Source organism: Conger conger, chromosome 10, assembly GCF_963514075.1.
Source record: "Conger conger chromosome 10, fConCon1.1, whole genome shotgun sequence".
In the NCBI taxonomy this organism is placed as follows: Eukaryota; Metazoa; Chordata; class Actinopteri; order Anguilliformes; family Congridae; genus Conger; species Conger conger.
In genome coordinates this window covers 6,303,110-6,511,700 of record NC_083769.1, presented here as the reverse complement: position 1 = coordinate 6,511,700, position 208,591 = coordinate 6,303,110, and the positions used below count along the sequence as shown (strand labels likewise).

The 208,591-nt window shown below is 43.5% G+C and overlaps 9 protein-coding genes across 15 annotated transcripts; 5 read left to right on the top strand and 4 right to left on the bottom strand.

The window, feature by feature from the left end:
* Positions 1-8,754: 8,754 nt before the first annotated feature.
* On the top strand, positions 8,755-30,213 carry camk1gb (calcium/calmodulin-dependent protein kinase IGb). Of its 4 annotated transcripts, none has more exons than XM_061257304.1 (13): positions 8,755-8,835; positions 12,711-12,822; positions 18,414-18,539; positions 19,861-19,935; positions 21,062-21,200; positions 22,077-22,200; positions 22,763-22,838; positions 25,784-25,896; positions 26,017-26,095; positions 26,426-26,513; positions 27,060-27,421; positions 28,422-28,532; positions 29,100-30,213. In XM_061257304.1, the coding sequence occupies exons 2-12, from the start codon at positions 12,737-12,739 to the stop codon at positions 28,501-28,503; spliced, it is 1,350 nt and encodes a 449-aa protein (XP_061113288.1). In that variant the 5' UTR covers positions 8,755-8,835; positions 12,711-12,736; the 3' UTR covers positions 28,504-28,532; positions 29,100-30,213. The 4 variants fall into 4 exon arrangements, with proteins under 4 accessions (XP_061113288.1, XP_061113289.1, XP_061113286.1 ...); XM_061257305.1 differs by lacking the exon at positions 8,755-8,835 and adding an exon at positions 8,915-8,978; XM_061257302.1 differs by lacking the exon at positions 8,755-8,835 and adding an exon at positions 9,247-9,419.
* A 13,009-nt stretch (positions 30,214-43,222) lies between these two features.
* LOC133139476 (G0/G1 switch protein 2-like) lies at positions 43,223-44,755 on the top strand. The gene is made up of 2 exons (XM_061259050.1): positions 43,223-43,291; positions 44,032-44,755. The coding sequence occupies exon 2, from the start codon at positions 44,054-44,056 to the stop codon at positions 44,393-44,395; it is 342 nt and encodes a 113-aa protein (XP_061115034.1). The 5' UTR covers positions 43,223-43,291; positions 44,032-44,053; the 3' UTR covers positions 44,396-44,755.
* Positions 44,756-45,836: 1,081 nt separating this feature from the next.
* Positions 45,837-52,779, top strand: LOC133138498 (ciliary microtubule-associated protein 3-like). 2 transcript variants are annotated; one of them, XM_061257307.1, is made up of 6 exons: positions 45,837-45,974; positions 46,378-46,517; positions 47,133-47,225; positions 47,657-47,790; positions 49,502-49,619; positions 52,480-52,779. In XM_061257307.1, the coding sequence occupies exons 1-6, from the start codon at positions 45,935-45,937 to the stop codon at positions 52,546-52,548; spliced, it is 594 nt and encodes a 197-aa protein (XP_061113291.1). In that variant the 5' UTR covers positions 45,837-45,934; the 3' UTR covers positions 52,549-52,779. The 2 variants fall into 2 exon arrangements, with proteins under 2 accessions (XP_061113291.1, XP_061113290.1); XM_061257306.1 differs by having other exon boundaries at positions 45,852-46,051.
* A 313-nt stretch (positions 52,780-53,092) lies between these two features.
* taf8 (TAF8 RNA polymerase II, TATA box binding protein (TBP)-associated factor) lies at positions 53,093-63,102 on the bottom strand. Its single transcript, XM_061258999.1, has 8 exons — positions 63,006-63,102; positions 61,301-61,460; positions 60,438-60,536; positions 59,229-59,291; positions 58,679-58,803; positions 57,258-57,405; positions 56,147-56,289; positions 53,093-55,401 (listed from the first exon to the last, which is right to left on the bottom strand). The coding sequence occupies exons 1-8, from the start codon at positions 63,057-63,059 to the stop codon at positions 55,261-55,263; spliced, it is 933 nt and encodes a 310-aa protein (XP_061114983.1). The 5' UTR covers positions 63,060-63,102; the 3' UTR covers positions 53,093-55,260.
* A 1,064-nt stretch (positions 63,103-64,166) lies between these two features.
* LOC133138295 (TRAF3-interacting JNK-activating modulator) lies at positions 64,167-86,580 on the bottom strand. 2 transcript variants are annotated; one of them, XM_061256919.1, is made up of 15 exons: positions 86,384-86,579; positions 81,520-81,955; positions 80,652-80,772; positions 79,073-79,124; positions 77,853-77,880; positions 77,090-77,119; positions 74,344-74,439; positions 71,301-71,372; positions 69,787-69,927; positions 69,205-69,342; positions 68,682-68,817; positions 67,858-67,908; positions 67,489-67,619; positions 66,314-66,427; positions 64,167-65,430 (listed from the first exon to the last, which is right to left on the bottom strand). In XM_061256919.1, the coding sequence occupies exons 2-15, from the start codon at positions 81,886-81,888 to the stop codon at positions 65,236-65,238; spliced, it is 1,674 nt and encodes a 557-aa protein (XP_061112903.1). In that variant the 5' UTR covers positions 81,889-81,955; positions 86,384-86,579; the 3' UTR covers positions 64,167-65,235. The 2 variants fall into 2 exon arrangements, with proteins under 2 accessions (XP_061112903.1, XP_061112904.1); XM_061256920.1 differs by lacking the exon at positions 67,858-67,908 and having other exon boundaries at positions 86,384-86,580.
* A 983-nt stretch (positions 86,581-87,563) lies between these two features.
* atp5pb (ATP synthase peripheral stalk-membrane subunit b) lies at positions 87,564-94,106 on the top strand. Its single transcript, XM_061256921.1, has 7 exons — positions 87,564-87,721; positions 88,685-88,721; positions 89,046-89,191; positions 89,610-89,773; positions 91,012-91,137; positions 92,307-92,486; positions 93,882-94,106. Exons 1-7 carry the CDS (start codon positions 87,694-87,696, stop codon positions 93,957-93,959), a joined length of 759 nt encoding a protein of 252 aa, XP_061112905.1. The 5' UTR covers positions 87,564-87,693; the 3' UTR covers positions 93,960-94,106.
* A 682-nt stretch (positions 94,107-94,788) lies between these two features.
* eps8l3b (EPS8 signaling adaptor L3b) lies at positions 94,789-115,743 on the top strand. Its single transcript, XM_061258775.1, has 20 exons — positions 94,789-94,902; positions 97,720-97,807; positions 99,322-99,392; positions 99,919-99,983; positions 100,734-100,892; positions 101,510-101,659; positions 102,131-102,219; positions 104,557-104,693; positions 105,792-105,958; positions 106,821-106,929; positions 107,577-107,650; positions 108,446-108,520; positions 109,344-109,489; positions 110,900-111,065; positions 111,508-111,539; positions 111,997-112,087; positions 112,634-112,750; positions 113,459-113,544; positions 113,678-113,810; positions 114,960-115,743. Exons 2-20 carry the CDS (start codon positions 97,743-97,745, stop codon positions 114,999-115,001), a joined length of 1,974 nt encoding a protein of 657 aa, XP_061114759.1. The 5' UTR covers positions 94,789-94,902; positions 97,720-97,742; the 3' UTR covers positions 115,002-115,743.
* A 2,208-nt stretch (positions 115,744-117,951) lies between these two features.
* Positions 117,952-125,003, bottom strand: LOC133138644 (glutathione S-transferase Mu 3-like). Its single transcript, XM_061257568.1, has 8 exons — positions 124,852-125,003; positions 123,998-124,073; positions 123,462-123,526; positions 123,197-123,278; positions 122,804-122,901; positions 121,691-121,786; positions 118,563-118,673; positions 117,952-118,382 (listed from the first exon to the last, which is right to left on the bottom strand). The coding sequence occupies exons 1-8, from the start codon at positions 124,885-124,887 to the stop codon at positions 118,287-118,289; spliced, it is 660 nt and encodes a 219-aa protein (XP_061113552.1). The 5' UTR covers positions 124,888-125,003; the 3' UTR covers positions 117,952-118,286.
* Positions 125,004-129,108: 4,105 nt separating this feature from the next.
* Positions 129,109-185,018, bottom strand: ampd2b (adenosine monophosphate deaminase 2b). 2 transcript variants are annotated; one of them, XM_061257984.1, is made up of 18 exons: positions 184,810-185,018; positions 156,859-156,983; positions 153,799-153,920; positions 150,955-151,023; positions 149,810-149,945; positions 147,280-147,466; positions 146,645-146,786; positions 146,264-146,353; positions 145,706-145,835; positions 143,713-143,907; positions 142,197-142,328; positions 139,812-139,975; positions 138,323-138,449; positions 137,781-137,944; positions 136,832-136,952; positions 135,418-135,591; positions 134,126-134,236; positions 129,109-133,687 (listed from the first exon to the last, which is right to left on the bottom strand). In XM_061257984.1, the coding sequence occupies exons 1-18, from the start codon at positions 184,892-184,894 to the stop codon at positions 133,508-133,510; spliced, it is 2,454 nt and encodes an 817-aa protein (XP_061113968.1). In that variant the 5' UTR covers positions 184,895-185,018; the 3' UTR covers positions 129,109-133,507. The 2 variants fall into 2 exon arrangements, with proteins under 2 accessions (XP_061113968.1, XP_061113969.1); XM_061257985.1 differs by having other exon boundaries at positions 149,840-149,945.
* Between the last annotated feature and the right edge of the window lie 23,573 nt (positions 185,019-208,591).

Below are 208,591 nucleotides of genomic sequence, written 5' to 3'. Positions count from 1 at the left end.
TGTCGCCCCCTTCATTGAGTGAGTCCAATGAAGAGTTGTTATAGAAAAAACAGACAGAATTTGTCACAAACGCTGTGGTAAGATGTATAAATTCAACTTTTGAATAAAATAAAAAAAGATAAATTGTATTAATGAACAGATACATGTTCAAAGACCTTCTAATTTTTTTACCAAATGCATCAAAGATCTGTTGCTGTATCTGAATCAGTGTTGTGCAAAATTCTAGCATATATAACCAGAAATATATGATAATCAATTATTCTAATTCAGACAAAAAGCCAATCACTTAATTGTTGCTTTTATGCAAAAAAGTGTCTCTGTAAAATTTTATCTTTTGGAAAATGAATATTTATAAATCTCAAATGTGTTCTTTTATAGTAACATGCACAAAAAAAAAAAAAAAAATATATATATATATAATAAAGTCTAGGGTGCCTAAGACTTCTGCACAGTACTGTATTACATTATTGGCATTTGGCAGACGCTCTTATCCAGAGCGACGTACAACAAAGTGCATACCCATAACCAGGGATAAGTTCGCTGAAAGACCCTAGAGGGAAGTACAATTTCAACTGCTACCTGTATGTTTTCCTGATTTGGATCCATACTGTACAATGTTAGAATCGCAGTCAAACAATTCACATGTGGTTTTAATGCATTTTTAGCTTTTTATTAAAGGATATTTCATGCATTTTGGTTACACCATACATTGTCTTATGTAACGGAGGTCAATGTTCCCTGAGACTCCCAACAGAAAGGTGATCATAGGCGGATTACTTTAAAAGGGAGAGGGGTAGGATTTAAGAGACCATGTGATTTAATGCCCTATAAGAAAGTTATAAATATCCATGTCCTCTTGAACTGATCTCTGGCCTAATGAAATTGAACTGCACAGTGACCTAGATTCCTGGTTGGATGATTCACACGAAACCATAGTAAACTGAAGGTGGTGCTGATACTTTTAATATAACTAATTTAGCCAGTCTGTCACCGTGAGTTTTAGTGTCTCGATGTCCATATCGTAATTTTCCAGAATTCATAACATGGATCACCTACGCAACTCAGAGTTCACAAACAAACAGGCTTGAACAGATGCACTATGGGATACATGATAACCTAAAATAACCACACAAACCAACCAGTGCCTTATCCCCGGTAGATATTCCCAATTGGAATCACTTGAAGACTAATGTGGGTTATGACAGCAGAGGACGTGGATTGGATCTGCCGCTGGGAAATGGAAATGTCACGGCTTTGTCATGGAGACTTTCATTGCTGTTCCTTTGATGATTTTTGTTCAAAGCTGGGAGTATGCAGGTTATTAACAGTTGTGATCTCTATTGCTTGTGCGGGCCTTGGGTATTTATTTTGTCTCTCACTCTGGTTCCCAGCAGGTGATTGTATAAGCAGCCATGGTAACAAGATAACCCTTTCTCTGTGGCTCTCACCCCTCCCCCCCCCCCTCCGCCTCCTGACACAGAAAGTTATGTAAGGACAGTCTGATTGTTCAGACTAACCCCCTTGACCACTGCTTTGGTTGTCATGCCAATAGAAGGTCCGTCCACACCAAGAACTGTAACTACGGTGAGCACCATAATTCATTGGACACAGTGACACATTTTGTTATTGGGTAAAAATCAAACAAAGGTGTGGTAGTTGACTTCCAAACTTCTAAGTCTAGTAGATATTTTGGTTAAGAACAGCCACAAGGAACATTCGATCATTAATGAAAAAATTATGCAATGCCAAAGTTGGGTCTGGCCAGATAATTATGAAAATGTAATGAAAAAAAAATTAAAATGTTCAACCAAGTAGATGGTAAGGTACAACGTTTCCAATCAATATTTATACTTGATGTTCTTCAAAATGTGTAATTGGCCTACACATTAAGTTCATACTGTAATGCATTTGCATGCTTTGATTGGTTGAAACAGGACCTCAGTGTACAAGAACACACAAATATCTTGGTCATTTTCTGCCCTGACCCAACTTTGGCATTGTATATTTTTTAAATAAATTATCTATTTGACTTCATTTTGCTTGTGGCTGTTCTTAACCAGGATATTCACTGGTATTTCAAATTTGGGTACCATACACCAAGTGATGCTGATGCAGGAAGCCATCAAATTATGGGGCTCTTATGGGTGCTTTTTAGCAAGATTACATCTCGCTTTTGTGTTCTTCAGGTTTATCAGTGGTTTGCATCTTGTAGTGTAGCCTCCATAGTCCTGCTGGTGTAGTACGTATGGTAGACTTCATCTACACCTGCATCCAGAACAGTGTTTGATCTGTTGGACTGTGGTCAGGGTTTTCTTTGTTCTTTTTTGTTAATAATGAACCAAACACAAAAGGTGCTGTCATTTCTAAACAGGTGACCCAAAATGGATGAAAATACTGTCAATTAAAGCTGACACTGCACTGAAAGTCTGCACTTCAACCTCATTGTCATTGTATTCTTTAAAACCCAAAGTGCTAGAGTACAGAACCCACTGTATAACTATAACTATAACAATAACGACTGAAAGTCATCCCAACAATATCGTTCATCAGTGTCGTTATTGCAGTGTGGCCTCCGCCATCTACTTGAGTTGGAACGATTTTTAAAACTATATACTGTAGTTATAGTTATCGTGTTTAGTGTGGATGGGCCTTTGACATCATCAGTGAGGTCATCATCCCAGGTTGTGTCTTGTATGAGTCTCAGTGTCCAAAGACTGGTTTCACCTCTGAAAGGTGACAAAGAACCTAACCAGCCAAACCACTTCCCCCACATTGCAGCTGAATACAATGTCCAATAGGACACTCTGAGTCATTTAACATCCATCCTTTTCCTTTGACATATTTGTCAAAGTGTTAATTCATTGTCTATTCATTGCCATTTTTTTATATAGCATTCCAATTTCATACGATAGAAAAACAAATCTGAATATTTCAATCAAGGTTATGGCCAAGCAACCTAGATTTTATTCACATTGTAGAATGCCTTGTGAAATGCCCAGTCAGTATTACAGTATGCAAATATATTGGCAGGAGATTAATAATACTTCTCCCACATTACAGCCAAACACAATGTCCAGTACCACACAGTCATTTAACATCCACCCTTTTCTCAATATAGATTACATATTTATCAAAGTGTTAAATCTTTGTCTTAGCCATTTTTTATAGCATTCTAATTTCATATGATAGAAAAAAATATCTGTAAAATCTGAATATTTCAATCAAGGTTAATACCAAGCAACCTAGATTTGCCTTGTGAAATGCCCAGTCAGTATTCCAGTCTGTAAATGTATTGGCAGGAGATTAATATTGACCTCCCATCAATGTGACCGCATGCGATATGCAATATGCATGTTATATAAAGCAATCGTCCTTGGTGGAAAAACATGCAAACTGTGAGAGAAAATGTCACCAGCAGCCAAGCTGGCTTTGACTCAAAGCCAGAGTGAGAGAATAGCTACACTGTGCTCCTGTGCCTTGACCTTGCAGATGTGAAAGACTGGTGGTTAGTTGCCATAGCAGTGAGAGGAATGAATATAAACAAAAGGAGCAAACGAATAAAAGGTGACTCCAAAGGTATGATTGAACATGGTGTCACAACTTTTTTAAATTCCTGACCCCACTGTCATACACCAGATTAAAGACTACATTAAAGGTACAATAGGTACTTTCGGACTTCTAACGGTCAAAAAAGGAATAGCAGCAACAAACATCTTCAAACCACAACTGTTGTGGGAATTTTAATTTATTCCTGTAAGAAATCACTCAGAGACAAAGACAGTAAAAATAATTCAATCTTTACTATGCATAGGGTCCAGGTTACATGCAAAACATGGACAAACGTTCCAGGACCTTTGTCTGGATATATGTATGCGCAGAGTGCAACAAATGAACGCCCCCTTCATTAGTATTCATTAGTATTTCCAATAATCAATATTCAAAGACAATCCACCCCTCTTCTCCTTGCAACAGATGTTTCTTAACTTTCTCCTCCCTTAAGGTATCTGTCCACGTGAATGTATGTTTTTGGGAACATTCCGAAGGGCCCTCGCTTATCTTGTTTAAGCTCCCTGTCTCCAGGGAGAGATACTCCCAGATCAACACTCTGTCCACGCTGAATGTTGATGATCTGTGAGAATCACAGGCACCAGCTCCTTCTCAAATAAACAGATACCATGCTGTTTCTATGCCTCGTGGTGCCTTGTGGCCTTCGAAGCCCGCAGGGCAGAGAAGGAAAAGAGACATCTCAACTCACACAGTTTACAGAAAATAGTTTCCAGCTTTAATTATTGTACAGATATACAATGTTTTGGTACAGAGTGCCGGCTCGTCAACTGCATATTTTAAAACCTGAATTTAAGGACTATAAACACAGGCAGAGGGTGAGCCAGCATGTCAGTGCGCCTTTTTCAATGATAGGAAGGGATGGTCTTGTAACAATGTTTTAACACAAAAATCTATTATACCTTTAACATGAACATTGTTAATGTTATAGAATGGGGTTGCCAAATTTTTCAAAATTAATGTCTTAGTAGACATTTTTATTTTATAATGATAATTATAATTAGTATAAATTTTTGTACCAGCTTCTTTACTGAGAATATTTCCATTTCACAGTATTTCAGGTAAGAAGCTTCAGTTAACGTTCACGTCAACCAAAAAATGAGGAAGAAATGTGATCTCAGTGATTTCGACCGTGGCATGATTGTTGGTGTCAGACAAGCTGGTTTGAGTATTTCAGTAACCGGCATCTATGTAAGGTGCATGTTATTAAATCCATTTTTACTCAATGTCTGATGCTATTTATTCATTCTCACTGATATGTCAGGTTATCAAGATTTAATCAGGAAATAAAATGCAGCACATCTTAAGCATTAACGTTGAGGACGGCAGAATTGAGGAAAAACATTTAGATCTGTCAATTCCTCTGACCTGGGCCTGTGATTACGGTGCATTTGATGAAACGATTAATGAAAGTGACTCATCGTTTTTAATGGACTTAAAAGAAAGGAGATTTCAAGAAACCGTGTGCCTTTGACTGGATGATAGATTAAATGAGCGGACTAATGGAGCCATTAAGAATGAAAACCTGCAGGCGCTCTGGCCCAAGAACCCTTGGGGTTTGTATGCCCCAGCACAGTGTGCTGAGTAGTTAACATCTGTCAGCGCTGGGGCACGTCCAATTACTTTTGAACTTTCAGTTTGCTTTTTCAAAATGCAATGTCAGTGTTCTAGAACTACATCACTTTCAGTTACCAGTAGTGACTCATTTTTTCAGTACTGCTTCAAACCAACACAACAGAATAATCAAAAAATAACTCATTATCAACCAGTCAAAGACCTTTATCTGCCAAATTAGAAAAATTAAACAAAATCATAGAGTAGAGTTAAAGTAGAGTTAATTGCTATTTGGGCCTGGATATCAGTTGACTGAATACCTTGTCAGAGATTAGGAACCGAGACAGACCCTGACTAAATACAGGCTCAGTGACCACCAATCGGCTACAGAAAGAGAAAGACACAAAATGGCTACCCAGAGATGAGTATGGTGTGTATGTGTTCACTACATGACAGGGGAGGTAGAAACAGAAATGCACTTTCTCCTCCATTCCGAGAAATGTTCCTCCCTACATTAAATATTTCAATATGAAATGATACAAATGTTGCCTGAATGTGCTCACCCAAACCCTGCAGAACAATTCTAAAGGGTAAGGTAATAATCACCCCTGTTGTGGCTAGATCGCAGAGCAAGGGAGTCTGGATAACTAAATAAGCCACCTTGCATCTCACTATAGTAACCAATCAAACGTTAAATCTTATTTTATTCATGTATATCAACTCTATGACTCTGACAATATTGTTTCTTTACTTTCATGCCAATACAGCTCTTTGAACTGAGTTGAACTACATTTATTGCTTAATTTATTTAATGAGAAAAGTTATCAAGCACCCATCCCACCTGAAGTAATAGAAGAAATCAGGAAGGGGGCAAGTACTTCTTCATGCACTGGATATGTGGTGTTGCAGTGGATAGCACTGTGTCCTCACACCGGGAGGGACCCTGGTTTGGATCCCGACCGGGGCCTGTCTGTTTGCACACTCTCCTGTTTCCTCCAGGTACTCCAGTTTCCTCCCACATTTATGTAATGAGAAAAGTTATCAAACACCCACACCACCCAGAGTAATGAATATGAGTATGAGTATGAATATGAAGTTAAATAAATGAATGTAATACACGTTAATAAGAGAACTGAAACCCCCACCGCCTTAATCATGTTAAATAAGGGAAAGGAATGATGTCCTTATACCCTGTAATCTGCTGCTCTAATCTACTCAAGCGAGGTTAATCTGTTCTGTACTGCTGTAAAGAGCCATTCAGAAAAATGAGCACCTCTCTACTGGAGAATCCATATTGGACATAATACACACAATCTATCCACATTTGGGGATATGTGTGTTTGTCCCTTCACGATATGGAGGGAGACTTTCACTTCACAATACATACACTCAGTGAGCACTTTATTAGGTATTTATGACTTATTTTTCTTACTGTTGAAGCCTATTCACTTAGAGGTTTGACTTGTATGTTCAGAGATGCTCTTCTGCATACCACTGTTATTTGGATACTGTGAAAAATGCTAAAGATTCAGTAACATGAAATTGCTAATCTACAATTTAAAAAAAATTATAATAAAATTGTAGTTTATATATAAAAAAAAGGTTATTAAATGACATCTTTACATTGCAGTATACTGGGGCTGAGGTCTGAATAAGTCCTCTGCCGCTCAAATTCTCCAGGAGATTAGTTCAGTTTCAGATATGAAATTAAGTTCAGAATTCAGCATAATTTGCAAACAAACAAATCTTATAATTGCACATTCATAAACAAATAAAATAAAGTACATGTTAAGTGTAATGAAATGAGTTGTATGCCTTGTATGACATCATTTTAAACTTTTGCACTTTCACATTGAGTAACTCACTGTAGCACGATGTTCTGCTTTTACAACTGAATCGTACAGGCATATAACCCACAGAAACTAATTGTCTGAATATGTCAAATCCCTCTTCCGGAGTGACCAAAACCCACGTATGCGCACACATATGCACACACTCTTACACGCACACACACACACACACACACACACACAGACTCACACAACTTTGTACTTTTCGCTCTCACATTACAAAGGCAGAATATTTGGCCTGGCCAGAATATAGAGTAACTGCGCATGTGCCTGCGTGTGCCTGTTGTGATGTTGTCCACGGTTCTGAAAGTCTCGAGGTATGGTAACCACCCTCCTTACACAACAGAGCCGCTAAATCTTTCAAGATCATTACTTTGTAGCTGTTAATAGTTATAAAAAAAAGAAAAAATATATACATTAAAAAAAAAGACAAACAGACTATTCAATTTTCCTATGAGGTATTAGCTGTAAGTTACCCCTACAGTATACAATGCGGATTTTCATATTGTGTGAATACAGGACTGCAGTTCAGAGTGGGTTTGCATTCACTGGATGAATCCACTGGACACAGTGTAGGTGTTCAGTGGTTTAGCATTCACTAGATGAATCCACTGGACACAGTGTAGGTGTTCAGTGGTTTAGCATTCACTAGATGAATCCACTGGACACAGTGTAGGTGTTCAGTGGTTTAGCATTCACTGGAGGAATCCACTGGACACAGTGTAGGTGTTCAGTGGTTGAGCATTCACTGGATGAATCCACTGGACACAGTGTAGGTGTTCAGCGGATTAGCATTCACTGGATGAATCCACTGGACGCAGTGTAGGTGTTCAGTGGTTTAGCATTCACTGGAGGAATCCACTCGACACAGTGTAGATATTCAGCGGATTAGCACTCACTGGATGAAGTGTGTACGGACTGCATGGATCGCTTAAATGGATGGGTGGGGGAAAGTAATCAGCAGGACAGGACAAAATTTATAATAGGGTCTTCTTATACATTATCAAAGTATTAATAGCTATGGCCCACGTTCATTAAAGTTAGGAAATTGGTTATTGAGGAATAAGGAAGAAACTAGGGTCACCAAACAATACAACTTTGATATGGTTGTGTATACACTCAACAACCCATTCACAGTGCATGTTTTAACCATGTATAGAATATTTATATTTGGCCTGACCACTTATTGACAGGTTGCAGGCTCCCAATAATGCTGGAAATGGCTATTCCAGTCCAATGGCAGATTTGTACACGTTTGACACACCCTGTAGTACGGATAGGATTTCTCACGTTTCAGCAGGCGATCTGCCTGCTTCAGATAAAAATGGATAGGGCTCTGATATATTGTTGGTCCTGCGCCTGCGATATTACAATGTAATGGTGACATCCGTAACATTCCAGAAAGTTACATGGTGCAGCTAACACGGGGCACTCTTCATTGGAATAGCAGCAGCGCAATATTGCATAACGTAGCCTACTGATATTGAACGATATGGTAAATGGTAAATGGTTGGCATTTATATAGCGCCTTTATCCAAAGCGCTGTACAATTGATGCTTCTCATTCACCCATTCATACACACATTCACACACCAACGGCTATTGGCTGCCATGCAAGGTGCCGACCAGCTCATCAGGAGCAGTGGATATTTATTTTGGCGTCAATGTCAATATCGCCTACGTTAGCGAAAGGTCTTGAAATGTGTCCCTTCTGATTACCTTTATATACCTTATCTTGACCCCTCCTCGCCCCGCCCTGCCGGAGCACCTGTAATCTCTCGACCTGTTCGTTATTTCTGTGCTTCTCGACAGAGTAATCCGTCCAGACCTCGGGAGCTTTTGACAGGAGAGTCGGCAATAGGTTCCAGGTAAGTCAGAGTAGTAGGCTCCGCCCGGGTAGAAAAAGCTGCTTCTCTTACCTGGTCATTCACAACACGTATTGCCGCTGCAAGTCCTCAAGTAGGCTGGTTGTTTGGACAGACCTCGCTAAATGCTCTTCTCTGGCCAAAAGGTAAACTGTTAGATTGCTATATCGTTTACATTTTTTGGTGAATGCATTGCGTGCCCGAGTTGATAATAATGCTTAAAAGTAATCTTCATCTATTCGAATTATTGACGTAGTCTTTTTGCTAGGTTAGATTGTTAGATTGCTATATTGGCTGTGTTTTAATTGGAGTTATTCCAAAGCTTCAAACGTCTCGTATTTCCAGATGATTACTCAGTGTCGGCTCGGATGTTAGTGGATATTGGCGGACTCTCACACAAGCCGTGGACACTCGCCTTGGCATGCAGAATTAAACTTTCCTGCAGTCGATGTCGGTTTCTATGCAACCAGCGTATCGATTCCTCCCACTATCCCAAGCAATTCTTTATCGATGTTGTCCTTGCATTTGCCGGAGCAATTGCTTCAATAAGAAACGAACTTGTGGATGGAGTTGTTATTCACCTCAAGGTAAGGTGAACTCCGACTGTTAATACAGATATACAGCCTGATAATAAATCGGAAACTTTCTCGATAGTCTGAAATTAATATGAAATTAATATTTCAGGACATTCTATAATTTTAACGTTGAGGATAATTTATTCAAATCATTGGGAAGTTTGCTATTATTATTTTGCATACATATATCTAAAATAGACAAGCAATCCGGGGTGTAAAATCCAGTTATGTTTAAAAACCTGCCTTGAGCTGTTTTTTTTCAGCAGGGATGACATAGTGTAGGTATTGTTCTTTCATCGTGAATTCCATGGAGTGTAGTTTTCATCGCAGTCCTATGTCCGCGGGGTGTCTCAAGTAGCCTACAGCACACGCAGTGAAAACTACGCTTGATTGTACTTACGCACAATTAGGTTACGGCATACTTCCTGGTTGAGTTTATTATTTCTTGTTACTGTTGGATGCCGTTTTCAGAGTAGTGCTATAACTTACTGACGCGTTTTAGCAGGCTTTGAATTTGACAGCAAATTACACAGGGGGTTACATAAGGCAGAGGTAGCTGTGTTGGATCTAGGGTACCTAAGTGCAAGAGGGGAGCAGATATTGGTATGGTGGTTGTTTATAGGCATATCATATGATCAAATGTTACGACTCTTTATGTGACTCTTCTGGCTGATGTATAATTTTTTTTATCAATCGAAAATGTTTATTTTGACTACTTTCATCATATGTAATTGTGAGGCTATGCAACTGGCCGAATTGAACTTTGCATTTGAACGTATAATGTTTCAGTGCCCAGCTCTAAATTGGTCAATGCAAAAAAAAAAAAAAAAAAAACAACGGGGGAAGAAATGACCCAATTACACCCTTTAAAAAAGTTGCACCCACGTAGACACAAAAACTGCGTTTTCCACTAGTTTTTAATAATTAATTTACATGTTACATCCCTACTGTTGCAGTGTTGTCATACGTTGACAGCATTTTCTAATCTCTGCTCGTCTGACCCCTCTGAGAACATCCTTCATAATTGGATGTTCTTTTGTTTATAGGTTACCCAATTAGGCACACTGACACAGCAAAGTAATTATTCGTGATGCATTCGGCTTCGATAAGGTATACAAAGCATCTATGTGCATCAGTATGCGTAATAACCATAAAGCGTGGGCTGAGCTTTAATCGTGATGGATCATGTATTGATTAAAATCCTTGTCCGTGGGATTTGACTACCGGACCTGACGTCGTAGTTCTTGGTCTGGCGGGTACTACAGATCAAGAGTCTTTAATCCGTTATATAAGTGGGACACGGCCCAGCCTCATGGGGTGCGGATCTGATGCCTTTCAAAGCCTTGTTTTGTTCCAAGTGACGGGCTCATTAATGCTTAGCCTAACAGGCTAGCGGTGGCTTTAGCACTACAGTCTTTTTATATGAGACCCATAGAGCAGAATGGAGCCAGAGAGGGGGCCATGACTAGCAGCCGAAAGTTTTAATTTACATTACATCTTATGTGGCAGACGCTTTTATCCGGAGCAGTGTACAATATTTGAATTTACCCGTTCCATTTCCGGTTTGAGCTGAATTAGAATGAAGTGCTTTCATTTCAGAATGTCTTTGTTCAGTTCTTAAATCGACTGAACTGAAATGAATTTGATCCCTAACCTACTTGGCAGAATGATACATGGATATTCCTGGTTCAGGGAGCCTTTCGCCCCATATGGTTTGCCAGTCCTTTTGCTAGGTTTTTTCAAGGCCATGGAGTGTGACGAAGATTGGTGTACACCTAATGTGATTTGTAGCTCAAACTTTGCTCAAAGAAACTACACAATAATTAAATAAAGTTAAAGTGTTGATTGATTCCAATCAATTTGTCATTTCCTGGGGGAAAAGTAATTTTGTTGTGATTGGCTGAGGTGGGATGATAAGCGCTTAGCCAGGGTGCAAGCCATCAAATGACACACCTGCCCTCAGGTAACTGGTACCTCTTTCTTTTTGACTGAGTCACAATGGTACCAGCACTAATCTGACAGTCTGTCTAATGAATGGCTCCACTCAATCATTAGTATATGTAGCATGTTTCTTCAGAAATGCAGTTTTAACATGGGCAATTGGCTGTGTGCTGTTCATAAAGTAACTATTTTGAGAGTTGTGATGTGTGCGTTTCAAGTAATCGCTGTTATTTAAGCACCCTTGTGGCTTATTCCATAGGAGCCTGCAACCTATCACTCTTTTGATTTCTGACCTCCAAGTCAACTATCTACACTCACTGAGCACTTTATTAGGTATTTATTAGACTTATGTTGTATTAAGTCTTCTGCGGCTGTAGCCTATCTACTCAGAGGTTTGACGTGTTGTGTGTTCAGAGATGCTCTTCTGCATACCCCTGTTGTAACGTGTGGTTATTTGTGTTACTGTCACCTTTCAGTCAGCTTTGACCAGTCAGGCCCTTCTCCCCTGACCTCTCTCATTAACATCACATTTCAACCCGCAGAACTGCTGCTCACTGCATGTTTTTTTAGTTTTCTGCACCATTCTGAGTAAAATCTAGAGACTGTTGTGTGTGAAAATCCCAGGAGATCAGCAGTTTCTGAGATACTTACGCCAGACCGCCTGGCACCACGGTCATACCACGGTCACAGTCACTGAGACCACATTTGTTCCCCATTCTGATGGTTGGTGTGAACATTGACTGAAGCTCCTAACCCGTATCTGCATGTTTTTATGCATTGCACTGCTGCCCCACAATTGGCTGATTAGATAATCCCATGAGAAAGTAGGTGTACAGTTCTTCCTAATAAAGTGCTCGGTGAGTGTAGCTCATGGGTTCTTTGTTGGGCAAAATGGTTTCTCACCTCGTACCTATGATAGAGGGTTCTATGAAGAACTAAAAGGGTTCCTCTTTGGAGATGAACCAAAAAAACAGAGTGATCTCCGTGGGCATAAATGATTTGTGTTAATCCGTTAGGTGACTAATCGTTGAGCATTGTACTGTGAGGTGCTGGCTTTGCACTGAAAGCCTGTAGTCTTCTAGCTGTGCTTTGCCGTTTACCAAGAAGCTTTAAATCTCAGGCCATCTGTCAGATAGACAGTCACCTGTCAGGTGCTCTCAGCTGTCCCCATGGCACAGTGGTGTGTATACATTTTGCCTTCACATCCCTGAAGGCTGCCTCACCATTGGTTTTTCAAGCAGAGAAAATTGCCTTCAAACGTTCAAACTTAGTTTTCCGTCGGCCATCTTGTTTAGCTGTTTGTATTTTTACTTGGAGGTGGAGAGCACTGTAACGAAGCTCTTGTTTGGGTTTCGCCAACAGAAATCCCTGTAGAAGCTCCAGCCGAAATGGGTCGCAAAGAAGCCAACAGCGAGTGGAAGAAGACCACCAACAACATCCAGGAGGTGTTCGACTTCGTGGAGGTGCTGGGATCGTAAGTACTCGCCCCTCTGGAGGTGTCCGTCCCCCTTTCTGTGCCATAGCAGGGGCTAGCAACCCTGGTCTTCATGAACCAGACCACCCTCTCTTTTAATTCGTAACTTTGGCCAAACAGCACCATGTATCGGAGGAGAACCGTGCAGTGAGCAGTGGGGTTCGCTCATGACCACGGCTGCAGTTGCAAATAATCGTGTTCTCTGAATTAGGATGGGATTTGGATATGATCAACCTCGCATTGGAGGCCCAATTTATAATGAAAGAGCTTACAGTACAAAAAGCTAGTCCACAGGGCGTTATCTCAGATCTCAAGGAGAATGCTTTTGTTCAGTGACAAGTGACTGTGATGTGAAACTGTCTGGCTTAATTTCTATATTAGGAGAGAAAATGTTACAGAGTAGTTCAATTTTTCTCAAGCATGAGATTGTTCCTTTATTCTTTATTTCTTTATTTCTTTTGGTTCGAAATGCTCTTCATGCATGTTTTTCTATTCATGGATTTGATGCTTGTTGAAGAATTTATGCACTTGTAAATCACTTTGGATGAAATAAAACATTTTAATTAAAATTTTTGCTAAATTACCTAAAATTTACATTAAAATTTCAGAACTTCACTCTTGTGCTGATATTTTCTTTTAAAGAAATAGCAGATCATTTTATGCCCAAGGCAAAAAGTGAGTCTGATTTTTGTTTTTATGGTTATTGTACAAAGGACTAAACATCTGCTCCTTGTCAGTAGAAGATGAATAAGTGTACTTTTAGAGAATGCTAAAAAAATAAAGAAATAAGACTGTAGCTGAAAATAGAAGACGAAATACGAGAGCGTGTTTGTGATTTTGTGTGGAAGGGCCGTGCCGTATGGAGGCTGGCCTAGTTTCTATCCGAAGCGAGGAGAGCCACTGTTCTCATTAGGCTGCTACGGATAGCATTACTGGGCTGAGCGGATTTGTATGAGACCTACTTTAACTACGCCTCGTTTTGGCACCGCTAGCTGTAGTAATCTGGAGCCCTCCTGGCCTCGTCTGAGAAGACCGCTGGCTTATAGGACTGGAATCAACCGGCTCCTACGTCAGCCCGCAGTTGAGTCCTTATTCAAAAAAGACATGTTAGGACCATAAACTCGCACTCAATGCAGTAACATGTCCCATGGCGTAACGTGGATCCGAACTGCAAGGAGCTCCATATTGGCCTTAGCACACACCAAGCCAGAATTAGCCAAAATTGACTTTTTTGTCCTGTAGATTGCACTTTGGTGAATAGTTTACCTAAATTTCAGGTTGCTACATGATTATGGATGAACTGCAAATATTGTGGATTTGCTAAGTAACCAGCATTGCCAAATTGTATCAAATGAATAATTTTTAAGAGAATGTTGGCAACCTTACCCAGGGAGAATGCGCTTCAGACAAGGCTCCTTCTCATAATGCAAGAGTGGCTCCACTCATTGATGAGATGGCTGCAGTCTGCCTGGCACAAGTGTAAAATACACAGAAACACATGAGTGCTAGCGCTAGCTTCAGAGGACAGGTGTAGTGCTGGACATAACAAAAGAAACACAAAAAGAAAAGGTTTTTAAAAATTCAGGTTTTGTAAAGAATGGGAATTGCTCAAGAGAGAACATTATTGTCCAAGCAATGTGAGATATGCCTTTGGATTCATGCCCAACGTCAGCATTAGATAACGAGAGAAGGGAATGCATTCGGCGCTGTGGTGCATATTAACAGGCGTGTTCACACGCAGCCCGTGTCTCTGACAGATTGTAAAAGGATCCGGAGGAGGAGAGAACACTTAACTGGATAGAGAGCGCTTATAGGGGGCTTTGGCTGATCTTTACATCTCTCACATTGTCAACAGGACAGCCACCCTGAGCTGCTGGGGCCGTGTTTACCGTTCCTGCCTGCTCGCCCTGTTAAACATCCCCGTGTGAAATAATAAATAATATACTTAGGATAATTCATATGAACTTTACTTATGCTTTAAGTGTCCTGAAGTATTAAATATTCTGGTGTGCTTCGGGAAGTATTTTTCACATGGTTCAGTGAAATTGATGTGTGTGTGTGTGTGCGCGTGTGTGTATGTGTGTGTGTATGTGTATGTGTATGCGTGTGCGTGTGTATGTCTGTGCCTGTAGGTGTGTGTGTGTATGTGTGCTTGTATGTGTGCATGTGTATGCGGGTGTGTGTGTATGTCTGTGCATGTAGGTGTGTGTGTGTATGTGTGTGCATGTGTGTGCATGAGTGTGTGTATGTCTGTGCCTGTAGGTGTGTGTGTGTGTGTGTGTGTATGTCTGTCTGTGCCTGTAGGTGTGTGTGTATGTGTGCATGTCTGTGCGTGTGTGTGTGTGCATGTGTGTGCATGTGTGTGCATGTGTGTGCATGTGTGTGCATGTGTGTGCATGAGTGTGTGTGTATGTCTGTGCCTGTAGGTGTGTGTGTGTGTGTGTATGTGTGTGTGTGCGTCTAGTATGTGTGTGTACACTGTAACATTCCTTCAACACCCCACCGATTTTCTGCTCACCAACCACCGCTGGGGGAAAAATGAAGGAAATTTGCAAGAGGGGAGAGATTAATTTTTTGACGGACCTGTGGAAGTCTGAACATCGTCTAGTCAGAGCAGGACTCCAGCTGCCTCAAGCAGCACCTGTGTCCCTTCTCTGAGCTGTTTATTCCATCTGCAGATTCACAGGCCCCATGGAGGCTGTTATTTAATCCCACGGGGTCTCCTGTCTCACAACAATTACATTCCCCGCAGCTCTGTTGTTGCCCGTAATGAACCCTCACTTTCCTGCCGTCCTGCCTTGGGCCTCTGAGAGCCGTGCTTGGGAATAAAACTACAGGGCCGAGAGGGAGTAATCATCACACGTATCCCTGTCATCCAATCGGATTTCAATTCCAATTCATTTCATTGAAAAAGACTCTATTCTTTTTATCTGTTAGATACCACCTGGGTCCTCCGATAAGGATGGAATAGACTGAGCTCAATCTGATGTGAAAGATCAAAAGGAGTTGACACTGTTTGCACAGGGTAGAACCTGAAGGGTCTGAAGAGCAAAGGATGATGAATAATGAATATGAATTTGACCCAGGTCTCCATGGTAACTGCACTTGTTGCCATGCATTTTGCCAGAGGGAGCTAGCTTTGTGCTAGCTGAGCGACAACAGCCTTCTTTTGGGGCGATTTCGTAATTTTCAATGCCTTTTGTGTGAATTTCTTACATAATATCTCACAAAGACATTTCAGTGGAAATTGAGGTTGGCTGTTCTGGTTTGAGTTGAGTTCAGTTTTTGGATTTTAGGCTAGTACGTAATTCATTCATTCCTTATCCTAACCCACGTATCCTGAACAGGGTCGCAGGGAGCCTATCCTAGCATACATTGGGCGAAAGGCAGGAATACTCCCTGGACCGTTTGCCAGTCCATCGCAGGGCACGCACACGCACACGCACACGCACACACACACGCACGCACACACACACACACCATTCATTCACTCACACACTCAAACCCATGGGCAATTTAGACTCTCCAATCAGCCTAACCTGCATGTCTTTGGACTGTGGGAGGAAACCGGAGTACCTGGAGGAAACCCACGCAAACACGGGGAGAACATGCAAACTCCACACAGAGAGGCCCTGGCCAACGGGGATTCGAACCCAGGACCTCCGTGCTGTGAGGCAGCAGTGCTACCCACTGCACCATCCGTGCCGCCTAGGCTAGTACTTGTCAGCCTGAAACCATTTTGAGGGTAAATACCCTCATACCTGCTGCATAAGGTCAACAGGTGGACATATTGTCACCCCTGGAGTGACTGGTGCAGAATACAGTCAGCAAACAGATGGAGGCGCATTCATATCTACTGCATATATACTGTAATTATCCTGCTTTAAACAAAGAAGCCCACTTCTCAAATTAACTCAAATTAAATAATCGGTTCATGGAATTATGGACACTGGTTGCATGCAATATTAAGTATATACGTATGCCTTCCACCAATTCAGTACTTTGTACAAGTGCTGAATCAGTCACAGTCCCATACTGTACTTGAGCACATCCTAAAATAATTCGGACACACTTGCAGTCTGCAGCTGTAGCCAGTACTCATACACCAGATAAGATGTGACTGACTAAATAAAATAATTAAGAGCAGAAGTTGGCACAAAAATTCTGAAACGGATCGGCCCTTGTTGTGCACCCCTGCCTTCACAGCAGTCTTGACATATTTGCAACTGTGACCATTCGTCAAAATCAGTTACATCATTCTCGTGCACTCTTGTGACTCTCGTGCACTCTCGTGCACTCATACGTGACCCCCATGTTGGGGAAGGTCTATCTGTGTTACATATGCACTCAGCACCCCAAAAGCAAATACCTTGAGCTTTGAGCCTGCTGCAGTTTCCATTGCATAAGCGATTAGCCTTTGCTTAATCCACCTGCTGGGACAGCTATTCACAGACACAGCCAGAGATAGCTCAGAACAGCGGAACAGGACAGGAAGCAAAGCTCTCTGTGCAAGCTCGTTAGCCTCCTCAGACTTAAAGCGGGAAAAAAACATCTCTTCAAAGTCATCTTATTAACTGCTCTAAAAATCATCAACCAATGATTTCTTAGAAAGCCCCGAGGGCATAAAAAGAAAAACATTTCATATTATAATAATATTATTCATTACCTTTTCATTTAAAAAATTAGGAAATTGTTAGCTCTTTTTGGTAAATTTAGCAAAATAAGGATATCTGTGCTCACTGAACTAAATCACAATGCTGTCACTAGTTATTATGGTAAGTACATAGGCAAAAAACTATTCTCAACTTGATTCAGATACACATTTTCCTGTTAAAATAGCTTCTCAATGTGAATCCACGTAATTTGTTTTTGTGCACTTCATCAGGAGGCAAACTTTCAAACCTAATGGACATTTCTGTTTTTTAGTTTTAGAACTGAGTCTTGTTCCAAAACGTTTCTCATTAACAACAATGTTATCTTCAGCTCTGCATTGTGGGTAATGTCCTAAAGCCATGAGAATATCAGTCACTTCTGTGTTCAAAGTGATACAATCCACTCGCAGAGCATATCATATTACAATTACGGCAATCATCTAAAATGGATGCTATGGTGATTCACTGTGCTATAGAGGTTAACAGGAGCTCTTATCATGCAGCTGAAGAGCAACCACACCAGAAACATTCACTTGGGTCTGAGAACATCTGAGTTTCAATGAAAGATTAAAGGCCCTGGGGTAAAATCCAGATGTGACCAGCTACCAGCTGTTTCAAAATCTAGCTGGAGCTAGTCAAACCATGTTGAGCATGGAGCTGGTCTGAACTGGTCAAACCGCTACCAGCTACTTCTAAACCTAGCTAGACCTGATCAAACAATGTTGAGTATGGAGCTGGTCTGAACTGGTCAACCAGCTACCAGCTGTGTCAAACCATAGCTTGAGCTGATCAAACCATGTTGAGTATGGAGCTGGTCTGAGCCGGTCAACCAGCTACCAGCTGTTTCAAAACCATAGCTTGAGCTGTTTCTTTTTCTGCAGTGGACTCAGGTGTGTGATGACCTGACGTTTCCCTCTCTCTTCCTGCCTGTCTGTTCAGGGGGGCGTTCTCGGAGGTATACCTGGTGAAGGAGAGGAAGACAGGAAATGACTTCGCCATAAAGTGCGTAAAGAAGAAACAGAAGAAGAACAACATCCTGGAGAACGAGATCACTGTGCTGAGAAGGTCAGACTTCATTCTGACCTCCTTCCAGTGGAAACCAGGATAGATCTGAGGAACCTTTAACAATAATATCTCTGGTTTTACTCGTAATGCATGCAGTTCCTCTAAAAATATATTCTTATTAATGATTGGTATCAATATTAAATTTTTACTGTTTCTGGATAACAGTATCTAATAAATGAATGTAATGTACTGAAAAATGGAACCAAAAAAAAAACTACTTTACACAAGTAAATATGTATATATTCATAGCAAAATGGCTAGTTTCCCAGGTCAGCATTTTTAAGGTTCTGTTATGAAAATATGTTACGAGTTCAATGGAGGGCCAGTGTTTTTTGATGAGCCACTGATGTTGTTTATTCGATTCACCGCATGTCTTTGAACATGGCAAATTAATATTTGTTAAAGGACATCTTTTATGAATAATCCACACAATTTGCATCCATTAAATATTAGGGACCAGATGTCAGCGATGCAAATTAACCTCATCAAAGATTTGGTTTGGAAATGGGCCCAATTGATCTTTTATCATGGCTGGAAAAGGGGGCTATGCAGTGGCCTTTTAAGGGCCAGGTGCTCAAAGTGAACATCTTACTACACCCGAATATATACCAAAACAAATTAATTAATGAAAATGAATGATAGAAATCATAATAATGCAAATATATTTGTTCATCAAATGAAAGGGGCACGTAGGTCACTTGGGGGCCCGAGACGCAGGTGCTCAGGCACCTGGATCTACAGTTCCTGTCTCTGCACCTGTCTCCTGAAGAACAAAGACCAAACCAAAGATGCTGTTTTAGCAATGCCTCCTTACTCATACCTTGGGAATAGCCATTCGAGATATCCTCAGCGCCCCGTGAAAAAGTGCTCGTATTTTATATTAAACGTGCAGCACGTTTGGGGGTCAGTTCAGTCAATTCACAAAATGAAATGAAATTATTTTAAAATCATTTCATGAGTTTAAATAGAATTGATGCCATACAGGATCACAGTATTTAGTATCGAATGATGTTCTGGTGATGAAATGAAAAAAATATTTATTATAAATAACAAAATATTCAACAGTGAGTCACTGTTTTTGTCTTGCAATAACTGCCCTGAGGAAGGTTTCCAGCTGAAACACGTTTTAATTTCAAAGTGTTTCATAATAAATACATTTTTCACTCCCTTCGGTCTCCAAGAGTGGCTGAAATGTTTACACTGAGGATCACAGTACTGGATATTGCTGCTCTGTGGCATTCTGAATGAAAGGCTTGTGTGTTAATGCTGGAGGTCTTGTGTGAATGACAGGTGGTGATTTGTGTGAATTGTGTTGCTGCAGGATTCAGCATGAGAATGTGGTGAGACTGGAGCAGTTCTACGAGAGCCGGACCCATTACTACCTGGTCATGGAGCTGTGAGTGCAGTACTGCATACTCTCTCCTTCTGTCCTTCTCTACACTACTCCCTCTGTTTCTCTCCTCTCCCTTTCTCCTCTCCTCTCTCCTTCTGTCCTTCTCTACACTACTCCCTCTGTTTCTCTCCTCTCCCCCTTTCTCCTCTCCTCTCTCCTTCTGTCCTTCTCTACACTACTCCCTCTGTTTTTCTCCTCTCCCCCTTTCTCCTCTCCTCTCTCCTTCTGTCCTTCTCTACACTACTCCCTCTGTTTCTCTCCTCTCCTCTCCCCCTTTCTCCTCTCCTCTCTCTTTCTGTCCTTCTCTATACTTCTCCCTCTGTTTCTCTCCTCTCCTCTCCCCCCTTTCTCCTCTCCTCTCTCCATCTGTCCTTCTCTACTCATCTCCCCCTCTCTCCTCTTCTTCTCTACTCCTCCCTCCCTCTGTCCTTCTCTCCTCTTCTTCTCTCCTCTCCTTCTGTCCTACTCTACTCCTCTCCCCCTCTGTCCTTCTCTCCTTCTCTCTCATCTCTTCCCTTTCTCCTTCTCTCCTCTCCTTCTGTCCTTCCCTCATCATCTTTCTCTCTGTCATTCTCTCCCTCTCTCCTTCTCTCCTCAGTATGGGGATGTCCCACTGCAGTAAGCACAGCCACATGGTAAAATATCCGGTGTTAATTCGACTCTAACAGAGTACATATGATTCGATTTGGGACTATATGCATTCTGTAAGAGTTGATTTCATGCTGAAGTTTCCTGTGCACTGATTCAGTAGCGTAACCAGACAGTCAGCTGATGTGTTCAGTCCTAGCTCTGCTTGGTCACTACAGGAGGGTCCCATTGTTTACAGGAGTTTCCAGTACTATACTACAGTACACCAGGGATCATCAACTGCAGCCCTCGAATCCAAACCCAGCCCTGGTTTTCTTTTCCCCTGAGTAATTAGTGCTACTGACTGGTTTCACACCTGACTCCCGGGTAAAGGGAGGGTGGAAAACCTGCAGTTATTGGCCCTTGAGGACCGTGAGTTGCTGATCCCTGCAGTACACAGTATTGTCCCTGGACACGCTCTTTCACAAACATAACTGCAATGTTTTTCCTTCTGTGATTAGGGAACAGAAATGTCCTAATCGCCCCCCTCCTGTTCCACCAGCGTTTCTGGGGGCGAGCTCTTTGACCGCATTCTGGACCGCGGGGTTTACACGGAGAAGGACGCCAGCCTGGTGATCCAGCAGGTGCTGAACGCCGTCGGCTACCTCCACAAGAACGGCATTGTACACCGTGACCTGAAGGTAACTTGCATCTCCACACCTGAGAGGCTGTAGAAACATCTGGGGCCTGTTATATCGCCCACTGACTGCACGCTCTAAAACAAAGTGACAGTGGAGGTACATTTCGCTGCTTCGAGGATGACATTTCCCAAATGTTCCCTGAAAGTACAGTGATGTTCTCCCTGGATACAAAGGAGCATGTTTTCCAAGCAAAAAAGATACAAATTATGCTAAATTTATGTACCCATAGGGTACCGCCCCAGTTTTTCACAAAATGAGCTTCAAAAAAGAAGCCCAGTTTTGGCGGCTTGCTCCACACGCACACATTCTCAGATACTGTTTGAGATGTCAAGCCATAACCCTGACTCACTGTGGTCCTGAAAAATGCCCTGACACGTATTTCAAAAAGGGTCGGTTGCAAATGGTGGCTCAATGGTATTTACTAATGTAGTTGTTAATCATTAATTCAATCATGATCTATAAATACATTAATTTAGCATGAAACTTTTCATCAGTTATAGCATCTGTTAACTATTAACTAATGTATTATTTACATGTATACATAAATGTATAATTAGTAAAGCATTAACAAATATATTAACTTTTTTCCTTCCAATATGAAGGTCACATTGATTTATGATGTACAAATACTTTACCAAAGCTGTACAGATGAACTTGTTAGTTAACTACATTAGTTACTGCCAATTCACGTAACATTATTATAAAATGTACTGACAAAACCTTCCAGTAACATTTTGAGAACATTTTGCAATAGCCGGGCTAATATGTAATATGTTCAATAATTCCCTCCCTCTGGACTTCAACAAATGTGTTGCGTTCGGGTAAAACCACGAAATCTCAGAAGGTCCTGTCCCCTCGTCTCTTTCCCTCTCTCAGCCTGAGAACCTCCTCTACTACAGCCAGGATGAGAACTCCAAAATCATGATCAGCGACTTTGGCCTCTCCAAGATGGAGGACAATGGTGTCATGAGAACAGCCTGTGGAACCCCTGGATATGTGGGTGAGTAGCCCCACTGGCCTGGGCTTGGGAAGGGTGGGTAAGGACTGAGAGAGTCAGCCTATTGGAGAGCAGGACCTGAGTTATCTTCCATGCCATAGGACCATGAGTGTTTTAGCCCCTTTCTTGTTATTTGTTTATTGATTATCTTCATTGGAACCAGCAAGTACACTGACACAGCATAATCCAAAGTAGTTATGGTAACAGTTAGCCACAAAGGTAATCGGCTAGGAAGTGATGGATTGACTAATCACTTCCTGGATTGGTGGGAGGTGAGTGGTATAGGTACTACTGTAAGTATGAAAAAAATAAAATAGTCCTCCAAAGGGTGGGTGGAGGGGGGGAGCAGGGAATGCTTAAATAAAAATAAATAAAAATCTCTCTTAAAAACATGTGATCTTAAGGATGCTGTCAGTATCAGTGGACTGTCAGCTGTACACATACACAAACAGGTCTCTCACACAAATAAGTCATAATCACAAATAAGTTTAAATCAAGAGTCTCTTGTGGTAAACTCACAGCACAGGTGTGAGAATGTAATTGCACCCCCACTCTGACTCAACAGCTCCTGAGGTGCTTGCCCAGAAACCCTACAACAAGGCAGTGGACTGCTGGTCTATCGGAGTCATCACCTACATCCTGTGAGTACAGTACCTATCACAGAAACACCGATCACCAATGAATTAATAATCAACTGCTTCCTATTTGAGAACTCAAATAGTGCATGCAGTGCAGTGCATGAGTATTTTGACTGTTTTTGTTGTTTTGGCTCTGTAATGCAGTATACTGGATTTGAGATAAAATAATGAATTTGATGTTAAAGTGCAGACTGTCAGTTGCTATCAGGTGATCATTGTAGGAATTATTATACATATTATCTTTTTCTTTATGTTCATTGCTTCATTTCAATTCCAATGTGCTGATGTACAGACGAAAAACAACAGAAATTGTGTCACTGTTCAGATACTTAGGCACTGCACAGCACATCGATGACGGCTTAGGCTAATTCAATTCCTGGTTATGGGTATGCACTTTGTTGTACGTCGCTCTGGATAAGAGCGTCTGCCAAATGCCATTAATGTAATGTAAAAATTCAAAAGCAGCTTTACAAAGAGCCCTGGCCTGAGACCCCCTCTGCCTAGGGTGGCAAGGAAAAACTCCCTGACTAACAGGGAGAAACCTTGAGCAGAACCGAGCTCAGAGGGGGAGCCCATCTCCTTCTGGACGGCACTGGGCAAACAAAAGGTCCATGTACAACTATTCTCAATGAACAAGGCAAACTTACACTGAACAGTTGAGTTATTTAGCAACTCCTTTGTAGATAAAATGATTTACAAAAGTGTATTTCATATGGTCACAAACTGCAAGACCCCTACAGATAAGCAAAGTTACAATTATATATAAGTGCCGCCATAAAACCTGTAAGATTAAGACAGAAAAATGTACTGAGGTGTAATTAATTGTTAACATAACAAAACGACGAGACCTGGCCATTCAGCCCAACAATACTTGCCATTTTCCTGCCACTAATACAAGGTTACCAAGTGCTCACCGTTTACCAACAGACCAGACAGTATTGAGCGCCAAATATGTTTTTAGATGTTCGTGGAAAACAGCCAGTGAATCCGCCTTGTTGACTGATTGGACTGCCAGCTGGCGAGAGAATAATAAGAGATCAGGTTCAAGAGGACTTGGTGTAATCATCAACCATCTAAACAGAGGAAGAGGCAGTACCATTTGGAGTTTGAAATGCCAAGCTGAGAGGTTAAGATGGTAACAGTTCAGGTATTAAGCTAGCAGGTAATCTAGAAAGTTGACAGGATGGATGTAGAGTATGTCGTTCAGAGGGCAGGGGGATAAATCTGTCGCTTCAGGATGTTTTGAAGCGTGGGCATGGGCCAGGAGAGGAGCAGGGCTGCAGCAGTCCATGACCTCAGGGCAGGGACAGAATGGGGGCAGCCGGTGAAGAAGTGTGCCAAAGTGACATTACCATATGTGAATTTACCCACGTCGAAGACCAGACAAAGAGCTGCTCTCTGGGCTAGTCTAATCGCCTGATGGCACAGGTCCAGTAAGGTGTTAGAGTAGTCCAGACTACAGACTACGAGGGTGACTGTGGTGTCTCATGGGTAAGGATTGGCAGACTCCCCTGCTGTTGTGCAGGGAGAATCTGCAGGGCCAGGTCATTTCTGAGAAGCTCAGCAGGTCCTACGGGGTCAGACCACAGTTCTTAGCCGAGTGGGAGGGAGGATGGTATGAAAGCATCAGTCTGTGGGGAACTCTGGCCAGGGGAAACATATGAACTCTTTGTCCAGGTACCGTTCACCGCTCACATGGGCTGCTGTAACTCCCATCTCACTGGCATCCGTGTCTCCACCATCAGCTCATCCAGAATGCTGCTGCTCATCTGATTTACAGACTCAGCCATGCCACTAAATAAAGGCTGGAATTCTGAACTCTTGTCTCGTGTTCATATTTTTACCTCAAAATGTATTCAGTGTATTGCAACAAAAAAACAAAAGAATTGGCCTTGCTGATAAGTATAGTATTGTACTTAGTTCGGATCAATTGTCACCAATATATTGAGAGCTTAGAAAATTGGGTTCTATTTTTGGGTTCTATTTTTCTTTCACAAGAATGAGTATTCAACATGTTCTTGTATAGGTACTGTACTATACAAGAGATTAAACACCTGAAATTATTTTTAAATAATGTTACAATAACATTGATATTGATACACTACAAAATAAAAGATGTTGTGGTAAGACTTGAAAATTCCAAACATATTCAGCAAGTGTTTAACATGCCTGACACTTGTGTGCTTTGCCTGGTAGCTGTCTCCGGAGTTTACTCTTCACTTTAATCTCTCTCTTTAATAATTTATACTAGGCAAAGGTTATGATAATTGCAGGCTGATGGCTGATTTGATTAGAGCTTAAGAGATAGGTCAGTATGACAATCTGTTGTTTCATAGCGAGTATTGAAATATGTATGGCATCAATCCTGTGTGGTAGTATCTGTGTTCAAATTAAGGGCCTATGATCACCAGATTGGTATACTAAATCATTGGTGGTTAAAACTTTGCCATCTCTGAATCAGTGCACATTCTTACTATTGAGTATACACAATAGTACACAACCTCTATACTCAATAGTAGGCAAGTGTGGTAATTCAGACACGGCCGTTTTCCTGTGCACCTTTGAAATGCAGGTTGATTATAAAGGGATCATTGCAGCTGCAGAGCTAAAGCGCCCCCTAGTGGACTACCACCAACATTGTTGTGAATAAGAGCCACACTACTTGCATTTTTTAAATAATAAAATAAGTCATTATTTACTGAAGACTATTTAAAGTAAGATCTTAAATGTGTTCAGGTTTACATGATCCTTTATAGGTAACATTATTCATAGGTAAAAAAAGCCTCACTTCATTTGCACACTAAAATTGAGAATTTGTCTACAAATGAGACAGTAGTTAAACCATATGAGGTCAAAGGACCTGCAGTACTAGCATACAATACTGAAGTCCAAGAGGGGAGGATATTTATTGTTTATATTATATAAATAAATGTTGTCTTCTCCCCCAGGCTCTGTGGATACCCTCCTTTCTATGAAGAGACAGAGACACGGCTCTTCTCCAAGATCATGAGAGCGCAGTACGAGTTTGACTCTCCGTTTTGGGATGACATCTCTGAATCTGGTGAGCATTTCTGCGTCATTGTGCTCCTATTGTGTGTCCCTGTACCCCAGTTCACCCCCCCCCCACCACCACCACCCTGGCTAGTTGTTGACATTTGTTTTTTGCGTTTTGTTTCCACAGCAAAAGACTTTATTCGCAGCATGCTGGAGAAGAACCCCAAAAAGCGCTACACCTGTGAGCAGGCCCTCAGACACCTTTGGTGGGTATGACCAGAGGTTTTGAAACAGCTTGTGGTTGGTTGACCATTTCAGACCAACTCCCAGCTCAAAATGGTTGACCAGTTCAGACCAGCTGGTCGGCCTCGGTATGAGCTGGTCAACCAGCTACTGCTGCTAGCTTGTCTGAGCTGGTAGCTGGTCAACCAACTGTTTAAAAACATAGCTTCGGCTTGTCAACGCATGTCAAGCTTGAAGCTGGTCTGGACCAGTCAACCAGCTATCATCAGTTTCTAAACCTAGCTTGAGCTGTTTTTTCAGCTGGGCACACTCCAAAGCCTGACCCTTGACTTGACTTTAATCTCTTTCTCCAGGATCATTGGAGAGACTGCACGCAGCCAGGACATCTACCACTCTGTCAGCATGCAGATCCAGAAGAACTTCGCCAAGTCCAAGTGGAAAGTAAGTCTTCTGCCTCCATCACTCGTATTCACCTGAGGACGAATGAAAAACAGAGGTGGCAGGCCCAGTTCACGGTGAATTATTGAATCATTTTGTGTGCCAGCATTCTTGTAATGCCCCAATGTCTGAACTACACTCAGTTACATTGAGAGGCCGCACTGGGGTTACCATCACTGGTTTGCTATGAAGGAAAGTCTCTGAGATTAGATTCAACAGTGCAACAGAAATTCCCTATTTTAAGATCGCTATTGATAACCATCAGAGAAATTAGGAAAATGGTTTTTGTTATAAAATATATTCTTTTCTAAAGGCCTACTGTAAATAAACTTGCAGTACGTTTCCATAAAGAGACTTATAGCAGAAATGTTGACAGATATGATGGATTACAACATCTGAAATGGTGTCTATTATCAAGGCTTTTTGCAGGCTTTGTGTAGATATTACAAACACAGGCAATAAAGTGTAACATGTGACGTAAACATATTTTTGACCCTGTAGTGCTTGCATTCTTTCACAAAGCCTGCCTGTTTGTTGTTTGGGTTACAGCAAGCCTTCAATGCGACGGTGGCCATAAACCACATGAAGAAACTGCAGTTGGCCCACAGTGAGATGGTCGCCAAGCAAGCCCAGGGACCTGTGCCCGACATCAAGGTCGTTGACCTTTCCTCCCCCGGCCCGTCTCGCAAGAACCTGGTCCCGGAGAACCTGGAACCCAACGGCAACCTGTCTCACGGTCACATGACGCTGCCGTCCAATCCGAAGATCATAGAGTCCGGTCCCTACAGCCTCACGAGGCCCAGTCACAGCGAGTCGACGTACACGGAAAGCTGCCACGCCAACACGCTGACGGAGAAGGGCAAGCACACCTACCACTCTGAGCCTGCCAACCTCAACGGCACCGTCAAACAGTACGGATATACTCACATATATTATATATGCCACATCTTCCAGTGCTTTTTTTTACAGCTTATGCCATCAGGGCTGGCGTGAATGCAGTTTCAGTTCACTGAGTTCAGCTAAATTGTTCCAAGTTGAAATAATAATTGGCCCCTGCTGTAAAATCCAGCTATGGCAGCTTGACCTGCTTGAAAATTGTGCTGGTCATAAGCTGGTCTAGCAGGATAGGAGCTGGTCAACTAGCTTGGCCAAGCTGGTCATTAAGCTGGTCTAGCTGGGTATGAGCTGGTAGGTGGTTCAGCTGTTTCAAAACGTAGCTTGAGCTGGTCAATCCATGTCTAACTGGGAGCTGGTCTGAAACCGTCAACCGGCGACCAGCTGTTTCGAAACATAGCAAGACACCTAACCCCCAAATGCTCCTGACGAGCTGGTTGGTACCTTGCATGGCAGCCAATCACTGTTGGTGTGTGAGTGTGTGTATGAATGGGTGAATGAGAAGCATCAATTGTACAGCGCTTTGGATAAAGGCACTATATAAATGCCAACCATTTACCATTTGACGGTAAGCAGATACGTGAGTTTACCACACAGTGCGTTCTGCAGGCTGGTTGTGATTGATGTTCAGGGTTTGTGATGTAACTCCACTCTGTGCTGCAGGTTGTGATTGATGTTCAGGGTTGGTGATGTAACTCCACTCTGTGCTGCAGGCTGGTTGTGATTGATGTTCAGGGTTGGTGATGTAACTCCACTCTGTGCTGCAGGTACAGCACCATGTTCAGGGTTGGTGATGTAACTCCACTCTGTGCTGCAGGTTGTGATTGATGTTCAGGGTTGGTGATGTAACTCCACTCTGTGCTGCAGGTTGTGATTGATGTTCAGGGTTGGTGATGTAACTCCACTCTGTGCTGAAGGTTGTGATTGATGTTCAGGGTTGGTGATGTAACTCCACTCTGTGCTGCAGGTTGTGATTGATGTTCAGGGTTGGTGATGTAACTCCACTCTGTGCTGCAGGTACGGCACCATGTTCAGGGGCTCCAATGGGAATGTGCAGACACTGCAGACACTGCAGACAGGCGTGTGCACGGTCATGTGACCTGGAGCAGTGAGACGGTGACAATACAGGTACGCAGGTACTGCTGTCTGCCTCATTCACCTGTACACATGCAAACAAACACACACACACAGTGACACAATGTTTGTTCTTTTGGCTGATACTGTGTTATTTCTCAACTCCAGTTCATTGAATTTGGTATTTGCTCCTAACGTTTACACCGCCTGATTTCCAAAGTTATTTTACCTGCTTGGTTCAGATAATAAGCTCATTAGTGAAATCAGGTGGTGTAGCGCACGGTTGGTGCAAATACCTACATACACTGTGGCCCGCAGGATGTGGAGTTGAATAGTGCTGCTCTAAACACACAAACACACATGTAGGCACATACACACACACACCCATGCCTCTGCTGCATTCACCTGTGAACATACATGTGGCACATACATGCATGCTGGTACACACATAATATTATTATTGTTATTATTATTATTATTATTATTATTAATAATGATGCTTGTAGTAGACATTGCAATTTGGAAGCTACACACTGGAACACTGAAGTCAATTTCTCACTCTCACTCTCACTCTCTCACTCTCCCTCTCTCTCTCCCTCTCTCTCTCTCTCTCTCTCTCAGGTCTGACATCTTTTTCTGCTGAGTCCTTGGCTGCAGGACACTCAGTCAGCAGTTTGTGTGGACTGGCCAATGGCGTGGACTGAATGGCAGCATTGACGTGGGATGGCCTTTTGGCCATTACGGAAACAACATCCCTAAATGTGGAGCAATTCAGAAGAGCACATAGACACACACACGCACACACACACATTTAAACATGTACATATTTACAGACAGTGGCACATCCTAATTATCGTTCGTGAAGACCCACTTGCGTAGGAGGGCCAGAGCCACTCTATATGAATGTACTGTATATACATCTGCATAAAGGAATGCACTGTAATCCCGCAGAGAGCTGTATTTAAGACACAGTATTACCCTCGGAGAAACCAAAGCGGTATTGCAGTAGTGGAATGCTATGGGAATTGTGTCTGTGTGATTTATTCAAGTGTAAAGTTTCTGTGTCCACGTGAAGCTACACTGGTAAATGTAATGTATTGTACCATACTGTACCATTCAAGTACATGACAAACGGCAATACACAATTGATGTAGCTGTTCCATAATGATCAAGGCTCTGTGGTATGGTTAAAACACAGAATGTGTGACCATTTTATATTCTATTTTTTGATGATTGTACATATAAACATGTATAACCAAGCTGCTGCATGTTAGAGAGGAAATATCCGACAGTGAAGAGATTGTACTTGTTCGTTACGAATATGAGAAAGCAAATGGAGGCGTGTAATACTGTATTTCTGAAATGCCATATTCATGTGTTTCTGAAATGCCAGATTTTATTTTTAAATACGTTAAATCCGGCAACGGAGGTGAGAAATCTGGACAATTATTGATGTGAATGTCTTTTGGTGGTGTAAATATTTCTTTGAGTGTTGCCAACCCACCAACGCTCACACTTTTAGAGCGAAGGGTTTTTTTTCTGCTGTAAATATTTGAATAATCATGTTAAAGAGATTATATTTAATATGGGATCTATTAACACATGTAAACTGAGCTGCTTGTGGCATATTTGTGATTGGTCCGTGGAAAGAATGGTGGTTTTATTAAGTATGTCCAGTAACTCTTACTTTTGTCTTTGCTAGTATCTTGACCAATAAAAAAAAAAGTGAAAGCTATTCCATGCCATCATATTCATTTGAGTGGATGTTGGCTTTGCGGAAATATGCAGAGCATGTGTATCTGATAGGATAATCTATCTATTCAGCTACTCTTATTCAGTGCCTTGGCCTGGTCCCCCCTAACCTATCCCCATAACCCATACTGTACACAGCACATCACCACCGCTGTAAGTTTCCAAAGACATCAAGAGGTATGTGGGCAGAAACATTTTCTGAATTCTCCAAATGTAAATGAAATGGCAGATTCATTGGCCCTTTTCAAAATCAAATTTACAGATGAAAATGAACTTTAAAGAGTAAAATGTTTAATGGAATTGTGTAGCATACTGATATGCTTTTTAATATGTTTTAGTATCAAGCCTAGAATGAGTGGTCTGGTAAAATGCAGGAGGGGAAAACATTTTTCACAGTAACACACTTTGGCCACAAAAGATACATTTAAGAAGAATGAATGGTACGACAGGATGTTTTAAAAATATATACAGTATTAATCTAAGGGCACATTGTTCCCAATCATCAACTTTCATGTGTCCAAATATAGAAAGCGCACAAAGGTTGTGATGAACATTGTCTGGTTTCAGAAAAGACACCGACAGAGGAAAAATCTGCAAACACGGCCTTCCCTCCCGTTATCATTTCTCCATAATTGTCACTGGGTGGCCTCAGGGTGGCGCTAAAGTACAGGAGTCAACAGCCTGCTAACTACCGTGTCCTCACAATATGTACTGTCTACTGCTGACTGTACACTTTTCAGGAAGTAAACCATACTTTTTAGGAGGTCCCACAGAGAGGCAGTGTAAGAGCCATCTTTTGGTCCAATCACAGTCCAAAAAGGCTGGGGCTCATATTACCAGGCTGAACTTACCGGTACTGTTGAAACATAGTGTGGAGAACATATTGGCCAGTCTGCCGTATGTTTAATTGACTTTAATTGAATTGAGGAGGCTGTTTGAATTGAGCACAGCCACACTACATTTAGAGACAATTTTGCCTACTAAACAACTTTCTAATTATTCATTCATTCATTCATTCATTCATTCATTATCCTAACCCGCTTATCCTGAACAGGGTTGCAGCCTATCCCAGCATACATTGGGTGAAAGGCAGGAATACACCCTGGACAGGTCGCCAGTCCATCGCAGGGCACACACACCATTCACTCACACACTCACACACTCATACACTCATACACTCATACCTACATACCTACATACCTACGGGCAATTTAGACTCTCCAATCAGCCTAACCTGCATGTCTTTGGACTGTGGGAGGAAACCAGAGTACCCAGAGGAAACCCAGGCAGACACAGGAAGAACATGCAGATTCCACACAGGGAGGCCCCAGCCAACCGGGATTCGAACCCAGGACCTCCTTGCTGTGAGGCGGCAGTGCTACCCACTGCACCATCTGTGCCGCCCACTTTCTAATCAAGTGTACTCAATTTACACCGATGAGCCAACACATTATTACCACTCACAGGTGAAGCAAATAACGTTTATTATCTCGTAACAACGACGTACGTCAAAGTCTGCGATATATTAAGGCCCGGACACACCAAACCGACGATCGGCTCGCGTCGATACGCGTCGTTAATGTCGGCTGTGCCGAACACACCGCAACGACGGTCCGCCGACGGAGTGTCGGCGTGCGGGACACACCAGAAAGACTCGACCGACAGGGCGCCACCGACGTCCGCCGGCCGACCGTCGGTTTGGTGTGTCCGGGCCTTTAGACTGAAAGTTGTTGGCTCTCATATGGTTCTCATAATGGCTCGTTATGTATTGGGACCTAATTTTATAATCATAAACTTGGACCATGACCCACATGCAACAACACAGTCATTGACTCACTCTTTTGTAAGTGTGTGATGGTATATCATAAGAGCTGGATTTCGTTACACAGTTTTGCTATACAGATTATTTAAGGATCAGGCTATTGAGATTGAGCAAAGTCCAATGCCTAAAACTAAAACAGGAAACAAGGCAGACCTGTTTTTCTATACATGAATGGAATTATTCAACAGTATTACAAAGCAAAAATAGCAGTAACAAAAAAAAAACTGAAAGAGGGCCCACTGAGACAACAATCACTGTGTGCTTGTACTAAAAAGATCCGTCAAGATTCAGAAACCCAAACTAATGAGGTTGAAGGCACAATGTCAATTAATCATGCAAATAAATGCAAACATTTGTTTGCAGGCTGCCATGACAACTGAGTATTTGCATAATTAATTGCCTCATTGATAATCTATTACATGTGTACAGCTAGAAACAACCTCACGAAAGTTGGTGATGCTGAAACGCATTGACAGAAAAGTGGTTTTTAAACTTTTTTTATCAACATGGTAATTCAATAAATACATTTTAACCCATTTCTCCCATCAACATAATGTCATTAGCTAAAATGCAACTCAGTTGTTACTTCAATACTAGACCACTAGCCGGTTCTAGGTTCAGCTGAAGTTATACTGTATATTTTACGGTTGGGGATCATGCCTTTACTGTGCAACAGGATTAATGACACTGGTAAGAAAAGTTTGTATGTGGGCTCTTCTTGTTCCAGACAGCCTATACAAAACATAGGTAATAGCATTCATATATAGCATCAGCATCATTTGTTTTGTTTAGGGTGCATTTGGAAAGAGTCTGAAATTGAACCCAAGGTTCAAAAACTAGAGGAAAGTTCAAGGTTTCAGAATTTTGTATAACCACCTCTCTCTCTTTGGTCCTAATCCACCTGTAGTGTTTTATTGCACAATATTTGAAAGCAGTAAACCAGCAGTGTGTCATCTACCTAGGTACTGGCACTGTAATGTTATAGCCATCTTGCATCAGCCACACGCTGATTCTACTGGGCAGGTGTGCAGAAAATACAGCAGGAATTGTGACATAAAATTCACAATGAGTGTACGGTAAGTGTATATTTGCACTGGCATATTGCATGGGTAATCTGCAGTAAGTTTGCGCAAAAAACTGAAATAGAGCCCACTGAAACAACAATCACTGTGTGCTTGTACTAAAAAGATCCGTCAAGATCCAGAAACCCAAACTAATGAGGTTCAAGGCGTATTGTCAATTAATTATGCAAATATATGCACATATATGCTGCTATGACAACTGAGTATTTGCATAATGAATTGCCTCACCGATAATCTATTAAATGTGTACAGCTATGATGATGGTTCTAGGTTCAGCTGCAGTTATACTGTATATTTTGCTCACAGTTGGGGATCACACCTTTACTGTGCAACAGGATTAACGACTGTTACTCACAGGAAGAGGAAGTCAGCTGATGTTTCATACAGGCATGATATTACCAAAGCAGACACAATGATTGTTGAAGACTAATGCACCGAAATACATGACTCATTTCAAGCACCAAGGAGCTCAAGATAAGTTCAAAGCTCGTTGGAGGGTGAGTATTAAGGCAGCTGTTGCACTTACCTAAGATCAGGTGATACTGGACTTTGATTTTGAATGGATGTACAACTACTTAAACCTTTGAGACATTTTGACGTACAACTGCTGAAACCTTTGAGACATTTTGGTTTACTGACAATAAAATGACATCATAATGACAGGGTATCTCCACCTAGCCGTTTTTTGTTCTGTGGAATAAATACCTTGCCATGAAAGGTTAGCCTTGAGAGTGTGATGTACAACAGGCTGGTCATGTGATCAGCTGCATACTTCTGAGGACCCAATCAACACCCTCCAATATGGAAATGTTTGAGCGAGAACCTTCTCATGATTTATGGCCAAATGACCTTCAATTCAAATCAGTGTTGCAGAAATGTAGCAAGATTAATTCATTGCACACTAAAAGCAGCAGCCAAAATTCTTTCTTTTTTTTAAACTGCAGGCAAATCTTTTCTGTTATTAAATTATCTTAATTTAATAGAGCAGGCCCTATTTTGCCACAGTATGTCAACAAGATTCTATGCAAGTTTGGAGGTCAAACAATGCATTTTAACTAACCCAGATGAACTCTAATGCAAGCATGTTGTGCTGAGTTGCTCTTATTAATGTGCACATGAGTGTTAAACAGGTGGATCGATGTTTGGATTTTGAAAGAAAGACAGCCTTTACATTATCAAAAGAATGCATTTAAATGCTCCCATATAGTCCATGTAGGACTCTATAAGATATAGGCAGGGAAAAGGCAGGGAATTAAGGATTTTCTGAAGGTGACAGTAATGCAAATAACCACACATTACAAACAGTTGTATGCAGAAGAGCATCTTTGAACACACAACATGTCAAACCTCTAAGTGGATAGGCTACAGCAGCAGAAGAAAAGAAAATGGGTAAAATGAATACCTAATAAAGTGCTCAGCGAGTGTAACATGCTGTTTTCCAGGGCTGGGTGCCAGGCGGACACTCTGGGTCTGGGTGCACAGTGAAAAAAACAAGAGGTCTGCAGGGCAGGACAGAGCCAGCTGGACAGACAGACAGACAGAGCACTGGCGAGGGGACAGACAGACGCACGTAGGCCATGGCCCTCAGTAAATAAATATACTGCTGACTGAATTCTGATCTTTCACATGCATTATGGTGGTGGCTGAAGTTTATTTTGTTTTGTGTGGTTAGTATTGCACAGATCTAAAAAAATCTTAGCACCCTAGACTTTATTATCTGTATATATATGTTTATTTTTAGTGTATGTTAGTATAAAAACACATTTGATATTTCCGAATATTCATTTTCCAAAACATTTAATTTTACAGAGTTTGTTTGTTTACAGAATTTGTATTTAATTTTAAAAAGTAACATATTACTGTAAGCAATTGACTACTTTTTACATAAGAGGTCAGAAGCAACCAAAGTCTGCAGAAGAACTGTGGCAAGTTCTCCAACATGCTTGGAACAACCTCCCTGCTGATTGTCTTATAGAACTGCAGGACAGCGTTGGCTATCTAAGAGAAGTGATGCAGTTTTAATGACGAAGGGTGGTCACAAAAATATTGATTTGATTCAGTTTTTAACTATTCTGTCAAATTTAAAAAAATGTAATGTCAAATGTATATTACTTTTATTTAGGACCTTTCATTGTATTATTTTTGAAAGAATCGTATCGTTACAGAATGTTATACAGGTGCCTAAGACTTTTGCACAGTATTGTATATCTCAATTTTTTTTTCTCCCATTTTCAAACACTGGATATGGTTTATGGTTTACTTATTAGCTGAGTTATGGAGCACTGACAGTATATGTGGTGACTTATATGGTATACATGGTATATACACTTTCAAGTTTGGAAAGGATTTTTACCTGGAATTTGGAGTAAATATTGCTTTGGGATAATGCCATGGCTGCCAGCATCCCAAAGATGGGCATCATTGCAAATTCATGGTTCACCTCAGGCTTAAGTGTTGATGTTAAGCTTTGTTATAAACTTAAAATAAAGCTGTTAGAATATCACTTGGAAAGCTGAGGTTGGATATTTTATCAATACTGTTTCGGTTAATTAATATCAATTGATAGAAGACCTGAAGGTTGGGGATGGCACATGCATGCATGCATATACACACACACACACACACACACACACACACACTCACACACACGCACACGCACACTCACGCACACGCACACACTCACGCACACGCACACGCACACTCACGCACACGCACACGCACACGCACACGCACACACACACACACACACACATGCAGGGTCTGTCTCCTCTGCATTTTAAAGATTCATATTTGACATGTGTACAAACGTACTCCACAGGGTGCAGTTCTGAGTAATGACCTTTTGGGACAGTTCCACCATGACCTCCCCTGTGGCCTGAGTCAACCTCATTTTGGCCCAGACATTTCAGTCGTCTTATTTTGCAACAGATTTCACAAATTGGCACCGAGCCTAGTAGCCTGAAGTCCGTGCCACAGGGCATGTGCGTGGACAGTTTCTACCGGACTTCAGCCCCCTCAAACACCCCGACTGTGTGCCCTCGCCATGTGTGTATACAGTTAGTCCGTTTACTACGGGTGCATATCAAGCAACAAAAGCATCCGTGGATCATTTCATACCAACAAGAACATCTACTCAGATCATTTATTTTATTTATGCTAGCTATCTCCTCATGGAATCTTTACTTTTACCTCACACAGGCACTAAATAAGCAGTTTCACAAATCTCATAGGATTTTTACTTTCTGATTAGTTTTCATTGATTTGTTATACCCTCAGTGAGCACTTTATTATGTATTTATTTTTTTGACTTATTAAGTCTTCTGCTGCTGTAGCCTATCCACTTTAATGCGTTGTGTGTTCAGAGATGCTCTTCTGCATACCACTGTTGTAATGTGTGGTTATTTATGCTACTGTCACATTCCTGTCAGCTTTGACCCGTCTGCATTCTTGGTACAAAACACGTTCAGTGATATTTGATGTGATGTTTAAGGTTACTCACATATTCATTTGGCACTGCAAAGTATTTCAGTGAATTAGAGCCAATCAGCAAAATAGTATCACGCAGGAGATATAGGGTACTGCATAAAGCACTATTATTTTAAATTTATCAAATAGTGTTGTGTAACTGTGCACTGAAAACAGCTTCGATGAGAGGATTAGAGTCAGACCATCATTGTGTAAGTCCAAAAGAAGCTGCTTTTCTTATTCAGACAGAAGTAGACAATCTATCTAGAATTGTTTGTGGGTTGTTACAGAATGCAGAAATGTCATTATGGAATTAGCATTGTTTCATATTTTGTATTTGTCATTGTTGGGTACTGTCATTGTTGGGTACTGGGTATATTTTTGTGTTTCTGCTATTAACTGTTAAAAGAGAGAGAAAGAGAGAGTGAGGGAGAGAGAAGGAGCGAGAGAGGGAAAGATTGCAATATCAGGCCTCCTGTGACTGACATTAGGTCCAGACAATTTGGCCAATCAGCCCGTCTCTCTAGCACCTCCCTGGGGTAGTCAGTACAGAGGGCAACATCACGCTGTCTGTGTCTGTGCAGCTGAACCACAGGCTTTTCTGCTAAAAGAAAATATTTCCATCACCCCAAATAAAAATCTCCATTTATGTCAGCACAAGCACACAGTAAGGTGTTCAGTGTCAAATTAACCGTGATAGTACATTTTACTCTGAAAGAGTACATTTGATTCCTTGCATGAACATGTAACTTGTATAAACCATTTCATTAATACCAGATAACCAAGATGCACTAACCTGCAGCAGATAAAGCAAGTAAGCAAAGTAGTAAAATGATGCAGGAACTGCTTGACTCAGCTCAGAAACACTGATACCTGGAACAGCTTCCTAGTCACTATTCTTGATTCAGGAAAACTCACATACAAACCATCGGAACGAATAAATGGAAGACAAATGATCTGTTAATTCTTCCTCAAAAATGATCCTTCACATATACATTTACAGAGGACAAACATATTCACTTCATTAGAATTCACAGCAAATACATTCGTACATATGTCAAATATGAATCTTTGAAATACAGACAGATCATGTGTGCCTGTTTGTTTTGTTTGTGTGTGTGCCTGTGTGTGTGCCTGTTTGTTTTGTTTGTGTGTGTGCCTGTGTGTGTGTGCCTGTTTATTTTGTTTGTGTGTGTGCCTGTGTGTGTGTGCCTGTTTGTTTTGTTTGTGTGTGTGTGCCTGTTTGTTTTGTTTGTGTGTGAGCCTGTGTGTGTGCCATCCTCAACCTTCAAGGGTGTGCTTTTATCAATCGATATTAATTAACCAAAACAATACTGATAAAATATCCAAATAGACCTCAGCATTCCACGTGCTATTCTAACAGATTTGTTATTAAAGTTAATAAACAAACCATAATAATCTGTTTTTGCTTTTATCAGTAATGTGGCCTGTAAATAATTAAAACCCGTTCCGTTTTATGGCTGTTTTGTATTGTACTGTGTGTTGTATTGAATTTTATGGTGGTCAATGTTTATCCTTCCTTATTCTTTTGACCTTTAAATTTTATTTTTAGCTAAACTGGGCTTACAGTTTAACAAAAGATAAAACAATGTTTTGGTTACAAGCACCGCCTCCCAACCATATTATCCATATCTATATATACACAAGTAATTTAACCTGATTGGTTTATGCTCCCTATTGATTGGATGTAATGCAGGCACAGATACTCATGACTATTGGTTAAAATCTGTGGCATGTTTGAGTTCCAGTATCATATAAAACACATTTGCATAGCATTGCTCAGTGGTGTATTTAGCATGTTGTATTTATTTAGCCAAATCAGCAATATTTACCTGAATATTTGCACAGTGATTAACTTGTTTGCTTGCAGTGAGAGAAGAGACATTGGGTTCCTCCATGTAAAGCGCAATGATACAGAGGGTATTTAAGCAATAACTCACAACAGGCCAAGGTATATAGACATTTTATCACAGAAGCATAACAATGTCGTTACAAGAACAAGCAGGTGCAGGTGCAGGAGGTCTGCTCATTTGACTATTTAGAGAAGCGCTGCTCTGCTTTCTCCCGTCTAGAACTTTCGTTCACTGCCATGAACCAATCAGATTGCGAGATTTGTCCTACCACGGGCAGAACAAATCTTGCAATCTGATTGGTTAACAGCAGTGATAAAATAATTGTATTCCACTGCTACGAGTTCTAATGCTTGATTACAGTTCTATTTCAAGTATCACTCTGTGGCTAAGCAGTCACTCAAGTCAAAATGACAAACCTGTTAGATTAAGACGATGCCTGTCATAACCTTGCAACAGGATTTGCTCATGTTGCCCAGGATGTGCAAGCAAGCAGGGACGCAGAGCTATACATTACCTCTGCTTCCATTATCAGACGCAGGTCTCAATTTCTGAGAGAGAAATAATTTAGACCAGTTTAGACCAGCTGAACATGGTTTAGCTAGACCAGTTTGGCCATGGTGGTTGACCAGCTCATACCCAGCTAGACCAGCTTTATGACCAGCTTGGTCATGCTGGTTGACCAGCTCATACCCAGCTAGACCAGCTGTAATCAACTGGAAATCGCTTTGGATAAAAGCATCAGCGAAAGAACAAATTATAATTTATTATTTATTATAAAATGAAAAAAAAAAAAACTCTAGCTCTCAACTATACCTTTGTTTATAAGAGTGAGATGAGAAGTAGCCTAGGCTACTTTAGCACCAAAATGTTGCATGTGCAGTATGAAAGCAGGTTGAAACAGTTCCCTGCTTCATACCAGCCAATAACACATAACTTTAACAAAGCCATAACTGACCCACTGTCTGAAGCAGAGGGTTCTGCTGTAGTGCTGCAATATTTACATTTCCTTTGCTTTGGTGTAGTGGTTAGAGAACTGGTTCAAACTGCCGGTTGGGTACCCACCAGTAGATCATGATGGGGGTCTAGGTGAGTCCTGAAATACAAGACCTGCTACACATTTCTGCATATCACACAGCATCCACAGACATTACACACTGAACTAGATGTATGCACAATGGTATAAATACAGTTGATTTGACGTGTTGAAAATATTTTAATTCCATGTTGAGCATTTACACTACATTTCAAGAAGCCATCAGTTTGTGGTGATGCAATTTGATTGATAAAATGTTATTATTAAATGGTCATGGGCTTTGGGTTTGTGACTTCATGGCTGTGCAGTCAAGCCTCATATGGGACAGCTTTGAGTGCAGATTATTTTTTACTTGGCACATCAAGGTTTTTTCTATGTCAATTTTGGCTGACAATATTAGTAGAACATGAATATAGAGGACATAGAGGATATTCCTAGTATTGCAGTAGGGCTAATAGGGAATATCCCACACTTACCCTACTGGTTCCGCATTTCGCTTGGGCGAACGAGCACAAGGAAGGCGCGTGCTTCGATTTGTAATTATTACAAAAGAGAGTTTATCCCCAGACGCTAAGTTCACTGAGTTTGCGTCTGCCTTGTCGGGAAATTGCGCGGATGTGGGCGAGTTACGTGGCCTTTAAGTTACTTGGCATGTCTTCAAATTACGCACAAACTGATTCATCAGACCGTTGGACATAATGGTCTAATGTTTCTCGTGCTTTGTTTTGAATAAAGGATACACAGAGACGTCTGGAATGTAACATAGAATTACATTACATTAGGAATACTATTTTATTTAGCAGACGCTTTTGTCCAAAGCGCCGTACAAAACGTGCGTGAATGACTGGTTGATTGCTTGTTTCTAATCGCGCACTGTTGCGCAACAATTATGCAGTTCTTAGGACAATATAAACAACTGTTGACGATTGTTCAATTCGCACGTAGCCTGACCGTGATGTGTCATCTCTAGGCCTACGTGAGTTACGGAAATGGGTGAAAGGGGAACTCGGTGCTACAATGAGGTGTGAAAGGTGTGTCTTTGTCTACAAAACAAACATCTTTGTGAATCAAGTCGTGACGAAGTCAATTACCTGATTACCCGTCCTGAAGTCGAACAGACTATTGACGTTCTGGCAAAACGAACTGTGCTATACTCACCCACAGTAGCACGATTTGACAATTGTGCGTACTGTCAGTCTCAGCGGGACGAAGTTCAGGGAGGGATTAAGCATAGTTAAATTTTTTTAAAACACGATCCATTTGTTCGGCCACGATGAACACACTGTTCTATGAGATTTTTGTCAATGTTTTTCAGCAAGTGCACTCAGTGAACACTTTATGAGGTATTCATTAGACTTTTTTTTTTATTAGACTTATTGGTCTTCTGCTGCTGTAGCCTATCCGCGTTGTGTGTTCAGACGTGCTCTTCTGCATATCACTATTGTAATGTGTGGTTACTTGCCTTACTGTCACCTTCCTGTCAGCTTCGACCAGTCTGGCCATTCTCCTCTGACCTCTCACGTTAACAACGTGTTTCTGTCTGCAGAACTGCTGCTCACTGGATGTTTTTTGTTTTGTTTTTCACACCATTCTCTGGAAACTCTAGAGACAGAGTGGTGCGTGACAGCTTTGAGTGCAGATAATTTTTTACTTGGCACAGCAAGGTGGTGTACAGGTTTCTAATATCAATTTGGGCTGACAATATTCGTAGAAAATGTATACAGAGGACAGTAGCATAGCCCTTGGATATTCCTAACATTGTAGCCGGGTTAATGGGCAATATCCCACCGCATTTTGCTTGGGCGGAAGGAAGGAAGGTGTGTGCTTTGATTTGTAATTATTACAAAAGAGGGCTTACCCACTGAAGCTAAGTTCGTTGAGTTTGCGTCTGCCTTGCCAGGAAATTGTGTGGATGTGGAAGTTCCGTGGCCTTTGACTTACTTGGCATGTCTTGAAGTTACACACAAACTGATTCATCAGGCCGCTAATGGACAGAATGCTTTAATGTTTCTCATGCTTTGCTTTTAATAAATTATATTTTAAAAACAGACAAACTAAGGGGTCCGAAAAGTAACATACAGTGGGGTGGGAAAAGTTGGACACCCCTGGTTTAAATGTCTGTTACAATGAATCCATATGTGATCAAAGCAAACCTGAACTCTAAATAGTACTTTTTACTGTTTATACTTTATATAAAAAGGAAAAGGGCCCTGTGCAAAAGTTTGGGAACCTTTTCTGATTATTCTTTGTAACTTTCTAAATATATGATTACTAAGGCCCAGACCCAGGTGGTTTACTCATTAGGACAATGAGTCAACCAGTGGTGAATTCCAGGGCTTTTTATTCTGAAGTAACTCCATGCATTCTAAAGTATCCAACTGCAGTGGTTGTTCTGTCTGGTGTTATCAACCATGGGTTCCTCTCAACAGTCAAAGGATTTCATTTCCACCAAGAAGGAGAAGGCTACAACTCTCTCAATGTTTCAAACTACCTATTTCCACTGTCAGAAACATTATTAGAAAATAGAAGATAGATGGAACAGTTGAAGTCAAAGCAAGATCTTGAAAACCATGAAAGATTTCAGATAGAATGGCCTGAGACCTGGTGAGAAATGCTTAGAAAACCCCACACATCACTGCAAAAGAGCTGTAAAAAAGAGTCCAGGTATAGCTGTTCACAGGACAACAATACAAGACCTACATGGCCAGAAAGGGCGATCTTGCGCTTTGGACTGACAAAACCAAAATTCAACTTTTTAAAATGTTTTTTGAAGAAAAAAGAGTGAAGCCTTTGCAGAGAACACCTTGCTGACTGTGAAGGTGGGTCGAGTGGAAGGAAAAATGGATTCCAGCAAATATCAAGAAATTCTAGAGGCTGATGTTTAAAAGTCAGTCCAGATATTTAAGTTGAAGAGAGTTTGGGTGTTCCAGCAAGACAATGATCCAATACATGCCTCAAATCGACCATGAAGTACCCCCAGGAAAGAGAGATGAAGGTTTTGGAATGGCCACCACAGTCCCCAGACTTGAATAATATTGAAAATCTGTGGAGCGATCTCAAACATGCTGTACTTGCAAGGATCCCAAAGAATATTTCTGAGCTAGAGATGTTGGGAGGAATTAAATAAAAAGTAATCTTGCTTTGGAATTTGAATAAATGTGTAATGTTTAACATTGTACCATTTAGAGGTCATTACCATTTCTGTTCACTTAGATATTAACTGTAAAAGGCTTTTTGACCAGGGGTTCCCAAATTTCTGCGTACTGCTGTTGGATGACACTACGTTACATTGCATGTTATCAGGGATGGGCATATTTGAAATACATATTTAAAATAAAAATAGTACCCTATTTTATGGTGTAGGAAAAAATCTCCATGTCATTTGTATCAAAATACTTTTGAGTCGGACATGAAATGCACCTGCTTTCTCTGTTATGTTTGTCGTTACGCCGTCATACATGTTCTTCTTACCGCGAAAAGTCTCTAATTGTTTACATTGCGGACCGGTGCATGCAAGCGAATCGCTACCTTCCGTGTCTGGAATGTCAACAAGCCTGGACCATAACAGCTCACCTGTATAATAACAGTTCAGGTCGGGACTTTTCACTGTAAGAAGAAAATGTATGACAACGCCTCCAGCAGTGGGCGTGGACAAAGTATGCATGTGTTTTTAAATAAGAGACGCGTAAAATACACATTCAGAGGCACGTACTACATTTATCCGAGACTGGAGGCAGCACCCAGATATATTTTGGAGTTACGTTTGACATTCATGAACACTTTAAGTAAGTTTTACTATTAATAATATTTTAAAAGGAATGCCAAAACCGAATTGTTTCCTCCTGTCAGGTTTCTCTCTCCGGTAATGAGGGTTCATTGCAAAACGTTTCGTAGATTTGTTTCTTGTGCATTGTTCTAGAATCAGATATAGGCTACTAATCGTAATGTGTTGGAAATGAATTAAATAGGATTACTGGATATTTAAGATTGTAGAGCTCCAGACTGGAGTGCATGGAAATCCTTAAAAATAATGAATTTAGTTCATGCCGCTAGAGCTGGTAGACTGATAGTTCCTACAGAAGCTGATGTAACTGTGAGAGCTACTGAAAATAAAACTACTTTCAATTGTTTAGGTGAATGTGTAAGAGCGGAATACCGCTACACCCTGGTGTAAAAACCAGCTTGGAATAGACTACCAGCTACCAGCCAGTTTCAAAACATAGCTTGAGCTGGTCAAACCATGTTGAGTATAGAGCTGTTAACCAGCTACCAGCTGTTTGAAAACCCAGATTGTGTTTCTTGCGAGCAGGGCACAAGTATATCACTAGGATATTCCATATAATGCAGTCGGGCTAATGGGCACAAGAGGGCCTTTATAACGTTAGAATAATGAAGGATAACGTTATTATCGCAGGGCCTTTATAACGTTAGAATAATGAAGGATAACGTTATTATCGCAGGGCCTTTATATCGTTAGAATAATGAAGGATAACGTTATTATCGCGGCTTTTCTTTTTCCCCACAGGCGCAACCCTACTCGAAATCCCATGAAGCAAATGGAGTCCATAAAGGAGATCGTCCCGTTCGCTAAAGAGCTGTTGAGCCAGAATCCCACCCGGGGCATGGTGAAGGTGTACTTGGCGGGCACCGTGCTTGCGTTCTTCGGCATAGTGATCGGCCTGGTGGAAACCGTTTGCAAGTCTTTCTCGCCGCGGGAGCCGATGGACGAAGAGTTCGCGTGGCTGATGGCTCGCGAGCATCTCCTACAGGAGCGCAAGATCGACGTCGAACTGACGGAGACGCCAGCAGCCACGGAGGCTGGAGCAGCATCCAAGAGCCGAGTAACAGCTGTGCAGAGGAACACCGCCACTCGTCTGCACGCTTCATAAAATCCACTGACGCCATAGAACTGTGTGCTTATACAAATATACAGTCTATGATTTAAACGCACAGGTCAAATAAAGGGAAAATAGCGACTGACTTGCTTTGGGGAAATGTCACAGGACCGTGTCTGAATGCTGGCTGTCAGTGTGGGGGCAGAACCGACCACCTGCCCAGTGCAATACAGAGAACCCTTGCTGCCGTGCAGCTGACGCTTCGAGAGGTTTGCAGCAGATAGATGCTATACTGTTACTGAGGTTACATTTCCTCTGGGAACGATGACTTTTTTTTTACTTTGAGGGAAAACAGACCTGCATGAAGTATGTGCGTCTTCTTTTTGCAATGCAATAAATTCATATTTTTATTTACAGCCTGTCCCAGTGCAATGTTTTACATTATACGCATATGGATTATAAGACATCTGAAAATAGTTATACTATATCAGAATGAATTATTATAGGTTAATATATGTCTACACAAAAGTTTTACCGCATCATTCAATCAGAAGTTTGTCCTCCATTAGAATGTATGTTGTTAAAGCCATCTTACACCATGTGTCTTCCCAAAAGATAGTTATCCACAACATAAAGGTATGCTATCCTTCTTGATCTCTGAAGTTATATATATCGTATGTAGGCTATTCATTTCCCTTGCAACGAACGCTAATGGTCCTCGTGACACATTTTTGTGAACAAATGTAACTGAGAATTTCCGTTACATCAAGAAAACATTTACGTTGTAGCACTTGGCCCTTTGTGTTGAAATAAGGATTCTCAGATAACATGTCACTCAAATGTAAACCTACATGCTATGGCGCTGCAACTGTAGTCTATATACCAATGCTACAGTATAAAAACTACAAGGCTAAAAATCGCCTAATAGATTTTGCCTGAATTTCCAGCCCTACAGCTTTTTCTCACTGGGAAGGATTAGACTGTATTTGGATAACCCTTATTTATTTATTTATTTATTTATTTATTTATTTATTTATTTATTTATTTATTTATTTTCACTTTTTGTAGGTAAGGCTAATTTGGTCTAATCAAGTGCAGTATTTTTGAAAGTGTCAACAAACATTTCTGTATTACTCCCAACGTCATTGACAATTAGTGACAGCAATGCCACTTTGTGCACACAACAGATAAGAACTAGGCTACACATGATACCTGGTGTTAAAGTGAACGACAGTTAGGCTAGTTATCGTTCACCGCTTATATGACTGCCTATCATCTCACAACAGAGTTTATACAATAGGCTATGTAGGCTGGTCCAATGTTTTTTCAACAACAAACTGGTTAATATAAATGTGAGGTGTACGGTAAATTGCGTCATCAGTATTAGAAACGTTTATAATCGATCGCCCAGTAGGATTAGCCAATCACAACTCTCATCTGTTACAAAACATTCCACGTTCCAATTCCAAAGTGTATCACAACAGAGACAGCCTCTGTTCGATAAAACGGCCCTCTATGGCCATTATGACGCTACAGCATATAGCAAATATTAGACGGCATAACCTCACATTAACAGAGTGGAAGTAAAACTGGATGAATGTCTTGTTGCAAAAGTCCCGGTTTCGGATAACTGGTAGGTATACTGCACCATGACGGCGAAGGAAGGAGCCGAGCCAGATGCGAATTTGTGCATAATGAAACCGCATTTGGGTCAGTACTGGGCTTGAATTATGATTATAAATCATATTTTAAAATCAGCACTTATGAAAGTACACTTTCAATTAGGTATTTACCGTAAATAACTTAATAATAATACTTGTTTGTCATGATTTACTTACGAAAAGCATACACAGATGAATTAAGTCCTGTTAGTTCCGTGTTGTCTTTCAAAATTTCGCAATAGCAGCTGAGGTAGCAAGGCCAGTGTTAGCGTAAATCACTGTCAATATTTCAGGTAGCGTATAAGATAATGTGAATGGACTGTCACTGTTATACAGCGGTACTAATCTTTCCCCCTCTTTTGATTCTAAACCAAGTTTTACAGAGAAAGGTGGCCTTTGGCAGTTGCCAAGAGCGGCCTATATTTCCAACAAAATACGCCCATGACAGGATGGGCAACAAGATGTTGCTGAAGGGTCCTCCACACCTGGGCCCTGGTTGCTATGACAGCCACAACGTGAGTTTTCAACACAGCTGAGCATGTTGTGCTGTTTTAGGTATTATTGCGTATTCTATGAGAAACCTTTGTGTTCTTACTTGGAAGACACAAGCAGCCGCTTACATTGGTCGACAGAGACATGCCAAATATGTCAAAAGTGGTGCTAAAACTCATTAGTTTCCTTTGAACATAATATTCTGAAAACACACATTTGTATAAATGTCTGATTTAAAGTGAGATATAACCATACTGAACTTGACAACATCCTTTTTCTATGGTGCTAAGTCTGTGCCAAATGTTTTTGTCATAATAATAAAGAAGCTTTTTAAAAAGGAATGGAAATGTCAATATCTGAGTGCACTAACTTCTAGATTCCTCACAAACCTCATAATTTGTTTTGTGGTTCTCTAAACCAAATTAGATATTTGATTTCTGTGCAGTACTTTAAAATAGGGAATAAGGTACTGTCATCTTTTAGCGCTAGCTGCTAAAGCCCCTTATGGTGACAGTGCTGGTATACCTGCTATAGCCTATGAATGATGTCTAAATCACAAAAAATTGGATTAACTGTATTTAAAAGCTGCATAGAGAAGTTTCATTGTCGTGTAAACCGTTGAAATTTTGTTTTGTCAGTGGGGCACCATAGCTTATGAACTGAAGAGGCCAATAAGCAAAGGATATACCCTGGCATCCCGGACTTCCATACGCTTTCCAGATGTAAAAGAGGTACTGTTCAGCTATATCCATCCATTATTGTGGTCCTCTGCATTCAAAAATGGTGTTTCAGTTCCATTATTGTGGTCCTCTGCATTCAAACATGGTGCGTCAATTCCATTATTGTGGTCCTCTGCATTAAAACATGGTGTTTCAGTTCACATCATCTGGTGTTTCAGGAGCTACTTGATTTAGCTATTTGGCCCACTCTTTCTCAAGGCAGTCAACAGATACATGGAGCAGGTTTTATTGTACAATATGCAGTTTGGGCTTATTTAGATAGACAACAAATAACATGGGGTGTGTTTTTGTTTCGAGCACACTCAGGAAAAAAGGGTTCTTTAGCTGAAGTGTGAACATTCCCAGGCAAAGAACCATTGAACAAGATAGAGTTGTTCTGTGGAGTCGCAGGGCTCCATACCAAGGTGTTTTCCCCTCCCCAGTCCACCAGTCCCTCGCCCCAGACGTACCAGCAGGACTGGGTGAAGCCCAGACGCCATGCTCCGTCCAAGGTCCCGTTCCACTCCTCCGAACCCAGGTTCCGTTCTGCGGCCGTGACCCAGGACATCACCCCTGGGTGAGTGCAGTTCTCCTCCCTGCTGAGAAAAACAGCTCAAGCTAGGTTTTGAAAGAGCTGGTATAATGCTGGTTGGCCAGTTCAGACCAGCTCAAGCTATGTTTTGAAACAGCACGTTGACCAGGGTGAGTGCAGTTCTCCTGGCTTCAAACACTGGTGATGTCAGGCTGAGGTTTCATGCAGCCAAACGGAGGGGAGCTAGAACACGCGATCAACATAACTTATGTCTGGATCTCTTTTTTTCAACACCGCTTGAGTGTTTTTTCTCGCATTGTTTTTTTTTTTCTTCTACTTGTTACTCCCTGTAGAGCAGGGGTCACCAACCCTGAGATCTACTGTCCTGAAGGTTTTAACTTCAACCCTAATTTGGCACACCTGATTCTACCAATTAGCAGCTCAATGAGATGTCTAGCTGTTGAGTGAGGTGGGCTTTGTTAGGGCTGGAGTGAAAACCTACAGGACGGTAGATCTCCAGGAACAGGGTTGGGCAGCCCTGCTCTAGCTGTTGAATGAGGTGTGCTTTGTTAGGGCTGGAGTGAAAACCTACAGGACGGTAGATCTCTAGCTGTTGAGTGAGGTGGGCTTTGTTAGGGTTGGAGTGAAAACCTACAGGACGGTAGATCTCTAGCTGTTGAGTGAGGTGGGCTTTGTTAGGGTTGGAGTGAAAACCTACAGGACGGTAGATCTCCAGGAACAGGGTTGGGCAGCCCTGCTCTAGCTGTTGAGTGAGGCGGGCTTTGTTAAGGTTGGAGTGAAAACCTACAGGGCGGTAGATCTCCAGGAACAGGGTTGGTGACCACTGCTGTAGAGCATCTGTCCCGGGGACACACTATCAGCAAGTTTGAGGCAATGACTGCACTATTTTAGGTGGAAAAATATGGGTGGCACCTGGGGTGGGAAATTAAATTCCCAGGTCGACCTGGGACACCCAATTGGACACGTTCCTGGTCTGTTTCCAACTTTCAATTAGGAAAAGTCCTAATGAACAGTCCCTACTGTCATCATTCCGTGTCAGGCACCTCCGGAGAAGTCAGAGTTTGACAAACGCATCACAGCTGAACAGCATTAAAGCTGAACATTTTTCTGAGCATGCATGAACGTGATATGGTCAGAGTGCCAATTACATCGCTCTTTTATCCGAGTTCCAACCTTTTGAAACAAGCAATAAACACACCAATACGATTCTGAATAGACCAAAGAAAAGGTAAATAGACTGTACAAACAGTCTATTTCTCAAACAGTGTTAGAAGAACACGTCATGGCAAATAAACTGTTGGCTGAATATACAGTGATGGACACTGAACTTCCTGCTTCAGGTTATAATGCTGCCATGTTCAATGACGGCCAACGCTTAGTATCATACACAACACTGCAATATGCTAAAATGCAATGCACAGAGCCACATACATCAAATTCACCACATCAGACAGCCGGCTCAATATGGGAACAGGACAACAACAAGAAAAATAGCAATACACTTGTATCAACATCTTTTTCATACGCTCCAGACATATACAGCATACACGTACTGTACATAAACGTGGGAAGAAATGAATGGAGGAGCAGAGTTGTCCATTTACCCTGGTGAATTCCTGATTGTGCAGACAATGCCTATTAAACTGTTATATGGAAGCACAGATATAAGCGTAACTGCATGCGCTGTTTCCAGGCGATGTCGCTCTTTAGCAGCTCATTGTAATGTGTTCCACAGGCCAGGGTCATACAGCCATGACACTGTCCAGGACAGGAAGGTGGTCTGGCCAATGAAATTTGGCGCTACAAACTGGGATCTCGTCGTCCAACCAAAGAAGGTCACTCTAAGGACTGAGGTATGTTTTTGGTCAGGGCAACTCAGCCCCTGGACCTTCACAGGCATCCATGAAAGACAACCGCTTCTGTTCCTGTTCAGGGATAGAATCACAAGCAGAGGTGGCTAACCAAGGCCCTGGAGTGCCACAGGTTCTGTTGTTTACATTGTTACTTAACTCTTATTTGACCACTTATAGCTGTTGATTACATTACAATTATTAACTTGCCTTACCTAAAGTGCTTGTATTTTGTGTAAAAAGGAAGACCATTAGACCCTGCGGCTCTCCAGCACCAGAGTCGGTCACCTCTAGTCTAGAGAGCTAGTGGACAAGCTAGGTAGAAAACCTCCACTGTTAATTTACTCTGGTCTACTTGCTTTACCTTCACCTTTAGCTACTGCGCTACCTTCTTCTATACAGTATGAAGAATGCTGATGACATGGTAGGCTGTTCTAGATACATCTAGAACAGCATAGAGCAGGGTTTATAGTCCTGGGGGACCACAGTGTCTGCAGATATTCCTGGTTTCTTTGACTCAGCACAGGGCTCAGGGTTCGTTCCAATCACTTATTTTATCTCTCCTGTCTCCTGGTGAAAATAAGCGATTGGAAAGAGCCTTGGGATCATGGGCTTATGACATCCTTCCTCGTCTCCTCGGTCCTTGACTGACTTGACATCGAGGTCTGCCATATTTAAGGACATTCCAACCCGTTAGGAACCAAGAGCTAGGAGGCTCCTAGAGGATGCTTGATCAAGTAAAGATGAGTGCATATTTTCTTTAGAGCGTCTGATGTACAGTGGTGTGAAAAAGTGTTTGCCCCCTTCCTGATTTCTTATTTTTTTGCATGTTTGTCACACTTAAATGTTTCAGATCATCAAACAAATTTAAATATTAGTCAAAGACAACACAAGTAAACACAAAATGCAGTTTTTAAATGAAGGTTTTTATTATTAAGGGAGAAAAAAAATCCAAACCTGGGTTTCAGGTCAGGACTTTGACTAGGCCACTCCAAAGTCTTCATTTTGGTTTTCTTCAGCCATTCAGAGGTGGACTTGCTGGTGTGTTTTGGATCATTGTCCTGTCCTGCAGCTTGAGGTCACGAACAGATGGCCGGACATTCTCCTTCAGGATTTTTTGGTAGACAGCAGAGTCTTCCAGGTCCTGAAGCAGCAAAACAGCCCCAGACCATCACACTACCACCACCATATTTTACTGTTGGTATGATGTTCTTTTTCTGAAATGCGGTGTTACTTTTACGCCAGATGTAATGGGACACACACCTTCCAAAAAGTTCAACTTTTGTCTCGTCAGACCACAGAGTATTTTCCCAAAAGTCTTGGGGATCATCAAGATGTTTTCTGGCAAAATTGAGAAGAGCCTTGATGTTCTTTTTGCTCAGCAGTGGTTTTCGTCTTGGAACTCTGCCATGCAGGCCATTTTTGCCCAGTCTCGTTCTTATGGTGGAGTCATGAACACTGACCTTAACTGAGGCAAGTGAGGCCTGCAGTTCTTTGGATGTTGTTGTGGGGTCTTTTGTGACCTCTTGGATGAGTCGTCGCTGCGCTCTTGGGGTAATTTTGGTCAGCCGGCCACTCCTGGGAAGGTTCACCACTGTTCCATGTTTTCGCCATTTGTGGATAATGGCTCTCACTGTGGTTCGCTGGAGTCCCAAAGCTTTAGAAATGGCTTTATAACCTTTTCCAGACTGATAGATCTCAATTACTTTCTTTCTAATTTGTTCCTGAATTTCTTTAGATCTTGGCATGATGTCTAGCTTTTGAGGATCATTTGGTCTACTTCACTTTGTCAGGCAGGTCCTATTTAAGTGATTTCTTGATTGAGAACAGGTATGGCAGTAATCAGGCCTGGGTGTGGCTAGAGAAATTTAACTCAGGTTTGATAAACCGCAGTTATGTTTTAACAGGGGGGGCAATCACTTTTTCACACAGGGCCATGTAGGTTTGGATTTTTTTTTCTCCCTTAATAATAAAAACCTTCATTTAAAAACTGCATTTTGTGTTTACTTGTGTTGTCTTTGACTAATATTTAAATTTGTTTGATGATCTGAAACATTTAAGTGTGACAAACATGCAAAAAAATAAGAAATCAGGAGCAAACACTTTTTCACACCACTGTATATATACTGATCGACCTGTGGATCCACCCCTCCCCATCTCCCACGTCTGCGATTGACATACCATCAAGCTGACGCTCAAAAGAGCAAGGACGTTTTCTTGATTCCTAGTTAAGGACACAAGGAAAGGATGCAATGAGGTAAATATAAGCATTAGGAACGCACCCAAGGCGTGTGGACTCCCAACTGCTTATTTGAAACTCCTTGCATCCTTCTCTTGCATTCCTCCATTTCTTGGCTCCACTCAGCACCAGGAAAGGATGCAAGGGTGGAGGAATCTAGGAAACCTGTATTAGGCAAATGAAACGGCCTTGTTCAGTCAAGTGTCAGTTAGCCACATCAACACAAGACGGCAGATGGGGAGAGGTGGATCCACAGGTCAGTCATTTATAGGTCACATGTTCCTCCGCAAAAGACGCATGCGCTTTTCCTTACTCAAGCATCCTTCCAGAGCCTCCTAGCTCCTTCAAGGAACATTTAACGGGATAGAACATCCTTAAAGGTGGCAGACCTCGCAGACACGGACAAAATAAGGGATGGGAACACAACCCAAAGACTTAAGATTGATCACTGGTGCCAAAACCAATACACAACTGCAGCCCTCCAGGACTGGATTCTGACCTGTGGTCTAGAAGATAAAACATTTTCCACAGCAGATGCAATCCAGGAAAAAAATTCTGTCGAAAGTGGGAACATTGGTCACTGAATCATCATTGATCAATGAAAAACCTCTACATGTTTTCTAGGCCCCGTCTGAAAGGGATTTCAAGAAACAAAGGGATAAAGTGGCACAGCTTAGCCTGTACTACCCTTGAATCCACGCCCTAATCAAGACCCGTGTCTGCATCTGGATGGACACTCCCAGCACATTAATCTCTCACTGTTGAGAGCAACCCCCCTCCACCGTGACACAAGCTAGCCTTTTCCCTCCACTGTTTTTTTCATTTCTTGATGATATAATTTCTGAGTTATTCATATTCCATAAACCCATGTCACTGTAAAATGTTTGGTCCAAATAAATGTGCTGTAACAACCATCACTGACAACACAGTGTGAGCGTGAAGTTATTTACACATGCTCTCCCTGGAGAATGGTCATCTATGGCATGGGAATGGTCAGGTGGTGTTCTATAATTCAGATGTGTGTGTGGAGACATACGCAGTAGCAGTCTATACACGGTGGGGGCTGAGATGGAAGTGGAGCTGGAGAATGAGCAGATGCTACTATTATGCATGATTATTCTACCACCACCTAGTGGCTGGACCTGCAGTCATGTTCAAGTTTCATTCAAGTTAGATTTCTTTTTGTTTTTTGTTTTTTTTCAACCCGGATAACAGGTAAAAATGAAAAGAACAAACCTTTTCACAAAATAAATGTATTTGGGGTGATGTACGTTGTCAGTCATAGCACACGTTTATACTCTGCTACACAGTGTAAGGTTCATTTCACTGGAACATGGCAAGCCAACAACTAGCTGTTTCAGGAGAAAAATAGAGACCAGTTAAAGAAATTCAAACTGCAAATGCAGTGCCCCCCACACCCATTACACGTCTTCATTTGCCTCCGATTTACCAAAATCTTTGATTTGGAATCACACAGTTAACATGTGGTTAAAGTGCACAATCTCAGATTTTATTAAAGGGTATTTTTATACATTTTGGTTTCACCAGGTAGGAATTACATACATTTCAGGGCACCATAATGTTTGGGACACATGGCTTCACAGGTGTTTGTAATTGCTCAGGTGTGTTTAATTGCCTCCTTAATGCTGGTATAAGAGAGCTCTCATCACCTAGTCTTTCCTCTAGTCTTCAGATCACCTTTGGAAACTATCATTGCTATTTACCAACATGAGGACCAAAGAGTCGAGACATCGGCCAAACCAAAGGCTTACCAAAATCAACTCTTTGGAAGATAAATAAAAAGAAAGCACTGGTGAGCTTACTAAAGGCAAAGGGACTGGCAGGCCAAGGAAGACAGAAGAATTCTCTCCATAATAAAAACCAAATGCCCAAACACCAGAAACACTCTTCAGGAGTCGGGTGTGGGTTTGTCAATGACCACTGTCTGCAGAAGACATCACAAACAGAAATGGAGGCTACACTGCAAGATGCAAACCACTGGTTAGCTGCAAAAAAAGGATGGCCAGGTTACAGTTTGCCTCAAAGCACGTAAAGAGCAACCACAGTTCTGGGAAAAGGTCCTGTGGACAGATGAGATGAATATTCATTTACATCAGAGCGATGACCAGAGCAAAGTATGGAGGAGAGTCAAGTGGGGGATGTTATGACCAGGGCACGTATGGCTGCCGGAGGTACTGGCTCACTTATCTTCATTGATATCACTGCTGATGGTAGTAGCAAAAGTAATTCTGAAGTGTAAACACACATCCTATCTGCTGAAGTTCAAGTGAATGCCTCAACTGAATTGGCCGGTGGTTCATTCTACAGCAAGACAATGGAGTTTTCAAAGCTAAAGAAATTGTCAATTCTTCAGTGGCCAAGTCAATCACCCAATCAATCAATCATATGCTGAAGAGAAAACGGACAAGCCCCTGAAACATGTATGAGCTAAAGATGGCTGCAGTACAGGCCTGGCAGAGCATCCCCAGAGAAGACACCCAGCTACTCCATGAACCGTAGACTTCAAGCAGTCACTGCACGCAAAGGATATGCAAGAAAACACTAAACATGACTACTTTCATTTACATAGCATTGCTGTGTCCCAAACATTATGGTGCCCTGAAATGGGGGTGTATAATATGGAGTTTATACTAGGCTATGTAGTGTAATTTTTACATGGTGAAACCAAAACATAAAAATGGCCTTCGTTAAAATCTGACAATGTGCACTTTAACCACATATTTTTTTTCCAGTGGCAAATAAATAAATGTCAGTATATTATGGGCCAGACAGGTGAAAAAAATATTTTTTTTACAGCAATATGTTATATTACTGAACAAATACAAATATCCAGGGACATCATGAAGAGAAACATTTCCAAGCATCTACTTTTGATGAGTGCACCTTTAATGAAGGCCTCCCAATTTTTTTTTTTGTGAGCAACTCATTCGTCGACTGGAACAGCTTACGTTCGTCACCAAACAAACATTCCAACAAACGGAAATGGGAACTGTTTGCAACGCAGTCAACTGGAGAGAAGCTTATTTGTACACGAAAACAAAACAAAAATCTCAATTAAGGATTGTTTATATTCATAAGGGCAAAGAAAAAAAAAAAAAGTAAAAACAAGTCCGCACGTGCTCAGAGCACCGAAGAAATGCGTTGATGGGTTAGTCCTGTGTGTTCGACAGCACTGGAGCGAAAGGCAGGTTGCTCCAGTCAGACGGCGAAGGCCTCCTCTCTTCCCAGACGAGGCCAGGGGCCGGAGCGGCCTGTGTATCCTCTCGTGTCCATGCCTAGAGGCCACCCCTGGCACCTCTTGCTGGTGTGTTGCTGCATTCTCTTGTGCGCCTCTGCGTGCGTGCTCGTGGGGAGAGAGCGAGAGAGAGTCTGTGGGCTACGCGCTCACTTCTTCCGCCTGACTTTGGGCTTCTTGACCGGCCGCAGGTAGGGGTTGTCGATCATGTTTTCTTCGTTGGCCTTGGCCGTGGGCACCACCCCGCCAGGGGGCAGCACAGAGTTCTCCTTGTCCGCTCCGGAGTCGTCCTGCCGGGGAGAGGGAGGGCAAATAACACATCAAACCAGAGACGGCACATGAAGGGCACCCAAATGAAGACAGGATTATGATGAGGGGTAAGTCAAGGAGAGAAGGGCATAGGATGATGATGTCGGGGGTAAGGAAATCAAAGAAGGTGCAGCGTGATGATGTCAGGGGTCAGGAAATGAGGACGCAGGATGATGATGTCAGGGGTAAGGAAAGGAGAGAAGGACGCACGATGATGATGATGAGGTAAGGTAATGAAAAGGATGCAGGATGATGATGTCAGGGGTAAGGTAATGAAAGAAGGACGCAGGATGATGATGTCAGAGGTATGGAAAGAAGGATGCAGGATGATGATGTCAGGGGTAAGGTAATGAAAGAAGGATGCAGGATGATGATGTCAGAGGTAAGGAAAGAAGGATGCAGGATGATGATGTCAGGGGTAAGGTAATGAAAGAAGGACGCAGGATGATGATGTCAGAGGTAAGGAAAGAAGGATGCAGGATGATGATGTCAGGGGTAAGGTAATGAAAGAAGGATGCAGGATGATGATGTCAGAGGTAAGGAAAGAAGGATGCAGGATGATGATGTCAGGGGTAAGGTAATGAAAGAAGGACGCAGGATGATGATGTCAGAGGTAAGGAAAGAAGGATGCAGGATGATGATGTCAGGGGTAAGGTAATGAAAGAAGGATGCAGGATGATGATGTCAGGGGTAAGGTAATGAGGTGTGGAGGACAGCAGGACTCACATTGATGATGTTGCCGGTGGCGTTCTCACTGTCTGTCTGGTCATCCTGCTCGGATGAGTCTGTCTCCTCCAGAGACTGCAGCTCCAGCTCTGATGGCAGCAGAGCGTTCAGGTAGGGGATAGAGCTGGGCCTGGCTGCGATCACTGACAACACAAGCACAGACACCCACCATCACTGACAACACACGCACAGACACCCACCATCACTGACAACACAAGCACAGACACCCGCCATCACTGACAACACAAGCACAGACACTCACGTTCACTGACAACACAAGCACAGACACTCACGTTCACTGACAACACAAGGACAAGCACAGACACACCCACCATCACTGACAACACAAGCACAGGCACACCTGCGATCACTGACAACACAAGCACAGGCACACCTGCGATCACTGACAACACAAGCACAGACACTCACGATCACTGACGACACTCACGATCACTGACAACACAAGCACAGACACACCCACGATCACTGACAACACAAGCACAGGCACACCCACGATCACTGACAACACATGCACAGACACTCACGATCACTGACGACACTCACGATCACTGACAACACGAGCACAGGCACACCCACAATCACTGACAACACAAGCACAGACACTCACGTTCACTGACGACAAGCAGTTTGGAAGCTATGGGTTCCCTTAGCAGATTTCAAACCTGTTTTCCCTACAGCGATATAAATTTATTAAAATAAAGTCTTTGATTAACGCAGGCTTAAGAGTTTCACGTTTTGTTCAATGAGCTAAATTACATCCGTTAATATCTCAACCGCAAATTTCTGCGCCCTTATGTGCTTTAGAAATAAGTTGCTTTATGGAAACTACAACTGAAATGTTGCATGCAGGCGGGCTAGTATGAGTGGTGGTGGACAGAAGGGAACCATTTTTTTCCATTTCAATATGGCAACTTAATTGCACCTTGCTTTTTTAAAGCACACAACAGTTGGAAATTCATGGTGGAGATAGACAAGTTAACAAAATGTGAAACTCTTTGAAACTCTGAGCTGATTTTCAGGAAACAAGCACCCATGACTACAGCCTGTAACACTGTTTTTAAAATGGTGGTGAAGCGCAGCGGGAGCTCACGGGGGAAGGCGGTGATGTCGTCCTTGAACAGGCTCTGCGTCTCGCCCGTTTTGGCCATGAAGCGCGTGAGCGCCCGCTCCACGTCCCGCCGCTGGGACGCCGCCTTCTCCCGCACCACCTGGTAATCCGACACGGGCTCCCGGAACGTCTGCCAAGGGCACGGGACCACACATCAAGGTTAGGGAATGAGAGGACAACGCAGGATGATGATGTCGGGGGAAAGGGAATGAGAGGACGCAGGATGATGATGTCGGGGGTAAGGGAATGAGAGGACGACGCAGGATGATGATGTCGGGGGTAAGGGAATGAGAGGACGACGCAGGATGATGATGTCGGGGGTAAGGGAATGAGAGGATGACGCAGGATGATGATGTCGGGGGTAATGGAATGAGAGGACGACGCAGGATGATGATGTCAGGGGTAAGGGAATGAGAGGACGACGCAGGATGATGATGTCAGGGGTAAGGGAATGAGAGGATGACGCAGGATGATGATGTCAGGGGAAAGGAAATCAGAGGACGCAGGATGATGATGATGTCGGGGGAAAGGGAATGAGAGGACGACGCAGGATGATGATGTCGGGGGTAAGGGAATGAGAGGACGCAGGATGATGATGTCGGGGGTAAGGGAATGAGAGGACGCAGGATGATGATGTCGGGGGTAAGGGAATGAGAGGACGCAGGATGATGATGTCGGGGGTAAGGGAATGAGAGGACGCAGGATGATGATGTCGGGGGTAAGGGAATGAGAGGACGCAGGATGATGATGTCGGGGGTAAGGGAATGAGAGGACGCAGGATGATGATGTCGGGGGTAAGGGAATGAGAGGACGCAGGATGATGATGTCGGGAATAAGGGAATGAGAGGACGCAGGATGATGATGTCGGGGGTAAGGGAATGAGAGAATGTGAGCAGGCTTTGCACCTATAATTAAGACCTAGGGAGTAGTCACACAGAGCATTATTTTTAACCCTTTCAGTCCCTAGCCAAAGGGGTTTTGACTGGAGATGGAATGGAAATTTAATACAGGCTCAAAACAATAGTATAGCAGTTATCTTGATTTTACATGCCATCTGTAAAACTCAATTTCACACATGATAGTGTGCAGTTACACCACTGAGAATGCTGATGGGATGTAGTTAACCCAATAAGGCCTGAAGAAGCTATTTTTAGACTACCCACCCCAGGAAGTGTTTACATCCCCAGACACATACAGACTGCAGACAGGGATCAGGCACAGATTGAAACAAAAAAAAACTGTAAAACAATGTTTCTTGCGGAGAGAGAGAGAGAAAGAGAGAGAAGGAGAGGGAGGGAGAGGGAGGGAGAGGGAGAAAGAGAGAGGGAGAGGGAGAGAGAGAGAGAGAGAGACCAGAGTTGCAGATGTGCACAGTGTGGGGCGGGGTGCGACCGGGGTGTTACCGGGGTTTTGATGTAGGTGTGGGGGTCGGGGAACTCGGGGAAGTGGCTGGGGATGTGTGAGGGGTGGGTCCGCTTCTGTCCCGCCGTCAGGGCTTTGGGGGCCACGGGCGCGTTCGTGACGGGGGCTGGGGAGACGGACAGAGAGGCGCGCGCTGAGTCACGTACCCAAAACCAGCACACGTCGAGATCTGTTCAACGTATCAGAAAAATAACTTCCCATTCTAAAGGCGAGCATGCAGAACAGTAATGTCTACAACAGGGCTTGTCAAATCCAGCCGCTGGGGTCTTCTTTCTTCAAACCCAACTCCCAGGTAAAGAGGGTGGAAAACCAGCAGTTCTCTGGCCTCGATTTCATTTAATTTTCCCCAGTCTACATGTCTCCCAGTTCACAGAAGGCCTACTGTAACTGGCAGCGTTCATCTGCACCTACAAGCATTATGTACACACTCAGCACAAGAGTAAATAGGGGCCCCTGTAATTTCCCCAGAAATGAAAAACGCACAAGGCATTGCCTTTTACAGCGGACGCCATAGAGAGAGAACACACTCACGCGCGGTTATAACCATCCTCTGAGACCTCTTTGCATAAATGGGCAGGGTGTCCACGTTGAAGCCTGCAGACGAGAATCAACAGCAAGATGAACCCAGGTGGCATACCACACCTTCACACCCAAACTCCCGTCAGTCTAAGGGCGTCTTATAGGCCTTTGTCAAAAGAGCCATGTTACCCTTTCCAGAGAGTTCGGTTACAGCCCATTCACATCGCTGGGCGATATAGCATCGCGATATGATGTTTTTTTTATTTTTGTAAGTGCAGTAACAACTATCTCCGACATGTGGTTTTAGATTTCTTTCAGTCTTTTTAAAATTTATTTAATGATACCTGATAGTAGCACACCTCCAATTTTGTGAACCAAAGTGAAATGCTTCCGGGGGAAAAAAAATGTCAATGGTATCTTTTCAATGTTGATATGACAGCAACTGGGCGATGCTCTTTCCATGTGACCAGATAAAAAAATGACTAGCAAGGATAAAGAGCGAAAAAAAGCTATGTTTTTCAAAACTAATAGGTAAGTTAGGTAAACCAATAGGTAAACCAATAGGTAAACCAATATTGAATAGATACAAGGGATGTTTTTCCTCCCCCGGAAGTTTGGAGATGAGTTACCGTATGAAGTAAGATTAAAGAAAAAAAGAAGGAACGAAACGTACCGCCACCTGCCAGAGATGGTTCTTATTGCGCAAAAAAATATATCCAATGTATCGCGATAGCAATATCGCCCGGCCCTGTATGTATGGCACTGGTGGAAAAGGGTGTGTGAGCACACTTGGCTTGGATTCTGATTTAAAGGCACAAATGTTTGTGTCAAAACATTGTTACAAGACCATTGTAAATCCCTTCCTATCGTTAAAAAAAGCTCACTGACATGTTGACTCACCCTCTGCCTGTGTTTGCATTCTGTGTGTATACTCAGGTTTGAAAATATACAGTTGATGGGCCGACACTCAGTACCAACATTGTACAGCTGTACAGTAATTCAAGCTGATTGGTTGAAACTTGGTTCTAATTGCCACAGCCGATGGCATAAACAGTGCTGTGGTTTGAGGGTGCTTGTTGCGGCAATTCCTCTCATGACCATTAGGAGTTTGAAATTCCCCAATTATTCCTGATTATTCCCGGTTCCCCCTTCAAGTCCAGCAGTAAAGACACAGTTTGACGCTGGTTAAAGCTCGGGGGTGCTGTGCATTTCGGGCCTCACCCATCTCGATGAGCGTGAGCACCACGTCGGACAGCATGGGGGTGGTCCGCGCCGTGTGCTCGCAGTAGCTCTTGGCGCTGCGCCCCACTTCAGAGATGTCTGGGAGGAGCAGAGCGGGAGGCGCAGGCTGTCAACGAGCCTCCTCAAATCTCCCCCCGACCACCAGCTCCGCCATTAACCACATTATCACTGCAGTCACGTCTGGGTCAAATACGCAGTCCTTCAAATACATTTCTATGCCTCGCTGAGCTTGTAGGGTGCAATGGAACCTAGGAAATGCTCTCAAAAACTGCAAGCCCCACGTTATTCTATTTTGATGCACATTAATCAACGTTTTCAGTTTCCACATCAATGTAAATGTGCCAGATTTAACTCATTTTTATCTGCAGTCCAAAACTTGCATGTCTTTGCACTATGGGAGGAAACCGGAGTACCCAGAGGAACATGGACCTTGTTGTGAGGCAACAGTGCTAACCCCTGCGCCACCGACACCTTCTGGTCCTCTTGGTTGGCTCAGTTGCACCAGGCAAAATCAATCGAGCACAGAAAAATATATGAATCCAAAAGAATTACGTATTTGACCCAGGCCTGTTTTACGCCTGCAACACTGAATTAGACGAGCAGGCACAGATAATGGATAAGGATGGATTGTATGACTAAGGTAGTGCTTTTCACAATCTCAAAGTACTTTACAGTGAAGGGGATTATCCTCTACCACTAATCTGTAGCATTCACCAGGGTGATACACAGTGGCCATATTGCACCAGTCCAGAAACGTAAGCAGACATCGTATAACATTTCTGAAGGGAAGGTTCCAGTGCCTTAGGTAATATCAGAGCAATTTAGTAAGGAAAAATACGTACAGCTCTGTATCATCTCCGTCAGCGACTCCACAGCGGACTTCTCCGCGCTGTCGAACCCGCATTCTGTCAGCAAGGAGCTCACCACAACCTGCAGGGTGCGCCGACGAGCTAGGTAATAATTCTCTGCGGGGTTTGAGGCCGTCTTACTCCCTCCAGATCGCTAATGGAAAGAAAAGACAATGACAGTCCCGCACAACATGGCAGCTTGTAGCGTAGTGGTTAAGGTACAAGATCGCTGGTTCGATTCACGGTGTAGCCACAATAAGATATGCCCAGCCGTTTGGCCCTTGAGCAAGGCCCTTAACCCTGTATTGCTCCAGGGTAGTCTAAAGACAACTGTAAATCGCTCTGGATAAGCCAAATGCCATTAATGTGATGTAATGTAACAACCAAGACGAATACTGCATAAGGCATAGCATCTTAATTCCTAAATTAAATAACTGCATGTATAATGTGCTTTTCATTATCTCGAATCACATGTGTGCAGGTGAGCGAATTTTGGTTAGCTTATAATGCGAAAATGTATGCAACATTAAACAAGTGTTGAAAGTGTACATTTTAAGCAGGACAGTTGCCAATGAAACCCAAAAAAGACCTTGTTATTTATCAGTTCACAAATAATGCCGTTTGACCAACTGGAGCAACATGTTACTGCCAGAGCATGTATGAGGAAACCAGGGGCTTGTTTCACAAAGCAAGATTACCGAGTTAGCCAACTAATTGCACACGGTAAAACCTGGACCCTGCCGAAATACAGAACATGCAGATAAATGGTCCAGATTTAACTTTGTGCAGTTATCCGGCTAACTCGGCAATCCTGCTTTCTGAAACAGGCACCAGAGCTTGTCCAGTGCCCTAGACAATTGTGTGTACCGTATTTTACTAAAGAGCAGCACCCTGCCACACCGTGGCAGGTTACTTCTAAATTCAATAGCTGCGATCGAACCTTAGGTAACGTTACCTTAATTATATAGCCTGGTCACTTTAGCTTCTTCCTGTGAGCCGAAGAGAGAGCAATGCTGACCATCTAAAGTACTACTATATAATAAACTGTTAACGTTAGCTTGCTGACGATCGCGCAAAATACCAACACAGAAGATTCGCTATCCAGCTAGTTTAACTAAGTCACACTAATGAAAGCACATTACACAAGCTAACATTAACTAGCTACCTAACTAGCAACTAATTTTGGCATGTCGTTATAGTTACCATTTTGCTCACAAGCAACCTAGCAATAACATTGTTAGCTAACTTACATTGACAAAACCCGTTGGTGTATGGACTACTTAGCTAGCTAGCGAGCAAGTTAGTTAACATCACCTACTTAGCTAGCGAGCGGAGTTAAGTTGCCAAGGTGTGCATTTACAGCTACCGAGAGCAGCTAGCTAGCCAGCCAACTAAGCAATGCTAAGGAACGCAAGTAAGTTTCTGAATTCTAGACACCTGCCGATAACGTTAGCTAGGTAGCTAAGACAACGGCCAGACGTCACTTGCAACTAATGCTAGGTAATGCTGAAAACTGAACTCGCTAGCCTAGCATAATCAAGACACCGTTTCGTGCGCGTGGCTTCTATAAACAGGCTTGGCAGCACGCAAACAAGCTAGCTAAATGTCATCAAACTCATCGTTTGGAGAACGGCGGACAAAAAAATAAACGTCTCCAAACAATTTGGGCAAAAAGACAGATTTTATTCTGCATACTTACTGTTCCTGTTCCTGTTCCTAAAGAATGACTCCCCATTACCGCTGGGTCCGCCATCTTCGTTTACGTTCGCTCTTGTTCCTGGCATGTTGTTTTTCTCTTTGGACAAAATCAGTTATTCTCTGATTGGTCTGTAAACCCCCACGTGCTATTTATTCACCAATCAATGACGTGCGGTAGATGAGGAAACCATCAATGTATCTAAAAGATAAATTCCCATTTTCAGAACACTTCACAACGAAGTTTATTATTCTAGGACTTTCATATAATGTTAACTCTCATATAATGTTAACGTAATCAACAGCAGGTGTTCAAATACTTGAACTATTGAAATTAAATATTCAATTGATTTAAAATATTACATTGATTAAGAATGGGGAAAAAAACATCTTAGATAACAAAAACATTTCCATTTCGGGATTTCGGCTGAACAATGTTTTTTCTCGCCGAGGGAATGGAAAAAAAAAACAGAAATACAGAATGTTTAAATGGTAAATGGTTGAGATTTATATAGCACCTTTATCCAAAGTGCTGTACAATTGATGCTTCTCATTCACCCATTCATACACACACTCACACACCAATGGTGATTAGCTGCCATGCAAGGCACCAACCAGGAGCATTTAGGGGTTAGGTGTCTTGCTCAGGGACACTTAGACACACCCAAGATGGGATCGAACCAGCAACCCTCCGACTGCCAGATGACTGCTCTTACCGCCTGAGCCAATGTTGTTTAAAAATCCTTCAGATCCTTCTATTTGTGTGTGGAATGTCTTCCTCAATTCAAGTCAGTCAGTTCAAGCCTGTAGATGGAAATAATGGTTACCCTATACGGTTGGGTAACCATTATGTGATTAATTCTGCGGTATGCTTGCATTCATTGTGTTGCTGAAAGACCAATTTGTGGCGGAATGTTTGGCAAATGCATTAGTACTTACTGACATTTATGATTCCACTTACCTCACCAGGGCTTGTAGATGTAATGCATTGTTTCCCATACCTAGTGACTTAGCCTACCATTGTAACCATATGTCATGCACCACATAACACGCAGTATGATAGGATGTTGTGGAAGTTGTAAATATTAGTCTGTGCAAAAACAGAGAATAACTCAAACAAACATGCCTGGGAATGTCATATTCATGAAACATAATCTCACACCCATTTTTTCTGTTTTCACATCACATCCACATCTTTATTGCATTTGTCAATTAAAGGGGTGAGTACAAACATTGTTGTAACAGAGGCTCAAGGAATTAGCTCAAATCAATAATGAAATGTAATTATATGTAAATCCATAGTGCACACATAATGTTTCATGCCCATTTTATGGCCCCATCGTTAACATTCTAGCCGATTGGAGCCCCGTGTGCTACAATGAAACATGACACTTTTCTCTTCTTGTCCAATAGAGCAACCAGTTCATATGTTAGGGTAGTGAAAGTACTTTCTAATTCATTTTATTGTGTTCATGTAGTTCATCAAGTGAGTTAGTACATGACTGCAGTTTGTTGACGTTATGACAATATTATGTACTGCTATTGCTAAGATTGTTGACTGGAAGTAAAGATGTAATGCTGCTTAAGCAGTGCATTCGTTTCTGAACTATAACTCCACTGTAAAACCTCTATAACTCCACTGTAAAACCTCTATAACTCCACTGTAAAACCTCTGCCATAGTGCTCTGATTGGAGCCACACTAAAAGTCAGTCTTTGCATTCATTGCTTTATAAAAATCAGTGAAAAAAACACAACTCTGTTTAAGAGTAAATTCACAAAAGCATTACATCAAACACTGTGTAATTCTGCCCAATAAATGCCAACAATGTGCTCACTAACTGGCAATGTTAATTAATGTAAGAGTCCATTGTGAAACAACACTAAATTCTGGTCAAATCTGGGAAGGGCATTTGAGCAGAAAACAATAATATATTTCCTGAGTTATCTTTACAAAAAAAATAGCTGGAGCTTAAGTACCGATAAATATATATCAAGAATATCAGTCTTAAAATAATCACTTATAAATGTATGTTTGAACAAAAACTAAGAAAACAGAATTTTGTATTGTATTTGGAAGCCTCTGAGGTGGAGGCCAAGTTCACAAACTAGTTTTCCCTGAGTGACAATGCACCTGCTATTAAAAACAATAAGGTAGAAAAATAAATTAAATTAACAAAAAAGTGTAAAAAAAAAAATCTGGAGAATGACTCTTTTCTCTTTTGGTGTTCCCCCATCAGATTGGACGGTAGCATCCAGAGAGTTCCGGAGAGGCCATTTCATGGAGGTACTGCTCGATGCGCTCCTGTAGGACCCTGTAAAGGCCCTGGAGGCTGTTGCCGAAGGGGGGGTGGTAGACACACAGCACGGCCATGCATATAACCACCAGCAGCAGGAGCAGAGCCACGCCCAGCCAGGTGCTACAGCGCCTCTGGTTGGAGAGAGAGAAGAGGAAGAACGGTCACCACCTTGCTTACCTGCATGTATCCTTTCAACACACCAGATAGTGTTTGAAATGTTCAAAACATTGAACAAGTCTCGTCTCCCTAGCTTTGAATTGAACCACTCCAATCTGACAATGTTCTACACCAGGGGTAGGCAAGCCTGTTGCTGGAATGCCAGAGATGGTCCTGGGTTTTGCTCCATCCAAAATTAGTTTGAATTAATCAGGTTTAATGAATGAAGGTGACCATGTGCTGGAGGCACTCAGCATTCTATTCGGCCTCAGGGGAGAGGTCTGAGAGGGTTATGGTGCGGGAGAGGGGAGAGGTCTGAGAGGGTTGTGGTGTGGGAGAGGGGAGAGGTCTGAGAGGGTTATGGTGTGGGAGAGGGGAGAGGTCTGAGAGGGTTATGGTGCGGGAGAGGGGAGAGGTCTGAGAGGGTTGTGGTGTGGGAGAGGGAAGAGGTCTGAGAGGGTTATGGTGCGGGAGAGGGGAGAGGTCTGAGAGGGTTGTGGTGTGGGAGAGGGGAGAGGTCTGAGAGGGTTATGGTGTGGGAGAGGGGAGAGGTCTGAGAGGGTTATGGTGTGGGAGAGGGGAGAGGTCTGAAAGGGTTATGGTGTGGGAGAGGGGAGAGGTCTGAGAGGGTTGTGGTGTGGGAGAGGGGAGAGGTCTGAGAGGGTTATGGTGTGGGAGAGGGGAGAGGTCTGAGAGGGTTATGGTGTGGGAGAGGGGAGAGGTCTGAGAGGGTTATGGTGTGGGAGAGGGGAGAGGTCTGAGAGGGTTATGGTGTGGGAGAGGGGAGAGGTCTGAGAGGGTTGTGGTGTGGGAGAGGGGAGAGGTCTGAGAGGGTTGTGGTGTGGGAGAGGTCGTGACCTTGCTCCGGCGGGCGTTGAGCTGTCTCAGCTCTTCACGGCACTGTGTCAGGCGCGACTGGCAGGTGTGGCACTCGTGTTCCATGGCTTCAAGCTCCGCCCGCAACTCCACACACTGCCAAGAGACACGCCCACAAGACAACCTGTCAGTCACAGACCCACCCTCACTTTGGGCCTGGTGTTCCTCTCCTTAAAAGGTTAAAGAGTCAGATACCAGTGAAATTTCCATAAATTAGGGCACTTCAGAAGCTTTATTCATAAACATAATTTCATCGCTTATGTATAATTCAGTGCAAAGATGTTCATTAAAGAGATGTCATTTAATCGACACGACTTAAAAATGGGCCCTGGCTGGAACTTGTGGTCATTGGCTCACTTCCCGGTAATTGTAGCTCAAAAGAGGAAGTGGTCAGATCAGCAATATTTATGATTGTGCTTCCTGACCTGTTCATATTGTGCGTTATATCTATGACTGTGAGACCCAATGTGACAGCATAAAGTAAAGTAAAGTAAAGGCAGTTAATACTGGGTATATTTACCATTGTAGATATTTAGTACATTGATTTGGTACGGTGACAGCTAATACAGTTTAGTCATGGACAATGGATACGGCAAGGTTTAGTCATGGACAATGGATTATTTTAAACATAAACAGAAATGTTATCTACACAGCTTTGATATCTTAGCAGCATTTTTTAACAACAAATATTTTCTTCTATAACAATTTAATTATGATCATAACCATAGAGGGTTAAGATAATTCAATAGTTATAGAATAAAATATTTGTTGTTAAAAAATGTATGTATGATAACCCTCCTGAAAAAAATAGCTGAAGCTAGGATTTGAAACAGCTGTTAACAGTTGGTTGACCAGTTCAGACCAGCTCTCAGCTCAACATGGTTAGACCAGCTCAAGCTAAATTTTGAAACAGCTGGTTGACCAGGTACCAGCTACCAGCTCAGACAAGCTACTAGCACTAGCCGTTTAACCAGCTCATACCCAGCTAGACCAGCTTTATGACCAGCTTGGCCATGGTGGTTGACCAGCTCATACCCAGCTAGACCAGCTTTATGACCAGCTTGGCCATGCTGGTGGACCAGCTCAGTTTTCAAGCTGGCATAGCTGGATGTTACAGCAGGGAACCCAGGCCTCGCCCGCCCAAACTGTGGTCTCACCTCGCGCTCCTTCATTCCCAGCTTCTCCAGGGCCTGAAGCTGGGCTCCATCCTGAGGTAGCTGGCTTATCGCTGCTCTCCCTTCAGATACACGCAGCTGTGCGATGGAGCCCCACGTTTCACGGCTCGAGGCTGTGTACATAAACACGCACCTCTTCTGAACACGGGACAGCTGTGAACCCTCTACTAGCAACTATAGCATAGCTCATTAGCGTGTTGTACAAATCATCATCGTGTCGTTCACAGTCTGAAACTAAATGCCCTTTGTTCAAACCAAAAAATTATATCTGGGAATAAAGTGGTTTTCTGACAAAGTCAACATTGTACATTTCCCTGTATTGTCTCTGTATTGTATTGTCCATGCCCTTACTTTGAAAGACGTTCCCAGTTAAACTGGGGTCCTCAAAGCGACAAAGTTTCTCTGAAATACAGAAAGCAGTTTAGATTTTAGATATCCATTATCTTGAGGATACATGACAGTGCAATATTATCATTTTTACATCTGCTATATTACAATCCTTGATCACTCCCTACTCCCCAGCAAGACCACTCCGGTCTACCAGCTCTGGTCGCCTTATGGTTCCCTCTCTACGAGCACCTGGCAGTCGAGCTGCACGTTCATGCCTGTTTTCCGCTCTGGTTCCTCAGTGGTGGAATGACTTGCCTACCACTGTCAGGACAGCAGAATCCCTCCCCCTATTTCGACGCAGACTAAAAACACACCTTTTCAAACTCTACCTTAGTCCTCCCTCCTGATTTCCCCCACCCCCTTTCTGATATCCCCATCCCTCTTGTCTAACCCCCCCAAAAAAAAAAAGAAATAATAAATAAATAAAGAATTGCACTTATGATGACTATATGTTTAGAACTTCATGTGTATTTTACTAGTTATGGATGTGATGCTTTAACTTGTGGAAGAACCTATGCACTTGTAAATCGCTTTGGATTAAAAGCGTCTGCTAAATGACAAAAATGTAAATGTAAAATGTAAATATTCAGTTTTAATGGAGAACAGAAATCACATATGTTAACTGCAGGCTACTGTGAAATGTTATATTGCAGAATTGTTTGTAGTGAGCTGCTAATTTAAGCATTTGGGCAAAGAGTAAGGATGGCTGCGACGGATCCGATTGGTATTTTCCATCGACCATTTGTGTGTGACGTGCCCTCTGGTGGGTAGGACAGGAACTGCACCTCTCATTTCCTGTAGCTGCTCAATCTTGACCCGGTTGTCCTCCTCCAGGAAGGCGATCCGGGAGTGCAGCTCCACACTCTCGTGCTGCAGTGCCGCCAGCTGCTCTCTCAGGCTGGCCTCCTGGCCCACAGCCCTCTGGAGTGGAAACACAGAAGACTCTGCCGTCCTAACATTCTCACAACGTTCCAGTAACATAATAATAATAATTTGTTATTTAGCTGACGCTTTTATCCGAAGAGACTTCCAGTTGATTAGACTAAGCAGGGAACAATCCCCCCCGGGAGCAATACGTGGTTAAGGGCCTTGCCAAGGGCCAACAGAGGTGAGGATCTTATTGTGGCTACACCGGGGCTTGAACCACCAAACTTCCGGGTCCCAGTCATGTACCTTAGCAACTAGGCTACAGACTGCGACATTTTCATAGAGATTCCACAACCAGAAAACACATAAAATGCATTCCAGAAAATGTGTGGCCTTGTTCCAATAGCACTGTCATAACATTCAGTTTAATGTTGTTCTTACCTCCAGCTGGTTCTGCTGCTGGTGCAGCAGGTCAGTACTAAGCTCCTGGTTGCTTCTCAATTGGCCGCAGTTGTCCTTCAAGTCCTCATACAGGCTCTGCCATTGGGAAGACTCCTCCCTCGCTGCCTGCAGCGACATCTACTGAGGAGGACCAACAGACGTGCGGTTATATATGTACACAATGGCAGAGCCATTGAAAGTATTGAAAGAATAGTCTGTAAAATTATTCCCACACCCACATGGCAACTTCTCAACAAATGCTTGAATATGCAAAACAAGGGATTTTTGGTGAATTCGACTCTCTCAAGGCCATGAGTCTTGATGATGGCGAAGATGCCTGAAGCATTGTATATTTTGTAAATGAAGCCTTTTGTAGAGTAGCTGCTGATTATTCCACTGTCTGAAATTGCTTCCCCCAGCTCTACATTCAAACGTGTTAGACAATACGGAATACAAGGGTGGCTGTGACTAGTTTCTAGTGCATGATGATGTTAATTTTAAGTAGCCATGTAGTTTCTGCTAAGCCAATAAATAGCTTAATCTGAGTATGAGTGAGGCGTGCGTGTGCAGCTCCTCCCTGACCTGGAGGCTCTCCGCCGTGTCCTCCGCCTCGGTCTTCTCCACCATGGCCCTCTGGAGTGTGGCCAGGGCCTTCTGTTCATATGCTCGCCTCTGCTCCTCCATCTGCAGAACCAGCTTCTTCACTCCATCCCGCGAGAGCTTCTGTAAGAGACACATCTCCACTGATTCACCTGACCTCTGACCCCTGACCCCACGAGAGCTTCTGTAAGAGACACATCTCCCCTGATTCACCTGACCCCGCAAGACCTTCTGTAAGAGACACATCTCCCCTGATTCACCTGACCCCTGACCTCTGACCCCAAGAATTTATCGGGGTCATGTTCAGCCCCGATAAATGTAGCAAAATGTTTATTTAAAGGTAAACAGTGGCACATTGAACATCATCACAGCCAGCAGCCATACCATCATGCACCCTGCACCTGCTAAGCAGGTGTGGGCTTGGTTAGCACTTGGATGGGAGACCTCCTGGGAAAACTAAGTTGCTGCTGGAAGTGGTGTTGGTGGGCCAGTAGGTGAAAATGTTCCCTCTGGTCAAATAAGTTCCAATGCCAATGAGACGTTAAACCAAGGTCCTGACTCGCTGTGGTCATTAAAGATCCCATGACACTCTTTGCAAAAGAGTAGGGGGTTCCCTGGTGTCCTGGCTAAATTCCCAAACCTGGCTCTTTCAACCTGCCACCTAATCCCTGTATTTAATTGCCAAAGAAATTATCTCACCCTCTACCTCAGCTCAGTGGTGAGCAGTCTGGTGTAAAATGGCCGCCGTTGCATCACCGAGGCGGTTGCTACACATTGGCGGTGGTTGAGGCGAGTTTCCCCCTCATCACTGTAAAGCGCTTTGAGTAAGAGAAAAGCGCTATATAAATGCAACTATCTATATCTATCATGTTGCCAACCATGGGCAGACTGAACGATGGTTTGTTGTTGTATGGTTCACTACTACAGCGACTGAGAAGGCCATTCTGTACGTTCTCCGGGCTTTAAAGCATAGGCCTATGTCATTACTGATTCGGCTTCACCGAAGCACCCACCAAACGGGAGCAAACATACATCCAAGCCTGTTGCAAAACGTAGCACACCATAAGGAGGAAACTATCGTTCAATCTGCAAACCGAAGCAAAACGTAGCAAAAAGTAGCAAAGCGTTTTCTGATTGAACGTTTTCTGAAGACCTCTACTAGGACATCATGAGTATACTTTGAGTATATCATCAACACATGATTGAATTGGACACACATGATCTCCTGCTTAAAAACAACCATATTAGTTCAATTTCTGAGATGCCTCAATTAACTGGGTGCTGATCAGCATTTGTCTTTAGCTTTCAAATAAATTTAAATGTCACACTGACATTTGAGAGAATTGACTTAGAAACTGTGTAAAAAAAAAATATTTTCCAATTATATGGCATTCAAGTATAAAAACATGGCATGCACGCCACTTGCTGTGTTAGTGCAGGGTTGAGTTGCACGCTGTGGGAGCAGTGCTGGTTTCCTGGGGAAGGCGCTGCCTCACCTGTGTGCAGATCTGCAGCTGTGACTCCAGCACCCCGATCTGGCTCCTCATCAGATCCTCATCACAGCGAGACTGCAGGAAGAGACAAAATGGCCGACAGCGCTCAGTCCTTCGGTCCCAGAGGAGGCGCACGCAGACACCTGCCAGTCACCACCACCTTTCCTGAGTGAACTGCAGCTACAAAGAGACTAAGAGACTGTGACATGGTGCACAACTATATACGCTGTACCCTGCTGTAAAATCCAGCTATTACAAGCTCTTTCAAAATTTCGCTTGAGCTGCTTTTTTCACGAGGGTAAACGAGAACCATCGGAGCACAGTAATAATTTCTACAACGATCCATAAGGTGTCCCTACACCTACAGCGGTTCAGCTGTGGAGGTCAGAGCCTCCACCCCCTGGACAGGGCCGCTGTCTCTAGCCCTGCGATAGGGGCTTGGACCCCTGACTCACCCACAGAAGTGTAGTCACCCGGGAGAGAGTCGGGAGTTCAGTCAACAACACCGGCAGCACCTTGCACACAAGCTGCTCTCTCACTTCCTGTGTGAGAGCTCTGCTCTCCGTCAGAGCGATGATCTGTGGACTCCAACAGGATGCGGAAACCACAAGCCTCGCCCTGAGTCATGAGCACCTTTTTCTGTTTTTTAAACACTTTTAGAGTGTGTTCTGATTGGATGTTAGGTCCACTCAAATCTGAATTCTCAATTTAAAAAAACAATCTCTCTCTCGCTGGCGTGTTTGTATCTAGCAACAGGAAGATAGGTGAATAGATGACAGACATCTCTCTCTCTCTCTCTCTCGCTCTCTCACACTGAGACCAGAGAAAAACCACCATTTTCAAAATGAGAGCCAAGTTACCGGTTAGTTCTTTTGAATAATTTTAATCGCAACTAAAGACGGCCCTTTCTGTCACCTGAGACAATTTTCCACAGTTTTTGATATGACTGATCTATACAGAAACATCTTTTTAAATAAAATATTTAACTTTAAATTTGACGAAAAATAGTCAACATACATTGCTGTGAAAAGTATTTGTATTCCTTATTTCCACTATTATTGCATATGTCATACTGAATGGTTTCAGATCTTTATACAAAATGCAATATCTGACAACGGGAACCTGAGTAAGCATAATACACATGAAATACTATTCCATGTATTTAATGAAATAAGTTATTAAACACCCAAATCACCCCTGTGATAAAGTAATTGCCCCCCTTAAACTTAATAACTGGTTGCATCATCTGTAGCCACAATAACTACAACCAAACCCAAATTTGATATCAGTCTTTCACATTGCTGTGGAAATATTTTAGCACACTATTCTTTGCAGAACTGCATTAATTTAGACAAATTGGTAGGTCAAACACATGAACTGCTCAGATCCTGCCATAGAATGTCTATTTGGTTCAAATAAAGACTTTGGCATTTGCATAGCCAAATACTTTTTCACAGCACTGTAATTTTATTTAGCAGCAGAAATGGCGCCTTATACAAAAGCAGGATAAGACGTGTTCGTGGTCGGCAGAGGCTAGAATGAGCTGTGGGTGTTAAAATGCTAGATAAATATAAGGATAAGGGCTGAGTGATTAAACATTAGTCATTAACGTAACTGGCATGTGAATCCTGTCATCTACTTTTTCTGCCAATGCTTTTATGACTAAGGTTGCCTGCTACTAAATTTCCCATGCCGGTTAAAGTTTTTTTTGTTTGTTAAATAATATTAAGTTAGTTAAGCAAGTCAGGTACAGAAAAATGAGCTAATATTAAAATTTTGACTAAACGGGAGTTTCCAGGGGGAGGATGAAACGTGGGAGAGAACTATGTTTCATAATAATAGTAAAAGAATTGTATCAATTGTAACTGTCTCTCGTTTTCTCTCTCACTGTCACACACACATATACACAGACCCGTTCTCACCACACGGACAGAATACAGCTCGGAGACTGCTGTTCAGCGATGAGACCGGAAAATAACTGCCACTTTCAGAACCCACAGTCCTGTCTCAGCAGCGTTCTGACAGCTGCAGATGCACAGTGGCCGTGAGCGGTTGCTTCCTGTGCTAGCCTTGAGCGGCTACCCACGCTAACAACTGTCGCAGCCGAGCTGTGTCTCCGTGACGCGGCGTGGGAGACTATACTTTTACAAGTTCCATTGTTCCCGTGGCAACTGAGACACTGATTATGACTCTGAGTGGCTTGCCCTTAAACAGCTTCACAATAAAATGACATATTATGAAAACTGAGGAAATGTAGCGCATGCATGAACCATGTTACAGTACACTACATTTATTTTACACTTTTATCCAAAGTGAGATACAATAAGTACATACCGAAGGTTATTGACTCCAGAACACAGGTCAGATAAGGTACAATACTCACATAAAGCACCAATTACCCAAAGCCATTAACATCAAGTCTGGTTTGCATGGTAAATATAGGCTGAGTGAGCGCAGTTATAGCACGTCATAAACTTGAAGCGTGGCATGATTATGAGAATTTTGGTCAAGAACTACAGTACAACATCAAGACGGAATAGATATTGTAAGGAGTGAATGCCTAAATGTAATCCAAAACAAACAGGACTCATCTGCACCAAATGCAATACTTATAATTAGGCCCTAATGCATTAAACAATTACAGCTATAAGTACACGTGATTTCTATCTACCTAATGCTTGAACTACTGACTCAACGTAATTGGTGGCAATGGTGGTCTGGCAACAGACTGTTGCTAAGCAATAAGGTGCTGGTGTTAACTCTTTTAAAATTTTTAGTAATTAACAATTGTTGCAGCAATGTTTTTAATCATTTTTTACCAACCCGCACTACAACTTTATACCAATGTTAAACGAAGTTCAAGGTCACACATTTAATTCTCAAAAACCTTCCACAATCTGAAAAAAAACGATTTGGCTGTTGGTTAGTTATCAGCTGTACATTAATGAGGGAAATGAGTCAGCAGTATTCTGCTGCAGTGGAGACACTGTGGGTACAGCATAGGCTCATGACATCACTTCCTGCACCCGTAACGGGAGGAGCTTACCGTCCACAGCTTGTCTGAAGACTGAAGCAGGGAGGTGGCGTGGCATTGGAGAAGAGCCAGCTTCTTTTTCAGACACTCCTCCCTCCGGAGCGCCTCCTACAGGGGAGAGGTAGCACACACCAGGCCCATCACTGCCCCTGTAACCACACCCACCCATACCGCCCTACACCCATACCAACACCCCCCCTTACCGCCCTACACCCATACCAACACCCCCCCTTACCGCCCTACACCCATACCAACACCCACCCTTACCGCCCTACACCCATACCAACACCCCCCTTACTGCCCTACACCCATACCAACACCCCCCCTTACCGCCCTACACCCATACCAACACCCCCCCTTACCGCCCTACACCCATACCAACACCCCCCCCTTACCGCCCTACACCCATACCAACACCCCCCCCTTACCGCCCTACACCCATACCAACACCCCCCCTTACCGCCCTACACCCATACCAACACCCACCCTTACCGCCCTACACCCATACCAACACCCCCCCTTACCGCCCTACACCCATACCAACACCCACCCTTACCGCCCTACACCCATACCAACACCCCCCCTTACCGCCCTACACCCATACCAACACCCCCCCTTACCGCCCTACACCCATACCAACACCCACCCTTACCGCCCTACACCCATACCAACACCCCCCCTTACCGCCCTACACCCATACCAACACCCCCCCTTACCGCCCTACACCCATACCAACACCCCCCCTTACCGCCCTACACCCATACCAACACCCCCCCTTACCGCCCTACACCCATACCAACACCCACCCTTACCGCCCTACACCCATACCAACACCCCCCCTTACCGCCCTACACCCATACCAACACCCCCCCTTACCGCCCTACACCCATACCAACACCCACCCTTACCGCCCTACACCCATACCAACACCCCCCCTTACCGCCCTACACCCATACCAACACCCCACCCTTACCGCCCTACACCCATACCAACACCCCCCCTTACCGCCCTACACCCATACCAACACCCCCCCTTACCGCCCTACACCCATACCAACACCCCCCCTTACCGCCCTACACCCATACCAACACCCCCCCTTACCGCCCTACACCCATACCAACACCCCCCCTTACCGCCCTACACCCATACCAACACCCCACCCTTACCGCCCTACACCCATACCAACACCCCCCTTACTGCCCTACACCCATACCAACACCCCACCCTTACCGCCCTACACCCATACCAACACCGCCCTACACCCATACCAACACCCCCCCTTACCGCCCTACACCCATACCAACACCCCCCCTTACCGCCCTACACCCATACCAACACCCCCCCTGCACAACATGGGGCTCATTACGATCTCTTATTTTTCTCCTCTTTTTCCTTTTCTCCTTTTCGTGTCCCTAGCTCCACGCATCAGGAGAGGCTAGGAAAAGAAGTGAAGGCAGGGGAAATAAAGAAAATGGAATGTCCTTGGTCCTTCAAATGTAGCCACGTCAAAGTCACGTCAGTTACAGACGTGGCAGATGGGGAGAGGTGGATCCACAGGTTGATCATTTATGCGTCTCGCCTTCCGAAAATAACTACCACAAAGTATGCGCTCATGTTCTCTTGCTCAACGGAAAGATTGAACATTCCTAACTTCTACTTCTAGCTCCTAGAAGAAACATTTAAGGGGTTGGAAGATGGGGGACCTCGATCGACTTCCGGGTCAGTAAAAAGATAAAAGAAGAGAAAAATTAGCAATTGGAATGAGCCCCTTGACACTTACTGGAGTCTACGCTTAGCACAGTGGAGTCCACACACTGACGTGTCCTTACCAGTGTCCTTGGCTAATGTCTCAGTGACATACAGTCCCCTCCAAAAGTATTGGAACAGGAAGGCCAATTCCTTTGTTTTTGCAATACACTGAATACTGTACATTTCGGGAGACAAAAATATGAACATGAGAAAAGAATATAGAATTTCAGCTTTTAGTTCCTGGTATTTACATCTAGATGTGTTACACTACTTAGAACGGAGCACCTTTGGTATCAGACCAGCCAATTTTTAGGTTCTAAGGTTTTAAATTGTTAATAAATCTGGATAAAAATACCAGGAAATAAAAGCTGAAATTCGGATCTGTCATCTGATGTACATATTTTGACCTCAAACTCAATTGTCTTCAGTTTATAGCAAACACAAAGGAATTGACCTTGCCGTTCCAATACCTTTGGAGGGGACTGTATATTGTATATGGATGTAAAACAACTCCCAACTGCATCTAATTTTCCCAGAGTGATTTCATTTGTATCGAAGGAACATAATACTTTTATTAATGCTTTTTTGTTTTGTTGTTTGTTACAAAGTCTTTAATTAGTGATACTTCTGATATACAGCAAAATTGCACTGAGCTTCAAACAAAACAACACCAATTATTTTGTGATTCATCACACAACAGTCACAGTAATATATTGCAGTCATGGTAAATGTCTCCTTAGTAAATGAGAATGCAATTACACATTTGTTTTTCCAAAGAATTCAGGGAATGTGGAGTAAATTCATGCATGTATCCAAAACGTAAATTCTGAAAAAGAAATCAAATCACTTTTCTTGACTTTATGACCCTATGAGCTACTGAATGACTGACTGGCTTATTTATGGCCATTGTTTACAACCAAGGTCCTCAGCAGCTAAAACAGTTTAGTCTACTGCAGAAATACAGTAGACTAAACACATTTTTTATTTATTAACTTGATGATGCACATACCTGCAAGTAATCAGTCAGCTGTTGAATATCCTGAATTCAGAGAGAGAGAGAGAGAGAAAGAGAGAAACCTTGTCATCTATTCACCTAATTATCCGTCAGTAGAAGCTCACACCCAGGTCACACACAATGGGATAGGGACCGGACATTTCTCTCTCTAAGATCCCTGCAAGTGCTTTTCAACAGTCTTTTGCTTCACCGCCAAGGGACGTACATTTAGGAGAAAATGATTTCACTTTCTGTTGATGTTTCCCTTAAAGTCAAATTGCACTGGAACCTCCATAAGCGGCCGGCCTGTAGCGTACTGGTTAAGGTAAATGACCGGGACCTGCAAGGTCGGTGGTCCATTCCTCGGTGTAGCCACGATAAGATCCGCACAGCCGTTGTGCCCTTGAGCATGGCCCTTAACCCTGCATTGCACCAGGGGAGGATTGTCTCCCGCTTAGTCGAATCAACTGTAGGTCGCTCTGGATAAGAGCGTCTGCTAAAATGCCATTAATGTTAATTTAATAAGCCCAGTGGCAGATAGTAACTTATTATTCAGTTACTTTTTGGGAGGGATTCAAACAACATGGCAAATGTATCAATCTGCAGCGTGAATACATTTACCAAGGGACAGAATCTCTTTATACAGTGCTGCACTTTCCATATTTTCCCTGCTGAAAGACAGAATATCATGCAAATTCAATATCACAGACTAATATCTTTTTAATAAAATAATGACTCATAATTATACAAAGGACATACAAGATAGGGGGATGCTTACCGATTCCTTAACAGTTATGAGACCTGGCCTGTAAAACAAACAATATATAATAAATAATAAAGAATAGAGTGGAAGATAAAATCATGAGATCTTTTTCATAGCAGAACTTAACATTGGACCTCATGTTGAGTCCTCATCAAGTACATGTGTGCCACGTCGGATTCAACAAAAGCACAGAACTTCAGACAACTGTCCAAGATGAATATGTTATAATACAGTATATACGGTGCTGTAGGTGGGTTCCGTCGGGTAGATCACTGATTGGAGGAGAGACGACTGCAGTCCATTTGTTTTTGGCAAAACATAATAATATGGCGGACCATTGATAAACTCTATTTTCTCTTAAATGGTCCACTGAAATATGTTCCCGAAAACTTTTGAGGCGGGAAATAAGCAATGCAGTCGCTGAATCTTGATTCAAATTTGATCTGCCTAGTTAGAAAGTTTGATCCGAGTTCTGTGTGTCAGGCGAGCTGCGCTGACAGGCACCGGAAGGCTCTTGTTTACATCACTCGTACGACAGGTCAGAACCACTCGTGAATGTTGTTCCTACCAAAGAAACAATTCAAAATAAGATAAAATATGTGAATTCATTTCAATCACTTTTTTAAGAGATTTAATCGATTTAAGAACAAATCTGTTCGCAGGAGTGGTTCCTGTTCCAAAGTGAAAAAATCCATATACCCCCCCAAGTGAGCTTATCACTTAGACTATAATTTATTATCTTTCACATTATTCATATTTAGTTCCTGGTATGTATGCTAATCATATCAAAGTTAGGGTTTGTTGGATCATAGCTCACTAAAGTTGGGACAGCAGTTCAACTCTTAGAAGAGTAGGTTTTTTCTGGAATGTTCTTTCATAATTTCAGAGGTCAGTGTTCTGGAACTCCATTGCTGTCAATTACCAGTGGTGTTTGTTACATCAGCATTAGGATGTTCAATAGAATGTTCCGCTACGAACATTCCAATAGCATATTTGTGATCTTAAAGCAGAGGTGTCCAATCTTATCCTAAAAGGGCCGGCGTGGGTGCAGGTTTTTGTTTTAACCCAGCAGTAACACACCTGATTATACTAATGAACTAATCGTGGTCTTTAATACTTGATGAGTAGAATCAGCTGTCTTAGTCCTGTGCTAAAACAACAACCTGCACACACACCGGCCCTTTCTGGATAAGATTGGACACCCCTGTCTTAAAGGGTTAATGAAGCAGACTTACGCGGTCTGTGCACTTGTGTCTCGAGTGTCTGGAGTGCTGGTCGCCTGGACTCCTGAGACGAAGGGCAGAAAATTCAAATAACAAAAGACACATGGAATTACTGATAGTTTTAACCCTGAATAAGAGCAAAACTACAGTCCAGTACATTAAATCATATAATACATATCCACATTTACTGGAGCAGATGCCCCAGAGGCCCTCTACCTGGAAACCAAGCCAACAGCCAAGCCTACCATCCTAACCACTACACTGGAACTCTCGCTTGGAAAACATTTAATCATTTTTGTAGTGCTAGTTATGCATATGCCATATAATGTGTTTACACTAATTGTGGGTTATTAAACATTACAAGGTTGCTGAAAGCTAATTTTATGCTAAATTACAGTTATTTACCTGAAGCTTGTAGCCAAAGCAACTTACAGTTTGTCAGACTAAGCAGGGGAGAATTGAGCAATGTGGGGTTAGGGGCCTTGCTCAAGGGCCCAACAGCTGTGCAGATTTTATCATGGCTACAACAGGGATTGAACCACCAACATTCTGGGTCCCAGTCATGTAGCTTAGCCACTAGGCAACAGGCTGCCCCAGTCATGTAGCTTAGCCACTAGGCTACAGGCTACTCCAGTCATGTAGCTTAGCCACTAGGCTACTGGCTGCCCCAGTCATGTACCTTAGTCACTAGGCTACAGGCTGCCCCAGTCATGTAGCTTAGCCACTAGGCTACAGGCTACTCCAGTCATGTAGCTTAGCCACTAGGCAACAGGCTGCCCCAGTCATGTAGCTTAGCCACTAGGCTACAGGCTACTCCAGTCATGTAGCTTAGCCACTAGGCTACTGGCTGCCCCAGTCATGTACCTTAGTCACTAGGCTACAGGCTGCCCCAGTCATGTAGCTTAGCCACATGACCGTATTTCAGGGGTGTTCAGATCGAAGAGTTAATGCCTACTGAGCAGATGATTTTTGTGCCTGCCTGATGACCTCACTCCCATCCTTCATGTTGATAGAGGGGCAGCCTGTAGTGTAGTGGTTAAGGTAAATGACTGGGACACACAAGGTTGGTGGTTCTAATCCCAGTGTAGCCACAATAAGATCCGCACAGCCATTGGGCCCTTGAGCAAGGCCCTTAACCCTGCATTGCTCCAGGGGAGGATTGTCTCCTGCTTAGTCTAATCAACAGTACGTAAGTACGATAAGAGCGTCTAATGTAATGATGATCACTCTATTGGCTAGGTGAGGTTTCAGCCACATTACTTTCGCATGTCAAAAGTCCAGGGGACCAGATAACGGAAGGGTGTTGTTTCAGCGCCAAGTCTTACCTTTTTAAAATGTTTTCATTAATTTAAGAATTCATTGCAGGCTTAATTTGTATGCAGTTTGGAGGATGGGAAAAAAAACACACATGACTACTGTAACCCAGCAAGCAAACAGCAACCCTGTACCATCCCAGAGAACCGTAGTTCCCTTCAGCTCTACCAGTCAAGAACCTAATGAATTCATCCAAGTTCCACATGTTCCTGGGGATTTCCCCGCCAGTATGGCTTCCATGCACAAATAGCTGCACACAGTGTGAAAGGCGGCCTACCTCTGTCTCTCTTCTGTATGTCCAAGGTCTTCAGTAGCAGAGGGAAGGTGCGTGGAGCGGGGCTGGGCAGTAGGGCGGGGTTAGGGGACAGACCCCCTGGCGACGCAAACGCGGCCTCCCACTGTTCCACAAACACGGACAAGCAATGAACATAGCCCCTTTAAGTGACATGAGCACCATACAGCCGGATCACAGAAACACGACAAAATCCAGTCAATAGGGGATTATAAATATATTATACAAATAGGTAATACTGCAATAACACATTATCTATGGGAGACATTTAAGACTGTTTAAAAAAAAAGAAGATTACTCATTCACAAGTTTCACAGTTCATTAACTTGGGACCTCTCATCTAGACTACTATTATTTTACTTTACTTTTCTGATTAAGAAAGACATTTGTTTGAATCCCTCCCAAAAAAACCTTTACAATCAATAGATGAGAAGTCAACTAAGGGAGAATAAACACAGATAGACCATAATTAAATTTTAAAGGGCTATTAGGGGGCGACATGGCTCAGGCAGTAAGAGCAGTTGTCTGGCAGTTGGAGGGTTGCCGGTTCGATCCCCTGCCCGGGCTGTGTCGAAGTGTCCCTGAGCAAGACACCTAACCCCCAAATGCTCCTGACGAGCTGGTCGGGGCCTTGCATGGCAGCCAATCACCATCGGTGTGTGACTGTGTGTATGAATGGGTGAATGGAGAAGCATCAATTGTACAGCGCTTTGGATAAAGGTGCTATATAAATGCCTGCCATTTACCATTTACCATTTGCCATTTATTAGGTATATGCTACATCATATAAGACAGGTTGTAGCCAATGTTAATTTAGGCCAATCTCAGTGAGGCAACAGAAGCACCTTGGTACCTGTTCAACGGAGTGGACATCGGGCCAGAAGATTCCGAGGTCTTGCGCCCTTACAATTGAGCGTCTGTTTAGCAGGGGTGGCCTGCGCGAGTTTGCCCGCAGAGTCACTTTGGGCTCCTTGGTTTTCAGCTCCTGGGATACTAACGGCGTCTCCGTGTCATCGATTTGCCGCCTCTTTAAAAACTCCAGCTGTCTTTTCTTCTGCAGTTCAGTCTTTTGGATCTCCGCCTCGTTCTGTCGCCCAGGGCTACGGCAATACGTGGAGTTGTTGCGATTCCTGAGGCACTCGTGCTTGGACACGCGGTAGTCTACCTTCTCGTCGTAATCGGCCAGTGGCCGTCCCCTCCTGGCGGGACTGATGGCTGCCATCCGCGATCTCAGGCACGATCTGGAGATTTAGCTTTCATGCAGAAGAGGGCTTCTTTAAATATTGTCCCTGTAATTGAGAATATATGAATTTAAAACAATAATATCAACATAAAGATAGAAGAGGTTTAATCATTAAAATACAGGCATCTTTAATTCAATGCTAACGACATTTATCCTTGGCATTTGGATTTTTACATTACACTATTACATTAATTTGCTCCATCAAAACTGATTCAAACTAGGGGAAACTGAAATTTTTAGATTTCAATGACAAATAAAATCCAGGGGTCAGAAAGTAAAAATCCACTACATGTTTCTTTCACCTCTGAACTCAGACAGGTGATTTCACTAATTAGTTATACCTCTTGGTTGAAGAATTGCGGTAATTAGCAAATCCAGGTGATTGGAAGAAAATCCTGGGGAGGACTTTCTGAACCTGAATTTGACACCTCTGCTTAACTGTCACACAGGCTAATGAGTAGGCCTTCTAGTGTACAGTATGTTCATTTTTAGTAGCCTACACTGAAAGTAATGTACCTTGTAGTTTTTGCTATGCAACAGTTTTTGGGATTATTTACAAAATTTTTTTTTTAATTTTGTTAAAAAAGTGTTCCAAAGTGAAAATCAGGCTATTCGTTTAATTCAGGGGTGTCCAATCTTATCTGGAAAGGGCTGGTGTGTGTGCAGGTTGTTGTTTTAGCACAGGACTAAGACAGCTGATTCAACTCATCAAGGTCTTGATTAAAGACCACGATTAGTTCATTAGTATAATCAGGTGTGTTACTGCTGGGTTAAAACAAAAACCTGCACCCACGCCGGCTCTTTCAGGATAAGATTGGACACCTCTGGTTTACTTGATTAACCAGTTGTGCCTTTAATTTATACCAATCACCCACATGCCAGCCGATCAAACCAACAACGTTAAGCCTACCTTTGACTGTAAAGTTACCTCGTAGGTAACTTACCCACATAGCATGCTGGGTCAGGACCAGCACCGGCCCATAGAGCCCACTTTCACTCAGCACGCATACGGAGCTGAATGACGGTCCATGGCTGCCCTAGATACGGACCAATTTTTGCATGATTTTATTTAGTCAAGGCCCAAAAATGGTCTGGATCTGGAACAGGATGTGGCCCACTCATGTATTCATGTATGAGTGCAGTATTCTGTATTTTTTATTTATTTTTCTCAGCTGTGGGTGGGTTTTCTGTAGGTGGTTTTCCAAAAAGGAAACTCCAAAGGGAGTTTGGAGTTAGTTACAAAGGGTAACCAAATTATATTATTGGTCTTTAGAGATCTAAAATACTATTGTATGCTCGTTACAAGATTTGTGCTGAAATTACCTTCCTTTCCCCCTACCTGTCCCCTCCCCCCCACCTCCCTCTCCTTGCTTTCCCCTCTCGCCCCCATGGCAGAAGTCCTGAAAGCAGGTCTGGAAGATGTATAAAATAACTACATTAGCTATTGAGTTTACTAATCCATTTATTGAGGTTTATTGATACAATTTTTGTTCAAATACCCCACCCCTGTTCACATGTCAAACAATTTTACATGCCACATTTATTATTCTAAATCAAGCCTACTATAAGCATACTGAATAATCATACAAATATTTCTAGAATGTACCCACTTCCAGGGGCTACTGCTACTGCTGAGCACAGCGCCAAGCCAGCTGGCCATGCCAAAAACGATGTCCATACTAAAACATACTGTACTGTTGACACACTTTTGGCTCTATGTGGCAAATACAGCCAACATTATGAAAGCCACCATCAATGTAAAGGTGAAAGGCGACAACAGGAAAGGCACATTTCATGCTTTATGGCGATTATAGTCAAAAACATGAAGCCAACCATCGACTGGGAACATGAAAGCAGAACAACATGAAGTGCAAGTTCTTGGTTGGAAAACTGTCGGAAGTGGGACTCAAACCCATGCCAGCAGGGGAAACAGCGACCTGGTCGCAGAGCCTTCACATCTAGACCGCACAGATATGCGGATCAGTCAATCTCAGCAAAGTTACAGATCATTGGGAACATAACACATTTGATATGTGTTCCAAATATACCCAACAATGAAGCCCACCTTGGATTGTAAAGGTGACAGCAGACAACAATGAAGCCCACCTTGTATTGTAAACATGAAAACAGCGGTAGGCTTTATTTGGCAATACATGGAGCCGTCGACTGTTCATTTGAAAGCAGACGACATAAAGCCAGCCGGCTCAGTTTGAAAGCTGTCAGAAGGGGGGATTTGAACCAACACTTGCAGGGAGACTGCCCCCTGAAAACAGCACCAAGACTGCCTGACACCATGCCAAAAACAGCATGCAGCATGAGGGCAGATTAGAAAATGCTTGCCAAATGACAGAAACTTGATGTGGGCAACATTGGGCGCAAAAAAACTTGTAGGCGAAATGTGCCAAATTTAGCCAACAACATTGGATTGTGAAGGTAAAAGCCAGCATTAAGAAAACCTCCGTACCTTAACATATCTTTTCGATTGTAAAGATGAAAACAGTTTTTCGGCCGTATGTTGCCGATAGTGTGAATGTCATCATCGATTGTTAAAAGACGATAACAAAGGTCTACCTTTTTGGTGTGAAATCTGTGAAAGGCAGCCCCAAAGAAAACTAGGACCGGAACGCAGCACTTTAGACCAACCTGAAAGCATGGTAAAAGCTGAATAGAAAATAAAAAGATAGGTCTTTGAAAACTTCAGATATGCAATGTTTGGTGTGAAAAAAGCTTCAGCTATTTGTGCCAAATGTAGCCAACAACATGAAGACCAACTTTGTTATAAAAGTGAAAACAATTGTGGCTCTATGTGGCAAATATTGGCAACAATATGAAACCCACCTTCGATGTAAAGGTGAAAGCCAGCAACAGGAAACACACGCTCCATTGCAATATTTGGCGATTATAGTCAAGAACATGAAGCACACCTGTGATTGTAAACAACAGGAACAACAGGAAGTGCAACTTCTGGGTTATAAAAAAGTTAGAAGTGTGATTAAAACCCATGCCTCCAAGGGAGCCTATGGCCTGAATGGATCACCTTAGACCACTCAGCCATCCTGACAACAACCCACAATGGAGTGCAGATATGAAGAACAGTATTTTACCTGTATTTTAGTGAAATTACAGGTAATTGGAAACTTGACCTGTGCAGTCTTTGGCATTAAAAACACTTGTAGGCTATATGTCTCAAATGTAGCCAATAATATGAAACCCACATTGGATAGTAATGGCAAAAACCCACAACAAGGAAACCTACCTTCGACGGAAAGTGGAAATAGTTTTGACTCTACATGGCAAATACAGCCAACAATATGAAACCCACCTTTGAATTCAGGTAAGGTGAAAGCCAACAACAGGAAACATGGCAAGAAGCACTGCAGATAAGCAGGTCAGTCAAATTCAGCAAAATTACAGGTCATTGTGAAACATGTACAACATTTGCTACTTTAAACTACTTATAGGCTATGGGCCAGTTTCACAGACACAGATTAAGTCGTAGTCGTAGACTAAATTCAATTTTGAAAGGAGATTCTCCATAGAAAACTCAATTTAGTCCAGGACTAAACTCAATCTGTGTCTGTGAATCTGGCCCTAAATGCTCCACATGTAGTCAACATGAAGCCCACTTTGTAAAAACCGACAACTTGCAAGGAAAAAATGCTTCAATAATTGAATTCCCTTGCAAGTTGTAGCTGGCTAATGACAGAATGAGAAAAATAAGACAAATATTTAGCCTACAACTGTATATCCTACAAGAAGCAAAAGCATGTTCCCTAGAGACAGACTTATCTTATTTTTGCTATATTTCTAAGGTCATAAAATGACCATTGGTCAGTTTGACATGTGACTCAAGGTTTATTTCAGTCAAGACCTGGCCCTGTGATTTTTACATCTCAGGTTTCAGGTTTAGGCTCAGGTTTCATCATGCGATGTAATACACTGTAATAAGATATGAACTAACTCACCCAATACCCCCCAGCTTTCTATAAATTGAATTTGACACCAGTGGTGTAAATGTTCCACACATCTACAGAGGATATGTCTTTGTGTGAGTATTACTCTTGTTGTACATCCTGTTGAACACAGCAGATAAGTAGGCTCTTAAACCCTCTACTGGCAACTCCCCTTGATGTGGGAATGGAGATGCGTCCCCCCAAAACAAGATGCTCAATGAAAATGCTGGCCATTCCATCAGGACATCGTGAATTCAATATTTGGTTCTTTCTGTTGTGCATTTTACAATTAAATTCTGCACAGAGCAGTCAAGATTATAAGTTTTTCACTGTAATATTTAAAAGTATGTGTAGGCCCACAAGCATAGCTCAAATTGCAGAATACTAGTGGTTTAAATTGTTTAAGTAGGCTACTCACACGTGAGGAAACTACAAAATGAAGACAAATCATTGAGACATCCTGCAGTCCTTAGTTGTAAATGGGAAAACCTCTTGTATCTGTTTTTCAAAATGAAAGTTACCTTCTCTCAGACTGGGTCCAGCGCCGTCTTCGTCCTTGTGGGTAAACAGACTGTGAAAATTAGACGGTGAAAAAATATCCATAGAGCATGCCTTTGTCATTAATTGGCGGGTTCTGTTAAAACTGTAGCTTTAACGGCAGCCTCGGGTCTTCTTGCTGCGTCTACAGGAAATGGAAGAAACCACAATTTGTGTGTGTGTGTGTGCATGTTCCTCTATCTCAGCTACCACCCTGCTTGCAAACTGTGTCACACACAGATGGGCATTCAGATTAGAAACAGCCTCTTCCTTGGCATTTCTGTGCTAGTCTTTGGAGATGTGCAGTTAAGGAATTTGGGCATTTGCTTTTGTGTCTCATACAAGCAAGCTGGTGCCTCGTACAAAACAGAGGTAGCTGAAAGCAGGCATGCTTGAAGCTGAGTCCTCTGTAAACTACAATCTGTAACAGCAACATTACACGCCACGCTCCCCTAAAACTATTTGACATACAAAAATTGAAAAATGTCTAAAACACTTGAACCAATCCATTAATCAATTCTTACTCAATTTCTATTAGTACTTTAGTGATTTATAAGAGCAAAATAGAGTTTTCTTAATTTATTACATGACAGTTAACCCTTGCCTGACTACAAAGATAAGACATGCTTCAGGTGGTCACTGATATTCCTAAATGATGTCGAGTTGGTGTTACCAGATTATGCCAAAGTGTAGTGTTAGGGTTTTAGCTAAACTTCAGGGTCACAATGACACTTATTCAATAACAAAATTGTTCATCCTATAATCATCACAATATACTTTTCTCCAATTGAATAAGTGTAAGTGTGACATCCAGAAATATCACCCAAACATACCTGTTTCCATCACCTCAATGCTCGAGAAACATACATCCACAATGACAGCACATATGCCCAGGGTGGGGAAATAAGTCTGGCTATAAAAATAAAACTAGTATATGACTAAAATATTGGAACAATGGTATATATATATATACAGTATTTGAATCCATTCGAGTGCAATGTCAGCAGGTTGTCGTTGTTGCTACAACAGTAGCAACAACGCAGTGCAGTGTTTAGTATGATTCTGTGATATGTCAACTTTACTCCTCCAGAAACGTAAAAAATCGACGGATGTGCGGAACGTTTGAGTTGACGGTTCATGAATAAACATGACCGACAGGGATGTGGGTTTAACGAAGTCTCGCGGTATTTCCTCGCCATACTTGTCTCTCGTTGCAGAAGGGCACGGAGAGGCCGAAAACTGGTACACCCGACGGACTACGGCCATTCATTGCACAGGGTGTATATAACCAGTCATGCTGTCTAGATTGGTGCTCGTTTCAGGTAATCCGAATTTAAGGTTTTTTGGAGTCGGTTGATGATTGTCCATTCTGAGTCAAGTTGCTTGCTGTCTTTCAAAATACAAAGGTGGCTTGCACGCTAGGCTAGCTAAATTGGTTAGCTGGGGCAATGTGAAGTTGAAGGGTAAAGGCCTCGTAGGTAAGCTTAGTTGCTAACAAGCTAACATCAACTTGCTGAACACTTTTCGAAATACAGTGCCGTTTCGATACCTAGATAACTTGCAAATATGCATTTCTCACACATAGCTATACTGCTTGCACTAACGTTACTGGCTTGTTTGAAATACCCCTTCATTTGACTTAGCTAGCATCAGTTAGGCAATTTAGCCAGCCGACCAACAGTTATTGATGTACTGTCACCGCTGTTGTTGGCTCCCTTGCTAGGTCAGGTTAGTACATTATAATGTAGCGTTATGTTTTGGAAGAGGCAATTAAAGCAGCGAATTAACTGTGTCATAATGGAAAGTAAAATGTAGACGTAAAACGCACGCTACTATAAAGTTTAGTTAGCAAGTAGTAATGTTAACGTTCATTCTTAGCTACCCGGTTGAAAACGGGCTCTGACGCTAGCTAAGTAGCTAGTCGTATAGCTAACAGTGCTAATAGTTAGCTTATGTAATAATACGTTAACTAGCTAGCTCGATGGGTCACAATATTGTAAGCACTGTAATTAAATGATTGCAAATTGTCTGAATTAACTTATACAGCTGACATTATCGTTGTTGTGCAATTTTTGTCCACAGCATAAGTACATGCACATGTATTTAGCTTTCACCCATAAGTTCCTTAACAAATCATTGGACTCCCAGACTCAACTAAAGGTCTTAACTTCTAGGTAGAAACTCCTTTCCTCCACCAAGGTCAGGGTTGTCCATTTTACACATGGCCTAGTATTCTCATTCGTGTTAATGTGAATATAATAATTAATTTCTACCATTTCTTCCAGCGTCGTCCCTGAAGAGCAGTGGGGCACTTGGGGCTGGGTATGTAAATACCGTCAAATGCATTGCATTGAACATTTATCTGATGCCATATTGGATTCAGACTCAAAGCTGTATATAGTCTGCATTATTCTGGACTTGAGGCATGTCCTCTGTATTGATGGTTATAATTTTTGCACACTGCCTTCATACACTCTTAGGTTTTGTGATATTTAATATTTACTACACACCGATATGCACTGTGTGGCTCATGTCCGTATCCCAGGGCTGGAGTGTATGTAAATCCAGTGTCTCTGTGAAAGGACCTTTCCTCCTGTATGTGTGTTCATGCTTAATGGCCGCTGCCCTCTCTGCTGTGCGTCCCAGCCTCGTGCAGGCGTCTCGCTCGCTGCACACGTCCCCACAGTCTCTCGCCCCTGTCCCCCCGCTGCCTGAGACGGGAGGCAAGACTCGCCATGGCATCATCCCCGAGGAGATCTTCCAGTTCCTGTACCCCAAGACCGGAGTCACAGGTCCGTACGGTCGCTCGCATCCTCCCTGCGTCTGTCTCAACCATTACCGCCCCCCCCATACTTCTCCCAATCTCCTCTCTCTCTCTCGCTCTCCTCACCTTCTTTCTCCCACTCCTGTCTTCCTGTGTCTCTTCCGTCTTCCCCTCCTTCCTATTGACAGGATGTCGATCGAACCACAAAAATTCACTTCCCTCTGCTTCACTTTTTCAGCGCACTTGTTCCTGGTTATGGGTGTGCACTTTGTCGTTCGTCGCTCTGGATAAGAGCGTCTGCCAAATGCCTGTAATGTTATTCATAACAGAATAGCGCACTTGGGAGTTGCAGGAGAAAGGCTGTGTGGTTTTGGGCTGTGTGGTTTTGGGCTCTGTGTTGCTCCTCTGAGAGTGGTGTTCTGACGGTGTTTGGCCCCGCCTCCCAGGCCCTTACATGCTGGGGACCGGTCTGGCGCTCTACATGCTCTCCAAGGAGATCTACGTGATCAACCACGAGACCCTCGCCGCCCTGTGCATCGGTATCATCGCTGTCTACGGCGTCAAGAAGTTCGGTCCCAGCGTGGCGGCTTTCGCTGACAAACTAAACGAGGTGACCTGGTCCGCTCTTTTAGGGTATATAACATGTAGAGCAAATTGAACCAGGTAGCTGGTCCACTCTTAGGGTATATAATATATAGAGCAAATTGAACCAGGTAGCTGGTCCGCTCTTTTACAGTATTTAATATATAGAGCAAATTGAACCAGGTAGCTGGTCCACTCTTAGGGTATATAATATATAGAGCAAATTGAACCAGGTAGCTGGTCCACTCTTAGGGTATATAATATATATATAGCAAATTGAACCAGGTAGCTGGTCCGCTCTTTTAGAGTATTTAATATATAGAGCAAATTGAACGAGGTGAGCTGTTCTGTTCTTTTAGGGTATATAATATAGTGACAGCAATGCCAATAGAACCGATAGGGTGGCTTCATATGTATTTGCGAAACTAATGGCTTGAAAGTTGTCCCCTTGGGTCTGCTTTGCCCGTACGCAGCTTACAGGAAGGGCTAACAGGAAGTGTGAAGGTTAGGCGGGTGCCCGCTGCAGGTTTGGAAGTGCCTAGCATTGGTCAGTGGAATTATGACTGCAGCAACATGTTGTGGCCTCCTATCTAATGACCTGCCCTACTGCGGGAGGCTTGTGTATGTGGTGCATGATGTGTGTGTGTTAAGTGTTGAGTGACCTCCTCCTGGGTGGGTGGGTGAGTGAGTGGGTGAGTGAGTGGGTGAGTGAGTGGGTGAGTGAGTGGGTGAGTGAGTGAGTGAGTGAGTGAGTGAGTGAGTGAGTGAGTGAGTGAGTGAGTGAGTGAGTGAGTGAGTGAGTGAGTGAGTGAGTGAGTGAGTGAGTGAGTGAGTGAGTGAGTGAGTGCTCCTGCTGGAGGTGTGTGTGTGTGTATATGCATGCATGCTTGTGTGTGCATTGTTTATTGATGAGTTTTTTACCTCGTGTGTGTGTATTAATGAGTGTTACTTCCTGTGTGTGTGTGTGTGTGTGCAGTATTGTGTGTTGATGAGTGTTTGTCCTTCTGAAGGTAGTCTGTGTGGGGGGTACATGCCTGTTGTGCGTGTATGTTGGACATTCGTATTGACGAGCGTGTTTGTTGGACATTTGTATTGACAAGCGTGTTTGTTGGACATTCGTATTGAGGAGCGTGTTTGTTGGACATTCGTATTGAGGAGTGTGTATGTTGGACATTCGTATTGAGGAGTGTGTATGTTGGACATTCGTATTGAGGCGTGTGTATGTTGGAAATTCGTATTGACGAGCGTGTTTGTGACCTCCTGCAGGAGAAAGTGGCCAAGGCTCAGGAGGTGAAGGACTTGGCGATGAACAGTCTGAGCGAGGCCATCACGGAGGAGAAGAAGGAGCAGTGGAGAGTGGAAGGGCGTGGCATGCTCTTCGATGCCAAGAGGGTACGAGTCAACGAGTCAACTTTGGACTGCCCCACATACTGCTTACGTACAATCCTTAATCACTCCCTACTCCCCATCTAGACCACTCCGGTTTGCCAGTTCTGGTCGCCTTATGGTTCCCTCTCTACGAGCACCTGGCGGTCGAGCTGCACGTTCACGCCTGTTTTCCGTTCTGGTTCCTCAGTGGTGGAATGACTTGGTGGAATGACTTGCCTACCACTGTCAGGACAGCAGAATCCCCCCCCCCCCTATTTCGACGCAGACTAAAAACACACCTGCCAAAAAAAGCGTCTGCCAAATGACTAAAATGTAAATGTAACTTCCTTCCTTTTCTCACCAGCCAGTGACTCAAAGTGCTTTACAGTGAGGGCCTCAACCACCACCAATGTGTAGCACCACCAGAGTGATGCGCAGCAGCCATTTAATTCAGGGGATGATTTGGTAGCAGGTTGAGAGCCAGGTAGAAATGCCAGGGCTCAACCAAAATACTCAAGATCCTACTTTTTTTTTTTTTTCATTTATTTTAAAATGCGTTTTCTCTTTGTTTTGTCAATTTGGAATGGCCAGTCGTTCATTCTGACCATTCTAGAGAGCATGCACGAGCAGTGAAGTATGCACTTTTTGACCAACTGGTAGGCACTGCAATGCCTGATTGACCAACAGAGGCCGCTATTGCATAATGATACGCTGGCATCCCAGCAGACCGAAACCCTCCCTTTCCTGTGTGATGTTGGTGCCGGTTGTGTGTTGCCTGCATGGCTGCTGGCCTCAGCTGGCAAATGCGTGAATAGTACCTTATGGATGAGACGCCCCCCAGCCTCCATTTTGTGTCTTCGCTAAAGCATAATTTCTTAGAATGTTATTTAACGTTCACTCTAAGGTTAACCTGGGGGCTTGTACAGAACATGGACTGAGCTTTGGGGAAAAAAAGAAAGAAAGAAAAGAGCTGTTCCTGGTTTTTACAGAGCGCAGTCAGCTGGATAACTGTGCTGAAACCAAGAGCAGCTCTTTTTAGCTCAGTCCAGGTTCCAGATTTGGGAGACTTCCAGGTTTTACTTGACGCAGTTATCCAGCTAACTCCATAATCCTGCTTTGTGGAACAGGGCCCTTGTCAGGCTCATTGTACCCCATGGTTCATCTGGCTAAACACCCCCCCCCCCCTTGTACAGAACAATGTGCAGATGCTGCTGGAGACCAATAACAGGGAGCGACTGCACATGGTGACCAATGAGGTGAAAAAGAGGCTGGACTACCAGATCGCCCTGCAGCACCTGAACCATCGCCTGCAGCAGGAGCACCTGGTCAACTGGGTGGAGAAGAGCGTCATCGGCAGCATTACTCCCCAGCAGGTAAGAGATTGACAGAGTGAACTGGAAAAGGTTCAGAGAAGGGCAACCAGATTGATTCCATGTATAAAAGAGTTATGAGGATAGTCTTAAAATGCTTAATCTCTTTAAGCTTAGTAAAAGGTGACTTAGGGGGAATTAGAGGTTTTTATATTCATTGAAGGGTTTAGCGAAGTGAATTATAGGCAACTCTCCGGGTGAGTTTGATTAGCCGAATGAGAGGGCACAAAATGGAAATTAGCAACCAAGAAATTCCATACAGATATTAGGAAGCATTTTTTCACAAATGGTCAATGTGTGGAATAGCTTGCCAGTGCATTTAATGGAGGCAGAAACAACTGCGGGTTTTCAAGACTTGCTCCTGGAGATCAACCATTCTGTAGGGTTGCACTAATTTGGCCCACTGAGTTCTCCGGCTGTTGAATGAGTGTTAGGGTAGGAGTGAAAACCTACAGGGACAGTAGATCTTCAGGAACAGGGTTGGGCAGCCCTGCTCTAGCTGTTGAATGAGGTGCGCTGTGCTAGGGTGGGAGTGAAAACCTACAGGGACAGTAGATCTTCAGGAACAGGGTTGGTGATACCTGCTCTAGACTGAGAGATGCTCCAATGGACCCATTTCAGTTAATATTGCCTTTCCTCAAACCCCCTGGAGAGAGTTTGAGGAAAGTTGTTATATTTTGTAAAAGTGAGCGAAACAAATAGGGGAAAAAAAGTAACCGGTGTGCCTTGAACCCTGGTCTCCAGCATTTGGGACAATCGCACTAACCGCAACACTAAATCTGCGGGGAGTCCAAGCTGCATTTCCGGTATGCAAGGCTGCTCTCTTTTTACATTTTAAATAGCTAACCAGTGCTGGGGTGGAGCCAGGTCCGGTAGACACTGCCCAGCCTGGCATGGGTTTGAGCTATGGTCTTTTGGTATAAAAATAAAATAAAATAAAATAAAATGGAAAAAGTACCTTGGTACCAAAAAGTTAATGGTTGAATGACTGATTAAATTCTTAAGGCTTAAAGACCCACACACATCAGCTTTCTCTTCCAGGTTGTAGGATGTAAAACATCCTGAAACGGTTCACAAAGAGCAGGGACAGGTTTCTTGTAAAGTCCCTAACCCTGCCTCAGAGCCCAAAGGTCAGCTCTCTGTACATTAGACTCTGCAACGTCATCCGATTATTATGTGCAAACACGTCGTTTTACAGACACCTTGGGAAAAGCGTCACTGACTCTAAAATATGTATACTTCTACCAAAATGTAAATGGTTGTCGTTGGATCAGTATGGAACACAAATCGAAAGCTCCAAGATGCTATGAAAAGCTCAGACAAGAAAACTGGGCTTTTTAAGACTAATTAGTTCTTTGGTTACAATGACTGAGGACTGCCGTTTTGCTTGTCTTCCAGGAGAAGGAGAGCATCGCCAAGTGCATCGCAGACCTGAAGCTCCTGGCTAAGGCCACTCAGGCGAAGGCCACTGTCTAACATAATGCAGTCTTCAGCGAAGACCCTCTGAAGTTCACACCTCATTATAAATAAACTGTTTCCTCTTAAAGATGGGCTAACTTTGTCTTTGTAATTTGAACGGTTTCACATTGCTTGAAATCAAATAAAGTTTTGTTTGGACGTTGACACCATTCTAGTACTGGTTCCTGGTATCGGTGTAATCTCTCTAGTGTCTGTGAGCCCGATGCTCTTTAAAGTGATTGTATGTGGTGAAATTATTTCGATTAATTATTCCGATTTTCATGGTTTTATTGATAATTTTAATTAAAATTGAACTATTCCAGCCATCAAATAAATTACTATTAAATAAGATAATGATGGAATGCAACTGTTATTCCGGAGTGAAAGACCACAAAGCGAAAGGTCAAAGGCTGGTCATGAAACTTGAAAGCGTGTTTAAGGTGTGTTTGTTTTTGGTGGGTCGTTCAAGTACAAAAAATGTTTACAGGCATTTACTGCCATGACGGCAACATGATGAACTTGCACAATAGTATTGATCACCACCGTAAACCGCTTGACTCAGGGCTGGGAGTGCAGGGGTGCAGTAGCAGTCCTGGTCATAAACATTGCCTCTGGAGCGTGATGGGTGTGCCTGATTTGACACGATACACCTGCGATTCCCAGACCTTTGGTCCACAGCCACGCCCACTGCTCGATTCCACTCGTCGTTCCAGGAGTCCAGGGAAAATCCTGCGATTTGATTCGCCTCCCTGCGATAAGGGTAGGATTGCAGTGCGCAACATCTCTCAAGGGGCTGGGTCTTTTGCCCGTTTTATGCCACTTCAGGAAGTGGACTTTGCATGTGGGTTTTTACGGGCAGGAACTCCTGGATATTCCTCCATTTTCACCAGGAGACTACCTGGAACATGTGCACCAGGGAAGCTAAAACGATCTGAAGACAGGAGTGAGAAACTACGGACAGGTAATGATGGGGCTATAACTACATGGTGCTCTCAATAACTTGTGTACATCCTTTTGTGTCTGCATATCCATTCAGTGACATGGATATCTGAGCTGTGTACTTGGGATAAATTACAGTCTTAAGCTGTCTTCATACTGCTGTGATTTTACTAGAGGTTATTTGAAGTGTAGTGAACCCAAAGGAAATTAAGAGCTTGTCTGTTACTTATTTTCCGTTTCATCAGCGCCTCCCTCGTGGTCATACTGAGTGAAGTCACCCGTTCGATTTTTGCCGTCGGCCTCAGGCAGCAATAAAATAAATTAAGCCACAATGATTGTCTTGTGACTTACCGGAGATGGCCGTAGGTAACCGCAATAACTGTACATGACCAGTTTGCCTTTCACAAGGTGCAGTCTTCATGGATGAGCAAGAGGACAGCAAAATGTATTTCGTTACAAATTGCGTACCTCCCAAATATGTTGTTATAAACCACAATCATATAGGTGGAGGCCGAGGCATAAACCTCACGGAGAAGAGGGGCACAGCCTGTATTATGTATGAAATGCAATGTGTGCTGCATTTGCTGCAGTTTATACCCTGGTGTAAAATCCAGCTATGGCCAGCTTGAAATATCAGCTGTTTCAAAACCTAGCTTGAGCTGGTCTGAACTGGTCAACCAGCTACCAGATGTTTCAAAGCCTAGCTTGAGCTGGTCAAACCATGTTCAGCATGGAGATGGTTGAACTGGGCAACCAGCTACCAGCTGTTTCAAAACCTAGCTTGATCTGGCCAAACCATGTTCAGTATGGAGACGGTTGAACTGGTCAACAAGCTACCAGCTATTTAAAAACCTTTCTTAAGCTGCTTTATTCAGCAGGGTAGAGCGCCCATGCCTGGCAATAATCACAGTGGTCTCTTCCTAAATCTGCTGAATGGTGTTCTTGTTCAGCTGAGCCTGTGTGTTTTGAACAGTGGCTCGCCCTGATTGTTCATCCAGGTGTGTTTCTGGGCCCACCCTCCATGTACACATGACTATGTTCGGAGCCATTCTCCCTTTTGTGAATTCACATTTGTATGGTCGCAGATAACAGTTGGCAACTTGGTAACCAGACAGCTGCTTCATCTCTGTTTAATGAGAGGCAGCTGAGCTAAACAAAGGCACTGGTTAATATTATGTACATTTAGCAGACCAGAGAACCAACTCTATAGGTGTTGTTTCATGAGCTTTCACCTTAAACATGAACATTTACAAATGACTGATTTCCAAGCCAATTTCGCTATAGTTCAGATGGACAGCTTGAATACAAATGGCAGTAAGGTATATTTTAGCTCTCTGTATTAATTTTTGAAACCGATGATAATAATAAGCTATTTGGTTATCTGTGAAAGGTCAGGGTTTTCAGTGGCAGGGCAGGAGGGATCGCAAAACCTGTTTATGAGGGCTTATGAGGATGAAGTAAGGGCTCGCTGATAAAGTAAATCACCCTGGAGTTGCTTGAGACATGAATGAGGATTCATAAGTGTTGAATGATCAGATTTATTGTTTTCTACTTGTTCCTTTTTAAATGAATAGAGCTTAACTACTTTGGACATATTTACTGTCATCACCTACACTTACAAACATTAACGCAAGGCTTCTTGATGACTACAGCACATTAGACTCGACCTTTGTAAATATTTGAACAATGTAAGGTCTTCAGCAAAACACTCTCCATTTCAAAGAAATAAAGGTTAAGGAAAGCTGCACATTATAATTCTGGAAGGAACACATCTGTACATTGATTACAAATACATCTTTCAGTCTAATTACAGGACTTTTACACCATAAGTTTAACCATAACTATGTAGGGAACTGTATAGGAGCACAAAAACAATGGCTGTTGTTAATTCCAGTTTATAACAAATACATCAGTAAGGTAAAGGGTGAATTGCATGCTAGGATTGTCATATCTCCTGAAATGTGAGGAAGTTGCTTTTGTCACAATTAATTGAACAGGATAAGCTTTTTAATATGCATGAATCTATTTCACATGGTTTGAATGGCAGGACACAGTTCTGATACAATGTTTATTTTGCCATAGTGGCTGGTTATGGTAAATTCTCTGTCACAACAGTCACATGAATATGTTATGTTTCTCATCTCATACACTCATTTTGAATCATGGGTGTGTGTTTAATTTCTAGGGAAGCTTTGATTTTGCTTTCAAATATGTTTAGAAAGATATAGAAAGATACAGATATGGCAGTTATGTTTACCTGCCTGTTCTTTATCCCAAATTCATACACAATATGATCTCATATTAATACGTATATTTGCTCAGGCCATTTGGAATTTGTGGAATGTGTCTAAGACCTAGTGGCCTGTACAGTGTAAATATTAATCAGACTATTCCAGTTTAGTTGTAATTGTCTTCAGTGCAAACCCAATCTCTCTCTCTCTCTCTCTCTCTCTCTCTCTCTCTCTCTCTCTCTCTCTCTCTCTCTCTCTCTCTCTCTCTCTCTCTCTCTCTCTCTCTCTCTCTCTCTCTCTCTCTCTCTCTCTCTCTCTCTCTCTCTCTCTCTCTCTCTCTCACACGCGCACACAAAAGCGCACAGAGAAATCTCTATGTATTTCCATGTACATAATGTTCCAGAATATTCCGTAGTTTACATTTGCCTGCTATAAAGACATTAATAATCCAGAATAGAGATAGAGAGGGGTGAAGCCAGCACAAGACCGATAGCCTAAGCAAACAAGGGCGTGGCCACTCCAGAGTCACCTCTCTGTGACGTCACACGGCGGCCGAGTCGTGGTGCTGCGTTTGATGTGTCTGACATTGGCTGTGTGTGCTGTTGCAGATCGGTGCCTCCACGCCTGCAGGATGTTTGGGACCAGCAGGCCTTTCAGCTACGACCCCCCCGACTTCGGAGGCCCTCTGCCGCCATAGTAAGCAGGGCCGTGACTACCACTGAGGTCATGTCCTCAGATGTTTGTTTTTTTTCCTGCGTCCATTTCCAAAGCCTGTGTTTCATTTCATTCTTTAGAGACAGCATCAGCTTAGTCTAGAGTAGGGCTGCCCAAACCTGTTCCTGGAGATCTACCATCCTGTAGGTTTTCACTTCAACCATAATTTGGCACACCTGATACTACTACTAATGCCTACTAAGTAGCTCAATGACATCTGTAGCTGTTGAGTGAGGTGTGGAGTGAAAACCTACAGGACGGTAGATCTCTAGGAACAGATTTGGGCAGCCCTGGTCTAGAGGCATACAGTCAGGTCCATAAATATTTAGACATTGACAAAGTTATTGTTATTTTAGCTGTCCACCACAGGTTATTGGAGTTTGAAGTGAATAATGAATATGAGGTCAAAGTGTACCTGGTGAACGGTGTAGGAATTACAGCCCTTTTTATACATCGTCCCCCCAATTTTAGGGGCTCAAAATAATTGGACAAATGAATATACTCGTTGATTAAATTGTCATTTCTTATAATTGGTTGCATGCCATGACTTCCTGATGTCTGTGACCTATCAATATCATCAGAGTCTGGATATCTAATTTTCAGGTTGCCCTACAAGCAATACTACAACTCTTTGGTTTTGAATGGATCTCTATGGGAATTGGGGGGTGGGGTGGTGGGGTGGGACTAGATTCATTATGCTGATACAGTACAGAACACATTTGTTGGCTAAATGGATTTAAGTCGTAAAGGGTGCAAGGTATCAAATGAGTCTGAAACCTGCATGCTGTTGTCAGATATGCAGCAGATATGGATGGATCACTTCAATGGTTGTTTCTCATGAATAATTATTACACTGGGTTCAGTATTACAACCCTTGAAGTGATCCATTCATATCTGCTGCATATCTGGAGGCAGCATGACGGTTTGATGAATTCTCCCTAATATTGAATAATAATAATAATTCCTTGGATTTATATAGCAGTTTTCTCATACTCAAAGCACTTACGGTGATGAGGGGGTAACTCGCCTGAACCACCACCAATGTGCAGCACCCACCTGGGTGATGCAATGGCAGCCATTTTGTTCCAGAATGCACACCACACACCAGCGAAGGTGGAGAGGGAGAGAACAGTAATTTAGCCAATTAAATCCGAGGTGGCAGGTTGAGAGAGTCAGGTATTGAATTTAGCCAGGACAGTGGCTAATTTGGAGGAGAGATTTGTTTTTCATGTCATTTTACCCTGTAAGCTTCTGGTTGAGGGTCTAGCGCTCTATCTGGCTTTACTCAGGTGTGTGTGTGTGTGTGTGTGTGTGTATGTACATGTGTGCATGTGTGTATGTATGTATGTATGTGTGCATGTGTGTCATGTGTGTGTGTATGTGTGTATGTGTGTACGTGTGTGTGTGTGTGTGTGTGTGTGTGTACGTGTGTACGTGTGTGTGTGTGTATTATGTGTGTGTGTACGTGTGTACGTGTGTGTGTGTGTGTGTTTCAGTGGCGTCTCCCGGGAGCTGCCCTCCTCACAGAGATCTAGCATGTCCAGGCCCAGCGGCAAGTCCATCTACAGTAAGAAAATCACCACCGCTCACACACACACAATCAGAGAACCACCACCGCTCACACACACACACAATCAGAGAACCACCACCGCTCACACACACACACACACACACAATCAGAGAACCACCACCGCTCACAGAAGTATGCATATTCTGAGCATAACTGCTATATTATATAACTGCTGTGTGTAAAACAATTTCCGATGTGACATGACATGTGCTTTTGCATAATTACCGGATGACATTGCTGAATGCTAACATGCCCAGAGAGCTGAGAGGAGGAGGGGGAATTTGACTCTGGAAGGCAAGGTTAGGGACTGTTCAAACCTTTTTTGGGCAGTTTAGATACCAAAACCAGGAGGAGAACACTGATGCGAGTGGGCCTTTAAGTGCAGAGAAGAAGAATGCGGAACAGGCAACAAGAATGAATTGGTTGATTGGTGGTTGGTTGCCTGAGTGACTGACCGTTTGTTTGATTTAAATGTTGATTGGTCGAGGGATTGACTGATTGTTGATGCCATTTCTCCATGAAGTGCAGCGGAAGGAGTATTCAGAGTCCATGAACAGGCAACCCGATAACTTCCAGTACAGAGTGGAGGTGAGGCTTTGTGCTTATTCCTGCCCCTGATCGCACCACTAACCCCTTCCTGCAAAGGTGCCATTTCCTGGTTACTCAGAAGCAGTCACCACATCAGTCATAGTTCCTCTATTCACTTCATCTTGGTCTAAACATTCCCTAGAGCAAGACGACCTGTCTAACCGAAGTCCATACTGTTAAACTGAATTTATATAGGTATCTCTGACTTCAGAAATTATTTAAGCTACATTCCACTTCCAGGATACTACTGGCTGTTTTCTTTTAGTCAACCTTGCTGGAAAAAAAAAAACTGCTCAAGCTATGTTTTGAAACAGCTGGTAGCTGGTAATTTCAAGCTGGTCGTAGCTGGATCATTCTTTTTTGCAGAAATATCAGTGATATTGAGACTGCCTTGTTGTCAGTGCCGGTAGGGCAGTGATACAGAGGTTGTGCCGCTGTCAGTGCTGTAAGAGAGGAATCACACCGGACACGTAGCGTTCACGGTGTGGAGCTCACTTCCTGTCGGTGCCCATGCTGGTGTCTCACAGCTGGTGCACAGGCTGCGTGGTGCGCTACGCTAACGCTCAGTGACCGGTGTGATTCCAGCCCGACTCAGTGCTTATATGTCCCGAGTTGGTGACTCTGGGTATGTTGGCGCTGCTGTCGGTGAAGCTGAAGTTCTGTGCTGTCAGCGAGTCGTCAGCGAGTCGTCAGCGAGTCGTCAGTGAGTCGTCAGCGCCTGTGTGTGTGTGATCTCCTGGGTCCCTCCAGCACCTCTTCACCTGCGAGATGGACGGGCGGGAGGTGCGGACTCTGGACGACTGCATCACCCGGCTGAAGGTGCTGGACTCGAAGGGTCGGGTGTGGGGGCAGGAAATGATCCTGGAGGTGCGGAGCGGCAACCTGCAGCTGACCGACATCGAGACCAAGGTGGGTCAGGGGGTCAGGGGGTCAGGGGTCACAGCCTCATTCTGGGAGAGAGGCGTGTCTGCTGCGGTTCCACTACGGTGAATCCTGCATGCTGATTGGATAAGTCTGGACAGGGTTGTTTTGAGTTTTGAGAGATTCACAGTTATGGGATAGTGGAAGTTAAACGTGTACAGGATAACTGAACTTGATGTCATTGGATATAAGGAAGCAATTTGTCTGGGCTGGAATTGCGGAGAAAAGCTATTAAAACGATGGCTATGCGATGTTATGGTTTTAATTTAACTTTTATGAGTTGATGATTTTACCCATAAAAATTTCTCACATTCAATCTGCATTGATATTTCAACACAGACTCCAGTGTGATTTATTTCAGCTAAAATGGAAGTAAACAAATTTGATGTGAACTGATTAGTAATGGCACTCCCGATAGGTCACTGTCTGTAATTGAAATTTTTTAAAATCTACTTCCCTGCATCTCTCATTCTTCTCTTTCTTTCTGTATTTTCATTCCTCCCTTTTCTCTCTCTGACCCATCCACCTTTTCTCCCACCCTTTCCTTCATTCCCCCGTTCCCATCATCCCCTCCCACCTGCACCCCCCATATTGTTGGGGTTCAGGGAGAACTGGAGTCCCTGGCTCTGGGGAACATCACCCAGGTTAAGGCCATCCTGGACAGCTGTGTGTACAGCAACCTGCTGACGATCACGGTGAGGGAGTGGAGAGGCCCGGAGAACAAAGTCTACATGTTCCAGTGTGAGGAAGTCGGGGTAAGAACTGACTCAAAGTCCGTCCGAACACCACCGTCAACACCGTCAGCAGCGCAAATAACCTTTCACACCGATTCTGCCTCAGGGGCGACTCAGGAATCAGTGGCAGAAATGATTCATGAGTAATCCCATGGGTAGAGCTGTTCATGGGTATGATCACACCTGGACTCAAATTTTTTTTACTTTTACTGGCCCATAAGGGGTTACTAAATGTATTTCAATTGAACTTTCTGACCCTTTCTGGCAATTATGATAATGATACTTATCATTTATTTTATTATTCCCTTAGATAAGTTCAGTATCTGCTTAGAACGTACTGTGCATGTTTTCCATTTGTAACAATAGCAAATACAAATACAAGTTAAAGTGGAGCATACACAATGAATAATAAAATACATTTTTCTAGTCATTATTTTGAAGAACAGTCAGGCTTATTGAACTTGCGATGTCTCTTGTCTGCATTATTCACAGCCAGAGAACGTCAGAGATGACCTGGAGAAAGCCATCCAACACAGAAGAGAGGATGGAGGGGATCCTTCTTGGAAAGAACCGAACATCAGGTGAGGAGAAACCAGAACAACATCGGGTAGAGTCTCTCAAAGGAGAAACCAGAACAACATCAGGTAGTCACCCAAAGGAGAAACCAGCACAACATCAGGTAGAGTCTCTCGAAAGAGAAACCAGAACAACATCAGGTAGACCTGTGGGACACTGGTAAAGGACTGATCTGTAGTATGTCCTTGACTGTAGTGATATAAAGAAACAAGTAGAGTGACTGGGCCCTGCAAGGTTGGTGGTTCAAGCCCCAGTGTAGCCATGATTCATGCAGATGCTGGGTGCTTGAGCAAGGCCCTTAGCCCCACGCTGCTCCAGGGAGGATTATTCCCTGCTTAGTCTAATCAACTGTAAATCACATTGGATACAATTGTCAGCTACAGTAAATACGTATACTGTAATTCAAATCAAATACCTACCTATTATTATTTTCCTTAAAACATGTGTTGCTCAAAAAGCACCTAAGATATTCTTAAGTATTCCCCTAAAATAAGCTGATTTTATATTTGCAACAGTAATTAAACATTAAAAATGAAGTGTTATATGTGAATAAAGTACAGATTGTGATAGACTGTCTATGACCATCCACAATAGGGCATTTTGTGCAGCTTAATAACTAAATAGTAATAAAACAATAATAATAATAAAACAGACAATAATAAAACAGAGCTGGAGATTGATAATTTGATGTCACATATGGACTTTCTATTGGATCATCAAACTGTAGCTGACTTTGTAACGCAGTAGGGCGCGGGTCGAAACCAAAGTCAAGAAATCTCACTCCCAGGTAACCTTTCCCAGAGTACATCTGTAAAGTACACGGCTGTGAGTCTAGGCTAGGGGTAGACAACCCTGATTCTGGAGTACAAGTGCGTTTCTGGTTTAGAGTTTGATGGATGATTAAAAGTCTGAGGCTGAATATTCTGAGTGGTGACATGCTGAGTGCCTCCAGCACATGGTCACCTACACATTCAGTACACCTGATCAACTGAAATTAATCCAGTTATAAGTTTAGATGGAGTAAAAACCAGGACCTTCCCTGGCAATCCAGGACCAGGGTTTGCCTACCCCAGAGCTGTGTCCAAGATGGCAAACGTATTCTACGCTCATTTTCGCAAACGTATTCTAGTTCTTTTCTGTTCACCTAACTAAATGGAATGTTCATTTAAAATCGTTCAACAATAATTGTGCAAACACAGTACTGTGTATATAGATTTGGTCTTATATGTTTATTTATTGTTTTCTACATTAGTGTGTCAGAAAATAAAGCAATAGACCAATTTTCAGTCAAAATCTTTGAGGCTGAGGCTGTCTGTGATTACGTGGAGAGCCAGAAGCAAGCAAGACAGCCAAACTCTGAAGAAGAACTGTGGAAAAGTTCTCCAATATGCTTGCAACAGCCTACCAGCTGATTTTCTTATAAAACTGCAGGACAGCGTGCCTAAGATAATTGATGCATCTTTAAAGATGAAAGGTGCTCTCAACAAATATTGATTTGATTTGATTTTATACTTAAAAACTGTTCATTTCATCTTTGCTTTATGGAATTCTTTTAAATGTGCGTAAAACTTTTGCACAGTACAGTATGCGACTTGCATTGACATACAGTGGGCTAAACTTAACAGTAAACTAAACAGTACATTTTTTTTTTTCCAACTTCCAACTTCAAGAGGAAACTAATATGGTGCGATATGGTTTTGTTACGTGGAACACTTTCTTGAAGGTGCAGATTGCTATTGGCTATATAACACTTATCTGTCTACAAATATCACCTGTAGGGCGATATCTGCTGTTGCCATCTGAGGAATCTGAACTTTGCATCTGGCCTAGTGTTTCATGGCCATTCTGAAGTTTCCATCTGACTTGTCACCTGCCATGTTTACATTCTCTGCCCCTGTTTTTGGAGTATTCAGCTGTCTTTGGGTTTTTATCTTTGATTTCAACTTTGCTGGGACTATTTTGTGAGACACAAGCCAGGGTTTAATATTTTCTTTCATTCTTTTCTTTCGTGACTGTCCATGTGCTTTTTTGAGGTAGTTTTTTTATATTTTGTTGTGACTCTAGAATACATTTCTTAATTTCAATTTGGTTGTGAGTTGTACAGTTTGAAAAAAAGGTTGATCCAATAGGGTTCTTTGCTATCAACAAATTCAGCAATTTATTTGATAATTGATATCTATTGGAAATAATTAACAAATAAAATTGAATATGTTTATTGTACATGTTGGATTAATGAGGTATTCAGTATTCAGAGAGCAGAATGGTAAACGAGGATGTTACTTGTTAAAACTGCTGGTTTTGGAAACTGAACATATTTCACTTAAACTTCACTTCCACGACAGAGACAATCCGGAAAACATCATTGGCCAACATGTCCCGGGAAGTTTCCGGGAATCCAGGCCTTCTCCTGATGAGCGGCTGGACCAATTTGGGCCCCCTCCCAATTTCCCCCCGCCACAGTGGAACAACCCGGAATATGGTGGGTCAAAGCATGTGACTCCAGTGTAATCAAAGAAAAGTATGGGGCAGAGTTCTGCCCTGTAGGGTCCCTGTTCATATTAAACATGCTGCAAATGGCATGTACAGTACTGGCCTTATCTTGTAGAATTGTCAAGTAGGTCTCAACTTGTAGAACTTCCCTGGAATGGGAAATGGGACATCTGACAATAAGCAGGAGTATGTTTAGGCCAGGGGTGTCAAACTCCAGTCCTGAATGGCCGCAGTGTCTGCTGGTTTTTTGTGTGTTTCAGCATGAGAGATAGATTTCAATGTCTTTCATTGGCTAAAGAGTCTGCACACCTTGTTCTCAAGGCCTTAATTGGCTGCTGATTGAGTTTGACACCCCAGGTTTAGACTATCGGAATTTCTGAAGGGGGGCGGCACAGATGGTGCAGTGGGTAGCACTGCCACCTCACAGCAAGGAGGTTCTGGGTTTGAATCCCGGTCGGCTGGGGCCTCTGTGTGGAGTTTGCGTGGGTTTCCTACAGGTACTCCGGTTTCCTCCCACAGTCCAAAGACATGCAGGTTAGGCTGATTGGAGAGTCTAAATTGCCCATGTCTGTGAATTGTGTGTGTGCCCTGCGATGGACTGGCGACCTGTCCAGGGTGCCTTTCGCCCAATGTATGCTGGGATAGGCTCCAGCCCCCCTGCGACCCTGTTCAGGATAAGTGGGTTAAGATAATGAATGAATGAATGAATTAAATTTTTGTAGTGTAGGTTTTTAATCCCAGGTGAGATAGTCTAATTAGGGGTGATTTATTAGATTATCACACAGAAAGTACACTTTATGGTACTGAAAATGATAACACCATAAAAAATTGAATTACTTCAATGAAGTATGTTTATTGAAAGTACCTAAAATTGTAGACCATGTCATGCCCTGGTGTAAACTCAAGCTATGACCAGCCTGAAATGACCATCGACCAGCTGGTTCAAAACATAGCTTGAACTGGTCAAACCATGTTGAGTATGGAGCTGGTCTGAACTGGTTTCAAAACCTAGCTTGAGCTCTTTTTTCAGCAGGATGGATTGGGATTTTACAACAATATCTAAATCCTCTGTCTCTGTGTACCCCAGATCAGAGGGGTTCCCCCCCTCCCCTGTACATCCCCAGAGAGGAGCCCCGCTACCCCGCAGCCCCCGCCCCGGAGCCCCGCTACCCCCCGCCCCCGCCCTGGCAAGAGGAGCCTCCCAGACAGGAGCAGCCCCCTAAGCCCCAGTACACCAACACCCAGAGGAACGTGGTCAGTGTCCTGGTCAAGGCTCAAAGCTCTTCTTACACCCCACCCCCAAAAACGCTCTGCTCACCTCTTACCCTCAGAAGGCGCTCGATGTATGTTTTTGCCCTCAACAGAACCCTGGGGGCAGGCAGAAGTATTTCGCTTATTTTACTGACGAAGCGAATTCCGTTCTAAACTCTAAACTGAGAGTTGCTCCAATGTTATTTAAGTTAAGATTGCCTTTCCCTAAACACCCTGGACTGAGCTTTTTAATAGCAAACAAAACCGGGGGGAAAAAGTCACAGGTGAACCTTGAACCCTTGTCTTCTGCACGAGAGACAATCGCACTAACCACAACATCAAATCAAATTTTTAAATATCATTATTCATTTTCTTAATTTTTACAAATTTCTTCTGGCTTGATTAGCAAACATGCAGGTGAGATATTACAAAGCAAGGTACGAGATTACAAACCCTTTTGACCCAACCATGTGCCCCCAGGGTGCTGTTGAGGGCAAAAACATAGCTAACCTCAGAAGGCTTTCTCTATACTCCTGTACAACGCACACTCAAACATATCTCAAAAGGAGCGACATGGCTCAGGCAGTAAGAGCAGTCGTCTGGCAGTCGGAGGGTTGCCGGTTCGATCCCCCGCCCGGGCTGTGTCGAAGTGTCCCTGAGCAAGACACCTAACCCCTAAAAGCTCCTGACGAGCTGGTCGGCGCCTTGCATGGCAGCCAATCGCCGTCGGTGTGTGAGTGTGTGTATGAATGGGTGAATGAGAAGCATCAATTGTACAGCGCTTTGGATAAAGGCGCTATATAAATGGCAACCATTTACCATCTCTACCTGCGACTTACACTCTCTGTGGTGTGTGACCCTGCAGGAGATCCTGAACCATGTCCTGGAGGACGTAGAGCTCTTCGTGGCGAAAGTGCAAGCAGCACTGTCCGCACAAAACTCCAAGAAGAAGAAGAAGAAAAACAAGAACAGAGGTCATATATTAGAGCTGAAAACAAGTTTTTAACCCTGAAAACCAAATCAGTCTGGTTATTTGTTAATGAGCAGTAATGAGCAGGGAAGAAGCTGTTCTCTTGCCTCTCACTTAATTGGTTGTTTAGTCATCTCTTAATTGCCTGTAAATATATCCTCCTTTACTTTTTGTTCTGGCTTTTACAGTCTTTTTTGGGATTTATGATACAGTAAGTGTCTTGTATGTTGTATCTGTGCAGGCCCAACTTGTCAAAGGTGATATGATGAGCAGAAACTGACATCACATGCTTTGGAGGAGAACCCTGCTATAGAATCCAGCTATGCCAGCTTGACCAGCATGAACATAGAGCTGGTCTGGCTGGGTATGAGCTGGTCAACCAGCTAGTGCTGGTAGCTAGGCTGAGCTGATAGCTGGTTGGCTGTTTCAAAACCTAGCTTGTCAAACCATGACAAGTTGTGAGCTGGTCTGAACAGGTCAACCAGCTACCAGCTCTTTCAAAACCTAGCTTGAGCTGTTTGTTTCAACAAACAAGTGTGTGCTCTCAAGAATGAACTTTACAATGGTTATGATGAACTTTACCATGCGAGGAGGAAAAGTGGAAAATAATTTAAAGATGTGAACACTAATTTAGAATCTTTGTCCTTAAAGATACTGCAAGTATGCCACCTCCGAACGAATTTCTTGAGTGCCTGCAGAAAATCAAGTATGGATTAAATCTTCTGGTACGTTCCACTGCCGTTATGGAGTCAAACATCCAACCCTACGAATGCCGTCAAAATCCCTCCCTACATCTACTGCCGCTCCTACAGTACATCACCTCTCCAATCTCCGTCTCCTTAATATGACATCCAGATGAGGAGACGAGGCTGCAGACACTTTAACATCTATCTTTTGTCAACATATTACAATAGCTACATTCGCCATTTTCAAGCATCAGTCATAGCATGACTTATTGCCCAGACACATGTGTCCATTTTATCTGTATCTGTAACCGTACAATGTCATACATAAAGTAGACAAACAGCAGTTACTTAAAGTGACTTCTAGAATATTAATTCATTCATTCATTCATTATCCTAACCCGCTTATCCTGAACAGGGTCGCAGGGGGGCTGGAGCCTATGCCAGCATACATTTGGCGAAAGGCAGGAATACACCCTGGATAGGTCGCCAGTCCATCGCAGGGCACACACACCATTCACTCACACACGACTTCAAGAATATTCCCTGTGTAACAGTTAACAGTTGAGCTGTAAAATCCAGCTATGCCAGCTTGACCTAACTGAGTTTGAGCTGGTCACCCAGCATGGCCAAGGTGGTCATAACACTGGTATAGCTGGGTATGAGCTGAACTACCAGCTGTTTCAGAACATAGATTGAGCTGGTCAAACCATGTCATGCTGGGCGCTGGTTTGAACTGGTCAACCAGTTACCTTGAAGGTTTTTCGAGCTGTTTTTTTCAGCAGGGCTGTGCACTTTGTGACATTCCCGCCCGTCTCCCTCCCATGCTCTTGCCAGGTGAAGCTGAATGGTATCCTCAAAAATCCCAGTGCCGCGGAGTACGTCCACATCATCTTCCCCATCCTGCAACTTGTAAGTTTGCAGCCTCCTTTGCATGGCCTTCACACCCAATCACATCCCATCCACTTCATAACAGCTCTACTGCTCTCTATTTAAAATACTTGTACATATTGCATATAATAGTACATGTAAAATTAGTTATATATTGTCCTGCTAGGGCTCTCAAAGAGCTCCTTGTTCCTAAAAATAGTGATATCATAAACACAAATCAGATATTGAAGCAAGCCTATTGTATGTAAAATAAAACCTGTAGTTGCCAGAAGGCGTGTTCTGCAAGACACAAAAACAGAAAACGTGCTATCAGTTGTGATAGACTGTTTCAGCATCAAAGGTGGCACATGTTGTTCTAAGTGCATGGATTAATCGGTGAATAGTTCAGCAATGCCATGGATAGTTCTCTTTAAGTTCTGTACACAAGGCCTACATTCAAAACATAACACAATAGGTCAAAGGTCAAGTAGAGGCGGCAGCCTACAACATAAAAGCGGATAACACACAGCTCTCCAGCGTTACAGGCAAAGCACTGTCTATCCCAGTGGCCCTCACTCTTGGTCCTGGAGAGACGCAGGGTGTGCTGGCTTTTGGTGAGGTGAATCAACTGTGAAATTAACTGCTTCAAGTGAACAATTAAGTGCTGAGTAACAACAAAAGCCAGCACACCTTGCGGCTCTCCAGGACCAGGAGTGAGGACCCCAGCGCAGCCTGCAGCTCTCCGGGACCAGGAGTAGGGACCACTGGGCTATCCCTAGTTTGAACCAGAATGGTTTTTCAGCAGAAAGGGCATGTCTGGTTTTGGTGTTATCTGGTGTGAAACGGGCACGTCTCGCCCCTGCAGTTGGTGCCGCAGTGCCCTCGTGACCTGCCGTCCTCGGTCGTGGTGCCCATGCTGATGGAGCAAACGCTGCAGTTCCTGAGTAAGGAGGTCACTCCGGAGGAGGACAAGCTCTGGATCTCCCTTGGAGACGCATGGAACATCCCCAGGTACGAGGCCCCACTCAAACCACCAGGCAACTGTTTTATTGTTCATTTTGATGGTCAGTCTCATCAGATTAATCTACTAGTTCTTATCTTTGTGGACATTTCTAACACTTGGAACTGTACTTCCCTCTAGGGTCTTTCAGGGCACTTGTCCTGTTTATAGTCATGCCCTTTGTTATACTTTTTTTAGAAGTCAGGATTGCTGTTTTTATCTAACTCTGCCTTTACTGTCCAGCTTTCAGTTTTTGAGTAAGGTGCAGTGGGCCCAAATAATCCAGATGACCATGTCAGACCTGAGTCAAATATGTAATTGTTTTGGAGTCAAATCATTTTCTAGGCATTACTGAGCTTGTCATATTACTATGAAATATTCTCAAGTACAAACCCTGCCTTCTGGTCCTCCAATCGAGCACAGGAAATGTGTTTGAAAAAATTACATATTTGATACAGGTCAGGTCCATATCCTACAGGTCAGGTCCATATCCTACAGGTCAGGTGCATATCCTACAGGTCAGGTCCATATCCTACATCTTAAACTGTACCTGTGTTTCAGACTGCACTTGCCTCCCATGTTTCAGCTGTCCAAGCATAGCCATAATGGTGACCTTGTCAGTTGTGATGGGTGAGCAGAAAATCAGTGGGACACAAAACTTTCCTTTAAACAGACTCAGTCATTTTCCTTGATTGGCCATAGTGATTAAATCATCAGATAGTCAGCGCTCCTCAATTAGGCTATTCAGTGAGTTATAGCTTATTTTTATTTTCATTGCAGAAGTTTTTTTTTAATCAACATTATCTATGGATACATGAAGACTTCATGGCAAAGATCTGCAATATGCAGATTTTAAACACTTTTCAAGCACAGGTTTTGTTATTCCTGGTAATGCTGAAAGCTAGTTAACATAGTGGTGTCAAGTAATTAAAATAGGAATGAAAATCAGCTTAGTGATTAAAACATATCTTTCTAAATTGAATTTATAATTTAATATCCCAAAAAGGATATGAACAATAGCTTAGTCAGTTCATTAGCACGCTTGTTAATCGAGGAAAATAAATGAAAGATGATTGAGATCGGTCATAAATTTAAGGGAAAGTTCTGTGCCCCACCAATTTTCAGCTCACAAACTGCCACTGTGTCGGGGTGGGGGTGTGAGGGGGTTGGAGCAGGGTGGTTGTATGATTGATGTTATGAACTTGATATTATTTAATGCAGGTTCTTTCTCAAATAAATTATATTTGCGACACTTGGTAGCAATACTGCTCTGTTTGTAGCTATTCACAAGAACACTGTATCCCATATGGGACAGACCATTTCTGTCTGACTATTTGTAACTTTACCCATCGCATTTTTGGGAAAGGCTCACTATTTATAACTATATTATGTATATTACTTATACTATTAAGTTTTTGCAGATCCAAGTGGCCAAATGGGGACCAGCTCCCAGCCTACATCCCGACCTTCTCCAACGGCTGGGAGCCCCCCCCTCCCATCGTGGCACCTCCCGAAAACCAGCTGGTTCCAGGGAGGAGCAGCCAGCGCAGTGTCCTGGAGAGACCGGCCCAGAACATACCTGAGCAGGTGAAGTCTCTGGCCTCAACTTCAGCACAGGGTCATGCCCCGATTAGCAGTTCAGTACAGTGGCATTCTTACCAATGTACTCACTGTCTTTATTGTTAATACTATAATGTATTAAATTTCCCACTGGGTCACCAAAGTGTAAAGATCTCCTCAGACACAGGTAAAAACTATAATACACCAATTCTGTTGAGTCTTAAAAACCACTTAAGGTTACATTTGGGAAAGGTTCCGAAGGTTTTTGCGCAAAACACTATCTATCTTGATCAATGAAATCAGCAGAAATAATATTTAGCTGCCTGCTAAAAGTTTTGTTGCTATTTTCTAAAAGACTTAGTTAATGTGGTCTCTGTTGGAAGTATATAATCATTGGGTGCTGTCAATCTGAGCTGAACCTATTAATCGGGATCTATTCATTTGACTTTTTTTTTGTTCTTTTTTTCAGAATTCCAGTCCTTGGAGTGCTCCTCCGACACGGTAAGGATTTTTTATTTTTTATTTTATGGGAGCTGAAACTCTATTTTATAACTATTCTTATAATAATACACACTGCCCTTCATGGCACTGAGTTTGAGACCAGCACACACACGCCCTTCATGACACTGAGAGACCAGCACACTCACGCCCTTCATGGCACTGAGAGACCAGCACACACACAGCCCTCCATGACACTGAGAGACCAGCACACACATGCCCTCCATGGCAGTGAGTCTGAGACCACTGCTGTAAAGACTAGTTTAGTGTTTCTCTCTATTTCTTTGTAAACAAACTGAAGGTGTGTGTGTGTGTGTGTGTGTGTGTGTGTGTGTGTGTGTGTGTGTGTGTGTGTGTGTGTGTGTGTGTGTGTGTGTGTGTGTGTGTGTGTGTGTGTGTGTGTGTGTGTGTGTGTGCGCGTTTGCGTTCACTGTTGCACTTGGGCGTTGTTGTGTTGCAGCTCCAGTGAGATTCCCCAGATGCGTGTAATTTATGACTTCATGGCGAGGAACCACCAGGAGCTGAGCATCATGAAGGGAGATGTAGTCCAGGTGAGCAGAGATCCGGCAGGAAATGTGCCTCATTGGGCTCACTCCAATTGCTTATTCAAACACTTCACATGATATACTTATTATTGTCTTTTCCTTACTCCTGACCTGGAAATTGATTGAGGTCCACCATCTTCAAGGACAGGCCAACCTGTTAAATGTTCCTTCTAGGCGATATAAGTAGAAGTTAGCAACTTCCAATCTTGCCTTTGAGCAAGGAAACATGAGCGCATACTTTGTGGAAGTATTTTTTTGGAAAGCCTGACATATAAATCATCGACCTGTGGATCCACCTCTCCCCATCTGCCACGTCTGTAACTGACGTGGCATTGAACTGACATTTGAAGGAGCAAGCCCTGGGTCAGTCCAGGCACGTGTGTAGTGATGATATGAGGGTGGCAGAAACACGGGGGGTTTTCAAGGCCAGGCTTGATAATGTGCTAGATACTACTTAGCTTTTAGGCAAACTAAGCAGTAGTCACTCTGGTGGTAGAGAAAGGTGATCGTTGAACGGCCTGTGATGTTATGATCTGCATGTGCGTGCTGCAGGTCCTGGATCAGTCCCGGCAGTGGTGGAAGGTTCGTAACCACAGGGGAGAGGAGGGCCACGTCCCCCAGAACGTTCTGGAGCCCCTGGATGAGCCGAGGGCCCCAGGGGGACACCAGGTGAGAAAGTTAATTTAGCAGAGGCTTTTATCCAAAGTGATGTGCACAAAGTGACGACAAAAACCCCAGTAGGATGTGGGGCCCAGAGCAATATGCTTTTCGGGGGCCGAGAATTCTTAGTTGTGTACTCGGTTACAGCACAGTGTCTGATCCAGACCCTGAAGTACACCAACTTGGCACCATGTCATGCCTGCAGCCTCTAGCAATCCTGGATACATTATCTTGTATCCAAGCTCAGCCCCAATGCAGGTTTATAAGAGGCTGAATTCATACAGATGCCAGATGTTTAGAAATACTGTCAGATCTGTAGCGGCCTGTAGTGTAGTAGTTAAGCTACGTGACTAGGAACCACAAGGTTGGTGGTTCGATTCCCCGGTGTAGCTACAATAAGATCCGCACAGCTGTAGGGCCCTTGTCTCCTGCTTAGTCTAATCAACTAAGTTGCTTCAGCCAATGACATATAATGTGAGGATGTTGGTTGCCTGAGGTCCATGGTGTTATAATTAGTATAATACTAGCAACAATAGCAATAGAAATGTATTATGTCAAGATTTTCTTATCACCGTTTTAAAATAATAATCTCAACCGTGTCCAATGTGTAGTTTGTACCTCCAGTCCACAGTAAAGTGGCAGGAGGGAGTGGAGTGTGCAGGGTTGTGGCCCTGTCCTGTGTTAGTCCCCCCCCTCACCCCTCAGTCTCTCCAGCAGGGCCGGCACTCCCCCCCGCTGCTCAACAAAATGTCCCGGCCTGAGGAGGTGACGGCGTGGCTGGAGTACAAGGGCTTCTCCAAAATGTAAGGCGCGGGGCGAAAGATTTGGGTGACGTTTTTCTGCATGCCAGGTTGTCCGTCGACCCTCCATTTGACACTCCTCCCTCTGGATCAGAGGGCGCGCCTCACACCTAAAGGTAAACGTCTGTTTCTGCAGCACGGTTCGGACGATTGGCGCGCTGAACGGCACGCTTCTCCTGGGGATGACGCGGGATGAGCTGCGGGCTGTCTGCCCCGAGGAGGGGGGCAGGGTGTTCTTCCAGCTCCAGGCCGTCAAATCTGCCATGGCGGTGAGTCCTGCACACGCACCGTAACACCTGCACTGTAACACCCGCACACACACTGTAACACCTGCACACACACTGTAACACCTGCACACGCACCGTAACACCCGTGCACGCACCGTAACACCTACACACACACACACACACACACGCACTCTAACACCTGCACACGCACTGTAACACCTGCACACGCACTGTAACACCTGCACACGTACTGTAACACCTGCACACGCACCGTAACACCTGCACACACACTGCAACACACGCACTGCAACACCTGCACAGACACTAACACCTGCACACGCACTGTAACACCTGCACACGCATCATAACATCTGCACACGCACTGTAACACCTGCACCGTAACACCTACACACACACTGTAACACACGCACTGTAACACCTGCACACACACTGTAACACACGCACTGTAACACCTGCACACCTGCACTGTAACACCTGCACACACACTGTAACACCTGCACACGTACTGTAACACCTGCACCGCACCGTAACACCTACACACACACTGTAACACACGCACTGTAACACCTGCACACACACTGTAACACCTGCACACACACTGTAACACCTGCACACACACTGTAACACCTGCACACACACCGTAACACCTGCACACGCACTGTAACACCTGCACCGTACCACCTACACACACACACTGTAACACACGCACTGTAACACCTGCACACGCACTGTAACACCTGCACACGCACTGTAACACCTGCACACGCACTGTAACACCTGCACACGCACTGTAACACCTGCACACGCATTAGAACACCTGCACACGCATTAGAACACCTCCACACCACACAAATCAACATTCAACCAATCACTGAGGCTCTCATCACTGACAAACCAATCGCTGTTCCGCCAATAAATACAATCATAATAATTTGTCATTTTGCTGACGCTTTTATTCAAAGCGACTTACAGTTGATTGGACTAAGCAGGGGACAAACCCCCCCTAGAGCAATGCGGGGTTAAGGGCCTTGCTCAAGGGCCCAATGGCTGTGTAGCTCTTATCGTGGCTACACCAGGGATTGAACCACCGACCTTGCAGGTCCCAGTCATGTACCTTAACCACTAGGCTACAGGCTGCTTATATTACATATCGATGCTCTTCCTCTGCAGCTGGCCAGCGAGAGTGGATACAACCAGTATAATGGCCGTTAGACATGAGATGGGCGAGAGAGAGCAGTGAAGACAGATGATCTCCACCAGACCAGAAGGCAAAACTGACCAAATGAAGGAAGAGAATGGACACAACCAAACTGCACACTCCTCACCAATCAGAAAGCATCCCTGCTGCATGTCATGGCTTACCCATCCCCCCACTTTGTAATTACTTCCATCTTATTTATGTAGACAAACAGGAAAAGATTTGCATTGCTTACCAGGAACTAACTTAAAGAAGCTGAGTAACGCTGTAGAAAATGTGTTGAGTATGAAGAGCTGAGAATGACTGCCAAGATAAAATCATCATCTTCACTGTCATCTGCACTATAACCCAAATGCGATCAATGCGCTTTTAGATTCACAAACTCATTTTTGCTGTGCACAATTGGTCATTGTTTTAAGTCATGCAATTTGGTCTTGCCAAAACGAGTCAGCAAAACATTTAAACAAAGACTCAGAAACAGCACAGAATGTTTCATGTCACCAGGGGAGAGTTTTCATGAAATAGTTATTCAGATATTTTACATGAAACTTTTTTTTTTGTCTAATCAGATTTCATCCCATTAAATCTTTTTACAGTTGTAAATGATCATGTAGATATTTAAACTCAACAATCATGTTAATATTGCTTGGGATTTCTTGCTTAGACAAGTTATTTAAAAAAATAATATATTTCTGCCTTTCCTGTTCACCCTGAAATGACTAATCAGCCGTTTATACAGAAAGCAAATGTCACATTTCCAGTAATTGCTCTCAGTATAAGACTACATTTGATCTGCGGAAATTGACTTTACACACTCAGCGAGTACTTCATTGTGGATTTATTAGACTTATTGGTCTTCTGCTGCTGTAGCCTATCCACCTCGAGGTTTGATGCAGCAGGTGTTCAGACATGCTCTTCTGCATACCACTGTTGTAATGTGTGGTAATCCTGTCAGCTTTGTTCAGTCTGACCTCTCCTCCTCTGAACAACTTGTTTCTGCCCGCAGAACTGCTGCTCACTGAATGCTTTTTATTTAAAAGGTTTTCGCACCATTCTCTGCAATCTCTAGAGACCATTGTGAGTGAAAATCCCAGGAGATCAGCAATTTGAGATACTGAATCCACCCTGTCTGGCACCAACAATCATTCCACGGTTCAAGTCACTAGGATCACATTTCTTTCCCATTCTGACATTTGGTCTGACAAACAGGTCTGCATGCTTGTATGCCTTTATCTGCTGCCACATGATTGGCTGATTAAATATTTGCATTAACAAGCTGGTGTCCAGGTCTACCTAATAACGTTCTGAGTGAGTGTACACTTATTTATCTCCTTCAGACCTGGGTCAAATACATAATTGTTTTGGATTCAAATACGCTTTACTGAGCTTGTCTGGTGTATTGGAACCTATGAAATGCTCTCAGACAGTGCAAACCCCACATTCTGGTCCTCTTGGTTTGCTCAATTGCATCAGGCAAGATAAATACATTCCTGGGCTCGATTTATGTCCAAAATGTTATGTCCCTAGGACTCTAGTCTGCCTCTAGTACAGAGGTCGGCAACCCTGGTCCTGGAGAGCCGCAGGGCGTGCTGGCTTTCGTCTCCACCTTAAAATAAGCATCCGATTCAGACCCAAGAAACCAGGTGAGGTGACTTAACTGTGTAATCAACAGCTTTCATTGATCAATTAATGCTAAGTAACAGCGAAAGCCAGCACACCCTGCGGCTCTCCAGGACCAGGGTTGCCGACCCCTGCCCTAGTAGAATGAGTGGTGTGCTGGGTGGTCTTAACTTTGATTGCAGGATTGGAGGCACCTGTGGGGAACCCTATATGAAGACTCCTGAGGGGAACCCTATATGAAGACTCCTGAGGAACAGCCATTATCAGGGGTCCATGTTGCCCATATTGTTTGTGGTGGGCCTTTTGGTAATCAATGCATCTATTTTTCCTAAATGGTGTTTTCCCATTTTTGTGTTGTGACAAGCCAAAGTGGGCTGACCATAACGTATTGGGAGCTCATCCAGGATCTATAATTCTGTTTGTTTTACCCCTAGACTGTCTTTTTTCTATAAAGCTCTTAATAGCATTTAAATGGTGAATTGATCCGCATGGGTGTTTGTGGTATTGTTCTGAGCATTGTGTGCCTGAGCCCAGTTACTGAAGTCATCGGGCAAGTCCTGTGGGGCTGGTCACTTTATTTTGCTTTTTGTTTTTGGTGGAAATTCTGGGTGGGGGTACGCTTTGGAGTGCAACCGATTGACTTGTCAATTGGTTTTCTAGTTGTGCTCGAGCCCAGAAGGAACACTGAAGACTAGTTTAGGCAAAGTCAGGTAGATTAAGTTCTGCAGTTAGTTAGGATCTGGGGAGGCCTTTGCAATTGCTCGTTAGCAACACCTTGCTGCTAAACCATTTAATTGGTGTCACCTGTTTATGAGCTTGGGCAGATTGAGGTGTGGAGAGAACCCTGTGCTGTTATTGTTTGGTTAATTTGCGGCTGCTGTTGAATTTATGGACTTGCCTATGTGGTATAGACATGTGCTTTGTCTTTAGGTTTGAATTGTAGCTCAGTTTCCGGGTGGGAAGGGCAAGTCCTTGCTTAATTGGCAAATTGTCCATGCATTTGGGCTCTGGAGGATCAATGCCATTTAATTGGTGTAAAATGGTTAATTAAAATGTCGATGCTACCTTTGCCTGAGTGATATTTAACAAAAACAATTATGCATTTGACCCAGGTCTGATTGCTTTAAGTTGCAGATCTTTAGATTTCCCATGAGCCTGCTGACTGGACACAACACTATTTGCAGCACTGGCCAGTGAGAAGGAATATTCCCTGTATAAACACATGACCTCTGGTGCAGCTCCAGACCGATTCACCCTGGGGTCTAAACTTGGTCTGAGAAACTGAAGTCCTGGTCTCCGCTCACCTCAACCTCTGGTCTTTCAGAAAAGAATGAAGACGTACAATTGCCGAAAAACAACCTTTATTAACCAAAATAGGACCCGTTACAAAAAATACTCAAGACCACCAATTTTGTATTACTTCAGTCCTATAAATGTTATAAAAATTTAACGAACTAAAAGCTTGATTGTTTGAGGATTGTTAATAGTGCCCAAAGGAAACCTTTGCAACTAACCAGAAGTCATTCTCTATCGCACAGTATAGATGATGTCTGATTCAAGTGTTGTGGCTTGACTACTCATGAAAGGAACAAAATTAGTACCCACTAAGTTTTGGCACTGATTGGAACTGTCCACGCTGGAGTGCAGCGTGGCAGAAACTCACTGCATATATGTGGATTTCATTCTTTTTTGTTACCCCACTTTGCCATCTTGTTGTTCACAGGACCCTTTATGAAATTCTTTGACTTCATATAAGCTGCAATCTTCTCCAGGCCCTGATATTCCAACACAGTAAAAAAAAAAAAAAAATCAGTCCAAGCAAGACTGCTTTAAGCCACACTAAAACATTGTTTTCATCTTCCAATTCACATTATATTTCATTGAAACGAAAATATCTCTATGAAAGTATTTCTAAAACCTAGTCGTCGGTAGGGGGAGGAAGGGGAGAGACTTGCCTCAAAACGGTTCAGGAACTCTTTCAGGTTCTTGGTGTCATCCAGGCACTTGGGCTCAAACATGCGGTGCTGGTCCAGCAGTTCGTACATGATGAAGTCCACAAAGGTGATCTGCATAAAGGCATGTTGTAGCACGTTACACCTGACATGCAAAAGCGCAACCTGGTCACAGAGTGCCACATGGCGTGGAGGTTTTTCATCATTAAGTGTACTTTTAGGAATCCAGGGGTCCTCAATCCTCAAAGAAACACACCTGATTCTACTCATCAAGGCTACTCATCATTAATCCTTCGCAAAGACTATTGGGTCTCTTGGTTTTCATTGTTACTCTGCACTTTATCAATCAATTAGAGCAGTCGATTACACACTTAACTCACCTCACCTGGTTACCTGGGTCTGAACTGGGTGCTGATTTTAAGGTGTAAGCAAAAACTGGCTGACCCAGTAGCTCTCCAGGACCAGGGTTGGATACCACAGCACTAGTGGTTGATTTGTAGAAGCTATGTACAGTCGAGGCCAAAGGTTTTTACATTTTACACCTAGGCCAGGAATGGCCACCTCCAGTCCTGGATGGCCGGTGTGTATGCAGGGTTAACTCCAGTTCTGGAGGGCTGGTGTGTATGCAGGATTAACTCCAGTTCTGGAGGGCTGGTGTGTATGCAGGATTAACTCCAGTCCTGGAGGGCCGGTGTGTATGCAGGATTAACTCCAGTCCTGGAGGGCCGGTGTGTATGCAGGATTAACTGCAGTCCTGGAGGGCCGGCGTGTATGCAGGATTAACTCCAGTCCTGGAGGGCCGGTGTGTATGCAGGATTAACTCCAGTCCTGGAGGGCCGGTGTGTATGCAGGATTTTGCTGCCACCAGTTACCTGGGCTCAATCAGCTAATTAGCCAATTATGCTACAAGACAAGAACATTCATCACCTGCTGTTCTGCAGATCACAGAATATAATGTGCAAGCACAACCTGTGCAAGTGTTTCCCTGTTGGAAGCTTTGAGTGTGATGAGGATATGGCCTTCAGTTCTGTACTAGTCAATGGAGAACAATGTGAAAGATTGGGCTGATTAAATAATTAAGAACAGTCTGAAATCTAGAAACGGATACGGCCTGCCTTGCCCATCCCTAACCTAAAGCTAAAGACATTCAAACTCAATTTTCACAACTCTACAAATTAAATGTTATCATACTGTGTTACTGTGTTAAGTCAATTTAGGGTATCCAATTTCCACAAGAGGTCATTTCAATGGAATAGCTGAGAGGCATAATTTAATTTACCATCTCAGATTTTCATTGGGTCAAACGTATACATACACTTTGTTAGTATTTGGTGGCATTTCCTATGAATCGCTTAATTTGAATCAAACGCTTGTTTTTGCCCATTCCAGAAGGCTAGGTCTTCATCCTGGAGATCACCTGCAAACCTCATTCAGGCTTTTTTATGCCAGTTTTAGGGGCTTCTTCCTTGGATGACAGCCGTAGCCATGGTGAGGTAGGATTCTCTTAACAGCGCATGTAGATAAGGTTGTCTTTCGGACCAAAGTTTGTTCAGCTCTGGGAGTTAATCCTCCTTCCTGAATGATGCAGTGTGCTGTGGTCCCGAGATATTTATATTTGCATACAAGTGTTTGTATAGATGCTTGCGGTACCTTCAGTTGTTTAGAAATTGACTTGAGGAGGTCCACAATTATTTTTTTCTTTTGTATTTTTCTCAGGTCTTGGCTGAGTTTCCCATGGTAACAAGGGCAAAAGGGCACTGGCTTCAGAGCCATACACACAGCCACAGGTGTCAATTAACTCTTAATTATGACAACTGGCCAATCATAAGCTTCCATACATCAGAAAAATAATTATCTGGAAAATAATATTTTTATTTTTTTATCGATTGTTTTGAAATTACCTCTGATGCAAACAAAGTAGATGCCCTAATTTGCCAAAAGAAATGTATGGTGACATGAAATGTGAGTTGGATATTTTTAGCCTTGGTGTATGTGACCTTTCACCTCAACTAACTGCTTAGTCAAACCAAAAGCTTGCATCCAGCCTGGCGCTTTCTGGAAAAGATTGAAGACCCCGGATTTATCTGTACTAAAACAGATTAATGTAAAGTTTCTTCACCTCACCTGGTTCCTTTGTTAGAAATTGGTTGGTTATTTAAATGTAAGAGTGGAAAACACTAGGCCCTGTGATTCTTTAACCACTTTCTTTTACTACAGCAATGTCGGGGCGACATGGCTCAGGCAGTAAGAGCAGTCGTCTGGCAGTTGGAGGGTTGCCGGTTCGATCCCCCGCCCGGGCTGTGTCAAAGTGTCCCTGAGCAAGACACCTAACCCCTAAATGCTCCTGAAAAGCTGGTCGGTACCTTGCATGGCAGCCAATCACTGTCGGTGTGTGAGTGTGTGTATGAATGGGTGAATGAGAAGCATCAATTGTACAGCACTTTGGATAAAGGCGCTATATACATGGCAACCATTTACCATGCAGTAGGCATAATGAGGCATTGTTTTTTTACATTACATTACATGGCATTTAGCAGACGCTCTTATCCAGAACAACGTACAACAAAGTGCAAATCAAACACAAGAACAAGTGCAAAGAGGACCTGAGAGGACAGTACAGTTCCGAGACCTAGTGTAAACATACAGAAAATCAGAACCCTAGAAGAGTACAATCAACTTTCAAACTAGCATACCACAGTTGGCAGCTAGAATACAACAATACAACAGCCAATAAAAACAACAATACCTATACAAGTAACAATATCTATACATAAGTGCCATTACAGTCTAAGGCTAATCATGGTGGTGAGTTGGGGAGGGAAAGGTGTAGCCTGAAGAGATGGGTCTTCAGTCTGCGCTTGAAGGAGGTCAGAGACTCTGCCATTCTGACATTCCACCACCGTGGGACCAGGACAGACAGCAGTCGTGACCGAGAAGCGCAGGTGTGGCGAAGGGGAGGCGCCAGACGGCACGAAGAGGCAGAACGGAGGGGTCTTGTTGTTTTGTCCCCATGAAAACATCTCTACCTTTCCCTCATATCAAACGCTGGCTTTCACCCTTATCAAACCCATAGTTCTGGACTCACTGTACAAAATCATACACACATGCCCATTAACCATTAAAATCAGTACCTTATCGCCTGCAAACCATTTCCTGTCTCCCAGGAAGCTGGAGAACTGCTTCAGCAAACCAGGAAGTGCCTCCAGGTAACCTGGCTTCTTCCTGTCCTGGAACACAAAAATGGGAGAGTAGCCGTTCACCCATTAACTGCGTGCACAATCCTGAATGGAATGCCAATTGCGCAAAACTAGCTGTTTTTCCCCTTTTTACATTACATTACAAAGCATTTAGCAGACGCTCTTATCCAGAGCGACATACAACTAAGTGCAGATCGAACACGGGAACAAGTGTGAAGAGGACCCTAGAGGACAGTACGGTTCCGAGTCCTAGCATGACCATACAGATACAATTGGAACCCTTGCATCAGGTTTACTACTCTATGCCCAATATGTTATAAAGTTATGTGTTCCAAAGTCCTTGTAAGTAGGCCTATCCTACACGGTTTCCATTTTGTGAGAACAGAATAAGTTTTAATGTGAACTTCAAGTCACCCCTACACATCAACATACAGGCTAAGAGTGTTATGAATAGTGATAAATGAGAACGGTTTATCGTCAAAACAAGCCATTGCTACCATCATATACGGTTTGGATTTGGAGCACATGTTGAGCTGGTCATGCATCTCATTGGTGCACTCCGGCCATAACATAGAAAATGTACAAAAGTAGCAAAGTCTCACCAAACTCTACTGAAAGGCCAGAAAAGTATTAGCCAGATATGGACGCACTGTGAGCTATTAGCCTGACCGCCACAGGGCCGGAGGCCTACTGGTCACCTGTGATCCATACTGAAGATTATTCAGAAGACATTCATAATATGTTTGCTCTAACAACAACACAGTGCTCCAGCGATATCTATGTAGCAGCACTCAATGAACTGATCTTAGCACCCAACCACAAGTATTGTATATAACAAAACTGGATTCATCCCAAAATTATAGGAATACTTGTTTTACGGAGCAATTCATTCAAATTTGATACAATTGATAAAGCAAATTTCTTGTGAAATTAAAGCTACACATTATGTACAACAGACGAGTCTGTGAAACAATGCTGAATTGCTAGAATGTGGTGATTTTCTAAGCCATTTGTAAATTATAAACCTACTGTGTGGTCTGGACTTACAAAGTCAGTGTAGCAGAGTATGACAAAGCCGTTGCGGAAGTCCATGGCCTGGTTCTCCATGATGTCAACCCGGATCTTCTCCTCCTCGGTCTCGCCACCTGCAAGACGACCAGGAGTAAACAATCAACGTAAAACAAGTATGAACATAGAATGAAAACAGGTTAGGCAAGATGGTGGGGCAAAGCTGCTCATGGGAAAAACTGCAGATTTGCAAACTTTTTCATGTGTAACTGTTCTTTACTAAAGTGGATGCACCATTGTTCTCTTACATTGAAAGTCACTTAATAATCTCAGAAAAATCTGATTTATGAGTGGCACATTTTCCATTGAGTAGTACAGACCGGAAGGCCATATCCTCATCACACTCAAAGCTTCCAACAGGGAAACACTTACACAGGTTGTGCTTGCGGGCGATGTATCGCAAAATGGCGTTGCTCTGGACAATCTTGCGGTCTCCATCTTCCAGGTAGGGAAGCTGGGAATCAGATATGTACAGTCATGCACTGCAGCACATCACAAAATCTCTGCTCTTAGAATGTCATGTGACTTGACAAAAATTGAATAATAATAATAATAATAATAATAATAATATTATTATTATTATAGCTGAAGTTTTTATCCAATGTGACTTAAAGTTGATTAGACTAAGCAGACTTACATTGGGGAAGTCCATTCCAAGTTTGTGCTTTTCATCAAACCAGCAGCTCTTGTCATAATTGGGAGCTGTTTAAACACAGGGAATCCGGTTTGAATTAGTGCAGGAGTACCTCCCTTTCCAACGTGTAATTAGGGCTGGCGGTATTCTATCCTTACCATTAAAATTATCGGCTATTACAATATGACATTACATTGGCGGATTGTACGGATTTGGAGAAAGCCTACTGATTATTTCAGTTTTCAAGCAAGACAGACCTGGGTACCTTCTGTGAGACAGCGAATGTCAGCGAACAGGCTACTGTATAAGGCAACTTTAGATTTCCCTGCGTATAAGACGATTTTAAATATCTGCCGAAGGATTCTACCTACAAATACAAAAGTTAATCTTGATAGCAAATGAATCCAGATATGTTTACGCCACTGTAACAGGAGCAGCCTGAGGTGCTCGGTTCAGTTTTTTGCTAAGCGAGCGTCACATTACCACCTCGTTTTGTTCAGGTGAAACCTGTCCTGTATCTTGCTCTTTCAAACGCTTACCTTCGCCGCAGGAGTAGAATTTATCTTCATACTTTGTCCCAGTGTACTCCAGGAGCAGACGAATGGGTTGTGCTAGCTGTTGAAATAAATGCACAATTTATGCAATGTCTGAGGGCGACAACAAAGCGGTTATGATAACAAAGACAACTCAGCGAATCAAATCTTTCAACATTCAATAATGCAACATTCAAATTCACTCAATCACTAAACCGATTGCTAAATTGGTGTTTAGACTGGACCGTCGTGTTACAGATTAATTACCGAAACTCACAAGATTAGCCGACAGGGAATTCAAACTATCGTTACAAAGTGCTTTGTTCTCGCTTACATAAGCAACACATTGCAGCAAGAACTAGGTAGTGAAAAGACGCGTGTAGTTCATTTCACCGTAGTTGACCCATTCGTGAATGGATCAACAACATATAGGCCAAATCAATGTTCTCAAATGCCTTTCTGTTCTCGTATTCTGCTGTTCATTTAATTTTATCTTGCCACAATAGCAATGTAGCAGAATGCGAGTTTACAACTTCAAAGACTATATGCCATTTAAAATATTCTGTATGCATTAGCAAACAAGTGCATATTTAAATGCTTCGCATGCCTACATGTAGTTTTACAGTTTTAGGTTTACAACAAACGTGTCAATATGATATCGTCATATCCTCCCTCCCTTTTACCACTCTGCAAAATACTGCTACCACTCAGAACAGCTAAGTAGTGCCACAAAACGTCGCTATAAAAAGTATCTTCAACTAGCTGTAGCCTACACCATTCATTCGCTAGCTACAAAGCTACCATCAAATCTTTCGCATAAAACAAAGACATATGTACTTTAAATGCATGCGTTGACTTACCCCTCTGATATCCCAATATGCTAGTTTCATAGTCATGTTGGAATTTATTAGATCTGTCGACCTATTAATAGCTTGTATGAATCAACCTAGCGCAAATTCAGATCAACAGATCCACAGTCGCCGAAGACTGATTAATAATGTTGAATGCTCATATCGCCATGAGCGTTTGCCTGCAGTATTGGCCAATCATAAATAAGATAAGTGGGCGTGGGCCTCCTTTGATTGCTCTCATTGGTGAACTGAGAAAACACTGCTCTTCTGTTGGTTCACATTCTCTTTGAGGAGATACACGGTAAACTGATTGACAGCAGTTTGGAAAAACTCATTATACAATGTGGATAAATTGTACGTACATGAGTACCCATAACAAAAACCTTTCAGAAATGTAACCCCAAAATGCATTGTTTAATGCAAAGATGGATTGTCATAGGGGTTGAATCTTATATAGTAATGATTAAAGTAACTGATTACACCAGTGTCCAGTGTGGCAATAAGTGTCACCCGTTGTATATTTAACATATTTTTGCTCATAAATCACATGGTATTCTAAACGTCTTGATCACTGCCTGACATCAATTTATCCTAATCTGAATAGTTAACTTTTCGTTTTCGTTATTAAGAACATATTCTAAAGACTCGCAGCTGATCATTTATTGCTACATAGTCTGAGCTAGTTTTTATTTCTACATGTCCTGCATCATACATGCAATAGCATTTTCAGGTAATTAGTTCACATTTGCTCATTTTGTCTGACAGCTATTTTTACATTACAGAACAAAATCTAAAAATCTAGTGTCTAGGGTCCCTAAGAATATAGCCTATTAAGAAATACTCTGGAGAGGAAAGTGGAGACTGCCTTTTTCTTGATATTTTTAATGATCTCAACGGCTTTCAGTCGATTGTGTGAGGTCCTGATAAAAATGAGACGAACTAGTGCGGAATGTAGCTGATGACAGGATTCTGTTAATGTGTACACTCTATGGTTAATGCAGGACATTTGACTTTTGAGGTAGAATTTATTTGCCATTAGCCGTAAAACGTCTTATAATATCCCGGGCTTTTATTTGTTTGAACACCGATGCGCACCCGGCCTTTAATAGAGACAGGCGGTTATTTCATATGGGTGTGTTCACGCTCGACTTTTTATTTTTTTCAACGGCCATCGCCTTAAAAAAATAAATAAAAATAAAATAATATATATATATGCAACACTATGGTAAAAGGAAAAAGTCGGACGCCTTTTAAAATAGCGCAGTGCCCCACGCATCCAGATTTACCATACCTAATAGAAAATAATTAAAAGCAGACTCAATTTCAGCAAATCAATCAATGCATCAACGGATGTGGAAAAATGACCAACCTACATGGAATGGCTAAGAAAATACCAGATTTGAAATAACATTGCCAAACCTGTGCATGTAGAGCCACAGGATCTGGTTGTTTTTATTTTCTCTGTATCAGTTCAAATCCAAGAAACTTGACTGTGCAATCAACTGTTTTAATTGGGTGGCAGTGGAGTTTGTAACTCGGTCAGAAGTTGTAGGTTTGATTCCTAGGTGGGGCACTGCTATTAATATAATAATATAATAACCAAACGAAAGGCTATGTTCAGACTACATTCTACATTCCAGTTCCTGATTTGTGCCACATCCGTATGTTGAAATCAGATTTGTTGATGTGGTGAAATGAGATGCATGCAGCCCTCGTGCAGACATTTATACACAACTGGCTCAGAATGGCATACCCCCGTCAAACTGGAGGTACTCCACTCTGAATGTGATTACTGTGACCTTGTCATAATTGTGCATTGGCAGTCGGTCCCAATGTTGGCCCACTTTCCCTAATGAATATAAACAGTCTAAAAAATGGGACCTGAGCAACAAAATCAGAATTGACCATGAAGGCCTGCTAAATTTAGCAGCCAAAGTGCCTGCAGAATCCCTGAATTCAGCTTCATTATTTAAATTAATCAGAAACCACCAAGTCTCCGGGACCAGGGATGGGTTTATCTTTTCTGAAATCATAACCTCCCTTCTCCCTACAGCAGCAGTGTGCGTTCTGGCTCATGTGCTTTGCAGTCCCACGGTCATGGTGGTATTAGCTCCACCGAAGGCTTGTCTTGTGACCAGCAGAGCAGAAGTACAAAATGGCAGTCCCGTGGCTGAATCTCAGGGCTATGTAGTCATGTGTCATTTAGCCTTACGTCTCAGCTGTGGCTATAGCTGTAGACTCCATACAATTACAGCATGAATGCAATATGATTTTAAATGAACTATACCAACATATATATGCAAGATTACATAAATTTCCCAATATTATCACAAGGGTTTATGCTTTAATTTGCATTTTTATTGTATTGTAGTGCTGCCTGCCATTTCAGTATTCTCCTAAAAATAAGATTCTGTAAAAAGACATTGTAAAATATATTATGAGATGATTGACATTTGTATGCATATCATCATATCTGGTAAATGTATAATTTTAATCCGAGATAATATACAAATGAATTGCTTGGGTATTGATGGTGGAAGTTTGGATTACAATATATAGCTCACAGAACCACCCAATCTCTGCAGTGTGGCTGATATTATATGAGGATTTGCCATAGGTTTGAGAGAGAGTTGAGAGTTCACTACGTTAGGAGGTCAAGCAGGCGTTCATGGCTGTTATTTTCCTGGAGAATGTTGGGGCACTTCTCCTCACAGGCCAGCGATGATTCAGGTGGTTTCTGAGGTTCAAACAGTGCAGAGATGTCCCCAGCCTGGTCAGGTTGCCAGGTCCCATTTACAGAGCCTCTTCTCCACTCATCTATCCCAGGTTCGTATCATTATTAACCCTTAAAAATCTCAGCCAACTAAAATTTCTGGGGCCTCTTTGAGCTCCTGCTCTGTCTTTGTAAAAACCTCTCGATCTCAGCGTTTATACTTATTATTATGTAATATATATACAATATTATGTGATAACCACAAGCTCAGTGTGTTTATACTTTTATATTATGTAATATATATATTTTTTTTTTTCTGCAAAAAATAGTTAAATGTTTATGCTTACCTTGTTAAGCTTTGCTGTCCCTGTTTTTAGCTGTATGCCTATTCTGTGTACATTGAGAACAACGGAAACCGGAGCCAAATTCCTTGTATGTGTACATATACTTGGCCATTAAAGCTGATTCTGATTCTGATTCTCATTGTTGATGTTCAACTCGGCTGAGACCACAAGAGGTGCCACAACTGCACAGTGACGCAAAGGCTGTAGAGATTCAAATGGAAAAAAAGGAAATAAAAAGCTGTAGTCTCCAGAGCTATGAAGAACGCATTGTTACAATCATGTCATCTTGAGAGAAAGACTGGTTAGAGCTGACATTTAAATCGTAAAGTAGCCCATGAACCTCATGACAACAAAACCTTTCTGTCAACAATATATGAATATTAGTTCAAAGCAGGAAGCGTTTGTCTGTAAAAGTGGTCAGAAAACATATGGGCATAGCTTGCATACTGACAATGCAGTTTTTAATAATGCAATTCTGGCTGGGATGAAATAATATCTTCTAGGAGGACAAAGCTCTACAAAAGCAAAGATATGGGAGGAAGTATTTTGAACAAATAATCCTTCTAAAAGCACATTTAAAACCAAAGCCAGAGGTGATAGAAAGTAACGGTTATAGTAAAAGTAATGACGTATTGAAAAGTGTTGAGAAAGTTATGACACGGCGTGATGCAGAGAGAAAAGCTGCAGTTTCACTGGCCAAGCGTTTCACCACATTCCCTCTGAGCCAATGACGCGTCAGAGCCCAGCCAATCGGAAGTGAGCTGATGGGGCATATGGTAAACAAACACCCCATTGATGTCAGCATAAAGTTGACAGTGTTCAACTTTATAAAGTGTTTGATAAAATGGTGTCTTGAAATAGATAAGAAGTACATGCCCACAGGGTGGCAGTTTGTGAAGGTCCCTATGTGCTTCTGAATGACTAGTCTGGGTTTAACACTGCAAAAAAAAGAACAATTCTTTACATGTTTCATTCATGTAATGTTATTTAAAATCTATTTTCTTTTTTTCAAGTTGAGAATATTTGCGTGCTTTACATTACTGTGTGCCGGAGAAGTGAAATTTGAAATTTTCTTGTAAAAACTTAATAGAGATAAGATTTTAAGTGCAAATATAAGACTAAAATACTTGAGACACTTCTTCACTGTGATACTAAATGCAGGAAGTCATGCATGTCTATTGTATGAATCAAAGCAAAGAGATTTCGCAATACAGGCAAGTGTTCTTTATAGGGAAGTCACCCCACAGAAAATACTATTGAATGAACACAATCAAAAAACACTTCAGAAATGTGAAACAAAGCAAGACATGTTTAAAAAAGAAGAAAAGAACAAAACGGAAACAAAACTATTTATCACACACAGGAAAATTCAAGTAGAAGGCAATAATAACAATAATAATAATAATAATAATAATAATAATAATAATAATAATAAAACTCTGACCACCAGATAGATGCTATATAGATATAGATTTTTGATATACGTATATTTTTATACTGTTAAAAAAATACACTTTATTTCATTCAAGCTAAGGAGCATTTCTCAGTTCCCTGGCCCCTTTACAATGGTATAGTGCATATAGCTTTCTTCTCTCATCATTTGTAAATTTTCATCAGTTTTAATATTACCTGATTGAAAAGGTTTTAAATGACAAAACAAATCATTATCGCTGATGTATAAATAGCAAATTCAGATTCAGATTACATGGAAAATCCTTGTTACACAGAAAATAAAAATAGAAATTAAATGTAAAACCATAACAATGTGACACATGTCTTTCAACATTTAGAATGATTAAAATGACTCCACAAGAGAATGGCACGATGCCTTTGAGAAAGCTAAGCAAGGAATGGATACTGGTAGCCACAGCTATCCTGTCGGATATATTTTAATGGTGGTTGGAGGTCCCATTGGGCAGTGTATAATTGGCCTTGTATCAGCCAAAATGTTTTGTTTTCTACCAGCATTTGCTCTCCTTTTCATCGACCTGCAGTCTCTGTCCTCTTTTGTAAACTGTTTGCTTATATTTGAGTTTTCTTATTTATTTTAAAGTGTGACTGATCTATCACTTGCCTTTTTGAGTCAGTGATGACAGTGAGCTTGTTTTTCAGGTCTGTATCAGATTTTGGTTCGAATGCACTCATGACTTTGGTACCTCATGACTCAATTTCACATTGAGATGAATCTGCTAAAGACAATGGGCCTCATGCAAGAACAATTTTCTTATTATACATATCATAAAATCTTTTTTCATAAGAAGGGCTTGTTATTGAGTGTGCCACATGGGGTTCAACAAAAGCCTACCTTGTGAAAACTTGTTCTAAATTACCTCGTAAACACAATGAATCTCCGCCTCTTCTTAAATGAACTCGCGGGCATAAGAAATCTGAATTAGCATAAATGATGCCCCAAAAATGCGACATTATTATTCATTCATTCCATCAAATCACCAAGATGATATTATACAGTATATACGGTACTGTAGGTGTCAACACGAACAAGGGATGGTAGTCTACCACATAGTTGGCACCTGATTGGGTAGACTGCTGTTCATTGGTTTTGGCAAAACGTAACAAAATGGCAGACTGTTCATAACCTTTTTCTTATTCCTCCTAAACAATCCACTAAAATACATTTCTGAAAACATTTGAGGCAAGAAAAAAGCAATGCAGTTGCTGAATCTTCGTTCATATGTGATCTGCAACGCCTAGTGTGAAAGTTTGGTCCGAGTTTTGAGAGTCACGCACATGCGCCCGTCACGCATTGCAAGCCTCTCCATAGAAAATGAGCGGAATGCGTAGCGTACACGACTCATACAACAGCTCGGGATCTCTTGCAAATGTTGTTCCTAAACCCAAATGTGACAAAACTGGGAAATGCGCCAAGCTCTCTCAAATCACTTGTATGACAAATTTAAGAACAAATCAGTTTGTACGAGTGGTTCTTGCGTGAGGCCCAATGATATCAATCAATGTACAGCTGAGATGCTGGTACAGTATTTTGGAGCTGTTGTTGCAAACCACTTGCTACTCATCTCCGAAAGTGTACTGAAAGATCTACATACAGTATTTTTATTTACTATTATATTATGTATGTGTGTGCATCATATTTATGTGTGTTACATTTGTATTTGTATAAGTGGGGTAGCCTATAGGCTCGTGGCTACGGTGTTTGACTGGGACAAGCCCCGGTGTAGTCTAATCAACTGTAAGTCGCTTTGGCATCAGATAAATAACTGAAATGTAGTTGTTGAAGTTAATGAAGCTAAAAACAAATGATTATCACCATAACTGCTGATCCTGTCTTTGAAAGATTGATGCGATAGGAAATTAGGTAAATCACGCAAAACAAGCAAAACTCACCATAAGCATTTCATAATAATAATATTAATAATAATAATAATAATAATAATTTATAAGTTATTTAGCTGACACATTTATCCAAAGCGACTTGGAGTTACAGTTACAGACAAGCAGGGGACAATCCACCCTGGAGCTATGTGGGGTTATGGTTAAAGGCCCTTGCTCAAGGACCCAACAGCTCTGCAGATCTTATCCTGGCTATTAGGCTTGAGCCACCAACCGTCTGGGTCCCAGTCATGTACCTTAGCCACTACGCTACAGGGTTCCCCAATGATGTACCTTAGCCACTACGCTACAGGGTGCCCCCCATTTTAAAGGTACGCCTTTAGCTTAGCCATTAGCCTCCATTAATCCATTCTGTATGTGGGTGTGGTTGGAAATGGATCCTCCCTCATATCCTTGCCCTTTGATGTCTACATTCCTTTAATCCGACTTTCCGTGCACATACAATCCCACGGCCGCCCTTTTACGGTGCATAAATCCCGCACCACTACTGGGTGAACTGCTGCACTACAGCAGCAGTAAAATGGCATTCTCACAGCATGCAAAGTCATCTTGGTACCGAGCATCATTCTCTGTCATAACTCTGCTTACAGGCTGGCTGGACATTGCGCCTGAGGCTGCAGCCGGTCCTGTTGGAAAATGTGCTCTCATGCTGGGGAGGTGATAGGCAAACAGAGGGCACTGGCAGTGTCCAATCACATGCGGGATCACTTCATAAGCCTGGGGCAGGGGTAGGGGTAGGGGGGCTTTAGAGTTAGAGATAGATGGCTTAATGTTCCATTAAAAAAGGTTAGGGTTACTGGTTAACAGAGTCGGAGGCTACCCCAAGAGATTTGGGACGAAAGAGAGCAATGGGGGTTAAGGGGCATGGGAGAACAAAATGGCGGATGCCACAACATGGCTCTGTCTTTAGCGTGCCCTGAAGAAGTAATACTGAGCATGTCAAGTACTGCGTGGCATCTGAGCACGCTTATAAAAACAATGAAATCACAGTGAGAGAGGAGACAAAGAAAAAAAGTATTTTAAAAAAATCACCATTAAAAAAAGTACTATTACACAAGATCCCAGTAACAAAAAACAAAATCACAGTGTGCGGGGAAGGAAAGAATTTAAGCGAATGGAAAGAGGTCTCGTAAAGAAAGAGAAATTAAATAACAACAGAGGAGGGGGGGTAGACCACGCAGTGATGCTAACGCTAACCCCGCAGTGACCTCGGGGAACGGCTGTTGTAAAATCCTCCTGATGGAGAAACGGCCAGCAGGCGTGCGAGGGATCTCTGCGGGGTGGGAAAGGCCCAGGCTCTCAGGCCGGCCGAACGGGGCGGGCTAACCGTCCCTCCAGGGACGCCCGTGAGAGTGTCCTTCCCTCAGTGACGACTGAAGGCAGCTGCTGCCTCTGACACTGCAAACAGCAGGTCGGCCAGCAGGTCGCCCGGGTTCAGCTCGGACAACCACAGATTATGTGTGCATACAGTGGGGTCCAAACGTCTGAGACCACGTGAAAATGCATACATTTTGTGTAACCTTTTCAGTACTAATTATATTATCAGTATAACAATTTGAGTGAAAAGTAAAAGATTGAAAAAAATATATTTTAAGAAATTACATTGATTTCATAATTTCTTAGTATTTGGTATGTCCACCTTTTGCTTTAATGCCAACGTGCACTCAAGCTGGCATGGACTCCACAAATTTGTGCAAAAACTTATGATCCATGTTATCCTAGAATTATTTGACAATGTTCCAAAGAGCATCTTGTGATGTTACTGAATGCTTGGCTTTTGTCACCATAAATGTTCAATGGGGTTGAGGTCAGGTGATGGTGGATTGTGCAGCACTCCTTGCTCTTCTTTGGTCTTCAAGTAGTTCTTGCAAAGCTTTGAAGTAATTTGTTTTAATTTCTGTTTATTTCCAGGATTACATGAAAAAAAATCCCTGATTTTTCATACGGTCTCAGACTTTTGGACCCCACTTCTTCGCAGACAGTTTTTCTTGAATGTGTTTCTATCACATCTACTCTCGCTACGTTACAGAGAAGCTAGTTTGTTATTATTTGCTATTAGTTCTCTAGCCGCTCCATTGCAGGCATCACTGAGGGAAGGAAAGGCACCATGGGCTCCAGGGACAGGAAGTGGACCGCGCCCAATGGCAGCAGGGCATGCTGGGGCAGAAGGGGGGTGTGTTTGGGGTTGGGGTTGGGGTCCTCATCGCCCTCCCTGGAGAGGAGCCATGGAGAGGGAGTCTTAGTCGTCACCGTCGGTCTGCAGACACTCAACCCGCACGGCCTGGGTGATGAGGCTGAGCTCCTCGCACATGGTCTCGTAGCGGTAGGCCACTCGGATGTCCGGCACGTTGGTGCGCTGGATGTCGTTGTTCCGCGGTCCGTCCGCCTCGTAGTAGGGCCCCAGCCAGTGGCTCTTCATCTGCAGGGGGGACACAGAGGGACAGAGCTGTACCTGTCTGCTCATGGACCACCCTACCTCCACACAGCACCACGTGGAGGAACACTCTACAATAGGGCTGTTCAACCTCTCCTCCTTATAAAGCTGAACAATTACCAACCCTGATTTGTGTGTGTGTGTGTGAGTGTGTGTGTGTGCGTGTGAGTGTGTGTGTGTGTGTGTGTGTGTGTTTGTGTGTGTGTGAGTGTGCGTGTGAGTGTGTATGTGTGTATGTGTGTGTGAGTGTGTGTGTGTGTGCGTGTGAGTGTGAGTGTGTGTGAATGTGTTTGTGTGAGTGTGAGTGTGTGTGTGTGTGAGTGTGTGTGGGTGTGTGAGTGTGTGTGAATGTGTGTGAGTGTGTGTGTGTGTGAGTGTGTGTGAATGTGTGTGAGTGTGTGTGTGTGTGTGTGTGAGGGCTACCTGGTGGGAGAAGCCGCTCATCAGCACGCTGTTCCTGGCCAGCTCACACATGTCACATGAGCTCAGCTTCCACACCTGAGCAGCAATACTGTACTCCTCCATCAGCGGCTCCTGAGGACGGACACACACACACACACTTTACTCTACTGGATATCCCTCAGTACAAACTGTACTGCTCGTACACACACACACACACACACACACACACACATACACACACACACACACACACACACACACGTACACACACACTTTACTCTCCTGGATATCCTTCAGTACAAACTGTACTGCTCGTACACACACACACACACACACACTTTACTCTACTGGATATCCCTCAGTACAAACTGTACTGCTCGTACACACATACACACACACACACTTTACTCTACTGGATATCCCTCAGTACAAACTGTACTGCTCGTACACACACACACACACACACACACACACACACACGTACACACACACTTTACTCTACTGGATATCCTTCAGTACAAACTGTACTGCTCGTACACACACACACACACACACACACTTTACTCTGGATATCCCTCAGTACAAACTGTACTGCTCGTACACACACACACACACACACACACACACACACACACACACACACACACACACACACATGCAGTCATACACAGATGCACACACACCTGAGCAGCAATACTGAACCCCTCAGTTAGTGGTTCCCGAGGATATATAGAGAAATGCACATCTAGCTGTCTCAGTACAGCAGTTCCTAATCTCACACACACTAATTTCCATTTTATTACAGCCACAATTGCCCATAAACCTCTCACACAAATGTTTTGTAAGTCGTTGTGACATCACAGCAGGTATTTTTGAGTGGAATTTACTGTGACATCACAGCTGGGATGTTTGTGTACAACCAAATATGACATCACAGCTGTTTGTTTTTGTGTGGAAGATATTGTCTTGATCTGCACTTCGTTGTACGTCGCTCTGGATAAGAGCGTCTGCTAAATGCCATGTAATGTGACATCACTGCAGGGATGTTTGTGTGCAAGTAAATATGACATCACAGCAATTCGTTTTTGAGTGGAAGACCTTGTGACATCACAGCAGGGATGTTTGTGTGCAAGTAAATATGACATCACAGCAATTCGTTTTTGAGTGGAAGACCTTGTGACATCACAGCAGGGATGTTTGTGTGCAAGTAAATATGACATCATTTTTTTTTGCTGCATTTTTCTTTTTTTTTGTGCAAGCCACGGTGACATCACGGCTGTTCTGTGGGTGAATCTCCAAGCATGCGCCCTTACCTTAGTGAAGTGGAACTGCAGTGGGTCGTCTGTGGACAGGGAGATCATGAGCCCACGAGACAGGTACTCCGGAAGGGGGTTACGGTGGTAGCTGAGGAACAGGCTGTTGTTGCTAAGGGGTGACATGGCGATGCCGATCTGAGCCAGGTAGTACAGGTACTGCAGAACGGGAGCCTTGGGGAGAAGGATGGAGAAACATGTCTGATGAAGCCGCCATTGCAGGCAGCACAGAGAGACAGAAATAGGAAAAGATTTTCAAATTAAAAGGCCATAGCTGTACCTAGGCTAGGCCTGCAGCTGTTGACGTGCCAAAGAAGCAAACGCTCTCACTAAACCAAAAACCTAAGATGTACTACTGTATGTGAATTCTAACCAGTGACTTTTCCAAAGCACTAAAAATACTAGCTAGTCTAAACTACTGCTCATGCAATCAAAGTAAAAAGGGATATTGTTAAGATGACAACATCCATTGAGTTTCATGGAAAAATTGGCAATATAGTTTGTGGTTAAGTAGCCAGCCATTCAGCTAACGCATGAGAACCACAGTGTTTTTCCAAACTAAGCGAAGCCAGCTCTTTTGCATAATTCCCAAATGTTCCACTTTTGCGGCCGCGAAATGCAATCAAAATAAAAAAGGATATTATGCGGACCTTGATTCAGTTTCATGGAAAGATGGCAACACAGGCTAGTGGTAGTTAAGTAGTCAGCCATTTAGCTAACACACAGCTAGGCTAGCACAGATTGTTTTCGAGCTACTCTTTTGCATAAATGGCAGGTGTTCCACTTTTGTGGGACACAATGCACAGTGAACATCCTTTAAAGTTAAATGTGTTTGTTTAGCAGTTTGGCAACCCCTAAGACCTCTGCACAGTACTGTACATTGAAAATGACTGCAGGTTTTGAAACACTGTTATAGCTACAGTAAAATAAAATCTGGGAAATTATGTTTTGCCAAATCATGTGCAGGCTTTAATATTACTGTCCAGTTTGGTTATAAATAAAATGCAATGAAATCAGCAAACCTGGGTCAAATACGTAACTGTTTTGGATTCAAATACTTTTCTGTGTTCGAATGATCTTGCCTGGTACAATTGAGCCAACCAAGAGGACCAGAAGATGAGGTTTGCACTTTTTGATAGTATTTCATAGGTCCCAATACACCAGACAAGCATACCCTGCTGAAGAAAACAGTTCAAGTTACGTTTTGAAACAGCTGGTAGCTGGTCATTTCAAGCTGGTCATAGCTGGATTTTATACCAGGGTAGTAAAGCGAAGAAAAGTATTTGAATCCATTAGTATTTGAAGTGTTTGAAAACATTATGTATCCCAGGTGTGGATATTGCTCAGTTCCTGTCCGGCTATCTCCTGCACGGGTGCGTTTGGCGATGAAGAGAGGTGAAGAGTGTGATCTGACCTTCCTCAGCAGCAGCCCGTGGGAGATGTTCTCTGACAGCATGAAGCCCGACACCAGGTGGTGGACAGGCCCCGCCTCCCCACAGTGGGGGCGGAGCACGAACGTATGGAAGCCCCGCCTCCTGCATTACCACATCACAATGGGATTGAAACATAGGCAGCCATTTTGTGTCAGTGTCACCTAACATAATTTTTGGTAACACATAACTTGAACCACTCGCCATAAGGCTGACATAGCATTACATGACATAACAGCTGTCACAAAATGGCATAACAGATGATCAAAAGCCATAAAACTGTAATGGTTTTATCGGTAAATAATATCTGTCATAACCAATAAAGATATGACAGTCTCATGTCATTTGACATCAACTGACAGCATCTGTTATGCCATCTTGTGACAGCTGTTGTGTCATGCGTATGACAGTGTTATTTCAGCCTCATGGCAAGGTGCTTGAGGAAAGTGTGACCTCATTTTCAAATACAAAATCATACATTATTTAAACGTACAATAGGTAAATTCAGACTCCTAATGGTCAAGAGAGGAATTGCAGCAACAAACACCCTCAAAACACAACACTGTTCATCCCTCCCCCTTCTCTGTGAGCGTGCTGACGTTGAAACACCATTGGCTGTGGCAATTAGAACCAATTTTCAAGCAATGAGCTTGAATTATAATGTACAATGTTTTGGTACAGTGTCGGTTCATCAACTGTATATTTTGAAACCCGAATTTAAGGACTATGAACACAGGCAGAGGGTGAGTCTAGTCTAGTCTAGTCCAGTGAGCCTTTTTTAATGATAGGAAGGGATTTACAATGGTCTTGTAACAGCATTTTAACAAAAATCTTACCTATTGAGCATTTAAAGCGGTTAAAGTCAGTAATGCCATGCTCTCCATTCTGACTCTCAGGTGTCATACCTGTGCTGGTGGCTGGAAGGCAGCTTACCTGCGCAGGTGGTTGAGCACGGCCATGTTGGCATACATGTAATAGAGGTAGTAGGAATAGGGCGGGTTGTCCTCTGTGGTCCAGTTGACCGGGAGGGGGCTGTTGAGGTTGAAGACGTGATGCTCCGGTTTGGATTCATCGTCCACACTATCAAAGCCCACCACCTAATCACACACACAGTATAGTACACACAAAACTGAATTTAGTCCCTGACCAGGCTTAATCTGTGCCTGTGAAACCCACCCTTAAAGTCTGAAATGCAGGATTAAGGCGGCAATCCTTACTTTTGTCATATTAAGAAAATGCCATATTTGGGTGAGACAATCCCACCAGATATTCTAATATGATAATGCACACACAGCATGCATGGTGAATTCAAAAGAGCAAGCGACTAAAATCCAAAAAGTGCCTTTAAAAACTCTGGTATTTGGAGTGTGAACACAAACTGTCATGACCACTAGTCACCACAAGTCTTGGCAAATCCATGAAAAATGCCACTTTAAAGGGATGAAAAGATTAAAGAGAGCAGCCTTGTTACTGACGTGCTGCAGGAACAGGTGGAGCTCTGGGTGGCTCTGAGGGTTGATGGTGACTTCGAACAGCGGCAGGAAAATGTTCTCCAGCATTTCCTGGAAGTTGGCCAGCTGTTTCTTCGCATGGTAAACATCACTGAGGAGAGAGGAAATTCAAACCAACGTAAACCACTTGTGGGACAGAGCTGTGTTCTTCCATAATGTTAATGTAAAATGTGCTCCGTTTTACTAAAGCATATGGATGTGAGACCTGGGTCAAATACGTTAATTGTTTTGGATTCAAATAATTTCCTGCGCCTCAATGATCTTGCCTGGAAGAGCCAACGAAGAGGACCCGAAAACAGGGTTTGCACTTCTTGTATTTAATAGATTCCAATACACCACACAAGCTTAGTAAATCAAAGAAAAGTATTTGAATCCAAAACAATTGCCTATTTGACCCAGGTCTGTTGGATATATGTAATATATATAATAATATATAATATATAATAATATATATAATATATGGATATATATAATATATATAATATATAAGACTGTACAAAATGTATTGTTCTTGGTCATGTCCCATACTGAATTTTAAGAAATGTGCATCAAATTGACACGTGTCAGTTTTAACAGCAGTGAAACAGAACCTCCAGTGTTAAGAAGATGGAGCTGAATATCTGGTTAGTCTATAGAATCAGTGGTGTATTTCACAGGTGACTGGTGATCTGGGTGTATGTCTCTGGTTATTGGTGGTAAGTGGCATAGCTCTCTCGTGATTGGATGTCTGTGGCATAGCTCCCTGGTGATTGGTTGTCTGTGGCATAGCTCCCTGGTGATTGGTTTCCTGTGGCATAGCTCTATAGTGATTGGATGTCTGTGGCATAGCTCTCTGGTGATTGGTTGCCTGTGGCATAGCTCCCTGGTGATTGGATGTCTGTGGCATAGCTCTCTGGTGATTGGATGTCTGCGGCATAGCTCTCTGGTCATTGGTTGCCTCTGGCATAGCTCTATCATTATTGGATGTCTGTAGCATAGCTCTCTGGTGATTGGTTTCCTGTGGCATAGCTCTATAGTGATTGGATGTCTGTGGCATAGCTCTCTGGTGATTGGTTTCCTGTGGCATAGCTCTATAGTGATTGGATGTCTGTGGCATAGCTCCCTGGTGATTGGTTTCCTGTGGCATAGCTCTATAGTGATTGGATGTCTGTGGCATAGCTCTCTGGTGATTGGTTGCCTGTGGCATAGCTCCCTGGTGATTGGATGTCTGTGGCATAGCTCTCTGGTGATTGGATGTCTGCGGCATAGCTCTCTGGTCATTGGTTGCCTCTGGCATAGCTCTATCATTATTGGATGTCTGTAGCATAGCTCTCTGGTGATTGGTTTCCTGTGGCATAGCTCTATAGTGATTGGATGTCTGTAGCATAGCTCTCTGGTGATTGGTTTCCTGTGGCATAGCTCTATAGTGATTGGATGTCTGTGGCATAGCTCGCAGGGGATTGGTGGCACTCACAAGAGGCGGGGCACCTGTATGAGCCAGCAGACGTTTTCGGAGTAGACGCTGTGGCGGACGGCCCACTGCGCCAGCCGGTCCCACTCGTCCCGAGACCGGCCGTAGATGGACAGCCGCAGCTCCACGTTCTGGTACTTGCTCTCCTCCAGGTCTGACATCACTTCCTTCAAAGCAGAGAGACAGGAAACAGGTTACAGTTCCGGGCCAATGCAGGAGGACAGCTTGGCTTGTATTAAGTCTTAGAAATGGAAATGGGAAAGGGGACTGGCATACAAACCAAGATAAACCACATTTAATACATGAGCTATGCACCCTAAGAACACCTTATGCTATGGACTTGCAGTCCCCTCCAAAAGTATTGGAACAGCAAGGTCAATTGTTTTTGCTATAGACTGAAGACAATTGAGTTTGAGGTCAAAAGATGTACATGGAATGTCGGATCCGAATTTTAGCTTTTATTTCCTGGTATTTTTATCTAAATTTCTTAATTAAACAACTTAGAACATATCACCTTTTGTATGAGACCACCCAATTTTTAGGTGAGAAAAAGTATTGGAACATGTGACTGACAGGTGTTTCTTGTTGCCCAGATGTGCCCTATTAGATCAATTAGTTAAACAGTAAATAGTTCTGAATGTCTACTCTTGGGTTTTGCCTGTGAAGACTGCATTTGTGTTAGAAAACATAAACTAAAATGAAGAACAGAGAGCTGTCTTTGGGAGAAAAGCAAGCCATTTTGAAGCAACAACTTGGAATGTCCTGAAAAAGAAAGAAACGCTGGCATGCTGACCAACATGAATCAAACAGGTCGAGCAAGAAATAAAACAGCAGTTGATGACAGAAACATTGTGAGAGCTGTGAAGAGAAACCACAACAGTCAGTGACAGCGCAAACAATCACCACAGGGCAGGGGTGAAGGTATCTCAATGAACTGTTAGAAGAAGACTATAACACAAGATACAAACCACTCATCAGTTGTAAGAATCTGAAGTACAGAGATGAGCCACAAAAGCTCTGAAACAAAGTTTTATGGATTGATGAGACCAAGATTAACCTCTACCAAAGTGATGGAAAGGCCAACTTGTGGAGAAAGAAGGGATCTGCTCATGATCCAAAACATATAAGCCGATCTGTGAAGCACGATGGAGGAATTGTCATGGCTTGGGCTTGCATGGCTGCTTCTGGAGGTGGGCTCGCTAATCTTTATTGATGATGTAACTCGTGATGGTAGCAGCAGGATGAATTCAGAAATCTACAAAAACATTCTGTCTGCCAACTTACGGAGAAATGTGTCCAAAATAATTGGGAGGCTCTTCATCCTCCAGCAAAAGATTGACCAAAAACACACTGCCAACTCAACAAAGGACTTCATGAGGGAGAAAAAGTGGAAGGTTTTAGACTGGCAAGTCAATCACCAGACCTTAACCCAGTTGAGCATGCATTTCACCTCCTGAAGAGGAGATTGAAGGGAAAAAAACCCCAAAACAAACAACAACTGAAAGAGGCTGCAGTAAAAGCCTGGAAAAGCATCACAAAAGAAGAATGCAACAGTATGATGAGTCACAGGCTTCATGCAGTTATTGCAAGCAAGGGATATGCTACCAAATATTAAGTGTTAAAATGTACTTTATTTACTTAAATACTCTCTGTTACAATACTTTTTCTCACCTAAAAATTGGGTGGTCTGATACAAAAGGTGCTATGTTCTAAGCCAGAGGTCACCAACCCTGGTCCTGGAGAGCTACTGGGTCTGCTGGTTTTTGTTTTCTCCTTAAAATCAGCACCCTGCTGAGTCCCAGGTAACCAGGTGAGGTGAGTTAGCTGTGTAATCATCTGCTCTAATTGATCAATTAAGTGCAGAGTAGCAGCGAAAACCAGCAGACCCAGTAGCTCTCCAGGACCAGGGTTGGTGACCTCTGTTCTAAGCAGTTTAATACATCTAGGTGTAAATACCAGAAAATAAAAGCTGAAATTCTGAACTCTTGTCTCGTGTTCATCTTTTTATCTCAACCCCAAATGTGGCCTTTATCCAAAAAGCAGCATACACATTGATCTAGCATACTAGATCTAATATGGAATTGTTTTGGATTCAAATACTTTTTCTATATTTTACTGAGCTTTACTGAGCTGGTGTATTGGTGCAAACCCCACCTTGTGGTCCTCTTGTACCACACAAGCTCAATCGAGCACAGAAAAGTACAGTATATTCTCTCACTCAGATATTGAATTGGGTGTGTGTTTTGTCTGAGAGCCCATTCTGAGAATTCCTATGTATGTGTTACAATACCTAAAAATGTAAATAGACTTGATTAAACGGTTGTGTGAGTAGAGAATTAGCACTGAGGTGAGTGTGACGAGCAGGAGCTCAGCTGTGTGGTCGGGCACCTTGACGATGTGTCCGAAATACTTTCCCTCGATGTGGTTGTCGGTCTTGATGAAGATCTCCCGCAGTATGGACTCCCCAATGGGGTTGTATTTGGAGTTGAACTTGTCGAAGCGGTGGAATGTGTTGCGATCCTGAGGAGAGGGAACGGGGGGGGGGGGGGGGCATGGTTAACCTGGGTGCGGGGCATCACATGAAATCTGGAACATTCCCCTCAACCGAGCCTAAAACGATTAGCCACGTGGACCCAGATAGTGAGGGCTGATAACCGCTGGTTTTCCACCCTGTCTTTACCTGGGTAATAAGCAGCACTAATTGGTCAGTTAATTACCTGGGAGGAAAGAAAACTGGGGTTTGGATTTGACGTCCAGATTTTAGGATCCCTAGTCTACTACTTCTGCTTGGAAGCTCATTCCTACAGCGACCCTCTAGTGCAGCAATCATCAAATCTGGACCTTGAATCCAAATCTGGCCCTGGTTTTCCATTCTCCCAGGTAATTAGTCAAAAAATGAGTGCTATTGATTGGCCAGACTCTTCACACCTGACTCCGAGGTAAAGGGAGGGTGGAAAGCCAACAGCCCTCGGGCCTCAAGGACCGTGATTTGATGATCCTTGCTCTCGTGGCAGGGCCATTTACCAACTAGTTTTAGCAGCTTATTTTCACTCTGACTGTCTCACTTCACCTGTCCACTAGTGTCCACTGGAGAGCCAGCGATTTTTAAAGTACTGGTAGACAGACAATCTGCTGGTGAGCCACAATACTAACTAGATGTGGAGGTAGAGATTCCGGGAGCCATTCTCCTGGGAGCAGACTGTGCAGGTTCCCATGGTAACAGGTGACATGGTAACCACAGCAATACCATCTAAGCATTATTATCCGTTCCATGTGGATTCCTCGAGGGGAAGAGGATTAGAATAAAGGCTAAGACAAGGGATTCTCAAAATAATAGTCAACATACAACTGTCCGCTCTCCGCTCCCCTGCTTTCTCTAATTTTTCTTCTGCCTCTTTCCTCATCTCCTCTCCTCCACCAACCTCTCCTCATCTCCCTCCTTTCTCTCTTCTCCCTTCTTCTCCTCTTCTCCTCTTTCCCTTTCCCCCTCTTCTCTCCTCACCTCTCTCCTCTCCTCCTTTCTCTACCCATCTGTCCTCCCTTCATCCCCATCTCTCTCTGCTCTGGTCACATAACTCCCCTCTCCTCCTCTCTCTCCCCTCTCCTCCTCTCTGTCCTCTCCCCTCCTCTCCTCCTCTCTCTCCTCTCCTCCTCTCTGTCCCCTCTCCTACCTCCTCCCTGTCCTCTCCTCTCCCCCTCCTCCTCTCCTCTCCCACCTTCTCTCTATCTCATCTCCTCTCCCCCTCCTCACCCGTCCTCCTCTCTTTGCCTCCCTCTCTCCTCTGCTCTCCTCTCCCCCTCCCTCCCTCTCTCCTCTCCTCTCCCCCTCCCTCTCTCCTCTCCTCTCATCCCCCCTACCGCTCTCCTCTCCTGCCCCCCTCCCCAGGCCCCCCCCAGTGCTCACCGCGTGCATGTCCAGCGTGTCCACACTCAGGTCGAAGGCGGTGAGGTTCATGGTCTGGAACACCTCTTTGAGGGTCTGGCCCTTCCCTTTCTCCACGTGTACGATCTCTCCGGGGGACTTCTTTATGGCCCGCTTGATGAAGCGCAGCAGGTGCTTCTGGTTCATGCAGGAGGAGGCGTGGATGTGCGTGTCCACCTGCAGGGGCCGACAGAGGTACAATATCAGGGACAATCCCATAGTCTACGGCAGGGGTCTCCAATCTTATCCTAAAAGGGCCGGCGTGGGTGCAGGTTTTTGTTTTAACCCAGCAGTAACACACCTGATTATACTAATGAACTAATCGTGGTCTTTAATCAAGACCTAGATGAGTAGAATCAGCTGTCTTAGTCCTGTGCTAAAACAACAACCTGCACACACACCGGCCCTTTCTGGATAAGATTGGAGACCCCTGGTCTACGGTATACATGCGAAAAAGGAATGCTGAATTTTGATTAATTTTAAAAGCAAAAGAAAATGTAAAGGCATATTAAAATATGCATTGAGATTGTGTAGCATGTTGCATTTGCAGCTTGTGGGCAAATATGAAAACTCACACACATGGACAAGGTTACAACCTGAATTCACAATATGGGAACTGAGGAATATGCATACCTAAATCAAGATCAGTAAACCATTCTGGACATAATTCTGTATTTTATGTATCAAGTTTATATTCCATAATATATTCTATATTCTACGTTATATATTTTCACATAAGAGAATATGCATTTGAAAACAATATTCAACAGGAAAATGAATCCATTTTATCATCAATAGCTTAAAAGTTTTTGAGCTTTTCATATCATCCTGGCTGGAGCTTTCAATTTGTGTTCCATACTGAATCAAGTAAAACAAATTTTCGAAGCATGCTTATTGTAGGATCTAACTGATATTTTTCTGAGATGTTTCCCACGTGACATGAAGTATGTTTTTTCCCAATTATCGGATGGCGTTGCTAAATGATAACTCAGAGGGACTACTTCACTGCTGTTTGAGAACGTTTTATCTCCGTTGTAGACACTAAAACCAGGAACCACCGCTTAACCACCGCTACAGGGGCCCGTAGCGTAGTGGTTAAGGTACATGACTGGGACATGCAAGGTTGGTGGTTCTAATCCCGGTGTAGCCACAATAAGATCCGCTCAGCCGTTGGGCCCTTGAGCAAGGCCCTTAACCCTGCATTGCTCCAGGGGAGGATTGTCTCCTGCTTAGTCTAATCAACTGTACGTTGCTCTGGATAATGCCAAATGCCAATAATGTAATGTAATGTAAAGCTAGCTGATGTGTGTGGGCCTTTAAGTATTTACACTATTTACACTATAACTCTGATTAAACTCAGCCATTTTAGCCTGTAACAGAACACTGGCAAAGAATTGTGAAGCAGCTCAGATTATAGAGAAACTAAACTTTTAAATTAACATCCCTTTTCAGATGCTCCCTTTTCAAAACAAAATCGTATCAGTTAATTGTTATCACAAATGAGCTGTAATCAAATTAATTTCCCCACTAGGTGGCACCACTGTGCCACTTCCGTTGTTACATTACATTACATTACGTTACATTACGTTACATTACGTTACATTACAGTCATTTAGCAGAAGCTCTTATCCAGAGCGACGTACAATAAAGCGCAAATCAAACCCAGGGACAAGTGCGTTGAGGACCCTAGAGGAAAGTACAGTTCTAGAGTCCCAGAGTGATCACATAGATACAACTTGAACCCTAGAAGAGTACATCAACTTACCAACTATCATACCACGGTTGGCAGCTAGAATACGTCACATACTAGAACTAATAACTATACATTAGTGCTATTGTAAACTATGGCATAAACATGGCTAATCACAGTACTGAGGTAGGGAGGGAAAGGTGCAGGAGGAGGTGAGTGAGGCTGTAGTTAGGCTGAGAGGGAGCTGAAGGCAGAAGCACGTAGGTAGGGAGGGAGGGTGCGTACTTTGCGGATGTTGTAGAAGTCCCGGTGCGGGACTTTCTTCTGCTCTGCCAGCTCCTTCAGCTCGTTCAGCAGGATGTGCATCTGGAACTTGGAGCTCAGGTACTGCAGCCGCCGGTAACAGAACGACTTCCTGCCAGACACGGACGCAGACAGGAAGTTAGGGCAGACAGCACAGATAACACACCATCTGTTTCACCTCACAGAGTCGAACAAAAAGATGCAGAAACATGTGCTCTTAACTTCTGCTCTTAATGATTTAATTAGCTTGTAATATCTTGATGAGACATTTGTATATGCACTAGCTACACCTCCAGACTGCAAGTGTATCCTAAAGATTTTACTGTGCTCAAGTACAGGAGTGAAAAAACATAATTTATAGAGCTGTCAGAAAAATAAATTAAGGTAATTGGTTGGAACAACCAAAAACCAGCTTGCAGACCGGCCCTCCAGGACCGGAACTGTGCACCCCTGTACGACTACGACTACGACTACTACTACGACTACTACTAATAATAATAATAATAATAATAGTAAGAGTAATAATTCTGCTCCACTCACACGGGGCCGTTGATGATCAGGGCCATCATGATGTTCATATCAGCGATGTATTCTGGGAGGTCCGGGTATGGCAGGTCCAACTCCGCACTCCTACAGAACACAGCTGGATTTCAGCATGTCACACCCCCTCGGTTGGCTCAATCAATCGAGCACAGAAAAGTATTTGAATCCAAAAAATTAACCCAGGTCTGCACAGTACGTTGTTCATGCCCCTTTTCATAAAATGCGTCAAATCAGAACGTTTTCGCTAAAACAGTAGAGAGGCAGGGCTTAGCATATGGAGTTAAGCATCTTGAAAGTCAAATATGTGATCTAGTCCCACTGCTGTGCCACTCGAGAGCACATGTGACAGGATGTGAGCTGTGTGTGTTATGACATCACTTCTCCATGGAGCTCCTCCTGCTGTAGACGTGCATCACCCCGTCCACCATCTTGCAGCCGAAGCCGGAGTCTCCGGGCATGTTTTTGGGGTCCAGGTCCTCGTAGGGGTGTGTTTCCGAAACGGGGGGGTGCACAGGGACGTCTGCGACGGGGGAGGGGTGTGGAAAGCGGAGAGAGGAGAACAGGGTCAACTACGGCCGACATTCAAGTTACTGAACCGTTTTTCATTCGTTACATTACATTACAGGTATTTAGCTCAGTTGACGTACAGTTGACTCATAACTGTCCCTGGGCTAGGGGTCTTGCTCAAGGGCCCGACAGCTGTGCAGATCTTATGGTGACTACACAGATGCTTGAACCACCAACCTTCCAGGTCCCAGTCATGTTACCTTTGCCACTAAGCTACAGGCTACCCTGTTCATCCATAGCTCATAGGTTACATCACATCACCTTGGAGTGGACATTTGAGTTGGGGAAGGGGGGATAAAAGCAAAGATGAATGGCAGCTTGGTGTGGGTGGGTGATAATAGCAGTGGCTGAAGTCATGCTCAGACTTCAGGAGTAGGGGGGTGGGGGTATTGGGGTATCGTGGAGGTAATGTTCAGCAGGTTTGTCGGGCGAGGCAGCCCTCGTACCTGCAGCCAGAGGGGTTTGTGGGATGCAGTTGTCGAAGCAGTGCTCAGGCGGTCTGCCGCCCAGAAGCTGCAGGTGGCGGGAGGTGGTCCGGCAGAAGCTCTGCATGGAGAGGGCCATGTACTTCTCCCGGATGAACAGAGCCCGCACCACACACTTAGCAGCGTCCAGCAGGTCTGTGAACGGCACCTTGGAGGGGGGAACATCATCAGGGACATGAGCTAGAGTTAGCCTAGGAATGTTCCCAGGCTACATGTTTCTTTGGAGTGTGGGAGGAAACCAGAGCAGCCACTGTGTCACCGTGATGCCCAATTCCATACCCAAATCATGTCAAATTAATAAATCATTTCAGCCTTCTGTCTTGCCTACCATTCTGTCTTAGCCTCATACCATGAGTCATGCCCTGCCTTAAGTGCACCCCAAAGGCCCTGCCCAGCCACACTCTGTTCCCCAAAAGCCCAGCCACACTCTGTTCCCCAAAAGCCCAGCCACACTCTGTTCCCCAAAAGCCCTGCCCAGCCACACTCTGTTCCCCAAAAGCCCAGCCACACTCTGTTCCCCAAAAGCCCTGCCACACTCTGTTCCCCAAAAGCCCTGCCCAGCCACACTCTGTTCCCCAAAAGCCCTGCCACACTCTGTTCCCCAAAAGCCCTGCCCAGCCACACTCTGTTCCCCAAAAGCCCTGCCACACTCTGTTCCCCAAAAGCCCTGCCCAGCCACACTCTGTTCCCCAAAAGCCCTGCCACACTCTGTTCCCCAAAAGCCCTGCCACACTCTGTTCCCCAAAAGCCCTGCCACACTCTGTTCCCCAAAAGCCCTGCCACACTCTGTTCCCCAAAAGCCCTGCCCAGCCACACTCTGTTCCCCAAAAGCCCTGCCACACTCTGTTCCCCAAAAGCCCTGCCCAGCCACACTCTGTTCCCCAAAAGCCCTGCCACACTCTGTTCCCCAAAAGCCCTGCCCAGCCACACTCTGTTCCCCAAAAGCCCTGCCACACTCTGTTCCCCAAAAGCCCTGCTCAGCCACACTCTGTTCCCCATAAGCCCTGCTCTGCCACACTCTGTTCCCCAAAAGCCCTGCCCTGCCACATTCTGTTCCCCATAAGCCCTGCCCTGCCACACTCTGTTCCCAATAACCCCTGCCCTGCCACACTCTGTTCCCCATAAGCCCTGCCCTGCCACACTCTGTTCCCCATAAGCCCTGCCCAGTCACACTCTGTTCCCCATAAGCCCTGCCCTGCCACACTCTGTTCCCCATACGCCCTGCCCAGTCACACTCTGTTCCCCATAAGCCCTGCCCTGCCACACTCTGTTCCCCATAAGCCCTGCCCAGCCACACTCTGTTCCCCATACGCCCTGCCCAGTCACACTCTGTTCCCCATAAGCCCTGCCACACTCTGTTCCCCAAAAGCCCTGCCCAGCCACACTCTGTTCCCCATAAGCCCTGCCCTGCCACACTCTGTTCCCCATAAGCCCTGCCCTGCCACACTCTGTTCCCCATAAGCCCTGCCCAGCCACACTCTGTTCCCCATACGCCCTGCCCAGTCACACTCTGTTCCCCATAAGCCCTGCCACACTCTGTTCCCCAAAAGCCCTGCCCAGCCACACTCTGTTCCCCATAAGCCCTGCCCTGCCACACTCTGTTCCCCATAAGCCCTGCCCTGCCACACTCTGTTCCCCATAAGCCCTGCCCTGCCATACTCTGTTCCCCATACGCCCTGCCCTGCCACACTCTGTTCCCCATACGCCCTGCCCTGCCACTCTCTGTTCTCCAAAGGCCCTGCCCTGCCACACTCTGTTCCCCAAAAGCCCTGCCCTGCCACACTCTGTTCCCCAAAAGCCCTGCCCTGCCACATTCTGTTCCCCATAAGCCCTGCCCTGCCACACTCTGTTCCCCATAAGCCCTGCCCTGCCACACTCTGTTCCCCATAAGCCCTGCCCTGCCACACTCTGTTCCCCATAAGCCCTGCCCAGTCACACTCTGTTCCCCATAAGCCCTGCCCTGCCACACTCTGTTCCCCATAAGCCCTGCCCTGCCACACTCTGTTCCCCATAAGCCCTGCCCAGTCACACTCTGTTCCCCATAAGCCCTGCCCTGCCACACTCTGTTCCCCATAAGCCCTGCCCTGCCATACTCTGTTCCCCATACGCCCTGCCCTGCCACACTCTGTTCCCCATACGCCCTGCCCTGCCACACTCTGTTCCCCATAAGCCCTGCCCTGCCACACTCTGTTCCCCATAAGCCCTGCCCTGCCACACTCTGTTCCCCATAAGCCCTGCCCTGCCACACTCTGTTCCCCATAACCCCTGCCCTGCCACACTCTGTTCCCCATAAGCCCTGCCACACTCTGTTCCCCATAAGCCCTGCCCAGCCACACTCTGTTCCCAATAAGCCCTGCCCTGCCACACTCTGTTCCCCATAAGCCCTGCCCAGTCACACTCTGTTCCCCATAAGCCCTGCCCAGCCACACTCTGTTCCCCATAAGCCCTGCCCAGTCACACTCTGTTCCCCATAAGCCCGGCCCTGTCTCACCCCCAGTCGCCATGCCCTGTCCTCTCTCACCCCGCACTTCTCCTCTCCTGAGATGGTGACCCTCTGGTACTCCAGGGCCTGGTCCTTCTCTTTAGGGAAGGGGTCTGTGGAGACCTCATTCTGCCCCTTCAGTAATCTGAGAGAGAGAGAGAGAGAGAGAGAGAGAGAGAGAGAGAGAGAGAGAGAGAGAGAGAGAGAAAAAGAAAAGAGAGTGAGAGAGCGATGGAAAGACCCCACAGTATATGACAGTATACCCCATATATGTACAATTGCTGATAACTGATGCCCAGGAAAGACTGGCCACATCTCACTTTGTGGCGTCTAAAGTGAGGTCTGTTGGTTTTTGTTGTTACTGAATTGGTGAATTAACATTGATAACACAGTTAACTCCCCTGACCTCATTTTCTAGATCAGAATTGGCCTGCCATGTTTAAGGTGAAAACAAAAACCACAAGACCCGTCGGATCCCCAGCATTTCAATTAGGGATCCCTGTTCTAATGCAGTTCATAACACCATCTTCCATGACTGGCTCTCACCAGCAGGGGGAGACAAAGAAACAATGTACCTGTTTCCCAAAATTAAAGCAGCCCTGCTGGTAAAAACAGCTCAAGCTAGGTTGACCAGTTCAGACCAGCTCCTAGCTAGACATGGTTTGACCAGCTCAAGCTATGTTTTGAAGCAGCTTGTAGCTGTTACCGGGCAGCTCATACCCAGCTGGACCAGCATTATGACAAGCTTGGCCAGCTCAATTTTCAAGCTGGTCAAGCTGGCAGAGTTGGATTTTACAGCAAGGAGTCTTCAAAAAGAATTTAGCAAGAAAGTTGATATAAGTACGAGAACAGCAACACTGAGCAGGGAGCCCTGGTCGGCGTAGCCAAATGTTAGCTTAGATTTGCAGATCATGCAGGGCTAACAGAAACTAACAGAAAGACCTGGGTCAAATAATTCCCTGGGGTAAAATCTAGCTCTAACCAGCTTGAATTTACCAGCTACCAGCTGTTTCAAAACATAGCGAGAGCTGGTTAAACCTTGTTGACTATGGAGCTGGTCTGAGCTGGTCAACCAGCCACCTGTTGGTCTGTTAACAGGTCCTGATGCAGCGCTGGTAGAGAGTGGCAGAGAAAGGCGAGGTGAAGACACTCACTCCAGGTCTGTAGTGCTGTCGATCTTCAGGAAGTCCTGCTTGGCCCGGATCAGGATCTCAGGCTCTAATCTGGGGCCATGGCAGCGAGCAGCAGGGTAGGCAGGAAGAGGAGGGAGCACAGAAAGGAACATTAACTCGACGCGTCATACGGCCTTTATGTCTGATAAAGGCTTCACCGTAAAGCAGTGGTCTCCAACCCTGGTCCTGGAGAACTACAGGGTCTGCTGGTTGTCGTTGTTACTCTGCACTTAATTTATCAATTAGAGCAGTCGATTATAGAGTTACCTCAATTGTCCAGAGCTGTGTTCAAGACAGCTAACGTTAGCTAACGTTTGAGGGCGAACAGAAAAAAGTTTGAATATGTTTGCAAACATTGGCTCACGATAAGCGATATTGAACGCACCTCTGGTTACCTGGGTCTCAACTGGGTGCTGACTTTCAGGTGAAAACAAAAACCAGAGGACCCTGTAGCTCACCAAGACCAGAGTTGAAGACCACTAATATCTACTCATTAGAGGCAAAATGGTTAGGCTATATGTTGTGTCTTTGTGGTCCTTGGATAGCCTTAGATAAGAGGAATACTCGTCTACCTGACAGAGTAGCATCTCACACAGGACCCTCGAGCTGCTGAACACCTTAGCCCAGAGCATAAAAACATCCTGCAGACTGGTGAGTGCGTTTAATTACCATCTCCATGGTTATGCTGTTATTACGGCTCAGACAACTGGTGTTAATGTCATAATAAGGATTGTCAATTTAATACTGGGCCATACATATGACATAGTAGACCAGTAAATATTGCTGGTCTTAAAAATGTCACTTGTCAAGCAAACAGTACTGTTATATGACTGTTTCATTCTCCAACTGTTGTTTGTAACTTGTTGTTTTACTTTCTTGTTTGGTAACTTTGTGTTTTATATCAGGTCCCCCTTGAAAAAGAGATGTCCATTGCAATGGGGCATTCCTGGTTAAATAAAGGTAAACAGTCCATGATAGATTATTGTTGTTTTTGTGTTGAAGTCCCCAGTTGTGGATATTTAGGGCCCATTCTCCAGACAAAAAGAATGCCATAGTTCTGAATATGTGAATTGAGAGAGATGTTGTATGAAGTTAGGGCATTGCTGAAGAGTAGCACCAGATGTGTAAACTCCCACATATGTGCATTACAAGTGGAATACAAGTAGGCTGGTGGACTGGTTCTTATCGGTCGCTAATAACAGAAAAGGATAATTGGACTAAAGAGAGAACAGAAATTCAACAAAATATTGATGATGGTTTTTGTGATAAAAAAAATATATACACAGAGCAGAACAATGGTGTAAAGGATAAACTACAACTCATGCAGGTGAATGAATTGAAAAAATTAAACAACCATGTACCTTACTGAAACATTTGAAGGTGCACCAGTAACATAAGCGCTAAAGCAGGACACACATCTACAACTACACTACCTCTTCAATGTTATAGCTTGTCAAACAGAGCACCAGACTTGGGTAAAGCATGCTTTAGATTCAAATACTTTTCTGTGCTCGATTGATCTTGCCTGGAGCAATTGGGCCAACCAAGAGGACCAGAAGGTGGGGGTTCACAATTTCTTGAGAGTATTTCTGATTCTGTTACACCAGACAAGCTCAGAAAAACATATTTGAATCCAAAACAATTACATATTTGACCCAGGTCTGGAGAGCACTGACTCCTTTGAAACAGGAGTCTCTATGACACCTCTATTTACACACAGAGGTGCAGTAGATGCCGCAGATACCCAATGACAAAACCACGTTGCCACACAAGACAAGAGTGATGGAGAAAGGGTTGGGTCTTGGCTTTATTTCCGAAAACAACTCCATGTTTTGCATACGATTCGCCTAACTTGACATCCCGTGTCCCCTCCATGCACCAGATGTACAAAATCTAGTCATGTGAGCATTAACTACAGCGCAATGGTCGGAAATGAATACACCTGAACAACTGTCACAACAGAGCATAGGTTGACTTTAACTTTATTGATTTATCAATGCTTCAAGCAGCTAAAGACCAACTTATAGACGCAGTCAAAAATACCTTACTAAATTATCCATTTTGGCTCATCAGCTCCTGTTTATATTTGGACTGTCTCCAAATATAAACGGAAGGATGGTATGTAATTATTTTATCAAAATGTTGCAGATGATGCAAAAAGTGTTGTCAGTGGCATTTTGCCAGGTCAAATGGGAAGAGGGTAACAGAGAGAGGACCCTGATAAGAAGGGTGGGGTGCAATAGTGACTTATGGTCCTGATAAACCACCAGCATAACACAAATAACAATTTGGCACAAACAGCTGAACTAATACAGCAACAGACGGATGTAGCTTGAGGGTCAAAACACTGTAAAAGCCCATAAAAAAACTATGTGTTTTGGAAACTTATGTTTAACACAAAAATCTTATTGATGTTACTTTTTCTGGTAAATGAGACAATAAAGCTGCCAATGAAGTGAGACAGCCACAAGAAGTGCCGATCTCAAAGACAAAGAAGAAGAATGAAATATGGACTCCAGAAGATAAACAAGGAAGTACTGTTGATTTAACACTTATTTTGAATGCTTATTTTTCCTTTTGAAGTCTTTTTGCAAGAGTGGGCCTTTAATTAGAAATGTCATGACCTTACACCCTATACGCCAAATCATGAAAAAGCTTTCGCTGGCCAAACAGATGGTTGAAAGATTCAGCTGAATCTATGATAACTGGGAGGATGCACGGTCATTGATATCCACTCGTCTCTAATGCTGTGTGTGACGTTGTGTCAGCTCCCTGAGGGGCCTGTGAACTGATTGGCTGGTCACGGGGATGCCCCTCCCTCCTCACTTGATGTCCTGGCTGATCTGCCTCTCCAGGCGGTGAAGCCTCTCCTCCAGCTGCTCGATGGGGCTTTCCTCAGGGAACTCATAGGGGGCGCTGCGCATCTCGCTCGTGTGAGAAAACAGCTCCTATAAACACACACACACACGCAATTACACACAGCTCCTATAAACACACACACACGCACACACACACACACGCAATTACACACAGCTCCTATAAACACACACACACACGCACAATTACACACAGCTCCTATAAACACACACACACGCACACACGCAATTACACACAGCTCCTATAAACACACACACACACACACACACACACAATTACACACAGCTCCTGTAAACACACATACACGCACACATGCACACACGCAATTATACACAGTTCCTATAAACACACACACGCAATTACACACAGCTCCTATAAACACACACACACACACACACACACACACACAATTACACACAGCTCCTGTAAACACACATACACGCACACACGCAATTACACACAGCTCCTATAAATACACACACACGCACACACGCAATTATACACAGCTCCTATAAACAGAAACAGGCACACACAATTACACACAGCTCCTATAAACACACACACACGCACACACACACACGCAATTACACACAGCTCCTATAAACACACACACACACGCAATTACACACAGCTCCTATAAACACACACACACACACACACACGCAATTACACACAGCTCCTATAAACACACACACACGTGCACACACACAATTACACACAGCTCCTATAAACACACACACACACGCACACACGCAATTACACACAGCTCCTATAAACACACACACACACAATTACACACAGCTCCTGTAAACACACATACACGCACACATGCACACACGCAATTATACACAGTTCCTATAAACACACACACGAAATTACACACAGCTCCTATAAACACACACACACACACACACACAATTACACACAGCTCCTATAAACACACATACACGCACACACGCAATTACACACAGCTCCTATAAACACACACACACACACACACGCAATTACACACAGCTCCTATAAACACACACACACACGCACAATTACACACAGCTCCTATAAACACACACACACGCACACACGCAATTACACACAGCTCCTATAAACACACACACACACACACACACACACAATTACACACAGCTCCTGTAAACACACATACACGCACACATGCACACACGCAATTATACACAGTTCCTATAAACACACACACGCAATTACACACAGCTCCTATAAACACACACACACACACACACACACACAATTACACACAGCTCCTGTAAACACACATACACGCACACACGCAATTACACACAGCTCCTATAAATACACACACACGCACACACGCAATTATACACAGCTCCTATAAACAGAAACAGGCACACACAATTACACACAGCTCCTATAAACACACACACACGCACACACACACACGCAATTACACACAGCTCCTATAAACACACACACACACGCAATTACACACAGCTCCTATAAACACACACACACACACACACACGCAATTACACACAGCTCCTATAAACACACACACACGTGCACACACACAATTACACACAGCTCCTATAAACACACACACACACGCACACACGCAATTACACACAGCTCCTATAAACACACACACACACAATTACACACAGCTCCTGTAAACACACATACACGCACACATGCACACACGCAATTATACACAGTTCCTATAAACACACACACGAAATTACACACAGCTCCTATAAACACACACACACACACACACACAATTACACACAGCTCCTATAAACACACATACACGCACACACGCAATTACACACAGCTCCTATAAACACACACACACGCACACACGCAATTACACACAGCTCCTATAAACAGAAACAGGCACACGCAATTACACACAGCTCCTATAAACACACATACACGCACATGCAATTATAGACAGCTCCTATAAACAGAAACACACACACACAATTATTCACAGCTCCTATAAACACACACACACACACACACACACACACACGCAATTACACACAGGTCCTATAAACAGAATCACACACACACAATTATACACAGCTCCTATAAACACACACACAATTACACACACACACACACAGACGCTTACACACAGCTCCTATTAACACACATACACACAATTACACAACAGCTCTTATGCACATGAACACACACAATTACAGCACACACACATTAAACATCTGATAACATGCAGCCTCCAGGGAGCTCAAAGCTGACGTCGTAGGGTGCATGAGGATTAGTCGCAGAACAGGCTTATAACACACCATTCACTGTAGAGGTGCTGTAACACTTCAAACACACTGTGGCATCTCCTTAGGTCCTACCTCCCCTGTGCCACTGAGACACACTGAGACACACCACTGAGACACACTGAGACACACCACTGAGACACACTGAGGACACACCACTGAGACACACTGAGGACACACTGAGGTCACACTGAGACACACTGAGACACACCACTGAGACACACCGAGACACACCACTGAGACACACCACTGAGACACACCACTGAGGTCACTCTGAGACACACTGCGACACACCACTGAGGGCACACTGAGGACACACTGAGGACACACTGAGACACACTGAGACACACTGATGCACACTGAGACACACTGAGACACACTACTGAGGGCACACTGAGACACACTGAGACACACTACTGAGGGCACACTGAGGTCACACTGAGACACACTACTGAGGACACACTGAGACACACTGATGCACACTGAGACACACTGATGCACACTGAGGTCACACTGAGACACACTGGGACACACTACTGAGGACACACTGAGACACACTGATGCACACTGAGGTCACACTGAGGACACACTGAGACACACTGATGCACACTGAGACACACTGAGACACACTACTGAGGACACACTGAGACACACTGAGGTCACACTGAGACACACTGAGACAGACCACTGAGGTGACACTGAAGCCAGAACCCTGCCTCACCTCGGCAATCTCCTTGTACTTTCCATCCATGGAGGTGCGCAGGTCGACGACGAAGGGCTTGCAGGAAACCGGAGTGCCTGGAAGAGACCGCTGGGAGGTGAGGGGGTGTCGGGCACCGTGGATATCTGAAACAAAATGGAGGGGGGTTATTCACAGTTATATAATAATACGTCATTGTTTTGGAATCAAATACTTTTCTACGCTTTATTGAGCTTGTCTGGTGTACTGGAACCTATGAAATACTATCATACTCGCAAGATCAATCGAGCACAGAAAGATTCAAATACTAAACAATTATGTATAAATAAATAACACAAATAATAATTAAAAGACTAGGCTTGGAACATTGCTGTTGTACATTACTTCCTAGTAACTGTTTTTTTTGGAATTTGATCAGGCCATTTATCTCATGAATTGACAGAATGAGGCCAGTATCCATATGTCAAACTGAATTCCTTAGGTCATTCACAAAAGCACTGTACACTTGGGCAATTGATACTGTACAAACCTACCTGCCCTTTGACCCTTTGAGATGAACTGACCTGGAGGAGTTTGGAGATGAGGTCGGCCATTTATCAAATGACTAAGATACCAACAGGTGATCCTCTATGCTAACGCAAAATGTTTCTAGAACGTTGGGGAAACATTTCGATCCGACCTCCACTCAATTGTGAGGTAACACATTGGCCAAACAGCTCAAGAACATACAGTATATATTGATCACAACACATTAAGTCATGCAGAAAAGATTTTGGGCAAGTTGCATTATTATTGGCATTATTACGGTCATCAGTTATTAACTATTCTAATTAATTAGCATAACAAAATGTTACACTCTGTTTATGGAATGTTCTATGTGACTCAAAGATAATATTAAAGGGACATCTAGGAAACAGGGAAACATTTAGCCTGCACTGCACCCATTCCCACTGTGTTTCACCTGAAAGATGGTCACCTTTTCATGGTGCTCTACTCAGAAGGTCTGGACACTTTAACTACAGTATGTAAGTTTTCATAAAAGTATACACATAAATACACATAAATATGTGAAAATAGACACAAACAGAAAGAAAAATATATATGCAATTTATCACCTAAAAAGAATACATTTTAGAATAAATATTTCAAACATATTCAGTAATATTTATCGTAAGTGCCAGAGCTCAACCAAAACATAGGGGCCGGAGAAGATGCACCAGCTCTCACCACACCGAGTAACGTGCCATCCACAAATAATAAAATGAGTCGCCTAGTCCTACGCAACGTGGTCCCACTGATGTCAAACAGTTTTTCAGTCTTTGCACAATGGCAACATCAATAAGGTATAAACTCTGGTTCGCTCACTAATACTACGGCAGAACAAAACTGTGCTAACACGGCAGAGCAACCGTCTGGTACTGTGTGCAAGCAGCCAGGAACTATTTTCTTGTAAACTATTCTTGTATTCCATCCATCCATCCATTATCTGAACCCGCTTATCCTGAACAGGGTTGCAGGGGGGCTGGAGCCTATCCCAGCATACATTGGGCGAAAGGCAGGAATACACCCTGGACAGGTCGCCAATCCATCGCAAGGCACACACACCATTCACTCACACACTCATACCTACGGGCAATTTAGACTCTCCAATCAGCCTAACATGCATGTCTTTGGACTGTGGGAGGAAACCGGAGTACCCGGAGGAAACCCACTATTCTTGTATTGACATTGTTAATAAAAAAAACTCTTTTAACTGGATCATGGCTGTAATATCTATATCATCGTATTTGGTAGCCGTTTTATAAAAACAATAACTCGCTCCAGGCCTTGGTATATTGTAATTTTATCATTTTATTCCGAACAATGCCCCTTAGCTGCGATAAAATCACAATAAACTACTGCCTGAGTTATTGCTCAAATATCCCCATTGCTCTTTCACCTCATGTACTGTACGTCACTGAATATCTGTCAGCTCATATTCATCACTCATTCATCTCATGTTCATCCCTCCATACCCTCATATGTAGCCGCATGCATCACCGGGGAGGAAGAGGAAAGAGAAGAGAGAAGTGTAACAGCAGACAAAGCGAAATTAAAAACTCCAGAATCAGGCTCGGTATCTATGAAAGGTGCCATCAGTACCCACCTATGAAACCCTGGTGCTCGCCCTCTCTCTCCCTCTCTCTGTCCAGCGGATGAGCTGAAGTGTGTCGATCACGCGCACACACACACACACACACACACACACAAGGCAGTTCTAGGCAGGCCCAAACAGGTCGTCTCCTCTCTCCACCCCGGCCTACCCCTGGCCGCTCGCTCCAGCCAAGACGCTGTCAGTCTGCCGTCTTGGGGAACAGAGAGAAACAACCTGTCTGAGCACTGAGGACACGCGGGTAACAGAGCCGTCTCTGCTGAAAAGCTTGGGAACGAGGATGTTTAGTGCTGCATTTTGTTAGGCAAATACGAGGGGCGTGAACAGCGCTTTATACATTCTAATTACAAGTGCTTCATTGGCGTGGCAACTGGTAAGGGTGAATCCGTATTGCCCGAAGACACGGACACGACACAAATTCAAAAATTAGAGAACAACCGCAATTAAAGGTACAATAGGTACTTTCGGACTTCTAACGGCCAAGAGAGGAATAGCAGCAACAAACACCTTCAAACCTCAACACTGTTTATCCCTCCCCTTCTCTGCAAACGTGCTGATGTTGAAACGTCATTGGCTGTGGCAATGGGAAGCCATTTTCAACCAATGAGCTTGAATTATTGTACAGCTATGCAATGTTTCGGTTTACAATGGTCTTGTAACAATGTTTTAACACATAAATCGTACCTATTGTGCCTTTAAGTAATGATTCAATACAATAACACGAATTGACTAATTATACAATGGGAAAAAAACTGTGAAGAATAAATTATTCGCTGTCAGTTTGTGTCAGTGTTACATACAGTGTCGTGTCACACTCTGCCTGCATCTGTTGTGTATTTGTCAGAGGAACAACCGTCCTGTTCTACTGTGAAAGCCATCTGTTCGACCACACCTGGGCTGTGTGAGGAAGGATCTCCGTATGAGTAATAGTATAATTAGCTGCAGTAAGGATTACTGTTATGAATCTAGGGCCAGTATTCATAAAGCATGCTGATCCATGATCAGCTTTGCCTATTATCTCATAATGGACAAGGTTAGAATATGATGATCCTAGATCAGCCATCCAAGATGCTTTGAGAATTTAAAGGTACAATAGGTAAGATAAAACATTGTTACAAGACTATAATATAAAACTCTACCATATCCTCGGCCTGAAACAAAGTTGCTCACTTGCTGTCATGTTTTTCTCTGTAATACATACAGACTAGGAGGAATTGCATTTGCATACATGCATATTACTATAAATGAGTTCGCATTTGAGTGTTGTGAGTTTTCTCTCGTGCGTTTCAGCTGCGCATGTGACTACTGTATATGTGAAGAAAGAAGAGAGGGAGCCCACATTTGACAGTGCCTCCGCAGGCTCGGGGGTGTCTGTGCGCTGTCCTGCAGGCTGTGTGAGGGGACATTAATCTTCTCTCTCCTCTGAAATATTCATCACCCTCCCTGAATGTTTAATGCCCCGCTGGCAGCCGACTCTCATGTGTTCTCACACTGCTGTACAATCAGTTAAGATACACACCTGCTCACATGCGTACGCATGCCGGACACACGGGAACATAAGCGCGCACACACACACACAGACAGGTAGAAACACGTGTGCACACACACACACACACACACACACACAGACAGAGACACGCTCACACAGACTCATGAACATAGGCACACATGCAGGTGCACAAACACACATACACCCACACATGAACATACACTCACATGTGCAAATACACACATGCAGACACATACAGACAGACACACACTTACACCCACACATGAACATACACTCACATGTGCAAATACACACATGCAGACACATACAGACAGACACACACTTACACAGACTCATGAACATACACTCCCAGGCACACACACATGCAGGCACACACACACACACACATGAACATACACTCACATCTGCAAATGCACACATCCACACAGGCACACACAAGCGCCTACAATACTACAAACCCATCCTTACAAAGTGTACAAGTATACTATACACTGTACATGGTAGCACTGTGAATATTTCTTTACCCAAAACTCCAGCGACGAAGACCATTTATGCAAATATTCTGTAAAATGATGTGACAAAATGATAACCATACTCATTTCAAGAGGGAGCAATAACGAGGGAACGTTATCTGGAGTGTTTGTTATAGGTTTGTTTCAGCTGGCAGACGATGCGAGAGTTTCCTTCAGTGTGTAGACAGGTCAGAGCTCCCAGTAGGGAATTTTCTGGAAGGGAGAAAGCCTGCATGTGATGTAGGTCACAGCAGAATGAGAACAGTTATCAGTGTCCTATTACTTTACAGAGCACTTTCATTATTAGAGCTCCCATGGGACAGACCTGGGTCAAACACGTCATCTCTCCGGATTCAAACGCCTTTCTGTGCTCAATTCATCTTGCCTGGTGCAAGTGAGCCAACCAAGAAGATCACAAGGAGGGGTCTGCACTTGTTGAGAGTATTTCATAGGTTCCAAAACACCAGAAAAGCTCAGAGAATACCCAGTAACTAGAATTCGGCAACTGTGCAGTAGACCAAGACTGGTGACTTAACCAGCTGAGCCACCTCCAAAATCCTTTAAGATCCATTGACATTCACATATTTTCAATATTGCTCCACCAGGAGAGAGGATAGGAGAGGTCTAATGTGTCACACTTCATCGTCATCGTCATCGTCATCTTCAACAGCTTGTTAAAATCATTCAATCGCAATTGCGGTTGGAACAAAAACCAGCTTACAAAGGGTACTCCAGGACCGAGTTTGGGAACCACTGGTATAGAACAATGTGGAATTCTGTCTCATCAGGTCACTGAATTGTCTGCATCCCATCCATGTCAAATGATATACTTTCTTCCCCCATACTCTCCAATGAAATGTAATTATCTTCATGGAGCTACAGTACAAGGTATATGTCCATTGTCCACATGACCAGATGTTCCTCCTTAAGGCAATGCATGCTGGTTGTTTGGCGGTCGCAGCCAATGACTGTCGTGGGTGGACATGCCACTGCATCAGATGTCAGTGAGGGCATGTGATTGACTTTAAAATATGGACTTCACGTGAAGTAGGTGCTTAGCTTTGTACAGTAATGCATTGGTCACACTTTACAATAAGGCTCATGAACTGGCATTAACTAATGTAGTTGCTATTGATGAATTAATGATGCACAAATACATTAATTAAGCATGAAATTAACTTCTCATTAGTTCACATATTAGTTAACAACTAACTTGAATATGTATTCATTTGCAAACCATAGGATAAACTTAAAATTATTTGTTAACAAGAATTAATGTTGTAGAAATAAATTTAAAAAGCTGTACAGATTAACTTCACAGTAGTTAGTTAATAACTACATTATTCATGTAACATTATTGTGAAATGTGACAAATGCATTTTACTTGCCTTTTTCCTTGGTTTTCACAGAAGTGCATACATATTAAATCTTCAGCTTGTTATAATTACATTTGTTCTCTGCATTTAGAGCATCAATCAACACACAAGATAGACCCAGAGACCTTCTGAAAGAGGATTTCACGGTCAAGGCTTGATGTTTGCTGCAAACCAAACCCACGTCACACCATCCCTACTCTTAAGCACACAGCAGTGGGGCCGTCATGCTTTGGGGCTGCTTGTCAGCAGGAAGGATTGGGAATCTTCTTTATGGACGGAGTCAAATACAGGCAAATCCTCGAGGACCCGTTTGGGTTTGTGAGAGATTTGCATTTGCGGCAAAGATTCACATTCCAACAGGATGGTGACACAAAATCACAGCAAAAACTAAAATGAAATTTAGGTCAGAATTCTGAAATGGTCCAACTTAAATCCTATTACAAATTCCTGTCAACCGACATGCTCTGTCTACATCCCTATAATCCTTAATTGTTGTCTTTCTGTCATTTACTTTCTGTGTATCAGGATGTTTTAGATTGGCTAGGTAAAAAGTGTTTGGCTAGTTAAAGGGCATATCCATACATTTGCGTGTTGCGGTTTGTAAAAAAGAAGAAGAAGAAAATTTTACAAATAGGCCCTGGTCCTTATCTTTGTTGTGCAGGTAGCAGTTTAAACTGTACTTCCCTCTAGGGTCTTTCAGCGCACTTATCCCTGGTCATGGGTATGCACTTTGTTGTATGTCGCTTTGGATAACAGCGTCTGCCAAATGCCATTAATGTAATGTAATGTAATGTAAAATGTTGAATATATTTTTTTTTTCATAATATGATGAATTTGTGTTGGTGAAAAACAGTATGACACCTCAAATACTTTCTGAAGGCACTATATTAATATAGTATTCACTGGGCCAAGTGTTTTGTCACTGCCTTTTTATTTTGTGCAATGTATTGAATGTTTTGGTTGTCTTATGCCAATTTGCAAATGAACTGTATCATTTTGGCAAACGCAATTCAGTTTCAGAGGCAGGGTTGACTGCTTTGCAAGTGACTGTTTTGCATTTTGCTACTTGAATGCGTGCTAATGATTTGATTAATGCGGTACATCATCATGACGGAACGAGCCCTGATGAATCCAGTCTCACCTTATATCACACCTTAATATAAACAAAACTCACTCACACGTTCACTACCTACGCATACACTTCCTCATTTAACAACTCACTCTTACATTCACATCCGTGTATTGATGCTTAAAGAAGCAATTCACCCAAAAATTAAATTAAAGCATGTTTCCACTTATCAGGAGTAGCATTTGTCCTGCAAAGTCTTGTGCAGGCGGACTAGTATGAAACTTAAGCGACAGTGTCGTAATGTGGTGGAATGTTACCGGTTGTAGTAGTTTCAATTAAAGCAACTTGTTAGCGCATTAAGCACATAACAGCCTCAAAATTCATGGTTGAGATATTAACGGGTGTAATTCAGTCTTAGAAATTACACCCGTTAAGATCTCATACCATGAATTCAAAGGCCTCCATGTCCCCAATGTAAAATTCCTGTGGCTTTGAAAACATACAACCCTAGACCACATTCAGCCAAAATAACGGCCATTTAACTCCACTTGTTTATTAATAGTGTGTCCTACATATCAAAGTAAAATAATCTCTGATATTTACTGCATAATTAAAATAATTACCATGAATTAGCTCACAGTAGAGGTCCATGTAAATAAAAACCCACATCACACAACCACAACAAACAAAGCAAATAAGGTGATTAAACAAGTTGACCGATGTTATAGAGTTTCTGCAGTGTGTGCAGAAACAGGGTACTCTTGTGTGTCACCCTGCTGAAAAAAAACAAGTTAAGCTAGGTTTTGAAACTGCTTGTTGCTGGTTGACCAGTTCAGACCAGCTCCATACTCAACATGGACCAGCTCAGCTATTATTATTATTATGATTATTTTTTTTATTTTTTTATTTTTTTATTTATTGGTTTTTACACCCGAGCAGTGACGTAAATGCCACAATACACACACAGCTAGGCCCGACCCCTGACACTGTTGTGGTAATGGCTGACACCCTCCTTCATGTATTGATTGCTCTGAGTTTCTGTCCCCAGTTTAATGCATGGAGGCCATTTCTCAATTTCAGCCCTGTCTGAGTGAGATGCATGCAGCGACATTACACTGAATCACCCTGGCAGTGAGGGCTCATATCTACACACAGTGAGTTACTGCCTCTCAATGCCTCAAACAAACTGCACCTATAATAAAGGGTCTGCCATCCCTATAACACGGTTCCGTATCTCACGCACACTGTGTAGAATTTTGAAGGGAGCACACGGAGTGAGCTTGCTCATTTCGCATACTGGAGTAATTGTTTCACACTGCTGCAAGCCTGGGATAAAGTGCTGACAACATAGTGCTCCAATTAGCACCAGGGAATACAATTGAACAGCTGGCGGCTTAAATATAGCAAAACAAAACTGAGGACAATTCAAAAGAAAATAAAACCATTTAAAAATCACCAATCACCAATGCTGATATTGGGCTAGCCACACAAGATTCTGATGAAAAATCAACTCTTCATATTGCCGCAATAACAACAAGTTCTCCTGATAAATGTAAAATATGTTAACGCATGTGTCAATACCAATTTGTGTCAATAATAGCAGCAGAATATACCTTCTAGCTGAACCTTTCATTGCCCTCTCTATTTCATAATCTGCTTCAGTCACCACAGAAGGACACCAAATGTTATTATTGTCTTACACCAGCCTGTCAGTGACCTTCTACAGAGTATAACACGTCCATCCCAACTGTCATCACACACAACTGTCATCGCACACAAAGAGATAATCAATTCAAACTAGGGGCTCATTCCAATCTCTCCATTTTTTCTTTCTTGCTTTCTACTCCTAGCTTCCATCATGAGAGGCTAGAAAAAGAGGCAAGAAAAGGAAATGAAGACGGGGAAATCAAGAAAATGTGAATTAGGCAAATGGAATATTTGCCACCCCTGTCGGTCAATCAAGCACCTGTAGATTGAAATCAAAGCCACATGTGATTGGTCCTCCTCTGACTCCGCTCTATGCAAGTCTAGCTGCAGTTTGCGTTGAATGGTCTTCCTCTGACTCCACTCTGTACAAGTCTAGCAGCAGTTTGCATTATATGGTCTTCCTCTGACTCCGCTCTGTACAAGTCTCTGACTCGGTAGCAGTTTGTGTTGTGAAAAGCTGCAGCCGGCAGCACCAGCTTCGGAGGAGAATAGAGGATGTACACACTCTTCTGAGTCAGCGGTGGGGTTTGCAGTATGAACATGGCTGTGGTTGCAGACAAATGGCCATTCCAAATTGGGTTGGAAATTGAATATGCTCAGACCTGTATTGGGCACCATTTTCAGAACTTCAACTAATTTCATTTTTTAAAAAGATGAAAAGATTTCAACAAATATGAATATTATAGCTTAACAAAGTATAAGCAATGTAATAATGGTAGGGATGCTCGTGGGTGTGAAAGTTTGTAAGTCTACCTTAAAAGTTAGGTGTTAGGTCCCCAAAATCTATGTCGAATAACAAAGATAAAAAAGAGTGCAGTAGTTGGCTCCCATTCAGGAACACATACTGATTAAGGACTACAGGTAAATGAGACATCCTGGCACCTCTCATGGAAATACTATCACAATAATGAGCTGGCTCAAAGAGGAAAAAAGAAATTAAAAAAATAAATCTGCCATAACTGATATAGAAATTTTACCTGTCCTAATTTTTATTAACTTTTATTAACATTATTCAATCAATGTGCATAACTGGACAAATTGTACAGGATAATGAAATGCCCACTTTACAAATGCTGTTTACAGCAGAAACCTTAATGTGCTGTGCAGATTAGCATACTAGGAACAGCGTGTAGACTTGTTTTCACAAGGTCAGTACAGAAACCAAACCATAGCCTACAGTCAGTCTCTCTCTCACACACACACACACACACACACACACACTCATACACACACGCACACACACACACACACACACACCAAGGCATGCTTCAACATCTTGTACTTTGTGATGTCACAGCAGTCAGACCGTATGACCTGCTAATGACTGCATGATCTCCAATCCACACCTGTACCCCTGAATACCCCTAACACAGACTGTAGGACAACCGCCAACCTACAACACTCCTCCAAACACAGACTCTAGGACAACCGACAACCCACAACACTCCTCCAAACACAGCCTCTAGGACAACCGACAACCCACAACACTCCTCCAAACACAGACTCTAGGACAACCTACAACCTACAACACTCCTCCAAACATAGACTGTAGGATAATCTACAACCGACAACACTCCTCCAAACACAGACTATCAGACAACCTGCAACCTAAAACACTCCTCCAAACACAGACTGTACGACAACCTACAACATTCCTTCTACACAGACTGTAGAACAACCTACAACAGTCCTCTAAACACAATCTAAAGGACACTGTACAAGCTCACTGAAAAGGCAAGCCTTTCACACACGTGCACATTTCCAGTGATTAAGTAAGCTCGCAGGAGGACAGAGACTGCCCCATAGACAGACGCAGCTCAGCTCTGAGGTGTGATATGCGCGTACCTCTCTCCTCTGTGTCCTCAGGACCCTGCAGCCCGGTCAGATGAGGAACTCTCCCGGAAATCCAAGACATTCCCAACGCTAAACGGCTTGGGATGGATGCAGTTTCTGCCCCCCCTCGGCTGGATCCAAGAAACAGACACACACACACACTCACACACACTCAGAGACAACTGTGTGATGCACTAGCCCTTTAGTCTCACATCTTCATTCAACTCTGCTTCATCCCTCTCCTCCCTCCCTCCCTCGTTCTCTCCCTCTCTCCCTCTAACTGCCGGCCTCCTGTGCCGGACCAGCTGCTAGTGCGATAGAAGTCCCCTGGAGCTCCCACGTTTAAATATTCCTGACGCTCACTCGGAGCGTACCACGTGGTTCAGAGGACCGGGGGTGGCATGGACTGCATCACTTCCTCCCTTTTGAGTGTAGAGGGGTGTGCCTCTCAAACCCTCCCTCACTGTGAGTGTGTGTCTGTGTGAGCCTGTGAGTGTCAGTGTGTCTATATGTGTGTGTCAGTCTGTGTGTGTATATGTGTGTGTCAGTATATGTGAGTGTGTATGTGTATGTCTGTGCGAATGTGTCAGTGTGTCTATATGCGTGCGTCAGTCTGAGTGTGTATGCGTCTGTCAGTATATGTGAGTGTGTATGTGTGTGTCTGTGTGAGTGTGTGTATGTGTGTCTATATGTGTGCGTCAGTCAGTGTGTGTATGCGTCTGTCAGTATATGTGAGTGTGTGTATGTGTGTGTCTGTGCGAATGTGTCAGTGTGTCTATATGTGTGCGTCAGTCTGTGTGTGTATGCGTGTGTTTCTGTGTGTCTATATGTGTGCGTCAGTCTGTGTGTTTATGCGTGAGTGTCTGTATACGTGAGCGTGTGTACGTGTCTGACTGTCAGCATGTGTTTCCAGGGAGATGGACATACATTATGAAGCCTTAAGGGCAGTCTTTAGTCCAGTGACAGAGCAGCACAATCGATGTCGCTGGTCGCAACGATATTTGGTATATACTCTGGGTGACTGGAGTGTGTTTATATTTTTTGCTAAGGATGACCACCGTCTATGCCGGGCATCAATAGAAAGTAAATTAACATTCTGTGATTTTAGTCGAGCAACACACTGCGGCTGAACTATAAACTGGCCTTGAGCGGGTAAAGGAGACACTGCAACTTAGAGCCCCCACCCCTCCATCTTTCACGTAGCCATGTTTAATGGTTCGCACTCATCCAGCTGCTGCTCTTGCCCAAGACTGTACAAGCATTCCAGAAATGGACACATCCTCACTGCACACTGGCTAGCTACAAGGAATGAAAGGGGCTAATGACAACAGTTTCATCAAGTAGGGCACTGCCTTTGTATCTTTGAGCAAGTTGCTTACTATAAAATAAGTTAATACCCAGGTTAAACTGATGCAAGTAATGTAACCTAATGTAAGTCCCTCTGGAGAGAGATGTCTGAGTAAGCATTTAAATAGATGAAAATGGAACATGTGTGTCACATCATTGAATAATGACGGCATACTCTAGGACTTCACTGAGAAAACAATTAGATGAAGACTACCACCAAAACAGAGGTGTTTTGTCTCAATCTTCAGGAGGAAAAAACAAACACACTGGAAATTTCTATTTGTACAGTAATATGCACATTTGGCTTACAGGGGCTTGAGAATCACCTGTGCATTTGAGGCCTTTTGCAGGCTACTCAGGAGACCAGTGTGAGGGTTTGTACTGCCTCAGTCCTGTTACCCAACCCCCAACAAGGGGGTCTAATCGTTCATACGATAAGATAAGATATAAGGTATACTTTATGGAGTAATTTGTCCTCTGCATTTAACCCATCCTTAGGAACAGTGGGCAGCCACAGTGTAGTGCCCAGGGACCAACTCCAGTGTCTGGGTCAAGGGCAATCGCAAGAGCACACCTAAGCTGAGATGTATGTCTTTAAGTGTGGAAGGAAAGCAGAATACCTGGAGTAAACCCACGCAAACATGAGGAGAACATGCAAGCTCCACGCAGATTGGATCCGGCCAGTCTTGAACCTGGAACCTCCATCTTCCAAGGCAACAGGGCTAATCCCTGTCAAAATACTGTGCCAGTCCAACCTAACACCTTCTCACTTTAGTAGAGTATAAACAGCAGGAAAGGTAAGGCTGTTTTGACTTGGCTTGCACACCCGGTGAACAGGTAAGTACAGAGTCACAGGAAATGCTGATGAGATAGATAGGGTGTAAAGATTCGCTAGTTTGAACCTACGCACCGATCTGAGTGGCTAAGACAGCCCAAGTATAAAACACAGCTATGACCAGCTTGAAATTAGCATCTAAAAAGCTGGACCAAAACATAGCTTGAGTTGGTCAAACAATGTTGAGCATGGAGCAGATCTGAACTGGTCAACCTGCTACCAGCTGTTTCAAAACCTAGCTTGAGCTGGTTTCTGTAGAAAAAACAATACATTTCTCAAAATACTCTGAATCCCACTTTCTTTATTGTTGTTATGTGTGCATGTAGCATTGTGTTACACTGAAAAATAACACAGACCTTCAATGGATGACGTCAACAGTAGGAACAAGAGGGAAAGATCACCACTTCAAGCTAATGGCAGCTACTTCTAACAGCTTTCACCAAAAACAAGTAACGTCTTGACCTTGCGATGAGTTCTTGGTAGAGAAGAATCAGAACGTACTGTACTTTACAATATCCACATACAACCGACAAGAGTGGCAGCAAAATCATTATCTCAGTCACTTGAGTCATGTATGTTGGAAATAAACTTAACTTTCAGGATTTCAGAGAAAAAAATTGTATCTAACCAGACACGTTCTGCAGCTTCACCAAGTGAAAGGTTTACTGGTACTGCAAAGTAAAATGGCGGCAAAATGCAATCGCAAAGCACAAAACTGCCCTCCAAATGTAATTATAAGATTGTGTATTAATGAGATGAATATATTGATGGTCCGTCTACTCTAATAAATGGTGTTGACACCACCATACACGCAGCACATAATGGGTATCACGAAAGATAAATGGCCTGTAATTGAGATAAACGAAGACAGAACAACATATGAGGTATGTGTTATGTTGAGGATACAAAGGCCATATTATATTGAAACAGGAACATTAGCAAATAGCACCTTGCCAAAATCTAACATTAGCCGGTTTGAACTTGATTTCTGTTTCATTATGTGGAGTCAAATCTTAGAATTAGATAAACTTTGCTTATTCTAAACACATATTGCTAGCTAGCAATGTACTAATAATGAATAATAATATGCTTATGCTACTTCAGCTTAGCTACTGTATATATATTTTTGCGTCATTTCAACATTGTACTAGTTGGCCTAGCTTGCAAAATAGACAAACACACGTAGCCTTCTGTACCTTGTACATTCCACTGGCAACAGATGTTAAAGCAAACTGAATTGAATTACATCTGAACTGAATTGAATGGGAGCTGAATCAGTGAATCAGTGCTGAATTGAATCGGAAGTGAATCGAATCAGATCAAATCTTTGAAGGGGTAAGACTATTTTATTCTGTATTGAATTGTTGACCAAGTATCAAGACGTGCATCAAACGTGCAGGGAGAGATTCAAACCCATACCGATGAGTCATTCTTACTCTGTCACAGGTACTAAAGACTTCACAACTTTGGCACAGGGAATATATGTACACTGTAACACTAACCTAATCACCAACATACCCTGCCATTTGCAATTATCATACCTAATATTTCATTATTTTTTGTGCCAGACACAGTGAGTTTGTTTGGCTAAATGAAAGTGTGGAAAGGTTTCCACAGTAGTTAAGTAAGCTGGGTAATACTCTCTTCATGAAGCGGTTATAGTGCGGTATACAGAACGCTTGTCACAACCTGGCATCTTCCTGTGGCTCTTATTCCAGGACACTTGCAATGGAAGCACATTTGGCAGGCTGCCATTATAGCAACCTAATCTTTCAGCTGAATGTCCAGCAAGACCCGTTAAAAAGCAATTACATATTAAAAGTGAGGTGAACTCTGAGCTGCGGTTAGCCTGGGGAAAAAGAACACGAGAAAGAATCAAGATGATGGGCCTTTCAGAGAACTGTCAGTTTTACAAGCGGAGGGGGAAATAAAACTCAGCAGTGGGAAGAGATTGTCTAGCTCAGAAGTCCTGGCTTGGGATATTGCCGCACAAATTAAGCCTTAATTCTTAATTTTTTTTAAGAACAAGGAGTTCTTCTAAAAACAGGAGTGAAACTATGAACACAAATGGAACAGTATTGGCACGGACTGCACTCCCTGAACTGAGTCCAAGTAATCGGACAGGGGCTCAGACACATCTTGTCTATTTACAATCTCTCTGCTAACAAGGAGAGTGATAAACAGCAAGGCTTTGTGTTATTACAACAAATCTATAAACAGACAAGCCACGTACTCTAAAACTTGACAAACAACCACTTACAAAGTTTACTTTATTTACAGCTAATCTCAAGTTGCTAATCAAAAATGTCTGGAAGAATCTCACCAAGTATGTTATCTATACCAGAAGTGGAGGGGAGGGGGGTCACATGGTTGTGGAGATTGTCCATTGAGGACATTAGGAGACTCTGCCCCTTCCTCTCCCATGAGGCAATACTCATCCAAGCCATCATAATCTGTGGTCTGGCCTACTCTCTCAGAAGTAAAGGTCCGAAACGTGGCTAAAAAGGTACAAATGCTTGTCGCTGGTGTGGTACCCTATAGCCCTGATGTGAAATCCAGTTATGACCAGCTTGAAATTAACTACTACCAGCTGTTTCAAAACATAGCTTGAGCTGGTCAAACCATATTGAGTCTGGAGCTGGTCTGAACTGGTCAACCATCTTGAGCTGTTTTTTTCAGCAGGGAGGTGCATACAATGCCCTTAGCCAACAATATACTGTATAACTCATTTTAAAGTTTTTTGCTTGGAAAATATACTAATTTGTACCCAAAGAGAACATTTCCCTGGTGTAAAATCCAGGTATGACCAGCTTGAAATACCAGCTACTAGCAGTTTCAAAACATAGCTTGAGCTGTTTTTTTTTCCAGCAGGGTACAGTCAGTACTTTCAGGGTACACTTAGGAAATTCTCCACTGTCACTGTATTTCTGAGAGCACATTGTAACCGGCTGGCCTACTGGCACTGCACCACCGCAGATGCAGCTGGTCTAGAAAGCTGCTGCCCACCTGGCCTTCGGCCGGCCTGAATTCACTCACAGCAGGCCGCTTCTGAACACCCTTCCCAGTCCAGCTGTGGCCCAACACTGGCACAGTGAGCTGTGAATGGTACAGCCATTTCCAATCATCAGACAACGGCAACACTACACACTCCAACCAGGTCTCTGTTCAGCTTCTTCACCCCAGCTGGCTGGCCCGTCTCTTCTAGCACCCGACAGCCTGGCTGTAAAACCCAGCTATGCCAGGTTGATCAGCTTGAAAATTGAGCTGGAGACTTTCCACACACACACACACACACACACACACACTGACTGAGCTCTGCCACTGTCCCTTGCCAGGCCCAGATGATGTATTGTATTTCATCATCTGTTCTCAACCGCCTGAGAACGGGAACGGGACGATCAAAAGCTGCTTTGCTCAGATGGGGCTACAAGACTGGCCCAACCACCTGTGAATCTGGAGAACCAGACCATACTATGGAGCACTGCCTTGTCAGCTCTCTACTACCCAACCCTTGCAGCTCAAAAGACCCCGCAGAGTTCAACAGAAATGCAAAGAACTGTGTAAAGAAACTGTCATATATAAACATCATGCTTCGAAGATCTGTTTTGCATGGCTGGTTGGGACGCAATCGTCTGTGTCACACAGGCCTGGTCGGGGGCATAGCCTCCTGCAGCTCCTACACTCTGGACAGCTGCTAGTTAATGAAGGCAACCCTGCTGAATCAGCCACAATATTTCACCACCCTGCGGTGGCTGAATGGAATGTGATAATACAAACAAATGTAATTTTGCCCTTACTTTAGACAACCTCGGAACAGCATAAATGTAGGACAACTGAACGATTCTGCAGGACATTGGACAGGGATTACAGATGGGAATTAATAAGAGAGAGGGACAAAAAGAGAGAGTGAGAGAGAGAGAGAGAGAGAGAGAGAGAGAGAGAGAGAGAGAGAGAGAGAGACAAAGAGTGACAGCAGGAGATCAGAGTATGAGGCCCATTTGCAGCTCCTGTGTGCTGACTGATGTTGTTTACGTTGAGTTGTTTATTAGTCTGCATGACCTCTTTGGATCACTTGTTATAGTGGACACTCTGGGAAGAGCACTTATTCTACTGAACATCCTGCACACTCAGCATTCCTGGGAATAGGCCAAGAAAACAGCCTAGGAAAAGCCCATATACGAAACAGCACCGTGCGGAGACACTGATAATGGCAAATACTCTAGTAAACATTCTACACTGTTGGGGGTTTTACAGTTGGTGCCGGTGTTATCATATCAGTGGTAACTGCTCTCCCCAGAGCCTATAGCTGGCCTCTGCATTCCTGAGGAGGGGGCTTCCGTACACCGGGGTATACGCAGGGTGTAAGGCAGGGCTGGAGGCTAACTGGCAGTTGATGACCTTGCTCCATTTGTGAGTGTTTTAGTGCTCACTCACACACGCACTGCGTGACATACAATATGAATGCAGCCTCTCTTAAGTGACATGCGCATCCGAGTGCATGTCCAAGCATGTGTCTGCATGTGTGTTATTACATTTAATACTAATGCTTTTGTCTTGTTGTCATTTTTGCTATTTTAATTTTAACTTGTCATTACATTATAATATGAGCTATATATTGTATGGCTTAAGTCACAGCTCATACTGATACAGCACAGTACAAGCTTTTGCAAAATGCATAGGCTAAGTCCATTTCATGCCAAAGAAAATGCAATTTACAGAGTGACAGAATGAGGGAGGCAAGTATTCATGTACTTTAAATGTTTTGAGCATTTGAGAGAATGCCATTTAGAGAAAAATATGTAATCTAATCCTATAGCAATTTGTAGCATCCAAGATAGTGATACAGTCATAGCTATAATAGCATCTTGTTTTTAAAATGTGAAAAATCTATTTGACATTATTTTTGGCCACAGAAATGAACAGGCTCCAACTAATACCCAATACTGTGAAAGAGGAGGATGTTTATATGGAAATTAATGCTTAGCAAGCAGTCGCAGGAATGTCCAATCACACGCTCCCCCTCACCCCACACACAGTATGACAGATGCTCTCATTCCTTGTGAAATGGAATCGGAGCAAACAAATCAAATGGTCAGAAATACATGCTGTCATACTGAGGGATATTGACATGGAAGGCATCCAATCGGCTGCCCTAACGGGAGAGTGGGGGGAGGGACACAGGCCACAGGGGTAAAAATAACATTGATTACACTCACTTTTCAGTAGGTTAACAGTTCACTAGAGATAAACCAATCAGGTGACCAGAAGGCTAATTTAACCTGTGACCTCCTGAATCCCCTTTGCCAATTTCATCTGTCCTCTCCCCATTGCCCATACATCAGTACAGTTAAATCCCTCTATCTTCCACCTAGAGAACGTTCTGGAAAGCCTTCTCATCCTTATCCTACTTCACAAACAGAGAATCTTGACACAAACAACCCAACTCATATTGATAAGAAGCTCCCCTCTAGCCAATTTTGAGAATTATGACTTCCAAAGAGAATCACAACATGAAATGGGACAGTGTATGAACAGTGAAATCTCTTTGTAACAGTCACATGTCACAAAGAAGACAGAATACAGAAGAACTAGAACATTTCCGGAAATCCAACGGAAAAACAAACACACCTGGTGTAAAATCCAGCTATGACCAGCTTGAAATTACCAGCTACCAGCTGTTTAAAAACAAAGCTTGAGCTAGTCAAACCATCTTGAGTATGGAACTGGTCTGAACTGGTCAACCAGCCACCAGCTGTTTCAATTGTTGAACTGTTTTTTTCAGCAGGGACAGCAAGTACACATCCTGTGGTGTGCGATGGCAAAGTCGGACTGCAATAAATACCCACTGTTGTGTTAATATTGGAAGATGAACAGCCTACCTCGGAGCTTGTGAGTGGTCCTTTCTCAGGTCTTTATCACAGGAGGGTCGTGGACACTGAGGTGGAAAGGAGCCCAGCTGCTGACTGCTCTGGGGGGTCACAGGTCACAGGGGACCCTCCTTCAGAATCTCACACCCCCCGGACCAGCCAGCGGAGAGGACAACGACACACCCACGCGCACAGCTGCAGAGGCGCAGGGGTTAAAGGTCGACTGGATATTGCTTATAGGCGGTGTGTGTGTGTGGCGGTGGGAGGGTAGGGGGAGAATCCATTTCCTGGGCAGTTTGGACAACGGCATGCAGCTGCAATCAGGAGGACTCTCCTTCTGAACACATACGGCACACGGGGAACTGGCACAATTAACCTCCGTTTTCCACACAATGCCCTCACAGCCAGAGACGAGACCATGAATGGGAGAAAGCAATAGTTGAATCCTGAAGAAGACTGCAATACTTTTATTGGGTTAACATTACAATAAATAAATGACAAATTAAGAAATATAGTGGGGGGGGGTCTGAGAAACGTCTGAGACCATATTGAAAATCTGGGATTTTCATTCATTCATTCATTATCCTAACCTGCTTATCCTGAACAGGGTCGCAGGAGGGCTGGAGCCTATCCCAGCATACATTGGGCGAAAGGCAGGAATACACCCTGGACAGGTCGCCAGTCCATCGCAGGGCACACAAACCATTCACTCACACACTCATACCTACGGGCAATTTGGACTCTCCAATCAGCCTAACCTGCATGTCTTTGGATTGTGGGAGGAAACCGGAGTACCTGGAAGAAACCCACGCAGACACGGGGAGAACATGCAAACTCCGCACAAAGAGGCCCCGGCCGACGGGGATTCGAACCCAGGACCTCCTTGCTGTGAGGCGGCAGTGCTACCCACTGCACCATCCGTGCCGCCAAATCTGGGATTTTGAAAAATGTAAAACAAATTAAATTTACTTTAAAGCTTTACAATAACTACTTGAAGAGCAATGAGTGATGAGTGCTTTGTAATCCAAAGTCACCTGACCTCAATGCTATTGAATATTTATGGAGGCACTTGAAGACAAAAGCCAAGCATTCAGTAAAATGACAAGATGCTCTTTGGAAAATTGTCAAATAATTTGTCCATGCCAGCCCTTATATTATCCCTCAGGGTGGTCAGACTCCAGTCCTCCGATCGCTAACCAATTTAGACTTGAGACTTTGAGAATTACCTGTGTGGACTCTTTAGACAATCAATCGCTTGTACTATGATTGGCTCATCTAATCTGTCTATGATGGCATTATTTCAGCTGGACAAACATTCCCTTATTATCACAATTACAATACAGATCATACACACACTGAATAGTAGTGAGTAAACAGATACAAATAAACAGATATCACCACAGGATACACTGTGCCAATACACTACAACCAAACTGATAGGTGTCACAGATTCATTTAAAAAGTAGTCACTGCAGAGGTTCTGGGTTCAGACTAGCTCTGGATTCCTGAAAATAGAATATATTTCATGCATTTCTGACAGATGCCATTCCTGTAAACATAAATTTCATAGAGTTCAAGAGGCCTTCCATTTTCTTCTTACATGTTTAAAATGCACTTGAGCACATGACAACCCAGAAGACCCTGCAAGCCTCCAGGGCTGCGTTCTGACACCTATTGTGGCAGCAGTGGGCATTTGGAGCATTTGGAAAAACAAGATGTAATAAGAAAAGGACACACTGTAGTCATGTCATAAGAAGGGGACACACTGTAGTCATGTCATAAGAAAAGGACACACTGTAGTCATGTCATAAGAAAAGGACACACTGTAGTCATGTCATAAGAAAAGGACACACTGTAGTCATGTCATAAGAAAAGGACACACTGTAGTCATGTCATAAGAAGGGGACACACTGTAGTCATGTCATAAGAAAGGGACACACTACAGTCATGTCATGAGAAATGACTAAAGTCACACCATAAGAGGGAGACACTCACAGGAGTGTGGATATAACAGAGGGACACATAACTAAAAGGCTGTTGTGAGTGTGCGCATTTTTCAGCATACTACAGCGCCCTCTGGTGGCCACCATTGCTCATCAGTAAACAGGCTAAATTCCGTATCTTTACAGGTTAACGGGCATGCTTATCCAGCAGCTTGTCTTGGTAAGTTTATCACACTCACAGATGAACTTCATGACTTTGAGAATTTATTAAGCCCAAATGTAACGGGAATGTGTATTCCAAGTGATGCCAAATGTAGTTTGTAGGGTGTGAGAGTGCGGGCATCAATGGTAATTATGCCACATAAAAAATATGACTTAATAAAAGCCACAGGGAGGCATTGCTCTCTAACCGCAATACAGAAACAGAGCTAGAAGTCTGTTCCAAAACAATAGAGATGCACTGATCCATCTCATCCTGATTTTCATCTTCTGTTCCATAACCCTGCCCATCCACTCACTGTAATGAGTTCCTTTAGAAATGGCAGGTGGCTGCAGGATAGGAACTGTCTGTGTGTGTCGATGTGTTTGTCAGATCTGTGTCTGTCTGTGTCTCGCTCCCTCTCCCTCTGTCCCCCGTTCCCTCTCCACTTTCATACTGTGGGTCTTACAACGCCTGAAGGAAAATGAACAACAGACTCCAGCTGAGAGGAACAGACCTCCAAACAGACTCCAACAGACAATGGTGCTCTACGAATGTAATGTGTCCAAGGCAGGTATGTGCAGGTTATTCTGGCTTTAGATAGTCTGTTAAACGGCCTGTCACTGTTAAACCCAAGATCTAGGGTCTGATAGCAATACCCAGCTACAAAATCCAGCTATGACCATCTTGAAATTACCAGCTACCAGCTCTTTCTTTTTTTTTCTTTTTTTTCTTATTATTATTTTTTTTAATATATATTTTTTAATATTTTACCAGCTCTTTCAAAACCTAGCTTGAATTATTATTTATTTTTTTTTTTTTCAGCAGGGCACCACAAAAACAGCATTATGGGTAAACAGGAGTGACACGGCTGCTGGTTGCGTCTGAAGGACACCAAGCTCTCCTCCCTCACCACTCTGTTGTTCAATCGCACACCTGCCAGTGTCAATTTCTAATCCAGGAGCCAATCAGCATGGGGCAGAGGCTGGAACAGAGGCACCTACCTCCATGATTGGCCAGCATCTAACTGAAGCCTTCTACAAATCAGCCAATCGGTGCTTGGCTAGCCAGAAATGAAAGTTCCTGAAAAGTAAATATCATGTTACTGTACTATGTAAGGCCTACAAGGAACCCAGATGACCCTTCGCTGGTAGTGAAGCAGAGTTTATGCTGTAATTTTCACAATCACAGGTAAACAAACATGTTTTGTCCATACTTCACAGATGTAACAAACACAGATCTGTACAAAGAGCATGGATCAAAATGTGGGCTCTACAAACATAAGCACTGAAAATGAGCTTTTGACTGCTCACATTTGCCTTTTGTCTTTGGGTTGTGTACATTAGCAATGCTGCCTGTGTGTTAAAGCCCCAGTGCTCACTGTACGTAGAAACACACATCGATTCTTCAGCTTCCCCCTCCTGCTCTCTGAATGCCTCACTGATTAAGAACTCCTGCCAAAAGTCAATCAAGTCCCACTCACACTCACACTCACACACACTCAGACAGACACTCACCTGTACATCCACTGATGCAATTCAGTTCATGCACCCTTCCTAATTGACCAATTCAAGTGCACCATCTCTGGGATTTGAATCTGCAGCCTCTGAATTACTGGCCCAGTTTAGGCTAGGTTGTTAGCCTGCTGCTATCCCCGGGTGCACAGACACAGCCCAGCCACCAGCCTGTCACTGCTGTGCCCTTACAGTGAACATAACGCACCAACAGGGAGAGGCAACACACCAGCCTGTCACTGCTGTGCCCTTACAGTGAACATAACGCACCAACAGGGAGAGGCAACACACCAGCCTGTCACTGCTGTTCCCTTACAGTGAACATAACGCACCAACAGGGAGAGGCAACACACCAGCCTGTCACTGCTGTTCCCTTACAGTGAACATAACGCACCAACAGGGAGAGGCAACACACCAGCCTGTCACTGCTGTTCCCTTACAGTGAACATAACGCACCAACAGGGAGAGGCAACACACCAGCCTGTCACTGCTGTGCCCTTACAGTGAACATAACGCACCAACAGGGAGAGGCAACACACCAGCCTGTCACTGCTGTTCCCTTACAGTGAACATAACGCACCAACAGGGAGAGGCAACACACCAGCCTGTCACTGCTGTTCCCTTACAGTGAACATAACGCACCAACAGGGAGAGGCAACACACCAGCCTGTCACTGCTGTTCCCTTACAGTGAACATAACGCACCAACAGGGAGAGGCAACACACCAGCCTGTCACTGCTGTTCCCTTACAGTGAACATAACGCACCAACAGGGAGAGGCAACACACCAGCCTGTCACTGCTGTTCCCTTACAGTGAACATAACGCACCAACAGGGAGAGGCAACACACCAGCCTGTCACTGCTGTTCCCTTACAGTGAACATAACGCACCAACAGGGAGAGGCAACACACCAGCCTGTCACTGCTGTTCCCTTACAGTGAACATAACGCACCAACAGGGAGAGGCAACACACCAGCCTGTCACTGCTGTTCCCTTACAGTGAACATAACGCACCAACAGGGAGAGGCAACACACCAGCCTGTCACTGCTGTTCCCTTACAGTGAACATAACGCACCAACAGGGAGAGGCAACACACCAGCCTGTCACTGCTGTTCCCTTACAGTGAACATAATGCACCAACAGGGAGAGGCAACACAGTAGGCTGTGAGGAGAAGAGGTTTCTGTTCTATTATTGCCAGGGGTTAATTAAATCCATTACAGAGGCGGTGGGTTCGGGAGAAGGAGCAGGAGAGAGGGAGGCGGGACGGGTCACTAGCTCTGTATCTGAGATTGTGGCGTGCAGTGCGATTCTTTTCACTGACTCGTTCACTTTCGATTCGTTCAGTCAGAAGAGCGACTCTTTCGAACGACTCACTTGGTTCACTTGGTTCAGTAAGGCCAGAGAGAGCCCACAGTCCATACAGAACATCCCACATATGGACAGGTGCTGGCAATGTCCAGGAAAGACTGTGGCCTGACTCACAACTCTCTGTGGACAACTCTCTTTCTGGGTGAGAATGAGAGAGAGAGAGAGAGAGAGAGAGAGAGAGAGTGATATATTCAGGCAAACTGCAGTTCACTGCACAATACCCAAGCCTATGGGGACGCCTTACACTATCTGACACGTGTTTCCTGAGCTGATTCTGGACTAACTGGCAGGGGAGTGACAAACGCTTTCTTCCGGATAAACACGCCATCACTGTGGCAGCTGTGATAAGGCTCCGGTTCGGTATGTGTGTGGCAGAATTCGTGGTACGCCCTCTGGGCATAGTCAAGCGAAGAAGGAGAGGAAGAGTAGGGGACCTGCCGCAACGAGCGAGCTCTCGAGCGATTAATTATTCACACCACGGAGCGCCGCCGGGGCCCAAGCTCATTTCTAAGAGGCAGCTGTGGCTCTCATACGTTTTTTCAAGAGGCTGTGGTCCCAGAATAAAAGACCCAGAAGGATAAAGGACTCACAGGTGACATGATGGATTAGAATTGTGTAAACTTTTTTAAACAAGTTTCCAGAAACAGGAGCGCAGTAAAGCCTGGAAGGGCGTTTATGGTCTATCCTGCACCTCTGTCATTATCACTGTCTGCTAACAAGCTGTGAACTTCCTAAGTTCCGGCAGTTATTTTTCAAACACAGAGTACCACCGTTGAAGGCAAACCAACTGAAACAACCAGACTCCTAACAACTCAACAATCGCAACAATGTCACATTTTTTCCTGGCCATTTGGACAACAAATAATATACACAAGAAGTAGTCGACATATTTCCAAAGAAAGCATTGTTGTGGACATTCATCAATCATAACACGCCACCTATTACCCAGTGAAAATATCAAATGTGTCCTCATTTTTTAATACCATGAAATTGCTTTATTTGGAGTTATTGAGGGGGGAAATAACAGTAATGTCTGTCTCGTTCTAGCTCTCACAGCCAGCTAATATCCTTCTTTATCGCTAAGCCATAATCCTGTATAAGCACAGTCCTACATAATGGCAGCGCATCTCCCGAAAACAGGGCCTCTTCCGTGATCCAGGGCCGCTCCGACCAATAACTCTGACCTTCCGCCTATTTCTGTCTGTCTTTGCCATCATGGCATAAATTATACGTTATTGAAAATCGATCGATTCTTTCAAATTCTGATCCATTCCCTGTATAGAACTGTGTCAAATGCGAGGCAAGCCAGACTCCAGGATTTAATTACAGGAGATTTTCTCAATAACATATTTTTTTTTTTTCAATCTGGGGGAAAAAAAGGCTTTGAGATGTTTTTTTTTTTTCTAGGACATGCTTCAATTATTCATCAGAGTGTGCTTGAACGCCATGTACGGACTGGAGCCAGGAGAAAAGGATGGATAAGCATGATGTTTTCAGCAGAGGTTCAGGCATAATAAAGGCAGCCTTGCAAAGCCCTGTTCTTTCATGTAGCCTTGTCCCAAATCTCCTTTATTCCTGACCATACAGACCCTTAATTCTCCATCAGGCAACATTCCCCAAGGCAGTCTAACAATTACTCACAATGTTTCAGAATATCTTCACAGCAAAACGTCTAAGACAAGTTATTTAAATAAAATAAATGAACGAATGCTTGTACGTGTCAACTTTCCCCCATTTTTTTGCCTTTGAAATTCATGAAGCTGTTCTGTACTGTATTTGCTTTGAATGATTGCTGTGTATTGCCTCTGAGTACACTAAGATTTGTGCTTTGATAATACAAACTCCAGACAATGTGCCTCTGTACAGCTTTTAACTGCAGTCACCCACTCTCCTGTACAGTGTAGACCACTAATGCCCTTCTAGTACTACACTACCCAGTGTGCACCACTACTGCCCTCCTGGTACTACATTACCCAGTGTACCCCACTAATGCCCTTCTGGTACTACACTACCCAGTGTGCACCACTACTGCCCTCCTGGTACTACACTACCCAGTGTACCCCAGTAATGCCCTCCTGGTACTACACTACGCAGTGTACCCCACTAATGCTCTCCTGGTACGACACTTCCCAGTGTACCCCCCTAATGCCCTTCTGGTACTACACTACCCAGTGTGCACCACTACTGCCCTCCTGGTACTACATTACCCAGTGTACCCCACTAATGCCCTTCTGGTACTATACTACCCAGTGTAGACCACTAATGCCCTTCTGTTACTACACTACCCAGTGTACCCCAGTAATGCCCTCCTGGTACCACACTACCCAGTGTACCCCACTAATGCTCTCCTGGTACTACACTACCCAGTGTACCCCACTAATGCCCTTCTGGTACTACACTACCCAGTGTGCACCACTAATGCTCTCCTGGTACTACACTACCCAGTGTACCCCACTAATGCCCTTCTGGTACTACACTACCCAGTGTAGACCACTAATGCCCTTCTGGTACTACACTACCCAGTGTACCCCACTAATGCCCTTCTGGTACTACACTACCCAGTGTACCCCACTAATGCCTATCTAGTACTACATTACCCAGTGTACACCACTAATGCCCTTCTGGTAACACAACAAAAACCAGCAGACACTGCAGCCCTCCAGGACTGGAGTTTGACACCCTTGCACTAACCCCTCCTTTTATTACAATAGCCACTCTGGTTCTACACTAACCACTGTACACAACTAATCCCCTCCTGGTTCTACATTAACCACTGTACACAACTAATCCCCTCCTGGTACTACACTAACCACTGTACACAACTAATCCCCTCTTGGTCATACAGTAACCCCTCCTGGCACTACACTATCACCTCCTGGTACTACACTAACCACTGAACATCACTAAGCCCATCAGTACTGAACATCACTAAGCCCCTCAGTTGTGTTGGACCTTAATGCTGTCCCCCATTATTTTCTGCCAATACACGCTCCCGCTAGATTCTATATTTGAGAAATGCAATGTTTCTTTCCACTCTTATGCAGACGACACTCAGCTGTAACTTTTTAATTGAAATCTAATGGCAAGTCTTCTCTTAGGAACCTGTCTAATCATCTTTCTGACAAGACGGAATGGCTAAAAGCTTTCTCCTGCTAAATGAAAGCTAGGTTGAGGGCATCCTTTTTGGCCCACCTGACTCTCTTAGAGGTTTCTCCATGACCTAGGACGACTATTGTTGTTGTCAAACCCCATTCCAAAAACCTAGGTGTGAAAAATGTGCCTCCCATTATGCTGGGTGAAAGAACACAGACTGTTAAACCAACATTTTTTATTCCATCCATAAATTTGATTTTTACAAATTAATTCTGTTCTTAAAACCAGTTTCTTTTCCCTCGGAGCTAAAGCCAAGTCTTTAATCTCATCTTGCCTAGACTACTGTAACTCCCTGAACCTGGGTCTTAGCCAGATATCCCTCCTCCACCTAAAGCTAGTACAGAATGCCGCTGCAAGGCTTTTAACTGGTATGAAAAAATGAGGCCGCATCTCATCCGTTCTGCACTGACACCCGGTCAGTTTTAGAAATCATTTTAAAATCTTGTTATTTTTTAAAGGACTTTGTTTAAAGCACACCACAGGTCTGTGCCCTGGTCACTCAGGTCCTCCACCCAACTGCCGCTCTCTGTGCCTCGGTCTCAGCTAAAGGGTGACAGGCAACAGACTGCCTCTCTTCGTTAGGCCTGATGTTATTACACTAACCCCTGTACACCACTAACCCCCTCCTGGTACTCCACTAACCCCATCCTGATACTCCACTAACCTCCTCCTGATACTCCACTAACCTCCTCCTGATAATCCACTAACCCCCTTCTGATACTCCTCTAACCTCCTCCTGATACTCCACTAACCCCCTCCTGATACTCCACTAACCCCCTCCTGATACTCCACTAACCCCATCATGATACTCCACTAACCTCCTCCTGATACTCCACTAACCCCCTTCTGATACTCCACTAACCCCCTCCTGATACTCCACTAACCTCCTCCTGATATTCCACTAACCCCCTCCTGATAAAACACTAACCCCTTCCTGGTACTACACTCATCTCTGTACACCACAATTTCCCTCCTAAAACTGCACTACCCCATGCTAACCACAGTCATATGCAGCCAATCACCTGTTTCGGGAGACTCTGTATAGTCAGCAAATAAAGTACAAGTTCTCAAGTGTAATACGCCTTTAAGACTAACACCGGTGCAGCTGACAGGCTAGGCCAGTTTTCATCAGGGAGGTTAACTATAGCCTTGTAAAAAAAAAATAACTGACATTCATGCTGCTGAAAGTACATGCCCATTCAGCCGAGCGTACAAAGAATAAAAATGAGGAATGTGACCAAAACCTAAAAAAAAGAAAATAAAAACGCCACTGGAACAACAACTTATCAAAAGAACAATCACTCTCGCAAACACAGTCTCAAATGCTTTCTCAAGCACATTCACTGATGGCGAGTAACTTCTAGGCAGCAGCTGCTCGAGTCTCCAGCTCCACTGATCGGATTCTGCTTTCCTTTTTCACTCGCCTCATCCCACAGCACCGCAGCGGTATCTGCACTCTCTCTCCCTCCCCCTCCATCCCTCCATCCCTCCATCCCTCCATCGCTGCCCGCAGTGAGCGCTGCCGGCCCCTGAGCCACCACCAAACATCCCCTGTCCCACCCCCCCAGGGGCCCCCTCAACTCACCGGGGCTGGCGTTAATCTGCAGGCTGCCCCTCTTCCGGAATTTGGATTTGGCCGGGGGGTTGCTGGAACCCAGCTTCGAGGACATCTTCCTGCCTGCGTTCCTGTGCCGTCCACAGGAGCGGGAGAGAGAGGCAGAACAGCTGATGGCTCTGCAGGAGCAGGAGGAGGGGAGGTGCAGAGTGGGGGAGGCGATTCTGATGATGCTGAGGATGCCGAGTCCGGGGGGGCTTTTATTGCGGAAGGGGGTGGGTCGGTAAGGGCCAGCGGGAAATCCTCCGCCACAGCCGGTGCCCTCCAGGCTCCGCCTTCCCATTAGCCGCGGCTCCGGCTGCAGCGGCGGTGTCGGGGAGGAGGGCGAGCGGCGGGACAGCCCCAGGCTTTCTCCGATCTTGTTTGGCTCCAGCTTGCTCGGTTGCCCCAGCAACCGCATGGCGAGTCGCCCGTGGCCATTCCGGACGAGCGCAGTCACCGAGGCGACGGGCATGGCCCCGTGGTTCCGAGGAGCAACGGGAATATGAACGAGTTAAAAGTTGCAAGACTCCGGATAGACAAACTCCAAACTACGGAAAGATGGAGGAAGAAGTGAAACAAAAGTAAAAGAAGAACTCTTTAAAAAATGGGGGGGGGGGGGAAACTCAAGTGCGAAAAACGGAAGACAAGAAGGAAAACGTATAGAAAAAATAGCTGACAAAAAAACAACAAAAGATTTTAAGGGAAACGAGAAAGGTCAAGGCTGCGCACGGAGCGGTTGTTAGAACTGGGATTATGTTCCTCAACTGGGAAGGCGGGCTGAAAAATGAGACGAGATGTCATTCTCTGGCCGACATTCCACAATTATTAATAACGTGTCAGAGTGTGTGGAGCTGGTGCCAACGGAACTGTCAGTCCACCTCCGTGCCGTTCACACACCTGCCTTTGCCTCTTCCCATATTTGCGTTATGACGCAGCGACCGGTTTTACCAGTGATGTGAAACGTGTTAAAAAGCTGGCAATCCCTTTGAAACTCTGACTTACACTTTAGCACCCGACGGTAGATACGGTTCTGAAAACATAACAGCACCCTGGTGTAAAATCCAGCTTGACCATCTTGCAATTGCCAGCTACCTGCTGTTTCAAAACATAGCTTGAACTGGTCAAACCATGTTGAGTATGGAGCTGGTCAGGAGGGCATGATTAGGGCGCTGTTCAGAAAAGGGATTTAAGAACACAATGCAAAACAACCTGCGGCGAACAGTAGGGGCTTACGTAATAACTGTATGTGGTCTGCGTTCTTTCCATTACGGTCTTGTCCTACTCGGTGAGCGGTGCGTAGCGGTAGTCCCACACAGAGCAGACAGTCCTAAAACGCGCTCCTAAATTACGTAACCCCAGCTGGACTGATTGTGTAGAGCAGAACTAATGCTCTCCTGCTCCCAGACTGTGCTATACGGGGGCGGGCTCTACCCGTGGAAAAAATGCGCGTCCCATCGTGCTGGATAAAAGAACACAGACTGTCAACAGCGCGTATGGGGTATGCGTGCCAGAACCCGAGGGCGAGAGAGTGCTACTTACCATGTAAGCACACCGACAGCAGGGGGAGGGGTCACATTTAAATCAGACTGCATGTGAGACCTGAATAAACTTCTCCTAAGTTCATTATACTTTAGGTATTTTATGATTCGTCGCATAGGCAAGATACAATTAGACCTGTGGGAAAAAAACGTTTTTTTTTTTTGTTGTTTTTTTGGAGGGGGGGGGGGGGGGGGGGGGGAGTGCTTTCATTCTCTAATTTGCTTGAGTCAAAGTGGCGGCTTTTGCGATTAATAATTGCAAACTGGCATGACTTGAGTGTAATAGCATACTGTTCCGGGTTGGTTGCAAACGGGCTATGAAGTGGATAAACCAGTTCTGCGGACAGGACAGAATAACCTAATGAAGAAAATGCCGGCAATGGCACCATCACAGTTTGATTGGACGTTATGCCCAATGAATAACAAGAGGCGTTAAAATACTTTTTGTATCTGAGTCACACGGGCAAGCCTCCTGAGCGCTGTAAGAGAAAAACAGGGCAAAGTCCGCCCTCTCCTGGTTATTTATGAACATCACAATGCGCATACTGTGGCGATAGCGTATACAGATATCTGAACATTACATTTCAAATACTACATATTAAGTCACCAAAGGTTTCACGGCAATTTTTCGAAATAAGTTAGTAAGTACTAAGTGAATAAACAAATAATTAAATAAATGGTTGCTTTGGGCCAAAGACAGCAATATGCAGTATTTAATTTTGAACACCTGGCATATGTTTTCAGCGGCTGGTTTCTGGAGGAGTACACACAGATGTCCGTTTCTCTGAATTCCCGGGGAGCCTTAAAATGCGGACATAGTGGTGGCGCCTTTGCTCTTTCCTTCAGCTTGTGTTCCCCCTGGGATTTAGGGAATTTACTCCACGGAGGCTTTTTGCCCCACCACTGTCTTCAATCATATGGAAATCTCCACACACACACACACACACACACACACACACACACACACACACACACACACACACACACACACACACAGACACACACACACACACAAGCACACAAACCCACACATATACACACACACAAGCACACACACACACACACACACACACACAAGCACAAGCACACAAACCCACACATATACACATGCACACACACAAGCACACATGTACATACATATGTACGTAAACACACAAGCACACACACACAAGCATACAAAGACAAAGAGATTGTGAGGAAACAGTTACATATATATACACCTACACTACAGATCTGCATTAGGCACCCCCCTAATGTGCTCATGGTGTCACATTACATTTATGGCATTTGGCAGACGCTCTTATCCAGAGCGACGTACAGTTGATTACACTAAGCAGGAGACAACCCTCCCCTGGAGCAATGCGGGGTTAAGGGCCTTACTCAAAGGCCCAACAGCTATGTGGATCTTACTGTGGCTACACCAGGATTAGAACCACCGACCTTGCGGGTCCCAGTCATGTACCTTAAGCACTACGATACAGGCCGCCTAAGTGCAACCTCAAATACTGTAGGCTCAAGTGTGTCCTTAAAATCAGCAATCCATTCAGACTCATGAGCGCAGGTGAGCTAGCCGTGCTTCCATAGAGCAATTCAGTTCTGAGTAACAGCAAAAACAAGAAAATCCTGCAGCTCTCCTGGAACAGGGCTGGGCCGTCCTGGCCCTTTTTATGCCACACTGGAGCAGAACAGTCTTACCCAGGGGCCTGTAACCCCCACCCGCACCCCCTCCCAGGGGGGAAGAAGTTGTCACTCACTGGCACCCGTCCAGACCCCGCATATCAGGTCTAGCAGTAAATCTTCTCAACAGATCAATGGCACAGGACCAACTCCAGTATGAAACGGGCTAGGGAGGAGGACAGAGGGACTGTAATGAGATTGGCACCGATACAAAAAACAAGATGGCCCCCGGAGAGCCTGCGTGGTTCCTCTCGGAAACATTCAAATGTTTGCGTCCCCTGCAGCCTGCCACTTGCAATTAGCCCAACTGCCTGCTGACAGAGGCCTGGCCTTAGCCCTTTAGGGTGTGAGACCACAAACATGGGATTATTATGTTCATAAATGAGCATCATAATGCTGATCTAACATTAACTAGATGCTACCTGACGTTAGCCAACCAAAATGGCCTCCAAAGGGGAAAACATCGAGTGAACACAAGTTGACAAGCGTTTGGTTGTTTAATCAATGTAATATTTGTTCTTACCCAAAATCCCTGGTAAGCAGCTAATCAGCAAGCTAGCATTGTTGGCCCCAAGTCACATCCATTTATTTAAAAAAGGAGTTTGTGGCAAACTAAATGGAATTTTTATTGAAACTCAAACAACAGCATCTGTTTGCTGCAAACATAGTTTGCTGCAAATGTTTGCCATCTTGAATTTTAAAGCAATGGACTTTTAGAACGCTGACTTAGAATTTTGAACAAACCAAAAAACATTCCAAAAACCTACTCTTAAAATAGTTTGACATACATGTCTGTTTTTTGTTTTTTTAAAATGATTATTTCTCAGACTCATAATGGCACAAATCCCCAATCTTAACTGACCCCCAATAGCTCCCGCCGACCTGGTCGGTGCCTTGCATGGAAGCCCATCGCCGTTGGTGTGTGTGTCAATGGGAGAATGAGAGGCATTAATTGTAAAGCATTTTGGATGAAAGTGCTATATGAATGCAGTCCATTTACACTGTACAAGAGGCAAGAACGCATTGCCAACTCAGCGACAACTCAGTTGTACCTAGCGTCATCCAGGGAGGGTTTCAGTTGCCCAGGGTTACGTGGCTCATCACAGCTGAAAGTTGAGCTGACAGTTGAATCAATAGCAGAGATTAATATGACTGGGAATTCCAAAATTGAGAAAATAGGACAAGGCATGTTTTCGGAGACCCAAATTAATCGAGACAGGCTAGAACAAAGACCAGCAGGCACAACATGGACCCCAGGACTGGGTTTGGAGCGTTTGAATCACATCAGGGAACTGTAGTCATGTCTGTCAAAGGATAGAGTAGTATTGTCAGGACAGGCATAGCACACGTGGTAGAGATTATGATGATTTTGATGTAGATAATCCCAGACACTGAACATCTGCATGAGGAGTTAGGTTGCAAGTAAACATTCTCCAACTCTGGACCTTTCTGCATGGGTAGTCAGAGAAAAAAAGAAAAGAAAATGCCATTAATTTCTCTCGTAGACCATCTTTTTATTTTTTATTTTTTTTATTTTTATACATTTTGGAAGTTTCTGAAATGCCAACGAACGCAATGGGAATGATGACAAAACTTCTGATACCTATAGTATCTAAGCCAGGCGTGAATATTGGAAGAAACGCAGCCCACAGTCCTGATGGGAACACCCTTTGGGGAGGACCCTACAGAGTGCCATTGTTTTTCACATGGGTACCCCAGCCCAAGTTCCTAGGGCGGCCTGTAGTGTAGTGGTTAAAGTACATGACTGGGAACCGCAAGGTCGGTGGTTCGATCCAACGGTGTAGCCACAAAAAGATCCGCACAGCCGTTGGGCCCTTGAGCAAGGCCCTTAATTTGACTAAGCAGGGGAGGATTGTCTCCTGCTTAGTCTAATCAACTGTATGTCGCTCTGGATAAGAGCGTCTGCTAAAATGCCATACATGTAATGTAATGTAGTTCCTTCTCCCTTTCCACCTCCCACCTCTGACATTAAGAGGAAGTCCCAACAGAGACTCCATATCCACCTCCTAAGTCTCACCTAACCAACAAGGCAATCCTTTATACCTGACCATCCATCTTGTGTTTTCCCCAACCTTAATTTTCGCCCTTGGTGCTGGGGCTAATTGGATTTGCGAGGTCCGATGGGCAGATAAAAACATAAATAAAACTTCAATCAGGTTTATCAGATAGGAACTAAGGCCGACAGAGAGAGGTGAGAAGAGAGGAAGAACAGGTCCCCCAAATCTCCTGCCAGTACCCATTGGCGCCCCCATCTGTGGTTGAGCTACGTCACGTTGCCAATTTGAACCCGTCTCAAACTCTCTCCGTCTCCAATCCAAACCCCCCGCTCCTCCAACCTCAGCCAGAGAGCTCCGTCATACAGCAAACATCGTTCTTTGGGAGGAAACAAGCAGAATTTATTTCCCTGAGGATCTTGGGAGTTGTGAAGGTGAAGAAGAGGACGGGAAAGACTTGGGCAGTGGAGGCGGTGCTGAGGACAAGAAGTCTAAGGAGCAGGAGAAACAGGCCTGATGGGAATATCTCGCTTTAAATCTCCCTTTGACATGCTGAAAACAACAGACTTTGTCCTGTGAGCTGATAGATGGTGTAGATAATGAAGGAGCAGCTTTATATATTTTTTTGAGTACACTGCAATAAACAAAACATAAGTCAGCCTCAACAAGAATTTTAGTGTTGAAATCTTATTTATATCACTTTTTTGCTAAATAGCAAATATTGCCAACGAGGTAAATTTACAAGATTTACCAATGGGGTAAGAAGATGTAACTTGTCAACCAAATAGTAACTTAAAACAAGCTAATATGTTTCAGACAGAAATTTTGCAGTGTACTGAAAGTATGCCAACACCACTGTGGAGCAGAAGCACAATGTTTTTATATATATCTTTTTATATATTTCAAACTATATTTCATGCTTTTGCTACCTTCAGAAATTGTGTTGCTTGATAAGCATTCCCACATCCCACCTTTCATAATCTTATAGTCATATAGTATTCATAGTAGTCTAATTCATGTTTCATTGTAGACTGTTCACATTTTTCATTTGCTAGATCAATTGTAAATCCATGGCTCTTGGATTTCTTGATTTAATTTGAACAGAATGTGGAAATGATCTCATAGGCTTAACACCTGCAGAAAATAGTTTTGATAGTGGCTGCAATCCTGAGTGGCATTTGATTAGAAACAGCTGGCAACCAAAAAAATGTAGGGTAAAATATGTTTGAAATATAGCTGACTGGAAACCTATTCTTACCTTCCTATAGCTTTTTCTAATCATTGTAGCATATGGTCACAGTTCATAAGCACATCGTTGTGCTTGCAGTCAATGGGACCCCTGCTAAAGAGACCCATTATGACTGTGACTGTTCGTGTATCATTTCTAAAAATGTATATTAGAACCTTAAAATTAAATAAAAGTTCATATTTCAAGCACAGAGCTGACTGGACTCTGTCCAGGAAAGCCGTTGTTTCTGTTCAGAAACCACGTAAAAGTCACTTCGGAGAAGAGTGGATCCACTCCCACCGGTGGCTCTCCTATGGAGCGTGCCAAAAATCTGTTCTTTACATCTGATGAACACAGGGAGCTATCTGAGGATCATGGGAAAGCTGTGGAGGGGGGCAGAGAGTGAAGTCAGATCTAAATTCAGATAATTCAAGCTTCAAGACAGTTGCCAAATTAGGGATTTTGGCCTTAAGACACACCTGTTGGAAAAAGTAGGCATCTTTACCGTTTATACACAGATTAGCCTCTAAAGCAGGCATAAGACTTTGGGCTGCTTGGTTTGCTTGATTTGACCAGGGAAGAATAAATAAAACAGTCAAGATCGGGTTTTTACCTTGCATCATCATCATTGGTGATGTCATTGAAAGGGCTGGGTCATGTGTTGGATACAGGCAACACCTCAGCTGGTGTGTGGTGAGCGTTCTGGTGCAAAATGGCTGTCGTGCATCACCCAGGAGGGTGCTACACATTGGTGGTGATTGAGGCGAGATTCCCCCTCATGTCTGTAAAGTGCTTTGAGTGTCAAGGAAAGTGCAATATGAATGCAATCTATCTATCTGCATCAAATCCAATTTATTGTAGTCTCCACTTTGGTTTTGAGTAAATGCTAAGGACCTATAGTGATAAACAAAGATCTTTATCCGTCTCCTTGACTGCCCTCGGTCTTAAGGCAATGGCTGTTTAAGGGGTCATGACCACGGGGTCTGAATAAATCATGGAGCCCTGACAATCAGACGGCAATCCCATTACCCATGATGCACAAGCTCAGAGACATTACTGAAGGACTTGTTTGATTCCTTTCTTTGGCGAAACTCGCAGCTTACAGAATTCTGCCAAGCAATCCCTCATCTGGCATCAGATGGACTAATGGCCAATGACAGGCTGACAGGAACTCCCACAAGCCCAGCCTGTGAGGAATGGAGTGATGAAGGAGAAGGAAGCAAAGGAGATGAGAGATGGATAGCACAGTCCTCTCAGCGACATCCTGAAGAGGTGAGAGAAGGATAAGGGTTGATGTTTGTGGCCAAATATGGACTTTCCCATGAGTACAGGGTGCCTCCTGTTACCTGTCAGTTTACCTACTTGTGTTCACTTATTCTGCTTTACAGTTTATAACATGCACTGTGTGTCCCAGCTCAGAGAGGCCCTCAAATGAAACAATGAAGACCAGCCAATGTTCACAATAGCCAATATTTACAATTAGCAGGACTTTAGGAGCACAATTAGCAGGAATTAGCAGCTTTGATCTTTGATTCTTTCATTTGTATAAGCTCCGAATGGAATATATTTGTAGTGGGTAGCTGAGTAAGAGAGTATGTAAGAGAGTCAACACCAATTAAGTTACATTGAGTCTAACGTTCATGCTCGGTGAGCTTGACTCAGAAGTTGCCTACCACTGTCAGGGCAGCAGAATCCCTCCCCATATTTGGACGCAGACTAAAAACAAACCTTTTAAGACTATACCTTAGATCTCCCTCCTGAACCTATGCACTTGTAAATTGCTTTGGATTAAAAGTGCCAAATGACAAAAATGTCAATGTCAGTTTTGTTCAATGGGGCTTACATTGGGCTAGGATGTAATAACAGTCAGTGTGGTGGTAGGAGAAAGTTATTTGTTGCACCTTCAAGGAATGCCACGCTCGCTTGTTTTGAGTCTGTATGCACACATTGTAGTTTACAGAAATAAAGGTACAATGGAGTTACATTTTTGTTCGTTAAGAAACAAATTTCCCAAATGTACCCTGAAAAATACAATCATGTTCTTTTGGTAATAATAAGTGCTTTTACAAGCAAAAAAGTTTCAAACAAATTATGAAACCACGGCTAGACTTACAATTGTATGCACCTCTAGGGTACCGCCCCGGTGACAAGCATTTGTGCCTTTTTAGGTAATTTTTTTGTCTCTTTTTTGAGTGGGAAAAGAAAACAAAACCTTGAAATGGGCAGGAACAAAAAAAGTAATAAAGAAAAGTAAGATTAACTGAGAAAAGTAGAGAATAAACTGAAGAGAGAGAGAGAGAGAAGGAGGCCTCTGAAGGAAGGATTGTTCTGCAGGTTCAGAATTATGGGAACTATAACCACGGTCATTTCAGCGGTTGAAGAGGGGTGTGGCCACCCACATATCCTCACCAAAGTCAGGGCAGCTTAAGTCAAAAGTGGGTGTGGAACCCATGTCCAGATGGTTTAGAGCCATTGCCAAGAAGTCAATAAGGCACCGTGATTAAGAAACACATCTAACATACTGTTTCTGATCCATCTCATTATTTATTCCTGTGTCACATTAACATCCCTCCCTAGCTAGACTCTGCAAAGCCATCTCAGCACCAAGACAATGCACACTTTATATTCACAGCGAACTGGATTCAATATTCACTGGTACTGTACGCTGAGTGGAAAAAGACAATACAATAATCACAATAAATGGGAACATCGATATGCCTATGTCTGCCAGTTGAACAGGCTGTCCACTATTAGAACTTGAACTATTTGAATGCAATCTTCAATGTAGTCATTAGCTTCAAGCTTGAGGTGAACTGAGCTGAAGACACAGTTTTTAGACTTGACTTGACTGTTCAATAGTTATAAAAGCAAAATAAGAAATTTACTGTTGCATATATTTTTTGTTCAAACTCTAAACACAACAACATAATGCTTCAACGATGTGTGAGTTTGATTGTCATAATTTTCAGTCATGTTACATTTAGTGAGTTTCCTCGTTGAAAAAATTAAGGCAGTATTTGACAGTGCTCTGGTGCCATCACAAGAGACTTTAAACAGCTTAGATTGTATCATCTTGGCTGCAGTTAAATAAAGCCTAGTGGCAGTTTTTCACTCTCCCAATGGGGATAATCTCACACACCACTGACCTTAAGCAGACCCTACATCTGTCAGCTGAAATGATTATACTGTTTTGCATTTTCGAAATCCCTCAGAGACGCACAGTCACAGTTTTATTCCAACTTAATTAACAATAGCCCTGGCAACTCCAAGCAGCTTTTTTCCACAATAAACCAACTACTCAAACCGCAACTTTCCACACACACAGACATCACAGAGGAACAGTGCAATAACTTCATTACCTTTTTCAGAAACAAAGTCGACACCATCAGGTCCCATCTCATCAGCCCCTCCACTCCACCTGCCCCCGCTGCCATCCCACAGCCAGGGATCTCCCAGCCTCTCTGCTGTTTCTCCAACATCACACAGCGAGAGGTTGAGGACATCATCAATACGATGAAATCCTCCACCTGCGCCCTGGACCCCGTTCCCACCGCTCTGGTTAAATCAAGCATTTGTGCCATAAGTCCCCTGATCACCAAAACCATAAACCTTTCCCTCCAGTCTGGCCACGTTCCCTCTGTTCTAAAAACTGCCATCATTACACCCCTCCTCAAAAAACCCACCTTGGACTCAGCAGTCCTTGCCAATTACAGACCAATTTCCAACCTCCCTTTCCTTTCCAAGGTCCTGGAAAAAGTGGTAGCTGCACAGCTCCAGGACCATCTCCAACTCCATAACATTGCAGAGAAGTTCCAGTCTGGCTTCCGCACCGCCCATAGCACTGAAACAGCACTAGTCAGGGTCACTAATGACCTGTTGATGGCGGCTGATGCTGGCTCCCCTTCACTCCTCATCCTGCTTGACCTAACCGCAGCATTTGACACCATTGACCATCACATCCTCCTTAACCGGCTACACTCCATCGGCCTCTCTGACTTTGCTCTGAATTGGTTCAAATCATACCTCTCCGACAGAACCGAGTACGTCTCTTTGGGAGGGAAAAAATCCCGGTCCCATCCTGTCACCTGTGGTGTCCCCCAAGGATCCGTCCTCGGCCCCGTCCTCTTCACCCTCTACCTGCTCCCCCTCGGCCGTGTCATCAGCCAGTATGGAATTTCCTTCCATTGCTATGCTGATGACACACAACTGTACCTTAAGACTGACTCACCCCCCTCTGCAGCTCCGCCGTCACCATCTCCATCATCCACACTCACTACCTGCCTGGAGGAGATAAAGGCGTGGATGAAATCTAACTTCCTACAACTCAACAGCTCCAAAACCGAGGCCATCCTAATTGGCACCCCCCATCAGATTCATTCATCCTCCATTACCAGCATCTCTTTCTCCGGTCAAGTCCTTCCCCTCTCATCCATAGTCACCAACCTGGGTGTGAAAATTGACCCCCACCTAAACTTTGAGGCCCACATTAAACACCTGTGCAAAACCTCCTTTTTCCACCTCAGGAACATTGCTAAACTCCGTCCCACACTCACCCTCCCAGATGCAGAAAAACTTGTCCACGCCTTTGTCTCCTCCAGGCTGGATTACTGTAACGCACTTCTCATCGGGATCCCTAGCAAGAGCCTCCTGAGGCTCCAATATATCCAGAACAGCGCTGCTAGGATCCTGATGAGAGTGCGTAAGTACGACCACATCACACCGATCCTCCACTCACTTCACTGGCTCCCCATCACCTCCCGGACTGAATACAAAATATCCCTTCTGACCCATCAGTGCATCTATGGAAATGCCCCCCCCTATCTCAAAGAACTACTTACCCCAGAACCCTCCACTCGAAACCTTCGCTCTGCCAACACCAACCGCCTCCGTCCTCACAAGACCAAGCTCTGCACCATGGGCGACCGAGCCTTCTGCTCGGCTGCTCCCCGCCTGTGGAATGCCCTCCCTGATTACCTGAGAGCACCGCAGACCACTGATGCTTTTAAAAGAGGGCTAAAAACCTACCTCTTTACTAAAGCCTTTTCTTAGTTTTTATTTTTTATACATGCCATTGGGTGTTTTATTCCCTGTTTTTACCCTGTAGCACTTTGAGATTTGGTCTCCAAATGTAAAGTGCACTATAAATAAAATGCATTATTATTATTATTATTATTTTTGGAATAGCTTCTTTAGTTTCCTAAAAATGTGGCCACTGCTTGCGGAACAAGAGAGAAAGAGAGAGAGAGAGAAAGAGGTATCTTAGAAGACAATGTTTACCTTGTGGCTAAACAAAAATGCATTTTTTATGAAAGCGAAAATATTACATATGATAAAAGCATAATACAAACATCATCATCATCATTAGTTTTCAATAAATTATCATTAGTTTTTAATAAGACCATTAGCTTATCTAGGCCTTATGTAAAAGATGATTTCAATTATGACTAGTCTGACACAGTGTTGGTACAGTAAGGAGGATTCATTGCACCTCATAACTATAGGGGCGGCCTGTAGCTGGTTAAGGTACAAGACAGGGACACGCAAGGTTGGTGGTTCTAATCCCGGTGTAGCCACAATAAAATCCGCACAGCTGTTGGGCCCTTGAGCAAGGCCCTGCATTGCTCCAGGGGAGGATTGTCTCCTGCTTAGTCTAATCAACTGTACGTCGAAGTGAGTATGTGATAAGAGCATCTGCCAAATGCCAATAATGTAATGTAATAGAGCAGAGTGAGACTGGAACGTCACCCCGAAAACATGGATGGAAGATCTCGGAAATAATCGTTCGCATGGAGCTAGTCTAAACTGGCTACCAGCTGTTTCAAAAGCTAGCTTCAGCTGGTCAAACCATGTTGAGTATGAAGCTGGTCCAAACTAGTCAACCAGCTACCAGCTGTTTCTTTCAGCAGGGCTGCCCTCTAAGCGCAGAACTGTGTGCCTGTCAGGGAGGTGTGTATGATTGCCCACTGGGCATGAGAGGCACGTGCTGTGGAAATGAAGGGGCTTTGAGGATGATCCATGCCCTCCGCTGAAAGAGATTGCAGGAAATCACGTTGTATAATCGATCGGCTGAGAAGCTTTCCCGCAGCTTTCTTACATAAGGTTCCTGCAAATCCCGCTGGATCGCACCTTAGTAATCTTGTTATTGCAGCGAATCCCTGCCGATCAGTCGCTCTGTGCCAGAGATCTCTCTACCCTGGTCAAGACAACTCCATAAAAATATTTACAAAAACAAAAGACAAATATAGAAATCAGACCTTAGGAGGGAGCTCACTTCTGAGAATGCAGGCAGCTGCCTCTGTATTGAGACATAGCCAATGGACTGTATTTATACAACCATTTTATCCAAAGCACTTTAGAATGAATGTCTCTCATTTGCCCATTCACACTCACATGCCAACGGCAAGGGGCTGCCATGCAAGGTACCGATCAGCTCATTGGGAGCAATTGTCTCAGGGACACTTTGACACACCCAGGGTGGGGAATCGAACCTACGACTGCCAGACAATCGCTCCTACCACCTGAGCCAATGTCGCCCCTCAATGGTTCTGTGGCGTAGGCCTACATGCTTCAGATGCTAATTTAAATGTGTTAATTACCGCGTGGTCGTCAGGACCGGAGATGTCAGTTTTTGCCAGTGTTTCACAGTTTTACGACGGCTTGGCAAAGACAGGTTTTGGATACGATGCCTATGCCGTAGCGCAAGGATCAGCAAATCTGGCCCTCGGTTCCAAATCCTGGCCTGGTTTTCTTTTTTCTTGGGTATTTAACTGAACTATTACACTTATTGGCGAGACTGTCTTCATACCCAACTCCCAGGCAAAGGGAGGGTGGAAAACCAGCATGAGGACGCATGATAAGATGATCCTTGCTGTAGCTGATACCCAGGCAAACATCACGGACCTATTCAGAGGAACCCGTTATTGGCTGTGGTGTTTACGGTCGTCAGTACGCCTTCTGAAACAAGATGTCACGGTCACTGGTACTGGCAGTATTACACAGTTACACATTAATAATGGTGTTGACCATGGGACTGGAAGGTTCAAATTGCACAGCTGTTGCCTCCAATAACCAGTCCAGACAAGAAGGCTACACCCTGAAAAGGAATGTGTTAAATATCAATTATATTCAATGATATTTATACATTGAATGCTATAATGTGTGTATCCAGATAACAGTCTGTGTAGGAATAACATCCCTTTCTGTTAATACATAATATGTTAATATTGCATGTTTTATTGATCTTTGCATTAATTTGACAGAATGTCCATGTAAACATCACTGAAACACTGAATAGGTTACAACTGACACACTACGTGTTGTTGTACAATACACACATTTCTGTGTAAGAATTGGAGATGGTTTCTGGAATGTTTAATACATCCTTTCTGAAAGAGTACACACCAAGAGCAGGATGTACCTATGCCTTGCCATCACCCATTTCAACACAAATAGGCATTTGTGAAAAAGACGGTGTGCAAAAATGTTCTTTGCCAGGAATGACTAAAGTGACTAAAGCAGGAATAGTTACATGTGCATTTGTATTCTCAGGATGATGGTTGAAGTGTGTGAAAATGTGTTGGGGTTGTTTTCTTGCTGAGGCCACTGAGAAACGAAGCTGTAAATTGTGTTGGTTTGCAGGTGCTGGCGAGGCAGGGAAGAGCACATGAAGCAAATGAAGCAAATGAAGCAGATGAAGCAGATGAAGCAAGTACTACACAGCACGGCATAACTCGATATCACACTGTACACCACGACAGGCAGAAACGGACATATTATAAGGGCATGTGTCTGATAATTCTGTCAGGAGGAAAATCTAATGCCAACCAACCTGCATCCCTCTCCTTTTGCAAGAATTGCAAAGGAGCCACTAGATGGCAGTTTGAACAGGGTTGTGAGCCACTGCCAAATGCGTTTTTATTATGTCGCTAAGATGCTAGGCACAGCAGTCAGGCCTGATCTTCAGTCTTTTTAATGAGCATCTCTTTTTGCAGGATCTGGAATTTTCTTCCAGTTAATATTGAAGACAATCTATGAGATGCAAAGCAGACCTGGGTCAAATACATACTTGTTTTGGATTGAAATACTTTTCTGTGCTTTACTGAGATTGTCTGGTGTGAACCTATGAAATACTGTGAAAGAAGTGCAAACCCCACCTTTTGGTCCACTTGGTTGGCTTAAATGCACCAGGCAAGATTCATCAAGTACCAAAGAGAATTTGAATTTAAATGACCAAAACAATGAACCTTTTAGCCCAAGTAAAAAAAAACTAAAAGAAAAACCTTTATTCACAGTAATTTCCTCGCGAGGACACTCATACCTGAGTTTAGTTTCATTAAGCATGTCACATCCCGTAATTCCTTCAATGGTCTTCAGTCTGTCAAGTAAGATGAAGTCTGACAAATGTTAAACTACCAAAATCTTTGCAACAACTCTGTTCCCTTAACAGTTTCTGTCAAATATTGCTGAAATATGAGCTCACTTCCTGTTTTTGCGACTTTGCTGCTGATTTTGATTTGTGATGGACAAACACTTTAAAAAAAAAATATATATATATATTTTGTGAGGCCATTATAGGTGCCAAATTTGGTAAGGATTGGACAATATTTGTGGCCTGTGAAAAGTTCTGAACCTTTTTCAGAAAATCCAATATGGCTGAAAATTCAATATGTAACATAAAATCCAAAGTTGGTACCTCCAACTTTGACCCGTTGGTGGCGCTAGAGTGCTCGAGGTGCAGACATGAATCTTCGAACTGTCCCCAATCAGTTGGCCAAAATTCTAAACTTTTTTACTGGATGGTTCTAGGAACCATCATAGACACCCTACTCAGAAGAAACAGATGATGATGAATAATAAGAAAAGGTAGCTGCACTGCTTGTCCCCCAATTAAAGGCTCAGTGGAACATATCCTTGCAAAATGATAATTGCACTCTTTGTGGAGAACTCTACGTGCAGTCTTTCTGTCACTGAGACAGAAACTTCTTGTTCCTGTCATTGGTCATTACTGGAGCTGTAATTTGCCATTGAAAATGAATTATCTGCAGCAAATGCAAGGATGCGGCACAATATTTTCCTACAGACACGCATTATGGCTCTCAACCACTCAGAGTTTCCTAATTAGAATGTGAGCCCTGTGTTTGTAATGCTTCCGTGTTGCCGCTCTCTTGCGGGCAGGATGCTCGACGTGGGCGGCCCGAGGTCAGAGCGTAAGAAGTGGGTCCATTATTTCGAGGGCATGACCTGGATCATCTTCTGTGGACTGCTCAGTGCTTACGATATAGTGCTTGTGGAGAACGAGAAACTCAACTCCTGAGCAGAAATTAACCTGTTGACCTGACTGCATTGAATTAAATTTAGTAAATGCCCCAACACAGAATAAATAATATAGGTTTTTTTAACAAACAATCAGCTGGACATATGCGGATCTTATTGTGGCTACACCAGGGCTTGAACCACAAACCTTCCATGTCCCAGTTATATACCTTAGCCACTAGGCTACAGGCTGCCCCTGGTTTTGTCAACAATGAGGGATGTTTTTTTTTGTATTGGACAGATAATAATTCCAACCAAGGATTATGTCTTATTAATAAGATGCCTTGCTTTCTTCCAAAAACAGATAAAAACGGTTCTGTTAACCCGTTGGCTAGTATGTTCCCCCTGTAATATTTACAGTTTTGAAGGGGCATACGAGAGATAACATGCATGACAGATTAATCATTTGAATTAATCAAAGTGCAATAAAATAATGATCTGAACCAATCAAAATGATCTTAAAAAGTGAATTTCTTCACATAATCTTCCAGTAATCTTTTGACAAGGCAAGTTTAAGGCCATGATAAATGACTGTGTAACTGAATAGTGCACATTATTTTCTAAAGTGGAACTACGACTGAATTGTATGTCTGCTCTATACTGAATGTATTCCTGGGGGGGTTTTTCCTGCTCAAACTCTTGGTAAGGGTGTGCCGTCTTGGCCAGGTTTCCCTTGAAAAAGAGATTATTAATCTCTATAATAAAAAATAATAAAAAATACCAGTTTCTTCTTTGTCTCTCCTTCTCACAGGCCCAAACAAATATGAAGAAGCTGGTCTCAACACCGAGCACCAGACACACAGAACGTGCAGGTCGTGTTCAACGCAGTCACAGACATCATTATCAAAAAAACCTAAAGGACTGTGGTCTGTTCTCATGACCTTGAGCAAGAAAGATCATTCCATAAGTCACAACTAGGCCACTGTCCAATACATATATGAGAGTAACGGTATAGGTGATGATAATGATACCATTATGGTACAGCTGGTAAAAGTTAACACTTTTTGGACCTGTTGGTACTGTTCGAAGGGTCAAAGTGATTGATTGATTTTAAAGCAATACATAACTGAAAATGATGTCAAAATACTTACCAAATATTGTCTTCATCCGATTTTCAAACAATACAGATAAAATATATGGTTAATGGAAGTGACCCACAGACTGTGATGCCAAGCAATTTATCGGTTTTGACCCTCCCAAATTTTTGGGTGTGTCTGCATCTGTGTTTGAATATCAGTCCATGTGTGTGTGCTTGTTATCCACAGAGAAACTAAGAGGTAATTTTGAAAATAAATATGTTGAGGGAATCCTTGTGGACCAGGAGTGAGGGGTGTGTGTGTGTGTGTGTGGGGGGGGGGGGGGGTGTTGTACATATGGGGGTTGAGGTGGGTCACTAGGCTTGGGACACAGTGTTTCTTTAGGCAATATGTCTACAACATTGTGGAGAGGGCTGTGTGTCCAATCCAATATGCTCCAAATCTGATTCCTAGAAAGGCAACTAGAATATATGAATTTATAGGTGTAAGTATTCATGTACATGTACAGTCACCACCTTAGTTTATTGGACAGTGACACATTTTTTAAAATTCTTGTACTCTAGCACTTTGTTTTTGAAGGATACAATGTCAATGAGGTTGAAGTGCAGACTGTCAGCTCTCAAAAGATCAAAAGCACTCTCCTGGAAGCTGTAATAAGCCTACACCAGCAGGACTACAGAGGCTACACTACAAGATTCAAACCACTGATAAGCCTGAAGAACAGAAAGGCGAGATTACAGTTTGCCAAAAAAGCACCTAAAAGAGCCACAAGAGTTCTGGAAGAAAGTGTTGCGGACAGATGAGACAGAGATTAACATGTACCAGAGTGATGAAAAGAGGAAAATGTGGAGAGAAAAAAAGGAAATGCCCATGATCCAAAGCATGCCACCTCTTCTGAGAAACATGGTGGAGGGGGCGTGATGCCTTGAGCCAGTACGGCTGCCAGTGAAACGGGCTTACTTGTCTTCATTGATGATGTGACTGCAGACCTAAGTTGAACAATGAATTCTGAAGTCGACATAAATATTTTATCGGCTCAAATAAAACCAAACCTAGTGAAAGCTTCCAAACCTATTGAAAAGCACTTCATTATGCAACAAGACAATGACCCGAAACATACTGCTAGAGCAGGAGTGTCAAACTGAATTCCCAGGGAGCCACAGTGTCTGCAGGTTTTTGGGGTTTGACACCAGTGTGCTAGAGGAACGAAGAAGTTTGTGACAGCCAAAAATGTGAAAATCCTTTGACTCCAATCCAATCAACGGATCTATTTGGTCCAATTGAACATGCATTTTACATGCTGAAGTGGAGACAGAAGGCAAAACGTCCTTGAAACAAGCAGGAACTGAAGATGGCTGCAGTACAGGCATGGCAGAGCATCACCAGGGAAGATACCCTGCATCTAGGGATGTCTACGTGTCACAGACTTCAAGCAGTCATTGCATGCATGCATAAGATACACAACCAAATATTAAAAGTTATTAATTTATTCTACATTATGTTAAACTGTGCAATATTTTTTGATGCCCGAAAATGGGGGGGGGACTATGTACAAAAGCTTTTTCTAAACAGTTCATCCGATACAGATGAAAATACCCTCAAATTAAACCAAATACAGATAATAACAATAAAATGTGTCACTGTCCAATGAATTATAATGCTCACTATATGTGCAGATGCCTCACAGCAAGGAGGTCCTGGGTTCGAATCCCTGTCGGCCGGGGCCTCTCTGTGCGGAGTTTGCATGTTCCCCCCGTGTCTGCGTGGGTTTCCTTCGGGTACTCCGGTTTCCACCCACAGTCCAAAGACATGCAGGTTAGGCTGATTGGAGAGTCTAAATTGCCCATAGGTATGAGTGTGTGAGTGAATGGTGTGTGTGTGCCCTGCGATGGACTGGCGACCTGTCCAGGGTGTATTCCTGCCTTTCGCCCAATGTATGCTGGGATAGGTTCCAGCCCCCCTACGACCCTGTTCAGGATAAGCGGGTTAAGATAATGGATGGATGGATGGATGGACTATATGTGCAGAGGTGAGCAAATTAGAGATAAAGGTAGTGTGACAAGAAGTGAAGAGCCCTTTTTGGTTCATTTTTAACATGATCTGTGGGTTTTCACCGACAGTTTCCACCGTTTCATTATTCCCGGGTCAAATTGACCGCAACACCTCATGAGTAACATAATCACATATAGGGTGAGGAGAAGTTAAGTAGAAAAGGTTTTGTAATTATGTATTAGTAAAAATAATAAATCTATGAAATAAGACAACCTTTCCAGACAAGATTACAGTGTAGGGAGAAGAAGAGTTTTTCTGAGTGGTATTGCTGGTGCATCAAACCTCGTGATCGAAGATAGATACTTTTATTTGTCCCCGTGGGCAAATTGGTTTGAAGCATCATCACAAGGTATTTCATCATATTCTTGTCATTATGCTGCAAACAAATTTCGCTACAGGGACAAACTGGCTACACCTGATACTCCCTGGGTGGGTAACCCAGTGAGGGTGTCTGATGCTGAAAGACCCAAAATATCCAATGACCCCAGGTTACATCATTCACTGATAACGTGTCTGAGGGCATCAAAGATTAGTTTTTCAATCGTTCAATCTGGCAAGGCCCGGGACTTCCAGGAATAGCCTGGATGGCTGCCACAGAGCAGTGCCAGCTGGAGAGACAGCGGACAGCTTGGAGAGATAGCACCAGGGGCAGCAAGAGCCAGCAACCCAAAGTAGCGATTCAAATGCCTAATGAATTATAACCAAACAGGAGCCAGAGAGGCGGGAGAATGAGAACAACAGCCAAACTGACCTTCAGACGAGGACCCATACAAATGATCGATCGACAACGAGCACGCAAGGCATTTGTGGCAAGGACCTGCATGGTCTGAAGATTCACTAGACCAACCTGCAAATTTGTGGGCAGGGAGCAGCCGGTACAGGGCACAAAAGAAACTCCTGGTGAGAGGCAGGAGGAGCCAGGCCCAGAGTCCCCCAATGGTGCCCAGAACCTCCATATACCGTACCTCAAGTGCCGAGTCAGGGTACAGCAAGAGAACTTTGGATAAGTGGCCTCCAGCCAGCAAGGAGGGTGAGTGTTGTTAGATGAGAACATGGACAGGATTCTTGAGGCAGCAGCAAAGGCGGATGCCGACAGGACACTCGGGATCATGTCAATGATCATCACTGACCTCCCAGTCGAGAGGTCTGGCACAGAGGAGAAGCACTGGGCTACGACCCCCCAGAGGTGGCAGGAACTGAGACAGCAGAGGAAGAGAAGGGTGCGCGGGCAGAGGTCTGGAATATCCTGTGGAAGAAGCTCCTCACACTCTGCAGGAAAGAATGGCACAGACTGCGTGGGAGAGAGATAAGCAGTAAGTGGGCAGCCTTCACTGAAGATCCCTTTTGGCTTCACTAAGCTGCTGCTCAGCCAAAAACAGAGCGGCTACCTATCTTGTCCAAAAAGAGCAGGTCAACCAACATCTCAAGATCATCTATAGGGATGTAACTTGGGAGCAGGGCTTGGGCCATTGCAGACCTCGATAAATCCACCAGCACCCAGCACCGGGTTCGATGACAAGGGTCAGGGAAGAAGGTTAGAAATTCTAAGGATCCAGGGTGCCTTGAACACAGGAGTGATTACTGAATTGATCAGGCAAACACGCAAGAGCAAAAGTAATCTAGCCATGGTGCAGCTGGACCTTACCAGCGTCTATCGATACACACCCCACAAGCTGGTTGAAATCAGCTTCGACAGCCACTATGTCCCAGGCAAGATCAGGGATCTCATTCTGGATTATTTTAGCAATTTCAGAGTAATCTCTAGGGTGATCACTTCTCTCTGGCATTAGTTGGAGAAGAGGACCAGATCAATCAAACAGACTGTACAATATCATCTACAGCAGTCTCCTTGTGCTTGCTGGTTTTGTTATTACGCAGCACTTAATTGACCAATTAAAGCAGTTAAGACAAGCAGAGTTAACTCACCTCACCTGGTTTCTTGGGTCTGGTTTCTTTTGTCACCTGGTATTAAGGTGACAAAAAAACTCAGCAAATCCTGCGGCTCTCCATGACCAGGATTGAGGACCACTGCTCTAGGGAGTGATAAAAGCAATCTGGTCTGCAGGCCTCTCTGGGCCTCATCTTGTGGTAACTGCCTCTCATCTCCCTTCTCCTTTTAAAACACATTTACACCAAACTTTCGAAGGGAGCCCTGGAGACATAGCAATGGACTTAAATCATGTCTGCCCTGCCTATCCCATGACACACTCAAATACCAATGCATTTTTTAGGACATCAACTATCTTAAAATCAAGTCAGTGGAACAGTCACCACCTACTGGATCTGTTTTCATAAAGCATCTTAGAGTAGGGGTGCTGACGTAGGCTTGGGTTATCCTTGGAGCTCTTAATGGATAACATTAGGATACCCAAATTCCTGGATTTGTGTGGGTGAGGAAAAGACTGCAGGCTTTGTGGTTCAAAGGTGTGGCTCTCTGGTCTTCATTGACTGGCCCACATCTGGTCTGCATTAAGTTGAACCAAAGCACAGCTGCACCTGGTTGGCATGTGTGCTCTGCAATTCATCCCCCCTCACAAAACAAGCTTCCAAAAGGTCAGTGTGTGTGTGCGCTTACAAAATTCAGTTTGGTTGTGTGCGGCAAATTCATTTCTATTATTCTAAATTTCTATATCTCCTACTCTTCACTGTAGCAATACAAATGAGCACCAGCTCCTGTAGTCATTTTCAATTGCACACCACACTTGTTTTACTATATTTAGGTTTTAATCCATCTCAATTGTGTGTTTTGTGTTGTTATGTTGCACTTTTAAACTCCCTCTACCTTTTGGACATTTTGGGGTTCACAAAAAAAGTGAGGGAGGAGTATAATAACCCAGACAGGATAGATAGCACCGTCTACCGTGCACAATAAACTGGGGTTTACTGCATTGCAGGACATCTGTTAATGTGATAAATTAAACACATTAGTTTATTATTGAACGTGGGAGTCAGAAGCTGCTCGTTTGTCAGGCCACCGCCAGCCTTTCAATGTTTCCTTACTGGTGCTGTGTCTGTTCTAAAAGCATCATCCTTTGCTTTTAGGTTGCTTTTAACTAAGTCTGGCCCATCTATCTTTCTTGCTTTCGGCAATTGTTTGCCTCGTTTTCTTTTTCTCTCAACAGAAGATGTAGTTCTCTCCTTCCTCCTTCACCTGAAAAATTGGCTTCATTTTGGAACGATGCCATCGGGTGGCAGTGAGGTGGCTCCAAGTCACCCCACCCCACCTGCCCACTATGACGTCATTGATTCTCAGAAAAACCATTGGTTGTTAGACACCCTTTACTCTGAAGAAGAGATAAACTTACCAACTCCTCACTCCTCTCTAGGTCTGGCTTCAGCACACCACCTTGACATACGCATCATCATACATTCTGGGGTCTCAATATTAACCAAAGAACAGTGGACAAAGGGTTCATCTCAAAAAGTCTTTGTCAACTGAATTTGGTTGTTTTACTTTTGTTGTTGTTGGTTGTTAATGTTGGCTTTCTAAGTTGCCCCTTTGTAGATATAGCTACTTCAGGAAAATGGCCTGCAAAAACTACTCACAAGTGAGAGCAGCGTTATTGTGGATCTTAAATTTTTTTAAGCATGAGAAATGCTAGACAAAAATATGTATATTGAATATTTAATTAGAAGCATCTGTAATGGTCCTGGCTTGTAATATGTAGTGGCTCAAAAATAAAGACACTGTATGCATTCAGTCCATTTGAGATCTGTGTCTGAAAACAGCGCCACAACATATTCACAGCCACAGTAATTTGCTCAAATTAAATTAACCAAACCGCTTATACCTCTCTGAAGCCATGTTATTAATCCCGTACGAGAAATCCAACAAAGCTCTTAATATAGCTTTGACCAAACCACACCACCTCAGCTCAGTTCTGAAAGGAACATGGAAATGATGCAGTGAACATTTTGAGAATGCCTATGCGGCCTTTTAAATGAAATTGCGATTGACCGAAAACAAAGAGAACAATATTTGGAAACACAGTGTGCAATGTGCGAATTGAAGCCAGATTCTAACAACCAAACTCATCACTGGCCCCTTCAGCTCCTAAGCCAAACTCAGGATCTCAAACCCTGGTCCCTGGGGCTGTAGCGCTTCCTGGTTTTTGTTGCATTTCAGCACTTAATTGGCAATTTAAGTGACCAATTGTCAAAAAAAACTCCTTTAGCAGACACTCTGGAAACTCCATGGCTGGAGTTTGTGCTAAAGCCTGATTGAGCACAAGGGCTTACCACAGTTTGGATTGTGACAGTGGGCTAATCAGAGGTGGTAGTAACTACTAGGATATGGAAGGCTTTGGGCCCAGTATTAAAGAAGATCTACTCTTTGTGTCTACATAAATAGAGCATGGCTTGGTGTTCTTCTCTCAGGCTACGCTAATGGTTTATGGACAGGGACTTCTCCCTGAAATTACAACTCTCCATTGCTCACAGGTACTCAGAAGGTGGCCAGGTTTTCTCCTCCATTTCCACTGGCTTCAGTTTCAAAGGTTACCAGTTCCCCAGAGCAAAATCTGAAGTTGCAAAAACAATGAAATCCGTTTCCAAGACAACCACCCAGGGTGCCCTCTACACTTGGAGCACAAAACTAAGCACATTTGTTGTGCATTTAACCACCGTCACATTCAAACATTCAGACAGTATGTAAAACACATTTCAATGTTCCTTTGAATGCTTTTTTCCCCAAATATTACTGGAATTATCAGACCTATTCAGCGGCTCTCTCAGGGTCTAGTCTGCTCCTCGAATGGCTATTTCATACTCATCGGTTAGAAGTTAGTTTTCTGTCTGTTATCAGCAAATTAGCATACACTGTTTTCCTCAGGGAAAATACAGTTTCGCTCTCGTGCAGGAATATAATTTCACCCTAACCATTATTTGTATCGCAACAGCAGTCAAATCCAC

Coding starts and splice junctions, on each gene's coding strand:
- camk1gb (XM_061257302.1), top strand. CDS start 9,281: ATGTCGGTTTCTATGCAACCAGCGTATCGATTCCTCCCACTATCCCAA. Junction 22,839..25,783: donor GGAGTCATCACCTACATCCT/GTGAGTACAGTA, acceptor CTTCTCCCCCAG/GCTCTGTGGATACCCTCCTT. Junction 27,422..28,421: donor CTCAACGGCACCGTCAAACA/GTACGGATATAC, acceptor TCTGTGCTGCAG/GTACGGCACCATGTTCAGGG.
- LOC133139476 (XM_061259050.1), top strand. CDS start 44,054: ATGAAGCAAATGGAGTCCATAAAGGAGATCGTCCCGTTCGCTAAAGAG.
- LOC133138498 (XM_061257306.1), top strand. CDS start 45,991: ATGACGGCGAAGGAAGGAGCCGAGCCAGATGCGAATTTGTGCATAATG. Junction 47,226..47,656: donor GCTTTCCAGATGTAAAAGAG/GTACTGTTCAGC, acceptor TCCCCTCCCCAG/TCCACCAGTCCCTCGCCCCA. Junction 47,791..49,501: donor ACCCAGGACATCACCCCTGG/GTGAGTGCAGTT, acceptor TGTGTTCCACAG/GCCAGGGTCATACAGCCATG.
- taf8 (XM_061258999.1), bottom strand. CDS start 63,059: ATGGCGGACCCAGCGGTAATGGGGAGTCATTCTTTAGGAACAGGAACA. Junction 59,292..60,437: donor GCTCACGCTCATCGAGATGG/GTGAGGCCCGAA, acceptor TCTCGTCTGCAG/GCTTCAACGTGGACACCCTG. Junction 58,804..59,228: donor GAGGATGGTTATAACCGCGC/GTGAGTGTGTTC, acceptor CCGTCTCCCCAG/CCCCCGTCACGAACGCGCCC.
- LOC133138295 (XM_061256919.1), bottom strand. CDS start 81,888: ATGGCAGCCATCAGTCCCGCCAGGAGGGGACGGCCACTGGCCGATTAC. Junction 77,881..79,072: donor GACACAAGTGCACAGACCGC/GTAAGTCTGCTT, acceptor TTTGTTTTACAG/GCCAGGTCTCATAACTGTTA. Junction 68,818..69,204: donor AGCAGCAGAACCAGCTGGAG/GTAAGAACAACA, acceptor TTTCCACTCCAG/AGGGCTGTGGGCCAGGAGGC.
- atp5pb (XM_061256921.1), top strand. CDS start 87,694: ATGCTGTCTAGATTGGTGCTCGTTTCAG. Junction 89,192..89,609: donor CCCCAAGACCGGAGTCACAG/GTCCGTACGGTC, acceptor CCCGCCTCCCAG/GCCCTTACATGCTGGGGACC. Junction 91,138..92,306: donor TGCTCTTCGATGCCAAGAGG/GTACGAGTCAAC, acceptor CCCCTTGTACAG/AACAATGTGCAGATGCTGCT.
- eps8l3b (XM_061258775.1), top strand. CDS start 97,743: ATGTTTGGGACCAGCAGGCCTTTCAGCTACGACCCCCCCGACTTCGGA. Junction 97,808..99,321: donor GGAGGCCCTCTGCCGCCATA/GTAAGCAGGGCC, acceptor TGTGTGTTTCAG/TGGCGTCTCCCGGGAGCTGC. Junction 112,751..113,458: donor GGGCCCCAGGGGGACACCAG/GTGAGAAAGTTA, acceptor TCTCTCCAGCAG/GGCCGGCACTCCCCCCCGCT.
- LOC133138644 (XM_061257568.1), bottom strand. CDS start 124,887: ATGACTATGAAACTAGCATATTGGGATATCAGAGGG. Junction 123,279..123,461: donor TTGGAATGGACTTCCCCAAT/GTAAGTCTGCTT, acceptor TCTGATTCCCAG/CTTCCCTACCTGGAAGATGG. Junction 118,383..118,562: donor AGTTCCTGAACCGTTTTGAG/GCAAGTCTCTCC, acceptor TTGGAATATCAG/GGCCTGGAGAAGATTGCAGC.
- ampd2b (XM_061257984.1), bottom strand. CDS start 184,894: ATGTCCTCGAAGCTGGGTTCCAGCAACCCCCCGGCCAAATCCAAATTC. Junction 156,984..184,809: donor GCAGATTAACGCCAGCCCCG/GTGAGTTGAGGG, acceptor ATTTTGTTTCAG/ATATCCACGGTGCCCGACAC. Junction 137,945..138,322: donor TCCACCTGTTCCTGCAGCAC/GTCAGTAACAAG, acceptor GTGTGTGATTAG/GTGGTGGGCTTTGATAGTGT.